This window comes from Sitophilus oryzae, unplaced genomic scaffold (genome assembly GCF_002938485.1).
Source record: "Sitophilus oryzae breed Bouriz unplaced genomic scaffold, Soryzae_2.0 scaffold_1058_pilon_pilon, whole genome shotgun sequence".
NCBI classification, from domain to species: Eukaryota; Metazoa; Arthropoda; class Insecta; order Coleoptera; family Curculionidae; genus Sitophilus; species Sitophilus oryzae.
Window position 1 is genome coordinate 1401147 of NW_022145680.1, and position 253994 is coordinate 1655140.

The 253994-nt window shown below is 32.4% G+C and overlaps 5 protein-coding genes and 2 long non-coding RNA genes across 8 annotated transcripts; 5 read left to right on the forward strand and 2 right to left on the reverse strand.

The window, feature by feature from the left end:
• Positions 1-6060: 6060 nt before the first annotated feature.
• Positions 6061-140203, forward strand: LOC115876014 (carbonic anhydrase 2). 2 transcript variants are annotated; one of them, XM_030891682.1, is made up of 7 exons: positions 6061-6611; positions 38272-38337; positions 101739-101909; positions 120440-120581; positions 133571-133770; positions 137964-138100; positions 139581-140203. In XM_030891682.1, exons 1-7 carry the CDS (start codon positions 6080-6082, stop codon positions 139716-139718), a joined length of 1386 nt encoding a protein of 461 aa, XP_030747542.1. In that variant the 5' UTR covers positions 6061-6079; the 3' UTR covers positions 139719-140203. The 2 variants fall into 2 exon arrangements, with proteins under 2 accessions (XP_030747542.1, XP_030747550.1); XM_030891690.1 differs by lacking the exon at positions 6061-6611 and adding an exon at positions 19430-19802.
• Positions 79489-86718, forward strand: LOC115876028. Its single transcript, XR_004049083.1, has 3 exons — positions 79489-79502; positions 79597-79628; positions 86492-86718. It is a non-coding gene; the product is annotated as an uncharacterized LOC115876028 (long non-coding RNA).
• A 5071-nt stretch (positions 140204-145274) lies between the features above and the next one.
• LOC115875803 (putative carbonic anhydrase 3) lies at positions 145275-156547 on the reverse strand. Its single transcript, XM_030891315.1, has 5 exons — positions 156505-156547; positions 152871-153089; positions 150713-150960; positions 146428-146652; positions 145275-145667 (listed from the first exon to the last, which is right to left on the reverse strand). The coding sequence occupies exons 1-5, from the start codon at positions 156545-156547 to the stop codon at positions 145275-145277; spliced, it is 1128 nt and encodes a 375-aa protein (XP_030747175.1).
• Positions 156531-197554, forward strand: LOC115876033. The gene is made up of 4 exons (XM_030891709.1): positions 156531-157101; positions 161622-162763; positions 166805-167349; positions 196610-197554. Exons 1-4 carry the CDS (start codon positions 156626-156628, stop codon positions 197405-197407), a joined length of 2961 nt encoding a protein of 986 aa, XP_030747569.1. The 5' UTR covers positions 156531-156625; the 3' UTR covers positions 197408-197554.
• A 2065-nt stretch (positions 197555-199619) lies between these two features.
• LOC115875554 lies at positions 199620-200650 on the reverse strand. Its single transcript, XR_004049030.1, has 3 exons — positions 200101-200650; positions 199845-200027; positions 199620-199783 (listed from the first exon to the last, which is right to left on the reverse strand). It is a non-coding gene; the product is annotated as an uncharacterized LOC115875554 (long non-coding RNA).
• Positions 200651-213179: 12529 nt separating this feature from the next.
• LOC115875813 (histone-lysine N-methyltransferase 2C-like) lies at positions 213180-249292 on the forward strand. The gene is made up of 13 exons (XM_030891325.1): positions 213180-213434; positions 214025-214299; positions 217726-217858; positions 220551-220674; positions 222812-222993; positions 226969-227144; positions 227376-227597; positions 233001-233111; positions 235007-235173; positions 241985-242175; positions 243154-243263; positions 249044-249166; positions 249210-249292. The coding sequence occupies exons 2-13, from the start codon at positions 214035-214037 to the stop codon at positions 249290-249292; spliced, it is 1887 nt and encodes a 628-aa protein (XP_030747185.1). The 5' UTR covers positions 213180-213434; positions 214025-214034.
• Positions 242201-252129, forward strand: LOC115875818. Its single transcript, XM_030891338.1, has 5 exons — positions 242201-242228; positions 249044-249336; positions 250467-250714; positions 250771-251023; positions 251861-252129. Exons 2-5 carry the CDS (start codon positions 249306-249308, stop codon positions 252127-252129), a joined length of 801 nt encoding a protein of 266 aa, XP_030747198.1. The 5' UTR covers positions 242201-242228; positions 249044-249305.
• Positions 252130-253994: the final 1865 nt, after the last annotated feature.

Sequence of the window (253994 nt, forward strand, 5' to 3'; positions counted from 1 at the left end):
AACACAAAGTAAACAGCAGTGAGTAAAAAACATACTTAGCACACACTTCTCATTATCAAAGTTATCGACAGCACAACTATCAAAATTTCAACCCCCCAATTTTTTTCAAAAAAAAAATTCTAAACTTCTTGAGCTATGATGGAAGCTATTGATTAGAAGTACATAAATTTTTACGGTCTGTCTGAGATCCTAAGACAACACGATTATATAAGGATTAATGACACTTACGCTAAAGGCTATTGGTGCATTCAAAAAATTTTTAAAAATAGCATATAATAAATTTATTCCGTTATATAAAATATGGAAAATTACTACACGCACATTTGTTACATCCCATGCAAGGAAGTGATAAAGATGATATTTTCATCTTTCTACAAACAAATAATAAAGATATAATAATATATTAGTATAATAATTCCCCTAATATATTAAGTTTTTTAAAATTGTGTTAAAAGCATATTGGTATTTTCTAGTTAATATGCTTTATTTTCATTATTATCACTTAAACTTGGTGCAACAAGCAGTAGTATAGTTTTAGAGGCCATAATCGCTCATGCTTATGCTACTTTTAATGACGCTAGCCTTGTTCCAGTTTTAAAAAGCCATATAAAATGTTACACCTTCATAAAATTAGGCATTAAACACGCAAGGGAAAGACATTTTATACATACTCGTACTTTTCTACATAATAGGAAATGAATGTTTTTATTCTTCTTTATATTTAGATCCTTCGGGATTATGTTTGTACTCTTAACATAAAAACAAATGTTCTTCAAAAATAAAATATACCTACATAATGTCTGATAGCAAGTATAGAGTTTTATAAGAACTACTAGATCTTATTCGCTGTTATCAGAATCATATATCTCAAATTAGTTTTATAAATCATTCTGTTAGTTCACTGACTTGGAACTCCTACCGAGAGTAGTATTATATAAGCATTATTTACAATTTCAATAATATTTACGCTTGGCTTTGCTGGAGTACATATTATAGTTGGGGGATTGACTAGGAGAGAGGGTGGAAGGTTCGGCTAGTTTGTAGAAATGAACTCATAAACCCCATATTTTTTGTTAAATATTGATTGTATTGATACATAATTTTTAGACATTTCTAAGACTATAAGAAACCAAAATAGTGACACAAACTTATTTTCAGGATTTTGGGCAATAACAAAAAAAAGTCAACAATTTGGCCGAACCCTCCACCACCGGAGGCAGATTCGGCCAGCACCAAGGGAGAATTCGGCCTAGGTATAAAAGTAGTACAAAATATAAGTTTATTAGCACATTATTAAGTGCAAAAAGTCAATAACCTAAATTTAACAAAATGAAAGGTTTTTGAATACAAAACAAAAGTATTGTGAATAACAATATAGGCTTTAACGAACATCCATTCCTTAAAAGTTATAATTGAATCGGAACAGGGATTGGGTTCGTGCAGTTCCAGCCTTTTATGGTTGTGCAAGCCTAGCCTCAATAACATTAACTTGCACCAGTGATATGTCATCAATAATCGGGAAGTGGAAGCTGCTTGAATTTATTTGTCGCCTTAAAAACTTTACCTGATAGGAGTCATCATCAATTTCGAGGACTTGTCCTATGTAAAAACAAACGTCATTCTTCGATTTTTTAAATTTGACGAGTAGAAAGTCACTAACAGAAATATTCTCACTGATATCTTTTAAAGACATAAACGACTCGCTACCATCAGAAGAATCTGCTACTTTGATTCCTGAAACTGTATATTTATTGCCGAACTTACTGGAAGGTTCATCAATATCGCTTTCATTTCCGGAATCCTCCAGCTACCTTCTTATTTCGTCATCAGGTTTTCGGCTTCGAATTTTCTTAATTCTGGATTGCAAAGTTGTTCTTTTGATGTTAAATATTCTTGCCGCCTCCCTAAGGCCACATGCTTTTGTAAAATAGGAGTGAATTGCATTTTTTACCATTAGTTCATCGACTTCTCTGTCAGACTTGCGCTTATACTTTCGAGGCATCTACAAAATCGAACAATAAATTGTGCTTCAATACCTTGCTAACTCAATACCTTTAATACCTTGCTTCATTTACTATCGGAATTTATTCATTTTTTCTTGAACTCTTCATCAGTTAAGATCCCTTTAATTCCAATCCTCTGGATTGTTGAAATTCCTATTTTTAAAGCATCAGCATATCCGCACTCACTGTATTAAAAACGTTATCAATTTGTATTTTACGTAGGAATATTACACTTTTGCATTTTATTTACTTCATTTACGGCATGCGCAAGTATGTTCTACCAGTGTCCCTTTCTCGTGAAAAATAATTTATAAGCTTAAAAATGAGCTTATTGTTTTCCTTTTACACTTCCTTACATTTTGTATAAAAAATACAATTGTAGCATATCATTAAAAACGGCTCAATATATTATACAAACTAAAATAAAACTATAACAAACAACATGTAAAGTAAAATACAAAGCAACACAATGAACATAATATTGTTACGGATTCCATGGGTCCTTAATTCAAACTCACGATAAAACACTTAACTAATTTATTTTTTAAAACTTCTTCGAGTGTCTCAGACCGTTGCAGGATTCCCATTCCAGGTTACGAGTGGAGTCTTTCAAGTTCTTGAGTTCCGTTTTCAGTTGGTTTCCGCTTAGAAAGCAGAACGGCTCTGGTACAATTAGTGGAGTGTTTGCTCCTTTTCTAGCTAGATCATTTGCTTTCTCATTACCTTCTATCCCTTGGTGAGCTGACACACAGAGTAGGAGGACTTTGTTTTCTTTGCCTAATTTGTTCAGCTTCTCTATGCATTCTTTGACCAATTTCGAATTGATTGATACTGAGTTGATCGCTTTTAACGCTTCTTGACTATCAGATAAGATGGCTATTTCTTGTTTTCGATAGTTCCTATCTAAGATAAGGTGTACGCATCTTTTGATACCGTAGATTTCTGCCTGTAGGATGCTAGGGAAGGTGCCCATTAGTTCGGAGTATTTAGCTATTTAGTATTTAGTTCGGAGTATTCTCAGCCCAAATACTCCGATCCCTGTTCCTGCATTGGTTTTGGAAGCATCAGCATACCAAGTTATGGTATGGTCTATTAACTGCTGAGCAAACGTTTCTTCCAATTCTTTTTATTGCACAATACTATATTGAGGTGTTTCCCAAAGTTTTACATTCTTGGTATGTCATGTCTATGGAGGCTAGAAAGAGGAGGCGAATCGAACGCAAAAAGTATGGGCCCAGTTTTTGAGATCTAAATGAAGTTCGAAAATCGCCGTTAGGGGCGCATGTGATCCCATAGATTGAGAAATACACAGCTTCTTATGGCAAGAATTACTATTTTGTTATAAATTATAGAGTTCAGTTAATATTTGGGCATATTTTTACCAAATTTAGGTTTTAGAAACGTGTTTTTTCTAATTGAACAACGTGCGTGGCTAAAATTGTGAATACAAAACCTTAAATTTGAGTTTGAAAGTAAGTTAGAAGTTAGGTTATATCAGATGCCGGTTTTAGATATTCTTTTTCTAAGTTGTTATTATAAAATTATTTCATTATATGGTTCTTTTTAATGCATACACGACCGAAGAAAAATATAAGCTGCTAAAATAAATCTTCCCTATAACTGTTGTACAAAAAAGATTCCAGCAACAAATATCACCAGTTCAACCTTTGATTTGATGTAAACAGTAATTGTTTCTTGATGACAAATGCGAATTAAATAGTTTATGGTGTGATTGTGTTAGTGATTTTTTAATAGTTTTTCATAAAAACATTTGAAATTGATATGTTTACATGCAGTTCAGTGTGATATCATTTTAATAAACATTAAAAACTTTCGTAACAAACTATTAGTGGTTGTACCGCAATTGACAGAAACTGAATCACGAAAATTAAAAGTATTTTATCAGGAATAACTTCAATGGAAAGTGAAGATGAACACTACTGTTGCACCCTTTGATCAGTGTTATCTATCCCATAACTTTTTATAGCTGAAACCAGAGAATAGGTACATTAAGCTGAAATGTTTCCTGTGTCCAATAGTGTTTTTTCTTTAGATTTTCTGAATTTATGTTTTAATGTCATTAGCAAAGTTTTGCAAATTGTCACTGTTTCGTAGACAATTATATTCAAGATGTATTATATTCAACGTCACCTAATAATTGTAAAGGTAAATTTTTGTAAATAAAATATTAATGAATAAATAATGAACTCAATTTATTCGTCAATACATCCCCTTAGGGGACGAATTTCAACTCCTAAAACATATTTTAACAATTTTTTATGCAAACTTTCAGAATTAACATCTTAACAATCTTAACAGCTATCCATATTTATAAATCTTAATCTACCCATATTTTTTAAAATAAATAGTTATACCACTTACATTAGGACCTTTGAAAAGGCTTGGGTTTCTTTCACCCCGTTCTTTATTTGCCTTTTTTCCACTGTAAGTCCCACTTATACAGCCACGTACGAAGCAAGATCTATTATATAGATTTTTTTTTAATCACACTCATTGTTACATTGCTAATAGTTCAATAAAATAACAATAAATTTAAAAAAAACTAGTAAAAGCACAGTTAAATCGTATTCTAACAATGCAAATGATCAATCTAACCCACTTACAGTGCCTCTGGTATCAAACCGAGAAACTTGCTTTAAAGTAGGGACAGAAATTTCAAATATGCCCATTGTCGATTCGCCTCCTCCTTCTAGCCTCCATAGTCATGTCATCCACTGAGAGTTGGAGGAGTGGTATTTCTTTTCCATATCATGAGAGCCTTTGTGGCTTTTCTGGTAATGTTATTAATGTGCCTGTTCCACAAAAGTTTACTGTCCAGGGTTATTCCCACTATATTGTTTGTTATACCTAATGTTACAGTATTGAGAGACCTGTTAAATATACAGGGTGTTCCTTAATGACATTTAAGGGCGTGATTTCTGGACCTATTCTAAGAGAAAAACTTCATATGAATGTATGTCCTAAACACCTTAATTTCTAAGATATCTTTATGAAACTTGATACACGTTTTCTATGCATAAAAATACCTTTTTTGGTGTACAAAGAATTTTATTTATTTCAACCAGTGCCGTCCATACGAAAAAAGGGTTTTACATTTAATATTTTTGCAGAAAAAAGTGTTACACCACTGACTTCTCTTAAAATAAAAATTATTTTCAAAATCTCCATTCATTTCTAAACATTTTCTGTCTCTTGATTTTTTTCGTCCGATTCTTAGTTTTTGCTTAAAAAAATAAAGTCAGTTTATTTCAGGATTAAATCGCTGAAAATGTGACGCGGTGACTGTTCACATCTGCATCTGCTGAAAGGAAATTAAGAAATGAAACAATTTTTTTGTATATCAAAAGAAGCATTTTGACGTGTGGAAGACGTGTATCAAATATACCATCAAAGATATTTTGAAAAAAAAATTGAAAATTTTACAACCCTGTATCTAAAAAGTTAAGATATTTAGGACATATTCATATGAAGTTTTTTTTTCTTAGAATAGGTCCAAGAATCACTTCCTTAAATATTAGCATGTCATTAAGGAACACCCTGTATAATATGTAGAAAATTGAAACGAAAAAAAACGGTTGTATTTCAAAAAATACTCGGTACGAATTATGTATGACATTATGCCGTTTTTGTAAAATTAAATATCTGGCTAACCCAATAAGTAAAAACGTTAGGAACATACAGAGATAATTAACTTTTTAAAATAGAATGTTTCATTTTCATATTTAATTTTTTAAAGTCTTTAGCAAATTTTAACTTCCTTTTTTTAACTTTTATTTACTAAAAATATATTATTATTTTATCGGATACCATTATTCCATTATTTTGGCTCCCTGCGTACAAAAGATATTTCGCTAATGTGCGAATATTATGTTTGGTCGGGTGCTTCAATATAATTTATATTTATAAGGATTAACTTCGCTTTTATAGACGTGCCACTTCGTCAAAGGGTATTTGTTGTATATTAAAACGTATTTACTTGCGGCTTTTTAGTATTTAGATATTAATTTTATTTCATTTCGAATTGTGCATTCGGACAAGCAACATAATATATCGCGATGAGTAAGAGAAGTCGTAGCGGTTCCCTTGATGACACAGACAGCGAGGCAAAGAAGATCAAAACTAACACGAAATATGTAGAAGAAAATCTGAAACGTTCATTTAAAGAGGAAAAAGAAAAAAGCAGCGGAAACGAAAGTAAAATAGATGAAAACAATATAAAGGAAACTTTCAAAAACGTTGAACTCCTAACACCACAAACTACTATTAACGGAAACGGAAACCGAAACAAATCTGTTGGAGAAGAAGCATCAAAGTCTCAAAAGCGCAAAAAATCTTTGATCGATGGTCGCGAGTTACTGAAAAAGGAAAACGATAGTAAAGAAGAAATCACCGAAAAAGAAAATACAGAAGTTGAAAACAACATTAGAGAAACATTTAAGAATATCGAGAAACAGGATACTGAAAATGGGAATGGAAGTCGAAGGGGATCTCTTGGAGGAGATAAGACTCAAAAGCGGAAAAAATCGTTGACGGATGGAAAGCTCAAAAGGAAACTCAGCGGCAGTGGACCAAGCAGAAAAAGAATTTGTAAGTTTTTATATCAGAAATACGCTACACATTGTAAAAGCATTTTATTTTCTTTTAATAATATTCTTTAAAGAAGGGGAATATTAAGCATTTAAAGTTTTTAGCATATGGATGGCATAAGTATCTATATTTAATTTTAAAGTAAATTGACAACCTTAACTCTCTCTTATTCTTCGGGCAACAGCCCAGCTATGTCGAAACACTGGTTCCCGATAGATTATCGAAGTTAAGCGACGTTAGACGATGCGAGTAGATGGACGGATAACTGTCTGGAAACTCTGTCGTGTTGTTATTCCATGGCAAGGGTGTCAAATCTATTGACACACATTACTCGCTCACGCTATTGGATATCCTGTGAGTAAGAGTCGATTTACACACTCGCTAAGTCGGTAGGCCATTGACACTGATAGAGCCTAGGATCGCGGCCATATTAGTCTTAGCAGCAAAGAGACCTTAACTTAAAATACTTTCTTTTCTTTAACTTATTCTTCAAGAATTGCTTATAGATACATTATTTGATAATTTAGTTTTTGAACTAACTAACCTAATTAAAAGTGAACTGAACCACCGCTACCGGCACGAAAACCGGGCACCTTAAAATTTTCATGTATTTTCAAGTTTAATATATTTTGTTCTAGTAGGCTGATTTTGATGATTTTTAAGCAATTTTAAGCTAAATTATTTGACTTTTTAGTATATTTTTCTAAATTAAAAATGAAAGTTTCCATATGTCAATTATACGGGGTAAAACAAAATGTTGATATTTTTGATATATACATTTCCAGATATCATTGCCATAACTGAGCACTGGTTAAATTTTTCTGAGCCTGTGTTTGTTAAAAATTATACCACAGTGGCCAGATTTAATAGAACAAATTTTTCTCATGGAGGTACTATGATAATGTCTTTAAACAACGACTTTTCCGAGGTAACTAGGTACAATGATTTGTTATCTGAAAAGTATTCGAATTTTCCATTGTCCACCATAATGCTTGTGACCTTTACATTATTTATTTATAGACACCCAGACTCTGACGTGTAATTATTCTGTCATAATCTACTAAACTTGCTTGAGTCCCTGCCCTTAAAAAGCAAATTAATTTTGTGTGGTGATCTTAGTATTGACTTTCTTAGTGTATGTGCTGCTCAGGAGTTTCTTCAGTCCATTTTTGATTCTTTTAGAATAGCCATGCATATAGGTTCAACTACCAGAATATCCAAAACTAGTTCTAGTACTATAGACTATGTTGTATCATCTTTTGATCCTAACTCCATTGCCTAACTCCATCTCTCTGATCATAAAGCAGTTTTAACTGAAGTTTCGATAAAGTCCAAAATCAAAAATGCCCTCGTAAATTATGCCGTATTTTTTCAGAGAAGAATGCTCAAAATTTCAGCCACTTATGTAAAACAACCAACTGGGATATTCGCTCGGTCTTATGATGACGACAACGAATTATCTATTTTCGTAAAAACATTAACCAGCCTAGCGTTCAAATCCTTTCCTCTAAGGCCACTCATCAAAATAAGCATAATAAACCTTGGATCACTAAAGGTCTACGCATATCTTCTAAAAAACATGCGTTCATTATCTCACTTAAAAAAATTCCTCAGACAGTGTCTTCTTCCACAATTACGTGAAACTATACAGAAAAATCTATCGAGAATTATAGTTTTAAGGACCTTATTATAATAGGAGAATAATAAATTCTGGTAATGTTGCTAAAGAAACATGGTCTATTGTGAATGATTTGAGAAACAAAGCTTCTTCGTCTAGCAATATCTCTACCTCACCTGAGAACCTTAATGATTACTTTGTAAATGTAGCGAAAACTTAACTAATACCATATGTCCTTCTCATGATCCAGTTTCATATCTCTCTAATGATAATGTAAATTTACACAGTTTCTTTTTTTTTCGTCCGTAGTTTTAGAAAAGCTTCGCAGTACAATTAATACCATCAAAATAAATCCTCATCTGGGACCAACGGGCTAACTTTAGTGTTTTTGAATCTGCCGTGAAAGGCCCCTGAATCACCAACTACTTTAACATGTCATTCCAAAATGGTATTTTTCCCAAATATCAATAAAACGGCAATAATCACTCCTCTGCATAAAGGAGGAGACAAAGATGAAGCTTCTTACTATCGCCCAATTGCACTCCTTCCAACGCTATCTAAGATCATAGAAAAGTTGGTTAAAAGAAGGCTTTCGTATCTTTTTCTATTTAAGTACAAAATACTTAATGAACATCAATTTGGATTTCTCAACAACAAGTCCACAAATGACGCCATGTTTTCCCTCCTTAATAAAGCTTACTCCAGCCTAAATAACCACTTCATTATCATTCACAGCAACAATTTTCTTCTGTGATTTTTCAAAGTTCGACTGTGTAAATCACAAGATCCTAATTAATAAATTGCAGCACTATGGGTTCAGAGGAACATCTCTCGAATGGTTTGTCGTATCTGAGCAACAGAATTCAAACCTCCTGAGTCTCAACATTTCTAAACTAAAGCTTTGTCTTATAAAAACTCGCTGCAGCCTTTTGTAGGTACTTAACAACACCACCATTAACGTCCTAAAATCTAAAATTTTTTAGGGCTTGTTGTAGACCATTCTCGGAAATGGGACATGCATATCGAGGCTTTGTCGAAAAAATTGAGCCCTGCCTGTTTTGCATTAAGACCTGTTTCTAAGGAGCTTAACTTGTCAGTGGCAGAACTGTTTATTATACTTTTGAGTAGCACCCCTTCAGATATGCCCTTCCATTCCAAGGGTTAGTGCAATCTAATTTTAATCCGAGATTTTCGAGCTCCAGAGAGAGCTGTTCGATATTCACTGGGATCTTCAAGAGTTAAGAACCATTACAGACTTCAGTAAAAGTACCAAAATATTGATTCTCCCTTCCTTATTTATATTTGGATACGTTTGCCTAATAATACGATTGCCGTATCAGCTTCTCAAGAAAAGCCATATCACACTTATCCACACAGGAACGCGGAGCAAGATCTTTATCTAACTACCCCACGCTCAGAGTTAGTTAAAAGTTCAATATTATACAACTCGAAAAAAATGCACAATCACCTGTCATTTGAAATCAAATCCATAACATAAGTTTCTTCATTTCGCAAAGCATTGAACCAAAGATTGAACTCTAGACAAGGTTTTCTACACAAAACACATACACAAGAAGAAGTGCGAGCGCCTTGCTAAATATTGGAAAGTGAAATTGACGTTTAAAATTGACACTGTTGACAAGTCTACTTTCGCTTGTAGGAACCAGATGACCAAATTACGCAGCTTTTATGGAAGCCAAAAAAAAAAATTATTTTATTTTAATCATGACATACACAAAAAACACAAAAAATACACCATATTTAAAAATATGTCAATATCAATATCAAATATACAACAGAACTTAATTTCACCACAATAAATTAATAAATTAAAAAATAATGTTACAAGTAGATCAAGAGACAAAATTAATTATAACAAAACTGGAAAAAATATGTCAGATGGCTTAGGAATAAAAGATATATCATAATTTTGAAAGTAAATTATATGGGAAATGTCTTCGATCATCATTTTAAGCCAATCCGACGATTATTTCAAATGATACAAGCTGAGTTTGTTCATAGTGCTCTGAGAAATCTAGATAAACAAAGAATAATAATAAATGTGTAATCCAGGGGAAAAGAGAGGAAAACCTGTATCGTCTCTGATATCTGTCAGGGTATTGTTGAAGTGTCATCTTTTTGCTCTAAGTTTTCAGTTCGATCAAAAAGATGACGTTTATAACAATACTTTGCTGTAATTTTCACAAATATCAGAGAGAGAGTACATACAGGTATTGCCTCTCTTCTCCTCTGGGATGCTGTATATCTGTTGTTCTTTTTTGTTTATCTATATTTCTCAGAGCATAATGCTGAACACGACTACAGTATATAATAATTTCATTATCCGAAGTGGAAAGAAAAAAGATCACCTTTCTGTTTTGTACCATGGTCCCTTTCTTCCTATGGCTTATCTCGTTGATATTTAGAAGGATAAATAGAAGGAAAATATAAAATTCAAGTTGATTTGATGATCCTTTTCAGTCACCTAAATCAGGAGAATGACAATGAACATGTTAAGATGAAAAAAAAAAACAACACTTACTCACATGTTAGTCCGAGGAGTTTTATTAAAACCTATATTTGCCTTCACTTATGGCTTAATGGTAAAGCAAATGCAGCGTGTAAACAAAAGAAATAAATGGCGACAAGTCAACGTCAACGACCCGACAAGGAGAAAAGTGGTGTTCGAATAACAAATTATGGGTCACCAAAAATTGTTTTGTCTCCTTTCAACGCACACTTTAGAAAGAAAAAAGAGATGAACTGGAATACTGAAAGAACGTCAAGGTCTGTCACTCTTGTCAATAATTTATCGGTAAGGAAGATTACTAGAAAATCGCTTGTAGTCAAGCTTTCAACCATTTCCAGTTCTCCCATAAGAAGTGCCATCCACCTGGTTTTTCACGTCAAATGAATCAATTTGATAATCAGTTCTTGATTGTAAACACTGGTCTATAATGTTTGCTATTATTATATTTACTAACAGACACCGAAATAAATTTATTTAGAGGTCATTGATATCTAACCAATAAACATTTTTGAATATTTATTTTATTTCTTTATTCTTGACACATTTATAAATGTTTATTTCTTTATTTTAAACAATAAGACTGACAATATTATTTGTATAATGTTTTGTATTATGTTTTGTTTGTTTGTTTGTGTACCTTGTTTATTTACTTTTTTTTGTTTACTTTACCTTTGTCTACAAATTGTAAAATTTTTTGACAATAAAGGCATTTATTTATTCGTTATTTATTTATTTGGTGAAAGTTTGAAATACCCTGTGGAACGTGTTAACAAATCAAGGAATTTAAAAAATCATTTTATCATCTAGGTGTATCTTTTCTCGATTGTTTTTTTTTCATCTCAATAGCTTTATTTTTATTGGAGATATTCGCTTTATTGTTTTTGTAATGTCACTGTCATTGAAAAGTCATACTATTATTGTTTATTGACGTTTACTCTATCAGCTATTGTTGCTTTATGATCATGGTAGAGATTAATATTATTACTTTTAGACTTAAAACCATATCTGCTAGATGCTCAACAGACAATAACAATATGATTTTTCAAAGACAATGACATTTGGTGGCATTACATAAATTATAAACACTATTTTATAGGTCTGTTGATTAGGACCAAATATGCATGGTTTAACAAAAAAAAAAATATGAATAAATGTTTGTAAGTCTTCTTCAAAAGCGAATATCTCCAAAAAAATGAAGCTGCTATATATGAATCTTAAACAAATTATCGAGAAAAGACAACTAAATTTTATAATGATTTTAAATTAGCCTGGTATACTATTCAGTCGATTTCGCATGTGAAGTGGCCCATACATTATCAACAAATTGCGCAACACATGCTGTTGCGCATCGAGTTGCCAATGTATGGTAGCGTTTGATGCGTTGCGCAATTGTTTGATGAGTTTCAAGATTGTCTGAATTCTTTTGTGCAACAGGAATGTTTGCACAACGCGTTGTGTATTGTATGTGTGTGTTGCGCTTAGTTGTGCAATATTTTTGGGCCTCTTTCCATCTCAAATTCTTTGTTTCTTTTTTCGTTTTTTGCATCATCGACATCATCTAGGTTATATACGATAATAATTGACGCAATGGCATTGAGGACATGATTGTTTTTCGAACAATGCACAACTTTAATAAAAAGTTTGGATCAACATTTACAATGATGTAGTATGCATAGTATGTAGGTGATGCAGTTGTGCAACTGAACGTTGCGCATCGCTTTGTTGCGCAACTTGTTTGATAGTGTATGGACCGCTCAATTGTGCAACGCAGCGTTGCGCATCGCTTTGTTGCGCGATTTGTTTGATAACAAAGTGGGCCGCTTAAGAAGAGTAATAATACGTTTATAATATAATGAACAAAGAGGGAACAGTGAACACGTTGCCAAACGTATGAAATAAACCGAGAGACTGCGCACATTACTGCATACAGACGAAGGATATAGCAGATTTGTCGCAGTCAGACCTGCCGACCTAAAGAATTAGTTAATAGTTGAATTAGTACCTCTGTCAGTACTAAAAGTTCTAGTGAAAGGTGTACATTATGTTCAGCTTTCACGATTTAATTACGTCTCGTGATACTTTTTATTTTGTTTATTTAAACGAGTCGTTGTAATTTTCCCTATATCTTGAAAATTTTTACGTGCAAGTTAGAAACACTTGAATTTAAGTTAGGTAAAAATAAGTGAATTGAGTTGGTCTTCGACAGTGGCCGCGCTATTAGAACTCTTGAATTCAAAAATCGATATCTCGAAATCTATTAGAATTAATTATTTGTAGTTTATCAAAAACTTTCTAGAATTTTTTAGAATTAATATTAAAAAAATCTTTATAACAAAAAAGATTTTTTTTTTTTTTTTTTCTTCAATAAAATGGATTAAAAGTAAATGGATGGGTTGTTTAAATTTTAGAATGGAAAAACAACCTCATCGAATTTTTCTTATTTTTTTTTTTTTTTTTTTATTCTTATTCTTTCAAATAAATAAAAAATATTCAAAAAAAAAAAAAAAAAAAAAATATGTAAAAAAGTTGAGATTTTAAATTATCACGTAATTACAGACGTTATAAAAATATGGAAATTCTAACGATATCCTTATAATTCCGTTTCAGATGCTCAGAAACATATTCCACAGATTTATTTATTACCTTAAAAATAAACGGTTTGCAATCGCTATTTTATTTACTTGATAGGAAAGGTGTACCGGCAACAACGCAACAGCACACAGTCGCACGTCGCGTCAGTCGGTCGAATTTCTCTCACTCCAACTTAAAAGATCCCTATGCGATTTACTTTCACACATGTAAATACAGACCCAAACGTAAAAGTTGCCAGTACGGTATAGCGTTTAACGCCTTGGGCCTTGGAAGTAGCAAGGTACAGATTGCCATACTAGAGCTGTTCGGTATACAAGGAAGGCAATGTGGCTAGCATTACGCTCAACCGCCTATTATTATTACCTCAGGATTATGAATCCCAAGTACTCATTTATGGCTGAGTCGACGAATCAAACTATTTTATTTATTAAAATAGTCGGCTAATGAAATATCGGGTGTGGGATTCGAACCCACAACCTTTAAATTGGTAGATGAGAGCCACCCACTGGCAGCATCTAATATCCTTTCTTTATTAACGTACTCCACAGGTATTTCAAACTTTTATCGAAATATCAACATTTTAGTTTTAACTGGTATAATTCGACAGATAGAAACTTTCATTTTAATTTAGAAGGAGGTACTAAAAATTAAAGCACTTAACTATCGGTTAAAAATCATCAAAATCGATCCGTTAAACACAATATATAAAACTTTTAAAATATAAAAATTTTAAGACGCCCGTTTTTCATGCCGGTGAGTGTATATCCAGAGCTTCACGACTACCATAAAAGGGTGACGTAGTTTCATTACTAATAGTACGGGAACTAGCAACGTCGGAAAAACAAGTATTTAAGACGTCTGGCTTTTTGATATATCTTTACTATGCTCTCTAGGACAGCATGCGACCCGTCTGGCTAAACGTTGCGTTCCTTACTGCGTACTGAAAGAAATATTCTATATTTTTATTAGTTCTTTAGATTCTAGTATTGAATATAAATCGAACATGTCTCCATAGCGCAGTACGTAGAGTTTCCGACCACGAACCGATGATTCAGAGTTTGAATCCAGGTCAGGGCAAAGACTTTTTTTATTTTATTTCGTTTATGATTGTGTGACTACTAATAGTTGTAGTACAACCTAACCAAACTCAAACTAAAACCAAATCACCTACAATAAATAGTAGTCACACTGTATACTGTATATACCGATCTATATAACGCCTATTTGCGTACAATTATTAATGAAAACATTATTCTAAAATACTTCTAATAAAAAATCATCAACAATTTGCGAGTTTCCATTTTTCAGAAGAGTTTAAATGAAGGTAATGTATTCTGTAAAAAATTTCAACGATAAATAATTATACTTCAAAAACCTCTCGGCATTGGGGTCGGGATTGTAAACAATAAGACTAATTCATACCAAAATACCCTTTTTATTTTTCACTGGACGCGCGTTTCGCTAACCATCAGCAGATGATTAGAAACTGAAACAGTAAACAGTTTTTGATTATAAACTGTTTCAGTTTATAATCATTCGCTGATGATGCTAACATGGTTAGCGAAACGCGTCCAGTGTAAAAGTAAAGTGTTTTGGTGTATTGTGGTGATTAGTGTAATTCTTATTTGCTGTGTAACACCAAAGGTTCCAACCCTACTGTAATTGAAATATGTAATGAGAGATTTATGGCAGTTCATTAAAAGCAAACAAATATACCTATAACATTCCCATTTTCATAATCGAATTCGTTTCTTTATTTATAATTTTAAAATATATTTAAAACTTTACTCTATAGTCTATAGCTGTCCCTTAGCTTACAACACCGCTTAAGTCGTTTTTGCCAACTTTACAGGAGACGAAAAAAACTGTCTATTTTAAAAAATCTGTGTTTTTTTTCTATTAGGTTTCATACATCCTAGTTAACGATTAAGAAATAATTATTTAATTATATTTTTAAGACGATTTACTTTATTTTAACTTTTATTTTATGACTTGAGCGGTGTTGACTGATATTTTATTAGATTTAGGTGTGTTGTTTAGAAAATGTTAGGTACGTTCCTACATTATTGATTAAATTAAAAGTTATTAAAAAAATAAAGTTTTTATTAATAAGAAAAGAAAATTACTAACATTCTTTATAACATAGATAGGTATCTTTACTTAAATCTTAAGAATCACATGTTGAGATCAATTGCTTAAAGTAATTTGGTAATACACAAACCTCTAGTTAGAACTTAAATGAAGCAATCTAATATTTATCTTTTTAATAGGTAAATGTTTCAAATACTAATCTTAGTTTACTTAGTCTTTAATAAACTCCAAAGAAATAATATATAATAGTATCTATTAATAAAATAATAAAAGAAAACTCAAAATCTCTAGTCTTTAGTTTAGTTGCAGTCTTTAGTGATTGCTGTGCGGAAGGTCATCATAAAAAGAATGGCAACTAGATGGCAATACACTTTTTAGGTCTTGCAAAATTTATACTTCCAAGCTAATTATATCAGTTTCGTACAATTTTTTGCAAGCTATTTTATTTGTTTAATGCTGTTAATTGCCGTGGGACGATGTGGTAACGGGTGAAGCTCGTCATCAAAACTAACTTTATACCAAATTGTGCCATTTGGTCTGTATTCTAGCATACGTAAATCTGTGACGACAGGGTCACCTACTTTTTTACCAGGCCTTATAGATTTATAAATCACAATTCTTTCTTTGAAAAATCTGCAGGTATAATCTAAATAACAAGCTTGGTAAGGCATAGGATCACTCCTAGCAGTTTTACTTATAGCCATGTATTGTTGTGGAAGGTAAATTTCTTTACCTTAAGGAACATCATGGCACTATACTGAATCACACTCCATGTGGTATGTAGCTTTTTTTCCAGGTACTTTTGAGTAATCAGCAAATATTTTTTCAATCGCTAAACGTAATAAAGCATTGCTTAAGGTAACATTGCGATTTTGAGCACAACAACCATCGGAATATAAACCACAGGCACAATTTCTGAACACTCAAAACCTTCTCTAGATGGTCTACTAAGCATGAAGCAAAAACAGAGGCTTCAAGCGTACTATTTGACTCATCGAACCAATAACACATTACTTCCTTAGTTGCTATATTGTATAATGTAAAATTATGGACGCATAATTTAGTTTTATAATAAATTGCACTAGCTTGAAGATACGGGGCCAATTTTACCGATTCAACATCCTGTGTGAATACGTGACAAGCTCCGGACTGTGGCAATTCACCTTTGTCAGTATCTTTTTCTTTCCTGGCTCGATCTTTCTTCAGAACATGTTGAGCGTATTCTTCATCAGTAATGTTTCCAGTTTTATGACTGCAACAAACGTCGCATTGATCCTTCTTTGGGTGGAATAGGCTCAAATTGAGTTTCAAAAATAATTTGTCAAATAATTTACGCCCAAGGCATTCTCTACCCTCTAATTCACAATTATCTTTATATGCGTGATAGAGCTGTGTCATGTTCGAGAAAATTGGTTCTAAATATTCTCGTGATGTTTTAGCACGACAGTAATGTGACGGCATCTTTGGAAGATCTCCTAAAAACTTTTCAACATGTTTGTGGTCTTCAATTTTCTCTGGATTTCTGCGATTACTGGTTGAAGAAGACACATCGGGAGGCATAGCACAATCGGTTTTTGTCAACCAATATCTTATAAACCAATCTTTAATTCCAAGAGTGGCCAAGAACATTTTTTTGCAGACTTGGTGACGTACATTATCAATCGTCAAAACGTAAGTTCGACTATCAGTTCTTTTGGATGATTCTGGATTTTTTGTAACTTTCTTTGATACTTTGTTAACGTGAGAAGTTATAAATGATCTTCGCTGCTCCCAGTTCATGTTCTTCCAGAAATTGTCAAACAAATATTTTCGCTGTTCCTCGTTTATGTTGTCACATGACCTGAGTTTGGATTTCTTGCAAAACGCAGAAGTGCAGGGTGGTTTCATGGATCTTGCAGGCTTAAATACGTCTTGTTTCACTTTAAATTCTTTCATTAGTCTTTTGCTTTTTCTGTCTCTTCTGTATCTTAAATAACTTTCACCTTCATCCGTAATTTTTTATTTATATTGGGTGTTTATATTTATTTGGATCTTTTGACGCCTTGTTCTGTCTTTTTTTATTACTTAACAAATCCCCGTGATAAGGAATATTGCTGAGTATGACCACTTTTGAAGAACATGATGGAGTAGCAGAGACACTGGATTGCTGTATATTGGTTTGGGTTGTTTTTATTTCATCTATTATCTGTATCTGTGGGCATCATTATATCCGGAACTGGGTCTTCTGAGTAGGGAAAGCTTCAATGTGAATATTTTCTAGTTCTTGTACAACGTTCTCATTTTCTACCGAGATATTGGCTACATTCAATGCAAAAGACTGAGGATTGTTGATGGTCACTGTAGCAAATTCGGGTGGTATATATTGAGTTGTTTTATTTTCATCTATTATATCTGTGTTAATTACTATATCCGAAACTGGGTCTTGAGTATTCGTAGGTAAAGCTTCGATATGAATATTTCCTAGTTCTTGTACAACGTTCTCACTTTCTACCGAAATATTGGCTACATTCAATTTAGAAGGCTAGAGGGATATCATTAGGATGTCACTGTAAATTCGCAGCATTGCAGATCAAAAGAAGTCATTACTAACTTTTTCTACAACTTGTAGATTGTGAATGTCAATGTTTTCAATATTATCCAAGTCTATGTTCTGGTCAAATATTGCGTTTACATTATCCTGGCTACTTATAATACCTTTTATGGACTCCCCGAAGTTTTGATCATTTATTGGTGTTGCAATAGTTTCATTTTAGGAGTAATTATTTTCTCTTGTATTTTTTTAAATAAATAATAGAATTATTAAATTTTTTTTTTTAATAAAAATAAAAATTCGACCTCAAAACAAACCCATAGTACTTACCTAGTTGTCCAATTATTTTATTATCTTCTTTGCAACTTTGTTTACGCCGTTTATGTTTTGACATCAGTCCTGATTTTTGTAGTTGGGCACATAACCATTCATCACCTGAACCCAGATCACTCCAGGAATCAATTTCTTCTCCATCCATAGCGCCTTTCAATTATTGAGTTTCCTAAAAATAACAGTAAATTTGAAACACCATTTCAATCATAGGATTTCATAACAAGCTTATATTATTATTAACTGAGTCGACAGAAAGTCGTAAAACCCCCGACCAAGAATCTAAAACCATTGAACCGATTTTGAGCAAACTTTCAATTTTTGTAAACACACATCACAAGCTTTCACATTTGATACCATATTTGTGGAATCCTAAACACATTACCCTCCTCTTTGGCAGTCAGGTAAAAAAATAACAAATTTGAAACACCGCCTAAGTTAAGAAAAAATTGTTAGTAAACACCGCCTAAGTAAGTAAGGATATTATTTGATCATTTATTTCTAAATTAATACGCGTACATCAATAAACATTACTTTATTCTATAGCTTACCTCTTAATCTTCTATTAAAACTACTTGCAAGAACGTTCCAGCGATAAAATTCACTTAAAAATAGAAAAAACACAGAGCGCGAAGTATTTTCCGCGAAAATTATGACAGACTAACGACTTGTGCGGTGTTGCGACGCCAACCGACTTGAGCGCTGTCACTATTTTTTGAATTACGGCTTCTGATTGGCCGAAATCTATTTCATGAGACCAATGGTTCGACGCGCAATGCGCAGCTTCATCCAATGGCATTAAAATGTAAAAACCGCCAATTTTCGACTTGAGCGGTGTTGTTAGCTAAGGGACGTTTTACTGTTTTAGTTATTAAAATTAATTTTATTATACATATATTATATACTCTTTATTTATGCTAATATTATATTTGGCTCCCTGCGTACAAGAGTTATTTCACTAATATGCGAATATTATATTTGGCACGGAGCTTCAATATAATTTATTTTCTAAGGATTAACTTGACTTATATAGACGTGCTACTTTATCAAAGGGTATTAGTAGTATATTAAACTGTATTTTCTTATGGATTTTTTAGTACTTAGATATCAAAATTATTTCTATTACGAATTGTGCATTCCGACAAGAAACATATATCGCGATGAATAAGAGAACTCGTAGTTGTTCCCTTGTTAGTACAGACAGCGAGGCAAAAAAAAAAGATAAAACTGCCACAAAATACGTAGAAGAAGATCAGAAACGTAAGACATTTAAAAAGGAAAATAACGGAAATGCAGAATGCAGCGAAAAACGAAATAAAGTAGTTGAAAACAATATCATTAAAGATAAAAATGCTTCCAAAAATGTGGAAGCAGAAACTACTGAACATGGGAATGGAGATCGTGGTAAATCTCTTGGAGAAGTGCCAAAGTCTCAAAAGCGCAAAAAATCGGTGACATATGGAAGGCGTAAAAGAAAACATGGCGGCAAAAATAGGCTAGGTAAGTGTTGTATAGATATAAGCAATTGCCTCTTATATTTGTTTTATCAGTATTTTAAGCATTTAAACTCCTAATACTAACAATTAGTTTACAATTATACTAACAATTTGTAAAATCGGTTAAATTTAAATAAGTTCAATTGTTTTAATTTAGTCGGTATTTATTCCCTAAATTTGAATCATTGCTATGAGTGAGTCTAAATAAAATGTAAATATTTTCAAGGGAGATTTCGATAAAAGGAAACATATTTTCTCTCTTTTACAGTTTTTCCTCCTTATTTTATAACAAGTCATCACTACTTGAATGTTTTCGTTTTATTCATTGACTCCCTCTACCGGGTGGCGATTTTGTATAATATACACGATAACAGTGCAGACTCCGCCCAAGAGTATTTTAAGAAGCGCTATTGGTTGCTGGTAATCATAAGCGTTCCAGTGTTCATAGTGATAATCTACACAACTACAGTGCAGACTGCACAAATGAACGAGCATACATGATTGCAGCGTTCGCAGCGAAATATATACACAGTAGTAGATTCCTATAACTTTTTGAAAACAATAAGTTAATATAAAATTCATTCATCAGTTTTTATTACCAAAAAGTAGTTTTGAAAATATTACATGTAAATTAGTGCTGTTTAGCGTGCGATACATTTTCATACATTGTTTTGTATTAACTTGTGAGTTCTCTTGGTTGTTTTTCCTTCAATTTTTGAATCAGTTTTCTGCCACATTTAAAATCAGACCAAACTTTTCTTCTTATGCATGATGTAGGTTGCACACCAATCATTTTTCCCTTTCTAAGTTTTTTAATCTTCGTAATAAAAAGTTTTTCTAACTGACCAGTTGTTTTTATCTGCTGTAGTGACTTTGTAAATTTGTTAATAAGTATCGCATTTTTCGATAGTTTTGTAATTCCAACAATTCTTTCAAGTTCAGTCCCCATTTTATTTACTGCATTCATCACAGTATATACACACTATTTTTATCAAAATGAAGGCGCGGTTAAAATAGATAAATATATTTTTTTTTTATTTTTGAAAAAGTAATAAAATTAGGTTTCAATTAGTTATCGTAATTTATCAATATACAGGTGGCCTAATATCGTCGTTATTGACAAGATATGAAAAAGCTTAATACAGATGTTGCCTGGTTTGTAAAGAGAAATGTCCCAAAATAGTTTGTTGTATGCAGGGTGTCCCAAAACTATGGTAAAGCTTAGGTTTTTTAATTGCACCCCACATTTTTCTGTACAGATTTGGATTCTGCATAAAATTCTGCATATAGTACGCTATTTTATTTCCAGCACTATGCAGTGGTTACCATTTCATATTTACTGAAACTTCGGTTAATAACACTATATCCGAAAAACTGGTTAAAAACCAGAATTAAATATTAATTAGCTATATTTTCCTAAACACCAAAGAAATAAAATAAATCAGCGAAAGAAAATTTACATTATTCTATACAAGGTTTTTTATGATGTCGCGATATGTTATTTTTCGTTTCGGTGCAGATTTGATTTTTTTTATTTAATGTGTTCCAAATTTTTTGACCTTAAAGCCACATATTTTTAACAATTTAATATTATATTACATATATTATTCTCTTTCTCTTATCATTACCTCTTTCAACAGTAAAATTTTATCAAAGCCACCTAATGATCCTTGTCTGGTATTTTACCGTTATGATAGTTACAAAAGGCCTATTTTTTAAAGTTTTAACTATGTTTATAGGAACTTTTTTCATATTTTTTGATGAAGAATCAATTCGTTGTTGCTTAATTAATATTTTGACAAGTTAATGACATAAACATTTTTTTAAAGGTTGCTATTAGGATTGGATAAAGGCAAATTAATTGTACCATGCTTTATTCTGCAATCGGGCAGACCGAAATCGACAAAATATCAAGAGCATTAGCGTAACTAGCATTTTATCCTGGGGTGGGCCTGAGGGGCAAGGGATTGAGCCCAGAGGGGGCCTAGGCTTTTGTTTTTTTAATGAAAATAATTTTAAAAACCACATTTTTGGAATAAATGTTTACATGAATTTCTCTACAATAAATTTCATAGACTTATCAAACCGTGTCTCGTAGATTACTTTAAATACCTACAAATTTTCTAAAAAATAAAAATTAACACATTTTTTAACAAAAATAATATTATTAACTAAACAAAACTAGAAAACGTAATTTTACTGCATCACAAGCAAAATAAAGCTCATACTGGCTGCAGCTGCTGTTATACTCAGGGATTCCTCTGGGGGTTACCCCGACAGGAATCTCCCAAAGAGAGATGGGCACATGTTTTTGAAACACCCTGTATAATATAAAATCAACAGTGAGAATTATTTAAAATGGATTTTATTTTATTTAACAAAGTAAATACTAGAAATGCACCAAACAGATTTATACCAGTTACCAGACTTTTATCAAACAACAAATATTTAAATACTAACTTCCAGCAATTTGTTAAACAAATATCCTGATTATTAAGATATTTAGTGACGCTATTGGATAAAGTATAATAATTATATATATATTAATAACAAACAGCTAATAAATTTCAATAAATCACTTTTGTTAAACTTTAAATTTGCAGTAGCAGTAAAACAAATACCTTTAAATTATAGCCTGATTTTCTAAATATTCATTGATAAATTGAAAAAAATATTTAACCTTTTTTATATTTCATAGAAGCTATTTATATCCAGTTATTTAATAGAATGTTATAGCTGGTTTTGTCGACTTTTTTCTCATATGAATGAATGAAATAATAATCTATGAATAAGAGAAGAATAGGCTAGAAAAATTTTATTATTCTATTCTAGTTTCCTAACATTAAGATAGCACCACAAAAAATAGTTTGGTTCCTCTCGCCTAAATCTGAATTTTCCTCCCTTCTTCCAGAAATCCTTTTTAAGGACTCTTCATTTAAAAAAGTATAGATTGATAAATGCTCTCATTGTAATTGTAATTTGTTATAAAACTCAGCTTGGCATTCTGTAACAAATAATTTTGATAATTTTAACTTTGTATGATTGGTGTCCGTATTTTGCTGTTTGTGCCATTTGACTTTGTTCGTTTTGACAAATATGTTTGACCTACTTTGATTGTTTTTTATAAATATTTTTTAAACTCCTGATGGGATTTGATTCCTGAAATATGTTGTCCCCTCCTTATATTTAAATAGTAAAAAAATTAAAATAAAAAATTATAAGACTGTGGGAAGCTTGTGTCTCCTGCCCCTCAGTAGAGGATTTTAACTAATCATAATTTCTTGATAATATGGTACATAATAGTAAATTAAATTTACAAGAAAACAGAAAAAGGACCAGTGGTTCTCAAAATTTAAGGAAAAAATATTTTCTTCGGAAATTTTCAAAGTAAAATAAATTTTGGTTATTTGACTTAATTGAAACGAGGAAAAAGAGAAAATATGTGTTTTATGGAGATCTTCCTATATTCTATCCCTATATTCTATCACTGAAAATGTTTTGCACTTATTTAAGACCCACCCTGTATATCGAGAAACGAGGCTATACTCTCGCTGAATACCGAATTTGACACTTTATGACAATTTAGTAATATATATTTTCTTTCTTTTTTATGCCTAGGCGTTAAGATGATTTTTTATAATTGTCAAATCACGTCGGCAAAAATTAATACCTTTGATTAATACTTTTAGGTGACGTTTGAAAAAAATTATGACGCGCAAGATATTCTTACTGGCGATACGTTGCGAGGATTAACGTTAGTTTAAACTGATAGTAGCAATAAATCCTACTTCACAAAACAATTAGGTATTTGTAAATAATAGGTTCGATAATACGTATGGATTTAACATAACATGCAAATAAGGAAATGTATTTAAAACTAAGTTAATAGTATATTGTTTTATTAGGCGTAAAATGACACTTTTGTGAAAAAAATGACACAGCCGAGGCACAAAAAGTCGTTTTTACTGCGATTAGAACATGCTGTTTTTTTCAAACTGCACCAAATAATTTTTTAAACAATTTCAAACGTTCCAAATAATACAAAAATATTTAAAAATCATACCTTGTATGTAATTATACAGGGTGGCGCACCATTCGCCTTGGTTGATTATACGAAAACGAAAGATGTAGAAACAAAATATTTTAGGTATATGTGGGGAGTCAATGTGCACAATTTAAAATTATTATTAAAACAGGGTGTCTCAGAACTAAGATCCATAAATTAAAGTTATATTTTTTTCTTATGGAACACCCCGTATTTAATTTCATTTTTGAATTCTTAAATTCAAAAAAGACGTTTATTATAAGGGTTAAATATGTTTAAAAATCATTGGTTTTGAAATAAATATGACAAAAAAAAAATTTAAATATGCATGCTACAAGAGAATTGATTATCAGCATCGTGTACATTACTTTTCAGAATTAATTCATGTGCTGAGTTTAAAGGCAAAGAAATAAATCCTACTGAAAAATGTTATTAAGCCTTAAATTTATACAGGGGTACCAAAATTAGTGATCTATTTTAAGGATTTATTTTAAGAAACTTCATAATTTCAAATGCAACAATTATATCTATTTAAATAAATTACATAAAAAAAAAAAAAAAAAAATCAAAACTATATTAGGCTTCCTATACCCATCTATCTCAGATTTTGAATAAAAAATTTTTTTTTTTTAAATAAAATGAAAATCAAGATGGCTGGTATCGCCATGACAATTTTCTAGGGACAGTTAGTAACTAATAACTAATATTTATCTTCTTTCTATTAGTTTTTTAAACTGCTTTTCTTTATAAGAATTACCCTAGTGTTTTCAGCTTTCTTGAGCAAAATACACTCTCCCTTTGAAATTGTTGGGCCTTTTTAAATAGATCCAAGTTCATCTTCGTTAAGTCATGGTTAAAAAATATACTTCTTTTTGGGGACTGGTTTTTATCTCTCACACACCCATTGCTCCTTTGATTTACCAGTTTTCTGGTATGTCTTGACACTCATGGACCAGCATTCCCTGTGTTTCCATACCAGACAACTGTCGCAGAGCAATCCATGTTGATCATCGGTCACCGTATTATTACAGAGGTCACACAACTCTGTTTCCGGCATTCTATTTCCGGCAAGAATATTTACAGTTGTAGCTGGCAGTTAGCAATGGGGTCACGCAGCTAGTGGGACGTTAGTGAGAATCGCGCGACAATCCGTTAACTTACCCGCAGAAAAAATATATTCAATCTCCGTGCCAAAACTATCAGTTAACTGTAACCAAAAAAAAAACATTAAATAAAAACTCTAATTCTCATTTCAGTACCTAACAATACCATAATTTGTGGTAGATTTATACATACAGAATATAGTAAAATTACTTTTATTATCAATTATCACGGTATTTACTTGTTCAACTATGTTTTGTAAATAAGAGACACAATACCATCATACAACCGGATAGCTCCATGTACCCAACGATCTTTTGTCTATTGTCTGAATTGTTCAGCTGAACAATAACCTGGACTAAACGCAAAGTGCACCAGAATTTAACAAGCTAAACAGAATAAAATAGAATTCGAAACCGATAGTCAGAAATTAAATTTCATTAAATAAAATTATAAGGTTTCCTTGTTTTGGCATACCGTGCTGGCAACTGTTACTTTGGGTCGGCATTTAAATGTGTGGAAGTAAATCGCATAGGATCTTATTAAGTCGGAGTTAGAGAAATGCGATGGTGTGCTGTTGCGTTGTTGCCGGTACGCCTTTCCCTATCAAGTAAAGTAAAATCACGATAGCAAACCACTTATTTTTAAAACTTTTTTCTGAGCATCTGAAATGGAATTATATGAATATCGATAGGCGTCCATTTTTTATAAGAGAAAACGCTCAGTAATGGCGATAATTTAAAAACTCAACTTTTTAACACAACACGCCATAACCTAAGAACCAGAAGCTTTTTTATTTTGAAGATCTCATCATTTACAATATGTTTAAGCATAAGAACAATTCGATAAGTTTGTTTTTTTTCCATTCTAAAATTTTAAACAACCCATCCGTTTACTTTTAGTGCATACCAGTTGTCAGCAATCGTATAACTTTTTTTATTTATAAAGATTTTTTACATACTGTCTGTGAAGAAAGTTTTGAAACTACAATCAATTATTTCTATTAGATTTCGAGATATCGATTTTTGAATTTAGAGTTCTAATAGCGCAACCACTGTCGAACACCAACTCAATTACACTTATTTTTACCCAAAATGCAAGTGTTTCTTAACTTGCACTTAAAAAATTTTCAAGCTATAGGGAAATTACGAATCGTTAATAAATAAACAAATAAAAGTATCACGAGGCTTAATTAAATCGTGAAGCTGAACGAATGATGTATACCCTTCTCTAGAACTTTAAGTACTGACAGAGGTACTGATTGGGTCACCTCTTAGCAATGTGCACAATTTCTCGGTTTATTTTATACGGTTGGCAACATATTTACTGTTCTCTGTTTGTTCAGTATTATAAACGTATTGTACTCTTTCTTACATACGAAAATCTCGGACCAAGACTAACCTTTGCCCTTAGTATGTATTTTTTGCAATTATTGTATACCTTATTATTTTATAAAAATAATATACATGTTTACATAACAATTAACATTAATTATAGTAATTTGCATTTATTAGTTGCGCGGTGGTTTATTTGCTACTTAACAAAATATCACATTATTTAAAAAATTTAATAGGAGATTTTTTGAAGATTGTAAGTATATAAAAAATGAAGATGGAATAATATGATAAGCCCATATAAAAGTTTATTGTGCCTTGTAAATTTATAAATTTATGAAGGAAATGTATTTTTTATTATTATATAATTATAGTTTTATTTAGCTTACATGTTTTCTAACTTTGATCGTCATAAATTATATTTTGCGTAATTTTCATCTAAAGGAGTAAAAACTCTTCAGAAAGAATACTTTTAATATTTTTCCAATAATTGGTGGCGTAATAAACTATATAATACTAGTACAATATACAATTACCACGCATATTTAGGGATAGTTTGCAATTTTCAACCTTACAACGTTGTATGGAGTGGGGAAATTTCAACATTTTGTCACTTTTGCTTTTTTCGCACTTTTAATATGTAGCATGCTAAAGCCGGGTCCACATATATAGCATCTTCGTGTATCATATCTCCATCGCGTTGCACCAACATGTTTCATGATCGCTAGTTTGGACGCCGAATTAACGCGATCATATGGTACACATTTGTGATACCGTATCTGATACATGCCAATCCGAATTTTGGCGCGTATCTTAACACTTCGTATCGGATACACGTATCACGATCTGTCATTTGGACGTGTTTTGATACAGTATAACGATACAGTTGACTTGATACGCCGTGACCTGTCTTGAGGCGGTTTTTCTCCGATCATCAAAGGGGCATTGAGGGTCCGCTGAGAAGAATTGATGAACATGATACGACGATACAGGTGATTTGTTGTACCGTCCATATACACTGATACGCACGCTTGTACGCTGGTATGAGGCGGCGGACGCTTACTTTGGCAGGATATGCATATTAATTCGACACAGCCCAAATAAACGTCCATACTTACGATACAAGCTCTTGATACGTGATACATGACATCTGATACAATAGAAAGTGCCATGTGGACCTGGCGAAGAAAAACACTCAAGTGTTTAATAATAATAATAATATTTCCGTATCATTCATGCTTTAACACAATTCACGGTTTATTCTTATCTTGGTAACTACTGCGAACTAGTACTTTTATATCACGGTGAAAATCACAGGTAACGATTTTTTGACCAACTCTATTGAAACCTTCTGATTAAATCCATTTACTTCTCCCCTCGTTTTGATTCTATTTTTCTTGCAATATATGGTTTCTCCCTGTATAAAAGAACTACTTAAGCCTCTTGTAAACTGGCTGTCCAACTTTCGTACAATCTTTTCGGTGGCCTATCAGGTGGTCTGTGGTCCCATTTTGCTGTTCTATCGTGGTCCATTCTTTCAACATAGTCTTCGCAATAAAGCCTTCTTGATCTCGATGAGAACTTCTCTCGATACTTTTATTTCTGTTGTTCTGAGTATTGTCTTTGTTTTGATGTTTCGGCTGAAGTCTCAGGTAAGAACTGATCTAACACAAGTCTTGTATATGCGAACTTTAGTTTTCCTTGGCATGAATTTATTTCTCCATATGGTATCTCTTAAGTAGCCAGATATCCGTGCTGCTTTGTTTGCTTGTACCCTTGCTTCGTCTGAGAGATTTCTGTTCTTCTTTTTTCAGTGCCTATCCTCTGTGCATGTTGACAATCATGTTGGTCCATATAATCCTATTAATAGCCGCCCTGAATAAATGTACGGTCGTCATTCCCATCCACTGTCTAATATTTTTCAACCATGATGTTCGTCGGCGTCCTCTTCTACTATTTATTTTACCCTGCAGTATTAGTTGGATAAGTTGGTATTTATCATTACGCATCACATGCCCAAGGTATTTTTCTCATTTTCACACTATGTACAATTTCTAGTTCTTTTTGGATTCTTTAGATCACGGTGTTGTTTGTGACATAGGTAAGTGTATGAAATCCTGAGCACGCGGCGATAGCAACTTTCAAAGGCTTCCAGGCGTTTAGATGCAGCATCTGTCAAGGTCCAAGCTTACACTCCATATAGGAGCGTCGAGAATACGTAGCACCTTAGGACCTGTGTTCTTATACCAATATTCAGGTGCATATTGCATAGAATCTTTCTAAGACGTTTAAAAACGGTTCTGGCTTTTTCTATTCGGCATCTGATTTCTCGTGAGTGATCCCATTCCTTGTTCAGGCTGCAGCCCAAATACGTGATTGTATATCTGCTGTTTCCAAAGTTTCGTTATTTGCCCTAAACTGGTGGTACTGCGTCTCATTATTTTTACTAACTATTAGAATTTTGGCCTTCTTGCAGTTAAGCCTCATACCATACATATTATATGCCTCTACTACTCGGGCTATTAATTTCTGCAATCCCTCAGCACTATCTGCTATGAGAACTGTATCGTCCGTGTACCTTAAATTATTGATGGTTTCTCCATTGATCTTAATTCCCTCTTCTGTTTCACTGAGCGCTTGTTTAAACAGTATTTCGGAGTACGTGTTAAACAGAATTGGTGATAGTATGCAGTATCGCTGACGCACTCACTGTAAATTCTTGGGAGGTTTGGTTGTCTACACGCACGGTCGCTCACTGGTGCAGATACAAATTAGTTAGTGTCTTTGTCGCAGTTTGATACCATATTCATTATCATTTCAAATAATTTGTGGTGTTGCACCTTATAAAACGCCTTCTCGAAGTCGATAAAACAAGCGTAGACATCGCAGTTTACCCCTTTGTATCAGGACCCGTATAGAAAATAGGGCTTCTCCAACCATTCCACTTCTGAATCCGAACTGAACTTTATTCAAGCTTTCTATATATGCGAGAGTGAATGATGTTAAGTAGGATTTTCAATGCGTGGCTCATCAAGCTTATAATTCAGTAGTCAGAGCACCTAGTGGCATTTTCAATCTTAGGAAGGGGAATAAACGTGGAAACCAGCCAGTCTATAGGCAATTCTCCTGTTTCGTATATTTTATTGAGTAGCTTTGTCAGAAGTTTATGTTGGTTGTCTTCCAACAGCTTCAGTGTTTCTGCTTGAACGTTGTCTTGTCCAGCTGCTTTGTTATTTTTTAGCCGTTTTATTGACTACCTGCCGTACCTCATTTAGCGTTATTTCTGGACCTGAATCAGCATGTAATGGTTTCCGCCTGTTGCTCCTCCTCGAACAGCTCTCCCATGTTTTCTATCCACATTTCCAGTATTCCTTCATGGTCAGTTATAAGACCAGCTTGTTTGTCCAATACCAAGTTATTGCTGCGTGAGCTAGTCCTTCTGGCCATGGTCTTGATTTTCTTGTGAAGGTTGAAGGTGTCATGTTTTTGTTCCAAGACTTCAATCTCCCTACATTCGATCTGTAACCATTGTTCATTTGCTTCTTTGATCTTTTTTGATTTTGTTGTTTATTTCCTTGTACCGGGTGGCCAACTAAGAATGGACGCCTGCTGTATCTCAGAAACTAAAACTACTTATCGTATAACTTTGGGAAAAATTATATTAAAATTAAAGTAAATCGACCAAAAGAAATCGCTGGAAATTATTTTTGAGTTCGAAAAATGTCCGCTAGGGGGCGCTTCCTTGATAGCCAATCAGAAAAGAAGGTTTTTCCCCAAAAAAAATATTTTTTTTTTTTTTTTATTTTAAATATAACTATTTAAAAATAAAAAAAAAAAAAATTTGCAATTTTTTGATATTTTTTTTTTTTTTTCATAAAATAAAGTGGTTAGTGGGGAAGGTTAAACTTATTTTATTAAAATATGATAAACTCTTTGGTTTAGGTTAGCCGACTTAAACAAACTAGGGCCTTCGTTTAAAAGAGCTTTTCTTCCTTAATGATCTTCAGTATAAATTTTGATTCCAAAAATTTAAAGCGCAACCGCAACTTTCTACCTTCTCTAAACGGGAGAGAAATTAAGAGAACAAATCATGTTAGGCTGCCGTTTAGAGTATATGTCTAAAAATTATAGTAGTAGGCTAGGAACAAAAAGAGGTAAATTAATTGGTTACGTCAAAATATCAAAACGATTAAGTTCAGTTTTCATGCATCCATTCGAATTTGAGGCGTTTTCTTAAAAAAAATGACGTCATAAGTTTTAAAACGTGTTTATGTAACATTATCGTCCATCAATATAACTTTCACGAATTTCTTGGTTAACTATACGTAGGTAGTTCTAAGATTAGAATATCCAAAAGTTTATAATCAATAATTTTATTAAAATTCTAGGAATTTTGTGCCGCTATGTTGTTTTTAACAGAAAACGGCCGAATTTCGTATAACCGAAAACTAGGGGTTTATTTCATGTCCGGCGGGCATTTTTCTAAACGCCACACGTGATCGCGAATCGGCTCGAGCCGAGCGTCAGCTTCTAAACGCCACCTGAGATCGCAAAACACCCTGCTAAATAGCACACGTTTCCGCAAATAATATTTCCTGACAGTAAATAATATAATAATTTTGACTGACTTCTACATATCCGATTGACTTCAAATTTGTTTACTACGTGTATATCCTTCACGTATTATTCAGAAATCAAAGACTTATCTTGTGTGGTACGAGTTCAAGCAGGCCATGTGTGTTGTAATAATAAAATTGAAAAATTTTTCGGAAAACCATTGGCATATCGTTTGGGTGGGGACGAAAAGCTGGTATGGTTATATGAATTTGTATATGAATAAAGATTTTTTGCGTTTTATAAAAATGGTAAAAACTGAGCTGCAAGAATAGGCAAACCATTGCGAAAGTTTACATTTTTTTGTAAAAAATATAATTAAAAAATAGAATGACACTGATAACGTCCCTAAAGTCTCGGCGGATTCTCTTTTAATAAAAAAAACTACCACAACTTAAAATATTATATCAAATCGTAAAAAATCGAAAACATTAAACGAACATATTAAAGATTTAAAAATATATAAAAACAAAAATCTACTTCGGGATTTTTCGAACTCCTAAAGCTCGATTTTAGCTTACACATTCAGCCAAACTATGAGAAGTGGTGCCCCAACAGGCTTTCTTTCAGTCTGGAACCATCTCTTGCCACTGAACTTAGTTTTTCTTCGGGCTACACTAGTTGGCTGCACAGAAATGTTCACTCCTTTTCTTCTAGTGTGGACCATTTGTTTTCTTCATGAAGAAGGTTTGAATGCTGTGTAAAGTCCACTCAAAAGAGAAGATGAACTATTTATATTTTTGTGTAGCTTTGAATACAGGCTTGAGCCGCGAAAATTCTCCGGAAAATAAAAATTCTCGGGATCATCTTGAAGGTTCTTCATCACTTTGTTGTCTAGATCAGTTATGAAACTTTTCCAGTTCACTCAATAGCTCTGTAGTTGCGTTGTTAACACTTTATTAATAGCCATACTTTTATTTGTACCGCCATGCTGGTATCAAAATCAGTACCACTATTATCATCTCGGTAATCATCAACTGACTGACTAAAGCTTTCGTTTTTATCAGTCGGTAAATTTTCAAGAACTAAAGGTTGAAGTAAATGTGAAGGTGGTTCACTACCTGTTGCGATAACTTACTTCAACTTCTTCTCTGGTCCTTAAATTCACTCTGTTTGTTCAGAAGTTATTTTGTTCCAAAGACTGTTTGTTCCGAAGTTATTTTGTACTCGTAAGAATCGGGAAAATCAACGAAACTACTCATTTTGTATGCAGCAAATCAAAACATAACTTGCGTATATCACATGCAGGCTAATTTGCGATAACATGTGCTATTTAGCAGGGTGTTTTGAGATCGCAAGTGGCGTTTAGGAGCTGACGTTCGGTTCAATCCGATTCGCAATCACGTGTGGCGTTTAGAACAATGCGTCCGGCGGCCTCGACGACCAACGGCTGGGATCTTGATTAGCTATTCAATTATTTTCGAAATTGGCTGCAAACATTTTCTGATAACTTCAGAGTTCTGAGGCGATGCCTGTTTTGCTGAAAAAATATGTTTTTGAGTTCCATTAGGGACAGATCATCAATAAGGGGTCCAAAACATACTTAGTTAAAAGAGGCGAAACTTTTAAAATTCTATTTCGAAGGGGACTAGAACAAAAATTAAAGTGTGCTATATTTTGAAATCCAGGCAACTTTAAATTCTTTTCAGTTATTAAAAATATACAGGATGTTCCAAATAAAAATTGATTTTTCAGTGGATAATTTTAAATTATTGAATTTTAAAAATATATTTAAACCATTAAATTCGATGTAAAAAGGTACTTTGGAAATGTTTTCATAAAAATACAAAATTTTCCGTAGCAAAGTTATATGATTTGTTTAAAATGCACATTTGAAAAACACCCCTTGTAACTCTGAAATGGTAACAGATATCGGTGCGCGGTTTTCACCATCAAGTTTTTGATGTACTGAGCTCCAGACATTAGTTTTATTCATTCTATAGAAAAGGGTGTTGCCCTTTAAAATCATCCAATTTGACCCACCCTGTATTATTAAATAAAAACGAAAATCTATTATGAACAATAAATTACTGTTTCTTGTAAAATTTGTATTAGATTCTCAAACCAATATTACCTTAGAAGTCTCAGGGCTTGAGTCCCCCCAAAACTCGGTGTCTAGTTGCGCCCCTGATCACACTGTTCGTTTCTTTTGACAAACTGGATTAGGCAGTCTCCTCTATCATTTCTCATTCTCAGTCCAAAATTTCTTACAACATTGCCAACAGAACCTTTGCCCACCTTAGCATTGAAATCCCCTAACAGTATATTGACTTCTTGTTTTTTGTGTATTTCAGGCTGTTCGTAGTTCGTAAAATATTTCGATTTCCTGAGCTTTCTGAGGTTGGAGGCGATTTGAAGTAATATTTATATTAAAAGCTGTTTGGCATTAATTTTAATTTCTGTTACCAGAGGTATTCACGGCCAAGTAATTAAATTAGACATTTGGTTATCAAATAATTAACAACCAAATGATTGTTAGCTACAAGTTTGCATCTGATTGGTTCTTTCGCTATTACCATTGATTCGCTATTACCATTGATTCGCTATGATACCATTGACTCTGTATACAGAGTATACAGAGTCGCGGTAAGTTCTCGTTCTCTGCCATCAACACTGCATTGTCTACATGCATAACACACAATTCTGACGGATTTCTCATCCATTCTGTATCTAATGTCCAAGAGTTTCCCATCTTTGATCATCTGATCTATATGCTATAGGAGACTGGTACATTTTCAGAAAGGCCGTCTTCTACTTTAATTTTAATTTCTTCCCAACAGCTCCCAATGTTTAACTGCGTTATTAGTCCGTAATAAGTTTCAGATATGTTGTTGTCCTTAGGGTCCTTGAGGAGAGCCTGTCAGACTCATCAAATGTACTCTGGCAGAAAAAATCTTTTAATTCAGGGGCTCACATTTAATTTCGAGTCGGCTGATTATTTAGTTGCAGAATTGAGGCCAATATATTCTTATGAAGCCTGCACAAGTAAATCTCCAAATAGTCGAAGCTGATCGGCTCCATAAGAATATATTGTTTTCACTTTGCAACTAAATAATCGGCCGATTCGAGATTGCATGTGAAAAATACTTAACTTTACTAACAAATTTATACACATGGCAGCACCGGCGGAGAATGCACAAAGCCTATACAATTTGCAAAAAAATGGTCACACAATATATCATAATTCATACGATTAGCATAATCGGATAATAACATTTCTTATTTTTAGTTGTACTGTAAATAATTTGAGCAAAGAAAATAACCAGTTTTGAGCAAATACTTAGCTAACCTTCAATATTTACGATACCATAAATGATATCACTGTGATATAAGTGCTTCTTTATCAATTGCGTGGTGTATACCTAATGGCTATACCAGGCCTGACTATAAATTTAAATTGTGAAATTCCTATAATTTAAGACCAATTACAAATAATTTGTATTCTTCTTGTTTCTAGTGAGAGTTATACAGGGTATTTCAAAAACATGTGCCATCTCTCGTGAAAAGATTTTTCATGTGCAAAATAATTATTTATATTATGATTAATAATAAAAATTAAAAAAACTTTAACAACTTTAACCAAGCAACTTTAACCCATAAGCTTTAATCTAATTAGTGGAATAAATTAGTAGTTTCAATTAGCGTATAAGTTTGTTCCTCTAAATTTGAATGTACATTCAGAACGCGTCTTAATGAGTTTCCTATATTAATGTATGGTTCCGAGTCCTGGAAGATGAGACAGTCAGAAATGGAAAAATTGACGCAACTGAGATGTACTGTTGACGAATGCTCAGAATTCCTTTTTCTCAACTTCTATAATAGCATCACGTATACTTAAATATTTTGGTCACGTTATGAGGAGGATACTGACTGTATGGAAAACTCATTATACAGGGCAAGGTTCCGGGAAGAAGACCAAGAGGCCGCTCGCCCTCCCGATGGATAGACCAGCTATCAAAAATCACCCACAAGCCACTGCACACGCTTGTACATGAAGCACAAGATAGGGAATAATGGAGACAAACCTCACACATCACCTGACCACTACATTCCTTTTGTAGGAATAAAGACAGAGAGAGAGATATTCAGAACGTCAAAATTAGTGGTAGGAATTTTCAATTAGTGGAAAGTTAACAAACTTTTGACTTTTCCAATAATTATAATTCAAAATTTGCGAGGAATGTAATTTTGGCTTTTGATTATCATCCGTCAAGAGAAAATGTGGTTAGAAACCTAAAGTTTATTGTTTTATAAGCTAAATATTAGACTTTCTCTATGGATACAACTGATTACTACAAGCTATTACTAGGATATTCTATTAATTTTAATTGTGTTTTTTAGACATTGTGAATGGTCGCAAACTAAAAAGTATAAAATGTAATTGAAACCACTAATTTATTCCACTAATTGCGAGGTTCTGAATGAAGCTTTAAAGTCTTAATTTTCTTCAAAGTGCTTTTAGCGATTAGAATGAAATTTTGAGCGGAAAGTGCGACATGTTTTAATGCTAAAAAAGTATCTACATATGAACCAGGGACGTGCATATGGGTTATCACTGGATTATTTAAAAAAGCATGTGCGCCACTGACTTTTCTTCTCTTGTTAAGTAAAATATGTAGACCGTTTAATGACGATTACAAGTTGTCTTTTGATATTGTGTCTATATCGGTCTCCTTGATGTGAAAATCAAGCAATTATATAATAATTGTCATAATCCAAACCAAAAATTTTAATGTCATTTACTAGCCAAAGTGTCAAATTAACATCATTATCAGATTATATCATTTCTAATTAAGTGCAACCGCCCTCACATATTTAGATACTGTATTTGTAAATGGGTCTATTGTTGTCTACTACATACGACTGCCATTACTCGCTGAGGAGTATTTGACACGCATCAAAAATCTCATTACTTTGTTGCCTCTTTACTTTTTGGTTGTCGTTATTAACTGAATTTACAATTCTCGTCCATTGCGTTCGATTGTGCGCTGCTTCCTCCCACTGATGCTGCATACTTATCCCCTTTAAGTTTTCATGAACACCATCCTTTGTCCACCCGGTTTCCTCTTACCCTCTACAAGTTCAGCGTAAAGAAGAGATTTCGGTAGGCGGTTTTCTTTCATCCTGCATACGTGGCCAGCCCATCTTATGCGAGATTTCGTAATCATGACTTCAGCGCTCTCGCAGCTTGCTTTTTAAGGACTGATACGTTTGAGACATGGTGGTACCGTTTGATTCTTAAAAGTTGTCCATGTACCATTTGATTCTTAAAAGTTGCAATAGACAACAACAATTATGCATTGTTGTCTATTGCTATGCGGGCTCACGTTATCCCTGCTAATTTACAAATATCATGGTCCCATATCAGGCTTGGTCTTCCTCTAGGTCTCATTAATTCCTCGTGGGTACCACAATCTGTAATTTTTCTGATCCATCTGTTGTCTGTCCTTCCTGCCGGGTGTCCTTCCCGTTGCTACTTTGGGTGTTGCCACTTGAGGGATTTGATTCTGTTGATGACATCTATTACCTAGGTCTTTTGTCGTATCCACTCTATTCTTGTACGGTCCTTCTTGGTTATTCCCAGCATATTTCGTTCCATTGAGCGTTGTGAGGTGAAGGCTGGAGAATTTGTCCCCATTTTCTCCACCTCTTTAACTTATCTAACGTCTCTCCTTAGACCTAATACCGGTGTTATCTTGAATCTATAATAATGGATATATCTCCCTTTATCTATTGCCTCCTTGGATTTGAGGTCAATTCTATACTATACTATTCCCCCGAGTTGATGATTCGCCAACTCGACTTCGTTAAATTGGAGTTCCGGCAAACAACTGGTGACACGTCCCCGCTTGCCTCCCGGTGTTGGACGGCTTTCCATCCTGGCTTTTTCTTTCCTTGCCGCAACATAGTGTAAAATCGTTATTTTTCGGGGCTTACTCAACCGGGTCTCACAATGCAAATTCACCTCAAATATCCATTTAGTTGGTCATTGGCAAGCACTCTCTCATTGTACATGAAAATAACAAAACAAACATTTACTGATCTGGATAAAATTGATAGTTAAATAGTAAGACTCACCCGGGGGTACTCCGCCCCCTAGCCACTGACATCACTGACATTCTATTCAATATATCCCATTCCATATCTTCCATCTAATTCAAATATTATTCGGATCTATTGGTTAATATCTTCAACAACTAGCTAGTGTCACCTGAAATAGTATAGGGGCTTCCCCCGGACGCAAATCTGCCGCTAAACAGATTCGCATCCCAAACGATGAGGCTAATTGGGGTCTTCACACAACGCCCCACCGTCTCAATCGAGAAGCAAGAGAGACCTCAAACTCTCAAGACCATCCTCGAAGGAACGACGTCACAAGAGGTTTTCTACTTCCATAGTCAAAAGACTCGCTACTTCCAAATGTCAGCTCTGTAACAAAACACAACACTACACAGCCGGCCGGCCTATCAACGACTGCCTGACCTGCCGCCTGCCGAGCTAAGCCTCCTCTTACATCACAATTTTACCTGATCACAAATATTTACATCGCTTGCCAATGAATCATGCTGTTTTCTCTAATCGACTTTCAAATAGAGTGTTTTAGCATTACCAAATAAATAAATAGAGAGTTTCCGAAGGAATGCATATTGTTTATTAGAATAGTGAATAAATAAAAGCATTATTATAACAAACTTATTTTCCAAGTTTTACAATAGGTGAAAGATTCTCACTCTCTCTCTTGCCCTTTGGTGGAGATGCGCCAGACTGTTTCTTGGTTCCTTTACTCTCCCCTTCTTCGAGGAGTGTTTTTCGCCTTGATTTCAGCTATTCTAAATTTGAAAAACTCGAAAAGGATGGATTGCCGCGGAAACATTTTTATGGCATACTATTCGAAAAGGTTCCCAAATACTAAATAAATAAATATTTCTTATATAACTGATTTCAAGTAAACGAAACGTCAAGCTCAATCAATTTCACAGTCAAAACACGCGTCAACGACAAACTAAATCCATTTTCAATATCATTACCTGTATTCACCAACTTTTCACCTAAGCCAGGCCTAGCCTCCTGCGAAACCGCGATGAATGACGAATGACTTTCACATTAATCACGCCGGCGGAGTCTCCGCACCTTCCGTTGAACCATCGTTGAACTGTTGAGCCGACAACCCGAGGCGCACGCGTACTACACGCGTGACCTCACCGCGCGGCTTTTTAAGTCAACAACCAAAACGTGTTCGCTCGTAAACAGAGAAGTCGCGCGACCTGCTCGGTCGTCTATCCGCTCGCTTAGCTCTTCTAACCACGTCTTTCCGGTAGTGATTTTTCACCAGTCGCTGTTAATTGTAATTATTACTATGACGGGTACTACTGTTCCAGGTGTGACCAGAAACCAGTGCGTCTGCGGTCCGAACGGGGCAGAGCCGGCCAAATCGCAACTTGTCGGTAAGTAGGTTAAGAACTTTGTTTGTTGTTACCGGCTTTTCGATGTAATTCTTTGATTTCTCTTCTATACTGACAACTGACACTGACTGTTTCTAAGAACTAAAAATATGTAATGACAGTTGAAGTGTTTTTGGTGTCTGTTGGTGGAGAAAGACAAAGAATTGTATATTATAAAATTTGTCTAGAGATTGTCTTTAACTAGTAAGTATCTGTTGAAGAAGGTAATATTATTAATTTCCAATCGAAACCAGCTACTGCAATGTCACCATTTTTTAAAACTAAATACAATGGTATCTTCACAACTTTTTGTGTTTTATGTATTATAATGTTTATGTTGTCTTGCCTCTGATCGAATTTTATCTGTTTCTAAGAATACAGAGAATAATTGTGAGATTTTGTTTACGATTATATTTGAGTATTATTATTTTGCAACACGAAATTGAGAATACTGGATAAAATTGCATCGATTTTTATGTCGATTTACTTCTGATGTTCACTTGATGCCGCATAGTGGCACACTTAGACTCGCGTGAATTCTCATCCTTCATTTTTTTACAAAATTGAGAGTTTTGGATAAAATGGTATTTCATTAAAAGCTAGATATTTTTCTGAACGAGGAAAATATTAAACTGCTCAAAACAATTATCGCATATTTTTAAATAAATAATATTAATTTAAGAAACAACACACCTAAAGTTCTCTGAATCACGTTTTTAAGTAGTTTGGATACTGTAAAGGGAAATATTAGAAACAATAACCCTACGCATTGACATGCAATTTTTAGTTAGCCCACTGTTTAGTTGCATAAGTGAAAACAATACATTCTTATGAAGCCGATCGGTCAACTATTTGATTGCATGTGAGCGCGGCTTCATAAGAATATATTGGTTACACATCTGCAACTAAATAGTCACCCGACTAAAAATTGCTTGTCGACGCATAGCCTAAGGCTACGCGATGCAATCAAATAGTTGGCCGATCGGCTCCATAAGAATGTATTGTTTTCACTTTTGCAACTAAATAGTCGGCCGACTGAACATTGCATATTAGCGCGTAGCCCACTTATCCTAAAAAACTCGCAAGAGGAAGGTAGAAACATACATGGTTCATTTAGAAATATGTAATAATTGAATATATTGGTTGTGATGCAATAACCAGGCAGCTCCATTTTAAGAAATTTGTAGAAAATCGAAAAAGTGCTGCTCGGTTCTCGCTGCAAACCCAGATCAAGGCAACTCCAACTAACGTCGCCATTTATGTACTGTTATATTGAGAGAACTGATTGTTGCAGGAAACAATCGGCCAATTTTTTTAAAGGGCAATTCATTAAATGTCTAATTTTCGAAAAAAAAGTGGAGCTGCCTGGTTATTGCAGCCACCCCTTCAATTACTTTTTATCAAATATGCGATAATTGTTTTGAGTAGTGTATTTTCCCCAAAACTTAGGCTAAGAGTTTCTGCAAAAAACTTAAATTGTTCATTTATACTTAGATTCAAATGTGTGTTCAAGGAAGGGAGAAGAGTTATATGTCAATTTTTTTTTTGCTTTTATCTCGAAAACTATGACACCTACAGAAAAATACTTTATATAAAAAATAAAGATAATCTCTATAAAAATGGTTATGTTAATTGTTTTTATATAACCTTTTAAAAGTTACAGGACTGACAAAAAGTCAAATCACAAATTGTTTTATTCATAAAAATTACAATTCAAATTTATCTTGAAAACAATAATATTAATTGAACTGAATCCATGTCACTTGCCAGGCCATCTTTATCTTCTAGTACTTCTACTGGAGAGAGGGCTATTGGTGCCCCGTTCCTCACAGTTACCGCATACAAAATTGCAGTTCATGTCTGCCTTACGGCATCCACAACGTTTACAGCAGCCTTTAATGCAGTTGCTTAGTAAGGTTCTGCAATGCAACATTCTTATAAGATCTATTTGCAAATTCAGGAGTGGCTAGGAAACAAATTTCCACCTGATTGAGGTTGATTGAGGTTGGATGAAAGAGACAGATGGAGATATTCAGCCTCTTACAACCTTATATCACGCTGCTCCATCCTTTACCAACTTGCAAAATATTGTAGAGACGATGGATGGTAACGGGCGTTACAATTTCAGTTGGCAAGACACGCAATAATCTACATGTTGCTCCCATGTAGAAAACTGTATGTCAGCGATGTCTTCTGTTTTGCAAATAGATCTTATAAGTCGGAGTTAAATGGAAGAGCAGAAGCATTATGCTTCTGAATTTCGCTCCACTCCAAAATTGGGTTTTGATTATTTATATGTATATATATTCTGATGGTGTAATTATTTAATTTCTATGATTTCTTACTATTTTAATCTATTAATAATTAACTGTATTTTATTTTACTTTTTTTGGAAATAAAGGCATTATTATTATTATTATGTCTTCTAAAGCAGAACAAATTGATATTGATGTAGCTGCACCACTAATCCTCTTTGCCAATACTGAATAGATTTATAGGTAGGTTTATAGGATTGTAGGTGTATAGTTTTCGTGATATAATCAAAAAAAAAACAAAAAAAAATACTGTTACGTTTTTCGTCGGTTCCGTGTGGATAGAAAGTCACAATTTATTTAACACTAATTAACAAAAACAATAACGATAAAAGAGACTTAAAGAACTATTTACAAACGATTTATAACTATTTATCTAGAAAGAATTTATTTTGAACTTAGCGCGTCAACTGTACTCGTCTTATTTATATCTGCCCTCTTTAGACCCCAGCCGCCGGCTTTTATACCCACAGCTAAAGATTTCTCGAATAGTCCATAGATCGTTAGGTACATAGAGAAGGTTTCGATTGTTCTCGTATGCACTACTCCATTCTAGTGGAACTCGATTCTTCTCGAAACTTCGAATGAATCATTACGGTGTGTATTCGTTAATGCGATCTTAAGGTCATCTGAGGGCAGGACATATAGTTAGGTTAGGTCGAGTCCACACGAGTCCGCAACACCCTTCTTACCCAACCCTTCTTAGGTACAAGCTCGTCCCGAGATGTACACGGTGAATGAAAGTATTTGCAAAGCTGGCCCCTGGTACATTGGGAAGTCTGGTAGAAATAGCAGTCTACAGTTTTCTCTTCCGATCTCAGCTTTGAGTTGTAGCAGCAAACGAGGATCTCGATTCGCGTAAATCTGAACAAGACTTCAATCATGTTCCGGATTGTATGCCTACTCAAACCATCGAATCCACACGCCAGCTTCGGAATGGCTTATCGTATAATGTTGTTGTTTAGCAGGGCTTCTCTCAGTTCAATCAGGGTCTTCCATAGATTGAGATAAGTCGGCTTACTCGGGGACCATTCCTTGGTGACCAGGTAGAAGATGTGTCTTGCTTGACCATGTGCATTGTCGGTTAGCCTCAAGACGCTTCCAACCCCACACCTGACACCAATTGTTACGTTTTTCGTCGGTCCCGTATGGACAGAAAGTCACAATTTATTTATCACTAATTAACAAAAACAATAACAATAAAAGACTTAAAGAACTATTTACAAACGATTTATAACTATTTATCTAGAAAGAATTTATTTTGAACTTAGCGCGTCAACTGTACTCGTCTTATTTATATCTGTCCTCTTTAGGCCCCAGCCGCCGGCTTTTATACCCACAGCTAAAGATTTCTCGAATAGTCCATAGATCGTTAGGTGCATAGAGAAGGTTTCGATTGTTCTCGTATGCACTACTCCATTCCAGTGGAACTCGATTCTTCTCGAAACTTCGAATGAATCATTACGGTGTCTATTCGTTAATGCGATGTTAAGGTCATCTGAGGGTGGGACATATAGTTAGGTTAGGTCGAGTCCACACGGGCCCGCAACAATATATTTAACCCCGTCCCTCGAGCTCACCACCCATCTTCGGGGACTTCGTCATATCAACCCAAGTCTAAAGGAAACTTTTAAAACCATTTCCAGAACAGTGGGAATTCTTTCCATCACTGATTTGTCTACTTTGACTGTGCTAAAGTCTATTAATAAAGGACTTATAATGGCGTTACCTATTATAATAAGGTTAGGGCGAAAAAAGTGAAAATAAATCAATATTGCTTTTGAGCAGTGTTCTGAATACTACACCAAAAGTTTGATATGATAACTCATTGAATATATATATATATCTTCAATATTAGTTTTGAAGTTTCACAGTCAGACGAATTTCTATAATAATCTCTAAAAGGACAATGAGATTCCAACAATAACAAAAATTTTGCATTCTCATTTTATCCGATAAAATCTACTTTGGAAGTTAAAATTACGATAAAGACAGCCTACCGGATATTTCGTTATATTCGTTCTTGTGTCAAATAGATCAATTTAAACAGTTTCACATATTTGCTTTCAATATAAAGCATGTGTATTTACGATATGTGTATTTACGATATATTTATAATAAGATTCCGTTAAGAACGTTTTAGACAAAAGAATCAATAATTATACTAATTAATAACAGGAAAAAATGAAAATGCAAAAGTAAACAGATTACAGGAACCAGTAGTTAGGAGGTTTAAGAATATTTGATTAAAAATGATGAGGCTTTTTCTGGCACAAACATATGCATTTGTATGAAATTGAACGATTTATTGCAATCAAAAGAAATTGAGTCATTGAGGTTTGAGTAAGTTGCCTGAACCAATTGTTATTCATTGCTTGTTTGATTTTCATTCAGCTTGTTTCACAAAAGTAAATACTCTAAAAACATTTTGTATTTTAACAATTTACATGTCAAGCGAGTATTGAATTATAATTCTTTGAGTTTGTTGAACTTTTCTCAGAAGTCTGTATTGCCACACGAACTATTTAACATGTCTACTTCAATGCATATAAAATGCTTGATTTATATTAAAGCAAAGCGTCCACCGCTTGCAATCTGCGACAGTCTAAGCGACAATATATTTCCATCCTTAGCGTCTGTATTTGAGCTGCATTACAGGTTGCATTCAAACGAATTTTTACTTGTTGTTATTAGTAGAGATGAGCAAAACTGCGATTTTCTAATCGCAATTGAAACTGCGATTGCGAATTTTAAATCGCAGCGACTGTAACCTGCGGTTGCGATTTTAATATTTACCAAACCAAATTATTCGTAAAAAAATGTTTTTTTTTCTTCTAAATATGACAGTGAACCATTCAAATTTCCAAAATCCATTTGAAAAAATTGAGATATATATGATACTAAATACGATTTGGGCATTTTTTAACTGGCCAGGACAAAACGCGAAAAACAATAGACGATCGAATCTATTTTTCCAAGGCATCTTGATTAAAAATGACTGTTTTAACACAGTTATGACATTCTTGATTGAAATTTAAAATACGATTTTTTAAGCCAAAATGTCAAAAGCTGTCATATGATATGCCATTCTATTCAGAGTGGCATTTTCTATCGAATAAAGTAAAAAAATACCGAGGACGCCATTTAAAATTCAAAAGTTGTAGTCATTTTCGGTGAAATAGGAAGTGACCGAAAACAATCGAATACGTCAATCAATCCTAATTTATATCATAATATACTAAGATACCAAATCTCGTTTTCTTTATCAGAAAAATTAAAAAGTTATAGGAGTGTTATCACTCTTGAGAAACACCCGGTATGATCGGAGCCCTAGAAAATAATACCTTTTGTATAATTAAATAATCAACTCCTAAAACTGAGGTGTTTAGCAAAACCATGCTAGACCTATCAGACCTTAGTGACATATCACTCTCTAACATAAATCTAAACTATCTATGTTAAACGGTTGGAGCTTGTGAAGTTTAATACTTTTTTCTCTGAAAGGTTTGTAGAACTGAGCTACAATAGACTCTCGGGACCGCAATAAAGAGTCCCGCCAGGGGCCCACTCTTAGTAAATTCAATACAAACCATTAAAAGTATCGTTTAGCGAATGATAACTTTTACGTTCCAAACAGAGTCTTAATAATTAATGAATCAGTTTTTTAGCTCTTTGGCTATTTCTGTTTTTAATTTGCTGATCCCTCAGTGTATTATTTGGTATTTATCGTTTTTATGTATATTTTATATAAAGATTTCTGTTCTTTTTTGTACTATATCTGATAATTGACGAAAAAGACAGTAATATTGAGTCTATGGATACTACTGAAGCTGATTTAGATTTTATGCAAAATTAAACAAAGGTCAAAAATACAAAATAAAATTTATACTTATATCGAAAATACACTCACCAGCACGAAAAACGGCCACCTTAAAATTTCGATGTATTTTAAAATTTAATATATTTTGTTCTGGTGGACCGATTTTGATGATTTTTTAAGCGATTTGTAGCTAAATTACTTTACTTTTTGGTATGTTTTTCTAAATTAAAAATGAAAGCTCTCATATTATGTCAATTATACGAGGGAAAACAAAATGTTTATATTTTGGTGAAAGCTTGAAACACCCTGTGAAATATATTAACAAAACAAGGAATTTAAAAATTATTTCATCATCTAGATACGTCTTTTCTCGATAGTTTGCTTTTTGCTTCATCTCAATAGCTGTATTTTTATTGGAGATATTCGCTTTTGAATAAGACAATAACAATTTACAGCAACTTTAGCATTCAAAGCATACCTTTGCTTATGGATCTCATCAACAAATATATAATATAATGAGCCTCATCAACAAATATTGTTCATTGTTTATATAATGTCAATGGCATTAAATAGCCATATTATTATTGTTTATTGACTTTTATTCTAGTAGAGATGGTTTTAAGTTCTGAAGTATTGGCTATTGCTTCTTTAATTGATCATGGTAGAGATCAACTTTGGAACGTAAAACCATCTCTGCTAGGGTAACAGCCCAACAGCCAATAATAATATGATTTTTCAAAGAGAGTGACATTACATAAATCATAAATACTATTTTATAGGTCTTTTGACTAGAACCCAAAGCAAAGGTATGCTTTTAATATAAAAAAAATACGAAAAAATGTTAGTGTCTTCTTCAAAAGCGAATATCTCCAAGAAAAATAAAGATATCGAGATGAACCAAAAAATAAACTATTGAGAAAAGATACAACTAGGTGATAAAATGATTTTTATATTCCCTGATTTTTCGTTTTAAACTTTCACCAAAATATCAACATTTTGTTTTCCCTCTTATAATTGAGAGATGGCAACTTTCGTTTTTAATTTAGAAAAAGACACTAAAAAGTGAAATAATTTTGTCACAAATTGAAAAAACTAGAACACAATATATAAAACTTTAAAATACATGAAAATATTAAGGTTTTTCGGTTATTTAACCTATATTAATAATTAAAAATTAGGTTATGAATTTGATTCTAAAATCTGTTCACAAACCGTTTCAATCCACATGTAATTTTGGTATCGTCCCAAGTCCACACATGCGTACAAATCTTCGTACAATTTCGGCTATCTCAATTACCGAAGAGCGATACAAATTTGTGTGTTGGGCAATAAATCTGCATATGAAAAATTTAATTCACACTCTTGATTTTTTTTCAAATAAATATTGCTTCTTAACAGTATCCAAAGTTTCTCCTATCCAAAATATTTAATTATTTTATAAACAGAGAGACTTCAATGTTTGATAACAGATTCTGAGTGAGCCTCTATAGGCTACGTCTTTTTTAAATAGTCTACCAATCTTTTGTTAATATCTATAACAGTTTTTATATGTGCATAGACGAAAAAAGCTTCAAATCTTGATAAACTTCAAATGCCAACAGCTAAATTTATCAAGTGATTTTTGTAGTAACGGATATTTAAAGATAATCAACAAGAAAAACAAGATTGCATGTTTTTTAACAAATTAGATCCGGTGATTCACTTTCTTGCAATTAAGATTGTAATAACTGATCCGCGTTAAATTGCATTTAAACCGTTCATAATATTACTGCAAATTGTGTTGCACGCAATGAAACCTCCAAACTATTAAAGCTGCGTTACAGTCATGTACGACACTTGATTAATGGGTGGCCCATTAGTGCGAGGAAGTCCAATATCGTCGTTGTTGTCCAAGATAATTGCACCCCCCATTTTTCTGTGCAGAATTGGATTCAGAATAAAATGCTGCATATAATACACTATTTTTATTTGAAGCAGGATGCGGTGTTGCAATTTTATTTCTTATTTATTAAAACTTCGGTTAAAAACATTATATCCGATAAATGGTTAAAAACTGGAGTAAATATAACTTTATTAATAGTTATGCTATATTTTCCTAAACACCAAGGATAACAGAATAAATCCGCGGAGAAAAATTTAGATTATTCTATGCAGGGTATTTCTTATGGCGATGGCGTCTCCAAAATAGGAATATTTTTTGTATTTAAAGTTTTCCTAAATATTTAGCGGTTTTTGCAGGTATTTGCTGTATTATAATACATATGGGATTTTCGACGGTAAAATACCAGACAAAGATTATATTAGGTGGCTTTGACAAAAATTTACTGTTGGAAGAGCCATGTAACATAATAACGCAAATATCTGCGAAACCATTAAAAATTTACGAACACTGCAAATACAAGAAATGTTCACTTTTTAATTCTGCATCTGAAAGAAAAATGATAAACAGGGTGTTGTATTTAAAAAAATTAAAAATTTAACCATTAAAAATTTACGAACACTGCAAATACAAGAAATGTTCACTTTTTAATTCTGCATCTGAAAGAAAAATAATATACAGGGTGTTGTATTTAAAAAAATTGAAATATAGCAATTTAAATATTGCAATGTTGGCGACACCATAAAAACTACCCCTTTAGATAATATAAATTTTTCTTCGCGGTTTTATTCTGTTGTCCTTGTTGTTTAGAAAAATATAGCTAAGTATTAATAAAGTTAAATTCTCTCCAGTTTAGTTTTAGTAAATAAGAAATTAAATGGCACCAACGCATAGTGCTTCAAATAAAAATAGTGTACTATATTGCAGAATTTTATGCTCAATCCAATTATCTACAGAAAAATGGGGGGAAGGGGGTGCAATTTACTACAACCAAACCAAAACAAAACTTAAAACTTTATAATATCTTTTTTTGTGACACCTTGTATACACCAAAATATTTTTAGGATATGCCCCTTTATAAACCATTCAACATTTATGTAATTTTTTTTTCATATCTTTGACAACAACTACAATATTGGACCTCCTCGCACTAATGGCGTATAAGTGAACAATTCCCATGTCAAATTGATATTTCGCAGACACACATGAATAATTCATTGGCGACTGCAAAACAAAGCGTATTCTTCTGTTAACAATTATGGTTTACATGTAATACATATGTACATACAATTCGTTTTCCCCATTACAGATCTTTTATTCTATTGATTTGAAAATATACATAGAATATTATTAACCGTTACAATATCGCCATTGTATGTTGAACACTGCACTTTTTTTTGCTAGAATAATTTTAACCGCATAAAAGTTAAGTCATATAGTTGCATTTGAATGCATTTACATAAAACGAAATTCACAATGGATAGACAAAAATCACCAATGAAAAAGAGGATTTATTTTTTTATCTTTTAATCATTAAATCAAAGTATTTTTAATATATTAACAGAATTTAGATGTTCACTGAAAACACCAAGTACAATATTTTGTCATTGACATGAACAGCCGATTTTTTTTGCGATGATACAAAGTAAAGCCAATGTTACTGCAGATTTGTTTACGGATATTGGATAATGATTCACTTAGGAATTGATTAAACTTTAGGAATATTAATATAATTAACAAACAAGGAATCTATGGTTAGATAGTTAATCCTACCGTATCACCCTGACATTTTAGTTAAAGATCCTAATAATAGGGGAGAACTTGTAACTAAATATGGGAAACTGTTTAAATTGATCTCAATTAAGATAGAAATTTGACACAAGAACATACGAGTATAACGAAATATCCGTCGGGCTGTTTTTATTGCAATTTTTACTTCCAATGTCGATTTTATCAGATGAAATGAGAATGCAACATTTTTGTTATTCTTGCAATCTTATTGTACATTTAGAGATTATTATAGAAATCGACTGATTCGATGTGAAACATCAAATTGTTAAAAAATATTGAATTTTGAAATTATAGACCTATACATATATCAGAGTATTAGCCAAAAGTAATATTGAAAATTTTTCCACTTTTTTCATTTTACCCCCCTTTTCTGTGACTAAAAAGCCCTATACGTGATGTGATCTCTCTTCCGCACTCTGGACATTCAAAAATCTTATTACTTTATTTATAATAAAACATCTACACACAAGAAGGTTGCTAAAGCCGGAGAAGAAATGTTTTTATATCTATATAATAACAAAGAAAAAGTTCTTATACGTTCAAAAAAACGTATACGAAAAAAAATAATTTTAAGCTTGACATAAGAAAATGGAAGAACTACAAAGTTGGAAAAAAAATCACCTGGACATTCTTGAGCGCGGTTACTTTTTTTTTATTTTTGAAGGAACCACGGTATTATTAATGTGGTTCGGTGGTGCTGTGCAAATTAGATTTTTATGATAACATAATCTACCGATTTCCACAAATCGAAGTAGCTATAATCATCAACAAAGTGTGGTGCTGAGAACTATGTAAACTGCCCGTCAAATTAAATACCACAGCGATTTTTTTACTCATTTTCAGCGAGTTGTAACTTTGAAAAAAATGCACCGATTTTGTTGATTTTTTTAGCATATTAAAGATCGTTTTTCGTTGGTTGATCTCATTTTTCTAAATTTTGTATGCAATTTAGTTTTCTATGATATACAGGGTGTGAAAAAAAGGAATGTAATTTTTGTGTTGCTGCCATTTTGCTAAAAAACTAAATTTAACTAGAATTATAAGTTCTGGGTATAGCTAAGACTAATATCTCGGGACGTATTTAGAATTTTTACGATAACTCATCGGGAATAAAAGATAATCAATTTTTACTCTAACTAACTTGTATTTTTTCTACCTTTCTTAAGAGATATGCTAACAAAACTGAAATTAACTTTAAAAATAGGATATTCGTTACTTTAACAATCTGAAATTAAAAAAAAATGATTTAACTAACGCAGTTTAATACAGGTCTCTTAAAAATACGACCATCGAAAAAGTAAAATTATTTTTTTAATATTCTGAACTTAACAGCCCATAAGGTTAATATAAAAGCTCGACATGTATTTGATATTTTTGTAAAAACTCTTTTTATGTCTAAAAATCTGTAGTTTAGCTACAACTTAGTAGTTTTTTTTTAATTTCACATTGTAAAAGTAACGAATATCCTACAATTTTAAAGTTAATTTCAGTTTTGCTAACATATCTCTTAAGAAAGGTAGAAAAAATACAAGTGTTCAGACGAATTGTTAAATGCGGCAACGTTGCCTGTATCGAAGAAAGACAGTTGAAGGCAGTCTCGCCTCAGCCGCCGATAGAAATGTTACTCGTTGCAATAAATCATTTAAAATTATACAGTCCACAGTGTTTTAACATCAAGAAATCCCAACAGAATTGGTCCTCTCGCGGATTGCATCCAGGGCAAGAAGGTAGGAGCTGAAATTACTTGAAAATTGAGAAAAAGGCTGATCAAGGTCACTAGTTTCCAAGCGGCATCTCAACATTTCACTCCGCCAGTTAGCGTAGGACGGACATCGGCGAATCGTCAAAGGGAGCTCAAGCGTGGAAGAAATATATTTGCGCCAGTGGACAAGTAAGGTCGTATCCTTTTTAATCATTTATTTTCACCTTATCCTTATCTGTCCTTTGAACTTAAATTGCTTTTTTGCATCAGCAACATGGCTGATTTAATTGAATTTAAACAGAAGAGGAAAATTGCAAAAGGAAAATTAACCAGATTAAATAATTTTATTAGTAATTTAGATGAAAATAATATCGATGAGTCGGAGTTAAATAATTTACAAACGCGGTTAGACAAAATTGAACCGGTATTGGAAGAATACGAAGAGATTCAAACAAATATTGAATTAATAGAACCGTCGGACACAGATGATAATGATAGGCGCGATTTCGAAAATACATATTTTACCTTAATAGGTAGAATAAAATGTCTGTTAAATACGAATGCACGTGGCTCGGTTGCTATGCAAGATACTGGTTCGAATGCGAGTGCGTCTAGTTCTCATTCAGGTAGACATACTAGACCTGGTAGTTCGGTTAAGTTACCACCGATAAAGTTACCTGTCTTTGATGGTGAGTATGCCAATTGGTTAGATTTTAAGGAAATGTTTAAGGCTTTAGTTGACAGAGACGAATCATTAAATAAAATTCAAAAGTTTTATTACTTGAGAAATTCTCTAACAGATTCAGTTAAAGATAGGATTAAATCTATTGAACTTACCGAAGAAAATTATGAGGTTGTTTGGAACATTTTAAACGAGCGTTATGAGAGTAAACAGTTAACAGTTTACAACCACATAAATGCCATATTTGAATCTCCTAAATTAGAAAAAGAATCTTCGGTAGGTTTAAGAGATTTGCATGACAATGTCACTAAACATTTACGGGCGTTAAAGAGTCTGGGTGAATACGTAGAGCATTGGGATAGGCTTATTATTTATATAATAGCGAACAAGTTTGATCCTACAACAAAGCGCGATTGGGAAACGTACACCCCGGAGGGGGAGTTAGCGACTCTAAAAGATTTAGAAAAGTTTTTGAAGTTTAAATGCCAAGTTTTGGAAAAATTAACAATGAATAACGCGAATTTAGCCGTAGAAAAAAAGAAGAATTTTAATCAGGGGAAGCTACGTACTAGTTCTAGTTATGTAGCCACTCAAGAGTCAAACAATAGGTTATCTTGCTATTATTGTAATGGCGGACATACGATTTTTAAATGTTCTGATTTTTTAAGATTTGAGCCGGAAAAAAGAATGTCAGAAGTTAAGAGATTGAAATTGTGTTTAAACTGTTTTAAACCAACACATACTGCGTGGCAATGTAAAATGTCAAGGTGTTTCAAATGTCATAAACCGCATAACACTTTGTTACATGACAGAAATTATGAAGCGCAAAATATCTCGGCGACCGTTGGTGCAAATATAGCGAACCCTACACTTCGGAGTATAAGCGGCGAAACCAACGTTGCCAGTGGAGCTGAGGAGCGGCACGTAGTTCAGGAAAAAGGCCAAGAAACTATTTCTTTATTAAATTCGGATAAAATATATGATAATAATAAATTTATGTATGTAGAAAGCCACGCTCAAAGGGTATTAGCTACGGCGATCGTTTTCGTAAAATCAGGAGAGAATAAATGGGTAAAATGTCGCGCATTACTTGACGGTGCGTCACAAAGCAATATCATGACATGTAATTTAAGCAATAAATTAATGCTAAAATGTTCAGAGACTACTCACGTATTGAGGGGTATCGGAAATGCATCTACCTTGATAAATGATCAAGCGAATATCACGATTAAATCCCAATACGGCAATTTTACTAAGGATTTGCGCTGTCTAGTTTTACCAAAAATTACAGAAAATTTGCCGACTTACTCGTTTGATAAAAATTTAATTCAAATTCCGAAATATGTTAAAAGCCTAGCAGATCCTGAATTTAATATTAGTTCAGAAATAGACCTTTTATTGGGATCGGAAATATTTTGGATATCATTATTAACTGGTAAAATATCTTTGGGTAAAAACGGACCGGTACTTCAAAATACTGTATTTGGGTACGTACTTGGGGGCAACCTACAAATTGGTTCACCTTGGAATATTGGAAATAATATGTCCACGACTTGTCTTGTACGTAACCATTTGAATAATACCAAAGACGAATGTAATGATGCGTTGGTAAGATTTTGGAATATAGAGGAGGTAACAACTGATAAATCAAATCTAAGTATTGAGGAAAAAATATGTGAAGAGCATTTCAAGAAAACGACGACAAGAGATGATCTTGGAAGATTTGTAGTAGATTTACCGTTCAATGAACAGTTGGTAAACTTGGGAAATTCCTATGACAATGCATTACATCGTTTCCAGTTGCTTGAGAAGCGATTAGGAAAAAATCCACAACTGAAGCGTCAGTATTGTGAATTTATGTCTGAATTGGAAGAAATGAAACATATGTCTGAGGTACCTGATCTAGAGAAGGTTAGTTACGTTGAAGGTTACTTTATGCCACATCACAGTGTTATAAAAGAGGATAGCCTCACCACGAAATGTAGAGTTGTTTTTGACTCTTCAGCAAAAACGAGTTCCGGTCTCTCTCTAAACGATGTCCAGAGAGTTGGACCTAATTTACAACAAGATGTTTTCTCAATTTTAGTGAGATTTAGGAGATATAAATACGTGATGACAGGTGATGTGTCAAAGATGTTTCGACAAATTTTGGTGAATGATAAATATCGGAAATATCAAAGAATTATATGGCGTCCAGATCCTTTAGAGATTCTAAAGATCTTTGAGATAAATAGGTTAGTTTTTGGAAACGCTTCCTCACCATATATCGCCGTAAGATGTTTATTTCAACTAGCGTTTGAAAATGAGGAAAAATATCCAGAGGCATGTGAAAGAATTAAGAATGACATGTATATGGACGACTTATTGACTGGTTCAGATTCCAGCAATGAATTACTAAGTATGCAAAGGGATATTTCAAGTATATTGGCTAGTGCAGGATTTACGTTAAGAAAATGGCTCACAAATGATCATGGTCTCCTAAAAAGGTTTGAAGTGACAAAGGAAATAGAAATAAGTATCGTGAGTATAGGTGAGAATGAACAAAATAAAACATTAGGGGTGTACTGGAATTCCAGTCAGGATTTGTTCCAGTACAAAATAAGTGACTTTGACAATTCCCAGGGACGAGTTACGAAACGGCGTATTCTTTCAACTACTTGTCAGATCTTCGATCCCTTTGGGATTGCTAGGCCCTATAATAATAGTAGCGAAACTTATTATACAAGACCTTTGGAAATTGAAACTAGATTGGGACGAAGACGTTCCACCAAATTTAAGACAGAAATGGTTAAATTTTTCAAACTGAATTACCAGAAATAAACAGGATTGAAGTTCCTCGTAGAGTTGTGTTCACAGAAAGTATGCAAATAGAGGTTCATGGATTTTGTGATGCCTCAGAAAAGGCTTACGGAGCATGCATATATTTAAGGTGCGTGTTTAATTCTGGACGAATAATATCAAATTTAGTTTGCGGCAAGTCAAGGTAGCGCCTATAAAGCAAGTCAGCCTACCGCGCCTTGAATTATGCAGTGCATTATTGTTAGCCAACCTAGCAAAAAAGAGTTGTATCAGACATGAAGATACAGCACTTGAAGCAATACTATTGGTCAGACTCGATGATAGCATTGGGGTGGATAAGAAACCCATCTAAGAGATGGAAAACCTTTGTTGCCAACCGAGTCAGCGAGATACAGACTCTAACTAATATTGAATCGTGGTCCCATGTAAAATCAGAGGAAAATCCTGCGGACTTACTATCCCGTGGAGTAAGTATTATTTACCTGATCGATTGCGAACTTTGGTGGCACGGTCCAAAATGGTTAGAACAAGACACTAGTAGTTGGAACTCTTCGGAAAAATCGACGTTAATGATCTTCCAGAAGAAAAACTTGTAACTTGTATGACGATCATTAAAAGGGACAATATAATTATGAATTTGATATTAAAATGCTCATCTCTACAGAAGCTCCAGAGAGTAACTGCTTATGTATTAAGATTTATTAGCAATCTGAGAACAAAAGAAAAAACACTCAGGAATTTTGAAAATTTAACTCCCAGAGAATTAGACAACTCTTTAAATATTCTAATTAAGACAATTCAGGTTCATGTTTACCCGAGAGAATACGAAGAACTACAGAAACAAGGATCTGTAAGTAAAAGGAGTGTACTACTGCCTTTAAATCCGTTTATTAAAAATAATTTAATAAGAGTAGGGGGCAGATTAAGATATTCAAACCTGCCTTTTGATAAAAAATTTCCAGTTATTTTACCAAAATCTAATCATTTAACTACACTAATTTTAGAACATGAACATAAACGATTATTACACTGCGGAGTTCAATCTTTATTATGTTCCATAAGGGAAAGGTATTGGCCTATTTCAGGGAGGAATTCCTGTAAAAAGGTAAAAAATAGTTGCGTTACTTGTTTTAAAGCCAATCCTACGGTTGGTACTTATCTAATGGGCGATCTTCCAGACGTCAGAGTTAACAGTTATTCTCCTTTCATACATACAGGTGTAGACTATGGTGGCCCATTCATTATCAAAGACAGAAAACGAGAGGTGCGAAATTGTTAAAAGCATATGTTTGTTTATTTATTTGTATGAGTACACGTGCGGTGCATCTCGAACTAGTATCTGAATTGACAACTGCTGCATTTTTATCCTGTTTGCAAAGGTTCGTAAGTAGGCGCGGAAAACCGAGTAAAATATTTTCGGACAACGGATTAAATTTTGTTGGAGCCAACAATGAACTCTCAAAATATCAGATTTTTAAAGGGAAAATGAAACGGTGATCGTAAATCATTTAGCTAATGACGGCATCTCTTGGCGGTTTATACCCCCTAGATCTCCACATTTTGGAGGTATATGGGAAGCGGGAATTAAAAGCACAAAGCATCATATTAAAAGGCTTTTTAAAACACCCTCTAACTTACGAGGATTTTTACACGTTGCTGGTGCGCATTGAAGGCATTTTTAAACTCCCGCCCACTATGTCCTATCAGCCAAGATCCTGACGACCTAAGCGCATTAACACCTGCATTTTTTTGGTTGGTAAAACGTTGACGGCACTCCCGGAATTTAATGTGACTGATGTCCCAGAGTCCAGATTGGATAGATGGCAGCACATTCAAGCTATTTCACAACATTTTTGGTCTCGTTGGAGTAAAGAATACCTTGGAGAACTACAGACGAGAACAAAATGGAGAACACAATCCCAAATGCATTTAGCGCTTGGAGCTTTGGTAATAATAAAAGACGAAAATGCTCCCAGTATGTCCTGGCAAATGGGCAGAATAACCAAGCTTCATCCAGGGAAGGACAACGTAGTTCGCGTTGTGGACATAAAAGTGCCGAATGGTGAAATTACGCGAGCTGTGAACAAGATTTGTATCTTACCTATTAATTAATGTTTTTATTTTTATGGTTATTCTTTTCATGTTCAAATATGTTCGTTTTATACCCAATATTGTATTTGGTTAATTGAGATTTTTGTGATTAATCCATTTGATGTATTACGTTGTTTTACTTCTAGATTTAGAATTCATTTAAGTTAAAGGGATTAATAATTATATTAAATATAAACTTAATTTTGTATTAGTTAAGTTGCTAAAATGTAAAATTTGTTTGAAATACTATGTATTGTCAAGGCGGGCGGGATGTTCAGACGAATTGTTAAATGCGGCAACGTTGCCTGTATCGAAGAAAGACAGTTGAAGGCAGTCTCGCCTCAGCCGCCGATAGAAATGTTACTCGTTGCAATAAATCATTTAAAATTATACAGTCCACAGTGTTTTAACATCAAGAAATCCCAACAACAAGTTAGAGTAAAAATTGATTATCTATTATTCCAGATGAGTTATTGTAAAAATTCCAAATACGTCCCAAGATATTAGTCTTAGCTATACCCAGAACTTATAATTCTAGTTAAATTTTGTTTTTTGGCAAAATGGCAGCAACACAAAAATTACATTCCTTTTTTTCACACCCTGTATATCATAGAAAACTAAATCTCATACAAAATTTAGAAAAATCAGATAAATTTACGAAAACCGATCTTTAATATGCTAAAATCAACAAAATTGGTCCATTTTTTTCAAAGTTACAACTCGTTGAAAATGAGTAAAAAAATCGCTGTGGCATTTAATTTGACGGGCAGTTTATTTCTAAAAATCTATCATTACTTTTGGTCGCGTCCAAATCGTCAGTCTTTTGAATAGGAAGTTCTTAGGATTCACTTAATATCCCGTTTGAATAATGACGCTCTATTTTTTTTTTTTTCATTTTCTACCCTTTTGTAAGACTACCCCCACCCTGCAAATTTAGGGCGCATGCACTATTAATATCTGAAATACCCAAGTGTTTCTTTATGACTTTTTTTACATTTTTTAAGACTTGTACAAGCTCCCCCCACTAGTAAAAGAGCATACATCACATGTTTAGCCGACCATACCAATAGGTATGGTTGAGGGTATGGTAGGCTATTAAGATCGGCAAAAAAAAAGTTTTTTTTTAATTTTACTCAAAATGAGTTATTTGCGTCATAAATGACCTAAATACAATATATTTTCATAGTGTCTGTCCGTCTGTCTGTCTGTCCGTCTGTAACATGATAACTCTAAAAACCGTTAAACCGATTTTAACCAAATTTGGCACAAAAATACTGTGGTACCCGAGAATCTGACCATTAGTTTTTGGTGGGGGTTTGATAAGGGGGTATGGGAGGAGGTTAAAAATTTTAAAAAATCGTAACTCCAAAATTACAGTAGCTAGCGAAACGCAGTTTTCAATTAAAGATTAGGAATAATATTTGCAACAAAATTTGTAATAACATCAAAATCAGTCAAAGTCGCAGTTTTTGAGATAAAAAAAATTGAAAAAATGTCTTTACTTTGAAACTAAAAGAACTGCCTACCAACTTTTTATTAACATTATACAACAACATATTTTAGTATGGGCAGCTATACGTGCCTCCCGGCGCCAATTTTTTTCTTCTTTTTAATATCAAATTTTCGCAATACAATAGGTCCCCACGATACTCGAGGAAATCCCCATTTAGCAGCTTGGGCTCCGCTACTATTCTACTTTCCTACTTCATTTTATATCACAATAAGGAAATAAATTTTAATTTGAATAAAACATGTTAGCAAATTTTCATATTCATCAATAGCTAAATAATATAGAATAAATCAATCATTAAACCTAACAGTATATATTACTGCTGTTTTTAATTAAACTCAAGGTATGATGTATGGCAGTTGTTTGGCAGATAGTAAAAATGAATATTTGGGAAGTAAAAATTAGAAAAAAGTATTTTTTTCCTACATCCTATTACAATTTTTGTTTAGTCATAAAACATATTTTATTTCAAATAAAAATAGTGTACTATATTGCAGAATTTTATGCTCAATCCAATTATCTACAGAAAAATGGGGGGAAGGGGGTGCAATTTACTACAACCAAACCAAAACAAAACTTAAAACTTTATAATATCTTTTTTTGTGACACCTTGTATACACCAAAATATTTTTAGGATATGCCCCTTTTTAAACCATTCAACATTTATGTTTTTTTTTCATATCTTTGACAACAACTACAATATTGGACCTCCTCGCACTAATGGTGTATAAGTGAACAATTCCCATGTCAAATTGATATTTCACAGACACACATGAATAATTCATTGACGACTGCAAAACAAAGCGTATTCTTCTGTTAACAATTATGGTTTACATGTAATGCATATGTACATATAATAATTCGTTTTCCCCATTACAGATCTTTTATTCTATTGATTTAAAAATATACATAGAATATTATTAACCGTTACAATATCGCCATTGTATGTTGAACACTGCACTTTTTTTTGCTAGAATAATTTTAACCGCATAAAAATTTTCAAGTCATATAGTTGTATTTGAATGCATTTACATAAAACGAAATTCACAATGGATAGACAAAAATCACCAATGAAAAAGAGGATTTATTTTTTTAATATCTTTTAATCATTAAATCAAAGTATTTTTAATATATTAACAGAATTTAGATGTTCACTGAAAACACCAAGTACAATATTTTGTCATTGACATGAACAGCCGAATTTTTTTGCGATGATACAAAGTAAAGCCAATGTTACTGCAGAATTGTTTACGGATATTGGATAATGATTCACTTAGGAATTGATTACACTTTAGGAATATTAATATAATTAACAAACAAGGAATCTATGGTTAGATAGTTAATCCTACCGTATCACCCTGACATTTTAGTTAAAGATCCTAATAATAGGGGAGAACTTGTAACTAAATATGGGAAACTGTTTAAATTGATCTCAATTAAGATAGAAATTTGACACAAGAACATACGAGTATAACGAAATATCCGTCGGGCTGTTTTTATTGCAATTTTTACTTCCAATGTCGATTTTATCAGATGAAATGAGAATGCAACATTTTTGTTAGTCTTGCAATCTTATTGTACATTTAGAGATTATTATAGAAATCGACTTATTCGATGTGAAACATCAAATTGTTAAAAAATATTGAATTTTGAAATTATAGACCTATACATATATCAGAGTATTAGCCAAAAGTAATATTGAAAAATTTTCCACTTTTTTCATTTTACCCACCTTTTCTATGACTAAAAAGCCCTATACGTGATGTGATCTCTCTTCCGCACTCTGGACATTCAAAAATCTTATTATTTTATTTATAATAAGACATCTACACACAAGAAGGTTGCTAAAGCCGAAGAAGAAATGTTTTTATATCTATATAATAACAAAGAAAAGGTTCTTATACGTTCAAAAAAACGTATACGAAAAAAAATAGTTTTAAGCTTGACATAAGAAAATGGAAGAACTACAAAGTTGGAAAAAAATTCACCTGGACATTCTTCAGCGTGGTTACTTTTTTTTATTTTTGAAGGAACCACGGTATTATTAATGTGGTTCGGTGGTACTGTGCAAATTAGATTTTTATGATAACATAATCTACCGATTTCCACAAATCGAAGTAGCTATAATCATCAACAAAGTGTGGTGCTGAGAACTATGTAAACTGCCCGTCAAATTAAATACCACAGTGATTTTTTTACTCATTTTCAACGAGTTGTAACTTTGAAAAAAATGGACCAATTTTGTTGATTTTTTTAGCATATTAAAGATCGTTTTTCGTTGGTTGATCTGATTTTTCTAAATTTTGTATGAGATTTAGTTTTCTATGATATACAGGGTGTGAAAAAAAGGAATGTAATTTTTGTAATCTTTGTGTTGCTGCCATTTTGCTAAAAAACAAAATTTAACTAGAATTATAAGTTCTGGGTATAGCTAAGACTAATATCTCGAGACGTATTTAGAATTTTTACGATAACTCATCGGGAATAAAAGATAATAAATTTTTACTCTAACTAACTTGTATTTTTTCTACCTTTCTTAAGAGATATGCTAACAAAACTGAAATTAACTTTAAAATTGTAGGATATTCGTTACTTTAACAATCTGAAATTAAAAAAAAATGATTTAACTAACGCAGTTTAATACAGGTCTCTTAAAAATACGACCATCGAAAAAATTATTTTTTTAATATTCTGAACTTAACAGCCCATAAGGTTAATATAAAAGCTCGACACGTATTTGATATTTTTGTAAAAACTCTTTTTGTGTCTAAAAATCTGTAGTTTAGCTGCAACTTAGTAGTTTTTTTTAAATTTCACATTGTAAAAGTAACGAATATCCTACAATTTTAAAGTTAATTTCAGTTTTGTTAGCATATCTCTTAAGAAAGGTAGAAAAAATACAAGTTAGAGTAAAAATTGATTATCTTTTATTCCAGATGAGTTATCGTAAAAATTCCAAATACGTCCCGAGATATTAGTCTTAGCTATACCCAGAACTTATAATTCTAGTTAAATTTTGTTTTTTGGCAAAATGGCAGCAACACAAAAATTACATTCCTTTTTTTCACACCCAGTATATCATAGAAAACTAAATCTCATACAAAATTTAGAAAAATCAGATAAATTTACGAAAACCGATCTTTAATATGCTAAAAAAATCAACAAAATTGGTCCATTTTTTTCAAAGTTACAACTCGTTGAAAATGAGTAAAAAAATCGCTGTGGCATTTAATTTGACGGGCAGTTTATTTCTAAAAATCTGTCATTACTTTTGGTCGCGTCCAAATCGTCAGTCTTTTGAATAGGAAGTTCTTTAGGATTCACTTAATATCCCGTTTGAATAATGACGCTCTATTTTTTTTTTTTTTCATTTTCTACCCTTTTGTAAGACTACCCCCACCCTGCAAATTTAGGGCGCATGCACTATTAATATCTGAAATACCCAAGTGTTTCTTTATGACTTTTTTTACATTTTTTAAAACTTGTACAAGCTCCCCCCACTAGTAAAAGAGCATACATCACATGTTTAGCCGACCATACCAATAGGTATGGTAGGCTATTAAGATCGGCAAAAAAAAGCATTTTTTTTTAATTTCACTCAAAATGAGTTATTTGGGTCATAAATGACCTAAATACAATATATAGTGTCTGTCTGTCCGTCTGCCTGTCCGTCTGTCTGTCTGTCCGTCTGTAACATGATAATTTTAAAATCCGTTAAACCGATTTTAACCAAATTTGGCACAAAAATACTGTGGCACCCGAGAATCTGACCATTAGTTTTTGGTGGGGGTGGGGGGTTGGTAAGGGGGTATGGGAGGGGGTTAAAAATTTAAAAAAATCGTAACTCCAAAATTACAGTAGCTAGCGAAACGCAGTTTTCAATTTAAGATTAGGAATAATATTTGCAACAAAATTTGTAATAACATCAAAATCAGTCAAAGTCGCAGTTTTTGAGATAAAAAAAATTGAAAAAATTTCTTTACTTTGAAACTAAAAGAACTGCCCACCAACTTTTTATTAACATTATACAACATATTTTAGTATGGGCAGCTATACGTGCCTCCCGGCGCCAATTTTTTTTTTCTTTTTCTAATTTTCGCAATACAATAGGTCCCCACGATACTCGAGGAAATCCCCATTTAGCAGCTTGGGCTCCGCTACTATTCTACTTTCCTACTTCTACTATTACTACTACTATTATTACTACTGCTATTCTACTCCGCTCTACTTCATTTTATATCACAATAAGGAAATAAATTTTAATTTGAATAAAACATGTTAGCAAATTTTCATATTCATCAATAGCTAAATGATATAGAATAAATCAATCATTAAACCTAACAGTATATATTACTGCTGTTTTAATTTAAACTAAGAGTATTATGTATGCAGTTGTTTGGTTTCAGATTAGTAAAAATATATTTGGAAGTAAATTAGAAAATATTTTTCTACATTCTATTACAATTTTTTTAGTCATAAACATATTTTATCAGAAAATTACCCTACCCATTTTTTAAGTATAGTTTATTTTTATAATTTATCGCCACCACGTAAAACAAAAATAAAACATTATATTGAACTATATATTGTTTCACTAGCTGCTCAAATATTTCTAGAAACACATTCCAAATCATAATTATTGTAATACAAAATAATACTGAGTAACATTATTATTTCTTGCTTATAACTTAAAGAACTATGTATACACCATATATATAAAAATAATTATATTAAAAAACTAGATAATTTTTTAAATAGCATAATTATTATGTTTGACCTATGACATAAAATGACACAGGTCCGTAATTATTAATATATATTTACTTGTACTATAATATAGTCGTGTTAATGTTTGTTTGTAAAATATTTTATTTACAACGTAAAAAAGGATAAAATGTATCTGAAATACGTGTCACATTGATTTTATTATATGTATCAATAAATGTTGAATTATTAATTTATTTACTGTAGATTTTACCAAATGGCATTTCTTTGCAGCTAGTAGAATAATTTTTTTTACCAAGTCCCTGTCCTGTCTCTTATGTCAAAAAAATTAAATAACTAAAAATATATTTAAAAATTGCATTTTTATTTATGGCTATTATGTGCTACATTTCAGTTATTGACGACAAATAAAAAATGCTGGTTATGTTTGCTTTGGTTTGTAAATAATAATTTAGGCCGATCTACCCATGGCAGACCTAATTTAGATGGGATATTGTTCTGATATTAAATTTTTTATTCTGCAGTTACCTTATAACGTATCAATCCAAATAATATCGAAAAACTAGCCAGGTGAAAATTAGCGATTTTGGTTGTTTCCGCAAATACCTACTTTTTGTACTCTTAATTTACTGTTAAAGTCTAGTACCTATGTGTTTTTTTTCAGTTTTAAGTTAAATATCATTTCTCTTGCCCTAGTAATTATACCTTCTCCGATAATAAAAAAAAAATAAATTTATATATTTTATATTATATATAAAATATGTGTAAATACAAGTACAGGTATAGTTGCGGATGAAAAAATCCACTGTTACTTATTAAAAGAGATAAGTATAGAACGCATATAGGTTGTAATTCTTAAACTATTTAAAGTGATTCTTCACTTTAAATAGTTTAAGTTTAGTAAAACCCCTTGCAATAATGAACAACTCTGTACAGATAGAAATCAGAACTATAATTACCATCCAACCACACCTTTCCATCGAATTGCATTGATAAAACATTAAGATAATACATTTTTGCGATTCGAGCGTAGTTCCTATTCTCTTCCTCTCTGTTTATGTGTTTGATGGATACTCTAAAAATATTGCGGAAGCACCTAGGGCAGTGGCGGCTCATCAGATGCAGTAGGTGAAGGGGCACTTCACCGAAAAAATACTCAAATTAAAGAAAAAACTTTACTGCTTAAAATATTAATTTAGTTTAATATATTTACATGCAGCTAAATAATAAAATGGTAATTTTTTATAAGTTATTTATTTTTTCCGGGTGGACCTCTGCATAATAGGTCCACCGCATCGTTAATTCCGGCCGAAAAAGTAGCATTATAGGCCCGCACGCGCCTACAAGCCAGAATTACAAGTGAAAATTCCATGGTAACGTGACGTCAGCCTAGCGGCAGATGTAAATCCCCACGCCCCGAAGTTTATTATCGGTGACCGATGTGAATGAGTTTTTAGTTTTGGGCAGTTCTCTTCGTCTTGCTTTTGTTCAGGAAATGCGTGACGGCGCGGCGCCGGCGCACAGTGCTTCGTCCCATGGACAAAAATCAAAAAATAAGTTAAAATTTACTAATATCTGAATATATAATTTTATACTTATAGCAATGTTCAACCATCCTGTATATTATTTTTCATAAACAGCGTTTTTGTTAGCAAATATTTTCACTAAAAATAAATTTTGCGATCATTATCTCATCAGTGAAAAGAATAACATTCATAGTAGTTCTGTATATTATGGAGTTAAACGGGTACGTACTTAATTGAAAGCCACTATGGATATTGTTAAACAAGGTATGTACTTTAAATTTATTTCTAAACAAGTTCGTGATTGTTTAGTTTTTATTTATTTTTTAAGATGATTCTTAAATGGGTATAAAAATTTTACGTTTTCAAATTTCAAAAAGGCATTTAAAAAAAACATATCAAAACATATCGTATTTATTGAATTTTTTTGTTGCCATATTCATACACTTTTAATTTTTGTATAGTTCACCTGCGTCTGCTTGCGACGAACTTTATTTTATAATACTTTTCAGATGGAGTAAAATTGATAAGCAATGCCAATACTTGGCTTGATCATAAGGACAAGAACTCAAAATTATTTGTATTTCAAAAAATATGTTCTTATTAGATATTGATGAACCTTCCAGTCAAATGAGACACCACTTGTGCCTGAAAAAGTCCACTATGTTGGAGCGAAATGTCGCATAAAAAAAGTGTCCATCTTTCAATTTATTATAAAATCTCATACCCAAGAAAAAGAAAAAATAATATATGGATATGGTCTATTAAAGAGGTAACTATTAACATCCGAACCCCTCATACCGACAAAATGACCAGTAACAACGCGAAAAAGTAACATATTAGAAAATGATGTACAGAAATATCTTATATGTGAGGATACTTCATCTACCTGTGATTTGGATACTATAAATTTGGAAGATTCTGTCAGCAGTGATTCTCCTGAATCAGAGTAGTTACGATCTATGCATTTTGTTGTCCTAAAGTAAATTTATAGTATCTTAAGTTTGTTTTTAATTAAATATAACATTAATGTTTCTTTTTCATTAAAGAAAAACATTTTTATCTTATATTAGGCTTATATTGTAGGAATCATGTTCTAATGTTATTTCAATTCTTTTTTATCACAGGAATTTATTTAATACTTACACTGTTTTCATACTATAACTTATTATTTGCTTAGATGGAACACAGCTCCAACATTATTATTATTTATAAGATTTTTTTTCATAAACGTGGGACTAAGAACATCATCATTTAGTACAATGAGAGTACTCATCATTTGTGTCAAATAAACCTAGTTTGAATAAATTGCTTACAATAAAAGAGAAGTTTTGGATTTTTGTCCTCTAGAGCCATATGTTCGAAGCACTGTGCGGCGGCGCATAATTTATGCATTTATGCTAATACTAGTTGAAGTCTGGCGCATCCGCCACGACATCAGGAAAAAAAGACTTTTTATGTTTTGTTTAATTAAATGAAAAACAAAAAATCTGGCGACGACAGTTTTTAGAAGAGCCAATTAGCTATCTTTCAGTAAAAAAAGCAACTTTCTAGAGCAAGTCGTTACTTCAGTAGAGACGACACAGATAAACAGGAGCATTTTATATACAGTGGCGGACAAAAGTATGGAAAGATTTTTTATTTCCTATTTTATCTCGCTCAAACAAATAATACAGCTTAAATATTTTCGTATGCTAACAACCGCATAAATATATCAAATATTCACAAGATAATTTTTTATTCTACCTACATTGTTTATTTTTATCAACATATTTTGTTTACGCTTCGGACAAAAGTATGGAAATCTTTTTTCTTGTTCATATTTTTGCTGTTGTGATCGATTTGTTTAGTTTGGTTTTATTGCAAAGGCAAGCAACATATTGTTAAAAATGGGTAAAAATAAGTATTTGTCTGAAGACTTACGCAACAGAGTTATAGAGTTAAAAAATAGAGGTGTTAAACAGTGTACAATTGCCAAATCGTTAATGATTTCAGAAGGAGCAGTTTCGAAAATTTTAAAAAAGTATCGAACATTGGGAGCTACAACTAACCGGCCAAAATCGGAGCGTCCCCGAAAAACTACCCCTTTTATAGAAAAATCCATTAAAAAGATTTCTCTAGCAGACCCACACAAATCTTCCCGGCAAATAAAAGAGGAAATCTGTGACAATTTTAATATCAATGTTACTGATCGCACCGTGAGACGACGCTTGTGTGAGGGAGGACTTCTGGGAAGAGTGGCCGTTAAAAAACCTTTGCTCTCAAAAAGAAATCGGAAGAACAGAATTCGGTTTGCTCAAAACCATTTAAATTGGACATCTCAAAATTGGAACACAGTGCTCTGGAGTGATGAGAGTAAATTTAAAATATTTGGTTCTGATGGTAGATCATTTGTGAGAAGGCCAGTAGGTAAAAGATATGATGCAAAGTACCAGAAGCCAACAGTAAAGCATGGTGGTGGTAGTGTTATGATCTGGGGGTGCTTTTCATGAGCTGGGGTTGGTCTGCTAGTAAAGATAGAGGGAAAAATGGATCGCTTTATGTAAAGGGACATTCTGCAAAATAACATGTTACCATTTGCCGAAGAAGAGATGCCCCTAATATGGAGATTCCAGCAGGACAATGATCCCAAACACGCCTCACGATTGGTAAAAAATTGGTTTTTGGAGGCAAACGTGGATGTTTTAGAATGGCCTTCTCAGTCGCCAGACTTAAACCCAATTGAACACCTTTGGGAGTCTTTCGAAAGAAAAATTCGATTAAGGGCTATTCACAATGTGACAGATTTGTGGGAGATACTCCAAGATGAATGGTAGAACATTCCTTTGGAAATTTGTCAAAACCTTGTGGATTCCATGCCAAGAAGATGTAAAGCAGTCCTTCAGGTCAAAGGTTACGCAACCAAATATTAGATTTTAGGATTTGTTTCTTTATAAAATTTTCTTTCCATACTTTTGTCCAGAGTAATTTTTATGTTTTTTATTAAAAGAAAAAAAATTTTTTTTTGAAAATTAAAACTAAATATCCATAAATTACAAAACGTTGTTTCATTTAATATATTTAATATAAGTTTAAAAAAAAAGTTACACAAAATATTTAAAAAAAAAATCTTTCCATCACTGTATGTAGATATTTTGATTAATATTGCTTAGTAAACATTAATGTAATAATTGAATGGCTCCTCGGTTGTAACCAACAATTTTTTCAATATCGAAATTTCAGTGAAAAAAACGAGGAAAAAACGCTATACCTATGAAAATTACAACCTTATTTCACTGAAATCTCTATTTTGAAAAGAATGTCGGTTACAACGTTTTTCGGTGAAGCCATTCAATAATTACAGTGTTCGCCATAAAGTTGGATCCATATGGACGGTTTTTTTTATTAGAGTTTAAAAAAACTTTTTGTGGCTATCAATTCTGCTTTAAAAACAACTTAAAATGCACCAAGTCAAAGTTGAAACATAATTTTGTTAGTCATTTTTTTTAAATAATAATAATTTATCCAATTTTTAAAAATTTCTTTTAAATATTTTGTATTTGACAGCTCCCAGATGTTAACTGTCAACTTTGGCTTGGTGCATTTTAAGTTGTTTTCAAAGCAGAAGTGGTTGCCATGCACAAAAAGATTTTTTAAAACTCTAATATAAAAAAAAACGTTCATATGGATCCAACTTTATGGTGGACACTGTATATAATGTTTATTATATTTAATTAAAATTTAATTATATTTTCACTGGAATGCAAAATAATGTGTTTATAGAAGAAACTGGTTGTATCTCTTTTTACTTAATGCGTTTTAGCTCAAACTAAAACGAAAATATTATAGGTATTAGTGTATAAATAATAACAAAAAAAATGTTGACAAAATGGTGAATGCAGCAAAAAATGTTCAAATGATATTTTAAAAAATGTTGACAAAATGGTGAATGCACCAAAATAAATTTCTCCTGCGGCGCAATTTAAAAAGATTAACTCTTCCTCTAATTTTTTACCAACCAACCGCCACTTACCTAGGGTATAGAAAGATCTACAAGTATGTAAAGAAAGCAATCTGGTGAAATGGGGATAACTAGGGAAAATTAAGATTTCTTAAAGTTTTACATAAAAATAATAAATTGAAACATTAATGAACTCCATCATTGATAATGCAGGGAGACAAGAGAACTGTAAACAACATTACAAATTTAAATGCTCTATGAATGTAATATTATAACGGTAGTCTTTTTCAAGTTTTTTATAAAGGAATTTGTATACATCCGGTCTTCAGTGAAAAAATCGATTTTGAAGCGATATGATAGCTCAAAATACGCTAATCTTGAACCAGCGCAGCGCTAGAGCTTAATGGGATTGTCTGAGGAAAAAAATATATAGGACTGAATTTGTAGGAAATTTTGTATATTTTTATTTTATATGAAATATTATTTCTGAAAAATTTACATATTTGGAGTTATGAGCAAAAAAAACGCAAAAACTGTATTTTTTACGGTTTTTGCATTTTTTCAATGTTCCGTGACGAAATTTTCTTGGCAAACAACAGATTCGAAAAAACATAAAGAAGAAGATAAATCAGTATTTTTACAGAATTCCATGTAAATGATCGTAAGTCGATTTGTTGGCTAAATAATATGAATAAGCCAAACTTTGAAATTTTAGTTTTTTAAGATCTGAAAAGTGGGCTTAAAGCCTATCCTCATTTTTTTATTAAGATATCTTCCTTAAAATTTTAGATAAAAGATTAGTTGTTAGTAATATACATAGACATAGGTATCCAATTTTGACTTTTTAATACATCCGTTTTTGTTTTTCAAGTAGTTATCCTTGAAAATCTGACGCAATAGTTTCTTTTTCCTTCCACACCAAAGGATCAAAACCGATTAAATCTCTATCTTAACCAAGACCTAGACGTACTAAATTAACGATTATTAATGCAATTTAGTAAAAAATTACTATTTTTTCTATGCAGTAAAATTCTGCATTACATGATGTAATAAATTAATATATTATGTACACTTTATTATTTTGCTTTGGCAATAATTAATTAATAGAAATATTAAATTTATTAAACATATAAATATGTCACTTATTTATTGTTAAAATATACTTTACAACAGCTTTATATTATTTCGCAGTATAAAATAACTAAAGTTTAATATTGGTAAAAATTATAATAATATATTTAAATCAATCAGTAGATATTAAATATTAATTTAATTATATTTTTATTATTATTTTTATTTTTTCCTACAATTTTTTGAGTATTTGAAATAATCAAATGAGAAATTTAATTTGACTTTTTGTGACTTTGAAGATTCCAAATTTTTAAAATGTAGGTATCCAAACTTGTTTTTTTGAAAGATTTTTTAGTAATTCATGTATTTATTGCAATATATCTTAAAATTAATATAAGTAAATGGTCCTTAATATTTCCTAGAATACGTATTCGCCTATAAAAATATAAAACATATAATTCCTATATAAAATTATAGGAATAAAAATGTGTAGTATGAACCTAGAAACCTTTAACTTTATGCATGTCTCTGACAGACATTCCATATTCCATATTCAAATATCCCTAGTTTTAAACAATGGGCTGAATTATACTTTATAACATAAAACACGATTAACCATTAATTTTTATAATTTTATAAGTGGTATTAGGTATTCAAAAGGAGGAAGGACGTTTACTGATATTTATATATCGGTGTGATGAATGTGTGTCAAAAATTAAATTAAAAAAAAATATTGAAGAATATATAAACTGCTAAAAAGGTTAAATAATAATTCCACACTATAAGGGTGTTCCAAAAAACATGTGCCATCTCTCGTGGGGAAATTCCCCATGTGAAAATAAGATTTATTCAGTTATTACGTCCGATTCTGCTGTTTCGTAGCTACAGGGCGTTAAAGTCTTAATTTTTTTCGATTTATTATAATTTTCTTCCAAGTGCTTTTAGCGATTAGAATGAAATTTTGGCGTTTAAAAGTTACATGTACGCCACTGACTTTTTCCTCTTATTAACATAATTATGTAATCCATTTAATGCCGATTTAAAGTTGTATCTTGATAGCTGGTCCATTTCGATCTAATCGATGAGATAAACGTTTTATTAATCAGAATTTTATTAAAAATTTATCACACTGACGTAACAGTGCCTAACCTACTGAAAATTAACCAAAAAATAATGGTATTTAAGATAATTACAAAAGACGTATTTTTTAAGATAAAAGAAAGTTTTAACATCCTGTAACTTTAAAAATATGCATTTCCGCACCCATGTTTATATGACCTTTCTTTCATATTTTTTGATGAGGAATCAACGAGTGCTTATTTAACATTTTGGCCAGTTAATGACAATAATTTTTTTAAGGATTGCTATTAGACTTGGGATAAGGCAAACATATTAAATTGTGTTTATCGCAACCAGGAGACCGAAATCGACAAAATATCAAGGGACAACTTTTAACCAGCATTTAACGGTCGACTCAATTTTGCTAACAAAAGAAAAAAAAAGTCAGTGGCGCACATTTTTTTTAGAAAAATATTCCGGTAATAACCGTTCTTGGCAAGCATATGTCGACATTTTTTAGCATTAAAATATGTCGCAGTTATAGTAACTTTTACCCTCAATATGTCATTCGAAAAAGCTAAAAGCTAAAATCACCTGCAAGAAAATTATAATAAATCGAAAAAAAGAGACTTTAACCCCCTGCAGCTACGAAACAAAGCAGAATCAGACCAATGTTAATATGAAAAATAAATTTTATTTTAACGAGAGGGGAATCTCCCCATCAGAGATGGTATTTTTGAAACACCCTGTGTAGACCAAGTATGTATACCACAATACAAAGAGATGGAGAAGTTAAAAATTTTTATAAATACATCAGAATTGTTTTATAACATGTCAGTAGAATTACAAAATTTCCAAACATACAATAATAGATCGATAAGTGGTGAAGAATAGAACTCATATCAGCGGAATATGATTTTATATCGAAAGCTAATAGGACACAGATACCAGTAAAGGTATTGATCTAATAGACCAAGCACTGCTTAATAATACAATATAATAAATGAATAAGAAGCTCTGGATAAAATTTTTAACGAGTTTGATAATTAGTTTTTCCCATAATACTGGATATAACGACACAGATAGTAAGCAGATTATTATTTATAAGTTATGAGGCCAATTTATTAAATAGAGTTAGTTAATATATAGTTAATTTAATAGATTTGGTTCATATTCATGACGATATTATGAAAAGCTCTTTTTATAGATTGGTAATGTCTTAATGGAAGGAATGATCACAAAAAAATCATATTCTATATACATATCTAATAAAGAAGTTGTTGAAAACATATATGAACAACCCCAAGTAGATAATACACAGATCTGTTCAAATGAATAACTTTATAATTTATAATAAGGAGTAGGAGTCCTCGCAATTAGTGTAATAGATTAGTGGTTTCAAGTAGAGTAGTTTGTTTCTTTAGTTTCAATGTAAGCATTCAGAACGTCAAAATTAGTGGTAGACATTTTCAATTAGTAGAAAAAGCTATCAAACTTTTAACTAATTTAACTTTTCACTAATTATCTTCAAAATTTGCGAGAAATGTATTTTTTTTCGCCTTTGGTCCGTCTTTGGTTTCGCCTTCCGTCAAGAGAAATTGTAGCTTGTAAGTTTATTGTTTTATAAGCTAAATATTTGGCTTTCTCTATGGATACAATTGACTATCGCAAGCTGTTGCTAGCATATTCTATTAATTTTAATTGTGTTTTTTAAACATTGTGAATGATCGTAAACTAAAAAGTATAACGTGTAATTGAAACCACTAATTTATTCCACAAATTGCGAGGTTCTGAATGAAGCCAAGAAAGAAGTACCAATTCAATTTGATCATGTATTCAATGTTTGCCTTTTTTTTATCTTAACATGTAGTTAGAAATAGTAATATTCTTCGTATACAGAGAAGACCAGGCTACTAGTAACATAGCAAGTTGCCGGACGAATTTACGTTTACCCAATTTGCGTTCGTACCCGAGATTCACTGCCGGCTAGTCGGCTAGTCAGGCAGTACGAAGTTGCAGTTGTGCTTGGACGGGTTGGTCGTGATAGACTAGGAATACGACGCGAGGAGTGCCGAGTATTTATTATTTTCATGTTAAGTGTTTACCTTCACTTAAGGTAACATTTAAAATAAAAATACTTAAATCTTTATTATTTGAGTGTTTTTACCAGCCAAAACTAAAAATAAATAAATTCTCTAAACCCAAAAAGAACTAAAATATTACTCTAAATAAAAAAAAAGTTATAACAAGTGTTGAAAAAGACCACCTTCTTGTGCTAGATAGAAGCCTAGGCGGTCATAAAATCCCCGTCTGACATTGGCTAACATATTAGGGAATAGTTTGGAAAGCCTCTCGTATTTTTACTTGAAGCTCATCCAGTTATTAGTCCTATTATGACCATAACTTTAGGTTTTACATAACCCCACAAAAAGAAATCATTGGGAGAAAGATCTGGTGATCTAGCGGATCACAAAATAGTTCCATATCCACTAATTAAGCGATTAAACACTTGCTTTAACTCCTGTTCTTCATTAATCAACACATCAACATTGTGTTTTTGTGGGGACACGCACCCATGTGTTTCAAAATTATTAATAACTCTTGATATAGTAGGTAAAGATAGAATTGGCCTGTTTACAAAAGTTTGTGGAAAAATTGTTTGTATATCCCGATAAGACCTATTTTGGAAATACCATTTTACAATTTGAATTTTCTTACGAACTTCGTAAACATCCATTATTTTACTTAAAAAATAAATTTTACACGAGGACTGTCGCGAGAATCTATGTATTCGTTGTGGCTATTGAAACACGAATAAATACAAATTATGAAACATTCTTATCACATATCTACCTATTTTTATTTTATGGCATTTTTTCGCCTGCTTTTTATCCGGCGGACAGGTATACGCTAATTCGTCCGGTTCTGCCTATGTTACTACTACCAAAGTTTACCTGTAAACTTTGGTACTACGGTGGTCCGGTCTGTATACAGTCCGTATGTATGTATGGTTATTAATAATTATGATAATTGTCATATTCTTTGCTGTTGTTAAAGTATCATATTTTCAGATAACTATCTTCACCCTTTCCGTAGCATTGAACTAAATAAATTTTGTGCTTCTTTCACATTTTTAAACAACAAAAAACATTACTTTAATGAAAATTCTATAAATAACAATCTATCAAAGAATGAAAACGAAGTTATAGTACTATAGCAACGCGTTTTGATTTTTAGGACAAAAAAATTTCAACCATATTTTCATGTTTTTCTTAATTTTCTCTAAAACGGTATGGACATTTGGAAAACTATAAACGGGATTAAACCATTTTAGAACAAGCAAAATTTTTTATGAAGAATATATTTTTCTTAAAATGTCAATAAAAAAAGTTTTTGCTCTTGTAAAGACAATCCGGGGACATACTGTAGTTAAAAAAACGTTACATATGCAGATGCAGCACCTTACGTTTGATCAGATACGCACCTCCATATCCTTGACCAAAATCACTTGCCTGTTCGCAATGGATTTCGCAACAATTTCTAAAAGATATCTGAAATGAAAAAACCCAATTTTATTTTGAAACCAGTTTTAAGGAGCACGTGATATTTTTTTAATTAAAATACGTTCATTTGTCATAAAGTCATATTACAGCTCCAGGTAATAATTTCTTAGGAACACGATACAATACTCTATTAACCATAACAATAACAGTGTCATGTTTCTCCATTATTGTTACTTTATTGTTTTTAATATTCATTGTTTGTTTAAGTGTTTTTTAAACGTAAATATTAAAACATCGTACCATAACAATTAACTTAAAATCTAACATTGAGACATAATTAAAATAACAGTATAAAAAAGTGTCAGAATATATTAATAAGTGAATATTATACAGGGTGAGTCTTAAACATGTGCAAATATTTTTAGGAGTGGTATAGAAAGCCATCTATGACTTTTTTTTTCGCCAAAAAAATCTTGTTTTATACTCGTATTTTTAAGTTTCTTTTTAATTATCACTTAAAAAGCGTAATATCTTTATATAATATGTGAACATAAATTGCAGATTAAATTTAGAGGAAAATTCAATGGTTCTCAAAATTTGGACAAAATACCTTTTTTTAGATAAAACATTTTTCAAAGTAAAATATATCTCGGCTATTTTGGACTTTTTGATTTGAAAAACAACAAAGAGAAAATATATTTCTTTTATCGAGATCTACCAGCCCGGAAAATATTTGAACTTATTTAAGACACACCCGACAAGACATATGTAAATTTCGTATAAAAAAGTACGTAGCAGTATCGCAGCAGTTATATTATGATATTGGGTTATAGAGACCAAGTGGTTGCCAGACATTTTTGTTTCTTATTTTAAAATTAAAATTTAAGACAGACCCGTATTGTCGTGACCACATGTCGTATTTCTTTGTTTCCTGTTATTCCTGTTAGTTATAAAAATAATTACTTTGTTGTTTTTAATATTCTGAATATATTTATTTTATTTAACAATAAAATTTGTAATTTCTCAATTTCTTCACCTTTCGGAACTTTTTTGCATCGTAATTTGTCTTTATTTTGGTTTAAAGGCTAACTACATTAACTTACTGATTTGTGAATATTTATTGGTAGATATATTAATTTTTCAATGATTTACTTATGATATTGTCAGTTTTATTATAATATGTACAGGGTGGGTCAAATTCGACGCTTTTAAATGGGAACACCCTTTTCTATAGGAGATAGACGAAAACTAATATCGGTGTCTGAAGCTCAATTTTCATCAAAAACATGATGGTGAAAACCGCACATCAATATCTGTTACCATTTCGGAGTTACGGGGCGTTTTTCAAAAATGTGCATTTTTAACAAATCTCTGTAACTATTTTGCTATGGAAAATTTAAGTATAATTTTTTTAAAATTAATAATTTAAGAGTTATGAACAGGAAAATTATTTCTTTTATTTGGGACACCCTCTATACCCGCAAGACGACGCACCGCCTCTGAACGCTGAAGTTATCAGCAAATTTTTGCAGCGAATTTCAAGAATAATTGGATAGCTAACCAAGATCCCAGCCGTTGGCCGTCGAGGCCGCCTGACTTAGTGCCCATTGATCTAATCCTATGGATATATTTGCGGAAGAATAAAGGTTTTTTAAAGTAATTTTCAAAGTAAAATAACTTCGTTATTTTGGACTTATTTGAAAAACGATAAAGAGAAAATATGTTTCTTGTATGAAGATCTACCACCTCTTAAAATACTTGTACTTAATTCTGGGACACCCTGTATATTTGTTTTTACACTGATAACTCGAAATCTGCCCATGGCGTTGGCTGCGCTTTAAAGCCCTGTTGCTAATAAAAAAATCAGATTACCTGTTTTCTCTAGCATTCTAACAGCCAAACTCACAGCTTTTTATCAGGCTCTTATACAAATTCCGAGTATGTCACCGATTGAAGCATTAATACTATCTAATTCTAACCCGCAACATTCGAGTTCTTGTATATGAACTTATTGAAAGAAATTACAATATCAACTTCATGTGGATTCCTGGACACTCTGACATTGCTGATTATGACCTAGCAGACAAACTGGCTAACGAGGCAACGCTCTTACAGAATCTTGAAGGAACTCACAGACTCACAAGAACAGACATTTTTACAAAAAAGTGTTTCTCAGTATACTTCAGAATGAATGGAACATTCTCGACGGAACTAATAAACTAATATATTTGCTTTCGAACCATTTTTATAAATTCAAGAAGCACTTCAACTGAGAATTACAGATTGACTTAAAACTTATTTCAAAATCGATTTATTTGTAATTACGTTTTAATCGAGGTTTTAATTTATAGATATGAATTAAAAAAAGCTAATAAGTATATTAATTAATTTTATGAAATTATTTCATTCAATAAAAATAGTGTAAGGTTTGTTACAAAACTGTTTTAGATAACAGAATAAGTATTTGTTGCATCGCATGCATAGGTCATGATGACCATAAAGTTTGACCTATGCATTCGAAAAACCTGGACACTTAAAACGTACTTTATAAGAAAACTGTAGGTCGCACAACTCTCAATGGAACGAGATATGCTGGGAATAACAAAAAAAAACGTAAAAGAATAGAGTGGATACGACAAAAACTCAGGTAATAGATGTCATCCACAGAATCCCTCAAGTGGCAGTGGGCAGAACACTTGGCAAAAAGGATAAACAACAAATGGACCACAATGTGATGGTACCCACGAGAAATTAAGAGACCTAGAAGACCAAACCTGAGATGGTACTATGATTAGGAAATTAGCAGAGATAACTTGGGCCCGCGTAGCAAACAATAGACAATAATAGGCCCAACTACAAAGAGAGTATCTAAATATGTAAGGGAGGCTACACCATAATTGGGTACACCGTAATTGGAAATGGTTAAATAAGCTGAAAATGATGATGATGATTTGTTGCATCTACAATCACCGGCACGAAAAACGGGCATCTTAAAATGTTGAAATAATGAATTGAAACAGCCTGTGGAATATGTTAACACCATAGTAAGGAATTTAACATTCATTTTATCATCTAGGTATATCTTTTCTCGATAGTTTGATTTTTGATTCATGTCAATAAATTAAAAATTAATAAAAATAAATTATAATTTAAAATTAAAAATCAAAATGGGATAATGAATGAAAATTTAACATTTCAAATGAATTTTTAATTGGAGATATTAATACTTTTTAAAGTCATTGCTGTTCTTCGTATTTTTGACTAAATATTTTTGTGGTATTATATAAAAACAGTAGTTCCCTGATAGCTTATCTAGATATGTAAATTTTTCCAGTTGTAAAAAGCTTCGCGGAAGACGCGGGTTCAATGCCAAAGCGTCTGGCTAATTCAAATGACTAGTCTACTGCTAAAATGTTTCTGTTGTAATACAAAAACAAAGCTTAAACAAGGTCGACAGTTTATTTTATGTATAAATAAGTATGTAATTTTCTCATTTTTATCACCCAGTACGACTATTTTATAAATTTAAAAAAAGAAAGAATAAAGTCAACTATGAAATTAAACATATTCGAAAAAATGGTTCATGGTCAGGTAGAATTATTAATTAAATTATATTTGTGAATGATATTTTTCAAAATTAGCATTTTCTTTCAAATACATTTAATAATTTTTGTATTAATGTCATTAAAACTAATTTTGTATCAACTCACAGCTTGAAAGTATGCTTAGTCGTGTTAATAAAAAAATTGCATGAAGTTGTAATAATGACATTGATGGTCGTGTATAAATATGGTAACTTGACACCGTTTTGTATATATTTATCACAAAAAATGGCATTTAGTGTATAATTACACAAATTAAAAAATAACAATTACTAAACAATGAAAAAATGGATACCTACTGAACTATATTTTACCAAAATATTTTAATATTTCTATGGATATTACTTATAAGTACCGCAGTTTTTTCCAGATTGTTTCAGGTGAATTCTGTTAATTAATAAGTTAGTAAGAAAAATGACAGTAGGTTGATAAGAAACAGTATTTTAGAAAAAATAAAAAACAGAATATTTAAATGGGCTGGCCAAGCAGTTATTACGAAGAATTCATATGCAATGTTTTAACATAAAACCACAACTATATTTGTACATGCTTGTATTGTGGGAAATACACAGTGATTTTAAAATATTATGGCGATTATTGTTTTCAAACTTTAACATATTTATTTATTTAAAAAATGAAAATTGTAGACTTAATTTAAAAATCGTTCCTGTGTTCGTTTGTATTCTTTAAATGCCAGCTTAATCACATTCTACAAAATTAGAAAAAAAATCTATTTTACTTCTCCGAATATTATCATCACCATTTCCAGCCCATTCCACCATTTCCAATTATGGTTGTAATCTCCTACATATTTAGGTAATCTTAATCTTCTTGTAATTCGGCCCATTGTTGTCCATTGTTGACTATTCAGGTTCAAGTTATCCCTGCTAATTTCATAATGTATGATCATAGCCTCATCTCAGGTTTGGATTTACTCTAGGCCTCTTAATTTCTCGTGGGTACCATGTTGTAATTTTTGTGGTCCATCTGTTGTTCGTCCTTTTTGTCAAGTTGTCAAGCCCATTGGCACTTGAGGAATTTGACTTTGTGAATGACATCTATTACCTGGATCTTTTGTCGTATCCACTCTATTTGTTTACAGTTTTTCATTTTTATTCCCAGTATATTTCTCCGAATATATCGCCATATTAATGCGAATTCGTTTGATCAATACATTTCTGTTTGATCAATTAAGTGCATGTTCTGACGAATGAAAAAACATTCATTTATTTTTTGTTATAAGTTGAGTGGTACGAAATATAAAATATAAATAAATTGGATAAATTTAGCAAAGTAATATAAATTTCTTAAAGTTAGTATTAATCAAATAGGCAATTATATCAATTATATTTATATTAATTGTAATAAGCGTTTACTTTTTTGGTATTGGTTTGGTGTTATACCTACTATATTTTTCTTTTAGAGTTTTATCTGTTTTTACTTCTTGTGTTCTTTTATTTGGAAATGAAAGTAATAATCTCGCTTATAAAACTAAAAATATTAACAAAACTAAACAAATCCACTACTAAATTTATTTTTGATAAAAAAATACATACACGGTGTCCCAATATTCCCTGGACATAGAACTACTACGTATTTTTGGAATCAAAATAAGTTCATTGGACACGATTTACCTCTATAAAAAAGTACTTCGTTTGTCCGCTAGAGGGCATCAAACTTTAAAAAAATGAACACATTTTTTCAAATATTTTAAGAACCGTTATTCCGATTTGAATGAAATTTTGGAAGTCTCTGTTTTGCTAAGAGCTTTAACATTTGGCGTTCACAAAAATCAAGAAAAAATAAGGGAAGGGTGAAAACTACCCCCACACCTATATAAATTTTAGTTAAATATTTTCCAACTTCATCGCCAACAGATTTTCTTTTCGTAAAATGGCCCTCTAGTATTTACTACCTTTTGTTGTCTCTTGTAAAAAAAACGCCACATCGCATAGTTTTTGTGAAAAACTTTTTTGAAGAATTTATTTTTTCAAAGCACCTACAAAATATGCAGGGTGTTCCAACATTTCGTGGACATAGAACAACTACTGGTTGTTAAGTTAATTGCACAGAATTTATCTTTATACAAAAGTGCTTCATTTGTCCGTTAGAGGGCATCAATCACAGATAAACCCCAACATTAATTAATTTTAAAATTATTAATTTTTCTATGCTTTTTATGAAGCTTATCGTCAAGTACAATTTGCGATACTAACATAAAATTCCATTATTTCGACAATTAATGACATTAAGATTATGATAGCATAATAGATTTTATGCGCCTCCATAACTTAATGTGACAAAATACATTTTATGGAAGTCAGCTTTGGAAAATTAATTTTTCTCCTCAAAAAGTATGCAGGGTGGCGATTTTTTACAAAAAATATAGTAAATACTAGAGGGACCATTTTACGAAAAGAAAATCGGCCGTCGGTGGACTTGAAAAATATTTATACTAAAATTTATGTAGGGGTATGGGCTCGGGTATGGGTAGTTTTTACCCTTCCCGTACTTTTTCTTGAATTTTACGACAGTCAAATGTTAGAGCGCTTAGCAAAACATAGACACCCAAAATTTCATTCAAATCGGAATAACGGTTCTTAAAATATCTGAAAAAATTTGTTTATTTTTTTAAAGTTTGATGCCCTCTAGGGGACATTTGGAGCACATTTGTATAGAGATAAATTGTGTCCAATGAACTTATTTTGATTCCAAGAATACCGTATGATCGAATAAAAACGGCGTCAGCGATGGCTATGAAATGAAGATCGCTGTCATTTTATATGTAAATTTATATGGGTTTTATATGTAAATTTATATGGGAAATGTCATTGATCGTCATTTCCCAGCCAACTGGACGCCGTTTTTTTTCGATCATACGGTACGTAGTTCCATATCCACGGCATATTGGGACACCCTGTATATTAACCATGAATGCTTCTCGATATTTGTTACATGACTCGTCAAGAGTACGTAATTACCGTAATTCGTAATATAAAAGATATTTTTCTTATTAATTCCAATTTAATTCATACAACAAATCTCTTATCAGTAAGGTCAGAAAGTCAATCTTAAAAATTTGAGCTATTTTTATAACGGCGATTAAATTTTTAAGTTGCATTACATAATGATTATAGTTAAATGATATTTACATGTCTGGTAAAGATGACCTGTAAAGCCAGTATTCAATTTAAATATATCTAATCAATATACCTATCAAATAAAGTAATCAAATTTATTTTATATTTTTTAGAAAAAAATGTTTTCTTCGTTCGTTCCTATAGGGTGTGTCCATTAATTAAGGCTACCAACGCAAAAACGGCCTAATCCAAAAAATTTGAACTGAATGATATTTATTTTATTAAATTCATTTTGTATCTAAATAAAAATAAAAGTTTTAAGCTACAAAATTTGCTTCCTTAATAGTTTTCATGTAATTATCTATATTGGCCTACAAACTTTGCAAATAAACTCATAAAGAAAAACGGCCTAATCCACACATCACATTTTTTTTAGTAATCAACATTTATTATACAAATAGTTATTAAAGTTTATTAAGTCTAAATTTTAGTTCATTAGGTTTTTAGGCAAATATTTGCAGCAAAATATCAAAATATTGTTCGAAAATTAAACTAGTAGCGTTATTGTCACTAAACTTTATTCCAAGTTTTCTCAAAGCGAGCTTTTTGGGGCTAGGCCGTTTTTGCGCTGGTAGCCTCAAGTGTAAATTATGGCTAAAAATATTAGTAAATATTTAAACATTACTTAACTATACCCTATACAATGTATGTTTTTTATTACAACTTTTTAACTTTTATTTACATTTAATAGTTTTCTAGCCGTTACAATGTATTATCGCAAACACGCCAAAATTATCTTCAATCACTTCGAATACATCACATTTAAACACTGTAATATCAGCACTCCCAGTTTTATTATAGATATAAAATAATCTTTGCAGACGATGATAAAGAATTTCTTATCCATGATATTAAGTCATTAAAATAGTTTTCCTTCGTTAGTATTTTAGTATATTGGAAATTTACAGGTCTTTAATCCTATAATCATCACTTAATTGAATTTAACTGAAATTATATTCCAGTTTTAAAATCGGGATTTTGATATCGGGTTTACAAGAAACAATACGTAACCATATTCGATATTTAAGTGTAAAAGATAAAAATAAAAAGCTATTAAACTGATTAATTTTAATTAGATTTCTACTACTACTACACAAGTAACAGTAAAATTAAATTAACATTGTAAATAGTAACGAGCAAATGTAAGACCAAGGCTAAAACTTAATAATATAGTACTCCCTTGGTCTTGCTTTTGCAGAGTCCAGTGTTGCAAGACTTGTAACGCCGGGACCCCATTAGCCAACACCCAACGTGATGCCACGCGATGCCACGCTTTGCGACGTGGGAATGGGTGTACACATTAGGTAACACGTGTTAACACGCCTGAATTTTTTATTACAGTTAAAAAAGTTATCAGTAGGGTTACGAAAATATACTAGAAGCTTTGCTAGAAGTATCGATACCCATACCGATATCCGATATTAGATTATAATCACAATACCAATATATTCAGAATCGAATATCGATAATTAATAAGATCAATCTTTTGTTACCTATTTGTTCTGGTTCTATTTTGTTATATCTGATGTTGAATCGATTCAAAATATCGATTTATTTTATTTTTGGGACATCCCTACATCAACTACAAAAGTAGATAGCTGCGGGACTAGAGAGGCAAGCGGAGGACAACACGCCGTAACACACATCGGTTAGATCTGGGACTGACGAATCGCCCATCACACGTGTGATAGCGTGTTATGGCGTCGGATGGCGTGGCGTGTTGCCTAGTGAGTACGCAACATACATATGTATTTAAATGGGAAAACATACGCACAGATCTTCACGACGTGGGGTAGCATGGCATCGCGTCGGGTGGCGTGTTGGCTAATGGGATCCGGGCTTAAGTCTTACAATTTTTAATAGATTTTTACTACAGGCTCTTTCTATCAAATGTCAATAACGACTATCGGGCTTCTAAGGTCATGGCAGACGTTTTTGAAAGTAACAAAAATTATCTAATTTTAAAAGTATTTTAGTATAAATCTGTTTGAGTTATTCATCTTATTCGACACGGAATATTGTAGCCACACGATTAGATTTTTAGAAATTGTGAGTGATGGGATCGTTGGAGAACTACTAAAGCTACAATTTAAATTATTTTCATATGATACAGAGTGTCCCAAATAAATAAATATCAAAGTTGTATTTTTTAAATATAACACCCTGTATATTATTACATTTTTAGTTTCTACAATTAAAATAAAGCTAAACTCGAATTTTTTATTTTTCTATTATTAGTGGCGTAGCAAGGCGAGGGCGGAGGGGGCGGTCCGCCCCGGGCGGCGTCCGTCCAAGTACCTGCGGGGCGACAAAAAAGTGTTACAAAGGCGACGGATTGACTCTGTAGGGGCGGCAAACCTCTCTCCTAGAGGCTCTCCGCTCCGGGCGCCCCTAACCCACGCTACGCCACTGTTTAAAACTTTACGGTGTTTTTAATAGTTTTTTTTTTCATTATAGAATGACGTAAAAACATTTAATATAACGATGTGAACTAATTTTTATTCGAAAATATATTTTTGTCACAATAATTTTCATTGATTTTTCCGGGTTTAGAAGAGCCGAAATGTGATAGGAAGATAAAAACTACATATTTTTGTTTGATTAATAAGTTGCTATAATTTTTCTATATTATATTTATATTATTAACTTTTTCCGCAGAAATGTATCATAAGGGCGGTGTAATAGAAAATCTTCTGTTGGTTTTTGTGGTTTATTTATTAAAGAAACAAATAACAATATATATAATCATTAAACAAACTATCAACTAATCAGGACAAAAATAGAGTGGCTTGTTACATCTTCTTGCTTAATATTACCACTACTAATAATACAGAAAACAGTGTTGCCACCGTTAAAGACCAGACAGGTTTGTAGTTGTATATTGGGTTACATACATTAACACCCTCCCGCAAACCTGGCTATTCTTTAATACTTAAACTTTTAACAAAATAGGAAAACTTTTCATAACATAATGACTTTGAAAAACGTCTGCTAGTTGTTCATTTGTACAAACATATTTTACGTTAATAATTCCATTATTTATTAAATCTACAACAAAATGAAATTTTACATCAATGTGTTTACATCGTTTGTTATTTTCAAAATTTTCAAGTAACTTTATAGTACTTTGATTATCTTCATACAATGAAATTGGTATAGAAATTGAAATATTCAACTCATCTAACAAATTTTTAATATATATCAGTTCACAAGAAGCAGCGCAAACAGCAACAAATTCTGATTCAGTACTCGAAAGAGTGACTATCGTCTGCTTTTTGGAACTCCAAGATATCAAACTATTAAATAACTTAAAACAATAACCAGTTACAGATTTTCTATCTGAAGAATCATTTGCCCAATCTGCATCAGTATAACAAATTAATTCTTCATCCGAGTAACTAAAATATAGCTTATAGTTTATGGTCGACTTTAAATACTTTAGAACTCTTAACAGATGATGAAAGTGTTCATCTGTAGCATAATCTTGAAATTTGCTAAAATAACTTACACTAAAACAAATGTCAGGTCTTGATCCCATCATTATATACATTAAACTACCTAAAAGTTCTTTATATGGTAATTTAGTTTTTAAAAGTTCATCAAGATTTCTTTTTAAATTTAAATTCTTTTCAATAGGTGTCTTAAAATTTCTACAATTCTCAACATTGAAACGTTTAACTATCTTTTCAATTGCTAATGTTTGATCTATTGTTATAATTTTATTCTTAATATCTCTTTCAATTCTAATTCCTAAGAAATTGTATTGATCACTTAATTTGTTCATTTTAAATGTTTTAATTAATTTAGTTTTCAAATCGTTTAAGAAATTCTCATCACTGCAAGCTATTAAAATATCATCTACATAAATCAACAGATAACATTTTAAGCTTCTATCAAAATAATTATATAAACAATAATCTGATTTTGATCTCTTAAATTTTAAATTAACCATAAAACTATTAAATCTATCATTCCATGCTTTAGGTGCTTGTTTAAGACCATAAATCGCTTTATTAAGTAAAATTACTTTATCTTTGTCTTTTTCAGAAACTTGTAGCCCTTCTGGAATTTTCATAAATACTTTCTCTTTTATTTCACTGTTTAAAAACGCATTTTTCACATCAAGTTGTACTAAAAATAAATCAAATTTATTACATATTGACAATAAAATTCTTAAAGTAGAAAGTCGTGCCACTGGCGCATGAATTTGATCATTCAAATAATATTGCTCGAAACCTCTTGCAACTAGGCGTGCTTTATAAACTTTTTCACCTTCTTCGTTTTCTTTAATTTTAAACACCCATCGATTACTTATTATTTCTTGATCTTTTTCCTTTTTAACTAACTGCCATGTATTATGTTCTTTGAGTGCATTAAGCTCTTCTTCAATTGCTTTGTTCCAATATTGCCATTGCGTACTTTCTTTAGCATCACTATAAGAAGTTGGGGTATCACAAAACTCACCTAACAAAGCCATACGGTTAAAATTTACTTCATAATCTTCTAACCTTCTTGGTAATTTTCTTTCTCTTTTTGGTCTTGTATATTCATTATTCTCAATTATATTTTCATTTCTTTGGTCACTTTCAATAAACTCTTCTTGTTCTTGATCTTCAATCTCTTCATTATTCTCATTTTCATTTTCATCACTATCACTATCAATTTCTGGTAATTTTCTTTTAAAATAATATTCCTGTTCATTAAAAACAACATCCCTTGAAACAAATACTTTCTGCTCTTCCACATTCCACAATCTATAACCTGTAGTCGTATAACCAATCATAATAGATTTTTTTGATTTCTCATCAAATTTATTTCTAAACTGTGTAGGGATATGCACATATGCAACACATCCAAATACTCTCATATTTTTTATATTAGGTTTTGAGCCATTCCATAACTCTGCAGGTGTTAAATTATTTTCATTAGCATTACTCGGACTTCTATTTAAACTGTATGCTGCAACTCTTATGGCCTCACTCCAAAAAACTTTCGACAAGTTTGCTTCCTTTATCATAGCTCTAGCCTTTTCTACCAAACTTCGATTAAAACGTTCTGCTTTCCCGTTTTGTTCAGGCGTGTATGGATTTGTAAAGTCAATAAAAGTTCCATTTGTTCTGCAAAAATTTTTAATTTCTCCTGAAATATATTCTCTGCCATTATCACATCTAAGAACAGAAATTTTTGAACTAAATTTTGTTTGCACCATTTTCACATAATCAACAAAACAGTCAAACACTTCACTTTTTGCTTTAATAATATACACAATCACAAAATTAGAATAATCATCTATAAATGTAACAAAATACTTGCCATTATCATGACTTGTCGGAGTAATAGGACCAGCCACATCACTATGAACAATTTCAAGAACTCTTTTTGCTTTTGACCTTGTACCAAACTTCAATCTAGTCATCTTACCACTAACACAAGACTCGCAAAAATCAACTTTTCCAATTTTAACATTTTCAATACCATTTACCATTTTATTTTTAATTAATTTTTCTAAATTCGAATAGCATATATGACCTAATCTTTTATGCCATATTTTAGTTACATCATTTTCTGTTTCTGTATTTAAACATTCTACATTTTGAACTCTAAAACTTATTTCGTACAAATTATTTCGATATCCTAAACCTATTAAAATTTTATTATTATAAAGACAAACCTGTCCATCTGCAAAGACTACTCTTATACCTGCCATTTCTAAACGTTTGACAGATAACAGGTTTCTCCTTAAACTCGGAACATAAAAAACATTTTTCACAGTACATTTTACCTCTTTTCCGTAAACATTACTATACATATTTATATTACCTACACCTGTAGCTATCATAAAATTGTTATTCTTTGCCACTGCAATATTTATAGGATTTTTTAAATACATAAAATCGCTGAAAAAAGACTTGTCACTTATTAAATGATCTGTACACCCAGAATCAATATAAAACAAAAGTTTATCTGTACTTACAGTTTCATTCTTATTTGCTTGATTTGTCATAAAACATATATTTTGTCCACCTTGTACATCACTTTGCACTTCATTTTCTGCATATTGTCCATCAGGCTGTCCATCAGGAAAATTTTGTCTGCCCTGTCCATTTCCTCTAAATCCACCTCTTGAACCTCTCATTACACCTCTTGGACCTAATCTCTGATTGTTGATAAAACCTCTATTGTAACTTCTAAAAGCACTTCCTTGTTGACCACCTCTTTGGAAATCACCTCTATGCCCTCGATTTGACCTACAGTCCCTTTTGAAATGTCCACGTTTGCCACAAGTATAACATAAACCTTGATTGGGTATTGTATTGTTAAAAGCTGCTGGCTTTGCGTAACTATCGCTATTATCATTTACAGATTTTCTTCTCTCTACCTCAGCACGAAGTTTGCTTTTAACAAAATCTACTGTCAAATTATCTGCTGGTACACTTTCTATTATATTTACTATTGTCTCTAGGTTTTTAGGCATAGCTAGTAATAATGTGCACACAATGTCTTGTTCCTTTAAATCTACCCCGCTAGCCTCCAATTGACGTACCACTAGGTCAAATTCACTTAAAAATTCTTCTAATTTAAAGATATCGCTCAGTTTCATAGACATAAATTTTTTTCGTAACATCAACTGTCCTGGAATGCCCCTTTTTTCGTATCTTTCTTTCAAACTTTTCCACATACCATAGGCTGTCTTGTCATCTCTTACGATTTCAATCTGGCTATCATGTAAACACTGTATTATTAAACTTTTACATTTATTGTCCTTTTTTCTTGCTTCTTCCCTCTTCTTATCATCATTATAATCATCTTCCTTAAATTCATTAATTATAAACTCATAAACATCCTTTTCTTCTAATAATACGTTCATCCTGAATTTCCATGTATAATAATTTGACCCTGTTAACAATTCTACGTTGAAATTATTTTTGTTACTTTCCGCCATTTTTTTCTTTAAAGCCTTCTCTTCAAGATTCGATGATATTTTTAAATTGTTTCGGATTTCCACAGTTTTTTAGAGTTCTGGGCCCATAACCTGTTGGTTTTTGTGGTTTATTTATTAAAGAAACAAATAACAATATATATAATCATTAAACAAACTATCAACTAATCAGGACAAAAATAGAGTGGCTTGTTACATCTTCTTGCTTAATATTACCACTACTAATAATACAGAAAACAGTGTTGCCACCGTTAAAGACCAGACAGGTTTGTAGTTGTATATTGGGTTACATACATTAACATCTTCAATACTTCGAAGTTTTCCATAGTATTCCCAACTTTTTTACATACTTTCGGTTTGGTTTTACTTGGTTTGGTTGTAGTCAGTGGCGGATACAGAGGGGGCGCCCATGGGGCCCGGGCCCCCTTAAAATCTGTAAATTGGGTTAAATATTAGGCTTTTGGGTTAAAAATGGCGCTCTAAAAGGCATATTTTGCATTATTTTTTGGGCCCCCCCCCCTAAAATAAATTTCTGTATCCGCCCCTGGTTGTAGTGGGTTTAGTTGGTTTGGTTTGGTTGTTTTTTTAAGGTTTGGTTTGGTTTAGTTGTCGTTTTTATGCTTTATTGATTTTTTTTTAAATTTTCGCATTTATTGACCATAGCGATATTAAGTTGTTAAAAATAGATATTATTCATTGATCTGTGTCAAAGGTCGGGTAGAAGATCACTGCATAGTGGTGAAACAACACATTTCCGTGGATTTTCATTTTTGTTGCGGTGCTTAAAAATAAGTCTACAATATAAAATAATATTAATTTTTTATATATCTCATTTCGTTACTTCTAAACCATATTCAAAAAATGGAAACAGCGCATTTCCGCGGAAGTTCATTTTCGTATTATAGTAGTTACAAAGACGTCTAAAATATGAAATAACATTAATTTTTCATGAATGTCATTTCGTTACTTTTAAACCGCATTCAAAAAATGGTGACGCATTTCCGCGGCAAATTTTTTTCTGTATTCCATAAATATGTTCTTATTTTAATATAACAATTGTCAAATATATAGTGTTTATTTTTTTAATTATCAATTTTATCGGGGGATTTTAATAATATTAAACGAAAACCTAAATCCACAATAGTTATTATTATTATAAAATAGATATAATAATATGATAGATTATATTATATATGCATAGATTAGATCTTATATTGTGGTCCTTTTCTGATCCTTAGGTTACATTGTCCAATTCTCCTGATAATGTTCTAAATATAGTATATCCAACAAGAGGATAATATAGTAGAGTGACAGTCTTGTCTTTTAATTTACAGAAAAATTGTATTTTTTGTCAATTTTTCCGTTGTCTCTCGAAATCTTCATTTATCGTTGGTATATCTCATTTCGTTACTTCTAAACCATATTCAAAAAATGGAAACAGCGCATTTTCGCGGAATTTCATTTTCGTATTATAGTAGTTACAAAGACGTCTAAAATATGAAATAACATTAATTTTTCATGTATGTCATTTCGTTACTTTTAAACCGCATTCAAAAAATGGTGACGCATTTCCGCGGCAAATTTTTAACATTGAAAATGTTTCTGTTATCCTATATAAGGGAGCCCAAATCGAATTAAAATGCTACATTTGCCACACCATGACGTCAAATATACAAGGGTATAGGAAATCTCGTCGCAGCGGCGGCAGTCGGCCAGCGCGCGCAAAAACCATTACATCGCTAATTGTTTATTGATATATCTTTATTAGTTTAAAAGCAAAACATATGGGGTTTGCTTTGATACTTTGTCAAGACATAAGCGAAACTTTTAAATTGTTTCTTTTTTTCATTTAGGCCTTCGTTTTTCGTTAAATGAAAGTTATATTAAAAAAAAATCTATTTTTAAACCAAATTTTCGCATGACTGAAATGATTATTCATGTTTAAAGTTTTTTTTGGTCATAAGCGCTAATGGAAATGTTTTTTTGCAAATAATTATAAAAAATTACTCCCTACGAAGACTTTATTGTGTACTGGATCAAAAAATAAGTATTTGTTTTCTCTATACGGTGGTATTAATATATCGATTTTTGATGATAGTGCCTTTTTACCCTGTTTAATTTTGTACTACTTTCGGAATAAGGGTCCCCATATCATGTACTGTGATGTACTGTACTTCCATCCCTGAAAAATTCAGCTTGTGACACCGAAGTGAGAGGTAACGTCAAAATAAGCTTTAATCTACCTACATCATCATAGGTAGGTGTAGGTACTCTAGGTAAATTCTACCTAGACAGTAGCTGAACTAGCTGACAGTAGTAATTAATTTGTTATCCGATAAGTAGTTGTCATTATATAAGTTTAATCGTCTTATACCTCCTATAACGGTAGGTTTTGGATTTTTCCTGATTGGTTTGTTAAACAAAAATATACTGGGCATATAAATGTCTGTTACAGGTTAATTCGTTAAAGAAATATGTTACACACATATTATTTTAATAATAATAGTATAATAGTAATGGCTATATTATGTTATAACACATTATTGAATTAACAATTGAAAACAGTATTGAATGTACTTATTTTAACCAATGCATTGTTTTGTTTTTTTAATCTCACAAATAAGAAATATTTTATAGTTTTTATTATAAAAAACAGTGATTATACAATTTATTTACACCCCTTACACTGTTTTCTGTAAGGGGTGTAACCAGGAGTATATTTCGTAACCTTTTACGATATAAGAGGGCACAAAGTGTTTTATTACTTAATGCTTAAAATTTAATAATATATTTGTACATAAAATAAAATAGACTAGAAAGTCAATTAATTAATATTGACGTAATTACTAAATAAGTACAAGATTTTTTTTCTAATTATTTTAGTGTATTTTTAGTCACCGAATTATAAAGGAGAGATATCCAACCATTGCATTATTTTACTCACAAATAAATGTTTTATGGTTTTTATTATAAAACAACGATTAATTTATTATACACCCCTTAACCCAAACACTCCAAGGAGGATATTTCGTGACCCCGTATTTAAAGTGGACAAGGTTTATTAGTCAATGTTTTAATTACCCAGCGTCTTTAATAAAAATCTAATGTAATTTTTCATAGAAATGATCTGACATGAAAAGCAAATTTTATCAAAAAACTTTTTGATTATCTACAAGGAGTAAACCGCTGACAAATGTCTGTATACTAATGCCAAAGTAATGCCAAAAATACAAATTAAATACCAAAATTTCTCATATAATGCCCCACTAATGCCAAGCTGATTCCAATATAATACCACTAATACCACGAATAATATGTAACACATTTGTTTCACGAATTAACCTGTAACAATACTGGTAGGTACGTGCACAGATTTTTTCCTAGGTAACTTAAAAGTCGTTAAAAAGTCTAATTATATTTAAAGAAGATATAATTCCAACAAATTACATTATAAGGCCAATAATGCACAAGTAATACCATTAAAATTTTAGCGTTTTTAACTTGTGTAACATATTTCTTTAACGAATTAACCTGTAACAATAGTGGTAGGTACGCGCACAGATTTTTTCGCTAGGTAACTTATTAAGTCGTTAAACAGGCCTATAAAAGCTATAACAACATAGGTAACTAATATTTATAATTTAATTCGAGTTTTAATCTCAAATAATAAATGTTTTTACTGGTGTATTTCTGAAGTGTTCATTATTAAAAGTAGATATTCTTCAAGTTATGCGAAGTAATAAGTAATGTTTCCGGTGAGACCGCGTATATGTCACCGGATTCTGGTTAGTATAAAGACTTTTTCTATAGAAAGAGTTTTTTCTATATTTTCCTTTCAAAATAAGACTAATTTCTTCTTATTCTTTTAAATATTACAGTGTTTCTTTTTCCTAAAATGTTATACTTAATTTTCGCTTAAAATTAAAAAATCACAAATGGAGGAAAATATACGTTATTGAATAAAGTTTATACAAATCACTTTACCATAACAAAAAAGTAAAAACATGTCATGGCGGAAGATATTCAGGTGGCATTTCACACATTTATCTATTAAAATCGAGATTAAAATAATAAACTTGCGTAACATGTTATACACGAGATAGAAAGTTTCAGAATCGATTAATACGCAATACGCTACGCAGTCAACTTATTCCTATGCGCGGATGAGCGTCTTCAAGACTCTTCCTTCGGCCAGGGTCACGACGCCGCCGAAGAGGAATCGGCCTACGTTTGGCTAAACAGGCTGGACACGGTGGAGTACGATATTGGCGAGTCTGAATATTATAAAAATTTGCAAAGTAAAATATGTTGGAAAAATAATTAGTCCATACATATATAAAAGCTCAAAGGGTTTTTTTGTTGCATCCATCCCGCCGAAAGCGCTTTACCAATCTTGATGATTCTTTTTTTAAATGAAAGGTATATATGTGTAGATTTGTTATGAAGTATTTTTATAGTGCTTAATGGCTATTTCTTTGTGTAAAACGACTAAATACTAAAACATACCTGAAAACACCTACACACAATACCTCCAGAAATAAATTAGTTGTCATTGTCAGTGGTGTGTCAGTTAGATTATATATTACGTTTTTAGATATTTTAGAGTGAGTTGATGCCGCCAGCTTTAGATACATAAATATTAGCACAAAGGTTCGTTTAAACGACATTAGTGAATTAGCTACACAAAGCGATTTTAGGAAATTCATCCTCTTAGAGAGTAAAATTATCTCGGAACAGTTTGTTGTATGAAAATTCCTTACTATTTCGTCTAGAAGAATGAAATCCTACAAAAAGAATTAGAAGAAATTTTTGAAATTCATCAACCAAATGGGTAAAGTTAGTAAAAATTTATATAAAACTTGGTGACGTCTGGATTATACACATAAAAATTGGCACAAAGGTAAAGCGAATTTATGAAATTTATACCCTTAGGGAGTAAAATAGGGAATGAAAGTTTGCTGTACGAAAATGCAATACTATAACATTATAAACCAGACAGTATAAAATTTTATACAAGGGTTTATTTAGTGACATCATAAGGAAATATATCTTCCTCAATTATCCTTCAAAGAATAAAAAATAACCTATAAAGAGAGTATTAGTGCTCTTAATAAATAAAAAAAAGATGAAAAATAAAAAACATCTATATGTTCACTAGCTCTCTATAAAGAAGTAAAAAATCATTTAAATCAATGCATAAACGATTCGAGGTGTAACGCGAACGTAGTTGCGAGAAAAAGCTAGTAATTTATTAAATTATTTTATTTAACTCATTAATTTTCATTGAAAAGGAATTTTTGTAATTCGCCACTATATTAGTTAAAAACTAAGAAACTCATATCAAATTTAAGTTTTGCGATTTTGACTTATACTTTTTACAAAATCTGAACACATTTTAAAAGAAAAAAAGTTTTTGATAATATTTGTGTAGATTGACTACAAGTTGTATAACATAAATTTCTACGACCGGTCTACCTAGTGGTCTGCAGCATCGCCTTGTGGTGCAAACGTGGGCCTGTTAATCTGTGACGTGACGCACAACAGCCAAGAGAAACAGAAGAGTGGCTAAGAATTTAGTAATTTAAAAAAAGTCTTTTAGATACAGTAGTAGGTATTAAAAAGTTTTGTGTTTAAATGGGGTTTGCCTTTAACAGTTAAAAATTATATCGTAAAGTGTAACTTTCCGTAAGAATTCTTTATCTGTCATTGATCATGATCTGTCATCATGTTAACCTGATGTTTTGTATGTTATTTTGTTTTTTTCGAGGTTTTTTTGCTTGCTTGTTTTACGGATAGGTGCGATCGCATAATTGTTATTGATAATGTTTTATTTAATGTTAACACTACTACTTTTTCAGTGAATCTTTAAATCAGTTGATTTTTGTTAAGTTCGTTATTTAAACATATGTATGTAATACACTCATATTAACACTAATCATATTTTTACGTTTTTATTCATCATTTTCAATGCCCCCCCCCGGTTGCATCTTTGTAAAGGACTGTGAATTTTTTCAGTAATATACTCCCTGAGGTACCTAAATGACAATTTTTTTTTCTTTTTTAACAGATTTTGGCTAAATAAATACAATCTTATCGTTTAAGAACAAAAATTATATGCTTCAACTGTAGATAAAGGGAACAAGTTTTATCTATGTATTTAACTAATTAAACATATTTCATACACCTAATTGTCACGTTAATGATGTTAAAAACTAAGGAAACCGGTCTGTTACATTAATATGGTTTGTTTAAAGTATAATCGATAAGAATAATTGATAATCGATATAAAATTAACGTTCAATTTCATCTGGAATTTAAGATTTTTTTCCTAAACTAACTTTTTTGGAAAGTCAATTTGATAAGTTATTCCCAAACTATAATAATATAATATGTAATAATGACTCTGATATTAGTCAAATTTTCTTCCTTCTATTTTTAACACCTATTTTGTATTAAATAAAGTAAACCATTTTCAAAGACTGAATTATTATTTTCTGTAACAAATGGATTACTGAAAGCGTTTAGTAAAGAAGATACATGCCGCAGATTCATTCAACAATAACTTCAATTCATTCAAATTATTTTCACAGCTAGAGTATTTAGTTCTAAAGGTAAACATTAATTAAACTTATCGTGTGTCTTAAAGGTCTTAGTCACATCGTGTTTATTCTTTATTCAACCTTGACTTGGCGATGGCTGAAATAAAAAGATAATTGTCGGTAACTTTATATTTCCCTATGGCAATTAACAAATTGGAATTAAATAAGTGTTGATTTTAATTCATTTTGCATTCAAAAAACGCCAGGATATGCAAATTTAAAGTGGATTTATATTGATTACGACAAGGCAACAGACACAATGTTTATTGCAATTTCGACAAAGTGACAACGATACCAAAAAATACAGAATAATTTGACGATACTATATTTCTAGCACTGATAGTTTCCGTAGTTTTAATTCCACACTAAAATGGGTTTTCTGACAATTTTTGGATCGATGGATAGACGACTTTACATGCAGTACTAGTGAAAAAATCCATATTACAAATATACTATTATTTATTAACAGATAAGATCAAACATAAGTTGACATTGGCGTCAGATGCTTGCAATTAGATGAAAAATATTATAAATAAATAAATGTTTTCGGTGGCCTGCCAGGTGATCCGGATGTTTTGGATATTTTTGTTCGCGCCCATTTTGCTATTCTGTCGTAATCCATTCTTTCAACATGTTCTTTCCAATGACACCTTCTTGATCTTCTCCTCATCACTATATATTCTTGTACCCCGAATTCTCTGATCGTGGTTTCGCATCTCTTAGTGTAATTTGTAACTCCGCGTCTTGTTCTTAATACTTTCATTTCTGTTGTTCAGAGTGTTTTTTTAATGTTTCTCTAGCGTAGGTAAGAACTGTTCTTGTATAAGCGAGTTTTGCTTTTTCTTGGCATGAATTTATTTCTTCGTATGGTATCTCTTAACCTTTTAACGCCCGAATTATTTTTTTTTAGAAAACTACTATATTTTTATATTTTTGAGACGATAGAAGGCACAGGTGCATGGTTTGTGTAAAAAAATTACAAAGTTTTAATATTTTTTGTAAAAAATGGTGTTACCATATGGTTACGCTAGGCGTTTGCGAGGACAAATATGGCAAAATGATTAAAACCAAATATAAATGCAAGATAATATTTGATTTAGTATGGTATATGGTATCCTACATTGCACTTCTGGCACATGGTCCTAACATGAGAAATGCATCCCTCACCCGCACAACGTCTGCGTTTGTTATTTGGAACAGGATTTACCAAATGATTTATGCCGTCATAACGAAGTCCGTCGGAAACTCTGTTTAGAAATACTGACATCGGTGATACAGCCGGTCTTCCTGCTCCTCGAGGTGGAACACCATGAGTTTTAAGATAAGTTTGAACGATCGATCTTCGAAATTCTAATTGAGACATACTTCTATTTGATTTTCGGTAAATTTGCCAAGCATTATGAACGCATACATCGATAGTCTACGTAAAAAGAGACCACCACCATTTTTTACCACGTACTCAATACGTACCACGTACTTACGACGTACAATACGATATTGGCCAATATTTTGATCCATACGATCTGTTCCCCCATATAGCTATTGTATTTTGAGATAACATCAGGTCGTTGTACCTGGATATGTTTCTTTTCGGCTTGAGAAAAGCGATGAACATTTGCAATGGGTTCTATTCCAAAGCAAGTAGATGCTACAGTCACTACACTATTATCCACCCACCGCACAATGATGATGCCATCGCTTTTATCTATAATGGATTCATGGGATTATCTCGAAGAAACTTGAAGAAAGTAATTCCGGCGAATAAATTATCAACATATAATTTATATGGATGAAATCCTTTCATATTTACCAATTCATCTAGCACTACTACTAATGGAGCAGCCGATTTTCCAAATAATGTTTCATACTCTTCAGATCGACGAGGATTATTACCCCGGTACATCTCGAAATTAACAACATAACCTGAGAGAGTGTTGAGGCACCACATCTTGTACCCGAAACGGATTGGTTTGCCCCGAATAAATTGTTTGCATCCGTGTCTTCCATAGTATTTAACCATGCTCTCATCAAAACAAAGATGTTCTTCAGGTTCAAATAATTTTAGGCAATTACTTTTTACTTTGTCCATAATCGGGCGCAGTTTCCAAATTTTATCTTTAGCATCGGGTTGTGAATTATCGGCGAAATGGATATAACGGCTCTATGAAAATATCGGTTACCTTTTCGTAATCAGTATAGTCATATCTAAAGCTTCCTGGAGAGATAAACCACGTCTGAAATAAAAAATTAGCAATTAAAAAACGACTGTAGTATAAACGCCTAGCGTAACCATATGGTTACGATGACGTAAACAGGATCATAACTCGCACAAGCAATATTTAAAACTTTGTTAATCTACCTAAATATATTCCCACAGGTGTTTATTTGTTACCGGCCAAAACTCTACGTGTTTAATCGTATTTAAAGAGTCCGTAGTGCCATCTATGAAGACAGAGCTCAAGTAATGACACATTTCAGCTAAGATCACATCCCCGTAGCTGTACCGTATGGTTCCGCTAGGCGCTAATGGGTAAAGAACCAGATATTCATAATATTTTGTTTGCTTGTAACCAGAGATCTTCACGCCCAAATAATTAAATTGCGATACGTCGTTAATACTTTGATTGGTTGCTTACTGCGAGTTTATATCTCATTGGTTCTGTCGCTATTACCATTCATTGCGTTTTTTTTTTCCACGGATATCTGCTTGTTGAGAGATTTAGCTTTATGTGTTAGTCGGTAAAGGAGTCTGCATAGCTCACAATTCCGACGAATTTTTGACCTATTCTACCTCCAATATCCAAGAGTTTCACATCTTTGATCATCTGATTCATAATGAAGAGATTTAGTTTGCCTTTGTCTACAAATTAAAAAAAAATTTGACAATAAAGGCATTTATTTATTTATGATATTAAACTAACAAATAAATGACTGAAATATGACATTTTTGACTGAATTTTGAAAAACTTTATTCCATAAATTATGTTCTTATTTTAATATAACAATTGTCAAATATATAGTTGTTTATTTTTTTTAATTATCAATTTTATCGGGAGATTTGAATAATATTAAACGAGAACCTAAATCCGCAATAGTTATTATTATTATAAAATAGTAATATAATAATATGATGGATTAGATTATACGTCGTCTCCCGAAATCCTCATTTATCGTTGGATAGACTTAAAAACTGCCGAAACTGCGCACGTTTTGTCACTCTAATGCCGGGTTCAGACCAAGGCGACACGAAGTAAACACGATTTTGAGACAAAAACAAGACAAACTTGCGACAAAAAATGGGGAATTCTAACAAGACAAACTTGAGACAAATTGTCCACACCGCAAGGGCAAAAGTACAACAAAGCCAAAAGTTTAGTTGTTGCAAATGAGTTTTATTAACCATGTGTGATTTCACTGGTCTCCTACTGTTGGCAGCACACGCCATCCACACTACGCCGACAACTTGTCGTAAAATATACGAACAAAAATTAGACACTTTGATCTTTACCGACTCGAGACGGGACATTGAAAAGTCTCCGAATTTTGAAACAAAATAAAAATGAGACAAAAATGTCGCAGAAATGTATTGGATTTGTCACAATTTTGTCGTAAAACATGAATGTTTCTGTCTGGTTGGTCTGGATCCGGCATAACAGCGCTTTCAGATGGAGTGGAGCGTCCGCGACAGACCGTCCGAGACTTCGAGCAAGTACCATGAGTTTATTGCTGTCCTCCATTCGCGAACTTTGAGTTCCGGGCTTTACGCCCTGGGGCTACTCGAGAACGATTCTGAAAGGAGCGGTGCGCGATAGCCTGGTGATGGTGCCTCCATATGGCGCGAAACAGTTCTGGAACTTTATGACTCAATTGAATGGAGTGAGAGTATCGCGTTCTTGAACAGTTCAGAGCTGCTCAACTGCGTGAAAGGAGGACAGCATATATGAACGATTTCACATGGGTCGCGTATGCTCCGTCCGGATAAGCTATATTGAAAAAACATCCGCGCGGACGCTCCGCTCCATCTGAGAGCGCTGTAAGATTTTCAATCAATATTTTAATTTTTTCTTTTATAAAAGTGAATTTAAATAGTTTACTACAGCACTGGGATATTTTTAAAAGACATCTAAACTTTGGTAATGTATTGACTATAGTGTATACATTCGTCTAGAATAATTAGACAGATATGAATAATAACTAATAATATAATAAATAATAAAATTGTTCGTGACATTACCGCAACTTATTATTATTTTTCTGTTTCCTAATTTTCCTGTCAGTTTTTTAGTTAGATTGGTGTTTTACATTTATATTTATTATATTTGTGGTTATTTTACCGATATTTTTTATCATTTCCACACAAATTTTTAGGTACATAATAGGTCTGTTCTCAGAAGAATCCCTGACTAGTCAGCACGTTTCTCATTGGTTAAAATGCGTAGAAACCTGATTGTTAGTCTGGTTTCTACACATTTCAACCAATAAGAAACGCGCTGACTAGTCAGGGATTCTTCTGAGAACAGACCTAATATGAATATCATAAATTTAACATTTTATTTAATGTTTCGAATATAAAAACAACAGTTTTGTTATTTTATTTCAGTATAATGGAAAATGTATAGTTTATTATTAGTATTGTTTGTGTGATAACTACTCACGGTCTACTTTTATAAATATAATTGTATTACCTATAAATGAAGTTGGTTTGGAAGGCAGGCAATTATCATGAACTTTGCTGAGTTTGGGAATTCGTATATAGAAATTAATATTTATAAGATAGTTACTAGTTACACTTATCAACATTACAATTAATCAAGTTTACACTTGATAATGGTCAGTGATCCTTCTGACCGAAACGTTGTGTTAATCAAAATAAATAAAGACAATGGAAGTCCGAAATTATTTTATTTTTAATACTGAATCATTGTCTACCACATTCAAAGAAATATTAATGTAAAAGTAGCGAAGATTACATGATGTAGAAATTAAACAAAAAACATCAAAATTATTTTTTAATTTTTAAGCTTCTCCTTTGCAGTATCTGCAATTGGATGTTCAGTGGCGGATACAGAGGGGGGCCCATGGAGCCTTGGCCCCTCTAAAATCTATAAATTGCTTTAAATATTAGGCTGTTTGGTTAAAAATAGCGTCCTAAAAAGGATGATCCCTGTAGATGTTGGTTTCTCATTTTTAGGGTTCCGACCCAAAAAGTAAAAAACGGGAACCCTATTACTAAGACTTCGCTGTCCGTCCGTCCGTCTGTCACAAAGGTCTATCTTATGAACCGTTATAACTAGACAGTTGAAATTTTTATAGATAATGTATATATATGTTGCCGCTATAAGAACGAATACTAAAAACAGAATTAAATAAATGTTTATAAATAAAAAAGTACTTTCACTAAACATTATCTTTTAAGTAAGAATTTTACATAGAATCTTTCAATTCCTTGGTGGCCACGTGGTTAAAGCGTTAGGACTTTACGCTGCGATGACGTTGGAGCCGTAGTAAGGCAGGTTCGAATCCTAGTCAAGGCGACTTTTTTTTAATCGTTTCTTTTTAATTTTTACATATTTATTTTTACTTTTTACATATGTATTATTGATTAATACAATTTTTAGTAATGTGTTTCTTATTTTTTTTTTAAATTACTTATGCGGGCATTCAAAATTTTAGTTAAATCGGAAAAAAAAATTATAATAATATAGTGTCTAATGTTGTATAGATAATGAATGGTACGGAACCCTTCGTGCGCGAGTTCGACTCGCACTTGACCAAATTTTTAATATAGTTAGGTTGCAGCTCCAAACTGCGGTCAATTGAGAATAACATTCTTACTGAAAAGTCAGAACGTTTTTTTGTTAGTATGCCTCTATGTTTACCTATTTCTTTAAGAATTAGTCAAATATGAGTAATAAAAGTACATAATTAGAAACTTTAGTCTCGCTAATTTCCTCAATTACATTATTTGTGTTCGCCATTTACTTACGTTTATTTCTTCCATCCCTTTTGTATTCGCGTTATTGTTTATTAATGTTAAAAAGTTGAATAACCTCACAGTTGATGTATAATAAATAATACGTATTGTAGTTTAATATACACAATAAATAAACTATTAAATTTATGAAATAATCATTAATCTTATATTAAATATAGTGGAACTTATTGAAAATAGGTTCCATTATGATTGTTATTCATAAAAATATGATATTATATGATTCGCGGCGGCTTTATTACTGATGTTTCATGAACTGGCTCTACTCCTAAAGAAATCTACTGGTCAAAAAAAAACACTTAACAGGCAATATTTTTCCCATCCTCGCGTCGCTTCGGAAGGATAATATCTATTTAATATAATAATAACTCCCGTATATAGCGTTTAACGCCTTGGGAGTAGCAAGGTACAACTTAGAACTAGAGCCGTTCGGTATACAAGGAAGGTAATGTGGCTAGCACTACGCTTCAACCGACTATTATTACCTCAGGATTGTGAATCCCAAGTACTCATTTAAGGCTGAGTCGACCTAGGTACCCAAACTATTTTTATTTTAATAAAAATAGTCGGCTGATGAAATGCCGGGTGTGGGAATCGAACCCACTACCTTCAGATTGGTAGACGAGAGCCTGTACCTCTACGCCACCGGACACCTTAATATCTATTTAAAATGTCTAAATATTTTATTATTTTCTAAGACTAACGTTATACAGGGTGGTCCGAACTGTATTCCGGAAACTTCGGCAGCGTATTCTGCAGATAAAAATAAGTAACGAAGTTCGTATAAATGTATATCCTAAAATGCTTAGTTTCGGAGATACAGGGTGTAGAAAATTTATTTTTATATCGATTTTTTCCAAATAATTTCTGAAGTAACGTGAATATTTAGATGAAAATTGGTGTCTGGGAGTTGTTTGACATGAGAAATTTAGGTTTGATAATATGACTCCTATTTGTAGAGGGCACCACCTATATATTTTTTAACTGGTTTCAAGAGTAATAACTTTTCGTTAGTACCTGTATAAAACTACTGAGTAAAAAAATATTTTTTAATAAAACGTTTTTTTTTAAATAAAAAAGGTCTCTTGATAAAAATCGCTACCAGTAATGACTCTCAACATATTTGGAATCGAAATTATCAATACCTGCATCATTGACATAAATTAAACATATTGACTAAATGAAATCATAAATTTGAAATGTTTTTGTGTCAAAAGTTCAATAGAAACAATTTTATCATTATTTTCTACAAGAAAAAATTATAATTAATTAAAAAAATAAAAAGTTCCCAAATTTATCATTTCAGTCAAATAACTATCTACTAAACTTGTTTATTTTTTATCAATAATGACATGTATTGACTATTTCTATTCTAATTATCTTGAGAACGGTTACTCGTAGCAATTTTTACCAAGAGACATTTTTTACGTAAAAAATATCGGAAATGTATATTTTTTACTCAGTAGTTTTATACAGGTACGGACAAAAAGTTATTAGTCTTCAATACAGTTGCGCCCCTACAAATAGGAGTCAAATTGATACCAAAATCAAATTGATCATGTCAAAAACTCTTAGACACCAATTTTCATCCAAATATTGACCTTACTTAAGAAATTATTTGGAAAAAATCGAATTAAAAATGAAACTTCTACACTCTGTATCTCCGAAACTAAGCATTTTATGACATACATTTATACGAACTTTTTTACTTATTTTTAACTGCAGAATATGCTCCCGAAGTTTCCGAAATTCAGTTCGGTCCACCCTGTAGATAAATCAAAGAATATTCAAACATCGCATCATTTTCAGATGCTTGTGCAATGTATTTATTTATATTTCAATAAAAAAAATATTTTTTTTCGTTTTTACTATGTCTTATTTTTGACTGAATCTGACAAATACTATTAAACCTAGGACCAAACTATCTAAATTATTGTGCTGTTTTGCAATAATTATTATTGTAGCTAACTATCTGCTCGTTAACCAGTCATAACTTATCTTTTTATGTCTTGAAACGAAAGATATTGACATAGTTTAACTTTTTCGTGAAAATATAGAGCAAGATTTTCCTTGAATCACTGAATTCCTTCCATCATAGTTTTTTGCAAACTTGATTTGTTACATTGAAGACCAAAAGTGCTTTCAAATTCTCCCTTAAAACCTTGAACATTAACATTTCTCGGTTTTCCCCATCGGTCACCGTTATGTTTTATTCTGTAAACTTTGATGATGCCGCTATTTCCCGAAAAAAACAATTGGTCTTGACTGTCTTAAATCGAGAATGAAATTAGTACCATCGAATGTTCAAAGTACTTACTACAAGTCGAAATATGGTAGTAAAAAGAATATGTAGTAGAAATATTATGCGGTAGAAATTTGGATTTCCAAAGGAAACTTACGTTTGCCTTGTCGAGTTTACCTTCTAGAAGTTACATTTGATTTTTATTTAAATCCTATGATTAAAATAAAAAAATGGGTCGATTTAAATTTTTGCGCCCTGTCTAAATAAATCTAACAAATAATTTCCCCAAATTGCAACCTCCAACGTCCATCAACTTAACTGATATATGACGAAACCCATTAGAAAGAATGTGCGAGTAGGAATAAATTAAGTTTGAAAATTATTTATTATTACTTTATTGGTCTCTTATAAGTAGATTATTTTATACATTTTACGAAAAGTGTACTAATATTTATATTTTTTATTCCGCAGAGGAATGGCAGAGGACCATGAAGCTCACATGCTGGTTGCAGAATGGAGATTGCACAAATTTCAGTCTCCCATTGAGCTGAGCCATGAAGAGAGCATCACCCATGACCATTTCGATCCGCTTGAGTTTCACGGCCATTGGGATAACGACGGAGTAGCTACCTTTACAAACACTGGAAAAACTGGTAAGTTACAAAAAATAGCTATTATATTATTGGTACATTTTTTGTATTAAAAAATTCAGAATACTATTGAAAATATTCATCATTTAGAATTTGTCCTTTTTCCAATTAACTGTTAGTCATGCCTTAAATAAACCAAAATATTAATTCTTTATTTTTTTTAATATTGATTCTGTACAATTACTGAAAATATGTTCGGTTAATATTGAACCTGATAGTTTTTATTGTAGTAGCAATACTAGGCAGGACAGAAAACTATAACTGTATGAAATTTTTTAATTTAAATATGCAGTAATATTTTTAATGAACCTATACCGGGTGCGTCTCAAAAGTGGCTCACCCCTCTAACTTTTTTATTTTTTTAGTTAAAAAAACGAGATTTGGTTTGTTAGTATACGACATAAATTAGGATTGATTGACGTATTCAATTGTTTTCGGTCACTTCCTGTTTCACCGGAAATGACTACAACTTTTGATTTTTAAATGGCACCCTCGGTATTTTATACTTTATTCGATAGAAAATAACACTCTGAATAGAATGACATATTATATGTCAACTTTTGACATTTTTGCATATGGTTTATTTGAAATTATAACTTGCGGTTCGTAACGAAAATTTGACTCGAAATACCAAGTGTGTAGTATCAAATTATTCATAAAAAAATGCTTTTTCAAAATATGCTAATGAGCCATCCTCGTTTCATTTGAAAATATTGAGATATGATTAAAAACAGGATTTGAGTAGTTTTTAACCGGCCAGGACAAGACACTAAAAACATTAGACGATCAAATCTATTTTTCCAAGGCTTCTTGATTAAGAATTATTGTTTTTAACATAGCCATTGCATTCTAGATTGAAAATTAAAATAAGATTTTTATTAAACGGGAATGTCAAAAGTTGACATGTGTTATGTCATTCAATTCAGAATGTCATTTTATATCAGAATAAAGTAAAAAAAATACCACGGGTACCATTTAAAAATCAAAAGTTGTAGTCATTTCCGGTGAAACAGAAAGTGACCAAAAACAATTGAATACGTCAATTAATCTTAATTTAAGTCATATACTAACATACCAAATATCGTTTTTTTTTATCTGAAAAAATAAAAAAGTTATAGGGGGTGAGCCACTTTTGAGACGCACCCGGTATATTGTTGTAGTTTTTGGAAGAAGTACTCGCATGCTCAGGTATATAAATATTTTTGATTGGTGTTTATAATATTTAATTAATATTTTTTCCACAGTAGTGGAATTTTTTAAATATTAAAAGAATTAAGTTGTAAGGGGAAAAAATAAAATTTTGCAAAATAATTTATTTTCTGTGTGCATACCGGATATTAGTACAAATATTAATCTTTTATGATTCCTTTAACGTCCAAATAATGTCTACAAACATCTTGATGACAAGAGAAAGGAGATGTGTAAGCAGAGTTATAAGATTTATAATATCCATTAAATCTCATAACAGGAACTGATAATGTTGTCACTGGAAACAAAGATATGAGTGTAATACAATCCAACTATTTATATTATAATTATTCAGTCACCATTTAAACAAACTATTATAAACAAAAGGAATATGTATGTTCGTTTTATATTATAAGGTTCCAGGTTAATGGCTTAATATACAGTTCATACCAAATAAACTTTGTCACGTGATTAAGCTTGATTTGGTTGCTCGCACAGCGTTGCCCACTTTTATATATTTTCTTTTTATCAAAATATTTTAGGAAACAAAAATAAATTAATTATAAATAAATAAACAGTTATTTACATGAAAAAAACTCACCTTCTTAACAGCACTTAAGGGGCATAAAGGGCCATTACTACCACTTTCCCGTTCAAAAAATTCTAATAAAGTTGCGATGGGTTTTTTACGGCTATTAAGCTATTTTGTACACTTCGCACTAAAAGACTGCAAGATCTGCTAGTAAACATTTTCAAGCTTAAAGTATCGCGACACTATTTATTTAAACCAAAAACTCAAAGTGTCAAAACGAATGACAATGTCAGAAAATAAATAAATAAATGCGGCAACTTGACAATTTTTACAGCAAAGCTACCACCTAAATCCCCAGCGCGAAATTTAAATTCCTGTTAGTCAGTATGGCGCACATTGGTTTAGATTCAAAAAAATCGACGCATAGGGATCAAGAAAAAAATTTCGAAAATTTCAACAATGATATTATTTTCAACAGATGATGGGTCCATTTATTCAAATTTATCACGATCCACTTTTTAATCGTAATAAAAAAGCGTACAGGAATGTTGTTTTCGTTAGATTTTGTAGTTTAAATATATCAGTTATTTGCTGATAATGGTTTAGTGTTGCTAATATATTTTGGTTCTTAGTTCAGAGACTTGGAAATAAATTAAATTATAATGGTTTTTGAAGATCAAGGTAAGGTACTTTTTAAGAAAATTTCACACCTCTACTTTTCAACCAATAACATGCTTTAATGTTGACTAGTTACCATGGCAACTGAAAAAATTTCCGGAAATTTTTTCGAGGCGCCACGAAACTTTAGTGGAATTTTTTTGACAGTTGAAAAGGTAAACATAAGATCTACAATCATAATGTGAATGAACTACAATGTCTATATATTGAAATATTACCCATTTGAGTTTTAGCATTTGATGTAACTAAGGTTGGTAATATTTTTTATTTAAGGAAATATGTTCACTGGTTAAGGCTGAAGCACTCACTTTTCTTTCTGCTGAATCTCTCTGTAGTATTTTGCGCTTAGCATCGCGTGCAGCTCTGGCGGTCACAAATTCCACATCAGAAAACGGATTAAATTTTATTTTATATTTTTCGTAATAAATTTCTTGCAACTGCTTAGCAGTAGAGTTCCACATCACTTTGACCACACTTTCCTTATAATCTCCAAAATTTTTCTTTTGCATATTAAATGCGTAGTCCTCCAGTATAGTAGCCAGCTGTACTACACTCATACACTCATGAATATTATACGACTTTTCATCACAAAATTCAACAAACTGTTTCCATACACTTGATTTTGATTTTCGGGTGTTATCTGGTTTTATATTTTCAATTTCTTCTTTAATGACTTGTTGGTTTACTTTTCCAAATCGCGACATTTCGCTTTACTTCTTACTCTACGTACAGACGTTTTAAAACTAGTAATAGCTTAATGCATAGATGCAAATTTGAACAAGTTTAGGCGCTATTCTTGCAACGGTCGCGACCCAAAACTTTTGAAAATTTCAGACGGTTCGGCTTTTCCGGAATTATATCGCCAAATATTGTTTATTCAAATTTATTATTATTTTCGTTTAATTTTATAAATAAAATACAGTGTGTTGCATACAAGAAACTTTATTTTATATAAGGACGCATGTATGAAATACCTATGAAACATTGGAAACCGACGTTATGCCACGATCCACGATGGTTTTTGCATTTCACAGTACACAGCACAGCTTTTTAAGTTTTTAATGCCACTTTTTTACAATTATTACCGGTTGGAGTAAATAAAACTTGAATTAAACTCACAAGATAGCAATAATTACTGTGAAAATGGATGCTATAAACACTTTTCGGAATTTCTTTAATGAGAGCGGTTTAGATTTTGAAAGATTATTATGATTTTTGAAGATTCTGACTTTGACAAGAGAAAATTATTTCTGTTTTTGTTTGCCGTTGTTCTTAGCGATCGCTATAGCAGCGCCAGATCGCGTATAACGGTCGCGACCCAAAATAATTTCGCGACCTAAAATTTTTACGGGCTTTCCAATCTAAACTTGTTGCATTTATCTATGGCTTAATGACAGAATCGCAAACAAAAATGGCAAAACACATAATATGTCAAAAACATCAATACCTTGGTCAACTTAACAAATTGAAATTATTTTAAAATGTCATGTTGGATTAATATTTTTTTTTCAAATTTAGGTGTGAAATTTTCTTACCGAATACCACGCAAGCTTAAATTATTCCTGGAAATTTTCTTTCGGGCACGAATATTTTAGGAAAATTATCCCTCGTCTTCGACTCGGGATAATTTTCAAAATATTTGTGCCCTCAAAAAAATTTCCGAAAATAATTTAAGCTCTTGTGATATTATAAGTGAGAATTTTATTAACTTAAATATTTTTTATGAAGCTAGTAGTTATCTCAAACATAGCAGAGCGTTTTTTTTTTTGAAAAAAGTTAAACTTTGAAATTGCGTATCTTTAGAACTCCGCAGATCTCCGCTTTTGTATTTTATAATTTTTAAAAGGTATTATACCAAGTTTAATTTACCACAAGTATCTTACCCCACGAGACCCCGAGGTAGATGATATATAAATTAGAATTTTAAATTGACCGATAGTCTGATTTTTGTTCCATGGATAATTTCTTAAATTATTATACTAATATTTTTTGGGTAACTCTGGAGTGGCAAAAGTGTAACTATAGAAACTCACATGTTCCTCCCGTACTCTACTCCTTTTATTTTTAGGAACAATAAGCCGCAGATAAATATGTGAGAGGTATTTGAAAATGGGTTTTAATAATAGGTCAGAAGCGGATATTATTGATGAAATTATTTAATTTTTGTGTGATAATAATATTCCTAACATATTATCGAAAAAAAGCAAATTGAAAATTTTGTTTAAAAATGGTCAGAAAAGTGGAGGAAATGTAATTATACTTGGAGCAGTTTTATTTCCAATAATTGTCTCTGGCTGAATAAAAATTTACTTCAAATGGAAGAGAATCAATCTTTTCATGACCCTAGCCCTTCAAGAAGATTTTTTTTCAGAATTGTCCCAAAAAAAATAAAGAGACCAAAGGTATCTATTGCCAAGGAATTAATTTATATCTTACAGAAAAAAAACATGTTTTTTTATCTACATAATGCTGCAAATATTGCAGTATTGCTTTTAATTAATGGCAAAGATTAAAAATCAATTTATTTCTAGAAATTAGAGATTCTTACACCTCGGAAGTTCTGGCATATGCTACAGTTTCTAATTTAAGGAAGGAACATAAAAATGAGACGGCAAAAGCAGTCCAACTAGGGTTTGAATTTCCAGAGAAAGTAGTCGCCACTAAAAATAGGTGAAGCCGCAGATGGCACTCATATGGCAACAGAATATTATTGTCAATCAGATAGTGAAAAATAGTATATAGAATAAAAAACTAGAATAAAGTGGTGGTGAATCATATCATGAATAAAATGAGTTTGAAGACTCCATTTAACGCATATTGCAATTTATGTTTTTTTTTCTTTAATTTAGACCAGATAACCTAATGGGTATTCTTTTTTTGACTAGGTTCGAAGCATTTTTCAAACCTTCTTAAAAACTATAATTTTTGAATAAAATTCATAGAAAATCCCCCTTTTTTAAGATTTTTATACTAAACAAACTTAGTCTGAAATATATTTTGTTTATTCCTTGGACTGTCTTTGTCATGTTAATAAATCCGCCATTAAACCTAATAAGTCTAGAATTTGTAATAAAATTAAAAATATCCTATGCGCCAAAATTAAAAATATCCTATCGGCAATCTGAACCACTGTGCGGCGCCGAATATGTCGATGGTTGGCAACAATGAATTTAAAAATCCCGCCCTTAATTACGTAACTAAAAGTTTAATTGTAATGCAATATACATGTTTTATATTGTTCTTCAATACACTTTTGGAAGATTTTTGAAATTCAGTGAGTTCCTATTATCTTTTAAACTCATTAAAATTATGGTAATACCGTATGATAAAAAAAACGGCATCCAAGGCGGCTGAAGAACTACAATCGATGATGATTTTGGCGCGGACGTCATTTACTAAAATCGACGTAAAAGTTGTCAAAAGATATCACTAATCATAGAAAGATTAAAAAAGGGTAGAACGTTTCTAGACACACAAATGTATTTTAATACAAGCAATTATTTTTTTCTCGAATTTTAAACTACACCATTTTAAAATCATTTTTACTCAATATAAAAATAAATTACGACTTTTTTAATGCAGTAAACGCCATAAAGAAATGAAGAAGATTACGAGCCAATTAAATGAAGTCTAGAGCTTGACTTCGCCAAATTATCACCTATTATCATTCTCCAGCCGTCTTTGACGCCGTTTTTTTTCAGTCGTATGGTATTTTATCTACTAGAAATAAATATCATTAACGCGTGTTACATGAAAGTAAAAAATATACACTCTGACTTAAAGTTTTCAATGGAAGATTGAATTTTTCAAAAAATATTGTAAAAATACTATGATTATACTTTATTATAATAATAAATCCCTAGTTTACCACTGATTTAATAATTGTAAATAGTTTATTTATTATACTTGAATAAGATAAACCGTTACAATAACAAAATATTAAAATAAAAATTTTGATTTACAATTTTAAAAATCCCCAGGAAAAACTGAAAGCTATAAATCTCGTTATATAATCTATACAGGGTGCTACAAATTCGAGGTACGAGCATTGGTATCTCGGTAACCGTAATAGATACGAACATGGTTAAATTGGGGCAAAGTTGCGCTTTTGTATTAAAAATTTTAAAAAATCGTAACTCCAAAATTACAGTAGCTAGCGAAACGCGGTTTTCAAATTAAGATTAGGAATAATATTTGCAACAAAATTGGTAATAACATCAAAATCAGTCAAAGTCGCAGTTTTCGAGATATTAACATATTTTAGTATGGGCGGCTATACGTGCCTCCGGGCTCCTATTTTTTAACATCTGAAATACATCCTCCTACATACTTTAGGTTTGGAATTCTCAAGTTTTTTTTATTCTAGGAGCTACAGATGCCCGACTGTTAGGTATAAATTATTTAGTATTTGAAATTTTTGCTATTCATTTTATAAATATATTTATACTGCCATATTATTTATAATTTTAAAGTTTATAAAATTTAATATTAAACAATAATTCTTGCTATTTATAACCATCTTCTACTTAAGAATTTTTGGAAAACTATGTATCATGTTGTTTTATTGCAGTTATTTACTCTAGTTATAAATTTTATGAACAAAATCCTACATTTATTGCTATACTTTAATTTACTACTTTTTAATCCGACACAATCTCGGCAAATTTACAAACAATGTTTACATTTCGATTATACCACGATAAGTTTATAATTTTGATAGTCTACCCTTGATCTGCTTGATTATTTGCGGACAGATAAAGTATACGAATTGTCTAAAAGATAATAACTAATTAAAATTTTTGTAGCGTTAGCTTGTACTTAACAATTTGATTGATGAAAAAATTGTACTAAAAAGTTAAGAGGGGATTACAGAATTAACCCACTTTTGATAACTACCTAAGGTAACTACGCACTAAATTTTAATAGATCTCTAACCTAATAATGTGCTTTAGTATTTAAATACAATTTACGTTACAATGTCCACAACAAATAGTATGTTACTGGATTGACCAATTATAAAAACCATTTACAAATCATTTATTACAAAAACACACAGAACAGTTTGAATATAGAGACCCATACGGGAGGGGTAATGGGGATAATTCCTCCTCACAGAGAGTAATTTACACTTAAGATAAAATTGCTATGCAAGAAATTAATAATCAGTCAAAATAGAAAATCCAGAAAAACTTTTTAGTGCCACTTGTTAACCTAATAGGCGATTATCGCCAGCGGTTCTCAAAATGTTACCTTATTATTTTTTGTTATTTTCAAAGTAAAATAACTCCGTTATTTTGGACTTATCTGAAAATCCATAAAGAGAAAATATGTTTCTTTTATCAAGATCTACCACCACTTAAAATACTTGCACTTCCTGTATATCTTTAGGCCATTTTACCAATAAAACATGACAAACCGATTTTTTTAGACTTTTTTCACTTAGAACAATAATGATAGCCGAAAAAATTGCAAATTGTTGGTGGCAAGTTAATTTCGCTCTTAAAAATTAACCAAAACATGTGTTGACATGAGTCAAAAAAGAAAATGCTCAGGAGACATGGTTCTGATCAGGGAATGCAATCCCGCAAATGCTAGATTCCGCAAATGCGGGATCCCTCTGAGATTCCGCGGGATCAAAGTTGCGGGATTTACCGTGCGGGATCCGCGGGATCGATACATTACTACTGGGTAACCGAATCGATCTCGATTAAGATCAAACCGCTTCGTTCCGGGCCGATACGTCGACGCTCGGAACCCGGGGGATTCCCTTACGGCTTGGCCATTAAAAATAAGTGAAGCAAACAGGTTAGTTGTTAGATTTCTTTCTGGCGTATGTGCGTAAGCGAAGAAAATCGTTTAACTAGTACTTGTGGACAATTTCGTCAAATAAATTGCCGGACATAATTATCGGGACAAGCAAAATTTTAGGGTAAATTTGAAGTTGAATATCTGTTGAACTAAAAAAGATTTTGGGATGCGGTTTGGACCAGGTTTTAGATGCATCTATTGTGATTAAGATGTTATGTGGTTTTCGAAAATATATTTAGCGAATTCTCGTATACAGGGTGTTTTATAAGAGTGGTCAAGAACCTTTTTCCAGTCACAATACCTTTCAGCGTCATTTTAATTTAAAGTAAAATATTTATAATTTATTTAAATATTGCCACTACCCATCCCACACTCAATCTCTAGATGCGCCACTGAGTTTGAATGACCCTGTACAGGGACATCATTTTAAGTGTCTTATCCAATTTAAAATCTTCCTGGTTCCTATTTTAAGATAGTAAAAAGATAATGTAATATAATGTAACTTTTTGCGAGGATGCCGCTTTCTTATCTGAAAATTTTATAAAACGTCAATTTTGACAGATACGACGCCATCTTAATTTTTTTTAATGGAAAATAATAAGTAATAATTAATGGTATTTTTGAAATTAGTTAAATTTTGTCTACCGGCGGTGATAAAGTATGTGAGGTTTTCCGTTTAAAAATATCAAGATGGCGTCATATCTGTCAAAATTAACGTTTTAAAAATTTTTGAGTTAAAAAATCGGCGTCCTCGCGAAAAATGACATTAAAATATCTTTTTACTATATTAAAATAGGCAAGAGAAAAATTTTAAATTGGGTGAGACACTTAAAATGATTTTGGCACATTTCATTTTTAAATCCACTGTATATCGAAAACGGTAAGTGCAAAATATACTAAACTATTTATTTTTGAAATTAGCTAAAATATATCTACCGGAAGATGTTAAAATATATGGGGGTTTCTATCTTAAAAAAATCAAGACGGCATCGTATCTGTCAAAATTGACGTGTTAAAAAAATTTGAGGTAGAAAATCGGCATCTTCGCAAAAAATATATATTTTTTTTTCCACTGCCTTTAAATACGAAACAGGAAAATTATAAATTGAGTGAGACACTTAAAATGATATCTCTGTACAATATTAAAATACCCATTGTTTCTAAAGTTCATTAATTTAACCATTAACAGCACCAAAATTATGATTAAAGAAATATAAAAATGAATGTGAAAAATAATAAATTAAACGTTAGAGGTAGTTTGGAAATAAAGATCGCTACCATTTTGTATACAAAATTCTTTCAATAAAAATATTAAGGAAGGAGTATAATGGTATCCATGTATTAAGTTTTAATCCATCACTTAAGTTTTTTTTTATATGTTCCTTCCTTAATCTTTTTATTCAAAAGTCAAATCACATCGGGAATGTCATCTATTGCCAAAAAGAACCGCTTTTTTTTTCGAATATACGGTATAAGGAGCCTAGTAAATTAATTGGTTTTATAATTTGAAGAACGCAATAGTCACCACTACAAATAACATAGTTGGACCATCTACATACAAAAGGAGGAGATGGATGACTGACGAGATTTTGTCGCTGATGGCTGAGCGCGGTCTGTGTAAGAATAGGGATCAAACCAAGTACAAAGAAATTGATAAACAAATCAGAAGTGAAATACGCAGAGCTAAGGAGCAGTGGATGGAAGATAAGTGCACTGAGATCGAGACAATGGAAGAAAAGCATGACCACTTCAATATACACAAGCTCGTAAAAGAAACAACAGGACGTACAAAACATTACAAGTCAAATAGTATAAAAGATGACAGTAACGAACTCATAACTGACATTAGCAGCCTACTGAACCACTGGAAAGAATACACCGAACAACTATTCCGCGAAAATGAACAGAGAATCTTTACGGATAATTGCGCTGGCGAAACCGCACCCAAAATACTAAAGTCAGAAATCATAAAGGCCATTAAACAGGGAAAACAGGGAAAAGCAGCAGGACCAGATGAGATTTATATAGAAATAATAAAACTGCTGGACGAGGAAAACATTGAAGTCTTGGTGCAAATGTTCAACAACATATATGAGTCGAGTCAAATACCACAGGACTGGCTACACTCGGTGTTCGTACCCTTACCAAAAAAACCCAATGCTGACCACTGTGACCAGTTTAGAATGATCAGCTTAATGAGCCAGGTCTTAAAGCTCTTCACAAAAATAATTCACGGAAGAATATACAACAGATGTGAAAAGGAGATCAGCACCACACAGTTTGGGTTTAGACAGGGATTTGGCACAAGGGAAGCATTATTCAGTCTGAGTGTTCTTCTTCAGAAGTGTCGAGACCAGCGAAAGAATGTATGCGTGTGCTTCATAGATTACCAGAAAGCCTTCGACTGTGTCAACCACTCGGAACTTATAAAACTTCTAGAGGAGAAAATGGTGGACAGGAACGACCTGGCATTCATAAAAAAGCTTTACTTAAACCAGATAGCATCGGTGAAGGTAGGAAATGAAACCACCTCTAGTTTTCCAATAGAGAAGGGTGTAAGACAGGGTTGTGTCTTGTCGCCTCTCCTCTTTAATTTGTATTCGGAGGCCATTTTTGACAGTGCCTTAAAGGACACAGACGACGGCATAAAGATCAACGGCTACGCGGTTAATAACCTTCGCTACGCTGATGATACAGTCATCATTGCTGATAACCAAGAAGCATTACAGCGACTTATCGATAGAGTATCCGCGGAAGGCGAGCGACTCGGTTTAAAAATCAACATCGATAAGACGAAGACTATGATGGTTGGCAGAACCCCGATCGACCGTCTAAACATCTCGGTGAACGGCCAACAGATTCAACAGGTCCCGAAGTTTAAGTACCTCGGCAGCTGGATTACCGAAGACCTAGATCCAGACACGGAGATTCGAAGCAGGATCGAACAAGCCCGAGCAATATTCACGAACATGAGAACTCTGTTGAGTAACCAAAGCCTGAGTCTACGCCTACGTTACCGTTTTGTAAAAGGCTACGTATACTCAGTACTACTATATGGCGTGGAGACCTGGACCCTCAAGGCAAAAACTATGAACCGACTAGAGGCCTTTGAGATGTGGATATTTCGAAGATTGCTCAGGATTCCTTGGACTGATCGCGTGAGAAATGACGAAGTTCTGCGACGTATGGGAACGGAAAGAATGTTGCTTCAAATAGTTAAAAAACGGAAAACAGCTTACTTGGGCCACATATTTAGAAACACCAAATATCAATTCCTGAAACTGATTATGGAGGGGAAGATTGAAGGAAAACGTGGCATCGGAAGAAAGAAGTATTCTTGGCTTAAGAACATCAGAGACTGGACTGGTCTCGATGCCCATTCACTCTTTAGAGTCGCCCAAGATCGAGACGAATTTGCCAGAATTGTCGCCAACATTCATTAAATGAATACGGCACACTAAGGAGAAGAAGAACTAAGTCAATACTGATAAAGATAAAATTGTTATCAAAAAATTATAAGTGAATATATGAAAAAAAATTACCTACCCAATTAAAATATTATTGACAAATTGAGATTTTTACAATTTTTAACAAAAAGTCTGAGTAGAAATTTCGATAGAAAGATTCAGATATAAGTACTTTTTATCATACTAATTAATTAAATTTCATTGTCCCCGATAAAAAAATCGCAATTTATGATAGCGTGTTAGCATGTTTATTTATTTCTTATATTTACCAATTCACCATTACAAAAGACTGTCGATTAATAAGATAATCATGAATAAGAATTTGTCTGTCTACTTCAAACTCATTATCATGTTTCCCAGTTACTTAAATAAATTAGTAATATTTTTTTTCTAAGAAATAAACCTCAAACCCTACTTGAAAAACAATTAATATAATATTATAGGAAATGGAAAAATATATTTTTAATTAGATACTTAAAATACTAAAACTATGTCAGGATTTAACTGGTTTTACTGGATAGATCTTGCATATGACAGGAAATCTCAAAAAAATGATTTTTGAAGTGAATTTTTTTCCGATAACTGAATAATGGAAGAATTCCCATCTCTTTCGAACATTTTGGTGGACATTCTATGTCTAAATTTCACTTAAATAACGCACTCTAAGCTTTAACAAGTCAACAGGCGCCAGACTGCGAGTCCACAACTGTAAAAATGTATTTTATTAAAAATTAAAATGCCAAAGAATGTGATTAATGAAAGACAAATTTTATTCAATAAATTTATTTAGTCAGATTCATTTAAAACCCATTCTATACATATTTTAAAGCATTGTTTTAAAACATAAATTTTCCACATATAATACAGGAGTACTTGGTTGCGCTCTTTATTTTTCCTATATTCTTCCGCTATTACTGGTACTTTTGAAATATTCCGGTATCGGTATCGTTTTTAAGAAGACCGGTATACCGATTTTGATACCGGTACCGGAAGACCGGTTTCAATCAGTACAGAAAATTAGATTCATGATAACATGAAAATCAAAAAACCTGTATAAAACAATTTCGGTACTGGTTTTGTGCAAAGCTGATTGTGTCCTCCTACAAAAAAAAAAAAAAAAAAAAAAAAAAGCTGATTGTACCGTATAATAAAAAAAAACTGCGTCAGCGATGGCTATGAAATGAAGATCACTATCATTTTATATGTAAAATTGTATGGAGAATGTAATTGATGTTCATTTCCAAGCCAACTGGACGCCGTTTTTTTCGATCATTTAGTATAATACGGTCACGAACATGCAATGTAATTTATTTTGATGTATGTTTAAGGCATTGCAGGTCTAGTTTGGTCTAATAATCAAGTCTTCTTTTTTTAGTACATCTAAAATTCAAGTAAAGCATCTTACTCGTGGATCACTCTTTTATATTATATAAATTAAAATGTCCGTAAAACTCCGGCCGATATTCAGTAGGTAGTGTCTACTCTATTATTTAAAACATGTAAAATAGCATCTTATTTCCGCTCCATTTATAATATCTCCAAGGAGAGCAGCTTCCAATACTTTTTCCATTTTTCATAAGTAAAAAAAGGTTGGACAAGAAATAAAAAATATGCTGGAAATGCGAACATAAACAATGACAATCTTAAGTTAGATCAATAACGTTATAACGGTAACGGATAGATTTACGATATATTCCGAGAAATTAGTTACCACGAAATGCGTTACCCTACGACAAAGCAACACTACAGCTCCAAAGGAGGAGTAGTGTTGCCGGTATCGCATTGAGTGTCAGGCAAAAGTATTAGGTAATCTCGAAACATCGAGTTGTATTCAAAAGATTATACAACGAAATAAAGTACATATCGTCCCATTGCTGCCAAAAGTCACTAACTTACTTTTTATTACTTCCGAGAAAAACGCGTCTAAAGATTAATTGCATTGCATAAAGTTGTTGTTAGTAACTATTCAGAATTAAAGTACAGCATAAATAGCCAGATATCGTAGTTAATGGCTTTTTCAATCGATTCTCCGCTTCAAAATATAGTTAGTAATTGAATTTTCAGATTATTCGGTAAAATGTTAGTGACTTTTAGCAGCAATAGGACGAAATATCCTTCTTATTTTGCCATTTTGTAATAAGAATTGACGGGATATTTTGTGGAACTGACAGAAATGACTTCTGAATTAATATTTCAAAAAATGACAATTACAATATGGCCACAAAGCGATAGTCACTTAAATGATTATCACTTATTAATCACATCCTTCTATATTATAGGGAAAATATACATAGAGTTGTATAATCACTATAACCATAGATAAAAGAAAATAATCTACTATTAAGATAGATATGAAACATAATAGTAAAATTTTGGGTCAAAGCGCCCCTCCGTGTTTTTAGTGGAGACTACGTTTAACCCAGCGCCTTCGCCTTTTCTGCTGAAAATGTTTTTTATGTTTATATTTGAATTCAAAGGATTTATTTTTAAAGTTACACTGATATATTAGTATGTCAGAGTAACTTTAATAAAACATAAGAATATATATATTTTACAATTTATTTTTTTATTTATTTTACAGAGTTTCATATAAATGATCGTAAGTCGACTGGCTGTCTAATGAATAGACTGAGATTTATAGATTTTAAAGCGAACGAAAAAAAATCAAACAACGAATACATACCATATATTTTTCTTTTATCTAAGATACATACCTTATCGTCTTTTGGAAACACGTACATTTTTGCAGTTTTGTTAGTTTCTTTGCAAGATGCAACACAACAAGAAAACACCATTTTTACAGTTAATAAATAATAAAACTATTTCTGACTATGATATTTAAAATTTAGATAGATAGAAAATTAAAAAACAAACGAGTGTTTGCAAACGCAGGCCCAAATTCAATAAAAATCAAAATTTTTCCTGCGAAAATTAGGCTTTTTTCACGGAAAAGGTATTTTTTGATTTATCAGCAGTCATTGTCAAGTTGACAATATACAGGGTGTTTTCAAATTAGTCTAAAAAATTATGGTGTGATTCCTCATGTGTTCTTAAAACAATTTTTATATAACCATTGGGTCTAAAGTACTTCCTTTCTGATCTACAGGGTGTTAAAAATTAAAAAAATCGATTTTTTTGCTTAACATAAATGGTACACCACTGCTTTTTTAAAGAAAATATATTTTTTTCTTGACTGACCATCCTTTTTCAACAAAATTGATCTTTTGAGTTTTTCTTATTCATCAAACGGTTGTCGAGAAAAAAATAAATATACTTATTAAGAGCCCGCCTTAATTCGTTTTATAACGATTTTTTTTTATTTTTTAGATTAATTAGGAAACACCCTACCACTAGCGACATACCGTGTTTTTAGTGTGTACTAAATTATTTTATCAAAATTTCACCATATAAGTTTCCAGGCAATGACTATAACGTACCGTCACCGTCACGTCGAGCCACCAACCGTCTTGACAGAAAACATGAATGGGAGACGGATGTTGCCACGTCGCGTCGTTACGGGTAGTGGGAATATGTTCATTATTGGCAATTTTTATTTTTTTTATTGACGTGACGGCGGCGTTATATTTAGTGAGAATCGCACCTAACAACTTTTATCTTTTTTATAGGATAATATAAAAATAATCCAAAAATCCGCCTCAGTCTTCATTCATTGTTTCTGAAATTTAATGATTTAAGTTTTATTACTTGTAAACACTTTAAGCACAAAGAATGTGTGTTGCGACTATTTGTAATGGCTCTCATCGTTTTATAGAAAAAAGAATTTACGGAAAAATGATTCTCTATATTTGAAAATTGGTACAAAACGCAATATCTAATTAAGAAAACACAAGTGGTGCAATAAGGTAACATTTTATTTATCAACATTCAACATCAATAAACATTTGTTGGAAAAAATACCTTAAAGGTTGTGCGAGAGATAATACAGATGGTGATAATACTATTTATTAGCACTTACAATATATGATTTGGTTGAATGTGCTTACTGATAAAAATCACGCGAGACGACACCCGACAAATATTTGTTTACTTTTTAAATGTCTACTTATATACTCAGACTTCAGTTATAAAGCTTTCTTAACCCGATTTACGACAACTAAATTAGTCTAACGACCTTTGAGCGATTATATCACTGTTTAAAAACATGATACACAAAAATTTTTGCTACAAACACAATATATGTTGTTAGAAAGATATTCACCTAATTTGAACTGCTCTTGATCTATATTATCTCTTGTGTGAAAATCCTACAAAGATTAGTCATTATTTTCAAAACCTTGAAGAGATTAAAATGTGATATAGTTTGCTTTGGTTTGGTTTACTTTTTAACTAAAAATTCTAGTCTAAAATTTCTTCAAAATGGGTGTATTGCCGTCACTGTATATCAAATTGGATTTGGTTTAAAAAAAATTAGACTGAGTAGAGAACGAGATCAGCTAGCTAGTTTTTCTTTGTACCTAATAATTTAAATGAAGTTAAATGAAGTAAGAAATTAAAAGTATGGTTACTAGTAGAGATGAGCAATAAATCGTAAACTGCGATTCAATCGCAGCGATTTTAGAATCGCAATTCCAACCTGCAATTGGCTCTCATAGGAAACTGCGACTGCGATTTCTTCCATTTACGAGTTTCAATTTATGCAACCAATATTACTATATAGTACGAGAGCTAGCAACGTCGGTAAAACAAGTATTTTAAGACTTCTGGCTCTTTGATATATCTTTTAGTCTGGTTGCCGGTAAACGTTGCGTTCCCTACTGCGCATTGAAAGAGGATCCTATATTTTTTATTAGTCCTTTAAATTCTAGTATTGAATATAAATCGAACATGTCTCCATAGCGCAGTGCGTAGAGGAACCGATGATTCAGAGTTCGAATCTGGGTCAGGACAAAGAAAATAAAATAAAAGTCTTTGACCTGACCCGGATTCGAACTCTGAATCATCGGTTCGTGGTCGAAAACTCTACGCACTGCGCTATGGAGACATGTTCGATTTATATTCAATACTAGAATTTATAGGACTAAATTAATAAAAAATATAGGATCTTCTTCCGATGCGTAGTAGTAAACGCAACGGGTTTTGGCAGCCAGACGGGCCGCATTCTATTCCAGAGAGCATAGCAAAAGATATATCAAAGAGCCAGACGTCTTAAAATACTTTCTCGTAAACGTTGCTAGCTCTTAGACTATTAGTTGCGATTTGCGATTGTGATTTTGTAAACTAGGACCGTGATAACCTCCTATCTGCGAGTTTTAATTTTTAGGTGTTGCTATTTGCGATTTTGTTTCAAATGTACTTTTGTGGTCCATTGAAGCATTTTATAGTAAACCGCGATTGCATTTTTCTCTGATTTTATTTATATACAGGGTGTTTCAAAACAAATGCGAAAAACTTCAGGGGGTGATTCCTTGTTCAAAATAAAGGGTAGTTTGCTTTATAAACGTTGGGTCAAAAGTCAACCATTAGGGAGATATCGCGGTACAAAGATGGCGGAAAAATAATGTTTTTTTTTATCTTGAAAACGAAAAGAGATACGCTAATGAAATTTTATGGAAGCATTACTGTTATGAAAACACACTTTCTGGTAATTTTTTCACTTTTTTAAAATGAGTGGAAGTGGTTGAAATAAACGACCCCTATCATTCTTGTTAAAGAAATTTAAAGAAAAAATCTTATCAATCACATGAAAAAATAAAATAAATTTGGATAGTTTAGTTTGTTTAGAAACTTTTTTATCTCTTGTGTTTTTTTATAAAACTCACCGATTTGAAATTAAAAAATAAAATGTAAAGCATTACCATGTCAGGACAAAAAACATTTTTAGATAAAGAATCTAGTGGGCTACTGTAATTTTTTTAGGAAAAAATCTAGTCGGCCTCTGTCACTTTTTAGGGTGTTTCTAATATTATTTTATTTGATATTACTCTACTGCAATACGTTATTATCTTACGATTAATTATTCCGAAGCCTTTTTTCTTTATCTAAAAATGTTTTTGTCCTGACATGTAATGCTTTATATTTTATTTTTTAATTTCAAATCGGTGAGTTTTATCAAAAAAACACAAGAGATAAAAAAGTTTCTAAACAAACTAAACTATCCAAATTATTTTTTTTTGCAGATTTTTCTTTAAATTTCGATAACAAGAATGATAGGTGTAGTTTATTTCAACCCCTTCCACTCATTTTAAAAAAGTGAAAAAATTACCAGAAAGTGTGTTTTCATAACAGTAATGCTTAAATAAAATTTCATTAGCCTATCTCTTTTCGTTTTCAAGATAAAAAATTAAAACCTTATTTCTCCGCCATCTTTGTACCGCGATATCTCCCTAATGGTTGACTTTTGACCCAACGTTTATAAAGCAAACTACCCTTTATTTGTAACAAGGAATCACCCCCTGAAGTTTTTCGCATTTGTTTTGAAACACCCTGTATAGAGAAGATATTATTTTCTAGGGCCAAGATCATAATATACCGAGTGTTTTTCAAGAGTGATTCGCCTCTATAACTTTTTTATTATTTCACAGAAAAAAAACGAGATTTGGTATGGTTTAATATGACATAAATTGGGATTGATTGACGTATTCAGTTCGTTTCGATCACTTCCTTTTTCACCGGAAATTAGTGCAACTTTTGATTTTTAAATGACACTATCGGTATTTTTTTACTTTATTCGATAGAAAATGACACTCTGAATAAAATGCAGCAAGTGCCTATATCTAAAAATCCAAATTTTTAAAAAAAAATTATCACCGGTTTTCCATAAACGTCTAACGTACCTTCGCAGTGAATCACCCTATAAACTACCCATTATTTTTTTTTTCAAATATACATTTTCTTTTCAGTTGTTCTACGATTTTCTGAGAGAGCTACTCCATACCTCGTGGGAGGACCTCTACATAAGGATACTTACTGTTTTGAACAATTACATTTTCACTGGAGTGATGATGATTCAGGCGGTTGCGAACATATTTTCGAGGGAAGAGCGTAAGTATTTCTTTAATAAACTATTATTAAATTCGTTATATCAAAATGGTTTTAGTCCAGTAGATTTGACATAAAAACACATATTTGATTTTTAAGGGTTTCCTTTGACCCTTTTTTTACAAGCCTTTGTTTAACTTGCCGTGTTAGTTTGGGTCGATATTATTAATTGTTTATTTATTTATTTTATATTCGCCAGAAGCATTCTACAAAAAATACAACTAGAATCGATATAATATATACTAGCGATGGGAATACCGGTTCCACATTAGTCGCGTTACAATAGCGACCGTTCCAGAGATATACCGCGACAAAATACGGCCATTTTGTCACTAAGGCACCGACTTCCAGAGTGTCGCTATTCCCGCCTATGCGGTACTTCTAGTCACTGTACCTATTTACTCCTCTCTCTGCCGTTATCTGTGTCCGTGCAAATTCATAAACAATAACAATTTATAAACCCCCAAATTTGCAAGCAATAAACAACATACAGATAGCTCGAAGAATTTAGTTATGCTAGCTTTTAATTTTGAAAATAAAAGTATTAAATAAAAAAATATAAAATAATATAATTTATTGGCATATATTTTTTTTTCCTTTTCCTTTTTTTGATAAATTGAAAGATGAAACTTTTTTTTTATGCGACGTTTCGCTCCGTTCAAAAACTCGCGGAGTTATGATAACAATAAAATGGGCACCTCAATTTTTCGAAAAAAAATACCAACAAAATATATGACTAAAATCATAAAAATAAAAACTATTAATTTGTAGGAAATTACACGAGCTACAAATTAACCCCCATAGTTGAACAGTCCTGAACTCTTCATTTTTACGAGATTTTTGGGTTTTAAGGGCTCAAAGAAGGTGGTCCTTACAGGCAAGTCAAACTAAAAAACGTAATATCCTTGTTTATATATTCTTAGAGTTGCTCAACCGACTAGACAAAATGTGCTTCCAACTGGAGGACAAATCGTGAACCTTTCGGGGCGGAGTCAAAAATATCGATTATTTTCGTTATCTTCCTCAGGGTAATGTAATAATATAGCCCGGGTTTCTGTGAACTTTAATAGTGATCAGCTGATTAAGAAATTTAAACGATACTTTTATTTTATTGTAAATTGTGGATTATTTTTGCTTGTTATTTTAAGAATTCTAAACCGTATTAACAAAGAAATTATTATTTCGATATGTTCGACATTATTTATAATTTATGATAATGCTAATTGCTGTTAATTAATATTTAAAAAAAAGTTACATACCTATTTTAATTTGATTTAATGCAGGTTTATAAAAGAATCATTTCATTCTTAGATTATTTTATTCTAAATTTTTTAAAAAATAAAAAATAAAAATTTGCATTATTTTTAACTTTTTAGTGTGTTTTTGAGTGTTTTACGAATTTTACGATATTTTTTTTGAAAACATAAAACTTTTTACATTTTTGATGCCAACTAATTGGTATGGTATTATTGGTATGGAAATTAGCCAAGAAAGAAAAGAATTGGCTATAACTTGTAATTTTTCTAAAAAAAAACCTATTATACCTATATCGCTGAAAAGCTTAAGAAATTGCGCTTTTTATGAAGTATGGTCCTAGTATGGTCCACCAACTATGGTTTCCATTTAAAAAAAACATATGTTTGTGTAATATGTCAAAAATGACAGGCTGTAGAAAAAAAAACAGAAAACACAAACTCATTAGGTATTTGATTATCTACAACTTTTATCTGAAAACTTTTTGTCTAAAATACCGTATGATCGAATAAAAACGGCGTCAGCGATGGCTATGAAATGACGATCGATGATATTTCCCATATATTTCCCATATAATTTTCCCATACATATTTTACATTTTACATTACAACGAATAATCTTCATTTCATAGCCATCGTTGACGCCGTTTTTATTCGATCATACGGTAGAATATAATGGAATTAGAGACAAGTTTTAAAATAGCCAAAATTTGTTTTTTTCGAAATATCTGATAAGCCTTGAACTTCTCTGAAAAATCCGAAAGGCGCATATTTATGACCCCACAAAACTGCAATTCTTTCCCCATTTAACCGACTCTCTATCTCCAGTAGTTTCCGAGATACCCATAGAGAACATCGCAGGAAACTCACCCTGTATAGTATTTAGAAACTAACTATTATTATTATTTGACTAGATTAATTTGATTAATAAGACTCGATCAATTTAATTTAAAATAAATTTGATCAGATTTTTTTTTCGTATATTCTACTACCAGAAAATCAAAATTATATGATAACGCATTTGTAACGAAGTTGAAGGAAGATGTTGTGTATCTATCACAATACTTAATAGAATCACTACAATTAGAAAAAATACCCAAATACCTTCACCTACTACTCATCTACAAAATAAACGAATATAATCTCTTATAAAAACACTACACTACTTCTTGTATTCTACACTGAAAAAATTATCAAACTTACTAATTAATCAAACAAAAAGAAAAATAACCAAATTATCCCTTCACCTACTACTTAACTACAAAATAAACTATAAAAACACTACTACTAAAGTATTTGTGGTATTCTACACTAAACAAAAAAAAATTATAATTAAACTTAATAAAATTAATCTAATTTTACACTACAACCACTACAACTACAAAGAAATAAGAACATTTTTTAAAACTAGAAGAAACAGAACTTCGATACGTGTGACCAGTATAGATTAAGGGGACAAAGAATATAAAATACTTTAAAAATGTGCATTCAGAAAGAAAAAATATGTCGAAAATTATCTAAACAAACATTTTTTTTTCTTATCAGTGGAAAAACATCGGCCTCGTCGGCCTTGCGGAATTTGTCGGGTATTTACAATGGTCGAATTGTATAATTACTAGCTTTTATAGCATATCTAATGGACAAAAAGTATCTGGTCGATTAGTAACCAATTGGCACAGTCCGAAAATTATCAATTTTTATTTTCTCTGTTTTTATTGGTCGCTTCAAAATTCAGAGTAACAAAAAATATTTTTCTGTAGCAAAAGACTGTGAAATACGCCCCGCCATCTGGTGCTTTACATCCATAAACGTCTTAGGTTGAACTACTTTAAAAATTCATATACAAGGGTAATATCTACGAAATAAAGAGATGTACAGAAAAATTGAAAGAGCGCAAAAATATTGCAAAAAAAAGGATCTTCAATTTTATTCTGTTACATTTTTTACGTATTTTGCTTAGTTTTTGAGCTATGTCAAAAAAATTAAAATTTTTTAAAAAATAAAAAATAAAAATTTGCATTATTTTTAACTTTTTTCCAAATTTAGGCATTCTAAACCGCTCGAACTTGCAGAGTCCATTGTTAGTACCTAAATATAGCCAACTGAACATGTATTATGCTTAGTTTTTATTTTTATAATTTTGATCTAGATTTTGTTGTTGATTTTTTTCCGAAAAAATGAGGTGACGATTCTATTTTTATCATAACTTCGCGAGTTTTTGAGTTACAAACTTTTTTAAAAAATCATTTAAAAGGTCTTTTCAAGCACTTTAAAAACGGTCATACTCATTTTCTTCGAAAAATATGTTCTTTCGCCATTATTTTACGGTAAAATGTTGCAATTTAGTTTTCGAAAAATAAAAAATCACCTTTACAGAGTTATAACTCGGGTATTATTACACCTACGGTAATCATTTAGTTATTCCAAAAGCTTCACTTTTGATTTATATGGGTTTAGCGATAAACCGCCAGGTTTTCGAGTTATTTATAAAAAATGGCAGAAAAATATGCAGTTTTTAAATGAAAAATTAACATATTCAATCCTAAATAACTAGGAAAATATTAATTTTCTGAAAAAATGTTATAGAACATTTTTTGCTTAGAATTCAGCACTTTATTGATTTTTGCAATTATAATGGGTGATTTATTTTTTACCCCCGAGAACCACTCACCCCAGGGTGAAAGCACGCATCGCTACTATGTAATTTTTGTTTCTTACATATATCTCTATTCACTGTTAAAATTTCAAGTCAATCGGTACAAGTGTTCAGAATTCGGACCCTAAAACCCTCGCTTACTGGCCTAAAATGTAATTCTGTTTCTTTGCAGATTATATAACTCTAATTGGGATTATATCTTTAATCAATTGAAAGTAGCTTTACAAATTCTTTTTTTTTGCGGTCATATTTCTTCTTTGTTTTTTCGTATTTGTGTAAAAGTGTTTATTTGTAACTATCTAAATATCTATCTATTATCAATCGAAAATGCCTAGTACCTAAACCTATAGAAAATCGCGAAAAGTAACGTAACGACTGTAGCGGGAGCATCAACGCCAACAGCAACCGATCAAAGCGCGACGCTACGTACTTACCAGTTCCAGTTCCTACTGTTCGCGACCGACGAAAACTCGACCCTACGAGCGCTCCAGCAGTCGCGCGACCACCTGCACTGGAGTGAAAGACGTCGCGGTATTAGGTCGTTACCAGTTACATTTCTTCGCGACAGACGAAGCGGTCGGGATCGCGCGACGCTCCGTACCAGTTCCAGTTACTACTCTTCGCGACCAACGAAATCGCGACCCTAGGAGCCCGACGGCTGGAGCGAAACACGGCATTATGTAGTTACTGCGGTTCGAGCTAACTCCAAGAGCGATTATAAATAATTTATTTGCAAGTTATAAATAATTTATAGTTTTGTCGTTATTATGATCGTCGTTCTTCAGTAACATCTTACAGATTTGTTGTGGAGCGCGACACGATGTTACAAAAAAATACCGCTCCAAAATCGTCTTACTCAAATACAGACACATCATTAAATATACTCACAATAATACAGTAACAAAATAATAAGAAAAGGCAAGCATAGTCTAAAATTCGTTTTTGACAACAATAATTACTATTAACACAAATTACTAAACTTAACACGATTTCTAAATTTACTTAATGAATTACAAAAATAGTCCAAGTCGCACCCATTCACACTCCTGAAAATTCTAATTGCAGGGCAATTTTGTGCATAAAAAGCTGGCTATTTTTTAAAATTGACATTTGCTAAACAATCCGGTGAATTGATACAGTTTGTTATTAGTTGATAGAAAAACCATATACCCAAATAATCCCATCTGTGTTCTAAGTTTTGGAAGTTCAGATACTCTGTAGTTTTCAACCATATTCAATAGAATGTTAGATTTACTAAGGAAGAAATGCATATACATAGTTTTAAAAATTTTATCAATTTGGAAAAATCTATTTTCTACAACGATGCACCACCCTGTATATATACATATAGAACAATTATTTGATTATTTCATAAGTTAGAATTTGTTGTTTATTTGCCAGCAACACATGCTACATGCAAAAGCAGGTAGCTCTAATCTCAGTTTTTACATCATCAAATAATTCTTTAAATAATTACTTAGTAACAGGATTATTGATAAAAACATATGACATATACCGTAGACAGTATATGACATAAATTAGGATTGATTGACGTATTCAGTTGTTTTCGGTTACTTCCTGTTTTACCGGAAATGACTACAACTTTTGATTTTTAAATAGCACCCTCGGTATTTTTAGCCGACCATACCAATAGGTATGGTAGGCTATTAGGATCGGGAAAAAAAAAGTTTTTTTAATTTCACTCAAAATGAGTTACTTGGGTCATAAATGACCTAAATACAAAATATTTTCATGTTGTCTGTCTGTCTGTCCGTCTGTCTGTCCGTCTGTCCGTCTGTCCGTCTGTCCGTCTGTAACACGATAACTCAAAAACCGCTGAACCGATTTTAACCAAATTTGGCACAAAAATACTGTGGCACCCGAGAATCTGGCCATTAGTTTTTGGTGGGGGTGGGGGGTTGGTAACGGGGTATGGGAGGGGGTTAAAAATTTTAAAAAATAACTAACGTAACTCCAAAATTACAGTAGCTAGCGAAACGCGGTTTTCAAATTAAGATTAGGAATAATATTTGCAACAAAATCCATACATATATAAACGCTCAAAGGTTTTTTTTGTTACATCCATCCCGCCGAAACTGCTTTACCAATCTTTTTATTCTTTTTAAATGAAAGGCATATATGTCTAGATTTGTTATGGAGTATTTTTAAATTGTTGAATGGCTATTTCTTTGTGTAAATCGACTAAATATTAAAACATACCTGAAAAACACCTACACACAATACCTCCAGAAATAAATTATTTGTCATTGTCAATGGTTTGTCAGTTAGATTATATATATCAAATTTTTAGATATTTTAGGGATCAGTTCATACAGTCAGCTTTAGATACATAAATATTAGAACAAAGGTTCGTTTAAACGACATTAGTGAATTAGCTACACAAAGCGATTTTAGGAAATTCATCCTCTTAGAGAGTAAAATTATGTCGGAACAATTTGTTGTATGAAAATTCCTTACTATGTGGTCTAGAAGAATGAAATCCTACAAAAAGATTTAGAAGAGATTTTTGAAATTCGTCAACTAAATGGATAAAGTTAGTAAAAATTTATATAAAACTTGGTGACCTCTGGATTATACACATAAAAATTGGCACAAAGGATCATTTAAAAGACATGAGTTAATTATTTGGATAAAGCGATTTTATGAAATTTATAATCTTAGGGAGTAGAATAGGGAATGAAAGTTTGCTGTACGAAAATGCATTACTATTACATCTAGCAGTATAAAATGTTATACAAGGGTTTATTTAGTGACACATCAATAATATAAACGAAATATTTCTTCTTCAATTATCCTTCAAGGAATAAAAAATAACTATAAATAGAGTATTAGTGCTCTTAATAAACCAAAAAAAAGAGATGAAAAATAAAAATATATATCAAGGGAATATATTAAGTAAAGCGACAATTGAAAATTTCAAATATTCATTTGAAAACTTCATATTTCAAAACTGTAAATAATCATTTCACTATTTATTATTTTGAAGAGATTTTATATTTTCAAAATTTCTTTGAAATTGACTTTGGTTCGACTTCGAAAATTATCTATATATAAATAAGAAATAAAAAACCGCCCTGGAAGATCGCCATCCACCCTCTATCCAACCATACATAATTAGTTTCAGTCAATGGAAGTAGTTAGAAAAATTGAAAAAAAGTGTTAAAAAAGCAACATTTCAAAAACATTTTGTGGTCAAAATTGAACTTCTTTGAAATATTTTGATTTCGATAACTTCTAGAATTATTAAGATTTTTTTTTCAGACGGCTCTAATCAAAAGTTTTATTTTTGGTATACAAAGTGTGTCATAAAGTCATATACAGGCGATGAAAAAATAAAAAACGGTTTTTAAATTTTCGAATTTTCTTAAGTACATAATAATATTTAAAGAGAATAAAAATGCTCTTGAATTGGAATATTGACGGCTTTTCATAAATTTCAAGTAAAAAATATGTAATAAGTCAAAAATAACAATATCGATTTTTTGTCGAGCGAGTCTTAAATAAGTGCAATTATTCTTAGCGGTAGTAGGTATATTTGACCCCAGAAACACGATTATGAGTTTTTTCGCGAAATTTTTTTTGAAAATTTGGAATTTTTTGAAAAACCTTTTGGATTTTTTTTAGTTTTTAGTTAAAAACCATAATTTCTTGATAATATGGCAACATAGATAGGTAGTAGACTAAATTTACAAGACAGAAAACCCGAAAAGCTGCAGTGTTCTCAAAATTTAAGCAAAAAAATATATATTTTTTTAAATTTTTAAAGTAAAATAACTCAGTTATTTTGGAGTTATTTGAAAAACGGTAAAGAGAAAATATGGTTTTTTATCGAGATCTACCAGCCCTGAAAATATTTGCACTTATTCAAGACTTGCCTTGTAATACCCAGAAAATATCCAGAAAATCGACAATTGATAACTTTCATATGAAATAGGCGTAGCTCTAAAACTCTTAAAAACATAGTTTAAATAGAGCATTTGTAAGGCTCACTAGCTCTATATACAAAGTAAATCATTTAAATCAATGCATAAACTATTCGAGGTGTAACGCGAACGTAGTCGCGGGAAAAACCTAGTTTGTAATAACATCAAAATCAGTCAAAGTCGCAGTTTTCGAGATATTAACATATTTTAGTATGGGCGGCTATACGTGCCTCCCGGCGCCAATTTTTTTACTTTATTTGATAGAAAATAGCATTCTGAATAGAATGACATATCATATGTCAACTTTTGACATTTTCGTATATGGTTTATTTGAAATTATAACTTGCGGTTCGTAACGAAAATTTGACTCGAAATACCAAGTGTGTGGTATCAAATTGTTCATAAAAGAATGCTTTTTCCAAATACGCTAATGAGCCACCCTCATTCCATTTGAAAAAATTGAGATATGATTAAAAATACGAATTGAGCATTTTCTAACCGGCCAGGACAAGACACACAAAAACATTAGACGATCAAATCTATTTTTCCAAGACTCCTTGATTAAGAATTAAGTGTTTTTAACATATAGCCATAGCACTCTAGATTGAATTTTAAAATACGATTTTTTATTAAGCGAGAATGTCAAAAGTTGGCATATGATATTTCATTCTATTCAGAATGTCATTTTCTATCGAATAAAGTAAAAAAAAATACCGAGGGTACCATTTAAAAATCAAAAGTTGTAGTCATTTCCGGTGAAACAGGAAGTGACCGAAAACAACTGAATACATGAATCAATCCCAATTTAAGTCACATACTAACATAACAAATCTTGTTTTTTTACCTAAAAAAGTAAAAAAGTTATAGGGGTGAGCCACTTTTGTGACGCACCCTGTATATTGACGTACTAAACGTTTAAAGAACATGTAGGTACCACAAAGAAAACATGTTTACTCTCAGCTTAATGTACCGATATCCAAATAGTAAATCTAGTATCAGTACGACCGATTTATCAAATATTTACCCTTAACAATGTTTTTCTTCTCGTATTTTCACAAACATTATTTAAGTTAACGAGTTTGCACATGCAATAGCAATAAATATTAATACCATAATCGTGATATGTTACATAAGCACTTTTGGATCGCAAAAATACTGGGTTAAAAATAGATTTTATTATTGACTCGATTACCTAACAAGAAATAATTATGTGCCTTGAATTACGCCTTTTTCAATTTGCTAAGTAAATAATAATTGTTTGTTATTAGGTATTAGTAATTGGTGGCCAATTGATAAAGTGAAAACGATTAGGTATCAATTTGGTTATTTTCCTCATAATATATACTCAAATTTGTTGGTTTTTCATTATTTGCTCGATATAAATGTGTTTACAAAGAAATATATCAAGATGGAAAAATATAGATTACAGAAAATTGTTTTCATCATTAGATACCTATTTGTGGTTAAAGTTAATTACTAGAAATTAATTGAATGCTATAAGGAATTATTTAATTTTCTTCGAAGTATTTCAAATTAAAAAAATGAGACAGTAGAAAAAAATATAGGTATGCTCTTTTTTAAGCGCAAATAACTTTTGAAAAGTGTGTATTATTACGGTGATATCGAATACGGTTAATACGGTTCTCGAAAAAAGCCCAATAAATTAACACTAATAAAAGCGGTACAGCAACTTTACTGCAATTGTTCCGCAAGAATTAAAATAGGCCCAACTCTATCTGAATTATTCCCAATATCAAAAGGTCTAAAACAGGGTTGTTGTCTGTCCCCAACTTTATTTAAAATCTACCTATCAGAAGCTCTTAAGCACTGGCGCAAGAAGCGCTCTCAGATGGGAATACCTATTAATGACAACCTTTCTCTGTATACTCTGCATTTCGCCGATGACCAGATAGTAATGACCCAAGACAAAGAAGACCTGGAATACATGACCAGAAAACTGATAGAAGAATACGAGAAATAGGGACTGGAGCTAAACAAGGAGAAGACAAGATACATGTGTGTTGGTGGCGAGTAGGAAGACCTAGTATTAAATAACAATATAAAAATTGACGCGATTGATTGCGAAGAATATATGTATTTAGGGGTAAAAATCACAAGCAAAGGGAGATGCGAAAAGAGGAAATCGAAGAACAGATTGGTAAAGGCAGAAAGGTGATAGGAGCGCTAAACTCGGTGCTTTGGTCTAAGGATATCTCGGATCACAGAAAAAAAAAACTGATTTATAATGCGATTCTGAAAAGCATAATGTTCTATGGCTCTGAGGTATGGCAGTTAAGCGAAAAACATAAAAAGAAGTTGTTGTCGATCGAAATGGACTTCTGGCGAAGATCAGCCCAAATCTCCCGTTTATACAGAATTAGAAACGAGAGAATACGTGAAAAAATGAAGGTGGAGGGTAACATTGTACAAGATATACAAGAAAAACAACTACAGTGGTACGGCCGTGTACAACGAATGGCTGACGATATAATACCAAAGCCAAAGCAGTGGACACCTACAGACAGACTTAAACGAGGCCAACCTAAACTCTCCTGGAATCAAGGAGTCGACAGTGCCATGTCGGATGGGAACCTACTACCAGAAGACTGGGACAACAGATGGAGGTAGCACATGGAGACTACAGGGCGACGAAGGACGCTGTAAAACCGGACATACATACATGGGTAACTAATATCTTCATTTTTCCTGGAATGAGAAGATGTAGTCATGTTTGTCTTTGATAACTGGAATTACTTTAAAAATACCACGCATCAGTACACTACAAGAAATATAAACAATTGTCTTCTTCTGTTCCAGACAGACATAATTTCAGTTACTTACAAAAAAGCAGTTCATAATAACATAATTTTAGTTACTTACAAAAAACACAGAGATTGACTCAAAAATCTGGACATCTCACTGCAAGGCACTATTGATTGAAAGTAGGCAAGATGACATAGTAGAAGGCACAGCCAATATCAAGAACATCAAGATACAAAACTAACTATACCAGTGGAAGAAGCAAAAAAAGAACTTAATAAGATGAAAATTAAAAGATCTTCAGGTCCAGGTAATATCCCAGCTGAGCTACTAGAAGGTAGCCCTAATGAATAAATGCCTAGCAATCAAAAGAATACCCCAATAATGGAAAATGTCTCATTTAGTATATAGTATGTCTCATATAGCATTTAAAAAAGGAAATCGGAGAGACCCTGGATGCTACAGACGACTAAGTGTCAATTATGGGTCACTGCCAGCTGAGATCGTACCTACAGAGGATGGGACTGGTGGAAGACGCTGAATGCCAACTCTGTATGAAAGGTGACGAAACAATGAAGCATGTTATGTGTACCTGCCCTGCTGGGGGCAAGACCAGGTTTGAGGTATTTGGCAAAACCACACTAGACCTATCAGACCTAGGAGACATATCACCCTCGGACATAATAGCCTATGTTAAAATGTTGGGTCTTGAGGGTCAACTTTAATGCTCTTTTTCTATTAAAGAGCTTGTAGAACCTGAGCCGCAATAGGCCCTCGCGACTTTAGTGAATACGAATAAGTACGAAGTGTCAATTGTACGTTGGGCAGGTTGTAGAACCTATAATAAGCACAAAGAGTCTTAGACAGGGTTGCGACCTCTCTCCTTTAAGACTTTTTCAACGTCTATGTAGAAGTCCCGCTGGAAGAATGGAAAAGACAATATGAACCTATAGGCATACTGGGCTGACGACCAAATAGTGATGACGCAGAGTGCGTTTAACCGATACATGATGAGAAGACTCTATGTATAATATGAAAAGTGGGGTCTACAAGTAAGTTTTGAAAAACAGAATAGCTAGTAGTCAATAGTGAAGCCGCGTTTGAAGTTCTGATTACCGATGATACTCAGGTCATACAGGTCGACAACTTTAAATATTTAGGATCAATCGTAACTAAACAGGGCATTGGAGAGGATGAAATTAAACTCGGCAGTTAAGCTGGCGAGAGAATAGTTTGATGTTTGAATTCATTATTGTGGGGTTGGCATCTCTCTCTTAGAACCAAAAAACGGCCATGGTTGAATCTATGGTGGTGTGCTATGGTTGCGAAGTATGGGCTCTAACAGCCGAAATGAAACGGAGATACAGCATTCGAAATCTACTATCTCAGAAGAAGCGCAGGCGCATCGAAAATGGACCGAATTACCAACATAGAGATCAGACACCCAATGAATGATCCAGAGACAATTATAGACAGAGTAGAAGTCAGAGATCTGAAGTGGTTTGGCCATCTATTAAGAATGACGGAAGATCGATGGCCTTTCACGTCTATTTCAGGGGAGTCCTCCACTAAGAAGAAGGCGAGGTAGACCAAGAAGGTCGCGGAACAACACAACCAGGCAAGCGGTGGCATCTAGAGAGCTGGATGAACTGGATACATTTAATAGAGAGGTTTGGCAAAGGCAAACGGGAAAGCCGCAGTAGCTGTATTCTTGATTAATAGATTGGGCTGAATGTCTAATCAAATCCCATATATACATATACAAAAAGAAATATTGATTATATTATATGTTAATTAAGATATTCAATTTCTTTCCTGAAAGAGTTCTACAACTGCCTAAAAATTGGGTAAAAAAATGTTCTTCCTAATTTCCGTTTTTGGGATCGTTTGCCGATTACTTATCGTACTGATGATGCTGGAGGACAGTTATACACTAGTGTACTGTGAGTTCTACTAATAAAAAATAAGTTTATGTCTAATGTACCCTTTTAGTCGCGTATTTACTCTAGCATTTAATAAATATAAACGCATAAAGCAGGGCCTTTAAACATACATGTCTAAATAATTTTTAGATTTTTTGTGACTTAAAAATGAGACACTTTTTTGGCACTCTCAAAATGATATACGTACTTTTTGGGGATACTTTAGGTATAGTTTTACTCTTGCAATAGTTTCCTTATCACGAAATGCTTTTATAGAACAAATACCTTTATATTTATATTAGTGTAATAGTGTAACTAAAGAAAAAACTAAAAGTTCTGGAAAATATCTCATTTTTACCTACACTTTGCCTAGAATTAACTTTTAAGGCCATTTAAATCTTTGTTTTAAGGTTTGCTTCCTTATTAGTAGTTCTAAAGAAAACTTAATTTGTTTCAGTTACTCAATGGAAGCTCACGCTGTGCATTATAATCTGAAATACGGAAGCTTTAAAGACGCAGTTGACAAGCCGGATGGATTGGCAGTTATTGGATTTTTCTTGGAAGCGACGGACAATGAAGACAATCCGTGTTTCAGTGAAATGGTCAAAGGAGTACAAAACGTAATTAAAATCAACACCACCACAAATATAGCGCCAGGTATTTACTGAATTATACATTTTTTCATAAAACATCTATTATACATTAATGTAGTAATTATTATTGTAGTTATAAAATTCTAGTTCCTCAAACAAAACTTAGTTACAAGTTAGATTCTTTGAATAAAAAGATTAAAGTACGAGTAAAACTCTTAGGTTGAGCGCGATGGGGACCTAATATGACTTAAGACTCAAATCAAACTTGACATATCATTCTATTCAGAGTGTCATTTCTATCGAAAAAAGCTTTGAATAAGAAGACTAAGGAAGGAGCATAATCTTTGAATAAGAAGACTAAGGAAGGAGCATAATGCTATCCATGTATTCATGCATGGTGGGCGTAAAAAGCTCTCTAGGGTGGGGATCCTTGACAGTTCTGTTTGACGATTCATTTGACACATTTGAATTTTATTTGAAATTTTGTGGATTTGTCAGTATTTACGGAGCTTATTTTATGTTATTTATTATTTATTCTACGACTGATAGTTGTATAAAGGTAGTAAATCTAGATGGAAGTTGTGGCAGAACTTAAATTAACAGTGACATTATCGCGATTTATCGAAAAAGACTCTAAAATAGTTGGTTGTGTAGCGTGCGGTAGATCTCGGCAAAAATTGAGTGAAATAATGGAACAACTTTTCGCTAGTAAGTAATTATATAATATATATATATATATACGTGTAGTAAACCGATCATTTATGAAATTCACTTAAATTAACAAAATTATATATTTTCTTGCATTTTAGCTTTTATTTACTACTGGTCAAAGATCAGATGTCAAAGAATTTTGATACGTTAATTTGACTTACCTACTTCAGTGGTGTATCGGATGTTTGTGTTAATAAATACTTATTATAACTTATCTATTTTTATTAGAATTATATATTTTTATAACAATTTTAATAACTACCAACATTTATTCACAACGTAAAATAAAATAACACATTATTGAGTCTACCCCACGTCTACCCTACATCATAGTTTTACATTTTTTAAATAAAATTAGAACGGCACTGATAAACCGGAATTTAAGTCGGCCATATTTGAGGCCCATCGCAGTGTACCTAAGATTTTTGATATGCTCCTTCCTTAGTCTTCTTATTCAAAGAGCATAATGCTATCCATGTATTCATGCATGGAGGGCGGAAAAAGAACTCTAGGGTGGGGATCCTTGACAGTTTTGTTTGCCGATTCATTTGACACATTTGAATTTGATTTCAAATTTTGTGGATTTGTCAGTCTTTACGGAGCTTATTTTATGTTATTTCTTATTTATTCTACTGCTGATAGTTGTATAAAGGTAGTAAATCTAGATGGAAATTGTGGCAGAACTTAAATAAACAGTGACACTGTCGCGATTTATCGAAAAAGACTCTAAAATAGTTGGTTGTGTAGCGTGCGGTAGATCTCGGCAAAAGTCGAGTGAAATAATGGAACAACTTTTCGATAGTAAGTGACCGAGTAAGTGACTATATAATATACATACGAGTAGTAAACCGATCATTTATGAAATTCACCTAAATTAACTAATTGTATATTTTTTCTTGCATTTTTGCTTTTATTTACTACTTGTCAAAGATTAGATGTCAAAGAATTTAGATACGTCAATTTGACGTACCTGCTTCAGTAGCGTATCGGATGTTTATGGTTATAAATAATTATTATAACTTATCTATTTTTATTAGAATTTTATATTTTTATAACAATTTTAATAACTACCAACATTTATTCACAACGTAAAATAAAAAAAATATTTAGTCTACCCCACGTCTACCCTACATCATAGTTTTTTTAAATAAAATAAAATTAGAACGGCACTGATAACCCGGAATTTAAGTCCGCCATATTTGAGGCCCATCGCGGTGGACCTAAGATTTTTGATATGCTCCTTCCTTAGTCTTCTTATTTAAAGGAATAAAGTAAAAAAATACCGATAGTGTCATTTCAAAATCAAAAGTTATAGTCATTTACGGTGAAACAGGAAGTGACAGAAAACAATTAAATATGTCAATCAATCCTAATTTATGTCATATACTAACATTCCAAGTCTCATTTTTAAATCTGAAAGAATAAAAAAGTTATAGGGGGTGAGACACTTTTGAGCCGCACCCGGTATACCAAACCAAACCAAACAGTTTAGTCTGTTTTAGTATCATATTAGTTTTATAATGAATCAAAATTGTAAAACCTAAATAATTTGGGATTTTAAGGCAAAAAATATATAATTCAAATTTTGAAATTTGGAATATTCAAAATCCACTTGGTATAAAAAATTTTATAATATAAAATTTTTATATACAGGGTGTCCCAGAAATAAGTGCATGTATTTTAAGGGGTGGTAGATCTCGATAAAAGAAACATATTTTCTCTTTATCGTTTTTCAAATAAGTCCAAAATAACGGAGTTATTTTAACTTTGAAAATTTCCAAAAAAAATGATTTTTTGCTAAAATTTTGAGAACCACTGGATCTTTTCGAGATTTTCTTTCTTGTAAGTTTAATCTATGGTTTAGTTTAGCTACATAATAAGCTATGGTCTAGTTTAGCCTATGTTGCCATATTATCAAGAAAATATGTTTTTTTAACTAAAAACTAAAAAAAATCCAAAAAATTTTTCAGAAAATTTCGAATTTTCAAATTTTTTTTCGCGAAAAAAACTCATAGGCGTGTCTCTGAGGTTGAACTATACTACCAGTTAAAATAATTGCACTTATTTCTGGGGCACAATTTTTAAGGCAAAAACTATAACATTAATTGTGAAGTAAGTTTTAGACACACTGTATATTTACAAAAAAAAGTTTTTTTTAATGTATTATCGTTGATTGAAAGGATTGGGAATTTACGCAACCTAATGGGCAAATTCGTGATAAGGCTGATTTGATTTCCCCTTAGTCTCAAGTGCTGGACGGTGAAGCCACTACTCGTTCTGCGGCCAATGCATAGAGCACTCATATTCTCTAATTCGGCTAGCGAAGGCATATCGAAGACGGTGTGGAACTGAAAGCGACAGTGTTGCCACATTAAAATGTGTAATATCTGTAATACGTTTGACGAAAAAATTCGCGTTTGTGTATTGAAAATTTATTTGTGTTAAACGTGGAATAATCAACAAAAATAAAAATTCTTTTTTTAGTTCTGAATATTTCGTATGATCGAAAAAAAAGTCGTTTAGTTGGCTTGGAAATATTATACAAATAATATAACATATAGAAATATTGTTAAGGTCAAGGTGTATTACTGGTTGCATAACCGCAACGGTGCATTGAGGAACTTGGCGAATTCGACAGAAAGTAAAAGAAAATTACAGAATTCTTTAGAAAATTCCAGAAACCATCGCCAGGGGGTATATAAGGCCCGCGCTTTGACACTTGGAGCAGTCTGAAGATAGTCTGAAGTCTGAAGTTTGATAATACCGCGAAATACCGTTAGAGTAATAGTAGTTGCATAAATTGTGTTGTAAATAGTATAAGTTGTGTGTACAGAGTGAGACAAATAAATTCGTTAAGTATTTTATCGTGCGTTTAAATAGTGGACCCACGGAATCCGTAACAATATTTTACATATGGAATAACAGCGATCTTCATTTCCAAGCCAACTCTGACGCCGTTATTTTTTTAACCATATAATATTATATTAAATTGTTTAATGATAGTAAATCCGTATTATTAACGTTCTGTGTCCAAAATCCGTAAATCTACGGATTAATCCGTAGTTCTGGCTACACTGGCAATCACCCACTCTGCCGACTGAAATCAGAACTACTGTACTGTATTCTTTATCTGTGCTGTAATTGACTACCAGCGCGCAGCGTCGCAGAGCTAAACTAAATCTCGGACAGGTTGACTAGCGGCGACGGTATCACCAGCTACATCTCGGACAGGTTTTGTGCCATGAAAGCGCCCATAAGGTTGCACATCTTCTTTCTTCAATCAACGGTATTATTCAGTTTTTTTAGTCACCCTGTATACGAAGTTGTTTCAAAATTATATAAAGAATAGTCTGCAACATTTTCTGGAAAAACTGACTTAATACACTGTATAATAATATTTTAATATAAACATCTAACATTCTCTTACCAACCAACAATAGAAAAATATCTTAGTTTAACTAAACTAGATATTATAAAATAACGCTAAACGCATTTCCTTTCTGCAACAGTCCCTATGTAATTTAATTGTCATATTATTTATCCTAGATTGCCTGAACTGGATTAAAGAGGAGGCTCAGTGCAAAGGCTACTACACTTACCAAGGCTCTTTGACTACCGAACCGTATCTGGAAAGCGTCACATGGATTTTATACCCCACCCCAATCCACGTATCACGACAACAGGTTAGTTAAAATAGATTTTTACGCATTTGAACGTTATTGTGTACCTAGCTATCAATATGAACTTTAACTAAACTTTATTATGCAGTCTTTAGTTACGAAATATAGAGAGTGGTCCGAACTGTATTCCAGAAACTTCGGCAACATATTCTGCAGATAAAAATAAGTAAAAAAATTTGTATAAATATATGTCCTAAAATTCTTAGTTTCGGAGATACAGGGTGTAGGAGTTAACTAGTAACTAGTAAAATACAATTACAAACAAAGCTAAAAAAGGTTAAAAAAATATTACAATTATTCGATCATAGATATGCTATGGTAAGCCGAATTGGGCATTAAAATGACTATATTACAATTACAAAGGACAGTAATTATCAGTTTAAGTTTAACAAGAAGAGTAATTAAAACTTTCTCTAAAAAAAAATTTGGTAGGAAAATTCCCTTCAAACACTTTTTAGGTGAGGGAGGGGGGCCAAATTATGTATAGTATTTAGTCTAAAAAGCAGGAAAGCTAAATGTAATAATATAATATTTCTATTATTTTTCAATGTATTATTCATGTGTTTTTTATTTATTAGTCGAATGTAGTTTGTAAGATTTTCAATTATGTTAATTAGAGTAAGTTAATAGTTTGACTTATGTTTTACTTTATATAAGTTTGTATTTTATTGTATTTTAATCAATCTATTTACGATTGTAACTGTATTTTATAACTTGCCTTTTTTGTATGACTCCTCAAAATATTTATCTATTTTGCCATTTTTAAACAAAATTATTTTTTGAAATAAACATTTGAAAAGATTGTGAAGTTTTGAGTCCCTTCAATGACTAAAGAATCCAAAGACAAATAACACCCGAGAGCAAATTGTGACGATGTCACCAAACAGTGCCGTGGCACATATTTTTCTTAACCTAGCTGTTTGAAGCAATATTTATATTTTTTGATAATTGTTTTGACTACGCCTATGGTGTATCCTCCTAATTAATTACGAAAAAAACGTATTAAAATGTTAACAAAAGGTACAAAACTAGTATCGACGTAGGACACATATCAAGTACATATAGATGTTAATTGAAATTGAGGAATAATTATCGAATTCAATAAGAAAACGCTAAAAAGTTGGAGTGGACTGTTTATTTTACCTATGAAACTTCTGACTCTTTCTTATCGCTGCTGCTTTTACACTTGAAAGCTGAACAACTAATCACCATTGTAATAAAGTTTATACAAAGTTTACTACACACAAACTATTAAAAATCGCTAAAATTGTCGTTGGTGACCAAATGATGACTCATTGTTTGCCACCAAAACAAAAAAAAAGGTCACAAATTCTGCTGCAGCACGTATAGGGGCGTCACATGTCCTTATATTCTTTAGTCATTGAGTCCCCTACCTTTTAGAGGTTAGGTTTAGACAGTAATTTTAATTATTTATTTTCGTTTTTTATATACGTGTTTCTAAATGTCCACATTTTTCTTTCAGGTTGCTTACTTCAGGGAACTAAAATCAACCGCATGCGAGAAAATCAACATCGTCAACAACGTCAGACCGATCCAGAGCCCTCCAGCCGACAAGAAAATCAACGTTATCTTCGCCAGATCGCACAAGCAAAGCGAGTAGAAACCTAACGCTCCATCTCTTAGACTAAACTCATGCCATTAAACCTGGGTCAGGGAATCATCATATACTTACATTTCCACAAATCCTTTCAAAATAAAAAATCATTCGATGTATGTAGCGCCGGTAACGCCACAAGTTAAGACATCGATGATGAAAAGATGAAACGTCGAAACGCCCTATTGCGTATTGCCATACCTCATCAAAATTACAAGTGCCTATGTAAAATATCACTGAATTTGGTGTACCTGCCATAGAATTTTCTATCTTGTATAAATCGATAGTTTTTATACGTACCTATGTACATTATATCCGTTTTAGTGTTCTTTTAATAAAAATTAATACCAAAATATTCTTCAAACATAGATTGGTGAATATACATGTGATGTTTTTTTACAAATTCATATCGTGTTTATTAGTCTAAAAATGTATTGTTTTCTGTTATATAAAATGTGATTTTGTAGAATGTTTTGGTGCTAGCAACTTTATATACAGATTTTTTTTATTTTGCCTGTATTAAATAACATATTTACATATTTACAACTAATAATCTTAATACAATACAAATTTTAATAATGTTATATAAACAATATAGTATTTTTAAATTCATTTAAACCTCAATGTATATTATATAAAGGTTGAATACACAAATAATGAAGTTTGTAATCAAATTTTCACTGTATGCAAAAAGTTTACAATAAAATATTAAAAATGTTACCCTTTATATATTAGTTTTATTTTAGAATTTATAGTCCCGATAACGACAAATAGTTTTTAAGTAAACAAATAGTCTTACGAAATGAAATTAACATAAGTCGATAAAAATACACCCCCAGATTGGCATACCAAAACGTGCTTCTAGAGTGTTAATAAATGTCGTATATTAATCTTAAACAGCCGCTACACCCCCCCTAAATGTTTTACGAAATATTTCTGGAAATAGTACGATAAATATAAGCCCGTGTTACAAAATTTAGTTTCCCGCGTTTCCTGCAATAGATCGAGACCCGCCGTGATTGGTTGTTTATTGTTAACCCAGATTAACAATAAAAAACATACAACCAATCACGGCGCGTCTCGATAAATTTCTTCAAAATAACAATGACAAATAACACAAGATAAATAAATCGCACTATCTAAATAAGGCCTCTTTCAGACGAAGCGGATGTAACCCGCGTCCAAGGATACTATAGCATGATACAAAGAATACAAGGTATGATATTGCGCAGGTTGGTCACTACGTCACAGGTGGTAAACGGCACCATTGGTCGGCAAGTTCCGCGCGCCAATTTCAAATTGTCAAACAGATGACACAATAAATGTCAAAATAAATTTTCAAGTGTCAAGCACGATGATTTGACATAACTTTTAGGGTTAGGTCCTAATTCTTCCCTATTTTAGGCCTTTTTTATTAGTGGCAATTGCACAATATGTATATTTTTTTGTACGCTGTACTTAAACTGCCGCTAAACGGTAGCCTACTGACATGCCGTTAATAGATATGACGTCATTATGGAGTGTAGAGTCTCCTCTACACTCCATACTTTTTCGTATGGCGTATGACGTCACAGGTGGTATGCGCAAACTTAACGAAATTGGAGCCGCTATCGATCATACCTTGTTTTCTTTGTACCATGATACTATAGAGATAAGGTCGATTCCTATCTTCCTGCACTGTCAGTTTTTTTACATCATCTAGGGACCTAGTTGAAGAGTTGGCGCTAAAGATTTTAGACAGTGACAGTTATTTTTGCGTTTGACGGACGAGCGCACAGTGCGGTGGAAGATAAATTTAGCGGGACAAAACCGTTTGGTTAGAAATAAGCCAAAAAATGTGTACTGATAAGAATAAATAGTAGACATTCCAATTGATATAAAAATGCATGAATATTCTTTATATTTCGATACATTTTTATCAACCAAATTTGGTCGTTTTCTGCTCAGCAAGGCAGAAATCATACGAAAACAAAATATTTACAAGTGCTTATACATTTCATTCCAAAGCCAAATTATGTTGAAGATTGCCAAAGGCAAAGTCCTTCGTGCCTTTGTTCTGCAGATATCAAATTTTCACTTTTTTTCAAAAATATCGATATATTGAATGATGTAGATCTTTTGAGTTACCAATAGTTACCAACACAGGTAGTCACAGTCACAGGAAGTTCAAGCTTACCAGGTGAATGCCCAAAAGTTTCATTTCAATTGGATAGTATAAAATATATAAAAACAAAACAAAGACTAATTAAAGGGTTAATTGAAGAGCATTCAAAAGAAGAATTGGGTTTTGCAAGTACTATGAGCTTTATGGCTAGTGGAAGTAAGGATGCTGCTGTAATTGTTGAAACCTTAACACCATTGAAAGGCACTGAATTTAAAAAATTAATAGTTGCCCATACACGGAAAGGCCCGGCCTTCGGACTTGATCTTGAGGCCGGGGCTTTCACCCAAATTACCATAGCGGAAATATATCCGCGGACTTTGCCTTTCAGGCAAACCTATGGTATTTTGGGTTAAAGACCCGGACCCAAGGCCAAGGCCAAAGGCAGGGCTTTTCCCTGTATGGGCAGCTAATGAATGACAGCAATAGTCAGTTCGGTAATTTTCCTCAAGACAAAAACATCCAAATGATATTCTAGTTAAATAAAGCATGACGATATGCTAAAGTCTTTTTTTACTTTCTGATAATTTATAATAAAACTAAATGATTATTACTAGTTTTAATAAAATTTTAAAAAATTGTCTTAGATACTGCATATGAATTTACAATTACCGAGCGTTAAAATTAAAATATCTATCTCATTATTTATTATTTTCAAAATAAAATATAATATCATAGTTTTATTATCTTGTATTTATTTATTTATTAATAAATAAATAAATTTAACCATATGGTTACTATATATTAGACCATTTGCTACGTTCTTAGATTTTAAGCAAAGTAGATCGCCGAGTAGCGACAGAAACTGTCGGCTCTTTTGATGTGGTGGGACCAAATTTTCTTTCTCTCTCTTTTGACATGTTTGACAGATAGACTACGTATTTAACTGCTCAACTTATGAAGTGGTCCTATAAACATGATATACACTGCTCATAATTTGAAGTGGAATTAAATATAAAGTTTTATACATATTTTTTTGTTATGTTTTATCCTTATTTCTAAATTTGAATGTATAAAATATCTTACAGCTAATAAATCATTAAAAAAACGATTCGTTGTCTGAGGTATACTTGAAATAAAGTATATAGAGATATTTGATAAATGGCAACAGTGGCAACTTCGCTTTTTCATATGACAGATAACCTACTTATTTCGCGCAGCCGCAAAGAAAATTGAAAACGGGACTGTCGCTACTCGTCGATTTACTTACTCTGTTTTAAGTCCCAAACATGGCTCCTGAGATTTTGTCCCGCTAGAATAACCATCCGCCGCACTGTGGAGCGCTGGTCCCTGCGTGACGTAAGCATCCACGGCCACTACGACAGCGGCGATTTGACGCGATCGAACAGTCCTTTAGAATATATACAGTCCTTGACCCGCGTCCGCATCTTTGCGCGTCCTTGCCCGCGCTCGCTTGAGCTTGCAGACAGCACGCGGTACAACACTCGCTTGCTTATTTAAAGAACACCTGCACAAATGTAGTTATTAAAATGTTACGATGTACACTACATACAAAGGCGTGCGCAAGTGGCGGACGCGGATTAGGGCGACCCGCGTGCGTTTTGTCCGCGTACGGGTAATGCCCGCGTCACAAAATATACACCATCATACAGAAGCGACAAAGAGATTTGCTTCAAAATTTTTAGGAGGGGGTAATGCTGGTTAACTGTCAAACGTGACGTCAAAGAATTATACACCAAAAAAAAATTCACGACCGCAGGTATAATTATTTCTAGATATTATGCATAAAAGACTAAAAAATATATTTCATAATTATTTATTTATTTTTAATTCTAAATAAAAATACTAATTTAAATCCCTCTAGTTTTTAAAAATTAAATAAACCTGCCTGTCATCATTTTCTATTAAAATCTAACAATTTTCTTTCAGTGTAAAATGCTGTTCAAGGCGCACGGATGTCAAACGTGACGTCACGTAATTAGTTCCCATTTGACCAATGCTATTCAAAGCTCTTTGTCGCTTCTGTATGGTGTATATTCTGTGCCCGCGTCTTGACTCGTATGAAAATGTTCACTGAAAATAGTGGTCTTTAGTTTACATGTACCCGCGCATAGATGCGGCCGCGGGTTACATCCGCTTCGTCTGAAAGAGGCCGCTGGCGGTTTTATTAGTGTATCCAAAAAAATACCGTCATCTGGCGAAAATCGATTAATTCTAGTTTTCTAACGACTTATGTTTTCGACTTTAGTTATAACCCAAATTTCGACTTTAAAAATGTTCAATTCATGATTTTACCAATGCTTATTCAAAATCATGTTTTTGTCAATTTTACACATATTTTATTTTTTATCTCGAAAACTAGGTGTAGGTTAGTATAATAGAAAAATTGTAAGGTATGAAAGTAGTTTCCAAATAAATAATAATATCGGGAATTTTACAATACAACCGAGAAAGTTCCAGAGACCATCTAGAGTGACTGCGAAGGCCTAACATGCATACGTACTGTTTAAAGATACAGTATGTCCACGGATTGTCTTTATGCCGCAACCGCACATGCGGCATTTAGCGAACTCCGAGCGCTCGTCAACTACCAAGCGCTCCATGATCGGACATCACCTTTCCATCCACACATGCGGGCTCTGATAGCAACAACATAGAGACGAGCGCTCGTTCTTGTCGCCGATCGAGTCGCCGAACTCCGACTTCCCCATCCACACACATAGGAAATCGGCGAAGCCCCGTTCGGAGACCGCCAAATACCGCATGTGTGGTTGCGGCATTAAGAGGAAAAACTTTTTTATTATTGACATTTTGAGAAAAATGCATTCATTCTTCATAAAAATGTTTGCTTGTTCTAAAATAGTTAATCCCTTTTATAAAAAAAAATAAAAAAATATAGTTTAATTTTTGTCCTAAAAATCAAAACGCGTTTCTACGCTAATATAATTTCGTTTTCATTCTTTGATAGATTATTGTTGATAGAATTTTAATTAACTTATTTTTTGTTGTTTTAAAATGTTAAAGAAGCACAAAATTTACTTCAAAGTTCAATGCTACGGAAATAGTGGTAGTAGTTATCAGAAAATGTGATACTCATAGGTGATACTTTAACAACAGCAAAAAATATGACGTTAATCAAAATTAATAATAACCATCTATAAAAGAATGAAATCGAAATTATATTGCCATAGAAACGCCTTTTTATTTTTAGGACTTCTTAGAAAAAAATTCAAACATATTTTGTTGCTTTTTATAATTTTTCTAAAATGGTATGAATATTTGAAAAGTATAAAGGGGATTAACCATTTTAGAACAAGGAAAAATGTTTATGAAGATTTCATTTTTCTTAAAATGCCAATAATAAAAAAGTTTTTCCTCTTGTAAAGACAATTCGGGGACATACTGTAGTAAGTCATTGTCATTGAATACTGACCGAAATATTACAAAAATAACACAATTAAGCCATAAAATACACTACTTATATATTTTTTAATAGTTCTAACTATACACAACGCTTTATTTCCAATTTTTGGTTCACTTTCTCCATCTTCTTCTTCACTATACAGATCACTTTCTACTTCAGAATTTTCCAATATACTTTCGCTTTGACTAGTTCCAAATTGAAATAGAGGATTTGAGCGACGATCAAATTCCATTCGATATATTTGAGTGACGGTTTTATCGTCATATTCTGTTAGTGGTAATAGGGTAGAGTATTTTGACGTAGAAGGGAGAACGTGGAAAATGCTTCTGTTTGACTCGAGCTGTACAGGCCTAAAGTTCCTCTTGATTAGATCATCATTATCGTCCAACAGATATCTAAGCGAGTCAACCTAGAAACAGTAATAAAATTACTAGTTACAATTATTGTATCTATACAATCTATACTAATATATAAAATCCTTAAGTGACTGACATACTGATTAATCACGATCCTGCTCAAAACACTCAACGTAAGAAGCTCAATTTTGGCATACAGGTTGATTCTAGAGTGTAGAGGTTCGATAAGAAGAGATTTTTTGAAATTCCAGTTCCAAGAGGGTGAAACCACCCCTCATATATTACAATATTTTTTATTTAAAAAACGGTCAAGTTTCCGAAAAACGCTTAAACACGTATATTTTATTTTGTTTTTTTTACATATTTTAAGATTTTTTAAAAATGTATACAGGGTGTTTCGAAAAATCTGGTTATTGATTAATCACGATCCTGCTTAAAGCGCTTGACGTAAAAAGCTGATTTTTGGAAAACAGATTGACTTTAGGTTGTAGAGGTTCGATAAGAAGTGATTTTTCGAAACTTTACAACTTTAAAAATCGCGAATGTTTTAAAGACCTTGTATGCATGTGTATTTTACTATACTATTAAAATCTGTGCTACTCATGCCTGCATAGGTATTCTAGAAAATAAATTGAAGTGAAAATCTGAAACAGGAAACCTGATATTGATCTTTTTGAGAATATTGACTCACCATGTACATTTTATAGTACAGAATTTATATTTTATCAAACAAAAAGGATGGTCTAACCCGGAATCTTAGACTATAAATTATAGAAATAGTTTATAATTAAATAGTGTAGTGAGCTTACAAACCTGGTCGTTGGACACTCCCATAGGAACGCGTGTTATCATCCACGTTATATAATGTACACAATTTGTAGTTGAGACGGACCCTCGATACATAAAATAATCTGATGTAAATTGTTTCACCAAAGTCGTTAATTCAATTGGATTCACTTTCATTGAGGTATGGGCTTTTGCAATTCCGGTTAAGGCATCCGATATAATGGAAAAGCCTGCGTTAGGTTTATCTTGTAGCTAAAAATATTCCTATATATCAAATAGAGAATCAAATTGGAAAATTTATATTCCACCAAGAAAATATATAAAAATTCAAATATCAACTAAAATGTTGATTTAGACAGACAATATCCAAAACTAACCTGTTTCTAAATTGAAATGACAAACAATAGCCCCCCATACACCAACATATATGTTGACCGATTCGATATGGCACGTGCTAAATCTGCGAATAAAATCTTTCTGTATGTGTGGTGGACCAAGCCTATCGCGGGCCAAATCCGCAGGTTTGATCTGTCAGATTAGAGTGGTCTAAAAGCCCCCCATACATTAACATATAAGTTGGACCGATTTGATCCGTCCGAATTGTGTCGGCGAACTAGGCTCGGCACATACCAAAACTCTCGTCATTCTTGAGCTCGAATTTGGCTCCCCGACTTTATAGCCCGATTAGATTTGCCTGATTAAATCGTGTTGTTAATGGGACAAAATTCGACGTTTTATAACAGATTTGTCTGGCCCGCGATCTTTTGGAAGTCCTGAAAGAATAGCCCCCCATACACCAGCGGATAACTTAACCAATTTGATATGACACGAGCCAAATAGGCGGATAAAACTTCGTGTGTATGTGGCGAACCGAGTCGAATCGGGCCGTATACTATCGCCCACAGATAAAATCACAGGTTTAAACCCGTCTTCGAACTTAGTACTTAGCTGAGTTTTGAAGTTTGAATTTGGATCAAATAATTAAAAATAATGTCTGCCGACTCAAGTTACTTCTCCAAAGAATTTTTAACAGAATTCATAAACATTTACCAAAGATTCCATCCATGTTTGTAGCAAGTAAAATGCAAAGAGTACATGAACAAAAATCTAAAAAACAAAGCATATGAGAGGTTGTTTGAGTATTGTAGGAAAACAATACCCGAAGCTTCCCCGAATTAGCGATAAATACATGCGCCATGGCACAAGCTATAGCGCGTCTTCTACGATTGTTATTCATTTTTACAACTCACTGAGTACAAATATGCCGAGTAAATCTAAGACCACTGGTTAAATCTTTCAGGATTTCCAAAAGATCGCGAGCCAGATCAAATAAATAAGCAAATCTCTATGAATGGCATAGAGATTTGCTTATTCGAGATGTCGATACAAAATTTCATAATGGCAATGCAATTCCGAAATCAATGTTTTACTCAAGCAGAGCTGCAAGCTTAAGAAAACTTAAGTCTTTTTTTGATGTAAATCAGTTTAAGGACTTAAGTCATTTTTCGAAAGCTGACTTAAGACTAAAAATTTAAGTGTTTTTCAAAATGGCTTATGATTTAAATCTTTATTCCAAAATAGAAAAAGATTTAAGTCTTTTTATGAAAGACTTAAGCTATTAAAAATATTTAAGTCTTTTTAAAAAAGGCTTTTTCAAATTTTTATATATTTTTATGATAAATTCTTAACGGCAGCATTCCTTTTTCAACTGTTAGGCGGCAGCCAAGCAGCAGAATAAAAAAACAATGCTCAATACCACTAGCAAATACAACGTTAGTTTTTCGGAACTTTGATTAATTGTCGTGTTACGCGTGCGTAGTGAGTCTGTTGTCTTTCAAGTGAATCCCCGACTCCGTTATGTAGCCCGAAAGACGAACGAAAGGAATTTATCTCGAATTCTAGTTGAAGCCTGGCGCATCCGCCACATCTGGAAAAAAAATACTTCTTTTTATTTTTTTTAATTAAATGAAAAACAAAAAAACCGGCGACGACAGTTTTTAGAAGAGCCAATTAGCTATCTTTTAGTAAAAAAAGCAACTTTCTAGAGCAAGTCGTTACTTCAGTAGAGACGACACAGATAAACATTAGCATTTTATATATATATATATGTAGATATTGGACAGCACCTTAAAATCCTTCAGCCGCTTATGCCATCGATATATTACATAGTGATCAAAATACCATCACCCCTTTTTAATAGACCTGTATTCGATGGCATCTGACTGTAATGGTAATAAGTACTACAAAATTAGTTAAGTTTTACAAAAAAAAACTATTTTTGCCTTTGTAGTTGATCTGAAAATTAACCGTTTCATTTTATGTGGTTTTAGTCTCATCTGTACCAATAATAAATTAATAGTATTATGAGTAAGAAAATCGCCTAAGTGGTAATACAAAAAACTTAATATTAACGTTTAAAATACATAAATAGGTAATTTAAGGTACATAAATTGAATTCTGGTTATCTTGACTTGAGGGTAATGATATTGATTTAAGTAATTTTACTGACTTAACTTGCAGATCATCATGATTTAAGTAAAAAATATAGATTTAAGCATAAAAACGAATTAACTAACGTTATATTGATTTAAGTATTTACAAAAATGACTCGACTTGAAATAAAGTCTTTGACTTAAATCATTTGAACTTTATGTTGATTTTGACTCAAGACAAATTTTGATTTTAGAAATTACTTGAGACGTAAGTCTTTTTAAAACTGACTTGTTGCAGCTCTGTACTCATGTAATAAATATACTCGTAATAAAAATATACTCTGTTTTTTTTTCTCAGTTAAGATTTCGACAGACCAAAGAACTGACGATGACAGAAAAAAGCAGATGACTTCCATATCAATCCATTTATTTTATTAAAAAAAGTTTCTAATATTTTTTAAGTTAACTATGGATGGGTTTATAAATAAATACGTCATGCGTCGTCTCTTGTTGTTTTTAACCAGTTTTATTGGTTTATTTCAAAAACGACAAATCATATTTCAATATTATTGGTTTGACGCAACGATGAACGACAAACGGACCCCGATACGTATGAACCCGACTTAAGATTTTTGAGAGTTGTCAAACTCTTGCCAAATTATAGGTTATAATTTTGTGTCAAATGATGTCAAATAGAAATGATAAATATTTTGCATTTTGCATTTTGGACTGTGTTGTTACTTGTGTTTCGTGCTTTTTTTTTAAATTAAGTGAAGAAAAACTTGAGGGAAAATTAGACTTAGACCATAGTTTACACTTAATATTCGGTGCCGAGAGACCGCCAGAAACAAAGTTTGCCAGAGACTATGGCCAGAGAATTGTATTAGCCACAAATAAAGTTGTAGATATACCATCTCGTATGTGGTACCAAAAACTGGAGTATCTGTAAAATAACATCACACGATAGGGGTAAATAATGCATTTTAGTACTGCAGAAAAAAATAAGATTTAAGTTAATTAACCAAGATTAGATTTTTCAGTTTTATACAGGTTTTTTATTCACAATATTTTGAAGTAATCACTTGTCACTCAAAATTTAAATATATTACAGTACGTCTGCTGGATCTGTGTTTATGAAAGGAATGCGGTAAAAAAAACATTTAAATAAACAGTAATATATTTTATACGTCGACTTGACGAGTACGTCACCGCAAATCGCTCCGCCCACTCATTTTATTGGCTACTTGCAAATTTCTCGAATTTTTATTGATGGGACGCGTCGTCTAATTTTTTACGAAAAACATCGAAAGAATATCGTTTCCCCTCTCACGGATACCCCGTAGCTACAGAACGAACAGACGTACTGTAATTATACATTCCAATTGTAACAACTTATTTCTTTGTAAAATAAAATAAACTTCTTTGAAATTAAAATGACAGACACATCTATCACTGTCAAGGATTTTGTCGTTGGACAGACTATATAGGGTGTCCTAGAAATAAGTGCAAATATTTTAACTGGTAGTATAGTAGTCAACCAGAAACGCGCCTATGAGGTATTTCTCGCGAAAAAAAATTTTGAAAATTCGGAATTTTTTGAAAAAATGTTTGGAATTTTTTTTAGTTTTTATTTAAAAAACATAATTTCTTGATAAGATGACAACATAGGTAGTAGATTAAATTTACAAGAAAGAAAATCCAGAAAAGATCCAGTGATTCTCAAAATTTTAGCAAAAAATCATTTTTTTGGAAATTTTCAAAGTAAAATAACTCCGTTATTTTGGACTTATTTAAAAAACGATAAAGAGAAAATATGTTTCTTTTATCGAGATCTACCACCCCTTAAAATATTTGCACTTATTTCTGGGACACTATATTACCTTAAACATATACACTAAGATTGCTACGCCATCTGACTCTTTTAGTGCCGATTCTTGAGTTAAATAACAACTTTTGAATGTAACCACGTGCATTTCTCCCGGCTGGCGACATCCATCGACGGTGTGTTCGCTGCCCTCCATACTGTTCACTCCCCAATGCAGATGTAGTTGGGAAAAGACGTATTTACCGGTCAATGTGCCTCCGGTTATGTATGGTCTTTCTTGGCCCCATTTTCCACTGAGAATTACTACGAAATTTCATTTGAGTTTTAAGATAAAATTAGTGATGAGCAAATGAAAAGCCAAGACGAAGAACCCCATGATCTTGGTCTTGCTATAGTCTCGATTTTGCACTTTTTTTAATTCTTTTATTAAATGCAATTTCTAAATAGAAAATCTTTTTGTAAAGTTTATCAAGTAATTTCACGCAAATGAAGTTTAAATGTTATATAAAAAATGTATTTTAGAGAGTGGCCAATTGAGTCTGAGGAAGTTCAATATCGTCGTGATATTTGTCTGGTATTTAACTGTATAAAGAGCCTAATGTAATGGATGTAGTATACTCCGAATATCAGCAAAACCGTGGAAGTGGACCGATTATCTCTAGCGATTCGTGGGAACATTATAAGATCTAATATTAAAAACACCAGGTGAAGCTGTGGAAAAGCGCCCTAGCAACACTGAGAACATTACCAATGAAAGTTCCAAGAGACCAAATCCAAAGGAAACTATAAGAGAGGCGGCTGACACTTGCTTGAGTTCATCCTCCAAAAGTGGCACACAAGCTACCACCTTCACCAGCAAGGGTCGGGAGCCTACCTCTAGATCCAATAAGCGACACAAGCTACCGTTTCGAGGCGGGTTAGACGATCCTTTGAAAGTAGGTCTTAGCGGAACAGAAGCACGGAGATACCTCCGACTGCTTCAGAGGAAGCAAAAGCGAAAACACTCCTCCTGGTGGGAGAGTAAAGAAACCAAGAAACAGCCTGACTCATCTCCATCAAAGAGCAAGAGAGGGAGTGAGAACCTCCCACCTCTTCACTGGCAGGGAGAGAAAAAAACTAGGATGGAAAGCCGTCCAATACCGGGAGACAAGCAGAGACGTATCACGACCAGCTTTGCCGCTATTGCTGGAGAAGTCCAAATGGCAGTACTGCCAAAAGATTTCCCAGAGGTTGCTCTGACCACCGACCAGCAAACGTCTCCAAAAGAGGCTATACTGGACGAAGTAGTGGCGATCGGATCGCAACAAAAAGATCTAAAAAATATGGGTCAGCTGCGTTTTGCGGAAATACACTTTCGGGTGGGCATGATCCTCATAGATTGTATATCGTAAAAATCGGCGAATTGGTTGGTGTAAATCGCATCTAAGCTTAAAAATTGGCAAGGGCCGGAACTGGTTACAGTGAAGGGAGAAAACATCTCTAAAAGGGCGGCCATTACGGTCTTTTTGCCGAGGAGCGGGAGGAAAGACACCACCTACCTGCTGAGCCTTATCCAGGGTCAAAACTTTACTTAACGTAAGAACATCGAGTTGGCGAGTCATCAACTCGAGGGAGAAGGGTCATGGTCAGGTCCTCACAATAGGAATTCACCTCAAATCCAAGGAGGCTTAAAGAGGTGGAGAAAATTGAGACACATCCTCCAGCCTACACCTCACAGGTACCTCAGCCGGAGGCAAGCGCCTCGACTGTGAAGGGCACGGAGGGCCAAACTCCAACCGTGGAAGAGTGTGTAGCCTCGGAGGAAGAACATGTGTTGTCAGAAGAGGATGGGAAATACCCTGTCTCCTCTACCATAAGGGTATGATGGGTTATACACTGTGCGATGAGGTACTCAAGGAAGGGGGGCGCAAAAGATCTTTAAGATCGCAGTAACTAACCCCCCTCTCACTCATTCTACATTCTACACTTACTGAGCAAATATGTAGAGTATTCTTGTCCAAAGTCAATCGAAAGCACTGAGACTCTTAAGGCCTTTGTCCAGACAACGCCGGCAGAGGCGCCGAAGAAGATAGTGCCGAAATTAAGAGACCCAATCTATTGCAATTGACTTCAGAAAAACTATACACAACAAAGTTTTTGTTCCAAAATGTGATCATATTAGTGTGCTGCTAGGAACATAACGTAAGTAATAAAAAAAAGCATGACTGACTTACCAGTATGTCCTGAATTTGTAATCTTCATTTTTTTCGGTGGTATCTCAAAATTGACCCATGTTAACATTGGTACATCCTCTACAGGTTTTGTTCCGATAATGTCGATATCTGCAGGAGATTCAAAAATCGCTGTACCATAAAATATATCTTTAGCTCTTTGACTATCGGATACATCGATGTCACTTTCCTCGTCTCTTTCGATATTTTCTAATGTATTAACTACAAATTTTGTCAATTAGAAAAAATAGGCAAATAAGGATATAGTTTGTTTAATTTTCTATATGCATTGCGTTTCAATATTAACGCATAATGTTAGAAATTGATGCAGATGAACTTATTTTAATGATTTTTAATGATTTTTGTGCAGTTAAATAATTCTGTCCTCCAGTATATTATAATATTTTTTCAGTAAAACCCTTGATTATTAATATATAAACAAGGGTAAAACTAAAAACTGATATTTCACTCTGACTCGGTGGCGGACTAAGCCTGTCCGGGGCCCGGGGGCGGCGAAACTAAATGGGGCCCCCGGTCTGTTCAGATAATGATATACTTCTAATGCACATTTGTGTAAAAATTGAAGGACCGTATGTATAATGGTTGACAAAATTGAAGTATTTATACAGGGTTTCCATTTGAAAAACAAATATTTATGATAATTTTTTAATCGCTCAATTCCATCACAGCTACCGCCATTATTATATGACATTTGAACAATTGAATTTTTGAAATAGATAGCCACATCAGGGGGGTGACAGTGAAATAGGAAAATTGGAAACAGTCATTAGTGTCATTCCTGTCATTCTCCTCACGACAAGTATGGCCGCCTAGACAAGGACAGCATTGTTTTTGTCTAACTATTGTCTAACTTCACAGTTTAGAATTGACAGATTTCAGTTTTAGAGACAACTTCAGATTTGTTCTAGAACAAATTAGAAAATATTCGACGCCATTTTAATTCATTCCGTTTAGTTTCGTTTTGAAAGTTCAATTTAATATTTCGGCTGAAATTTATAAATATAAAGGTAATAAAGTATATGAAATATATATTACATGAAGAATCCTGGGGAAAATGACGTTTCTGCAGTAGTAGGTATGTCCCATGCATATGAAAAATAGGTAGTAAATAAACACTGTTTTTACATTTTTTAGATGCAAGAAAATGGTGTTCTAATCTCTTTGATCGGCGATTTTTTTGAAAATGGAAACAATTTACAGCAAGGTAAGATCATTTTTAACTATAGCCAACATTAGTTATCTCCAGTATGTGCGATTTATTATCAATAATGCAATAAATCGGACTGATAATCTGATTATGTTATCCGACTAAAAAGTCTCTTTTTGCTTCTTTTTGATTTATAAGCCAGGTCTCTTTGGGAATAATGGACGCTTTTTTTAAACAGTATATTTATATTTTATAACTCTTGATATTTTTACATTGTTAATTTTAGTATAAAAAAAATTGTTTTTCTGTTTTCAGGTTTTTGTATAAGGCTCCCGTTTTCATGTTCTTGTGTCCGTTTTCTGTCCTTGAAGTCTGCGAATACGTGTGTTTATTTACAAATTACTGTAAGTCATGCTTATACCTTAACTAATTTATGTTAAAAGTGCATATAATTAACTAATTGGTATTGAAACAATACTATCCTCTATATATTTATATTTATTTAGTCACGTTGTTCCATATTTCAAATAAATATATGTGAATAAATTATTTTTTGGTTTTATTTATGAAAAGAAAAAATACGAAACACATTTGAACTGAAAGAGGGCCCGCCATTGAATAACCGGAAACGGAAATGAAAGTTTAGCCATCATGTCCTTATCATGTCAACCTGTCAATTGAAAAATTAGTTCTCCAGACGACAACGAAGGCTTTCGGTGGCGTATCGTGTTTCCACGATTTAACACAGAGTTGACACTTCTTTCTAGTTAATTATTTTATGAGCCACATGTCGTTTCTTTATGTCACAGGGGCTGTGATAATCACTAAATTTGACTTTTAGGCTGTACAAATTTTTTTGACAGGTAGTTTTTTTCGTCCAAAAATTTTAAATATTTTTTTCTTAAAAATGGTTAATGTTAGAGTGTTTAACATCAATATTCATAGAATTTTACAGAGAACTTAAGTATGTAATAAAAAATAGGGGGGCATCCATTTAAAATAAGAAAGTTGCTGACAAATTCCGGTATTTCTGGAAGTGCCGCCATGTTGAAAATATTTTTAATCGATAGATCTTGTAGTAAAACAATGATGTGCAAAAAACATTCGATCTAGATATTGTGGTTCTCTAAAAACTTCTAATGCACGCTCAGTCTGGGACACTCTGTATACTGTAATAATTATAATAAAAATCGATATCTAAATATGTTACTCATCAGCAGTGTCGTCTTTACGTAGGGACCTGATGGGCCCTGGCCCCAGGAGTATTAAGGGCCCCAGCTCTAAAAAGGCTGCAGAAAAACGATAACATCAATTTTTTGAAGCTTATAATAATATTTTTAAATCGAAAAACGAATGCAATTTGATGTAATAAAACAAGTAAGTGCAAAAGTAAAGTGTTTTGGTGTATTGTGGTGTTAGAGTATTGTGTATTAGAGTGTTTTATTTTGCTGTTGTTCTGTGTTTGCCAAAGGTTCCAATCCCAACTGTAATAAATTAGAGGTATTAAAGTATTGAACATAATTTTGCTAACGAGCCATATACTACCCATTCACGGGCCATGCAGTATTAGATCGGGAAATCCCCGAGCGGAATGTTCGCATTTAATGGCAACTTATGATGACAAAGTGATGAAAATAGCGGTTCCACATAATATGAGCCGCGTTACTTTCGCTTCCGTTCCAGAGAAACACCGCGACAAAATATCGCGATTTTATAAGTCCTCCAAGATCGGAGGGGCCCCTTCGTTGTCTCAGGCCCGTGGCTCACGTTATACTAAAGACTTCACTGCTCATCATCGGTAAAGAAGCTAGAATACAAGTTATGCCGTGCATTGGTTGTAATTTAAAGTGTTTATTCATTATTCAGTAAAAATAAACATTGAAAAATAACTTAAAAGCTAAAATAAATAAATTCAGTCTCAAAATTTATAAAAAATAATAATTATTCGATATTTTAAACAAAGAAAATTATCTCTTTATTTAATTCCCTAAACAAAAAATGCCATTGACAATTACTGGGGCCTGATAATTGATAATTAAGTAAATATTTGCTTCCATTTATACTGTTTATAGTTGGCGTATACGTATGGTTTGCATACTCCACCTACAAACTGCTTCAAAACTACTATTGGCCTTGTTCGCCAGTTGAATAAAAAATTACTTATTAAGATTCGGAGGGGCGGACCGTCCCTTCCGCCCCCCCCCCTAGTCCGCCACTGCTCTGACTGTTAATAAATATATTTGAAGATTAAATTTGTTTTAATGTCGAATATCACATAAGAATTAGAATTTTAAGAACTTATCACAACACTATAGAAAACTATTAATAAATATTATTTTTCTATAATATCTACTATTTAATTATTCATTCTTTTTAGTATAATATTAACTTTCAGTAAATTATTTTTCCATTTATCCATAATCCAGTAGTTAATTTCAGCAATATATTTAAATGCCACACAAAACATACCTGTTGTTAATGCTTCTTCTGATGGTGTATCATCTACATCCATATTAAAAGATCAACTTCGAATTTAACTGATTTGTATTACATTTTTCCAATCATTTTTGATATATATCAAAGTCAAAAAATGTCAAATGAAATAACACTTAAATCCGATAAGATAAAATCCTCAAACGATAGAGGTGATTGTGTTTGTTCGTGTGCTCTAAATCTTTCGGCCAAACCGAAAGAAGAACCATGCTGCAAAGAATTGAAAAACTGGGAGGTGTGGATGCAACGCCGTAAACGGGTCCATGCGCGATTGAAAAAATTGGGCAGGCAATCGGGAAATATGCTTATGAATGTCGGCGACGAATTCAGGAACGTACGCGAAGAAAAACTACTACTAGACGCGACGAAAATCGAAACGCAGTTTGATAAATACAGGGGTAATCCTACGTTTTGGACAATGCCAGTATGTCTAAAGGACAAGAATCCTCCTTATGGGTGTACGGAATTATTCGCTGTGAAGTCGAAAGAAGAACGAAACGAAGTGGGTGAGATTGAGAAAGTCGGAGTTCCAAAAATGATCTTACAAGAAAAAGGCATTTTACCCAGAACGAGGTAAGCTAAATTACAACTAATAACCGTTTTAAGCGAATAATGAATATAAACACTTTTCGGATATAATACTTTTAACAAAAAAAGACAAAAGTTTTAATAAACAAGAAATAAAACGGCAATTCCGAGTGCTGCCATTCTATTTCTATGCTATAAATGCTTCAAACAAAAATAATGCATCCTATGCAGAATTTTATACTGAATCCAATTACCTACAGAAAAATGGGGAATGCAATTTAAAAAAATTAAAACTTTATCATTACTTTTTAGGTGCCCGGTGGCGTAGAGGTACAGGCTCTCGTCTACCAATTTCAAGGTAGAGGGTTCGAATCTCACACCCGGCATTGCATCAGCCGACTATTTTTATTAAAATAAAAATAGTTTGGGTACATAGGTCGACTCGGCCTTAAATGAGTACTTGGGATTCACAATCCTGATGTAATAATAGGCGGTTGAAGCGTAGTGCTAGCCACATTACCTTCCTTGTATACCGAACGGCTCTAAAATGGCAAGCTGTACCTTGATACTCCCAAGGCGTCAAACGCTATATACGGGAGCTATTATTATAACAATTTGCTTCGTTTTAATAAGTTCCTGAAAAAGTTTCAAATAATTTTTCCATTAAAATAAAATGGGGACATTATTCTATTATTATTATCATTTCTTTTTTATGATACCCTGTTTACAACAATAGTGGTTTGTGTAATTAGTGCAAAAAGGACATATTTGTTGCACGACATATGAGTTTTGCAGTAGGGATGTTCGGTCGATGCCCAACTTCAGTACCGGTGTCCGGTATCACGAAGTACCGGTCCTACAACTGGTATACCGGTTCCATCAATTAGATCGGTGGGATCGATACTGAACCGGTAAACCGGCTGGACCGGAAGACCGGATGAACCGGAATATCGGAAAGACCGAAATAACAGGTTTGGTTGTTGTACCAGTGAGTATGATACCGTATTAAATAATGTAAACAGAAAGTTTTCGTAATAACGGTAACGTAATAAATATAGTATTTTGAGGGATAAATTATATTTCTCGGAATATATCGTAAATCTATCCGTTACCGTTAAAACGTTCTTGAATTAACTTAAAATTCTCATTGTTTATGTTCACATTTCCGGCATATTCTTGATTTCTTGTCCAACATTCTCTTTACTTCTGAAAAATGGAAAAAGTACTGGAGCTGCTGTTCTTGGAAATATAAATGGAGCGGAAACAAGCTGCTATTTTACATGTCTACATATATATAAAATGCTAATGTTTATCTGTGACGTCTCTGCTGAAGTAACGACTTGCTCTAGAAAGTTGCTTTTTTTACTAAAAGATAGCTAATTGGCTCTTTTAAAAACTGTCGTCGCGGGATTTTTTGTTTTTCATTTAATTAAAAAAAAATAAAAAGTATTTTTTTTTCTGATGTCGTGGCGGATGCGCCAGGCTTCAACTAGTTTTAAATAATAAAGTAGACATTATTTGACTATTGACGCGGCTTGAGTTTTATGGACATTTTAATTTATATAATATATATAGGTATATGTGAGTGATCCATGAGTAAGATGCTTTACTTGAATTTTAGATGTACTAAAAAAGAAGACTAGATTACTAAACCAAACTAGACTACAATGCCGTACATTAAAACGTACATGAAAAAAATTACATTGCATGGTCCTGACCGTATTATACCGAATGATCGAAAAAAAACCGGCGTCCAGTTGGCTTGGAAATGAACATCGGTTATATTCTCCATATAAAATGACAGCGATTGTCATCGCTGGCGCAGTTTTCGGTCATACGGTACCTAGAGTAGGAGAACACAATCAGCTTTGCACAAAAGCCAGTACCGAAATCGTTTTATACAGGTTTTTTGATTTTCAGATTATCTTGAATCTATTTTTCTGTACCGATTGAAACGGATCTTCCGGTATCGATTTAGACCGGTCCACGGTGTTTAATTTGGCCAAGCTAGGTGGACAAAATTCATATTCAAATATTTAATAAATAATAATTGCAACACGTAAACAAATGATTCAGGATATCGGGTTCAAAACCTGTTTAAGTCTGATAATAAATCGCGATGAGTGGTGAGGTTGAAAAGCCGGGTGAAGTGATACCTGCAACTGATAAATTAAATAGTGGTCTTTTATTGTTAATTTTGATAAGGTGGCCGTACAATACCCAGTGATATTTTGAAATTTTTAAAAATGGACATCATTTTTGAGTGTAAGTATTATAATTTCGCCTAATAATATACATCCCAGGTATTTTAAATATTACAAAAGAAATTATTGAAATATAGTTAATTTTACTGCTTCTTTCCTACCAATTCAATCACATTAAAAGTCCAGGAAAAACCTGTACCCGTGTGTACCCAGGCTAAATTTTATATATATATCTTAGCTAAAATAGTTACCAATAAAACTATGTATTTTACAACTTGCACACTCGTGCACAACTATTTTTTTTTAATTTTTTCCAGAACAATTTTTTTGAAGAATGAATAAAAAACTCAAAAGATGAGCGAAACTCTCATTTATTTGAGTTTCCGAAAACTAAGTTTAATTTAAGTCTCCGATGAGTTCTTAAGAGATATTAAGCGTAAGATAGCCAATTATTCCGCTAAAGTATCAGATAGATGGACGGCTGCAGGAAGGTCAAAAGAAAGCTTCCTGACAAAAAATAGATGCTGGTTGGATTCCTATATTCTTACTAATATAATTGAAATCTTTTTATTTTTGAGTATCTGTGATAATACTCGTATGTTAAGTTTAAACTATGCATAGCATAGATATAAATTATTTATATTTATTATTTTTCGTGTTTCTTTGTGATTATTCTTCTAAACATAAATAATTTCATTTCCTTTTGCTGTAAGTCATTAAAAAATAATTATTATTTATAATATCCATTTATTATTGTTGTAGATTTCTGTTATATACCTGATATGTCTGAGTTTTATAAATTTAATTTTTGGCTTCAATTGTGCTTAATTAATAATAACATAATAAATACCTTAAATGTTTCGTCTCTTTTATTACTTTGTTTACCAATAGTTTTAACTCAAACTTGATGTAACTTATATTATTCAGGCCTTTTATTTCAGAACCAACCACCCAGAATGACTTTTAAAATACCTTAAATTCAATTTAACAAAAAAACACGTCAATTTATATTTACGAAGGGACATATTTTGCTCATCAGCAATGCAATTTGCAATTCATCATCACTAAGTACGAAGTGTAAATACATAAAATGTAAATTATAATTCTTTTAATTTTAAAGTTTAAAGTTGTATAACTTTGTAAAAAACGATCCGATTTTAATAAATAAGGTGTCAAAAGATTAAAAATGAAGAGACCTTTAAAAAGAGCTATCACACGATACCCCTTCTTACCCCTTAAAACTTACCCCTTAAAAGTTATATCCACCCCCGCTTAGGGGTTGAAACTGCAGGGTGGCAGATACCTGTAAATGTATCCCCCAGTAAATCTAAATTGACGTGTTTTTTAGTTTTGCTAATACTACCACAAAATACCGTAAAACAGTTTTGTCCACCTAGCTTGTTGAAACGAAACACTGTGCGGTCTTCCGGTACTAGTACCGAAAGCGGTATACCGGTCTTGTAAAAGACGGTACCGATACCGGAATATTTCAAAAGTACCGGTCCTGGTACCGGTATACCGGAAGACCGAACATGTCTATTTTGCAGTCATGCTGAGTGCAACAAATATGCTTTTTGCACATATTGTACAAAACAGTTTTTCTACCATCGAATTGAAATTCTTATTTAAATGTATATTAAAAAGTTTTTACAGTAATTCACAGAATAATATTACCCCTAACAATGACACTATAGTATTTAATATTGTTTATGACTTTTTTTAATGTCGCAGTTTGAACGATTCACTTATTGATGATTGATGGACAAACTTCATTTCCAGTAGTCTTTTGAATTTTATTTTTATTTCCGCTCGTGGAAGTCTCGGGTTCTTCTTATTCACTTAAAAATCTTTTCCGGAATGTTGCTACGAGGTGTCCACTACTAGTACTAGACTGCAAAAAATAATACTTTTGTGACGTTTGAGAGAAAATAAAAAAAAATACTGTTACCGAGTCCCGAAAGTACCGAAAGAACCGGGAATTAATAATTTCGAGTATAGTCATCGAGTATAGTAATAATTTCTGGTACTTTCGGTACCGGAATTTCCCGGTTCTGAACGGCGCTAAAAGCAATGTAAATACAGAAAAAAATCTGGAAGCTCTCAACTTTTTTTAAATTTTAAACTTCAATAACTCGGTTATTTTGGACATATTTGAAAAACGGTAAAGAGAAAATATGCTACTTTTATCGAGATCTACCAGCCCTGAAAATATTTGCACTTATTTAAGACACTGTATATTCAAATTTTTGTATAGCATCTTTATAATGAAACTTTCTATATCTTTTATTTTTTAGTAAACTTTGTATATCTTTCATTTTTTTATCATAAACGGTGTTGATTTATGTTGATTGGTTTTTATAGGAATCTTATGGATTTATGGACGAATAAAAATAAGTACAGAGAAAAAGTAGTCGCTCAAGTGAGATCAAAAATATTCAAAATTGAGCCTCATAAACCTGAATATGAATTCTTAGCAATTCAAGGAACTCGAATTTTACCACCAGATACCGATGAATCTAAACCTGAAACTCCAAAGAGTCCAAGAATCGAAATAATCAAACCGGTAGAACCAATAAGAGAACCTAAAAATGAAACCTTGAAAGAATCTACGGAAGAGTCTTTCACAGTATGTCTTAAAATCAACAACTTTGAATGTTACAAGAAAATGGTAATACCTTCCCATGGACACAAGATTAGTTTGATTTTTGAACACTTTATTAGTAATCCAGTGCCCACAGAACGAACTATAAAATTTGAAAACGTCGGTCAAATAACCATGCGAATTTATTTCAAGATTCTTCCCAAACCGAGAATATTTCGTGAATATATCAGTTCACAAAATATTTTTGAACCTTTTAAGTTTCCTAAAACTGAGATTTTATTGTTACCCAATGAGACACTGGAATTTCCTATATGGTTTCATTCAAGAAAACCAGGAAACTATTACGAATACTGGGAAATTTATACCCTACCAAGGTTGTGGAGTGATGATGAAAAAGTATTTATTAAATTATCTGGTTATGCTTCGATTGAAGGTTATAATGAAAAGGTTGAAAAAATAGCTACCGAGCTCAACAAGAGAGTTAGAGATACCGTCATAAAAGACTGCCTTAATCAAACAATATCCAGAGTGAATTACTGTACGGAAACCGTTTCAAAAACTTTCGATTTCTCGGAGAAGGAATTGTTCGAATCACAGAATCTCGAAGACAGTCGACAAATTGGTTCTCGTTCGAAATACTGTTACAAGAAAAACATCGTGGATAAGTTGACTGAGTTTTACGCGGAAGTTAGGCAACCTGAAGATCCGGAAAAGTGGAATCTGTCAATTAAAACTCTTAAAGAAGCTGCTAGAAAGATGGATTTGATGAAATATTTTAAGGAGAACCTCGCCGCATCTTTGAAAGCAAAAGAAAACCGAAAATTGAATGAAGCCGACACTGTCAAAACCGAAAAAAGTAAGCCTGAGAAGGTCCAAAGCCCAAGAACTAAACTTCTAAAAGGTAAAAGTGTAAATATATTTTCTTCCTATACAGGGTCTGGCAATAGTGCGTCGGGCATCTGTATATATAGCTCCTAGAATAAAAAAATTGGGAATTTTAGTTAAGTGCAAACCTAAAGTATGTACTAGGATGTATTTCAGGAAAATATTACCTGATGTAACTTCTACAGGGTCGCTCAAAAAAGCGTGAGTGGATCGGGATGATTTTTTTTTAAATAGAACAACCCTGTATATTATTGTATTTTTCGCTTCCGTTCCACTTCACATAATCCTGAGATATGACTAAATACAGGGTGTTTCAGAAAACATGTGCCATCTTTTGTGGGCAGATTCCTCACGTAAAATAAGATTTATTTTTCATATCAACATAGGACCAATTCTGCTTTGTTTCGTAGCTACAGTGTGTTAAAGTCTTAATATTTTTTCGATTTATTATAAATTTCTTCCATTTATATATAAATACAATATTATTAGAGTTATATATAATGCGACATATTTTAACGCTAAAAAAGTGTCAACATATTCACCAGGGACGTGAATATGGGTTTTCTCTGGAATATTTTTCTAAAAAAAATCATGTACGACACTGACTTTTTTTTCTCTTGTTAGCGAAATAATGTAAGCCGTTTAATGCCGATTAAAAGTTGTCTCTTGATATTTTGTCCATTTCGGCTTCCTTGATGAGATAAACGCAATTTTATTAATTTGCCTTGATCCAAGTCTAATAGTAACCTTTAAAAAAATTTCATATCATCATAATTTTAAAAGTTTTAAATAAGTACTCTTTGATTCCTCATCAAAAAATATGAAAAAAGTTCCTATAAACATGGGTATGGAAATGCATAGTTTTGGAGTTACAGGATGTTAACATTTTTTAAAATAATTTTTTTTTGTAATTATCTTAAATACCATTATTTTTTTATTTGAAATTGCTGTATGTTGGACTAGTAGTAATAATAACTAACAGTAATAATATTTAATAATAAATTACGTAAAATATATGATTTATTAATTTTATTTTTATTTAAATTTTATTAATTGTGATTAATAAAATTGCGTTTATCTCATCAAGGAGGCCGAACTGGGCAAAATATCAAGAGATAATTTAATTGACATTAAACGGCCTACACAATTTGATATCAAAAGAAAAAAGTCAGTGGCGCAAATGTTTTTTTGTGAAAAATACTCCAGTTATAACCCATATGCACGTCCCTGATGAATTTTTGGACACTTTTTCAGCATTAAAATATGCAGCACTTATAGTATTTTTTACCCTCAAAATTTCATTCGAATCACTAAAAGTACTTGGATTATTAAGAAGAAAGGAAAATAAATAATAATATAAAGGATAATAAAAAGAAAGGAAAGATTTTAACACCCTATAGCTATACTGAATAAAGCGGAATCGGACTTCCCTTCCGTTCCATATCCTTTCCTTCCATAATTTTTTTTGACGGACGGACTGAAGCGTACCGGAAACATTTAGGCAAAACGTACCGCGTATTAGGTACCCTGTTAGCACCCTGTTAGGAAACGCCTTGGATCAGCCATTCGTGTGCAGCCACTGCAATAGCCAGAAGAAATCCTGGAGTCAAAATAGGCAGCAAACGAATGTCAACTGGTCGTCCAGCCAGAGTAAGTGGATTACTTACTCTGGTCCAGCTTCTAATGAGGTCATTAAAAGAAAAAAAAAGGAAACACAGTTTGTCTGATAACATAAATAAAAATGTACCTCATGCTAAAGGGCATGAATCTGTGCATTAAGGTGCATATTTTTCACGTATTTATTTGTTTTTTTTTCCATTTACATAAGTTGTTATCATTCCCAATAAACTAAATATTTGTTGATTAGGTCATGTGTTTTTCTAATAAACATAAAGTCATTCTTCATAGCTTCCCAAGTCCAGCAACCCAGGACCAAAATGGATGATTTATATGAGGACAATACGTACCCGCTTTTAAACGTCTCCAGACAAAACGTACCACGTTTGGTCGCGGACCAATCAGCGCGGGAGATTTTTACCATAGGATTAATACGTGGTACGTTTTGCCTAAATGTGTACCGGAAACAGCGTTGTCAAGTTCTTACATTTGTACCAGCTCTGTTAACGTTTTGTTGATATTTAATTTATTACCTTTTTAAAAGATACAAATTTTTAAAATAAAACTTTCCTAATGATATAAATTGTACAATAAAAAGTATGGAACTGATACGGAACGGATATTAAATGGAAACGGAAGGTACAGGGTGGGTCAAATTGGACGTTTTTAAAGGGAAACGCCATTTTCTACAGGAGATAGACGAAAACTAATATCGGTGTCTGGAGCTCAATTTTTATCAAAAACATGATGGTGAAAACCGCACATTGATATATGTTACCATTTCGGAGTTACGGGGTGTTTTTCAAAAATGTGTCTTTTTAACAAATCGCTGTAACTTTTTTGCTACGGAAAATTTTGTATTTTAAAAGATTTTCAAAGCAAAGCTTTTTACGTAGAATTTAATGGTTTAAGTATAATTTCTTTAAAAATAATAACTTAAGGGTTATCAAAAGAAAAATTGATTTTTTATTTGGGACACCCTGTATATTTTTAATTAAATGAAAAGAACTTAAAATTACCTTTCCAAAAATGTAGCACACTTGACATTTTGTTATAATCCCCTTCGAAATACAGAATTTTTAAAAGTTGCCCACTTGTAACTAGCTAGTAGGCTTTGGATCCCTTATTGATGATTTGCCCCTAATGGAACTCGAAAATATATTTTTTTCCAGCAAGACAAGACACCGCCTCAGAACGCTGAGTTATCAAAAAATGTTTTTAGCCAATTTCGAGAATAATTAAATAGCTAACCAAGATCCCACCCGTTCGCCGTCGAGGCCGCCGGATCTTGTGTCTATGGATCTGATCCTATGGATAGCTTTGCGGAAGAATAAAAGTTCTTATTTTTAAATCGCCCGTATAATCTAGACAAGTATTAGAAGTACTTAGCGGTTATGCGAGGGTATCCTCGCCGAGGTACCTTACGCGAGGGCGCTTTCACCCCCACTGAGTTAATGAATTCCGCAAGCAATGATCAATAACACCCGTCTGTCCGTAACAGAAGACGGTTGACATGTCGACATGTTGACATGTCGAACACCTATTTTTATTGTTATTAGATATAGTTTAAATGTGTTGATGTTGGTTATATATAGTTTAAATTTTTATAAAATTCTGCATCTCTCATTGCAAATATTATTTTCGTTTTAATTGCTGCTCACCGCTAGATTTTTTTGCATTACAGCCGGCGCGGCGCCGTTCCAAGCCTAATTATTCAAAGTGGACGAATTTTAATAAACTTTGTATCTCGAAGAGGAATGGAACAAAATATCAAATGTGCTATATTTTTGAAAAGGTAATTTTAAATTTTTTTCAATGAGTTAAAAATATACAGGGTGTCCTATTTAAAAAATCGAATTATCTGTTGATAATTCTTAAATTATTAATTTTAAGAAAATTTATACTTAAACCATTAAACTCTATGTAAAAAGATGCTTTGGAAATGTTTTCATAAAAATACAAAATTTTCCATAGCAAAAAAGTTACAGCGATTTGTTAAAAATGCACATTTTTGAAAAACAGCCCGTTACTCCGAAACGCTAACAGATATCGATATGCGGTTTTCACCATCATGTTTTCGATAAAAATTGAGCTCCAGACACCAATATTAGTTTTCGTCTATCTTCTATAGAAAAGGGTGCTTCCCTTTAAAAGCGTCCAATTAATTTGGCCCACCCTGTACAGTGATAATCAACCTTAATCCATAATGAATAATTCTTAAAATCCATTTGGTTCTGTATCCTTAATTTTACTTTTGAAGGTTTTGTTTAACGTTTACACATTCTCAAAAATCTGTTTAGTTTGAAATCTACGTCATTTCTACTCTATTGTATCACCAGATCGTTAGCGTAAGGTAGTGAGTGAAAAAGAGATAAAAAAATGTTAATTTTTTATTAAAAATGTTTAACAAAATGTACGATTAATATATTTTATTTTTCAGACAGCAAGTCCGTAGAATCTCTAGATACCCTTGAAAATAAAGCGTCTTATTACAACAGACTACAAACGCTGGTAGATTCGTTAGAACGACAGTCCACCACGCCACACAAAGATAGAAGGAAATATTTCTACACGTATGTAGTACTCCGGACATGTATTCTTAAAACACTGATTGCCTTTGACGAGATCGAAAAACATGATAAAAAAGTCGAAACCGAACTGGTAGAAAAAAAGGAAATTCAAATTCCAGTAAACGACAATGTTCAAGACAGGATGAAATTCGAAAATTTCGATGATTCGTATATTTTAAGGACGAAACGTGTTTGCCACGATCCAACTATGCTATGCAACGCGAAACCCAAATCAGTTTTGTTGCGAGAAGTTGATTTGACAGACGTTAAGAAGATGTACGCCATATATTTCAACAGAGAGGTCGTGAAAGAGAAAACTAATAAAAAGATGGAAGCTCACAAAGCGGAAGAGAAATCGTCGACAAAAAAGACGACGAGTAAAAACGAAAATAAGAAAAAGGACATCGTTGATAAAGTAAGTATGTTAACTTAAGGGGGGAGAGAGTTAATATTATCGCTATTATGCTAGAATCGACGGAATCGACCTACTGGTTTTTAAAGTGCAGATCGTCCTGTATATCATTGTAAGAATGCGCCAAATCGAAAATTTTTAAAAAATATATAATAGATAAATATAATACATAAATACATAAAAGCACCAGAGCTGCAACAAGTCAGTTTTAAAAAGACTTAAGTTTTAAGTCATGTCTAAAATCAAAATGATTTAAGTCTTAAGTCAATTTCAATATAAAGTTCAAATGACTTTGTTGAATTTGACAATGAAGTTTTAAGTCTTTGACTTAAGTCATTTTTTTTCAAGTTAAGTCGTTTTTGTAAAGACTTTAATCAATAACGTTATGTAAGTCTTTTTTTTACTTAAATCATGATAATCTGCAAGTTAAATCAGTAAAATGATTTAAATCAATATAATTTCACTCCCTCCAAGTCAAGACAACCAAAGTTCAATTTAAATACCTATTTTTTAAATGTTAATATTAATTTTCTTGTATTATAGACGGAGAGCTGGCTACATAAAAAACCTTTTCATCGTTACATGGCTAATTCTTCTTGTGAGATATCTTTTTGTGTAGCTATTATGAAATAGTCATGTCTGCCAGCGCGATCCCGGGGCTTAAAGTGGGGGCAGCCAATCGAAAGGGTGAACTTTTGACACTAAAAATATTATAAGGTACATGAGTTATAATTGCTGAAATAGCTGTTATTTATTATTAAGAAACGTGGAAAATGGGCTCTTTCACAAAAAATAAAATACCCAATTCAAGGACAAAATCTGAAATAGAAGACTATTTTCAGTATATTTATCCAAAAGAAATAGTTCCATGACATTGAATAATTTTTTTATAGGCCCTCAAAATTGCTTTAATTTGAAATACTTTTAAAGTGCCAATTGATGACGTATGAAAAATACGCCCAATCACATTGCAGAACCGTTCTCGTGCACCAGCCAACAACTGGCCACATTGCGATTTGATTTGACCAGCACCACCTCAATTCAAGGGCAATCAACATGATATGGCCAAGGCAAATATGGCGGCGAAGGCAGCGCATTATTAAATTGTTTACCTTTAACCTGAAAAGCCGGTAGTGGTTTCTCGTTCCGATTGCATACCAGAAATAATTAATTATCTCTAGTTTGTTGTGCTTCTGCAACACGTTTGTTTAATTCTTAGTGTTCAGTGCATGGTGTGATCAGAAAATTGTGATAAAATAACAGTGTAATAAAAATCCAAACCAGACATTCCACATAGAGAACTTCAAACTTTTGTGTTTGTTGTGTTTGTCGTACTCCTCTATTATTAATTATTTTAAGGTAAGAACTAGAAGTATTTATCAAGATATTATACCTAAATGAGTAAAAAGCCTTCGCCGCCAGTCTGCATAGTACTTTATAATGGTTACTTACAATAATCAAAAGATAGGTATTAAAGGGTTAACATTTTATTGTAGCATGCCTTTTACATGCTCTGTTCCAAATTGTCACGGGAATTATAGAGTGGGTCCCAAGGTTTCTGCTTTTATATTCTTCAAAAATGACGAGCTTCATAAAAATTGGTTGACAGATATTAAAAGAGATAATTTCACTCCTACTAGTAGTTCTCGGGTAAGAAGTGCATTAAATATGCCTCAAAAAGGCCAAAGGCCAAAGCCTCTGTTACCCTAGTGAGGATTTAGTTATGGCTACTGCTTACACTTACCTCACTATGAGTAAAATATTGGAAGAAGAATCAAGCATCATTTTACATCAAAAAGATCACAGAAAGATATTGACAACATTGACATTTGAAAATATAAATGGCCTGGATGTAAGTCTTTTTTTAGGTCACAATTGCCCCTCACATACGTCAGAATTTATTATTAAATCGATCTTGTTCAGAATATCCAATATTTTATTGAAGAACTATGCAAAAAAAGGAATGACGTCTTTACCACAAAAACAATGCCCTATGTAAAGAGAAAGAGTAAAGAAAACTAAGCTAAGCGTAAGTTTTACTTATGAACCCCCAAAAAGATATTTAGTTTTTTTTTCTATATAAAATCTTGAAACACATATTATATTTTTTATTTTTTCTCACCTATTATAGTTTAAATTTATTCCCATTTGTGTAATGCTGCAAAACATAGAAAAAATATTCCATATTTTTTGACCCAAGCCAGTGTAGTTTATAATTCCAAGAGCATTTACCAAGGCTTTTACTAAGACAAGTAATTTCCTATACTGTCCATAATAGTATATATTTATCAAACGTTCAGTAAATTCTAAACTATGGTAGGTAAGTGTTTGCAATTGAATATTTAGTTTATATTGCTATTTTCTGTCATATATTTCTGGTTATTTCTTTTTCCGATGATTTTGAACACCTTATATATGCTACCTCAAGTTTGAATATTTTAACACTGCCTATTTTCTGAGAAAGCAGAGCTTTTTATAAAAAGTAACTAACTGATGTTTTCATAAAAGTAATAATACAAAAAACCCCATACTTATGTGGAGAACTTTAGACTCCCTGTATATTAAAAAAATAGTGAAATATTATGTAATCTAACCCGACATTTGTGTGAAAAATGTCTATTTGGAAATAAAACAGGTTTTAAAATACGCGCCAAATAAAGCACTTCTATCTCCGCCATATTGGAAAAGGTTGAATGGCCTTGTGTGGAGGTGGTGGTGGGTCAGCATGGTGGCCCGGCCGCGTTCGTGTAGCCGCTTTTCAACATGCCAGGTGTGACGAATTAAAAATAAAGTGCGGATTTTTATTCTGGGCTTTTTTGTTTTTATTTATTTTCTTAAGAACGACTTCAAATTTTTCGAAAATGAGATAGCAGAAAATTCTAGAATTAATTGCTTTAATCAATTATGCTAATTCCAAAATATAGTGAAAGAGCCCATTGTTGGCAGACATTTTTCTCGTCGATAAGATGCCGCCAGACAACGCGAAAGAGGGATGAAATTTTGAAAAAAAAATTATGGCATACATATGCCGATTGGTAGTATGTCATATTTACTTACTTAAAAAGCTCTATGCAAAAGGGCAGACAAAAAAATCGTGGCTCAATCAGCGGTAGACAGTTATCAAAAGCGCGATATTACTATACAGGGTGCGTCTTGAATACGTGCAAATAATTTCAGGGCTAGTAAATCTCGATAAAAGAAACATATTTTCTCTTTACCGTTTTTCAAATGAGTCCAAAATAACCGAGTTATTCAAGTTGAAAATTTACAAAGAAATTGATTTATTTTTAAATAATTTCGTTAGTCACCTCTGTTCTTTTCTGTATCTGCATCCATTCTTTTAGTGTCGTAACCATAGAATAAAGCCGTAAGCATGGTAGATCAAGAAATTATAACGTGGGTAAATTTGGGGTGAACAGGCAGTTCTAAAAGTTCTCTATAGTATACAGGAAAATTTTAAAAAATGCACGATTTTCAACACCTTTTTTGCGAAAAAAACTCATAAACCTGTTCCTGGGGTCGAAATATATCACCCCCAAAAAGTATTTGCACTTATTTAAGACTCACCCTGTATAAGCGTTCTCAGGAAACGCTCGCCGCGTTATCAATTGAAACGTAATAGATGTAAATCTACAAAAATTTTACGGTGCAGATATCGACTCAGAGGAACACTAGTTTGCCAGAGCGAGGATCTGCAGTACCATGAGTTAAATACAAATAAATAAATAGTGAGACGTGAGACAGAATAATAAATGTATGATATCTGTTATTGAAATAATAAAAAATATATTTATAATAAAATCGTATAATATGATTTATTTATACTTAAATGGATGAGGCGGCGAACGTTCCCTGAAAGCGCTAGAGTAATATCGCGCTTCTGATAACTGTCTGCCGCTGATTTAGCCACGATTTTTTGTCAGCCCTTTTGCATACGGCTTTTAAAATAAATAAATATGACATTCCACCAATCGGCATGCATATGTATGCCATAATTTTTTTTTCAAAATTTCATCCCTCTTTCGCGTTGTCTGCCGGCATTTTATCGACGAGAAAAATGTCTGCCAACAATTTTCCACGTTTCTTAATAATAAATATTTATTCTTAATAATTAATATTAATTAATAATTCTTAATAATAAATATTCTATTCTATTTTCGCAATTATAACTCGTGTACCTTATAATAATTTTAGTGTCAAAATTTCACCCTTTCAATTGGCCGCCCCCGCATTAAGCCTCGGGATCGCGCTGGCAGACATGACTATTTCATAATGGCTACACAAAAGGATACTTCGCAAGAAAAATTAGCCATGAACGATGATAAGGTTTTTTATGTAGCCAGCTCTTAGGCTATTACCCATTCACCGATTTTTTTATTATCTATATTAATTTATTGTAGATACAGATTAGAATAAAATATTATATAAACAACTATAATAAATATTAAAAAAATAAACGGCATCAAGGACATAAAACACATATCCAGGGTGTTTCAAAAAAACATGTGCCATCTCTCGTGAGGAGGTTCCTCACCTAAAAATAAATTTTTTTTTTTCGTATCAACATGTGTCCGATTCTGCTTTGTTTCCTTACTACAGGGTGTTAAAGTCTTTATATTTTTGAGATTTATTATACTTTTCTTCCAAGTGCTTTTAGCGATTTGAATGAAATTTTGAGGGTACAAGTTACTATAAATGCGACATATTTTAAGGCTAAAAAAGTGTCGCCATATTCACCAGGGACATATGGGTTATTACTAGAATATTTTTCTAAAAAAAAAGCATGTATGCCACTGACTTTTTTTCTCTTGTTAGCGAAATAGTGTAAGCAGTTTAATGCCAAATAAAAGTTCTCCCTTGATATTTTGTCGGTTTCGGCCTCTTTGATGAGATAAACGCAATTTTATTAATTTTCCTTAATCGAAGTCTAAATAATAGCAACCTTAACAAATTTTAATATCATTAACTTGCGAAAGTTTTAAATAAGTACTCGTTGATTCCTCATCAAAAAATATGAAAAAAAGTTCCTATAAACATGGGTACTGAAATGCATAGTTTTAGAGTTACAGGGTGTTAAAACTTTTTAAAATTAGGTTTTATGTAATTATTTGAAATACCTTATTTTTTTATTTGAAATTGCTGTAGGTTGGACTAATAGTAATAATAATTAATACTAATAATATTTAATAATAAATTAGGTAAAATAAATAATTTATTAATTTTATTTTTATTTTATTAATTGTGATTAATAAAATTGCGTTTATATCATCAAGGAGGCCGAATTCGACATAACATCAAAAGATAACTATTAATTGGCATTAAACGGCCTACACAATTTTGATATCAAAAGAAAAAAAGTCAGTGGCGAACATAATTTTTTTTTTGTAAAAATATTCCAGTGATAACCCATATGCACGTCCCTGATGAATTTATCGACACTTTTTTAGCATTAAAATATGTAGCACTTATAGTAACTTTTACCCTCAAAATTTCATTCAAATCAATAAAAGTACTTGGAAGAAAATTATAATAAATCGAAAAAAAAAATTAAGACTTTAACACCCTGTAGCTACGAAATAAAGCAGAATCGGACCTATGTTGATATAGAAAATAAATCTTATTTTTACGTGAGGAATCTCCCCACGAGAGATGGCACATGTTTTTTGAAACACCCTGTATAAAAACATCTACAACTTAAAGAAAATTAAATTTCGTGGTACTTTGTATAGGTTGTCCCATTTTTGTGTTTTACAGTGTTTCTCGTTTATGAGTAGTGGTACAAAGGATACGGTTTTCACAGTTGTTACTTATTTTTATGAAACTAAAGATGGTAAACACATATTTGATGCCGCTGCGCTGTTAAAAATTTATGATAAAAATATATCAGAAAAAGACATCTCATAAAAGACCGAAATCTTTTGTAAAATGACTTAAATCTTTTTCTATTTCGGAATAAAGACTTAAATTACAAGTCATTTGGAAAATGACTTAAAGTTTAAGTCTTAAGGCAGCTTTCGAAATATGACTTAAAATCAAATGATTAAGTCACAAAAGACTTAAGTTTTCTGTGAGCTTGCAGCTCTGAAAACACCCATTTAAGCCCAATTTTTTTCATCTCTATAATTGTTTCGCACACCGTTTTGTATTTATTTACAAATATAAATTATAATATTCAATATATTAAAAACATACATTTTAATTTTTTTATATTTATAAAATTTTATTAATAAAATTATTTTTTTTTAAATTTAAAATAGTTACCTATTAGTATTTATACACCCTTTTATACTAAAAGAAATTCACACATGTAGTTTTTATTTTTCTAACTTTATACAGGGTGGTCCGAACTGTATTCCAGAAACTTTGGCAGCATATTCTGCAAATAAAAATAAGTAAAACAGTTCGTATAAATGTATGTCCTAAAACGCTTAGTTTTTGAGATACAGGGTGTAGAAGTTTCATTTTTATTTCGATTTCTTCCAAATAATTTATGAAGTAACGTCAATACTTGCTTCTCGAGATATTTGGAATCGAAATTATCAATACCTGTCTTCATTGACATAAACATGTTAACTAAATAGTTGTTAGACTGAAATCATAAATTTGACATGTTTTTGTGCCAAAAGTTTAACGTGAGTTCAACAGAAACGGCTAATAGTCATTTTTTCGCAGAAAAATTTATGATTAATATAAAAAAATAAAAAATTCCCAAATTTATTATTTCCGTCAAACACAACGTGTTTATTTTTTGTCAATAATCACATGTCAGTGGCGGCTCGTGGCATGTGGGACTGGGTAGGCGACAAAATTTTAATTACATCTATTTGTTCTACAAAATTTACATCATATCTTAACCCAGTTCGTTAAAACCAATATGTTAGCTTATGGGTTAAAACATATATTTACAACGACAAATTAGACAAATAAATTTACCATGAAAAACAGATTATCTTATTCATATACATATTTCGAGACTCATAAACAAATGAAAAGAATAATTACTTTTTATATATTAAATTGATTCGCCGATCTCTTAATAATGAAAATTTATTTATTATTATATCAGTAATGTTATCAGATTGTTGAAGGGCTATGAAAATATCATTTTCGATTGAAAGTAAGGCAAATGACGATAAAAGTTTATTTTTCATTGAATTTCTAATGTAATTTTTAATGCGTTTCAAACATGTAAATGGTATGAATGTATTGTATACGTCGCATAAATTGTATGAATTGGATTATACATATTGAAAATCAACATTAATTCCTCCAAATTTTAATCTAAATTAATACTTATCCTTATCTCCTCCTTGTTAACTTAGAAATTAGCATTCAAATGCACTGTACACTAACAGGAACACCAAATGCACTGTACACAATAATTCAAGTCAATATAATAGTTTGATAATAGGCAGTCGATAAACAGATTTTAATTAAAGTTTTAAATACTAAAAACTATCTGGTTTTCGGACTGGGAGAACCTGTACCGATAATATTTTCTGTCTGAAACAACTAACAGAGAAAAAAAGTAGTATTGATCAGGAGACACACCTCATGTTTATTGACCTTCACAAAGCATATGATACCGTTCCAGTTAACAGACTATTCAAGGTACTACAGGACACCAACATTAACTACACCTTAATTAGAGCTCTGAAAAACTTGTACGAAGAATCGACATCACAAATTAAAATAGGCAACACATTGTCTGGAAGATTCTTTGTCAATAAATATCTACGACAAGGATGTTGTGTTTCTCCCACATTATTTAAAATATATGTAGCAAAGGCCTTGAGACAATGAAAGAGAAAATGTAATGGAATGGGCATTAATTTGGGACATACCTGTCTATATACCCTGCAGTTCGCAGATGATCAAGTTCTTATGGCCAACGATAAAGATGATTTGGAGTACATGACAAGGAAACTACAAGAGGAATATCAACGATGGAGTTTGGAAATAAATACAGGAAAAACTAAATATCTACCTATTGGTGCAGAACTATCTAGCGTACATCTAGAAAATGAAGAGATAGAAAGAAGCCTGCAATGACTACACCTATCTAGGAGTGATATTTGATAGAACAGCTAAAGATGACAAAGACATTAAAAAACGAATATCACAAGCTAGAAGAACAATTGGCTGTCTGAATGGAGTATTTTGGAGTAATGAAGCAGGGAAGAAACGGAAGATCAATATATACCAGACCCTGGTAAAGAGCAGTCTACTTTATGGTGCAGAGACTTGGCGAATAACGGAAGCCAACCGAAAAAAACTGGAAGCGGTAGAAATGGATGCCTATAGAAGAACCTTAGGAATTTCCCGAAGAGATAGAGTCCGAAACGAAGAAATCCAAGAGAGGATAGGAATAGAGGGATCTTTGGCAACCGACATCGAACGCCAACAACTTATGTGGTACGGAGATGTCCAGAGAATGGATGACACACGACTTCCAAAACAAATTATGCAATGGATACCCCAACATCGAAGAAAACGTGGAGACCTAAGAAGACTTGAGGTGTCACAAGAGCAATGAGTGCCAGAAATCTAAGTTGAGGACAGGAACGATCGGAAAACGTTAGGCATCGGACAACGTCGCAAGATCGTTCTAAACCGATATATATATATAGCATATAGCATATATATATATATATATATATATATATAGAGGTATATATATATATATATATATATATATATATATATATATATATATATATATATATGGCAAATATTTTCGATAACGTATGATGAATAATATATTATGTGGGAACTTGGGAACCACTGAATTTCTAAACCTATCGAGCTCCACGCGGATGCCGAGCGGAAGATATCGCCTAAACCCCGCCTTACCCGACGTAGCCTGTCGATTTCCATCGCTACCGAGCGATGAGTTAGAGAGAGACAAATAACAGACACATCGACTGCTGAGTGGGAGATCAAAATTTAATTTGAAAGGCGATGTTAGAAATCGCCGAACAAATATGAATGCATATACATCAACTGTCGAAATTATTTTGATTTCTAATGCTGCATACGCCAGCATTAGTTAATATATTAATATAAAAGACTACAAATATTAAATTAATATTAATTGTTACAACTCATTTCCGTAATTATGTATGTATTGGCAACATTAATAAAGATAAATATTATAATGTAAAAAAAATCTGACAAAATTGTAAGGTAGGCGCCGCCTACCTTGCCTACCCTGACGAGCCGCCACTGTGACATGTATTGATGTATTTCCATTCTAAATATCTTGAGAACGGTTGCTCGTAACGATTTTTCAAAGAGACATTTTTTACATAAAAAGTCACGGAAATGTATATTTTTTTAATCAGTAGTCTTATACAGGTAAAAACGAAAAGTTATTACTCTTGTAAACAGTTAAAACACATGTAGGTGGCGCCCCCTACAAATAGGAGTCATATTGAAATATGATATCAAAATCAAATTCATCATGTTAAAAAAATCCCAGATACCAATTTTCATCCAAATATTGGCGTTAGTTCGGAAATTATTTGAAAAAATCGAAATAAAAATAAAACTTCTACACCCTGGATCTCCGAAACTAAGCCATTTTAGGACATACATTTATACGAACTTTCTTACTTATTTTTATCTGCAGAATATGCTGCGAAAGTTTCCGGAATACAGGAAAGTCGGACCACCCTGTATATTTCTTTTCATAATCTTGCTATATATGATTCTCAATATTATGTTAGAAATTTACGATTTGGAGCATTTAATTTAATGTACTTATTTATCAAAACAATAATTATATGACCACTTACAGACTTTTTGTGTTAAAAGATACTAGATTATGTACAGGGTGGAATAGATTAACAGTATAACAGATTTAAAGTAACTTAAAGCCAATATTGTGTGGATCGAATACTAAAACAAGGTTTTTATGTAAAATGTTTATTACAATTGTAAATCATTTACAGGGCGTTCAACAGTCCAGTTGAATATTTGAATACTGTTTTTGTGTATTACAATTTTATTATGTGTGTAAGGATTAAATTCTTCTAGAGTTCATAAAAAATATTATGTTTTAATGTACTAGGTAGTGATGGGATAACTCGAGCGAAAATTCGCTCGTGTACTCGAATATTGAAATAACCGACATCGCTCGATTATGACCGAGCGATGCAAGTGACGAGTAGGTACCAAGCGACAAACGCAAACGATCCTAGAATGAAATAAATTGAAATCCGATTTTAATGTGACATACTCGATAAAAAGCCGAGCGAATTTTCTACATACATTGCAGGTAGCAAATTTATACGACGCCGTATATACCGGGTGCGTCTCAAAAGTGGCTCACCCCTATAACTTGTTTATTTTTTTAGATAAAAAAATGAGATTTGGTATGTTACTTTTTTTGATTTATAAATGGCACCCGCGGTATTTTTTTTTACTTTATTCGATAGAAAATGACCTTCTAAATAGAATGACGTATCATATGTCAACTTTTGACATATTCGCTCAAAAACAAATTGTACCTATTTTAAATTTCATTCTATTCTATTTCAATCTAGAGCCTTGGAAAAATAGATTTGATCGTCTAATGTTTTTAGTGTCTTGCCCTGGTCGGTTAAAAGATGCCCAAATCGTATTTTTGATCATATCTCAATTTTTTTTCAAATGGAACGAGGGTGGCTCATTAGCATATTTCGAAAAAGATTTTTTTTACGAATAATTTCATACCACATACTTGGTACTTCGAGTCAAATTGTCGTTATGAACCGCATGTTACAATTTCAAATAAATCATATGCGAAAATGTCAAAAGTTGACATGTGATATGTCATTCTATTCAGAGTATCATTTTCTACCGAATAAAGTAAAAAAATACCGAGGGCCATTTAATAATCAAAAATTGTAGTCATTTCGAACACAATTGAATATGTCAATCGATCCTAATTTATGTCATATACTATTATACCAAATATCGTTGTTTTATCTGAAAAAAAAATAAAAAGTTATAGGGGTGAGCCACTTTTGAAACGCACCCGCTATATTTATCCGTTGCGTAGGTATCTGAGGGACAAAATTTTACGACCTACATCGACAATGCTTCAAAATAAACTAAATCAAGCGATCAAGCGAATCGCTCGCCGCTTACTACTTGCCGTTCATTACCGGAAGATTGTGCCCTGCGCACGCAGCTTACTGCTTGGCGCTTGGCGTTAACGAGTACTTACAAGAAGCGACGGGTGAAAACCGTATTTTAAATACGAGTGATATTTCGCTCGAGCGATCACTCGGTTATTGCAATCGCTTGATACTCGAGTACTCGATTATTGAAATTAATCGGTTTTTCCCATCACTAGTACTAGGTAGTAGATACAAGCCAATCAAATGGCGTTTTATGCAACATTGTTTTCTGATGTTCTTGAATACAAAATATTATTTATCTGTCGTGTTCCAAAAGTTATAAAGCTACCTGAAGCTACCGTGTAATCAACTAATTTCATTATCTAGTGGATTTTGACTTTGACATTTAAAAAAATTCTGACGTAATTGCCCATAAGAATTAAGGTTGATTCTCACTATACCTTCCATACACAAAACATCCTCCTTTAGAACTTTTTCTTTAATGGCCATAAACGGGAATAAAAGACTAACCGTGCGAACAAACACTAGAGGCGCCACCGGTCATCAAATGGTGTAAAAATTGTGAAAATTTAATCATCTAATTTTGACACAGGGGTGGCGCTTGACTTTTTTAATTTTAATTCAATTTTCATTGTTTTCAAACTGTATTATTTAGATATTAAATTATTAGATTTTCTTGTATTTAGTGAATGTTTTCTTAGTATAAAGCTGCATTATATTAATTTAAATTATATTACATACATATTTAAAATTAAAATATAATGAAATATATTGTTCAATTTGCGAAGTTTGAAACTTTCGTCATCATTTTCGGCGCCATATTGGTTTTCACGTATTTCTTGACTTGGTCCAGAGAGAACACTAATAACTACTTGGTCCATGAGTTGTTTATATCTCTGGTTGTAAACACAAACAAAATATTAAACAATGAAAAATTTATTGTAGCCTACCCGCAGTGTATACAATGAATAAATACGTCCTCTATTAATATGTTCATGGATCTTATAAGCACGAAATCCAGGGGACAAACGAATATTGTGACTTGTTTTGCTGCTTTTAGTTCTTTATCTTTCACGATTCCTCTGGAAATTATTCTTTGCACAGTCGAGCATGAAATTCCTAAAACCTCCGATGCTCTCTATAAAACACGTGAATATTTTCGATTTAGTTACAAAATATTAACTCGGTAGTTGTCCAATTACATCGTAAACAGTGTGTCGGTAAAAGGTTTTTTTCCACCATCTTTTTCGAGTTACAAGTTACAAGTTGATATGAACTTTTTGTTTTATTTTTGCAAGTTCTACCGTCTATTAAATTTTCCCGATTAAAATCTGAAACACACAAGTAAGGATCTAAGACAATATTTTAAACTTTTATTAAAACTAATAAATCATTTAATTTTATTAGAAGTTATAAGAAATTTAAAAAAGGCTGTTGCATATCATCATGTTTTATTTAACTAGAACATCATGTGGATGTTTTGTCTTGAGGAAAATTGCGAACTGACTATTGGTGTCATTCATTGATTTTTTGAACTCAGTGCCTTTCGATAGAGTTTCAGTGTTTTCAACAATTATTACGGCAGCATCCCTACTCCCACTAGACCTAAAGCTCACAGTACTTGCAAAACCCAATCTTCTTTTGAAAGGTCCTCTATTAACCCTTTAACGAGTCTTTCTTTCGTGTTTATAGTAGCCGATTGAAATTAAACTTTTAAGCGTCCACCAGTTCAGCTTGAATTCCCTGTAACTAATAATATGCTTTCTAGCCACGATTTATTCTATTTGCGAAAATTGTTTAAGGAAAAGCAACTTTTCTATTTTCGATATAAAACAATGGAAAATGATTGCAAATGGGTCTCAACACCTTTCGTTTTATTGTCACTAAGAAAGTTGGGATCCGAAAATTGCATCACGACTGTATAAATATTGGCTAACCCTTGACGGTTTACCATATTTAATTAAGACACTTTTCTTGCTTTAAATATATATTAATAAATGGAATAACATGGGAGTAACAAAATACAGCGTTTTCTCAAAGAAAGACGTTTTGCTAGCTGCTAATTGCAGCGTTGTCGGATTTACAAATTTAGTGCAAGAATAACGACATCCCACAAAACGGTTAAACTGGTCTTAGATGTTGATTTTAAAACGCCTTTTTTTCTTGAGGGCTTCAACAAATTCTTGGCAGCTGACTTCAACCTAACCTAACCGGTGAATCGGTGAGAGACTCCTAAAAATTATGTTTTTTTTTTCAACAACTTGGCAACGCCCGGTTCAAATAAATATGGACATGAAAACTACAACTATTCTAGCATCAAAATTGCTTACTACTTTTTGGTAACTATTGGTAACTCAAAAGATCTACATCATTCAATGATCGATATCGATATTTGATAAAAAAAAGTGAAAGTTTGATATCTGCAGAACAAAAGCACGAAATATTTTAACGAATAAACGGACTCGACGTTTTGTCCCACTAGAATTGCCATCCGCCCCACTGTGCGCCAGGTGAAAATATGCTATAACTCTTCTGGGAGTGTAGTGCTAGCTCTGTAAACTGGGTGCTAGGTGGGTGCAATAGAGTTCTAATGTTTTAAGGGAAATATTCAACCGAGGGGGGGCTAGCGTTACATTAGCCCCTCCCGGTAAAAATGTCTTGCAACTCGCTAGGGGTTGTTGTGCTAGCTCTGTAAGTTGGGTGCTAGGTAGTGCTAGGTGGGTGCAATACAGGGCTAAAGTTTTAAGGGAAATATTCAACCGGGGGGGGCTAGCGTTACATTAGCCCCTCCCGGTAAAAATGTCTTGCAACTCGCTAGGGGTTGTTGTGCTAGCTCTGTAAGTTGGGTGCTAGGTAGTGCTAGGTGGGTGCAATACAGGGCTAAAGTTTTAAGGGAAATATTCAACCGGGGGTGGGGGCTAGCGTTACATTAGCCCCCCCCCCCCGCTAAAAATATCCTGTAATTCACTAGGGGTTGTGGTGCTAGCTCTATAAGTTGGGTGCTAGGTAGTGCTAGGTGGGTGCAATACAGTGCTAAAATATTAAAGAGTTTGGAGAACCGGGGAGGGGGGGCTACTGTAGCGGACCCGATGTTTTGTCCCACTAGAATTGCCATCCGTCCCACTGTGCGCCAGGTGAAAATATGCTATAACTCTTCTGGGAATGAGTGTAGTGCTAGCTCTTTAAATTGGGTGCAATAGAGTGCTAAAGTTTTAAGGGAAATATTTAACCGAGGGGGGGCTAGCGTTACATTAGCCCCCCCGGTAAAAATGTCCTGTAATTCACTAGGGGTTCTGGTGCTAGCTCTGTAAGTTGGGTGCTAGGTAGTGCTAGGTGGGTGCAATACAGTGCTAAAATATTAAAGAGTTTGGAGAACTGTGGCGGGGGGGGGGGCTACTGTAACGGACCCGATGTTTTGTCCCACTAGAATTGCCATCCCCCCCACTGTGCGCCAGGTGAAAATCTTAGTGAAAATATGTCATAACTCTTCTGTAAAAATCGATACACAACTTTTGTTAGGTGGTCATAAAATGTATATTTTTTTTCATTATAGCAGTAAAAATATGTAAAACGCTTTTAATATGTCTTGTACCACATCCAAACCAAACTATTTTTAATAATTCCAAGTAGTGTTTTCAATATCCTGTATTATAATTAATGTTTGAAACTATAAATAATAGCTTTTTTCGTTTTCCTGTTATTACCGATTCTGAACCGTCCTAGAATTGTGATGCGTATGCGCAGAAGGAAATATGAAGACATTATTTCGTTTGCGCATGCGCTGGAGAGTTCTAGGACGATTCAGAATCGATAATAACAGGAAAACGAACAGACCTAATGCTACTCAGCCTGGATTTCTCCAGTGGCGTAGGGAAAAGGGAATTATAATTAGAGAAATTTCAAAACAATTTCTGCAATAAACATTTTTTTATATATTTTACATGTAAAAAATGTATAAAGTATTGTTATCAAATATGTAAAATAATTGTAAACTATAAAAAAATGAAAAATTCTAGTGATAAAAAATCTTTATCTACAACCGTTTAGTTATAACGTTTTTACATCACTATTTTTTTAGTATTTCAGTTACGTTATGAGATTCATAACACAACTATTGGTGTTATGAATCTATAACACAACTAGTTGCTATAATAATGAAAAACAACTACGAACATCTAAATATATTAACTTTTCCGGCAATAATGATTCCGTGGCACGTACTGCGGCAAGTTCTACATCTGAAGGGAGACTTTCGGAATCGCTCCTTGTAATTTTTAAAGTGATTTTTCTGGGCAAAAAGTGCTCGCGTTTACTTGACAGGGCAAACTGACTTTTCAGCATAAATGTGACAAATGTCATAGTTAAAGGTGTTAAAGGTGGGCGACTAATAAACGAAAATTAAAACAGCATTTATAATATCGTGTACTTTGATATTTTTTTCTTAATTTACTGTAATTTCTTTCTTGTTCCTATAATGCCAAATCTTGACAATATGGTGAAGGTTGAGTTTTGATCTTAATAGTTTTATACCTGTGTTTATACAAGACCAAATTAAGATTAGTTTGTAATTAATTTGTGATTTATATTAAGATCTTTCTTATAATATTTGTTATGTCTTAATCTTAATACTAATATTATGCTTTGTCTGGAAAATATATCTTAATTTTGCATATCCTATTCCATCCTTCCATTAGGAAAAATATGGTTTAGAAATCATATTATGCTAAGAATATCACATAAATTAGGTGTAAGAATAGAGAAATCTTAAGGTAGCAGAAAAATTAATGCAATATATGTATAAGCAGAATTAAACAAGGTAACTGTAAATGTTGCTGAAGCTGATGATTCTACAATTTTAATTACGGAGGCTAAAAGGCCTTTTAAGGCCGCCGTAGTTTTGATGGAATGTTAAAAAAAACCTAATATGAACATGACATGGAGCTACAGCATTTAAAAATTAAAAAAAAAGAAAAAACTTGGACACATCACTTTTAATTTCCCGAATTTTTAATAAAGCACTTTTTAAACGTAGCATAATAATCTAGAGCAATTAGATTAATTATAGGAACCTAGAATTTTATTTCTATTTAATTTTATTGACTATGAAAATACATAATAAGCGTTCACGTTTCACGTGTTGTGCAAAATATTAAAATAATAATATAAATAATATACCGCTAGTACTATGATTGAAAAAAATAGCGTCAGGGATGACTATGAAATGCAGATCGTTGTCATTTTATATGGGAAATGTCCTCAATCGTCATTTCCCGGCCAACTGGACGCCGTTTTTTCGATCATACTGTATATATTGACAAAAAAACACTGAAAAGCACATATTTGTTTTCTACTGAAAATAATTCCAAAATAACTTGCAACCTGGCAAGATCGAAGATGTACGCATGCGGAGTGTCTGTGACTATATGCAGCAAAAACTCGTTTTAAGGTCAGCCACCGGATCCACACCATCATCACACTATTACCAATTGTCTTGATAATCAGTCCACTGCAACTGTTAAATAAATTTTGCATTATCGACTTAGATATTCTAATATTGGTAATGGTGTGGATCCGGTGGCTGACCTTGAAACGAGTTTTTGCTGCATATAGTCACTGACACTACGCATGCGCACATCTTCGATGTTGCCAGATTGCGAGTTATTTTGGAATTATTTTCAGTAGAAAACAAATATGTGCTTTTCAGTGTTTTTTTGTCAATTACCGTATGATCGAAAAACGGCGTCCAGTTGGCTGGGAAATGACGATTGAGACATTTTCATAAAATGACAGCGATCTTCATTTCATAGTCATTGCTGACGCTTATTTTTTTTCAATCATAGTACGCGGTATATTATTTTAATATTTCGCACAACACGTGAACGCTTATTATGTATTTTTATAGTCAATAAAATTATATAGAAATAAAACTCTAGATTCCTATCTAGATTATTATGCTACGTTTAAAAAGTGCTTTATTCAAAATTCGGGAAATTAAAAGGGATGTGTCCAAGTTTTTTTTTTTTTAATTTTTAAATGCTGTAGCTCCATGTCATGTTCATAATAGATTTTTTTTAACATTCCATCAAAACTACGGAGGCCTTAAAGGGCCTTTTAGCCTCCGTAATTAAAATTGTAGAATCAGCTTCAGCAACATTAACAGTTACCTTGTTTAATTCTGCTTATACATATATTGCATTAATTTTTCTGCTACATTAAGATTTCTCTATTCTTACACCTAATTTATGTGATTTTCTTAGCATGTATGATTTATAAACCATATTTTTCCTAATGGAAGGATGAATAGGATATGCAAAATTAAGATATTTTAACATTTATTTTCCAGACCAAGCATAATATAGTATTAAGATGAAGACATAACAAATATTATAAGAAAGATCTTAATATAAATCACAAACTAAGTCTTAATTTAGTCTTGTATTTCTATTATTATTATTATTCTTATAAAACTAATAAGATCAAAATCAAAACTCAACCTTCACCATATTGTCAAGATTTGGCATTATAGGAAACAAGAAATTACAGTAAATTAAGAAAAGAATATCAAAGTACACGATATTAAATACTGTAATGTATTCTACGATACAAACCATCTCCCTTCTAAAAAAAAAAAGATAAAACATAAAGCTTATTTTAGTCTTCAACAGGGGCGGATACAGGAATTTATTTTAGAGGGGGTCCAAAATGAAAAGCAATGTAGAATATGGTTTTTAGGGCGCCATTTTTAACACAAAAGCCTAATATTTTACACAATTCACAGACTTTAGGGGGGCTCGGGCCCCATGGGCCCTCCCCCTGTATCCGCCACTGCTTATCAACACACTCTTCGATAAAATCCACTAACTTATATATATTTTTTAATAATAATTTATACAATAACAATTAATAATTGATATTTTTAAGAAATTATGATAAAAACATTAATTATAATCAAAGTATATTATATTAGTAACATTATATAATAGGTAAAATGTTACCTCTATCTCCGATTGATTGTTCTATAATAAGACTCGTCATGGTAGTACTTCAAAACATCAATACATATAATCAAAACTATTGTTGCCTGTAAATAACTAGAAATTAAACTAACTTGAAAGAAATAAAATAATTCTAATAAGTTTAAACCCATTAAGAAAAAATCCGTAAATGATAAATTTTAATTCTAATGTAAATATATAAATAAATGTTATTATTATTACAATTTTATATATTCATAATACTTTCATTTCACAATCTTCATTATTCTTCTTACCTTAATTTTGGATATCAAGATAAATCTGAAATTATAAAATTAATTATAGAATTTGTATTATTATTGATTAACACGCAAAAAAAAATTTTCAACTGCAAATAATTCGAAAATAAACTGCAATTTGGCAACATCGACGATGTGCGCTTGCGTAGTATCGATGATCAAAAGCAGCAAATATGGGCTGCAAGGTCAGCCACCGGATCCACACCTTTACCCTAATATTATATAGGTGAGACTATAAAATACCAAATTGTGGTAAACCTGCAGTTTAGGCCGACGAAAATAAAGCGAGTCGTCAGGCAACCGTTAACGATCTTATGCGGCGTTGCCATTTAACACATTAACTTTTTAACGGAATTTGGTGATTGCTTGTTTTCAATTGTTAGAAATTTAATTTATTATTAGACATATAATTTATATAACAAACGACTACCCCCCAAGATTTATAGGGAATAATACAGAATATAATTATAATTAAGCTGAAACAACTATTATAACTTTTAATTTCATAAGAATTATGGCTTCTACGATTATTGTAAACCCCGATGAAAGGCTTCCCCTATAACTTCTTTGTGGCAAGATAAACAAATGAATTTTAACTGGTTGGTTGGTTGGTTGGTTTGTGACATAAATATGCATTGATTGGCATACAGTTGTTATTTTTGTCTCTTTCTGTTAAACCGAAAATGGCTATAACTTGTTCATTTCAATAAATTGCATACCTAGTATCATTTAGACTGGTAAATACATAGCTAACAACATAGCTAACATTTTGTTTGTCCTTAAAAATAGATATTAACAATTGTAGATATATACTTCCTGGTACTACTATCGTTTCTGATAGGTCGAGAGCCTATCGAAACATAAATGTCCTCGGTGGAGGTGTTTATGAACATCTTGTCGTTATTCACCAAGAAAATTTTGTTGATCCCAATGATCCTCGAATTCACACACAAAATGTTGAAAATTTATGGATGAGAGTTAAAAGAAAGTTAAAAAGGTATTTGGCACCTCTCCCGATCTGTTTGGCTCTTATTTACAGGAATTTATGTGGAGAAACAAAATCTCAGGAGAGCCAGAATTTCCAAACTTTTTAAAGTGCATTGTTGAACAATATCCTATGCAATAAAATATTTTCAGAGTAAATCTTGATATAATCTTTATCAACATCAGAGTGAATATTTTTCAGATTTCCCTATTTCCAAACCTATATTCTTAAGTTTGGCAACACAGCGGTCAATATCTGGATCGCAATTTTTCGTCGGCCTAAACTGCAGGATTACCTACAGTACGTCTGCTGAATCTGTGTCTATGAAAGGAATGCGAACAAAAAACATTTAAATAAACAGCAATATATTTTATACGTCGACTTGACGAGTACGTCACCGCTAATAAATATTTTGTATCGTCTAGGTACAAGCCTAAAGTCCCGTTCTCAGAACTGCGTCGTGTCGACAGCGACACTGATTGACACTTCAAACGACCAATGGGAGCTGTACTAAATTTAAAATTGACAGCTGTTTGAATTTTGTACAAATCTCATTGGTCCTCTTGACGTGTCGCTGGCGACAGTCGCAGTTCTGAGAACGGGGCTTTAGGCCCCGTTCTCAGAATTGCGTCGTGTCGCTGGCTACACAGTTTGACATTTCAAACAACCATTGGTCGTTTGAAATGTCAAACTGTGTCGCCAACGACACGACGTCGTTCTGAGAACGGGGCTTCCCCGTTCTCAGAACAGCGACTGTCGCCAGCGACACGTCAAAAGAACCAATCGGATTTGTACAAAATTCAAACAGCTGTCAATTTTAAATTTAGTACAGCTCCCATTGGTCGTTTGAAATGTCAAACTGTGTCGCCAACGACACGACGCAGTTCTGAGAACGGGGCTTAGGTACAAGCTAATTTCTGATGCTACGCCATTGGAGAATTTCGAGTGGTGACAAGTGTGGACATGTGGCCTCACTTTTAGCTGCCGTGTTACCTGTTCCCGTGTCCCTTCTCTTTCCTTGTCTAAGCAGAAACTAGAGGTGGGCCAGTCTGCGATTTTTGTGGAGCTGCTACGCTCTGCGACTGCTCCAATAAAAGCACTGCGACAAGTAGCAGCGATTTTTCGGAGCAATTAACCTATAAATTAAAAATGTAGTTTTATAGGTTAATTGCTCCGAAAAATCGCACTCAATGTTCGGCTGTTCGGCACCGTTCGTTGCATTTACTAAAAAGTACAGGACTATAGGTGTGATTATGATAGGCAACATCATCGTCTAGTTTTTATTTATTTATATCGTATGATCGAAAAAACGGCGTAGCGATAGCTATGAAATGAAGATTGCTGGCATTTTATATGTAAAATTTATGGGGAATGTTATCGATTGTCATTTCCAAGCCAACTGGACGCCGTTTTTTATTTCGATCAGTAGTGGCGATTTTAACGTCTGTGCAATCGGGGTAAGTCACCGACGGGCCCCAAGCCTCCCGGGCCCTTGCGAACAAGATTCGAACTTTTCCGAACTACGGGCCCCTAGAGCTCTTAAAATCGCGGCTGTACGGTACTATACTGATGTCTTAGTTTGATAGATGTTGCTATATTTTTTTAGTCTATTCAGAAGAATTTGAGTGTTTCTAAGTACCAAGCACTTTGCTATAAATATCTTAAAGAGTCTGTTCATTTTCACAGAGTGGTGGCCCATGGTAAAAACTTAATGTTATATTCAATTCAAAGTCGAAACTGTCAAAAAAATCTTTATTAGTGACCGGTTTCGGCTATTTAGCCATCATCAGACCTTAAAAATAGATATAAATAATAAAACTTATATGAATGTATAAGATCAAATAAAAGATTTAGGATATACAACAAAACACAGATACAAAATTAACTAACAAATAAACATACTAACAAGTTAAAAATTACCTTTGTCAAAAACATCTGTTTGTGATTAATATATAATACATAAATATCTTATTTAGATTCATGAAAGAAAAAGCGAACGCTGCTACGTTTCCCGTTCCCAAACTCCCAACAGCTCCAGTACACAGAATATACTCAATATACTATGCTCCAGTCGACTGCGACCTGCGACGACTGTGACTGGAACAGTCTGACCGGGCGACGGGGCTAGGAGCATTTTCAGAATTTACACTATTGCCTGCTATTGCTCCTATTGCTACTCACGAGCGCAGATGTCCTAAACTTGTAAACTGCTCCGAAATGTCACTGCGATTTTCTTGGAACTGGAGCAGTCACATACTGCGACGTTGGTGGAGCTGTGACAAAGTAGCGGACTGCGATTTCACAACCCACCTCTAGCAGAAACACATAACGACATAACCCAACATTTTCAGATTGTTTGCAAATTTATTGAATTTATTTTAACAAATTTTCCTCTATTATGCATAGAATTGGTAAAAAAACTAACAGAAAATAGCAAAAACCTTATTGTTTATTGAATACCTAACAAAATATGTGCCAGAAAACCTTAAAAATATGAGAAATTAAGAAAAATTCAATGTTGAAACTATTTTCCGTTCTTCTGAAAAACGGTCTTTGTTAACACACGGCAAGTGTATGAGAGACCGCCAGAAAAAAAGTTTAGATTCGTAATCTACGACCTCAAAATAGGGTGTATACCAATTTTGGTAATTGTTGTTTTAAAACTGTTTTGTGTGTTAAAAATGAATCCAATTAATGACTTGGTGTGCATTCTATTGGAAACTCCCTTCAGACGGTGGACAGATGAAGATAAGAGGGATATTTTATCTCAAGGGCGACCAACTAAAAGTTTAACCATAAATTGCAAAAAAGGAATAAGAAAAATTGGTAAATCTTATAATATTAAATTTAAGTCTTCCTGGTTTTCTGATTTCAATTGGCTATGTAGTAGCATTCTTTTACAAAAATTATTTTGTTGGCCGTGTTTATTATTTTCTTATAAACATGGGATTTGGAATAAAGAAGGGTTCACTGATTTCGTAAATATAACAAGATCTTTGCATAAACACGGGGATTCTGCAGAACATTTAAAATGTCAGTTAATGCTAAGAAATTTAAAAAAAAATCAAAATACAATTGCCGATGCTTTAGAAAAAAACGCTAGACTCTCTAAGCTTAATTTTAATGAAAATGTTCGTTTAAATAGACTTTGTTTACGGGTAGTTATTCAAGCAGTCTTATATGTAAGCAAGCAAGAGTTGCCTTTTCGTGGACATGATGAAGGGATTGACTCAGTGAACACAGGAGATTTTAAGGAGTTATTAAAGATATTAATTGAAACAAGCCCTTTGGGAATTAAACAACATTATGAAAAAATTAAAAACATTTTTAATGGAGATTCGAAAACCATTCAGAACGAAATAATTGAGTGCATTGCTAATTACATAAATGATTATATCAAAAATGAAATAGAAGACAGCCAATTTTTTTCCCTCCAAATTGATGACACCACAGATATAACACAAACATCACAGTCTTCAATAATATTAAGATGTGTAAATTCGAAGGGGTTTTTAGTGGAACGTTTTTTAGGATTTCATGATGTAAGTGCCGGTAAAACAGCTGATCATTTGTTTACTATGGCAACTTCAGTTTTGGAGCCTTTTGATTACCAACATAAGTTAGTAGGGCAGTGCTACGATGGAGCCAGTGTTATGTCTGGGCATTTACAAGGTCTTCAAATGAAAATCAAAGAGCACGCCCCTGAAGCAATTTTTGTGCATTGTCTTGCCCATCCGCTTAATCTTGTTTTGCAAAAAAGTTTTAAAAACATATCAAAATGTCGAATTTTTTTTGCAACAATTAGTGGGATACCATCCTTCTTCCACAGTTCAGCAAAACGAACTGATACTCTTGCTTCTACATCGGCGAGACCTATGCCAACAATTGCGGATACACGATGGTCTTCTAATTCCCAATTAATTAGTGTGATTGTCCAAGATTGGAATAAATTAAAAGACGCTTTTGAAAATATAAAGACTTCTGAAGAGTCAGATGATAAGTCAGTGCGGCTAGCTAACGGTTTTTTAAAAGACATGAATGATTTTGAGTTTACGTTTTTGACAATAGTTTTCAATGATTTATTTAATGTAACTGATAGACTGTATGATGTGCTTCAAAAAAAATCCTTAGATATTAATTTTTGTATAGGTCAAATAAAAAGGACTTGTCAATTATTGAGTGACAAAAGAAATGATTTATTTTTTAATTCAATCTTTGACAAAGTAAGTGCAATAACTAACATTGATACTTCAAAAAGCTGTGACGAAAAAGAACTGAGGATGGATGCCATTATAACTAAATATAGAGCTCTATTTTTTGAGATAATAGATCATATTTTAATGGAAATGGATACTCGATTTCAGGACTGCGATAAATTAAAATTTGTATGTTTAGCCGATACAACTAAGTTCGAGACTTACCATTTGTCTTTTCCCATCGACGCTTTGGCAAATTTATTAGAATTTTATGGCAACACATTTAGAAAACACCAAAGACTTAAAAATGAACTTAGTATGTTATATGCAGATGAAAATTATAGAAATATTAATTTGCAAGAACTTGTTATCAAATTACAAGAAGATAAAGACCTCTTCACAGAAGCATACACCCTTTTTTGTCTAATTCTTACAATCCCGTCGACAAGTGTATCTGTGGAACCAAGTTTTTCGTGTTTAAAAAGATTAAAAACTTATACCCGAAACACCATTTCGCAGGATAAACTATCATCATTAAGCGTCATATCTCTTCACAAAGAACTTTTAAATGAACTTATGAGTGAAAATCCGTTTTATGACGATATTACTGATATGTTTGCATCAATGACGAACAGAAGAATTGAGCTGATTTACAAAAATTAGTAAGGTTAGTAATATACAGGGTGTTTCAAAACAAATGTGAAAAACTTCAGGATGTGAGTCATTCCTTGTTAAAAATAAAGGGTAGTTTGCTTTATTAACGTTGGGTCAAAAGTCAATCATTAGGGAGATATCGCGGTACAAAAATGGCGGAAAAATAAAGTTTTTATTTTTTATCTTGAAAACGAAAAGAGATAGAGTAATGAAATTTTATGGAAGCATTACTGTTATGAGAACACACTTTCTGGTAATTTTTTCACTTTTTTCAAATGAATGGAAGGGGTTGAAATAAACTACCCCTATCATTCTTGTTAACGAAATTTAAAGAAAAATCTTATCAAACACATGCAAAAATTTTTTGTATAGTTTAGTTTGTTTAGAAATTTTTTATCACTTGTGTTTTTTGATAAAACTCACCGATTTGAAATTAAAAAATAAAATGTCAGGACAAAAAACATTTTTGGATAAAGAAAAAAGGCTTCGGAATAATTAAATGATCGTAAGATAATAACGTATTGCAGTAGAGTAATGTCAAATAAAATAATATTAGAAACATCCTAAAAAGTGACAGCGGCCGACTAGATTTTTTCCTAAAAAAATTACAGCAGCGCCACTAGATCTATTATCTAAAAATCTTTTTTGTCATTTGTCTTTTCTGACATGTAATAGTTTACATTTTATTTTTTAATTTCAAATCGGTGAGTTTTATCAAAAAAACACAAGAGATAAAAAAGTTTCTAAACAAACTAAACTATCCAAATTATTTTTTAATATAATAATATTTAAATATAATATAATTAATTATAAATTTTTGCATGTGTTTGATAAGATTTTTCTTTAAATTTCTTTAACAAGAATGATAGGGGTAGTTTATTTAAACCCCTTTCACTCGTTTTAAAAAAGTGGAAAAATTACCAGAAAGTGTGTTTTCATAACTGTAATGCTTCCATAAAATTTCATTAGTCTATCGCTTTTCGTTTTCAAGATAAAAAATAAAAACCTTTTTCCGCCATCTTTGTACCGCGATATCTCCCTAATGGTTGACTTTTGACCCAACGTTTATAAAGCAAACTACCCTTTATTTTTAACAAGAAATCACCACCTGAAATTTTTCGCATTTGTTTTGAAACACCCTGTATAAATAAGTCAAATTTATTTTGGTTAATATTGCTTAATAAACATTAATGTAATAATAATTAATGCAATAATTGAATGTCTCCTCGGTTGTAACCAACAATTTTTTCAATATCGAAATTTCAGTGAAAAAACCGAGGAAAAAACGTTATATGAAAATTACAATCTTATTTCACTGAAATCTCCATTTTGAAAAAAATGTCGGTTACAACGTTTTTCGGGGAAGCTATTTAATGATAATTACAGTGTCCGCCATAAAGTTGGATCCATATGGACGGTTTTTTTTTGGTATTAGAGTTTAAAAAAACCTTTTTGTGGCAATCAATTTTGCTTTAAAAACAACTTAAAATGCACCAAGTCAAAATTGAAACATAATTTTGTTAGTCACCTTTTTTAAAATAATAATAATTTAACCAATTTTTAAAAATTTCTTTTAAATATTTTGTATTTGACAGCTCCCAGATGTTGGCTGTCAACTTTGACTTGGTGCATTTTAAGTTGTTTTCAAAGCAGAAGTGATTGCCACAAAAAGATTTTTTAAAACTCTATAAGAAACGTCCATATGGATCCAACTTTATGGTGGACACTGTATATAGTGTTTATTATATTTAATTTAAATTTAATTATATTTTCACTGGAATGCAAAATACCTAATGTGTTTATCGAAAACTGGTTGTATCCCTTTTTACTTAATGCGTTTTAGCCCAAACTAAAAGGAAAATATTATAGGTATGTGTATTATACTATTATTAGTGTATAAATAATAACAATTTTTTTTGACAAAATGGTGAATGCACCAAAAAATTTTCAAATAATAATTTAAAAAATGTTGACAAAATGGTGAAAGCGCCAAAAATTTTCGCCTGCGGCGCAATTTAAGAACTTTTTACTTTTATACCCACGAGCCGCTACTGCCATGTCCTTTCCTTCCATACATTTCTTATCGGAAACAACGTTGTCAAGTCTATTTGTACCAGTCCTGTTAAAATTTTGCTGATTGTTTCACCTCTTAATTAAATCTCTTACCTTTTTCAAAAGATATAAATTTTTAATATAAAACTTTCGCAATTTAAATTGCACAGGGTGTCCCACTAAGAATAGCTCTCGGCTGTATCTCGGAAAGTATTAGCCATACGGCATGCGGAAAAAAATATTTATAACTAAAGAGGCTATGAGAAATTGTTGGAAATTATTTTCAAGTTTGTAGAACGGCCGCTAGAGGGCGCAACTGCTATAAAAAATAAGAAAAAGAAGTTTTTACACAATTTATTGCAGATTACGAAGCTATTATTTATAGTAGCCATTATCTAGGCAAAATTGTGTAAAAACTTCTTTTTCTTATTTTTTTATAGCAGTTGCGCCCTCTAGCGGTCATTCTACAAACTTGAAAATAATTTCCAGCAATTTCTCATGGCCTCTTTAGTTATGAATATTTTTTTCCGCAGGCCCTACGGTTAATACTTTCCGAGATATAGCCGAGAGCTATTCTTAGTGGGACACCCTGTACAATAAAAAGTATGGAACTGATACGGAACGTAAGCTTACGTATAACGTCAATACAATAAAAAATACGGAACGGATATATGGGATGGAAACGGAAGGTATAGTGAGAATCAATCTTTATTTTTCTATTATCATGTACGAAAGCTAGCAACGTCGGAAAACAAGTATTTTAAGACGTCTGGCTCTTTGATATATCTTTTACTATGCTCTCTAGAACAGCATGCGGCTCGTCTGGCTGCCGGTAAACGTTGCGTTTCCTACTGCGCATTGAAAGAAGATCCTATATCTTTATTAGTCCTTTAAATTCTAGTATTGAATATAAACCGACCAAGTCTCCATAGCTCAGCGCGTAGAGGTTCGGGTCAGTGCAAAAACTTTTATATTATTTTCGTTTATATTCTGATAGAAAAGTATTAAATATATTTTTTTTTTGAATCACCAGAATTATTTAATACTTTACTATCAGAATATAAACGAAAATAAAATAAAAAAGTCTTTGCCCTGACCCAGATTCGAACTCTGAATCCTCGGTTCGTAGTTGGAAACACAAAACATCCCCCTTTAGCACTTTTTCTTTAATGGCCATAAGCGGGAGTAAAAGACCAACTGCCCGAACAAACACTAGAGGCACTACCGGTCATCATATGGTCCAAAAATTGCGAAAATTTAATCATCTAATTTTGACACAAGGGGTTGCGCTTAACTTTTTCAATTTTAATTCAATATTCATTGCTTTCAAATTATATTATTAGACTTTGTTGTATTTTGTGAATGTATAAATGTTTTCTTAGTATAAAGTCGCATTATAGTAATTTAAATTATATTACATACATATTTAAGATTCAAATATTATGACATATAATATGTCAGTTGCCGTCTAAAATGTCATCTTGATAACAAAAAGTTAGTTATTGTCAAAAGTAGTTAAAATCATGTTAAAATATTAAAATTTACAAGTTATAATTCGATATTTTATATTATTTCAACAACAAACACATAATAGTACAGCGTAATGTTGATATGCAGGTCCAAAACAAAAAGTGCCGTTATATTTTCAGTTATCGTTGTCAGCCGCGGAAGTTTCAGTGATTTTAGTGTTGTCGGATATTTCTATTTGTGAAATTCTATTGTGAAATAGAAATATTGCGTTTGGATTGCAAAACTAAAAGTGGAAGTTTTATTGCAATGTAAGTAAGCGTTTGTTCATTTTATATTTTACTTTTTTCATACCTACGACAAATATACATATATTGAAATTTTATAATTCGTTTTATTTAAAAAATGTTAGAAAACAAGCTTATAATCCTGTAATTGACATAATTGTTATGTAATATATTCCATTTAAATGTAATATTATTACTTTACAATTAAAAAAATGTAAATTTAAAAAATATATTAAAAATATATACAGGTATTAATTGAAATTTTTTGAGTGCGAACAAACACGAGAGGCGCTTTATTATTTACTTTCATTTCTTAACATGACAGACGAAGTTCTAAAGGGGGATGTTTTGTGGTTGGAAACTCTACGCACTGCGTTATGGAGACATGTTCGATTTATATTCAATACTAGAATTTATAGGACTAAATTAAAAAAAATATATAGGATCTTCTTCCGATGCGCAGTAGTGAACGCAGTGGGTATCGGCAGCCAGACGGACCGCATGCTGTTCCAGAGAGCGTAGTAAAAGATATATCAAAGAGCCAGACGTCTTAAAATACTTTCTCGAAAACATCGCTAGCTCTTAGACTACATGCTTGATACTATTTTTTTTTGATCATATTGTTTAGCACTTAAAGTTTATAGTTTGAAATTAAGTTCGGTGAACTATCCTGACACACGATTTTTCCTAGAAAATGAAGCTTATGTTACCTTAAAATGAATTTGTTAGATTATTTTACTAAAATCTGATGTGGAAAAATACGTTTTATATAAAATACATTCTTAAAAATGTTGTTATTTTATTTTTATAGCAAATTCCCGGGCAACCAAAGCAAAGTTTTTTGTTTCACTCTTTTGTTGTTTTTTTTTTTAGTTTTCCCGTTCACACATTACCAACGCATTTTTATTATTAAAAATGGCTATTTTTTCAAAATAAAAATAAAAAACAGAAAAAGATAATTCCGTGGAACGGCAACATTGATTTTCCTTTTGTCGCTGTCATGTTAAATCAAGTGTTAAAATTCTCCATAACGTCAAATATGTGTCAAAAACTACTAAAATTAAATTAAAATATTTTAAAATTCTGTGCATAATCTCCATTTATTTTTATTTAAAACTACTACTAAAAATGGTTACTTTTTGGAAAAAAAAAAGAAAAATGCAAAAATCGTGTGTCAGGATAGTTCACCGGACCCTTGAGAAACTGTATAATATTTGTTTTAGACTGACGCGTTATATGCTAACATCGAGGAAGGGTTTGATCCATATGCAGAAGAAACTTCGGTTAACATATATACTCCATTAACAGTACCTTTTGAAATTACCACTTACCAAGCGGTTGACGAAATTCAGCATTACGAAGAAAAGTATTTGGCTTTCTATAGAAATTTGTGTGAAGCAATAGATAGCTTAGTTATGGCAGTCGAATATGCTCAAGATAACATAATTTCCAGCAGTCTACTTGCAAATATAAAAGAATGTGATAAAACTGTAAAAGAAGAAAAACTTTTGTCACAGGAAACTTTGGACTCGTCCGCCCAAGATATTTCTTCCGAATTGAATTCAACATCGGTATCAAATTACTTTGACTGGTTACTGGAGACTCACTGGACAAATAATCCGAACACTAAAAAATACTTTTTGGAAGACCAAAAACTGTCAAAAACATACTTGAAAACTAGTGACAGTTTATGTTCTACATTACGAGTGCCTTCATTAAAAGAAGTGTCTTCATTAAAAAATCTATTTAGTGTAGAACAATACGAAAGGAAACCTGAACCATTTTGTCTGAAAGAAAAAGAAGTACAAGTTAACTTAGATAACGTACAAGTTAACTTGGATAACTTATTAGATAATGCAATATTAAGTGAAACGTTGATGACCACATCGGCGACACCAGTAGGAGAAAAAGATGTTTATCATAGCCTGGAGAAATCTGCTTCGAAAAACATATTCTACTTCTTGGAAGACGCTTGTGAAGAAAATAGTTCTAAAAGTCGAACTGAATTTGTGGAAGGATAATTTTTCAATTGACAAAATTCTTCGTCAATTAGCATTTCATAGAGATCCATCGACCTTTAACTTAATTAAGTACCTATTTAGAAAAAAAAAGACCTATAAAGACTTATATACAAGACCTATACCGTTTAATAAATGTTAATAAGCAAATATAAGGGAAATTAAGATAACTTTCGTTGCACATCATATAATACGACCACCAGCAAACTCCATAAGACAACGGCGACGCATGGTGTCATTGATGACGTGCAACGAAAGTTGTTTTAATTTCCCTTTATGAGTTTCATTAAAAATTATTATACAAACTGTCAATATCTAACGCATAGATAGGGGCACAAGAGATCTTTAAGTTTGTAGTTGCCCTTCTTACTCAACGCATAGATAAATGAATTTATTTCCTTTATATACGATCCGTTATAGGCATAGATAAAAGAAAATAATCTACTATTAAGATAGATATGAAACTTAATAGTAAAATTTTGGGTCAAAGCGCCCCTCCGTGTTTTTAGTGGAGACTACGTTTAACCCAGCACCTTCGCCTTTTCTGCTGTAAATGTTTTTATGTTTATATTTGAATTCAAAGGATTTATTTTTAAAGTTACACTGATATATTAGTATATCAGAGTAACTTTAATAAAACATAAGAATATATATATTTTACAATTTATTTTTTTATTTATTTTACAGAGTTTCATGTAAATAATCGTAAGTCGACTGGCTGTCTAATGAATAGACCGAAATTTATAGATTTTAAAGCGAACGAAAAAAAATCAAACAACAAATACATACCATATGTTTTTCTTTTATCTAAGATACATACCTTATCGTATTTTGGAAACACGTACATTTTTGCAGTTTTGTTAGTTTCCTTGCAACATGCAACCATATGCAACACAACAAAAAAACACCATTTTTACAGTTAATAAATAATAAAACTATTTCTGACTATGATATTTAAAATTTAGATAGATAGAAAATTAAAAAACAAACGAGTATTTGCAAACGCAGGCCCAAATTCAATAAAAATCAAAATCTTTCCTGCGAAAATCAGGCTTTTTTCACTGAAAAGGTATTTTTTGATTTATCAGCAGTCATTGTCAAGTTGACAATATACAGGGTGTTTTCGAATTAGTCTAAAAAAATTATGGTATGATTCCTCATGTGTTCTTAAAAAAAATTTTATATAACTATTAGGTCTAAAGTACTTCCTTTCTGATCTACAGGGTGTTAAAAATTTAAAAAAAATAGTTTTTTTTGCTTAACATAAATGGTATACCACCGCTTTTTTAAAGAATATATATTTTTTTCTTGACTGGCCATCCTTTTTCAACAAAATTGATCTTTTGAGTTTTTCTTGTTCATCAAACGGTTGTCGAGAAAAAAATAAATATACTTATATTAAGAGCATTACAGAGCCTGAATTCGTTTTCTAACGATTTTTATTTTTTAGATTAATTAGGAAACACCCTGTATATGCATATCACAGGCAACCAAATAAACTAGTAACCTCTAAAAATTATTTTTCCTACCACTAGCGACATACGGTGTTTTTAGTGTGTACTAAATTAATTTATCAAAATTTCACCACGGATTACACCATATAAGTTTCCAGGCAATGGTTATAGCCCCAGTAGCACACCAACATTGGTAAAATAATATATTTACATATTGGCGCAATAAAGAAAAGGCGAGATTTTTTTTTAATGGTAAAATATAGCATTCATATATTTATCCTTTGTTAAAAATCGTTATTGATCCAATATGGATATTTAATATTTATCCTATATTTGCTATATTTATAGACATAATGTGTTTTTTCAATAATGGTCCAACATAATTTACATATATTTTTCCATTTTGTTTCGCAAATCTTGGACCAATATTTAGTCTGTACATTGAATCTATGTACATACCACATAATCAAGATTCGGAATAGGAAACTCCCTGGAAACTTTTTATTGTCACTTGATATCAAAATATCAAGATAGTTCGAAAAGTCAATGCATTTTATGCAAGTTATTGTATGTTTTATATATACAGTGGAACATTATTTTCGAATGAGAATGATATAATATATTATATAATATGTTTTAAAAATAAAAGAAATATAAAAAAATCTGCACTTCTTTGTAACCAATATGAAGAAAAAGAAAGATTCAATAAAACGTTACATCAATAAAAACATAATATATTGCTATATAAAATAAAATAATGAAAAATAAGCTGTTATCCTGATAATAAATAAAAAAACGAAAAATATTTTTCTGTTTCAAAATAACTGTATATATTGGGCATTTCTGTTTTTACGTCTTCATTCCCTGTCTGCTGCTCCTGTCAAATACAAAGATATGGATTTGTTAATACCTGCATCCGTGGCGCCTGGAAAACGAACAGCTTCTATGAAACACAAAGCAAAATTTTGTTAATTGCAATTTATTACCAAAACAATTTAAAATTTATACTTATAATAGCCTTATAACTTGACAACTTCTGAAATGATAATTTTCCCTTCTTTCATGATCCAGAATAGAGCATTGCTACATCTCTGGCAAACAGTTTTTTCATTAATAAAAAAACAGATTTGTGGGTATTGTCCCCTCCACAAAGGTATAATCCGTTGAGCCTAAAATAAACAATTTGATAAGGTTTACATTTTGTTTCTCATACGAGTATAATCTGCAAATAATTATTATTACCAAAAGTTCAATATTTTTTTCATCTTCTAAATGCTGCTCTATAGATTCTAGTAAAGCCTGGTTCTCAATTGGTAGTTGAAAAGGTTCTTCACTAGAACTTAATATTAATCATGCTAATTGTGAGCAACAGGTCCTGAATCTTGTTTACTGTTTTTTTCATATCCTGTATTTCCCAATTCAACTTTTTTATTTCTTTTAAGATCAATCTCTCAGAAGCTAAAAATATACATCAAACGCCCAAGTTATCTTGGTTCAAGTAGGTATTTCTACAAAATATAAGTGATCTTCATCAATATATGTTACCTGTTAAAGCTACTGACGGCTCAAAGGGACTTGCGTCTAATTCCCTTTGACCATTGTTCAAAACCGATGGTGATTCAGCCATACAACGTACTTTATGTTTTATGATACTTAAATTTTCTTTAAATAAAGATTTCATTTTGATTGGAGTAAAATCTCTTTTTTGTAGTTCAGTGATAATGTATTAAATATGTTTAGGTTAGGACGTTTTAAATTATGTAAATAATTATTTACATCTAATATGGTCTAAATATTAAATAATCAAATGTAAAAACGTGAAATATCTAGGAAACCAATAGGTTCACCATACTTGGAACCGCGCGATTTTAAAATGCTCCAGAACTTTGCTAACTCGATTCTATATTTAGCCAATATTGGCCCAACGTTTCCATTTACCTATGTAAAAATATGAAAAATATTGACATTAATTAAACATCAGGTTTATTTCAACAGTTTTCACAATTCAAGTGAGAATTGATAGGATACGGCTATTATTTTAGGTTTTTATTTACTTCTAAATTGTCTGGTAGTTGAGTAAATGTTTAGGTTAGGATGCCTCTTACAGGAAATATCTACTAGTCTACATTTAAAAGTTGTTGAAATAAAGTACTTACCAGTTCACCTTTACTTAAAGTGATCCAAATTACACTGCACACAAATAGATAAATCACAAATTATTTACTTGATATTAATTTTAAGGCATGTATCATGATTTTGAGATGCAAAGAACACAACAAATTATAAAATAAGGCGGGCGGGCGCGCGTCATCAATGAATGCGTCATAGAAAAGAAGAGTGGGGATGCAACAGGAACCCGTTTTATGACGTTGTGGCTATCCAGACCAGATTTCTTTATTGCTTTTCGTTTATTTGGCACTCACCACTCGCGTTACAGAATTTCTGCAGGGTATACTGATTAGTTAACACTCAATTGCAAGTCAAAAATATTACACAAATTATGAATTATTGGCATGACAATAGTAAATTGCAATTATATTAAAAAAAAAACAATGAATTATTAAACTATAAAAGAATAATGTCGTAAACTAACATGACTGTAATAATATGAATGATTTTTTTGAAAAATTAAAATAATTATGCATTATTTAAATATTGGTACGTTATTGTGAAAATATAGAATTATAATAAAGGAAAAAGTTTTATTGCCAATCAACTACCAATATTGGCTAAAAATCGGCAATATTGGGCCAGCTTACAATTTTTACCCAACATATCCTAAATATTGGGCCAATATCTTGTGCTATTTGGGAGGCTAGTAAGCGAGGGTTTTAGGGTCCGAATTCTGAACACCTGCACTGATTGACGTGAAATTTTAACAGTCAATAGAGATATATGTAAGAAACAAAAATTACATAGTAGCGATGTCTGCTTTCACCCTGGGGGTGAGCGACCCTGTCTGTTTCTCCAGTGGACATTCTGCTTTTTAATTATATGGGATGAGGATTATTTTTTCTGTAGAATGTAAAAAAATACCTAAAGAAAAGCTAAATTACTCATAACAAAGTCAATTTAGTAAAGTGCGTTCGTGTGTTCCATAATTATTGATTTGTAGAATCCTTGTAGAATGTAGGATGTTTAGGAGGGGAGTTAATCACCGCGACCTTATAGATCTATTGTGTGTTCCCCTTTCTTGAGCTATAACTCATCATACAGTCTCAGGGCTTTAACAAAAGCCAGTATCTGAGACAGCTTCACAGAGGCCAGCTCTCCATCCTCGACATCACACGTACCAAAGTTCATGGCACGAATGGTCGTCGTCTCGGCGCACTCAGTGATAAGGTATTTCCCTATTTTCCCCACAGAATCTGCATTCGCCGTTGTTTCTCAACTTCAGCCTACTGAGGTGTTCCATGAGGAGACAGTGTCCTGTTAGAAACCCCGTGGACAATCCGAAGATTGTTTTTACTGAAATCAAGGAAAACCTTTGATTTTTCTCGGTCGTAAGTTCTGAGGAACTTTTTCGAGTGTCTTAGACCGTTGGAGGACACCCATTCCAAGTTAGTGATGGAGTCTTCCAGGTTCTTCAGTTCTGCTTTCAATTATTGATTTAGAAGAAGGTCTAAAGCACGTCTAAAGATCATTGATGATACTCTGAACCTCCAAATAAACAAATACCAAATTAAAGCAACCACAAGTACTTGTGTTACAAATTTACAATTTGACGCATTTAATTATTGTACTTTTTAAAACAATTATACAGGGTGTCCCAATATTCCGTGGACTTAGAACTACTACTACGTATTTTTGGAATCAAAATAAGTTCATTGGACACAATTTAAAAAAAAATTTAAAGTGCTCCGCTAGAGGGCATCAAATTAAAAAAAAATAAACAATTATATTTCAGATATTTTAAGAACCGTTATTCCGATTTGAATAAGATTTTGGGTGTCTATGTTTTGCTAAGTGCTTTAACATTTGACTTTTACAAAAATCAAGAAAATATAAATATTTTCCAACTCCACCGATGGCAAATTTTCTTTTCATAAAAGAGTCCGTTATCAAGTTGTTATAATTTAAGAGTATTTACTACACTTTTTGCCTCTTGTAAAAAAAACGCCATATTGCATAGTTTTTGAGATATTGGAGAATTTATTTTTGCCTATTTTTCCAAAGCAGACCTACAGAGAGTTCCAATATTTCGTGGCCATAGAATAACCTGTGAGAACAACTACGTATTTTTTTGAATAAAAATAAGAGAATTAACCAAACCAACACAAGCGTCACTGTCTAAAATCTTTAGCGCGAAATTCAACTAGGTAGATGACGTCAAAAAACTGACAGTATAGGCCGGAAGTATACAGGGTGGCGCCTCATTAGCCTGGGTTGCGATTATACGTAAATGGAAATATGTAGAAACAACATATTTTATGGGGGTAATGGTGTGGATCCGGTGGCTGACCTTGAAACGAGTTTCTACTGCATATAGCCACAGACACTACGCATGCGCACATCTTCGATGTTGCCAGATTGTAAGTTATTTTGGAATTATTTTTAGTAGAAAACAAATATGTGCTTTTCAGTGTTTTTTGTCAATATATACCGTATGATCGAAAAAACGGCGTCCAGTTGGCTGGGAAATGACGATTGAGGACATTTCCCATATAAAATGACAGCGATCTTCATTTCATAGTCATCGCTGACGCTATTTTTTTTCAATCATAGTACGCGGTATATTATTTATATCAAGGATTTATATATTATTTTAATATTTCGCACAACACGTGAACGCTTATTATGTATTTTCATAGTCAATAAAATTAAATAGACATAAAACTCTCGATTCCTATAATTAATCTAATTACTCTAGATTATTACGCTACGTTTAAAAAGGGCTTTATTAAAAATTCGGGAAATTATATGTCCAAGTTCTTCCTTTTTTTTAATTTTTAAATGCTGTAGCTCCATGTCATGTTCATAATAGGTTTTCTGCTACTTTAAGATTTCTCTATTCTTACATCTAATTTATGTGATTTTCTTAGCTATAATATGATTTATAAACCATATTTTTCCTAATGGAAGGATGGAATAGGATATGCAAAATTAAGATATTTTAACATTTATTTTCCAGACAAAGCATAATATAGTATTAAGATTAAGACATAATAAATATTATAAGAAAGATCTTAATATAAATCACAAACTAAGTCTTAATTTGGTCTTGTATAAACACAGGTATAAAACTAATAAGATCAAAACTCAACCTTCACCATATTGTCAAGATTTGGCATTATAGGAAACAAGAAATTGCAGTAAATTAAGAAAAGAATATCAAAGTACACGATATTAAATACTGTAATGTATTCTACGACACAAACCATCTCCCTTCTAAAGAGAAAAAGATAAAACAAAGCTTATTTTAGTCTTATCAACACTCTTCGATAAAATATATGTCTAAAATTGCTATTAATCCACTAACTTGATATTTTTAAGAAATTATATGATACAAACATTACAATCAAAGTATATTATATTAGTAACATTATAGGTAAAATATGTTATCTCTATCTCCCATTGACGTTTATTGTTCTATAAGACTCGTCATGGTAATATTTCAAAACATCAATATACATATAATGAAAACTATTGTTGCCTGTAAATAACTAGAAATTAAATAACTTGAAAGAAATACAATTTGGCAACATCGACGATGTGCGCTTGCGTAATATCGATGATCAAATGCTGCAAATATGGCCTTCAAGGTCAGCCACCGGATCCACACCTTTACCTTTATGGGAATATGTGGGAAGGCAATGTGCATAATTTAAAATTATTTTGAAATGTACAGGGTGTGTCAGAACTAAGATCCATACCAAAGTTATATTTTTTCTGGAACACCCGGTAGTTTATTTCATTTTTGGATTCTTGGACATTAAATAAGGCATTTATTATAAGGGTTTAATATGTTTAAAAGCTTAACATTTTTACCAAAACCAAACCAAACCAATTTTTTTTTTCTAAAAACTATGCGATGTGGCGTTTTTTTATAAGAGACGAAAAGTGCAGTAAATACAAGGAATCGGAATATCAGTTTTTTTCTTTAATTTTTTTAAAGTTTGATGCCCTCTAATGGACAAACGAAGCACCTTTCTTTTGGTTAATTGTATCCAGAATTGTATCCAATGAACCAGCAATGAACTTGTGTTTATTCCAAATATACAAGTACCTACGTCTATCCGTTCTGTAGCTACGGGGTATCCTTGAGGGTGCAGCCACACTATCCTAAAAACGGCGTATCGGCGTAACGGCGTAATGACCTTGAATCGATTTCCAGTAATTCTATTGGCTGAAATTTTTGACAGATGAATTTGACAGATAAAATTTCTGACAGATGAATGTTTCAGCCAATAGAATTACTGGAAATCTATTCAAGGTCATTACGCCGTTACGCCGATACGCCGTTTTTAGGATAGTGTGGCTGCACCCTGAGAGGGGAAACCATAGAAGGGGAAACGGTATTCTCTCGTTGTTTTTTCGTAAAAAATTAGACGACGCGTCCCATCAATAAAAATTCGACAAATTTGCAAGTAGCCAATAAAATGAGTTGCGGTAACGTACCTACTCGTCAAGTCGGCGTATAAAATATATTGCTGTTAGTGTTTTTTGTCCGCATTCCTTTCATAGACACAGATCCAGTTGACGTACTTTACGTAGTAGTTCTATGAAATATTGGAATGCCCCTGTGTACCTAAATATACGACTTTAGTATTTATAAAAAACTGGCCATGTATAATAATCCTAGATCGTATTCTTAATCAATGGCGGATACAGAGAGGGGCCCATGGGGCCCGGTTCCCCTCTAAAATCTGTAAGTTGTGTATTAGGATTTTGGGTTAAAAATGGCGCCCTAAAAAGCGTATTATACATTGCTTTTTATTTTGGGCCCCCCCTAAAATAAATTCCTGTATCCGCCCCTGTTCTTAATCATATCTCTGATAATATATCCTGCTGGCAAGCGAAACCTTGGGTCGGCGTTTACATGTATAGGAGTGAATCGCTATGGCAATCTAACAAGTCGGAGCGAGCAAAAACACGAAGTATTTATTACATAATCACTTAATTTGACGCTAGATTCCATGCGCTTGGAAAAATACTTGCCTTCTGTCTCTATTCAGTACATTTTATTTTTTTTTCGTACTCTTCGTACACACCAATGATTAAAGAATATAAGGACATGTAACGTCCATATACGGGCTGCAGCAGAATTTGTGACCTTAGACGCCATTCTTTTGATGGCAAACAATGAGTCATCATCTGGTCACCAGCCCTAATTTTAGCGATTTTTAATAGTTTGTGTGTAGTGAACTTTGTATAAACTTTATTACAATGGGGATTAGTTGTTCAGCTTTCAAGTGTAAAAGCAGCAACAATAAGAAAGAGCCAGGAGTTACGTTTCATAGGTAAATAAACAGTCTGCTCCACCTTTTTAGCGTTTTTTTTTAGTTTCTTATAGAATTCGATAATTATTTTTCTGATATTATATTATTATATGTACTTGATGTGTGCCATACGTCATACATTTGTACTAAGTTTGTACCTACTAGTTTTGTACTATGGAGGTTAAGCCCTCCATATTTTGTACCTTTGGTTCAGGATCAAGGACTGTATCAATGCCGTCTCTAATAGAACAGCCTTGTGGCGAGATTTATGACGTCACGCTAGTTAGATACTACGGATTAATAAATATGTTGTAGAATACATGGAAAACATAATTATTCCTCAGATTTTTGGTTTGTATTTTAAAAATGATATAGTTTACAATGACATGAAATATACATAATATACAGTTAATAACTAAAACATATATACCTATTTATAGTAATAAATACTTTCGCAAATAAACTATGAACCATACAAATGCAGCAAATGTTTTACAATGAACAAATAATGTATAGGTACATAAGATAATGGGTAAAATGTAAATATATTTTAAATTTTGGGGTTTGAAAATCGATCTAATTTAACAAAAAACATTCAATATCTACTAATAGTGATGTATTATTATTTGCATTCACAAAATTTATTTGTATATTTTGCAAGTATCAATGTTCGAAAAATTATATTTACAAATAATACAATATCATCTAAAAAAAGGCGTCAGCGATGGCTATGAAATCAAGATAGCTGGCATTTTATATGTAAAATTATTCTAAAATTTTTGATTTTCTTGGGATTTAGGTTCGGGAAAAACGCTGATTAAGTTTTCATTTGGTTTTTCATTATTTTTATTTGGTTTAAAAAAACGTTTCGGCTAACTATAGCCTTCATCAGTATTGTGTCATATGACAAAAATAGTGTCGAATATAATCCAAAAAATTACATATAAAATATAATTCACACCACATAATGTTTACTGCAATTAATAAACTAATATAAACTTATCAAAAGGTGACCACATATTTTTTAAAGTTATTATTCTTAACACTAAAACTATCTACATTGACTCTGGAGTACGCAGTAAACATTATGTGGTGCGTGGTGTGAATATTTTATATGTAATTTTATGGATAGTGTCGTTTTATGGAAAATAGTGTCGAATATAACACTATTTTTTTCATATGACACAACACTGATGAAGGCTATAATGTTAGCCGAAACGTTTTTTTTAAACCAAATAAAAATAATGAAAAACCAAATGAAAACTTAATCAGCGTTTTTCCCGAACCTAAATCCCAAGAAAATCAAAAAATTTAGAATATTTAGAAACAAGGTTCAAGAATATCAAATTTTCTAAGATTGTAAAATTCTAGTTAATTATTTTATGTGTACAATTATTTAGGGAATGTCATCGATGTTCATTTCCAAGCCAACTAGACGCCGATTTTTTTCGATGATACGGTATAATTCTTACGTAAAATGTAAATAACAATAGACCAATTAAAACAAAGAAATATGAATTTCTTAGTATTCTTAGTAACACCCAGGTAACACCTTTATTCTTAAAATTTAATTTTGTATTATGCAAATATACCAATTTTATTGTTATTTTATTCATATTGTATTCAGCCATCACTTAAATATTTTGATATTAATTTGGTATTATAAATAATCAACACTATTCATTAAAAATTACTGAACAAATATACATGCTTTACATACATTATATTATCAAACAAAAACACATTCTTCTTTTAAACTGTATCATTCTTGTCTTTACAAAAATCTTTTTTTAATTTTGAACTCAAAATAATAATCTTTTTTATGATCTTTAATATACATATTCTTTATTTTTCCCTAGATTATAATACCGACGTGTTTGAATCTATCGAAGCTGAACCAACAACACTTTGAGTAAAGATTCCACAATATGAATAAAATAAACATAATTGTCCAGTTTTCTTTAATACCATCCTGGAAGAATATTATTTTTAAATTTATTAAAGATATTTTCAATAGAATTCTCTTGATTTATAACTCGTACCCACTTTTCTTGCTCTTCCGGACACTTTAGGCTGCCTAGTATAACTATCCTTTCCACCAGGAACACAACAAAGATGAGGTATAGCAAAAACACACTCCACTTAAGCTTTATTGATGAATTGTTAGAGTGTTAAAACACACACACAAAAATCACGATAAATAAAAAATTTATGGGCACTTTTAGGTTAAAGTACTTAACAAAACGTGTAATATTTCGTGTTTTTTTTATGAGAAACAGAGTGACCATCATAGTGACCATATATCTGGTAGTAGTTTATGTCACTTAAACACCAAAATAATTAGTTTTTTGTACTACAATAAGAAATAATACCAAAAATCAACCGACAAATTATGAATACAGAATCTAACCCAATATCTAAGTATGTACAGCTGATGAAGTATATAAACAAAAGTCCGCCCGTGGGCTGATCTTTTATAGAAGGCATTGACTGTATATATTCTAAAGGACTGTTCGATCAGAATTGTCTAGTCCTAGCAGTCAACTATTAAGCTTGATCAATCAGGTTGGTTAGCGTCTTTGAATAAGAAGACTAAGGAAGGAGCATAATGCTATCCATGTATTCATGCATGGTGGGCGGAAAAGCCACCATAAAAGCTCTCTAGGGTGGGGATCCTTGACAGTTGTGTTTGACGATTCTTTTGACACATTTGAATATGATTTGAAATTTTGTGGATTTGTCAGTCTTTACGGAGCTTATTTTATGTTATTTATTATTTATTCTACTACTGATAGTTGTATAAAGGTAGTAAATCTAGATGGAAATTGTGGCAGAACTTAAATTAACAGTGACACTATCGCGATTTATCGAAAAAGACTCTAAAATAGTTGGTTGTGTAGCGTGCGGTAGATCTCGGCAAAAATTGAGTGAAATAATGGAACAACTTTTCGCTAGTAAGTGACTATATAATATACATACGTGTAGTAAACCGATCATTTATGAAATTCACTTAAATTAAGCAAAATAAAAACACTAAATCACCACAATACACCAAAACACTTTTACTTTTACACTGGACGCGCGTTTCGCTAACCATGTTAGCATCATCAGCAGATGATTATAAACCAGTTTATTATAAACCAATTGTGGTGATTTAGTGTTTTTATTTTGCTGTGTAACACCAAAGGTTCCAACCCTCAACTGTAATCACTTAAATTAACTAAATTATATATTTTTCTTGCATTTTAGCTTTTATTTATTACTTGTCAAAGATTAGATGTCAAAGAATTTAGATACGTTAATTTGACTTACCTGCTTCAGTAGCGTATCGGATGTTTGTGGTAATAAATACTTATTATAACTTATCTATTTTTATTAGAATTATATATTTTTATAACAATTTTAATAACTACCAACAATTATTCCCAACGTAAAATAAAACAACAAATTATTGAGTCTACCCCACGTCTACCCTACATCATAGTTTTACATTTTTTAAATAAAATTAGAACGACACTGATAAACCGGAATTTAAGTCGTCCATATTTGAGGCCCATCGCGGTGCACCTAAGATTTTTGATATGCTCCTTCCTTAAGCCCCGTTCTCAGAACTGCGACTGTCGCCAGCGACACGACAAAAGAACCAATCAGATTTGTACAAAATTCAAACAGCTGTCAATTTTAAATTTAGTACAGCTCCCATTGGTCGTTTGAAGTGTCAATCAGTGTCGCTGTCGACACGACGCAGTTCTGAGAACGGGGCTTTAGTCTTCTTATTCAAAGGAGCATATCAAAAATCTTAGGTACACAGCGATGGGCCTCAAATATGGCCGACCATAAAGTATACCTTGGTGTTACTTTATGTGGCCGACTTAAATTCCGGTTTATCCTTGGTTTATCAGTGTCGTTTTAATTTTAATTAAAAAATGTAAAACTATGATGTAGGGTAGACGTGGGGTAGACTCAATAATTTGTTGTTTTATTTTACGTTGGGAATAATTGTTGGTAGTTATTAAAATTGTTATAAAAATATATAATTCTAATAAAAATAGATAAGTTATAATAAGTATTTATTACCACAAACATCCGATACGCTACTGAAGCAGGTAAGTCAAATTAACGTATCTAAATTCTTTTGACATCTAATCTTTGACAAGTAATAAGTAAAAGCTAAAATGCAAGAAAAATATATAATTTAGTTAATTTAAGTGAATTTCATAAATGATCGGTTTACTACACGTATGTATATTATATAGTCACTTACTAGCGAAAAGTTGTTCCATTATTTCACTCAATTTTTGCCGAGATCTACCGCACGCTACACAACCAACTATTTTAGAGTCTTTTTCGATAAATCGCGATAGTGTCACTGTTAATTTAAGTTCTGCCACAATTTCCATCTAGATTTACTACCTTTTATACAACTATCAGTAGTAGAATAAATAATAAATAACATAAAATAAGCTCCGTAAAGACTGACAAATCCACAAAATTTCAAATCAAATTCAAATGTGTCAAATGAATCGTCAAACAGAACTGTCAAGGATCCCCACCCTAGAGAGCTTTTATGGTGGCTTTTCCGCCCACCATGCATGAATACATGGATAGCATTATGCTCCTTCCTTAGTCTTCTTATTCATAGATATGCTCCTTCCTTAGTCTTCTTATTCAAAGGTTAGCGTGGTTATTGGGAGTGTGTTAATTCATTCGTGTTTGTCAAAAACTCTAAGGGTGCAGCCACACTATCATAAAAACGGCGTATCGGCGTAACGGCGTAATGACCTTGAATAGATTTCCAGTAATTCTATTGGCTGAAACATTCATCTGTCAGAAATTTTATCTGTCAAATTCATCTGTCAAAAATTTCAGCCAATAGAATTACTGGAAATCGATTCAAGGTCGTTACGCCGTTACGCCGATACGCCGTTTTTAGGATAGTGTGGCTGCACCCTAACGTGATTGGTCGGACTTAACAGTTGCCTGCTAGGGCTAGACACAAGTTGTTCGATCGCGTCAAATCGCCGCTGTCGTAGCGCCGTGGAATGCTACGTCACGCGCTGACCAGCGCTCCACAGTGCGGCGGATGGTTATTCCAGCGGGACAAAATCTCAAGAGCAATGTTTGGGACTTAAAATCTAAGAACGTAGCAAATGGTCTAATATATAGCAACTATATGGTTAAATTTATTTATTTATTAACAACTTAATTTATTAATAAATAAATACAAGATAATAAAACTATGATATTATTCGTACATGACACACAAAAACCGTATTGTAAACTATTGCCAAATACATAAAATTATGATATCAAAAAACTCTTTAGCAGTTTTTTTTTAATTAATTTGTGATCTTGTGACACCCTCTATAATTTATTTTAAAAAAATATATTTTATTTTGAAAATAGTAAATAAGATAGATATTTTAATTTTAATTTTAACACTCGGTAATTGTAAATTCATATATAGGAAGTATCTAAGACAATTTTTTAAACTCAGTGCCTTTTGATGGAGTTGTTTTGTTTTTATACTGTCCGATTGAAATGAATCTTTTTGGGCATTCACCTGTTAAGCTTGAACTCCCTGTGACTGTGAGTACCTGTGTTGGTAACTATTGGTAACTCAAAAGATCTACATCATTCAATAATATATCGATATTTGAAAAAAAAGTGAAAGTTTGCTTCACTTTACTTCACAAGTTTGCTTTGCTTGAAAAAATCTGCAGAACAAAAGCACGAAGGATTTTAACAAATAATATAAGTACAGTAGAAAAGTACATACCTTTGGCAATCTTCAACATAATTTGGCTTTCTAATAAAATGTATAAGCACTTGTAAATATTTTGTTTTCGTATGATCTATGCCTTGCTGAGCAGAAAACGACCAAATTTGGTTGATAAAAATGTATCGAAATACAAAGAATATTCATGCATTTTTGTATCAGTTGGAATGTCTACTATCTATTCTTATCAATGCACATTTTTTGCCTTATTTCTAACCAAACGCGGTATACCCCAAACGCTTTTGTCCCGCTAAATTTATCTTCCAACGCACTGTGCGCTCGTCCGTCAAATGCATAAATAACTGTCACTGTCTAAAATCTTTAGCGCCAACTTCAACTCGGTCAGTAGATGACGTAAAAAAACTGACAGTGCAGGAATAGAAATAGGAATCGAACTATCCTTATCTCTATAGTATCCTTGCCTTTTGTTAACATTTTAATACGTTTTTTGACTTCAAAAGACACAAAACACGTAATAACACGAATCAAAATGCATCATCTTCCAAAACGCAGATATTTGACATAAGTTGACACAAAATTATAACCTATAATTTGGCAAGACTTTGACAAGCATAAAAATCTAAAGCTGTTTTCATACGCATCGGTGTCCGTTTGTCGTTCATCGTTCCGTCAAACCAATTAAATTGAAATATGATCTGTCATATTTTTGAAATAAACCAATAAAAATGTTTAAAAATAACAAGAGACGATGCATGACGGATTTATATTTAAACCCATCCATAGTTAACTTAAAAAATATTAGAAACTTTTTTTAGTAAAATAAGAGTAAAATAAATAGATTGGTATGGGACGTCATCTGCTTTTCTTCTGTCATCGTCTATCGTCTGTCGAAATCTTACCTGAGAAAAAAAACAGAGTATACATAGGCAGATTTCCATATAAATAATACGATGTCCCTGTTCTTATTCTCTGAATACGATTATTACAGATAAATTTATTACCTTTCATCTTTATAATTTCTTACAGCACCATCCCTGATGCGATAAAGAGACGGCAACGCCGCAACAGTGTACGCCAGTTTTCTGTTTTATCGATATCGGCTTGTGTCCGCCATCTTTCATTTTTCCTAGATTGTTGTCAAAATGTCATCGCGTGATAAAGAACCAGAGAAAATCAATTTCGGGCGTATATTTGTTGCAATTGGACTTTAGCAATAGAAAAGGAAAAACTTAGCAAGTGCAGATAATCTGTCAAATTACATTAACGTTTACGTTCATCTATCATAAATTGCTAATCGCGGATAGTATGATGTGTTGTGAGTGTGGATGAGAAGTAAATTCGGTTTTTGTGCATTTTCTGTTCAACTTATTGTTAATCAAACATAATTATGACCTAAAGTAAGTTTGTTTTCAAAGTATTAGATAGTACTTTATGTTGTAATGCCTTAGTAATCGTTATTTTCGAAGTGGACAGTTGACATGGCGTTTGGGTCTCATTTTGGCAAATAAATTGTTTATAAAACAAGTATGACCAAGTCCTAGTCTAGGCGATTTCGAAAATAAGTTAATTTGTACTTTTTCTAAAGCAATTTTTCATAGAAATATAAGAACTAGCCTATACTTGTTTCTTCAGAACTTTTTATTACGAGCCTTTTTGATAAACTCCATTACAAATATATTAAGTTATTAAAATTATTAGTTTAAATATTTAGATAATATTTATGTATTTTTAAATTAAACTCTTAAGAATACTTGGCTAAAATAAATATTATCATAACCTCACTATAGATTTACCTATTTATTAAATTTACACCACAATGGACCTATTTTAATGATCTAAGAGTTTAAATCTCATTATTACACTATAAGGTTGTTACACAGTATGATAATACCCATTGCTCCAAGGTGAAAAATCTTAAGTTAAAATATTTACAGTATAAATAATAGTTTTAAATACTTAGTGTTAATACTAATATGTTTTAATTAAGATTCTAGATAATGGATGATATCAGTTCAGCTTTAGATCCAGATGAATTAATGGATCTGGATGAACCTGAACCTTATGATTTAGATGATGACGAAGATGAAATTCCCGATGATCCTGCAGCTTCACCCTTTCAACATTTATCTTCTGACCCAGCTTCAGCAGCTACTTCGGCTGCTTCATCTCCACCCACTGTTGATGATTTTCCTATGCCATTTAATTTTACTGGGAAACCACTTGCAATTAAAAGAGGCCGTGGTCGGCCTAGAAGGGAGGGTGGTATGTATAAAACATTTTTTATAGAGAGTATATATGGGTCTGACAAAACATCTGGTAAATGACAGATAAAACAATCAACTTTTAATTTAATTTTAATTTTAAACTACTCCTTACAAACACCAAAAGAATAGTTGTTACAGGTAAGGGACTTAAATCTAAATTAATTAACTTAACGAAACTTAAACTACTGTACAGGGTGGGCCAAATTGGACGCTTTTAAAGCGAAACACCCTTTTCTATAGGAGATAGACGAAAACTAATATCGGTGTCTGGAGCTCAATTTTTATCAAAAACATGATGGTGAAAACCGCATATCGATATCTGTTACCGTTTCGGAGTTACGGGGTGTTTTTCAAAAATGTGCATTTTTAACAAATCGTTGTAACTTTTTTGCTATGGAAAATTTGTATTTTTATGAAAACATTTCCAAAGCACCTTTTTACGTAGAATTTAATGGTTTAATTATATTTTTTTAATTAATAATTTAAGAATTATCAACAGAAAATTTGATTTTTTATATGGGACACCCTGTATGTTTTTATTTATTGAAAATAATTTAAAATTACCTTTTCAAAAATGTAGCACACTTGATATTTTGAGCCCTCTTCGAGATATAGAGTTTATAAAAATTCGCCCACTTAAATAAGTAGGCTTTGAACGGCGCCGGTTGTAATGCAAAAAAATTCTAGCTGTGAGCGTCAAATAAAACGAAAATAATATTTGCAATGAGAGATGCAGAATTTTGTCACAACTTAAACTATATTTAATGAACATCACAACACATTTAAACTATATCTAATAACAATAAAAATAAATAGCAAACCAAGACATGAGATTTTGCTACAGGTGTTCGACATATTAACCGTTTTCTGTTATGGACAGACGGGGCCGTTTTTGGACATTTCTCGCGAAATCCATTAACTTAGTGGGGGTGAAGGAAACCCTCCCATAACTGCTAAGTATTTCTAATTCTTGTCTAGATTATACGCGTAATTTAAAGGTAAGAAACTTTATTCTTCCAGAAAAATATTCATAGGATTAGATCCATCGGCACTAAGTCCGGCGGCCTCGACGGCCAAGGGCTGGGATCTTGGTTAGCTATTCAATTATTCTTGAAATTGGCTGCAAAAATTTGCTGGTAACTTCAGCGTTCTGAGGCAATGCCTCGTCTTGCTAGAAAAATATATTTTCGAGTTCCATTAGGGGCATATCATCAATAAGGGGTCCAAAGCCTACTAGTTAAAAGTGGCAAACTTTTAAAAATTCTGTATTTCGAAGGGGATTAAAACAAAATATCAAGTGTGCTATATTTTTGGAAAGGTAATTTTAAGTTCTTTTCAGTTAATTAAAAATAGACAGGGTGTCCCAAATAAAAAATCAATTTTTCTGTTGATAACTCTTAAATTATTAATTTAAAAAAAAATATACTTAAACCATTAAATTCTACGTAAAAAGGTGCTTTGGAAATGTTTTCATAGTAACACAAAATTTTCAATAGCAAAAAAGTTACAGCGATTTGTTAAAAATGCACATTTTTGAAAAACACCCCTTAACACCGAAACGGTAACAGATATCGATGTGCGGTTTTCACCATCATGTTTTTAATGAAAATTGAGCTCCAGACACCGATATTAGTTTTTGTCTCTCTCCTATAGAAAAGGGTGTTTCCCTTTAAAAGCGTCCAATTTGACCCACCCTGTACAATAAATGCAATAAGTAAAAAAAATTGGTTGAATTGAAATTTTGAAGTTAAATGTAGACATCAGTGTAAAACTTCATTCAGAACCTCACAATTAGTGGAATAAATTAGTCGTTTTAATTACACTTTATACTTTTTAGTTTACAGTCACTCACAATGTCTAAAAAACACAAGTAAAATTAATAGAATATCCAAGCAACAGCTTGCGCTAGTCAGTTGTATCCATAGAGAGTCTAATATTTAGCTTATAAAATAATCAACTTTTGATTTAACCACAATTTCTCTTGATGGATAATCACTAGTGATGGGAAAAACCGATCAATTTCAATAATCGAGTACTCGAGTTTCAAGTGATTGCAATAACCGAGCGATCGCTCGAGCGAAATATCGCTCGTATTTAAAAATCCGGTTTTTCGTCCGTCGCTTGTTGTAAGTACTCGTTAACGCCAAGCAGTAAGTTGCGTGCGCAGGGCACATATTCCATTGGTGATGAATGGCAAGTAGTAGCAAGCTTGATCGCTTGATTTAGTTTATTTCAAACCATTGTCGATGTAGGCCATAAAATTTTGTCCCTCAGATACGCAACGGATAACGTCGTATAAATTTGCTACCTGCAATGTATGTAGAAAATTCGCTCGGCTTTTTATCGAGTATGTCACATTAAAATCGGATTTGAATTTATTTCATTCTAGGATCGCTTGCGTTCGTCGCTCTTAACTCGTCACTTGCATCGCTCGTTCATAATCGAGCGATGTCGGTTATTTCAATAATCGAGTACTCGAGCGAATTTTCGCTCGAGTTATCCCATCACTGATAATCACAGGCCAAAATGACATTCCTCGCAAATTTTGAAGTATAATTAGTGGAAAAGTTAAAAGTTTGTTAACTTTTTCTACTAATTGAAAAAGACTACCACTAATTTTAACGTTCTGAATGCATACAATACATTGAAATTAAAGGAACAAACTTCTACGCTAATTAAAATCACTAATTTATTATACTAATTGAAAGGTTCTAAATGAAACTTCAGTTTACGATCATTCACAATGTCTAAAAAACACAATTAAAATTAATAGAATATCCTAGCAACAGTAATCAGTTGCATCCATAGAGAAACCCTAATATTTAGCTTATAAAACAATCGGCTTTTGATTTCTAACCACAATTTCTCTTGATGGAAGATAATCAAAGGCCAAAATGGCGTTTTTTTCGCAAATTTTGAAGTATAATTAGTGGAAAAGTTAAAAGTTTGATAACTTTTTCTACTAATTGAAAATGTCTACCGCTAATTTTGACGTTCTAAATGCTTACATTGAGATTTAGGGAACAAACTTCTACGTTAATTGAAACCACTAATTTATTCCACTAATTGCGAGGTTCTGAATGAAACTTAACGCTACAAAATATGCTGCCAATAAAAATGAGAGAGAAACTGAGAAGTTCTTACAGAAAATATAATAAATCAGCAAGTCGTTAACTCAACGTTTCCTTTATTGCTATTTTCTTTATAAAAGTCTGTCCTATGAGAGGACACATGTCAGTGACAGTTGTCTGTCATTTTATTTCACAGGTAAATTGTATTTTCTGTCATTTTTTGGATGACGTCTGTCGAAATATTTCCTGATGTATTGGACATAATATATACCATGCATGTTATTAGTTTTGAAGTAGATCTTTATTTTGAATGCTGAACGCTCTATGTAAAATTTTACTATTTTTTGATATAGGCAAACCCCCACCCAGAAGAGGTGGGAATAGTGGCGTTCCAAGAGTAAGAAGAGCAAAGCCTGTTGGCTATTCTCGATGTCGCGGTTCTAGAAGTGTCAGACAACCTGATAGATTTGATTTTGACCTAATCAGGTAGGTGTTTATACATGATTAACTTTTTTAAATATAACTTACATCAAGGTCATGTAAAAATCCATGACATAAAATAGCACTTCGTCAGTGAAACGTGATAACCTGCTAACTCCATTTTTTACGTTAATAAGTTTTTTTATACCATTAGAAAGAGAAAAAAATACTCTATAAATAGGGAAAGCAAACACATTTTTTCCCATTAAAGATTTTTTTTTTATTTTAACTCAATAATATCTGCTAACTCCTAGTGATCTGAAATAGCCACCGAAATGCTGCTATCTCCGTAATTTCCGTTACGATCACGCTAAAGCAAAAACACAGATTCTTAGTCGTATCTTTTTTTAGTACAGTACGTCGATCCAGGGTCGCACTAGGCCAATGGGGCCCGGGGGGCAATGTAAGGAGGGACCCGTGTGTTTTTTTTGCGTATTTTTTCGCCTTACGTTTTGGTCAATTTTTCCCTATTATATACAGAGTGAGTCTTAAATAAGTGCAAATATTTTTAGGGTAGTATATTTCGATCCAAGAATCACGATTATGAGGTTTTTTGTGCGAAATTTTTTTTTTTAAATTTGGAATTTAAAAAAAAATTGGATTTTTTTTTTAATTTTTAGTTTAAAAACATACTTTGTTTGTAATATGGTAACATAGGTAGTAGGTTAAATTTACAAGAAAGAAAATCCAATGATTCTCAAAATTATAGCAAAAAACTGGAAATTTTAAAAGTGAAATAACTCTGTTGTTTTGGATTTATTTGAAAAAACGGTAAAGAGAAGATATTATGTTTCTTTTATCCAGATTTACCAGCCCTGAACATATTTGCACTTATTTAAGACTCACCCTGTATAGAAATCAGGGAACTACCCTAATGCAAAGTAAACCAATGCAATGCAAATTTCATAATGCTATGCAAAAGCAAATATGGTTAAGAATAAATAATGAACTATAGAGGGGCCCGCAAAGGCTGCCCCCCCCCCCCAAAAGTTATCTATATAATATGGCCAGTCCGACCCTGCGTCGATCCGTTCTGTAAATACGGGGTATCCGTAAAGGGTAAGGGGAAAAACGAAATTCTCTATATACGAGCAATTCATATGCGTGCTATAAATAGTTTAAATAGCATTACTTACTTGTACAAGAATTTCCATAATACCTAATCAGTTTTATTTTTTTCACGTAAATGATACATAATTTTTATAAAAATTAAAAAAATAAGGAGAAAAGTAACAAAAATTTAATAAAATCACGCACTAGTCTTCCAAGCTCGGTCTACTACCGTTGCGTATAAAAATTAGGATAAGCATGGAAGGATTCTACCATATCTTCTAAGAATTATAAGTTTAATTTTTAAATTATTTTCATATTCATTAAGTCCAAAATTCTGCCACTTCAGTTCTTTAAAAATGCAAAAAATTTTTTCATTAAAAATTTATTCGTTTTTTGACTTGTATGTTTTGCTTCTAGACCGATGATATTATAAATATATGGTTATGAATATCATATTTTTTAAATTTAATTGATTATTTCTAAATCTGTTTGGATCATATTCATTTCCATTTTCAAAATTTCAAACAATAAAGGTTGCTATCTCCAGAAGTATATTTTTATTTCTTATTTCTGCAAGATGAACATCTGCTATCTCCCTATTGTGTCTGAAAAAAATGACGTAACACGAAATATTGAGTTTTATTGTTCCCCAGCAAATAAAATTCTTATCTCTTTATCATATTAACGCATCAAAATACTTCCTACATGTGTACGTATTTTTTTGTACCGTTTTTTTGCTCTCCTGTAAAATTAGGAATAATGGAGTTAGCAGTTTATCACGTTTCACCGACGACTTATGAAACATACATAGACCTGATATTCGGATCATGAATTGTTGCGAATCACTTTGTTTTATCCTCACGATTCTCTTTCTACCATATGAAAGGAAAAGCCAGAAATCGCCAAGTAGGCATTGAACGATTTTTGATTCCAATTGACTAGAAATGAGTGTGCCAAACATATTTGGACTGAACAGCAATACTCTCGTAAAGTTATATAGGTACCATAATCATCTAAACAAAATCATCTAACACAGTCAGAAAAACTTCAAAACAATAAATTGTATAACTTTAGGCCTTTTTACCTGAGAAAAAAACAGAGTATAATTATGTATATTTTCTTGCATTTTTGTTTTTATTTACTACTTGTCAAAGATTAGATGTCAAAGAATTTAGATATGTCAGTTTGACTTACCTGCTTCAGTAGCGTATCGAATGTTTGTGTTAATAAATAATTATTATAACTTATCTATTTTTATTAGAAGTGTATAATACTTTTATAACAATTTCAATAAATACCAACATTTATTGACAGCGTAAAATAAAACAACAAATTATTGAGTCCACAGTATTGTCTGCCCTACATCATATTTTTACACGTTTTGAATAAAATTAGAACGGCACTGATAAACCGAAATTTAAGTCGGCCATTCTAGGACCTCGTCGCGTTTGATCTAAGATTTTTGATACGCTCCATCCTTAATCTTTTTATTCAAGATAAATATGAATTAATTTCTGGCTGACCATGACATATGAAAAATAAACAATGTTTAGCCTACAACATTCTGTATTATGTTCAGTCTATGGCTATTCCTACGCTATTAGTTACATTCTATAATAATTAATTACGCGTTTTTATCTTTTAGCCCTTCTTCTCTGGATGATATGTCTCTTCCCGATTCAGATAATTTCTTTTTTCCCGATAGAGAGCGTTCTATGCTTCCTGCTTTCGAAGATATTCCATACGCTCCTGAAACATGGCCAGGCAAGGTAAGATGAATTTATTATATTAGGCGGGGATTGACTTGAGCCGAGCGCTGTAATGTAATGTAACACGAACATTCGCTTGTTAATGCAGGGAAATAATCGGCAAACCGAGCTCACGAACAACAACGGTGCTCCACTCGACTGTCGGGTTTTTAGCGCATCTCTTTGATTGTTACATTACAAGTCAGTACAGGTTTGGAGATCGTCTGTATTCCAATTATATGTATAGGGTGATTCACGGCGATGGCACATTAGACGTTTATGGAGAACCGGTGATTTTCTTGAAAATTGCCTGCTTCATCTTTCTGAAATATTTTCAGCATTACAGAGATGCCACATCATTTGAAAAGTGGTAGCATCTTTCTTATTTTAAATAGAACACCCAGTATAATATTACATTTTTGGAAACTACTTTCATATCTCATAATTTTTCTATTATACTAACCTATGCCTATCTCTAATAGTTTTTGAAATTAAAAATAAAACGTGTAATATCTACAAAAACACGATCGTGAATAAGCATTAATAAAATCATGAACTAAACATTTTAAAAGTTGAAATTTGGATTATAAGTTAACGAAAGTCGATATATTCGATGTGTCTAAATAAACCAATATTTATTTTCGTTTATTATAAAATTCCTCAAATCTTTGTTATTTTAAGTTCAACCCTATTTATATTATTTAAAAAATCAAAAGGCTAATAAAATTGCTTTTCAACGATATATCATGTTCCTATACCTAAATTTTCCAGTTTCTTAAGTAGAGCTATTTAAAAATTAATACTTCTATTTTTAGGATTATTATAGTTTCATATCAAGAATTTCGTTACCATGACAATTATATAAATTTAGCACGTAAACTCTTAGCCTAAGAGCTAGCAACGTTTTCGAGAAAGTATTTTAAAACGTCTGGCTCTTTGATATATCTTTTACTATGCTCTCTGGAACAGCATGCGGCCCGTCTGGCTGCCGATACTCGTTGCGTTTACTACTGCGCATCGAAAGAAGATCCTATATTTTTTTATTAATTTAGTTCTATCAATTTTAGTATTGAATATAAATCGAACATGTCTCCATAGCGCAGTGCGTAGAGTTTCCAACCACGAACCGATGATTCAGAGTTCGAATCCGGGTCAGGTCAAAGACTTTGCTATGGAGGCATGTTCGATTTATATTCAATACTAGAATTTAAAAGACTAATAAAAATATAGGATCTTCTTTCAATCTCGCAGTAGGGAACGCAACGTTTACCGGCAGCCAGACGGGCCGCATTCTGTTCTAGAGAGCATAGTAAAAGATATAATAAAGCTCTCGTACTATCTGATTGATACTTATAAAGTTTGAATATTTGTCATGGTAACGATTTTTTTTAAATGAGACAATTATAGTAGAATTATATCTTTTAAATTGCTTTACCGAAGAAAGCAGAAAATTTAGATATAGGAACATGATATATCGCTGTAAAGCAATTTTATTTGGGTTTCGATTTTTTAAATAATATACGTAGGCTTGAATTTAAAATAACAAAAATTTGAACGATTTTGTAACAATCGGAAATAATGATTTTTTCTGTTTTTGATATCCAGTCGGTTGATTTAAACCAAATTTTAGCTTTCAATACTCAATACGCCGAATTTATGATTTAACCAATGCTTATTCAATATCATGTTTTTGTCAATTTTACAAATGTTTTATTTTTTATCTCGAAAACTATTAGAGATAGGTATAGGTAAATATAATATAAAAATTAAGAGATATGAAAGTAGTTTTGAAAAATGTAATAATATACTGAGTGTCCTATTTAAAGTAACAAAGATGCTACTATTTTTAGTATGAAGCAGCAACATTGTAATGCTGAAAGTAATTTAGACAAATAGAGCAGGTGCCTTTATACAAAAATCCAAATTATTAAAAAAATCCGGTTCTTCAGAAACGTCTAACGTGCCATCGCCATGAATCACCCTGTATTTCTAGTAGATACAGTGGTTTTAATTGTGGTTAGATCTAACTGTTAATTTGGCCGTGTAAGAAATATAATAAGCAGAGTGGATATTTGGATATTTATAACGCGTGATATACGTTTGTTTGAATTTAACTTCAACTAATTGTTTTTTCACTTAATTTGTGTCTTTTCTATAGGTATGTGCCTTTTGCAACTTGGGCGACCGCAGTCAGTTAGGGCAAGGAGAAATACTTCGGTTGAATTGTCCAGAAGGATTTACTCCCCAGAAAATCCTAACCAATGAGTTGAATAATCAACCACCTCAACTCCCTGAAAGAGAATCTGGGGACAAGAGTCCTAGGGGTCCAGTAACTTGCAGGTAATATAATTATCTAGTCGTGGATGAAACCACTTAAAACTTGGATCCATCAATTCAGTTATTTCCAACTTGTGCAACAGTATGGTATGGTCCATGCAATCAAAGGCCGCAGCCATTTCGTTGTCATTAATGATCAAATATGAATCTTAAGAAATACAAAACTAGCATCATTTATGTCTTTTTTCTTCTGGAATTCAAACTGTGATAATTTTAATTTTTCAAAAAAGACACAATACGCATTTTTACTAGTTTCTAACATTCTAATTTTGTGCGACATTTCACGACTGTATTGTCGTGACTGTAGTTGTCGCTTCTTCAGGCACTAAAACAAAACCTTTAGTACTCCAAATGCTTACAAAAATGCTTCATGGCGACTTCAACCACATCAAACTGACAACGGTTACATCTTATAAAAAATACCCGAAGTTTATCTGTTCGTATCGTTTGTGTTTTTCTTATAGTGAGAGAGGTTAGAGTCACCATGAATTACTTTTGTATGCATTTGGAGTACTAATTGCTTTAGGCCGTGGCCCAACATAGCTGCACGCGTAGAGCGGTGTGGAGCTTAGTTTCGGAGATACAGGGTGTAGAAATTTTATTTTTATTTCGATTTTTGCCAAATAATTTCTGAAGTAACGTCAATATTTAGATGAAAATTGGTGTCTGGAAGTTTTTTGACATGAGAAATTTGATTTTGATGTCAATATGACTCCTACTGATAGAGGGCACCACCTACATGTGTTTTAACTGTTTTGAAGCGTAATAACTTTTTGTCCCTCCTTCTTCTTCTTATCACGTCCTCTCCTGCCGAAGGTTGGCGATCCAAATGGCAATTGTGGCTCTGGAAACTGCAGCCCGGAAGATTTCCGCAGACGAGCGTTCAAACCATCTCCTCAAATCTTTTAGCTATGAGTTCTGGCGTCTTCCTACTGATCTTTTCCCTTGCACTTTGCCCTCTATTATGAGGCGCAGTATTTCGTATCTACCACCTCTCATCACATGACCCAGGTATTGCATTTTTCTTTCCTTGATGGTGTTCAGTATCTCTTTTTGTTTCTGCATGCGCTGGAGTACTTCATTGTTGGTGATCCTTTGTACCCATGAGATTCGCAGCATCCGTCTGTATATATACATTTCGAAGGCTTCTATTCTCTTCTCGGTCTGTGAATCCAGTGTCCAGCTCTCACATCCATAGAGTAACACAGAGAAGACGTAGCATCTGGCCATTCGAGTTCTGAGATCCGCACTGAGGTCTCTTCTTGTAAAAAATGATTTCATTCTCACGAAGATTTTTCTCGCTTGCTCAATTCTTGAAAATATTTCTCTTTTCGGGTCGCACTGACTATTGATGTTAGCTCCTAAATACTTTATTGAGGTCACTTGTTCGATTGTTTGTCCCTTGACACGCAGGTGTGCATTTATTGGAGTCTTAGAAAAGACCAATAGTTTGGTCTTGGAGACATTGAGATGCAGTCCAAACATCTCACTATAGTCTGAACAGTCCAAACATCTCACTATATATCTTCTGATGATTAACACAGTCGAACGCTTTACGATAGTCTATGAAGCATGCAAATACATTCACATTCATGTCTCTACACCTCTGTGTCATTACATTTAGGGAGAAGAGTGCTTCACGCGTTCCGAGTCCGTTTCTGAAGCCAAACTGGGTGTTGTCCATCTGATTTTCGCACTTCTTCTTTTTGTCCCTACCTGTATAAAACTACCGAGGGAAAAAATATACATCTCTGTGATTTTTTACGTAAAAAATATCTCTTTGTGAAAATCTCTACAAGCAACCGTTCTCAAGATATTTAGAATGGAAATAGTCAATACATGCCATTATTAACGAAAAATAAACACGTTGATTAGATATTAGTTATTTCACTGAAATAATAAATTTGGAAAATTTTTATTTTTTTAAATTAATCATATTTTTTTTGCAAAAAAAATGATGATAAACAGTTTTTGTTGAACTTTTGGTTCAAAAACATTTCAAATTTATGATCTCAGTCTAATAACTATTTAGTCAACATGTTTAATTTATGTCAGTGATGACAGGTATTGATAATTTCGATTCCAAATATATCGAAAACCATTACTCGTAGCGATTTTTACCAAGAGACCTTTTTTACGTAAAAAGCGTCGTAAATGTATATTTTTTTAATCAGTAATTTTATACACGTACGGACGAAAAGTTATTACTCTTCAAACTAGTTAAAAATATGTAGGTGGCGACCCCTACTAGTGGGAGTCATATTGACATCAAAATCAAATTTCTCATGTCAAAAAACTCCCAGACACCAATTTTAATCTAAATATTGACGTTACTGCAGAAATTATTTGGAAAAAATCGAAATAAAAATGAAACTTCTACACCCTGTATCTCCGAAATTAAGCATTTTTGAACATACATCTATACGAACATTTTTACTTATTTTTATCTGCAGAATATGCTGCGGAAGTTTCCGGAATACAGTTCGGACCACCCTGTATATTATTTTTCGTTTTACATTTATAGTCTTTAATAACTTCTCTGGGCCCGAATTCTGGAACTTCAACATAAAAACGTTACGTTTTTAAAGCGGTAGGTGAAAGTATTCGATTAGCGGAACGCCAAGCAGTCGATTTTGGTATTCTCGTTGCCGTGCGAATCGTTTTCTGGATACGCGTTGAGCAGATATTGGCAGCATCGCAATTTCTCAGGTATCTAATAGTCAAATGTGGATAAAACGATAAAACATCTCAATGTTACGTGAATTTCATAACCTATTGTTGAGTTATGCCATATGTCATTATTTTTATATAGATATGTCATTATTATTATTATACAAGGGAAATGTTGAAGACACTTCCCAGCATTTTCGATGTTTTGAACAAATATTTATAGCTGCCAAGTCCTAAATTATCAGTTACTTATTGAGGAACTTATAGAAAAAGTATTTTTCACTAACGAGCAAGAGAACGCACAAAATCACAATAATTTGTTCTATTTTTACTGACAGTTGTATCTATTTTTAGGTTAGTTCGACAAGCAAAACGAGCTTTTAAGGTAGCCAAAATGAGCCTTTAAGGTTTTCGAATCGCTTAGCGCAATCGGTAAAGACGCTACGGTAAGCGCATCAAATTAGAATACCCAATTGGGTAGTCAAGTGCGAGCTAAGCGAAAATTAACGTCATCGAAAATTAACGTCATATGCGCTAAACGTCTAAAAGTGCATAGCGTTTCCTAAGTTACAGAGTTTGGGCCCCAGGACCGTCATTTCATAATTAATTTAGTATTTTTTTGTCATTTATAATTCCAAAAGGAATCGTAGAATGAAAATTGGAAATGAACAATTTGCTTAAGGTGCCCGGTGGCGTAGAGGTACAGGCTCTCGTCTACCAATCTCAAGGTAGTGGGTTCGAATCCCACACCCGGTATTTCATCAGCCGACTATTTTTATTAAAATAAAAATAGTTTGGGTGCCTAGGTCGACTCAGTCTTAAATGAGTACTTGGGATTCACAATCCTGAGGTAATAATAGACGGTTGAAGCGTAATTCTAGCCACATTACCTTCCTCGTATACCGAACGGCTCTAGTATGGCAAGCTGTACCTTGCTACTCCCAAGGCGTTAAACGCTATATACGGGAGCTATTATTATAACAATTTGCTTCGTTTTAATAAGTTCCTGAAAAAGTTTCAAATAATTTTTCCATTAAAATAAAATGGGGACATTTTTTATTACTTTTATAATTTACATCGGATTTCCTATGTTCAGCTCGGCGATGCAACAGAGTGTATATCCATATATTTATTGTTATTATTTTATTAAGGTATTAATTTGTATACCTGGTTTTTGTAAAATATATTTTTGTAAAAAGCAACACTATCAGCAACGTGTATCCAAAGAAAGAAAATATGACGACTCTCTGTCGATTTACTATGAGGAATACAAAATTTTTTTTACAATCCAATTAATTTTTTTTACAGACGGTTGAAAAATTTCAGCAAAGCGCGCAGTGTATCATCAAATAATGAGCATATCGATGAGTTGACTATTATCGGTCATTTGGATCAGCCCAGCATTAGCGTTTTGTATGAATCAACGGGTCAATTTTATGTTCATAGGAACTGTGCACTTTGGTCCAATGGAGTTAGTAGAACAGGTAGGTCTTCTATCTCACCCTATTTAAAAAATAACTTATATAGTCCTATAATTACATTTCATATCATTTTTATTTTCTATAGATTATAATTACATTTATAGATTGGCATATAATACTTTTAAAACACAGGGAAAAAAAGTAATGTATTTTTTTTACAATTACGTTCTATAAAATTAAAGCCAGTTTTTCCACGTGACGTCATTAATATGTGATTGTGAATTTTTTTTATAGAACATCAAGCTTTGGAAAATGTCGGCCCAGTTGTACTACAAAGTTCGTCGAAGAAATGCTCTTTCTGCAATCATTATGGTGCTAGTCTTACCTGCAAAAATGAAGGTTGCTCCAAATTCTATCATTTTCCTTGTGCCACAGCCTCTGGTGCCTTACAAGAACAAAGTTCTTTATCTGTTTACTGTAGTAACCATCTTGGTGACGCAGCTATGCGTGGTGAAGGTAAGTTTAACTACAGGTAGATATTTATAGCGCGGTTTTAGTGTTTATCTTTAGTCTATTAAAGACACTCTTTATTAACTTAATAGACTTTAAGCCTCTGATCAACGTTTACTTGATTTTTAAGAATAATTTAAAAGAAAACTATATTTAGGGCCTATTGTGTATTAAAAAGTTGTATTGTTGCGATACCAACTTTAATTGAAATTTAAGTTTTCATTTTGTCAGGGCATCGGGCATTAGGAAGTTATTAATTTTCATACGAATTCGTGCAATTAAGCTCGTTGTTAAGTTTTTGTTCAGTTCTAAGAAATTTGTTTATGTTTTAAGTTTACAGTTGAGGGTTGGAACTTTTGGTGTTACACAGCAAAATAAAACACTAAATCACCACAATACACCAAAACACTTTTACTTTTACACTGGACGCGCGTTTCGCTAACCATGTTAGCCTCATCAGCAGATGATTATAAACTAAAATACAATCTACAATTGGAGCGTTTATATACTCGCTCAGTGGGCACAGAGTAGGCGTGGCAAGATCTAGCCAACCGAGTCAGAACCCACCGAGCGTAACAGTTAGATTTCCGCCACTAGAGTAGTAGGAACAAAGAACTCGAATGAATTGGATCGTTGTCTCTGTTCATACTATCTTTACATTTATTAATTCTGATGCTTTCATATGCATCTAATTGCCTGTAATTTGAGACTTGTTTAAGTAATTTTAAGTTATTAAGATCTATACAATGTTCTTTATCAACAATATGTTCGGCAACGCAAGATTTATCAGGTCTACCATATCTTATTTGAGCTAAATGTTCTTTAAATCTAGTTAATATTGCTCTTCTAGTTTGCCCAACATATTTCTGATTACAATCTTTACAAGAAATTTCATAAATACCCGACCTTTCCAGTAGAGGTGTTTTATCCTTTGGATTACCTAATAATTGTTGTAATTTATTATTAGCACTATACACAAGTTTATAATTGACATTCTTCGTCTATCAAACGGTATTGAAAAATATTTTGACGTATCTTTCTCCACTTGAAAAGTCGAATTTTCAAAAATCATTAACCTATACCTACGTTTTCTAATTATTTTATCAACTAGTGAAGGAGAATATCCATTACACTCAGCTACATTCCTAATGTAATTTCTTTCTATTTCATATTTTTCGTTGGAAAGTGGAAAACTAAGTAATTTATGAACTAAGAAATTTAAACTAGCCATTTTATGTTCAATACTATGATATAATTCATTAGGAATATATCTGCGTGTAGTGGTATTTTTCCTATAGATATTAAATTCCAGGCAATTATTAGTATTTCTAATAACTAATACATCTAGAAATGGTAATCTGTCGTTGTTCTCATTTTCATGTGTAAATTTAATGGAAGGAAAACGATTATTTAACTTAGAAATAAAATTATCTATGGTGTCTAAATGTGTGTCAAAAACAGCAAAAATATCATCCACATACCTAAACCATACTCTTGGAAAATACTCAAACTGATTCTTAACCTCCACTTCAAACCTGCTCATGAATAAATTAGCCAAAAATGAAGACAATGGATTACCCATTGCTGTACCTTCCCGCTGTTCAAAAAAGTTGTTATTAAATTGAAAACAATTTTGTTTTATACATAATGATGTAAGCTCAATATATTCAATCACAGTTTTGTTGTCGAGACCATTTGCGTTCAGTAATTCCTTCAAGTAGCCTAAAGTGTGTGGAATTGGAACACTTGGGAACAACGAAGATACATCAAAGGAGACCAAAATTTCACCTTCATGCAATGTTATATTTTTAATTTTGTTAATGAATTCAATATTATTTTTAACTCAGTTAAAAATCAGTTTTTAATAAGTTTAATAATAAATTACAATAATTATTAGGTAATCCAAAGGATAAAACACCTCTACTGGAAAGGTCGGGTATTTATGAAATTTATTGTAAAGATTGTAATCAGAAATATGTTGGGCAAACTAGAAGATCAATATTAACTAGATTTAAAGAACATTTAGCACAAATAAGATATGATAGACCTGATTAATCTTGCGTTGCCGAACATATTGTTGATAAAGAACATTGTATAGATCTTAATAACTTAAAATTACTTAAACAAGTCTCAAATTACAGGCAATTAGATGCATATGAAAGCATCAGAATTAATAAATGTAAAGATAGTATGAACAGAGACAACGGTCCAATTCCTTCGAGTTCTTTGTTCCTATTACATACTCTAGTGGCGGAAATCTAACTGTTACGCTCGGTGGGTTCTGACTCGGTTGGCTAGATCTTGCCACGCCCACTCTGCCCACTGAGCGAGTATATACACGCTCCAATTGTAGATTGTATTTTAGTTTATAATCATCTGCTGATGATGCTAACATGGTTAGCGAAACGCGCGTCCAGTGTAAAAGTAAAAGTGTTTTGGTGTATTGTGGTGATTTAGTGTTTTATTTTGCTGTTTTAAGTTTAATGAAATTTTTAGCTTTTATTTTTGTTTAGGGTAGAATGATTTTATTATGGATTAATTTGTTTATTTAACTGTGTTACTATACCGGGTGGTGCATCATCGTTGGAAACATAGGAAATGGCATGGAAATTTTGAACTGTCCAGATATTGGCTCCCGTGTTAATTTTACAGCAACAAGTTGTAAATAGGGTTTTAAAAGATATGTACATGCTGAATACACATGCCAAATTTGAACAAAGCCGATTTTAAGTACAGTAAAACCCCGGTTATCCGAGGTAACGTGGGGGACATACTCCTCGGACAACTGAAAACTCGGATAATCCGGATTTATTAAAAAATAAGCACCAATACATACTTTAAACGGTTTATTAACATTTTTAACATGTAAATACATAAGTACCTACATATGTAGATACAATCTACATTATAAAACAGTGAAATAAGTATCTATGCGCTGCTGTTTCATATTGCATCTTCTTTTTCTCGCTGCCATATTTCTCCTTCTGTTAAGAAGAAGCAAATCTGTTGGGGTTGCCTCTGATTGTTGTTCTGTTGTTGATATACCTCAGAGCTGTTTCCAGAGAAGCAAAACCTTGATGGGTAATCTTAGTGGAAGGCTGTTCATCCACCTCTTCGTCATAGTTATCGTCATCTGATTTTCAGGTTTCGCGAAAGGCGTTCGCTATTTCTTCAATATTCATTTCTTCTTCTAAATCATCTGCTGTAACCCATTCATCAACGTCTTATCTTGTCACATTTTCGCAACCTTTCCAGTTTTGCATTAATTCTAATAAACTTTCTTCTTCTCCTGTCTCGTTTAAATTTGTACAGGACATTTCTCCACGGCTTTTCCATTTCAAAGCCAATTCATTTAATGGAATATCATCTTCACTGTCATTATAGTCCTCAATATCAATAACTTTCGACCAAGATTTTTGAATAGTGGAACCGCGTACAGAATCCTAAGCTTGGCTTACCCAGTAAATAACATTTTTTAGTGTAATCTTTCTTATCCCAGTGATAATATCCTCTTTTTTTCTGTGCATTCTAGTAGATGTTCAAGATATAAACGCCTATATTTTTTTTATCTTTTCGAGGACGCCCTGATCCATTGGTTGCATTATACTGGTTACATTTGGAGGAAAAAATTTTACAATTTCGCCCGCGTGGAGTCCTTCTCCAGGGTGAGAGGGAGCATTGTCCATTACCAAAATTGCTTTAATAGGGAGGCTAGTACTCTTCAAAAATTTAGTCACAGATGGCACGAACTCTTCTTTAAAACAGTTAGTAAATAACGTCGCATCCATCCATGCGCTCTTCTGACTTTTGTAATAAACTGGTAGGGCTTTGGGTGAGATGTCTTTTAACGCTCTTGGATGTGCAGACTTGTCAATCCCCATAAGTGGAATTTTGTGATTACCAGATGCATTGGAACATGCCATTATGGTTAATCTTTCCTTACTTCTTTTGTGCCCAGGAGCTGATTTTTCCTGTCGAGATGCCAATGTTTTTGATTGCATTTTATAATTCAAACCACTTTCGTCACAGTTATAAATTTGATCACATGTATACCCACAATATTTGATTAGCTTTTTAAAGTCCTGTTTAAATTTTTCAATTGATGACACATCAGCAGAAAGTTTTTCTCCATATATAGTCAGTTGTCGTACACCGTACCGTTTTTTCCAGCGGTCAAGCCATCCAGAACTGTTGGTAAACCTATCTGTCTCTGGAAATTGTTTACTAATCATTATTGCTTTCTGCTGCAAAATGGGACCTGACAGAGGCACACCTTTTGATCTTTGCTGAGTAAACCACGTAAATAAAGCTTCGTTAACTTTTTCATAGTCGCCTTTTTTCATTGATTTTCTTCTTGAAGACGAAGAGGCTTGTTTTATACACCATTCTTCTATTTTAGTGCTGTTTCTGTTCCAATCTCCAACTGTTACCTCACCTACTCCATAATCTCGTGCAACAATTTTAATTGTCTCTCCTGCTTGAATTCTCCTAATAGCTTTTATTTTTTCTTCAATAGCAACGACAATTCTTTTACGTTTGTTTCGTTCCATTATAATACGGCAAACGAAAATTTAAACAAAGCAGTTGGTATACACTTAACTAGAACTCCACCCAGATAAATCATGCGAGTACATAGGTATATTACTTCTCCCTAGTGAACGCAATAACGAACTGCATTCACTCAAATTTAAGCTATAAGAGTCCAAAAATATAAATAAGGGGAACCACTCACACGGGCCAAGGGGATTCCCTGTCGGTCCCATCGATGTTAAACGGAAATATGTAAATATACATATAACATATTTTAGAAGCTCGGTTAATACAGAGCATAGACGCGCGACCTCGGATAATTAGGGTCTTTAGATTAGATCGGTTAATCCGGAGCTCGGATAATTCCGACTCGGATAATCGGGGTTCTACTGTAATTTAAGAAAAATTGCATCTATTTTTAAATTAAAACTGAATAGGTAACAATGCAAAACCAAGCAAATGCTTTAAGTTGTCATCCTATAATTTTGTCAATGTCAAATTGTGTCTTCTAATCGTTAAACTTTTGCCTCATTTGAACTGGTTTTAAATTACAAAAATAATATTTCGGGGACACTAATCGTAGGTACAATAACGTAGCAGTGTAGGTACAGCACAACAAATTACATTTGACAATGATAAAATATTTTTAATAAACAGTTTTTGAAAAACCTATTTACGACTTAGCTGTAAAATTAATAGGGGAGCCAATATTTGGGCAGTTCAAAATCTGCATGGAATTTCCTGTTTTCAACGACGGTGCACCACCCGGTATAGCAACTGAAAAAACTCTTGTTCAACTATTTTTGGTATCTCTGATCGCTAAGCGAGAATATTATATTTATCTGAATTGATTTGATTGTTATGTGTTGTATTTTTTAGTATCAGTGTGCTACACCTGTAAAAACGTTGGCGATATCTCAAACTTAATGTTCTGTTCAAGTTGTGGCGCACATTATCATGGAAGCTGTGTTGGTTTAGCTCAGTTACCAGGTAATGATTATTTTAACTATTTTTTCAACCTACATGTATATTCAGCTTAAAAAATAATAAACCTTTATAATAAAATTAAATAAAATAAAAATATAAAATAAATTTTATAACTTTTCCAAAAAAATGGACTAATACAATTGAAAATAATGTTTTATCATTTAAAATGTTTGAAATAGTAATAATGAAAAATTAGTGTATTTTAATAGTCGGATACAACTTTAATATTAATAATTGTTAATATACAGGGTGGTCAGAACTGTATTCCGGAAACTTCGGCATCATATTCTGTAGATAAAAATAAGTAAAAAAGTTCCTATAAATGTATGTCCTAAAATGCTTAGTTTCGAGGATACAGGGTGTAGAAGTTTCATTTTTATTTCGAGATTTTTTCCAAATAATTTATGAAGTAACATCAATATTTAGATAAAAATTGGTGCATGGGAGTTTTCTGGCATGAGAAATTTAATTTTAATGTCAATATGGCTCCTATTTGTAGGGGGCGCCACCTACATGTGCTTTAACTGTTTTGAAGAGAAATAACTCTTCGTCCTGTATACTGTACCTGTATTAATTCTGACCAGTAAAAAAATATACATTTACGATATTTTTCACATAAAAAATGTCTCTTGGTAAAATTCGCTACGAGCAACCGTTCTCAAGATATTTAGAATGGAAATAGTCAATACATGTCATTATTGACAAAAAATAAACGTTAGTTAATTGACTGAAATAATAAATTTGGGAAATTTTTGTTTTTTTTAAATTAATCATAAATTTTTCTGCGAAAAAATGATGATAAATCAGTTTCTGTTGACCTTTGTTACAAAAACATTTCAAATTTATGATTTCAGTCTAATAATTATTTAGTCAACATGTTTAATTTATGTCAATGATAGGTATTGAGAATTTAAATTCCAAATATCTCGAGAACCATTACTCGTAACGATTTTTATCAAGTTATCGAGACCTTTTTCACGTAGAAAATGTCGTTAATGTATATTTTTTTACTCAGTAGTTTTATACTGGTACGGACGAAAAGTTATTACTCTTCAATCCAGTTAAAAAATATGTAGGTGGCGCCCTCTACAAGTAGGACTCTTATTGACATCAAAATCAAATTTCTCATATCAAAAAACTCCCAGACAACAATTTTCATCCAAATATTGATGTTACATAAATTATTTGGAAAAAATCGAAATAAAAATGAAACTTCTACACCCTCTATCTACGAAACTAAGCATTTTAGGACATACATTTATACAAACTTTTTTACTTATTTTTATCTGCAGAATATGCTGCCGAAGTTTCCGGAATACAGTTCGGACCACCCTGTATAATAATTATTATAATATAAGGGTGTGCCTGAAAGTTGCAACAGATCTACCCAATATGAAAAAAAAATTCATGTGATAACTGACGCAACACTACAAAAATCCTCTATCCATAAAGTTTGCTCAGTGAGTCAGGGGATATACCGACAGATGACGTCCAATACTGATAGCAAATACAATTTCCGTGTGCGTTAAATTGACTGACAACTGTCACTATCGTGTAGCCTTTCGTTCGACAGACTATGTGCAAAAGAGGAGTTGGCGTACGTTACGTCAGTCATTGCGATGACATCGTTCCTAGTAACTAATAGAATTAACAAAAATAAAATGACTGCTTTAATAATTATTTTTTTCAGATTTCCTTTGTTTGAACTCAATAAAAAATGTTCCTATTTATTGCGAACTTTTTGGTACACCTAGTATAAATTAATTTTTATAATTCAATAATATATTCAGCTTTTACGCTATTACGCTGATATTAATTCAATTTGTAAAATATACACTTTGTAAAAATCACGTACAAATAAAGTAATTTGTACTAAAAATTCAGATCTTTATTTTTAGGGGTTAGGGCAGGGTGGCAATGTCGTAAATGCCGCATTTGTCAGATTTGTCGCATAATGGGCGACGAAAGCAAATTAATGACCTGCGAGCAATGTGATAAAGTTTACCATGCTAGCTGCCAAAGACCAATTGTAACATCTATACCAAAATACGGGTGGAAATGCAAGGTAAGTTTTAAAATGATGTTTATACTTACCAATGGATTCAAGGGGTGCACTTGCACCTCCTGTTTGAACAAAAAGTTCCCCGAAAAATAACTTAAAAAAATTGGTTTATTAACTTACTTTTTTGGCCCTTTTTTCCGCTTCTTGTATTTTGTTTGTTTATCCCTACCAAACCAAGAAGCTGAAGCTCCATTTACGGTAACGTGGATGAAGCAAGCATATTAACTTACTGTTTGAATAAAAAGTTAAGGCCTTTATTGTGTTTTACAAATTTGTTTATCACTTTATCTGTAAATTTAGTGCCCTCTATTCTTATGAACTCTCAGCATGCACAAGCCACAGATGCATCTCTCTAAATCATGCCCAAGTGCCTACCTGAGTGTGAAGCCCTCTCTAAATCACGTCCTCGCAATTAGAAGAATCAATTAGTGGTTTCAATAACTGTAGAAGTTTGTTCCTCTAATTTGAATGTAAGCATTCAGAACGTCAAAATTAGTGAAAGGTATTTTCAATTAGTGGAAAAAGTGACTAAATTTTTAACTTTTCTACTAATTATACTTCAAAATTTGCGAGGAATGTCATTTTCGCCTTTGATTATCATCCGTCAAGAGAAAATGTGGTTAGAAATCAAAAGTTTATGGTTTTTTAAGCTAAATATATGGAGGCTAGAAGGAGAAGGCCAATCGACAATGGGGCATATTTGAAATTTCTGTCCCTACTTTAAAGCAAGTTTCTCGGTTTGACACCAGAGGCACTGTAAGCGGGTTAGATTGATCATTTGCATTGTTAGAATACGATTTAACTGTGTTTTTACTAGTTTTTTTTTAAATTTATAGTTATTTTATTGAACTATTAGCAATGTAACAATGAGTGTGATTAAAAAAACCCTATATAATAGATCTTGCTTCGTACCTGGCTGTATAAGTGGGACTTACAGTGGAAAAAAGGCAAATAAAGAAACCCAAGCCTTTTCAAAGGTCCTAATGTAAGTGGTATAACTATTTATTTAAAAAAATATGGATAGATGGTAAGAAAAACATTCAATTTATATACTGTCAGTGTACAGATTAATTTTAAATTCAAATTAATAGAGAATATAGCCTAAAATCAACATCTGCGTAACATAACCTAGGAGGCCTTGTTATAAAGTAAAAATAATTTACCTACTAGCTGGTGGCTAAAATTACCTGTTGATATGTATTAACCACCATTTAAACAGTGCTATTGTAGCGTTTTTTAAAACAACTACCACTGCGAACGGCAGCTTTTCATCGGAGAGCAGTCGTGGATAAGGTATTTCACTGGAAAGAAAACTAATTAATAACAATAAACAAAAAAATAGATATTGGGCGCCAGGCATGTACAGAGAAAGAAAACACAGTTGTATATATAATACTTAAAACTAATAACTATATTTATTCATGATGAATGCTGATGGTAAATAGCATTGTACAATTTTAATAATTATTATAGTGGTTATTTGTTGAGTAAAACTATGTATGTAAATACTATTAAATATGTTCTATGAAAAGACTATGAAAAGATACAATGCGTGTAACGTTATAGAAAATATAAGAAAAGTAGCATTACTTTAATTTAAATTGTTAAATTTTATGCGGTGTTAAATCTGATGTGTTGCAACCTGTAGATTCTAGAATCTATGTCTCGTTATTCATCTGTTAATATAGCGCAATAATAATATCTATAGAAAGTAATACTATTACAAGGCGTAATATAATGAAACCTAAAATCTAAATCACATTGTAACTACTGAATCGACATAAATGTTCTTAATAATCTAACCACTAAATATAGTCTGTACGATATTATTTAAAATGTACGTTACTGTTTAAGACTGAAAACATTTTAGATGTTAAATGCAAAACTAGAACTTAAATATACACTTAGCTGTTCTTTTATGTAACCCTGCTTCAAACAGTAGCAGCGCGAGGAGGTCTAGCATCTCTGTACTGTCTGTCGGCGATCCAGGCTTAGAAATGGGGTTGAAGCAGCACGGGGCTCAAGCCACATCCACGCTGGGGCACTCTATGTGTAAGACAAATCAATCCTACTGGGGACACTTGTCCATGGGACATCCGTCCATAAGATAGTGGCACAAGAGAACACTACTAGGACCATGAAAAATAGTCCATACCTTGGACACTTGTCCGTAAGACAATGTCCGTCCGTAAGACCCTCGAAATACTTCTGAGGGCTCAATAAATAATAAACAATCTGTCCTTTCTTCCAAATGACATTCTGGAGGACAAAAGCAAAGGGACGCCAACGTGCCAGCCAAATACAAATACAAGTTGGGACATCCGTAACTCTACCCTGTAGCTTCGAAATGGCAGCTGATTCAGATTATACAGCAAGATTTAAATAATCACCATTTCTAAAAGCTGGGATAAAACAGAGCGTCAAAACAAATTGAGGTTAAGCACGGAGAGTTAACAGCGCGCGCCTCCACAGAATAGTAACAGGGTTGTGCCAAACCATAACAGGGTTGTCGACCAGGGAACGTAAAAATTACGCGTCAAATAATCTATGCAGCCTGAACGAGAGGGAATCTGGTGATGATAGGCCAGACATCATATATTATATATAAAAAAAGACATGTAACGAACTAAAAACGTTACACTATTGAAAGTGAATTTACGTCAAAGCAATATAGTATTCTAATATAAAATAATTTACTTACCCGAGATGCTTCATTTAAATTGAAAAATAATGTACAGTGGTTGAAGGACTTTTGATTTTGTATATAAACCATTTAGAATAGTTTTTATGAATAAGCTCTTTAAATTAATATGTAGGTATATTGTAGCCAGGTATTTATTTAGAATGCATTTTTTTAAATTATAATTCTTTGTGTTCTTGATATAACTTGCTCCTGTTATATTTTTTTGGTATAGGTGCTAAATTGTATATTAAATTTATATACTGTATATTTTATTTATTAAATTTAGTGGAATTAGTCAGTTAAAAACAAAAGTTGTAAAGTATTAATATTGCTAAATAAATAAATATATGATGAAATAAGTCAGGGTATATACATATTTACAACTCTTTTAAAATAAATTGAGTTCATTATTTATTCATTAATATTTTATTTACAAAAATTTACCTTTACAATTATTAGGTGACATTGAATATAATACATCTTGAATTTAATTGTCTACGAAACAGTGACAATTTGCAAAATTTTGCTAATGACATTAAAACTTAAATTCAGAAAATCTAAAGAAAAAACACTATTAGACACAGGAAACATTTCAGCTTAATGTACCTGTTCTCTGGTTTCAGCTATAAAAAGTTATGGGATAGATAACACTGATCACAGGGTGCAAAAGTAGTGTTCACTTTCCATTGAAGTTATTCCTGATAAAATACTTTTAATTTTCGTGATTCAGTTTCTGTCAATTGCGGTAAAACCACTACTTGTTTGTTAAGAAAGTTTTTAATGTTTATTAAAATGATATCACACTGAACTGCTTGTAAACATATCAATTTCAAATGTTTTTTATGAAAAACTATTAATAAATCACTAACACAATCACACCATAAACTATTTAATTCGCATTTGTCATCAAGAAACAATTACTGTTTACATCAAATCAAAGGTCGAACTGGTGATATTTGTTGCTGGAAATTCTATCTTTTTTGTACAACAGTTATAGGGAAGATTTATTTTAGCAGCTTATGTTTTTCTTCGGTCGTGTATGCACTAAAAAGAACCATATAATGAAACAATTTTATAATAACAACTTAGAAAAAGAATATCTAAAACCGGCATCTGATATAACCTAACTTCTAACTTACTTTTCAAACTCAAATTTAAGGTTTTGTATTCACAATTTTAGCCACGCACATTGTTCAATTAGAAAAAACACGTTTCTAAAAAGTTAAATCTGGTAAAATATGCCCAAATATTAACTGAACTCTATAATTTATAACAAAATAGTAATTCTTGCCATAAGAAGCTGTGTATTTCTCAATATGTCGGATCACATGCGCCCCTAACGGCGATTTTCGAACTTCATTTAGATCTCAAAAACTAGGCCCATAATTTTTGCGTTCGATTCGCCTCCTCCTTCTAGCCTCCATAGCTAAATATTAGGTTTTCTCTATGAATACAACTGATTACCTCAAGCTGTTGCTAGCATCACAGATTAGGTATCCTATAAGTATACAGATAAAAATCTTGTCCCTAATTCGTGGTACGAAAATTGTTTTTTATGACGATGTGCAAACGAGTAAAATTTCCTGTGCGCAAAAATAAACTCGCGTAAAATAACAATAAACAGCGTAATAGAGAGATATCGCTAAACCGAATAGCGTACATGGACGTTAATAAGGCCAGGTGTTATTTCCTTTCGTGAGGTGGTATTAACTCTCTTCATTTATAGTTATCGGATCGGAAAGAATTCTGATCGCGTCGCGTCCGCTATTTAAACTTAACCTAACTTTGAATGTGAAACTTTGAAATTGTTTTGTTTAATAGGTATTTTAAAACTAAAGGGCTAAAGTGCTTATTTCCAGTGCTTTATTGTTCAACGTCTGCCAGTGGGTTTAGGGCAACAGGCAACAAATTCTCTTAGAAGGACTAAGTCGTCATCTGCTGTAAACCTAAGACTCTTTATAGGTTCTTTAGTATTGGAAGAGGTGGAATCTACATATTTTGGGCCATATTTATTTAATTAAAACTAATTCCAGCTACTTAAATATCAAATTACCTAATAAAACTAAAGCAATAATTCAAAACAATTCAAACATAACTTAAAATAAAAGATCTCGCCGGCCGGCTCCGGTTGTCAAATACCCGCAACACATGCCCATTTAAGCAATTTTTAAACGTTATCAGAGGTTATTTAGAAAGAGCGCTTGGTGTAATTGATCCGCAAATTACGTCAGGCGGTAAAACGTTATTAGCGGGTGTTGCGTTAAAAATTGACTCGCGCATATCGTAACCATAAGGTACGCGTAAATACTGGATGACGCTATTCGGTTTTCCGATATCTCTCTAATAACTGTGCCGGTCAGGCGCTGTGCACAATTTTAGAGGCCATAAGTGGGCGTGCTATGTGCGCAAACTAGTCACCTAACTAGTGCCCGATTCCGAAAATTGGAACCAGGAAAAACAATAAAGAAAAAACAAAGATTATAATCTGTATAATCTGTGATACAACTGAATACCCCAAGCTGTTGCTAGCATACTCTATTAATTTTAATTGTGTTTTTTTAGACATTGTGAGTGATCATAAACTAAAAAGTATAAAGTGTAATTGGAACCACTAATTTATTCCACTAATTGCGAGGTTCTGAATGAAGCTTTAGATGTTTCAACAAGTATTTCGATTTGCTCTGCATTCCAATTTGATGACAAAAAGTGTTTTTATTATTCAAGGCAAGGAAATAACTGTTGCCAAACCAACATTGGTGCCGCTTCAGTAAAATCACAGTTACCCCCTCATCAAAAATATACTAATACAAAATTTACTACATATTTGCCTTTTGATGCAATAATTAGAGATGAGCAAAACTGCGATTCTCCAATCGCAATTGATACTAAGCATGCGATTTTTAAATCGCTGCGACTTTAACCTGCGATTGTGATTCTAATATTTAAATATTGTACTAGGTAAATAATTGGCTGGGTATGTACCTATAGCTTAACAGATAAAAAGAGTTAATAATAATCAGCGGTCTAGTTTTTAAGTTTTTTTTAATATCTGCAACATATATTATAGGTATTAAAACTTTATATGTATATGCTGCAACTGTTGCAACTACACATGGCCTACTGTTTCTACGGTTCTCAATTATCTAAGTCTGTATTTAATTCCTAAAAAATTTAAAAGATTTATTTTAAGGTGGCTCACGCCAACTTTTTAATTTTTTTCAGATAAAAAACGGGATTTGGTACTGACATAAATCAGGATTGATTCATATATTCAATTGATTTGTATTCAATCCTGTTTCACCGTAAATAACTACAACTTTCGATTTTTTAATGACACACTCGGTTTTATTTACTTTATTTGATAGAACATAATACTCTGAATAGAATGACATATCATAATTGACTTTTCACATTTTCTCATATGGTTTAATTGGAAATTGTAACAGGCGGTTCATAACGACAATTTGACTAGAGAGACCATACCTAGTGTGTGGTACCAAATTATTCGTATTAAAGTAAAAAAATAATAGTGTCATTTAAAACTCAAAAGTTGTACTAATTTCCGGTGAAACAGGAAGTAATTGAAAGGAATGGGATACGTCAATCGATCCTAATTTATGTCATATATTAACATACCAACTTTCCTTTTTTTTGTCAGAAAAAAATTAAAAAGTTATAGAAGTAGACCACGTTTGAGAAACACCTGGTATATTATTAATCTTGGACCTAGAAAATAATACCTTCTCTATAAATAAATTATATCAGAGAGAAAATTCAATTGCAGTTTACTACTAAATGCTTCAATAGACCACAAAATTCCTACACATTCCCAACAAAATTACATTCGCCACAAAATTACATTCGCAACAAAATTACATTCGAAACAAAATTGCAAATCGCAATTCCTAAAAATTCAAACTCACAGATAGAAGGCTAATTTAAATCACGGTCTTAGTTAGCAAAATCATAACCACAGCTATAGTAATATTGGTTGTCTAAATTGAAAAGAAATGCGGTCGCAGTTTCCTATGAAAGTAAATCACAGGCTACGATTGAATCGCAGTTTGCGATTTTTGCCCATCTCTAGTAATTATAACTTTACGTCTATTGATTGACATTGTATTATTTTAGTGTTGTCGAGTTTGCGGTGACTGCGGGTCTAGAACACCGGGAGCTGGTTTGTCCTCTCGCTGGCACTTGCACTACACTGTTTGTGATTCTTGTTACCAACAAAGAAACAAGGGTTGCTGTTGTCCTATCTGTCAGCGTGCATATAGATCTCATGCTCATAGGGAAATGGTTCAGTGTAGCCACTGTCGGAAGTAAGTTACATTTATTTTGCTAAATGAATCCGTAGTTGCAGGAGGTAATGCAGGTTAGAAAAATATTAAATACTTAGATGATTATTTAAAAATTATGAAATATATACAGTAGAACTTTGCTAATCCGAACATATTGGAAAAGCTACCATCAAATTAGTGAGGAATCCAGATTAATTGAATATTTTTATATAATGCTATTATTTTGTATTTTTATTATTTCCGACTCAAAATTGATACATTTTTATTATAACAATTAAAATTATTGTACCTACATAATTATACCATATTGACAAGAGAAGTCTTGAATCGGCCTTTACATGTCTAGGAGTGAATCGCTATGGAGAGAAAAAAATGCAAGCTGTTTATTACATAACCACGTAATCTGACCCTATATTTTATGCCCTTGGGAAAATACTTGCTCTTTTCTCTTTATCTTACATCTTTTTGTACTGCGCCATATTGGCTGTACTATTTGTACACACAAAAATTGGCACCGAAAGGCAGAAATGCCAACCCGGTATACATATGCAATATGCAGGCATGAAAATAATAATTGTTTCTTTAAGAGATATGTATCGTTACAATGTCCAATATTAGGGTAGGTTAGGTTGCTTAGTTTAGGATCCTGTTTGATGCCTCAGACAGAGGCCTTGGGCCCATTGTGATACCCCCGTATTATTGTACCAAACCTTTTCAGTACCATACCTTTCTCTCATTCATTCTTTGCGTTAAAGCACTTCCAGCTCTTTGTAAAATTCCCGATATCGCTGATGTTAGCTTCTGCTACTTCCTCCAGTCCCTCCAAAAAACTGTACCATAAAGCTTTAAAGCGTCGGTATTCCAGTGCCGGACAGTGGCACAGCAGGTGCTCTATCGTTTCTTCTTCCTCTCCGCATTCTCTGCAGTAGTCGTCGTCGGAGATCTTTGATTTCACGAGGTTTACCCCCGTGGGGCGACACCTACAATTATACGTTCTAGGTTCTTTTTATGCTCTAGTAGTTGTTTTGTCTTTTTGCTAGATAGCAAAAAGAGAAAACCAGAAGATACGCAGTCGGTGTTGCGACGTCTTTTGCTGCTTGGCCTGGATGGTAGTTCCTATAGCTTCCTTCGGTGTGTTGATTCTCACAAGTGGTGGGTCATCTTTCACGGCCTCTCACCTGGCCCCCACTTTGGCGAATCTAACCGCTTCTTAGTTGCCTACCACATTGCTGGGCCTGACACCCAGCAGAGAGTGGCCCCGCCTTGACAGTGCATCTCGGCAGTCCATAACAGTTTTTGATCTCACTGATCGCATGGTTATGCTTCATAAAGCGCCCAAGCGTATAAGGAGAGGAGGATATATAAGAGTATATCACGATATATCCTACTGGCCGCTTCGTTTATAGTAAACCTCGGCTTGTATAACATTACGAGTACAGCCATCCGATAGCCTTAAATATCGTCGGATGTCTAGTTTCTCTGAGAAGATGCCTATATTACTTTGAATGTGGTAGACAATGATCACTATTAAAACTAAAAGTATTTCGGACTTCCATTGTCTTTATTGATTTTTGCTTACACAACGTTTCGGCACAAATTAACTACAACAGATGCGAAAGAACACCGAATTACGCGTTCAGGTTTCTGTGACCTTCAGAAAGAGTTCATAGACAATCCGCATCAATGTATAGTTTGGGTGAAAATAATCTGCACCAATATGTTATCGAGGCATACAAAAAGGTCCACAGACTTCGAGACATACCAAAAATCAAGTCCATTTAGCGTGTATCGCAATTTTCAGACCTTAAAAATTAGTTTTTTATAGCTATAGCAACTGCAGCGACTATGAAAAAAACTGTGTGATTTTCATAGAAAATAAGGGCACCTGTAATTCATTTGAGAATGTTATAAATCGTTAAAAGAGGTTTCAAATCTCTTAGATTTCTATTAATATTAAATAAATTTTATTAAAAATTGAACTAAAATTGTTAGTATCATTAAAAAACTTCAAATTCAAAAATTGTATCAGTCAAATTCCCTCATTTAAGATGAATATTAAAGTAAGTATAAATACAGCTCATTCTAAGCTCTACTTATCTTTAAGAAACATTTAAATCATTGTTGCAATTGGGCCTTAATGCCATTTCGAATGAACAATAGTATTAATAATGTACATTATAATAATAATAAATTTGATATCATAGTGTGTATTAAAACTACTAAAATACTTTTAAATTGGTATTATATTAACAACTTTTGTTTTTTAATCCAAAAAAAAGTTACCAATTTTCTCAATCAAAATATTTGTGGTCCTGAAAAGGACCTTCGTTTTCCCATGTTCGTCAAGGTAGGTAATGGGTAAACGGTAAAAAAACAGGATAATGAAATTTAAAAAATTACAAAAATTGTTCAAAAGTGCCTCCCTCTTGCATTAAACAATAACCCAAACGATCATAAAATCCCCTCCTCACATTGGATAACATATCAGGGGTGACAGTGTCAAAGGCATTAAATATTTTCTGCCTTAACTGCTCCAAGTTTTGAATTTCTTCATGGCCGTAAATTTTAGATTTTATGTACCCCCATAAAAAGAAATCATTCACCGAGAAGTCAGGTGAAATTAAACGTCAGTCTAAACAAAACTGTCATTTTTGAAAACTTGTCAAAATTTGGACACACGCTAAATGGACTTGATTTTCCTATGTCTCGAAGTCTGTGGACTTTTCTGTATAATCTCACAGTAATTTAATAGATTGCTCGTCATATTATATCAGCTCGTAGGAGATTAGGAAAAAAAAAGATATTTATAGTATAAAAAATTAATTTATTTAACAAAATTTAATTAAAGATGTGACAAAATAGTTACATTTCTATTGGTTCTATCGGACTTTTTTCGACTATATAAATCTTTATTTTTTGTAAACTTTAATGCATAAAATATTTTCAATCTAATAAATAATTTAATGATGTAAATAAGAGGAAATTTCTCACATGGGTGGTCAAATTCTATAGTTTTCATTATATCAAACAGCCTCTGAACGTTTTCTTCAGTGCAAAACTCATCAAAATTTAATTTAAATAATTTTTCCAGCCTGTAAATAAAATGAACAAATTTTTCCACTTTCATGATCAAAGGCTTTTAAATGGGTAAATAATTTCGAGTTATCCAGAGATTCGGATTTTTTTGCAAATTTTAGACAAATATCACATTGATGTATTTGAACACCCTTTTTAATGATGTAGTCAAACATAATTAAAGGCATTTTGAGTTGAAAACATTTCTCAGAGGCTGTTTGATATAATGAAAACTATAAAATTTGACCACCCATGTGAGAAATTTCCTCTTATTTACATCATTAAATGATTAATTAGATTGAAAATATTTGATGTATTAAAGTTTACAAATAAAGATTTATATAGTCGAAAAAAGTCCGATAGAACCAATAGAAAGGTAACTATTTTGTCACATTTTTAATTAAATTTTGTTAAATAAATTAATTTTTTATACTATAAATATCTTTTTTTTCCTTATAAATAAACACATTTGCATCCCATTTTAAATAAGATATACAAATTACCAAAACTTAGAAATAACAGTTCAAAAGTTCAACAAAAATCCTACGCGCGTTTTTTAAAAGAAACACATATAACCACGCACTATGTCATTCCAGCAAGCGAATACGACACAACATAGGTTTCCGGACTAAACGACTGGTGTATTTACACCACTCAATAGGCGTGTCGGGTTTGCCGAGCGGTTTCCGATGCAGTCGCTTTCTTTCGCATCTGTTATAGGTAATTTGTGGTTTCGGTTAGAAGTATCACTGACCGTTATCAAGTGTGAACTAAACTTAATCCTAAAACTACTGAGCTTATATACTAGAGGCAGAGAAGAACAAACGTAGAGAAGCGACAAAAACCGTCGGCACTATTGAAGTAGGGGGGACCAAGTTTTGTGACCTTCAAATTGGCGTACGTGACAGATAGCATGTTTATAGTAGTTTATGTTTATAGCTGCACTGAGAGAAATTCAATGAAGGCAAAAGAAATAAGAAAAGTTGTACACTGAAAAAACATGTGTTCAGGAAAAAGTATATTAGAAATATTTAGGAATCATATTGAATAGTAACTATTTTTAAGATTTAACGGTTTTCCGCGATTTGTGGATTTACCGCGTTCTAACCATTTTCTAACATATGCCTTTTAGAACATTTTCAAATCGTATCTGATAATATTGTTCGTTTCGAAATTAATATTATTTGAAAGTGTGTTTTTAAGTAAAACAATTTTAAGAAAAATTCGAATATTTATCAGCTGTTATCACAAGCGTTAAACCAAACTAAAATAAAAGAAATAAAATAAATAAAAAAAGTAAATAACATGATTACAGTTGAGGGTAGGAACTGGGGTATTAAAACAGCAAAATAAAACACTAATTCACCACAATACACTAAAACACTTTACATCAGTGCATCAGCAGATGATTAAAAAACATAATATGTTTATAATATGAGAACAGAGGTGGTAGATTAAATTTACAAGAAAGAAAACTCAGAAAAGATTCAGCGGTTCTAAAAATGTAACCAAAATTGTTTTTTAATTTTCAAAGTATCTCGGTTATTCTGGACTTGTTTGAAAAACGGTAAAGAGAAAATATGCTTCATTTATCGAGGTCTACCAGCCCTGAAAATATTTGCACTTATTTAAGACTCACTCTATATATTAAAAAATCATATTTTACATAAAAAACCATATTACATTTAAAGATAACACAACTCAAATTAGCGCCGCTATTAAATTATAATATATGCGATAAAATATTTAATTTTCTAATAGTTTTCTTATCTTTTTGTTTTATTTTGAGGTCCCCATTCGTATATTTTATAGTATAGAATATTTTCAGCCTGATAAAGAGTTTTAGAGCACAGTCTTTTGGAAATTGAGGACATGCGTGTTCCAAATGTTCTTTGTTCATTAGACTATACAGTTTTTGTGAAATTGATGGCCCAGCACTAATATTCTCAAAATTAGAATTAAGTAAATATTTTTTCTAATTCATTTATCCATTTCGCTTTTAATTTAAACCCCCTTTTCACAAGGGGGCAATTTATTAATTTTGCAAAAGGCAGTTTTTAGTAATGAAACGCTAAAAACCTGCATCTATTTTAAGTTTTAATAATATTTAGTCCTGAAAGTTAGTTTCTTTCTTTAAGTACTATTATAAGGTAAGGATAAAATATAGATTAATTAATTCAAAAAAGATTATTTACACAAATAAAAAATAGTAAGATTTCAAGACTTATCATTAACAATGGCAACGCTGGCCGTATTCCGAAAACACGTTGAGATGACAGTTAGCATGTTTACCTCCCACTCCAAATTTTTTGGCGGGATTCGTTTTGTCGCTTCTCTACGTTTGTTCTTCTCTGCTAGAGGCGAGTACTCACCTGTGAATTAGTTCGTTAGGTTGGAGCGTTTTATGAGTGGTTGCCATATTGTTGAAAGTTCCATACTTGGATTGCTAAAGATTTTATTATAGTTAGAAATAAATACGGCCCCTTTAAATTTGCGGTTTTTTTCAATAGGGTTCTTTGTAGACAACCCGGGCTTCCAACCATTTTATGTGGTGGTGCTTGGACCACCATAATCTGCAATGCCCGACGTCATTGTTTCACCTTTTTGCGTATGTTTTTTATGTTCAATCAAGTCGTACATGTAGAGGACGTTTGTCTCTCCAATATATGACTCACCGCACTCGCAAGGTACCTGGTAGATGCACTCTTTTTCTTGGTTTGATGATTCAGGTTTTGCTTTTAGTAGTGATGGGAAAAACCGATAATTTCAATAATCGAGTACTCGAGTATCAAGCGATTGCAATAACCGAGTGATCACTCGAGCGAAATATCGCTCGTATTTAAAATACGGGATTTTTGTCCGTCGCATGTTGTAAGTACTCGTTAACGCCAAGCAGTAAGCTGCGTGCGCAGGTCACATATTCTTTCGGTAATGAACGGCAAGTAGTAAGCGGCGAGCGATTGAGCGATTCGCTTGATCGCCTGATTTAGTTTATTTCGAAGCATTGTCGATGTAGGTCGTAAAATTTTGTCTCTCAGATACGCAACGGATAAATATACCGGGTGCGTCTCAAAAGTGGATCACCCTTATAACTTTTTTTTTTCAGATAAAACAATGAGATTTGGTATGTTAGTATATGACATAAATTAGGATTGATTGACATATTCAATTGTTTTCGGTCACTGCGTTCGTTCACTGTTTTCGGTCACAGCGAAACTGCAACTTTTGATTTTAAACCGCAAAGTATATGACGGACCTTGATTCTGAAAAGAATTAATTATGTTAGAAAGTCACTGCACATAATATAAGTTTTAAAATATATTTACCTTTGTATGTTTCCTGCTTCTCCTTCGTGATGCTTGTGCTATAACGTTCTAATGTTCTAAAAAAAACATTAACTGTCAAAATTACAATTTTGTTTTAATTTCCAATAAAATTAGTTTGTTTTTCTGCTTCATCTGTCTCTTTTCCCTTCACCCTTCCTCACAAGAGTTATCAATTTATAAAAATGTTTAATTTAATTCAATTCACATTAGGATTTTTTACGCCATCCCCTATAATCGAGTACTCGAGCGAATTTTCGCTCGAGTTATCCCATCACTAGCTTTTAGGACACTTCTTAGGGTAGTCCCAGACTTAAAACAGTTTTAATTCTTCAACTAAGAAAAGAAAGTTCTTAAAGCATCAAACCAAGAAAAAATGTCTGAGAGAAGTTCTACTGTAATATTGCACAACATATACCTTTTAAATGTATTATTTTTTTCAGATTTTTGTTTCTACAGTTAAATCTAATTATTACTTTAATGTTGTTTAGGATTTCCAGGCGAAAACACTCTGGAAGATACCAAGTTGGAATTGGTTGATTTGAAAGACGAGCCGCAAGAAATTTATAAAGAAGGTATGATTTGGACGAAGGAGGACGGGCCTCCGCCCGAGGGTTTTACTATTTTTACATTGGAGAGCGGAATATCGGTTCTCAGGAGAAAGAGGCAAAGGAACCTGCAAAAATTGGGTATCGGCGGCTTTCTGGTTAGAATGCGTGGATTGCGGACGGTCAGGATAATGACGATATCGATATGTTACCTGGACAAACAAATTCAATCAGTGGTAAGTATATTTATGTATACTTCCATGTTAATGAAAAACCTGTTATCCGACGCGTTGAACAAGTTAGGTTCTTGTTTGTTAATATTTGTAAAAAGGCACTTTTTATATGTTATTACTTATTATTGTCAGTTTTACACTTGAGGTGAAACTATGTTTCATTATAATTCCGGAAATAAAGCAAAAAATATGTTTTGTATATTTTTAGTTGGACCAATACCTTAATTTTTTTTTAAATAATGTCTAAACATTTGTGGCCGATCAATTTCCTCAAAACCTCTAAAATGAATAAAATTTTTACCAAAAAAACCTCTAAGTGAATAAAATTTAGGCAATAAAATAGTATTACTAAGTTATATCAATTATTGTTGGTTAAAATTATATACAAACAGATACAGTTTGCCAATCTGTAATCAAATCTTTAATACAGCTTTGGACCCTATTCTAGATATACCTAGAGTGTTGTAAATTGCTTGAGAATTTATTTCTGGAGAACGTTCCTCGATAATGAACTAGAATAAACGAGTAAATGTCGAGAATTTATAATTGCCGTAGAGAAAATAGGTTGGAAAAGGGAATCAGTGACATTTTTAATTTTTTATCTGATTTTTTTCGTTCTAAGCATTCCCGAGAAAAAATAGAATTTTGAGAACATAGAACAAGAATAAGAGAAAATTTTTTTACAAATATTTAGCAATGATTTGTCAGTCCACTTAATTTGCAAATTTCAGTATGTAGTGTTGACATACTGCAATTTGCAAATTAAGACGACAAATCATTGCTAAATATTTGTAAAGAGATATAATATACTGGGGGAATCCCCAGTATACTATTATATCTAACAGTTACAGTTAGAGGTTAAATTTCCCCGTCAACGAGGAAAGTCAAATTTAATTTAATTTTCCCGTTGACGGACGGCAGTTAAAAATTTTCGGATGAAACTGCCGCAAAAACACTACGACCAATCAGAGCGCAGTCGAATGATCGTGCCATAGGATCACGGATGCATGAAAATCCACCTTATAAGACTGATTCAACTTAGTTATCCAAACATTTTTATTATAAACATCATGCCGTCCTCATAAGTATAAGTACTAAATACTTTTTTCTAATAATAAATATAATTTTTATAGGAATGGAATCGCCAATGACCCCACTACCAACAGCTATAACAACGCCACCGAGTGGCGATGCAGAGAAGCCAAGAAGAAAACAAATCCGAAGAAAAATTAAAAGTAAACTTTCGGAGACTTTCCCACCATACCTGCAAGAGGCCTTTTTTGGCAAAGACCTAATGGACATTACCGACACTAAAAAAATTCACAGCGGCAGTAGTGACGACGAAAAAGACGAGAAATATCACGGAATGAAGTTGTCTACGGTAAAATATCTGTCACTGTTATTCTGTATATTATTTTTAATAATATTTTATTATAGGATGAGTACATGTCAGTGGACGTGAAGTCGGAAAAACACAGCGAGTCATCGGGTCACAAAAGTCACGAGATGTTAGATTTGGATAAGGACGAGAAATCCAATGCTACAAAGGATGATGACGATGACAACACTGAAGATTTGAAAGATGTTTTGGCTTTGTCCGGCGATCTGTTGGACCCTGATCTGGTGAACAGTATTATTAATGAGGAAGATGACGACTTAACTAAAAACACGGAGTTGGAAACGTTGGGAGGTAAGTCACAAATAATTATACAGGGTGTTTCAAAAAACATGTGCCATCTCTCGTGGGGAGATTATTTACTTAAAAATAAAAATTTATTTTTCATATCGACATAGGTCCGATTCTGCTTTGTTTTATAGCTACAGGGTGTCAAAATTTTAATGTTTTGATTTATTATAATTTTCTTCCAAGTATTTTTAGCGTCTCGAATGAATTTTGAGAGCAAAAGTTACTATAATTACGACATATTTTAAAGCTAAAAAAAATGTCAACATAATATTCACCAGGGACGTGCATATGGGTTAGCACTGGAATATTTTTTCTAAAAAAGCATGTACGAAACTGACTTTTTTCTCATGTTAGCGAAATAGTGTAAGCAGTTTAATGCTGATTAAAAGTCGTCTCTTGATATTTTGTCGATTTCGACCTCCTTGATGAGATAAACGCAATTTTATGAATTTGCCTTGATCCAAGTCTAAAGCCGGCCCACTACTCGTATATTTGGCAAATATTTGTCACTTGCCTATATTTGGGATGTATTTGGGATTTCAATTATTTGTGAATTTGACAAGTGCATACTTGTCGATGCGCTCCCACTACTTGCCAACTTGACCACAATTAATTTTTGCAATTATTCTGTTTTAGACTTCCGTCGCGTGTGCGTGGTGCGAGTTTTTTTCGAAATTGTTGTCGCAAGAAGTTGTTTTTGAATTTCTGGATCTGTATGAAAATGAGTCAGTTATATGGCAACCTAGGCATTTACAACATAAAAACAGAAACTTGATTAATGACGCCTGGCTTCGCATCAGAAATAAAATATTAGCTTGAGAAGCTTTAATTCTTCTATAGCAGCCACTCAATACCACAAACGCTGCTGCAGCGACAACGCGATTATCCATGCTCGAAACAGAATAAGCACTGATCGAGACTCGAGAGAAGGCCGAGAGGTTTTGAAACTGTTGTACTTGCCAAGTACACAACTATTGGCGTATTTGCCAAATAAAGGAGTAGTGGGAGCGTCGTACTTGTCATTTAAATTCGAACGTTTGGTTTCACTGGCCAAGTACGCAAATATTTCCGTACTTGCCAAATATACGAATAGTGGGAATCCGCCTTAATAGCAATCTTTACTTTTTTTTAATAACATTCACTTGGCGAAAGTTTTAAAGTACTCATTGATTCCCCATCAAAAAATATGAAAAAAAATCCTATAAATATGGGTATGGAAATGCATAGTTTTAGAGTTACTGGATGTTAAAACTTTTTAAAATTAGTTTTTTTTTGTAATTATTCTAAATACCATTATTTTTTTATTTGAAATTGCTGTAGATTGGACATTAGTACAATCTTATTATTACTATTAACTAATAGTAATAATATTTAATAATAAATTAGGTAAAATATATCATTTAGTAATTGTGATTAGTAAAATTGCGTTTATCTCATCAAGGAGATCGAAATCGACAAAATATCAAGATACAACTTTTAATTGGCATTAAACGGCTTCCACAATTTGGATATTAAAAGTCCCAAAGTGGCCCACATGTTTTTTTTGAAAAATATTCCAGTGATTACCCATATGCACGTCCCTGATGAATTTCTCGACACTTTTTTATAATTAAAATATGTAGCACTTATATAGTAACATTTACCCTCAAAATTTCATTAGAATCACTAAAAGTACTTGGACAAAAATTATAATAAATATGATTTTTAAATGGTGTAGTATAAAATTCGAAAAAAAAAGCATTTTGGAAATAGATTTGTGGGTCTGGAAACGTTCTATCGTTGATTGAAAGAATTGGAAAGATATACAACCTAATGGACGAATTCGTGACAAAGCTGATTTGATTTCCCCTTACTGACTTCCCACTGTTGTACAGTGGAGCCAGCAATCGTTCTGCGGCCAAGGCATAAAACACTTATTTTCTCTAATTCGTCCAGCGAAGGCATATCGAAGACGGTGTGGAACTGAAGATGACAGTGTTGCCATATTAAAATGTGTAATATCGTAATATCGAAGATGCGTGCAACTTCGAGGTTATTAATAGTCTTTATATAACTTCTTTGCGGAGGGGGTTAATCTTTTTTTGGTATAATTTAACAACAAAAGATTAACACCCTCCGCATAGAAGTTGAAACCAATGCAATCAAAACTCTTCCGCGTAACTTTGTGGATATAGGTAGGTATCATGATACAAAGAATACAAGGTATGATATTGCGCAGGTTGGTCACTACGTCACAGGTGATAAACGGCACCATTGGTCGACAAGCTCCGCGCGCCAATTTCAAATTGTCAAACAGATGACACAATAAATGTGAAAATAATTTTTCAAATGTCAAGATCGATGATTTGACATAACTTTTGGGGTTATGTCCTAATTCTTCCCTATTTTAGGTCTTTTTTTATTAGTGGCAATTGAACAATATGGATATTTTTTTGTATGGCGTATGATGTCACAGGTGGTATGCGCAAACTTAACGAAATTGGAGCCGCTATCGATCATACCTTGTTTTCTTTGTACCATGGGTAGGTATATTTAATTATAATCGCCATATGTCTAATTATTTCGGACATAGGCCGAATTCGGCATCTGCCTTCACTCAAACCATGTAGAATAAACAACAAAAATTAAAATTATTTTATAGGTACTGAATATTTCGTATGATCGAAAAAAGTCGTTTAGTTGGCTTGGAGATGATGGTTATTGACATTTACCATAATATTTTACATGTGAAATAACAGCGATATAACTGATCTGCCCTTTTGTTTAGCCTACAATATATTAAATTATTTTTAACGATAGAAAACTGTATTAACGTATTGTACCCAAAATCCGTAAATCAACGGATTAATCCGTAGTTCTGGAAACACTACTCCGGCAACCGCTCTGTCGGCTGAAAGCAGAACTACGGCACAGTGTTCTTTACCCGCTGCGCTATAAAATCAGCGCAATACGTAACTGAACGAAGCAGCTTGAG

Coding starts and splice junctions, on each gene's coding strand:
- LOC115875813 (XM_030891325.1), top strand. CDS start 214,035: ATGGATGATATCAGTTCAGCTTTAGATCCAGATGAATTAATGGATCTG. Junction 227,145..227,375: donor CAATGGAGTTAGTAGAACAG/GTAGGTCTTCTA, acceptor TTTTTTTTATAG/AACATCAAGCTTTGGAAAAT. Junction 233,112..235,006: donor TGGTTTAGCTCAGTTACCAG/GTAATGATTATT, acceptor CTTTATTTTTAG/GGGTTAGGGCAGGGTGGCAA.
- LOC115875803 (XM_030891315.1), bottom strand. CDS start 156,547: ATGGATGTAGATGATACACCATCAGAAGAAGCATTAACAACAG. Junction 153,090..156,504: donor AGAAGAAGCATTAACAACAG/GTATGTTTTGTG, acceptor CAAAATTTGTAG/TTAATACATTAGAAAATATC. Junction 146,653..150,712: donor TCTTAGTGTATATGTTTAAG/GTAATATAGTGT, acceptor GAATATTTTTAG/CTACAAGATAAACCTAACGC.
- LOC115876033 (XM_030891709.1), top strand. CDS start 156,626: ATGTCAAATGAAATAACACTTAAATCCGATAAGATAAAATCCTCAAAC. Junction 157,102..161,621: donor GGCATTTTACCCAGAACGAG/GTAAGCTAAATT, acceptor TGGTTTTTATAG/GAATCTTATGGATTTATGGA. Junction 162,764..166,804: donor AAGAACTAAACTTCTAAAAG/GTAAAAGTGTAA, acceptor TTTATTTTTCAG/ACAGCAAGTCCGTAGAATCT.
- LOC115876014 (XM_030891682.1), top strand. CDS start 6,080: ATGAGTAAGAGAAGTCGTAGCGGTTCCCTTGATGACACAGACAGCGAG. Junction 6,612..38,271: donor ACCAAGCAGAAAAAGAATTT/GTAAGTTTTTAT, acceptor CTACTGTTCCAG/GTGTGACCAGAAACCAGTGC. Junction 101,910..120,439: donor TACAAACACTGGAAAAACTG/GTAAGTTACAAA, acceptor TTTTCTTTTCAG/TTGTTCTACGATTTTCTGAG.
- LOC115875818 (XM_030891338.1), top strand. CDS start 249,306: ATGTTACCTGGACAAACAAATTCAATCAGTG. Junction 249,337..250,466: donor ACAAACAAATTCAATCAGTG/GTAAGTATATTT, acceptor TAATTTTTATAG/GAATGGAATCGCCAATGACC. Junction 250,715..250,770: donor ACGGAATGAAGTTGTCTACG/GTAAAATATCTG, acceptor ATTTTATTATAG/GATGAGTACATGTCAGTGGA.